This window comes from Ceratotherium simum, chromosome 15 (assembly GCF_057802395.1).
Source record: "Ceratotherium simum simum isolate JZ-2026a chromosome 15, ASM5780239v1, whole genome shotgun sequence".
Taxonomy (NCBI): domain Eukaryota; kingdom Metazoa; phylum Chordata; class Mammalia; order Perissodactyla; family Rhinocerotidae; genus Ceratotherium; species Ceratotherium simum.
The window spans coordinates 26,413,562-26,639,207 of NC_141914.1; the positions used below are offsets into that span (position 1 = coordinate 26,413,562).

A 225,646-nucleotide genomic window follows, 5' to 3' on the forward strand; every position below is an offset into this window, starting at 1 on the left:
GCGAGGACATGGTCTAAGCTCTCAAGAAGCTCTTAGACTAATGGAGGAGAGAGATAAAAAGTGAGATAATTTCAGCATAACATGCTGTGATAACATAGAGGTATGTAGAAGGCTCTCTCGTTGATGGAGCCTATGGACTGGCTTATCGTTCTGATACCAAAACAACCCCTTCCACCTTGTTCTTACGTCTAAAAACTTACATGTGAAGTTCTGGACAAATATAAAACATTATGCAGGACTTTCTTTCGCCTTTAGAGAAGAATTTATCTCCTGATAATTAAAAAATTTATAAGCTCTGAAACAAACCCTTTCCATCACACACACACACACACACACACACACACACACACATATCTTGAAATAATTGCAGAATAATCCTCCATACTCCATGAACAAAACGTGACCAAGTAAGGCTGAAAAGCAAATGCAAGTTGAAAATTAGGTGCCAGTGATCTATAGCAGTAGCAGCAAGGGGAAGTGATAGCATCAGTGATAAATAAAGTAGATAATCGTCTGGTGGGAAGAGGCTGTTTTACCTTTTCGTTGGCTAATTGACATTTTGTAAAGACAACCATTTTACACTTTCCTGAAGAAGATTATACAGCTATATAAGTTTCATTCTTCCCTTATGAAAAAACGGGGAAGGGGAGGCCCCCCAAAATCAGCTGATTTGGGGTTTGGTTTTTGTTTGTAACAAGTTTCAATGTCACAGCTAAGGTCATCACCCATTTAGCCCAGGCCCCATATCGTTTAAATCTGCACGTGTGCTCCCCAGACCTCTAGCACGGACAGATATAAGATCCAAAGAACTGATGTCCATAGGGAGAGTGCCAAGTCAGCATGCAACTGTTAATCTTTGGGGCATTTTTCTCAAAAAGCCAGGGAAGTGTGCAGTACATTGGGAAAGTTTCTGTCTTTTTTGTTTTTTAATGTTTTGGTGTTTATAAGATTAAACATCAGTTATTTGAAAGTTCTATTTATACCAAATACCATATTCCCCAAGATGCCAAATAGTAGAGCTATTACAGAAAAGAAAGATAAAAGTCTTTAGTACAATTTAGTTATTGTAAACCTTTATTACATATCCCTATGGCACACAATGTTGTAAGAAACATTGTTACCGTCAGTCTTAAAAATCACATATGTTGTCTTTTAGAATCTTGGAAAATGAGGATAATGGCATAAAAATCTGGATATATAGTAGAATAACATAAAATGCACTGAAAACATTCGAGAAGTATGGATTTTAATATTAATTCAAACATTTAATATTTACCTTTTAGCTGCTTTACATTGAGTAAGAAAAAAGTGTACAAATACATATCCCCAGAGTGCCGTGGCTTTCCCAACAGACCCTGTCCTCTGTTCTGACAGGCTTGTTTACCGAGGGACCAAAAGTCCCTTAGGACACAGATAGACATTTTGACGTCTTTCTGGGCAGAGAGGAAAGAATAATGTCACACGGAGCAAAGACATTGTGAGACCACCTCTCCAATAAGAAAAAAGGTAACATCGCTAGGGTGAGGAGCAGCCTCGCTTCCTTCAATCACCCAACAATGATTTTTGAATGTCTAGTATGTGTCAGGCTACGTGCAGAGTGTTAATGATGTTCATTTCCTTGAGAAATCCATACATTTGTTCCTTTATGCATCGACCAAATCATTATTGAATGTCTGATACTACACTAGAAATACTATGGTAAATAAAATACTCTTCCTCCTCCAAAGGAGCTTGCAGTCTTCAGGTGGAGTAAAGCTTGCGGAGAAGCTGCTTCACCTCGGGGTGATACGCTCTCAGACAGGGATAAGCAGGGGGTCCTGAGAAGACACACCCACCCCACAGGCCAGGACAGCTACCCCAAAGTGACATTTGAGCTGAGACCTGAAAGGAGGTGGGTGGGGGTTCTGTTGGAGTTCTGGGCAGAAGAAGGAGATGGCACGACAGAGCCCTAGAGCCAGAGAGAGCTCAGTGCATTCAGGGACCTGCTGGTTGTTCAGAGTGAATGAGTGCAGGAAGTGGTGAAAAAAATGAGACAGTGGCGGAAAGCACCAGCAAGCTCCCGAGTGCCTTGTGTGGGCCTAGTGGAGGCATCTGACCTTTATCCCGACATTAGATTTCCCCAAAGTGAGGCTGGATGGTTAGCAAGAGGATCTTAGATGGACCACAGACCAGCATTTTTAATTTTGGAGCTAATGACTTGAATATGCATTAGAAAAATATATAACCCATGCATCAACATATTACTTATCCCTTAAAATGAAGCTAAGCAACAAAAGTGATTCAATTTATAGACAAAATATTAAATATATTATATTATAGTTGGTACCCAAACAACCATAAATGACTGATGTTTGAGAAAAAATGCCTGAGACCAACAGATTGCCATTGAAAGATTTTATGCAGGGAAGTAACGTGACAAGACTTCTGAGTTAGAAAGAACACTCTGGTCGTAGAGAATGCATTAGGGCAGCGTTCGTCAAACTTCTGGTTTAATTCCGTTAGTGGATTCTGAAATCAAATTTAAGATTGTAACTGGCAGGATTTTTTCAATGAAATGTAATAGGATAGAATAAATAATATCAGACAGCTTCACACATAATCAGAGAGCATCACACATTACTATATATATATGCATGCGTGTGAGTCTTTACTGGATCACAATGTAAAATGTTTTTCTTCCTGTGAGTCAAGGTCAAAGAAAGTTTAAAAGCCACTGGAAATCACTGGAAATAGACCAGTTAGAGACTGTTGCTGTAATTTGTTCATTCATTCAACTAGTATTTATTGAGCACATATTATATGAAAAGTGCTGTTCTAGGCACTGAGAATACAGCTGGTGAACAAAATAGATAATGTCCCTGATCTCACAAGGTTTATACATTGATGAGGAGGGGATACAATGAGCAAGTAACCAGACAAATACATAAGACAATTTAAGAGATGGAAAGTTTTGAAAAGCAATAAATCCAAGGGAGAAAGGTAAGCTCCACACAGGCTGTTTTTTCACTGCTGTGTCCCAAGCACTGACACTAGGAATAGTGCCTGGCACAGAGTAGCTGCTCAATAAGTATTAGTTAAATGAATGAATGAGGGATGTTGTTGGCTTGACTTAGGCAGTGACAAAAGAAATTAAGAGAAGTAGATGAGTTCAAGATATACTTAAGAGATAAAATAAACAGGGCTTAGTGAGAAGAAAAGATTTGGGGCTGAGAGAGAAAAAGAAGAGGAATGATTTCTCTACAGCATAGTCTACATATAGCAACCAGAGTGATCGTGTGATTTCTCCACTCCAAACCCTCCTGTGGCTGCCTACTGTACTGAAGGTAAAACTCAAAATCCTTACAATGGCCAGAAAGGCTGTACATGATCTGAGCTTGGGTATCTCACTGACCTCATCTCTAATAATCTCCCCCTGATTCTCTCTGTTCCAGCCACACTCACCCCTTGGTTAAGTTCCTGGTCAAGGCCTTTAAACTAGTTGTCCCCTCTTCCTGAAATGCTCTTCTCCCAAATATTCATGTTAGCGCAGTCCTTGCCTCCTTCAAGTGTCTCTTTCTTCGTGAGGCCTATTCTGACCACCTCCATCTAATACTACAATTCACTCTCCATGACGTTCATTGTAATTCATTTATTGTCTTCATTGTCTCTCTCTCCACGAGACTGTAAACTCTCCTTGAGCCTAGAGCACTGCTCGGCACATTATAGGTCCTCCATAAATATTTGTTGAGTAAAGAATGAAAGATGACTCTCAGGTTTCTGGTTTGAGCAACTGGGTGAATGGTGGCTCATGAGGCAGAAAATACGGGAGGATGTGGCTTTTGGTGGGAAATGAGTTCAGTTTCAGACATGCTGAGTCTAAGTGTCTGTGAGACAACACCCAGGTGGAAATGTCAGTTAGGCAGTTGAATATATGGGCCTGGCACTCGAAAGAGCTAATTCGAGGGTTACTGGATCACAAATGGCATTTGAATGGATGACACCAGCAAGAAAATGGATGTAGAGAGAAGAGAAGAACCTTGAGAAACAGCAGGAGGTGAGAGATATCAAAACCAGATGAGCCGATGAAGGAGAGAGAGAAGGAGGAGACAGGGAATTAGGAGGAAAACCAGGAGTTGTGGAAGTCCATAGGAAAGTAGTTTTAAGAAGGAAGATATATTAGTCATCTATTGCTGTGTAGCAATTACCCCAAAACTTAGTGGCTTAAGACAAAGCGCATTTATTATCTCCCTCTTTCTCTGGGTCAGGAATCTGTGCGCTGCTTAGCTGGGTCCTCATTTTTTGTGTGTGTGTGTGAGGACAATCAGCCCTGAGCTAACATCCTATGCCAATCCTCCTCTTTTTTTTGCCAAGGAAGATTGGCCCTGGGCTAACATCTGTGCCCATCTTCCTCTGCTTTATATGGGACGCCACCACAGCGTGGCTTAACAAGTGGTGCATCAGTGCGTGCCTGGGATCCAAACCCGCGAACCCCGGGCCACCGAAGCAGAGCACGCACACCTAACCACTTGCACCACTCGGGTGGCCCCCTGGGTCCTCTTTTTTCGAGTATCTTACAGGGTTGCAATCAAGGTATTAGCCAAGGCTGTGGTCTCATCTGAAGTGTTGACTGGGAGGTGATCTTCTTCCACACTGTTGGCAAACTCTTCCTTGTGGGCAGGATTCAGTTTTCTGAGAGCTGTTAGGATGGGAGCCTCAGATCCTTCTCATGTGGGTCTCTCCATAGGACACCTCACAACCTGGGAGTTGCTTCAACCGAACAAACATGCGAGAAGACTCAGAGAAAGAGTGTGAGCAAAACTTTTATAATTTAATCTCAGAAATACCATGCCATCCCATCTCACTTTTGTCTCACTTTTGTTCATTGGGAGAAAGTTACTAGGATCAGCCCACTCACAAGGGACGGGATTACAAAATGGAGTGAATACCAGGAGGTGGAGATCACTGGAATTCATTTTTGAAACTGCCTCCTACAGAAGATGTGTTAGCAGTGTTAGAAGTCATAGAGTGATCAAGTGTCCAGGAGATTTGGCAATGAGGGGAAGCCATTTGTTATTTTAGAAAGGGCTGGCTTAGGAGAGTGTGGATGCCATGGCCAGACTATGATGGACTGACGAGTGAGTTAGAATAGAAGAAGTAAGAGTCTGCAATACTAGACAATTCTTTCAAGATGCTTAGAGATGAAGGACAGGATAGAGATAGGGTGACTGGAGGAAGGAATGGAGTCAAAGCCAGATTGTGGGTTTTTTAAAAATTGAAAGAGATTTGAATGTGTTTGGGTAGACGTGAATAGAACGGAAGAGATTGTGGTTAGAGATAGAAATGAATCACTCAGCTCGTTTTATAAGGGATGGAGAAGACCAGTAGTGAGTCCAGGAGAAAGATGACAAGGGCCTAAATAACTACCTTTTATTAAATCCTTCTTTGCCCAGGCCTATTGTATTAAACAGTTTACCTGTATTATCTCATTTAATTCAACTCTCAAAGGTAAGACTTTTATCACCATGATATAGACCAGGAAATAAACCAAGAGAAACTAAGTAACTTGGCCAAGGTCACAGAGGAAATAAGAGGAGTAGAATTTGAAATCAATCTGTAGGCCAGTGGGTCTCAAAGTATAGCCCCGGACCAGCAGCATCAGCATCACCCAGAAACTTGTTAGAAATGCAGATTCTCAGGTCCCACTCCACACCTAGTGAATCAGGAGCTCTGGTAGTAGGGCCTAGTAATTTGTGTTTTAACACGCCCTGCCCTCCAGATAACTCTCAAGTTTGAGAAGCACTGCTCCAGGTGTTACAGTCTCTCAAGGCCCAAACTAGGGCAGATGTGATAAAGATACTGAGAAAAGGACAGACTGGAGAATTATTTAGAAAGTTAAAGGAAGAGTAACTGGGTGAAGAAACCCAGGATGACTTCTAGATTTTTGACCTGAGTGACTGATGGAGAAATCATCAGAAGAGAGAAGAGGTTTAGCACAGAAAGATGATTTCGTTTTGGATAGGCTGATTCTGAAGTTCTTGTAGGCAAACAGATGGAGCAATTGAGTAGGCAAATAAATATATGCGTCAGATGGTTGAAGGAAAGGTCATGACAGAGACAACCCCAGGCCACTTGCAGGGCCTGGGGCAAGAATACAAATAACCACATACTTTAGACCAAAATATTTAAAATGTATAAATCAAACTAACTTGTTAAATAAAATACACTGTCTCCTTTTACTTTGACAAATATATCTTCATTTTTATTTTATTTATTTATTTTTTTTGTGAGGAAGATCAGCCCTGAGCTAACATCCATGCCAATCCTCCTCTTTTTTTTTTGCTGAGGAAGACTGGCCCTGGGCTAACATCTGTGCCCATCTTCCTCCACTTTATGTGGGACACCACCACACCATGGCCTGACAAGCGGTGCATCGGTGTGTGTCTGGGATCTGAACCCAGGCTGCCAGCAGGGGAGCGCGTGCACTTAACCGCTACGCCACGGGGCCAGCTCCCAACAAATATATCTTCATAATGTCAAAATTTTTAAAAATATGTGTAAAGTGATGGTTTTTATATGACTGAAAGTTGGCAAAATGGCCAAGACCACTTGGGAGTTTGATGGGTTGACGATTGGGATGAGTCATAAAATATACACATAATTCATGAATTACTCTTTATTTCCTCCATGAAATTTATTTTTCTTGCCTTTATTTCAGGAAAATTTTCAATAATGTTGTTGCAATGAAGATTTTCACATAATTTGTATTCAATTGACAATAGTGATTCAAAGGGTTAAAAAATAAATGTAACTATTCAAAATACACAAAATTTTAAATAAATTTTCATAAAAAATGTAAATCAGTTTTTGGAGGGGCCAAACTGAGACTTGGCCAGCTGCTGGCTGGAAATCATTGCTGAGCTGAGATTTTTATCTGACTCACTAACTGGCAGAACCCAAGTTTGACTTCTTGGTTTCAGGAGACAGAGAGAGCGATTCTTACGTGCAAGCATCAAAAAGCCCCAGGGTGGCTGTTTAAAACTGGTAGGTACCATTTTTTCACCACTGACAATATTCCTGGCACAGTTAAGCACTTTTTTTGCACTTTATATCCTCTCCTAACAACTTATGAAAGGCACGATGATTCTCATTTTGCTAATGAAGATATTGGGGCTCAGAAAGGTTAAGTAACTTGCTCAGAATCAATTATTATGTGGCTAAGAGCTGGGAAATAAAGAAATGGGTCAGGGGCCAGCCCAGTAGTGTAGTGGTTAAGTTCGCACACTCTACTTCAGTGGCCTGGGGTTTGCAGGTTTGGATCCCAGGGGCAGACCTACGCACCATTCATCCAGCCATGCTGTGGTGGTGTCCCACACACAAAGTAGAGGAAGAATGACACAGATGTTAGCTCAGGGCCAATCTTCCTCACCAAAAAAAAAGGAAGGAAGGGAGGAAGGAAGGAAGGAAGGAAGGAAGGAAGGAAGGAAGGAAGGAAGGAAGGAAGGAAAAAGAAAGAAAGAAAGAAGGAAAGAAACAAAGAAAGAAAGAAAGAGAAAGAAAGAAAGAAAGGAAGGAAGGAAGGAAGGAAAAAAGAAAGAACTGGGTCAGTATTTCCATGTGTCCCTGGAGAAGAGACACCACCACCAATAACAAAGACGAGAGTAATTCACACATTTATAAAGCAGAGGATATAGAGATATACTCTGGGGGCTTGATCAAGGACCATTCATTCTACCTGGAGAAAAACACCAAATCCCAAGATTCTAAGACTAACATTTCCTAGAATTCTTACTTTCAAGATATTACTTGAGACTAGAAAATAGAAATTGTTGACAAAATACCGGCCAATATTGCACAGCACAATATTACTGTGCCATATTACACAGCAGGTAATAGACATGGAGGTTCCCCCCTATCTCTCCTCACTCACCAGTTCCTCTTCCACCATTTATCTTCCAGGGTTCTTTCTCCAATCCAATTTCCTATTCCACAAACTCACCCTATGGGAACCTAATCCACTCCCCAAGCTTTCAAAATCTGTCTTTCTGCGGATGACTCCCCAAATCTAGAACCAGTCCATATATCCAACAGCCTTGGGTGGAAGGCTCTACTAGCACAGCCTCCAGGCATTAGCTACTGATGAATTCATCCATAGAAGGGCCATTAAAAATACATTTGTGTTTTCCCATCAGAGATGTAAGAGTCCTTATTAGGAAAAATTCAGAAATTATAGAAATATAGAAGAAAAAAATGTATCCATAATATCTTCACCCAGAAGTAACGGAGTCTACAGAAGGTAGAGATATTTGCCCTAATCCTAATATGCCCTGTCCTAACAGAAAAGGCATCACAGCATAGTGTCGAAAGGCTTCAAGCACTAGATTTTTCTGGGTTCGTGACCCTGGTTCAGTTATTCACTAGCTGTGTGGCCCAATTTGTGAAATGGGCAGTGATCAAAGTAATGCATGTACAATGCCTATCAGACAGCAAGTGAATAATACATGTTCATTTGAAATTTCTGTTCCAGGTGCAAAGTAAGAGCAAAGCAAAAGCAGGCAGAGAGAATTTTTTCAGCTTTTTCCTTTTGAAGGCTGTTTGGTTTTGGAACTTCCATCCTCTCCTGTTCTGAGGCTCCCCAGGTCTAGCCTCCTTCTGGTCCAATAACTAACGGAGCTAGATATCCGCTGAAATGGTCAGGAAGCCGCGGAAACGCAGTTTATGGGTTAAAAAAAGAGCTTTTTGCCCTTTGAACTCAGGAGTCCTGGGCTCAAGGGTTTCCAGCCTTTTTACCGCTAAGAACTTTTCAGTTATTTTTCCCTGAAGTCGTAGAGGATTTGTGTACACAACAAAACTGCATTTATTAACTAAAAAAAAAAAAAAAGTAAATCAAAGAAATGTAAAAATTTTTAAGTTATCTTTCATGTAAGTTATTTTTTGGTGAGGAAGATTAGCCCTGAGCTAATGCCTGTTGCCAATCCTCCTCTTTTTTGCTGAGGAAGATTGGCCCTGGGCTAACATCCATGCCCATCTTCCTCTACTTTCTATGGGACGCCTGCCACACTGTGGTTTGATGAGCGGTAGGTAGGTCCACACCTGGGATCCGAACCTGCGAACCCCAGGCCGCTGAAGCAGAGCGCGCGAACTTAACCACTATAGCGCCGGGCCGGCCCCTCATGTAAGTTTTTTAAAGTTCTTTTTGTTCTAAACTATTCAAAACTATTACAATTAAAAAGGAAAATACAAATTATGTTTAATGAATGTCAGCAATTTAAGTCAAAACTACTTCAAGTTGAAAGTTTTAATTTTTTGACAATTTAAATCTTATTAAATATTTTTATAAAGATAGAACACTAGCAATTCCAGCAACATTTATTTTTTAGTTATCTTTTGCTATATAACAAATACCTCAAAACTTAGTGGTTTAAATTAATGATCTCTTATTTTCCACCCTTCAGTGGATTGGCTTGCTGGTTCTTCTACTAGTCTTTCCAGGGCTCATTCGTAAGACTGCAGTCATGTGGTGGCTCACCTGGAGCTAGGGCGTCTAAGATGACCTCTTTCACATGTCTGGGGTCTTTGAAGGGATGGCTAGGAGGTTGAGACCTGTCTCTACATGGTTTCTCATCATTCAGTAGTCTGAATGAAGGTGGCTTCCTTACGTGTTGGCTGGATCCCAACAGGAAAGCAGAAGCTACAAAGCCTATAAGGCTTAGGCCCTGAACTGGCACAGTTCCGCCACATTCTATGGTCAAAGCCAGTCATAAGGTCATCCCAGATTCACGTGAAGAGAAACAGATTCCACTTCTTGATGGGAGAAACGGCATGAGTGGATGGGGATGGAAAGAATTATTGGCAGCTATCTTTGCAAACAGTTTACCACAATCCACCTGGTTGCCAATGTAAAGAATTGGTTATTTACATAGCTTCAAATATGTTATGCCTAGACCTACATATATACAAATTTAAAATAATATGATATATTAGATAAAAAGATTTATGATTAATAATAATAATATTATTTAATATTATAAAATGTTTTTCCACCATTCTGTGCAACTACTGTGAATACCAGAAGAATTATGATTTAGAACACGAAGGGAAGCAACAAAAATGGATATTGAGCACTACTGGGAAACACTTTGTTATGCAATAATCTATTATACTCATGTCATCTGAGAGGAAGGATTTGACAAGTTAATTGTCTAAATACTTACCCTGCTCAAATCTTCTCCAAACTCAGAAGCAGCATCTATCTCCAATGTGGGCATCAGGAATTTAGAGGCAGTTGTCTTTTGTTTGGGGGACGTAGGCAAGAGATGTGAAGTGTTTCCCCAGGACCTGAACAATGTTAGCAGAGTGGATGTTTAAAGATACGGGTCACACCATACCTGTGCTGTGTGCTAGATCCTAAATGACAAAGGTGCCCAGGTAATCCTCAATTAACCTACATCGTGTATGTTTGCATATGCAGGGACCTTTAAAGTACACAATTTAGGGCAGGACTCTCTTGTCTAATTCTAACAGAGGTACTGGGTAGTTACCACTGGAAGGCCGTAAAATGGAATGGAGAAGAGATAATCCAGGGAGAGTGGGTGGGAGGGAGAAGAGTAGTGGTCCAAAAAGTATGGAACTCTGGAAAATAAACCCACTGTTTACAGAATGGATGGACTGAAATATCCATCAGTATGGGACATGACTAAGTAAATTATGATGCATTCATTCTATGAAATACTAAAGAACTCCTTTCTCTAGTTTTCTCTCTCTGTCTCTGTCTCTGTCTCTCTGTTTTTGTCTCTGTCTCTCTATGTATAGTCCATATATGCATGGACTCATCTCTGAAGTGAAACATAAAATAAAAACAGCCAGCAAGGTGTAGCACAATAGGTATAAAATGATTTATATTATATTTATATTATACACACAAACACACACACACACACACACACACACGTGACTGCATAGAAAAAGGACTAGAAGCAAATACACCAAACTGCTAAGAGTTTAGAGGTACAAAGGAGAATTTTCACACCTTATTCAGCCACTTAGAATAAGTTGTTGTCTCAGAACATGAGTTTTCTTTTATGTAAAATAGAGATAATAATAGTAATCATCTCACAGATTTCTTTCTAAAAAATTGAGATATAATTCACTCACCACAAAATTCACTCTTTTAAAGTGTACAATTCGGTGTTTTTTTAGTATATTCACAAGTTGTGCAACCATCACCTCATCTAATCCAGAACATTCCATCACCCCATAAAGAAGCCCAGACCCACTAGCGGTCACTCCCATTCCCCCTTCCTCCCAGTCCCTGGTGACCACTAGTCTACTTTCTGCCTCTGTGGATTTGGCTATTCTGGACATTTCATATAAATGGAATCATGCAGTATTTTTCAAGGTTCATCCATGTTATACCATGTAACAGTACTTTGTTCCTTGTTATGGCTGAATAAAAGGCCATTGGATGAGTGTACCACAATTTGTTTATCCATTCATCAGTCGACAGACATTTGGGTTGTTTCTATTTTTTTGCTATTATGAATATTGTTGCTATGAACATTTCTGTACAAATTTTTGTTGTGGGCATATATTTTCATTTCTCTTGGGTATGTATCTAGGAGTGGAATTGCTGAGTCATTTGGTATGTTATGTTTAACTTTTTAAGGAACTGCCAAACTCTTTTCTACAGCAGCTGCACTATTATACATTCCCATCAACAATGTATAAGTGTTCCAATTTCTCCACATCCTTGTCAACACTTGGTATTGTCTATCTTTTTTATCACAGCCATGCTATTGGGTATGAAGTGGTATCTCACTGTGGTTTCTATTAGCATGTCCCTGCTGGCTGATGATGTTGAGCCTCTTTTCCCATGCTTTTTGGCCATTTGTATATCTTCTTTGGAGAAATGCGTATTTCCTTTGCCCACTTTAAAATTGGGTTGTCTTCAGGGGCCGGCCCCATGGCTTAGCGGTTAAGTGCACGCGCTCCGCTATTGGCGGCCCGGGTTCGGATTCCAGGCGCGCACCAACGCACCGCTTCTCCAGCCATGCTGAGGCCGCGTCCCACATACAGCAACTAGAAGGATGTGCAACTATGACATACAACTATCTACTGGGGCTTTGGGGAAAAAAAGGAGGAGGATTGGCAATAGATGTTAGCTCAGAGCTGGTCTTCCTCACCAAAAAGAGGAGGATTGGCATGGATGTTAGCTCAGGGCTGATCTTCCTCACAAAGTAAAATAAAATAAACTTAAAAAAATAAATAAATAATTGGGTTGTCTTTTTATTGTTGCATTGTAAGAGTTTTTTAAATATATTCTGGATATTAATCCCTTAACAGATATGTGATTTGCAAATATCTTCTCCCATTCTGTGGATTGTCTTTTCACTTTCTTAATAGTATCCTTTGAAGCACAAAAGCTTTTAATTTTGCCAATGTCCAATTTATCTATTTTTTTAATTGTTTGTGCTTTTGGTGTCATATTTTCAAAACTATTGCCTAGTCCAAGGTCACAAGGATTTACACCTACGTTTTCTAAAAGTTTTAGCTAGAAAACTGTAAATTCTAACTCTTACATTTAGGTTGTTGATCCATTTTGAGTTAATTTTTGTATGTGGTGATGGGTCACAGAGTTCTGACGATGCTTCAACGAAATGTATATTACAAGGCACATCGTAAGCTCTCAGGGACTGGTAGCTAGTATTATTATTGTACTATTTGTCTAAAGAAACCACCAAACACACAAGAGTTATTGAACAAACTGTAGAGAACTATCAATCTTACCACTTCATGATTTTTCTTTTCGGGAAAAAACACAATCACGTGGTTTGATTGCCCACCATATTCACCATCCTTGTTGACTGCTAGTTGTTTCCAAAAGATGAGGACTTGGCACAGGCAGAGATTTCAAAGCAGAGGCAGTTCCCAAGGGCAGCCTCAGCACCATCTGGACCATGAGGCCCCTCTGGCGAAAGCGTGAAGCTTCCCTCATGACCATTGGACTGCATACGAGGGAGACATGCATTTTGACGTAAGTCTTTGTCATGAAACTTTATAGTTTCATCCTTGTGTTCCTATGTCCATATTCACGTATATTTCTTCACATGAGCTTTATGTAGAGTTAATTAACTTCTGAGGATTCACCCACTACCCAGAGGCCCCAATTAAGTCAGTGCCCCAGCTACCCAAATATGCTGAATGTCTTCTCTTGATCTTCAGTATTCCCAGTGGCTCCATGTGGGTCTTTCTTTGGGATAGTTTTGCTGAAATCTCAGTGTTTTTAATGAGGGGAGAGGGAGACTTTGCCCCTGGGGTATATCTGGCAATGTCTGGAGATATTTTTGGTTGTCACAACTGAGGGGCACTACTGGCATGTAGTGGGTAGAGGCCAGGATACTGCTAAACATTCTACAATGCACAAGACAGCCCCCCAAAAACAATGCTTATCCAGCCCCAAATGTCAATTGTGTGAGGTTGAGAAACCTGGACTAGATATATATGAGTTGATTATGCTTACTAGGGCGGCAAGATGTGATGGCTCTGGAATAAGACACACCAGGGTTCAAATCTCAGCTTTACCACTTACCACCTCTGTGACCTTGAGCAAGTTCCTTAACCTCTCTGAGCCTTAGTTTCCTCATCTAATAATCACTCTAATACATACATATACCCATCTAATACATACAACAATCCTCTAATGTATATATATTTAAAATCATCTAATACACACATAATTTGTGGCATACTGACTGGCACATATTAAATACTCAAATATTATCTCACATTAACATAGGTGATAATATCCTAATAAAAATAATACTTTAGGGTTTTTTTGTAAGTCAGGTTTATTGAATTAATTTACATAGAGTAAAATCATCTTTTTAAGAGTACAGTTCAACGAGTTTTGACAAATGTGTGCAGTTGTGTAACCATAATGAGTATATCAAACAGTTTCAACACCCCCCAAATTCCCTCATACCCCTTTGCAGAAAATCTCCATCCCACCGATCAACTTTCTGTCCCTACCATTTTTTTGTCTTTTTCAAAATGTCATATAAATGGAATCACAGAGCATGTAGGCTTTGAGTCTGGCTTCTTTCGCTCACATAATGTTTTTGCGATTCATCTATGGTCTTGTGTGTATCAGTAGCCTTCTTCCTTTTAATTGTTGAGTAGTATTCCATTGTTTGGATGTACCATGGTTTGTTTATCTATTTGCCAGTTGACAGACTTTTGATTGTTTCCAGTTTTCTGGCTATCATGACTACAGCTGTTATAAACATTAACATACAGGTCTTTGTGTGGACACGTGTGTTTATTTCTTTCGGAATAAACAGGTTTAACATGAGGAGTGAGGTTGCTGGGTATTATGGTAATTATATGTTTAACTTTGTAAAAAACTACCAAATTGTTTTCCAAAGTGACTGTATCATTTTGCATTGTTGATCTACAACCTGCCTAGCACTTGGTGTTGTCAGTTTTTGCTTTGTTTTGTTATTTAATTTTAGTTATTCTAGAAGGTAGGTAGTGGTATCTCATTGTGTTTTTAATTTGTATTTTCCCTAATAAGTAGTGATGTTGAGCTCTTTTGTTTTGATTTCATTTTACAACATGCAACATAAAGCATTTTGGATGCTTTAAATATCACAAAAACTATATTAGGTAGGTCGAAATAAACATGTTCATACCAACAAGAATTAAATGCATGCCTTCTCTCCACCCCACCATCTCCAAAGTGACTGCTTTCCATTTCCCATAAGAAAAGAAATGTCTGGTTTTGTACACTCTCTAGCAACCCAGAGCTGCAGCCAATCTGCGTCATCCTCACTGTGTAATTAGAGGCTGGAGGTGCCCACGTGTCTCATTTTTAGGATGCTGTGGGCTACATTTGGCCCAGATTAGGTTATACTTTAGGCATTTTACTGCATCTCCTCTTTTTCCCCTCAATGTTCCATTTCTCAGAAGGCCCTTAAAAAGAACAAACAGATCTGGGTTGGAGTGCAGTTTTGCTCTCTGAGGACAGTAGGGTGATACAGACCACCATCAGGTATGCTCTCTAAAGCAGGAAAGGAAAGAAAAAAACCCACCAACCCTCCACAGTGCAGTCTTGGACTCCAACCCAGCAAGATAGGACTGCTTCACTTACTAAAATCGTCTGTCCACTAGAATCCTGTTTGTCTCACCGAGTGGGCATTGGCCTGCCCACATTTTCCATATTTTCCTCTCCCTTCTCACACAGAACCCATCATCTCCACCACTTTTCCATGCTCTCCTAGTTAGGGTTGCTAGATAAAGTACAGGATCTACAGTTAACTTAGGATTTCAGATAAACAATAAATAATTCTTTAGTATAGGTATATCCCATGCAATATTTAGAGCTTTCCTCCACTGCAATATTGGAGGAGCTAGCTTATTTTTATTATTGGAGTCAAGCTCTTACTTGGGGAGAGAGACGAGAACCTATTTGATTTATTTTAGACCTATGCTTGGTTTTTTTTTTTTTTTCAGAAGCAGGAAATATAGACAACCACTTATTTTCCCCATTCCTGCATCAGTCATGAGACTTTGGCAGCAGAAAGAACGAGAAGTGGACGGCAGTGACCTACCTTTCACTAATAAGTCCTGTAAAAAACAAAAAAGCGAAGCTTCTTCAGGGCTGGCTCTGTGTACAGTCAGATGAAAAACTGACTACCTCTCCTGTTCAGTTCTGCATGGCCAGCAAAAGAAGCGAGCTAATCTTTATTAAAGGGTCACTTAAACTCATTTTTGGAATCAGCCTGATATAAATTCTTTCACTTAATTTTAAACTTTTTTGAGTTATTGCCCTGCTAGCAAACTCCCTAATAGTAAGCTTCCCCTGCGGAGAAGGGCACAAGCAAATTCAAACCCTCTGGCCCCTCATTATGTTGTTAACAGGAAAGAAATGCAAAATATAAATAAAAGTAAATAGAATAAGCATTACTTTTAAAATAAGAGAAAAAATATTTATTGACTGCCTCCTATGTCCAAGTTCCCTATGTGCATTATCTGAATGTATCCAGTTTTATGTAACATACTTGTGAATTTTGTGTTATGAAACCCTGAATGTTTGATAATTTCCCCAGTGCTAGTGGAGTAGTTTGGATCTGAATCAGGATCAGTCTGATTCTGGAATTGGGTTTCCCTACTACTAATCCACACAAGTCTGACACCATAATTATCTAGAAGGAAAGAGAAACTTCCCAGTAAAAATGCTCAGGAGTATGTGGGAATTATCACAACGGATCAGCCCCGTGGGAGGAGGTCTGTGATTCCACCAACCAAGCAGAACCCATCCAGGTGGCTTTGACAGTGATATGAAGGATGGGTTCAAGGTGCTACAGCCATGGATTGTTTATGAGGCAGCACTGGGGCTCCAATGAAGGGTCGGGGCTAGAGATCGGTGTCCAAAAGTCATTAACACAAAGAGGAATAAAACTATCTTGTAATTGCCAGAGACCAGAGCAGGGAAGAGATCAGGAATCCAGGCAGGCAGCAAAGTCCAATCACGTTTCTAGCCACCAAAGCACTATGAAGTGACTGAGACTCTGAGGTAATGTCTGGGCCAGCCATGGCTTAGTCAGGGACTGTGACCTGTGTCCTTAGGTGTAAATGCCAAGAACAAGAGTTAACACTTACATAGCACTTTACAGGTACCAGGCTCTGCTCTGAGTCCCGTACATCTATTAACCCATTTAATACTCACAACAACTCTTTCAGAAGAGTGCTCTTGTTATCTTCCTGTTGTCCATGAGGAAACTGAGGCAGAGAGAAGTTAAGTAACTTGCCCAAGATCCCCCAGTAAGTGGCAGAGCTGGGATTCCAACAGGAGCGTCTGGCTCCAGAGTCCGTGCTCTTCACCATCACGCCATACTGCTGTGTGGTAAGTATCTGTGCTGTCCAGGAGGCAGACAAAGGCAGTGCTGCTGAGGTCTGAAGAAAGGATTGAAATTATGTGTTGGGATCAGCTTACCAAAGAAGGGCATCGAATGTAGAGGAAGAAGTCAGTGGAGAATGACCATGGTTAGAGGAGGGATGAAGAAGGGACAGCCCTGAGGCAGACAAAGCAGGAACAGTCAGAGGGGTGGGAAGGGAATCAGAGTTGTGCAATAGCAGGGTAACAGAAGGAGGAGAAAGCTTCGAGAAGAAGGGTTATCCACAGTGCCTAGTGCTGCAGGGAAATCAAGAAGAGTAGGGCCTGGGAAATGGTCATTGGAATTGGCAATTTGAGGCTTGTGTTGATGAAGTTGTGGGTTATTCTATAAGGATACAGATTTAGCTGCTGTAATAAAGGCCAAAACAACAGTGTAGAGTGTATTTCCCCTCACATAACAGTCCAGCATAAACCGTTCAGGGCTAATACGGCCATGCCATCTTGTTGGGGACCCATGCTCCTTTTATCTTGTTGCTCTGCCATCATGAGCATGAGGTTTCTATTTCACGTCTAAAATTACTGCTCCGTCATCCCTGTACAGTCTAGCCAGCATGAAGATAAAACACAAAAGTGGATATAGCATGCCCCTTCCTTTTAAGGGGATGATCCAGTAGTTAAATACATGGCAACGCTTAGCTGTAAGGGAACCTGGAAATGCAGTCTTTAGCTGGGCAATCTGGTACTCAGCTAAAACTGATGGGTTCTATTTCTAAAGGAAGAAAAAGATGACAGATATGGGGACACAATTCTCTACCACAGAGGTCATTGGTCACCTTTACAGGTAGTTTCCTCTGGTGGGCCGTAGGGAGTTCATAGGGAGAGGATGGAGTAACCAGAGAGGAGGAAGTAGCATCTGAGAAGGTTGGTGGTCACTGGAAATAGAGAAAATGATGGTAATTTGAGGAGTAGCAGAATAGAGAGCTTGTCTATACATGTCAGGGAGAACTAGGTATGTTTGTGGAGAGCGGAAAAAATCAAGAGGAAAGAGAAAGAGCAGATGCTGGAAAGGCTGAGGACAGCTGGAGAGGTCAGCCTTGGACACTGCTTTCTCTGAAACAAGAGGGAAGAAGACAATGAGTAAAGATACAGAAAAATTTTTTTTTCCGAGGTCATAATAGTTTATAACATTGTGAAATTTCAGTTGTACATTATTATTTTTCAGTCACCATATAAATGCGCCCTGTCACCCCTTGTGCCCACCCCCCCAACCCTCTTCCCCCTGGTAACCACCAAACTGTTCTCTCAGTCCGTGTGTTAGTTTACCTTCCACATATGCGTGAAATCATGCGATGTTTGTCTTTGTCTGTCTGGCTTATTTCGCTTAACATAATACCCTCAAGGTCCACCCGTGTTGTTGTGAATGGGACAATTTTGTCTTTTTTTTTGGCTGAGTCGTATTCCATTGTAGGTATACACCACATCTTTAACCAATCATCAGTCGATGGACACTTGGGTTGCTTGCACTTCTTGGCTATGGTGAATAATGCTGCAATCAACATAGGGGTGCATAAGCCTCTTTAGATTGTTCGTTTTAAGTTCTTTGGATAAATACCCAGTAGATGGATAGCTGGGTCATAAGGTATTTCTATTTTCAATTTTTGGAGGAATCTCCATACTGTTTCCTATAGCGGCTGCCCCAGTTTGCATTCCACCAGCAGTGAATGAGGGTTCCCTTTTCTCCATAACCTCTCCAACATTTGTTATTTTTTGTCTTGGTGATTATAGCCATTCTAACGGGTATAAGGTGATATCTTAGTGTAGTTTTGATTTGCATTTCCCCGATGATTAGTGATGTTGAACATCTTTTCATGTGTCTGTGTATCTTCTTTGGAAAAACATAAGATGCAGAGACATTTTAATGTGGAGAGTAGGGAAATTGAGCAAGCTTGGGTTCACGTGGCCCCAATCCCAGTCATGTAGGTGAGATCATCTGCCTCTGCAACTGTGTCTCCAAATGTGAAGGCTGCTGGGAGCTCACAAAATGTAAGGGTGATGCTCCATGTGCCTGACTAGCATCTGATCGCCTAGGGCCATGCTGCCTCTCAAGAAGAGATTAATGAATATGCACTATCACCCTCCTGCAGAGTTAGAAGGCTATGGCAGAGCTGCTTCCAACCTGGAAAGCCAAACAGACTTTGGATACAGAGATGGCCCCCAATAAATATTTGCTAAATCAATGAATAAATGAATGCATGGATGAGTGAATGAAAAAGATACATTTCACAATCTATGTCTCTGGATACTTGCACATGTTCAGAACACTTAAATTCCTCTTCAAGTAGTGTAAGATCTTGCAGGCTGACATTCATTTCAACAGATTCCATTTCCAAACCTTCTTCCTTCTCTAAAACAGGAGAATAATATGTTCCCTGGAATTTTTGAGATGTTGTGGACCGTACCAGACAGTATCTAGGTCTTTTGTTTGAGTTGTCAGAGGAGCTTGTGAGGAGCCACTCAGGCTAAATGTTGACTCCCTCCAGTTAAAAGAAATCGCATCAGTAATAGGTTGTTTTTTCCCTAAAAGGAAAATATCCATTCACGGAAATTCTTTGTGTGTATTTCTTTCCAATTGCCATAAGGTCACCTCATTTCAGATGTCAGGCAAGCCGTAACAGAATCAAGAATCCAGATATTTCAGGGCCGGCCCCGTGGCTTAGCGGTTAAGTGAGCGCGCTCCACTGCTGGCGACCCGGGTTCGGATCCCGGGCGCGCACCGACGCGCTGCTTCTCCGGCCATGCTGAGGCCGCGTCCCACATACAGCAACTAGAAGGATGTGCAGCTGTGACACACAACTATCTACTGGGGCTTTGGGGGGAAAAAATAAATAAAAATAAAATCTTAAAAAAAAAAAAAAAAAGAATCCAGATATTTCAGACAAAGAAAACAACTTCTCCCCTATTCCCCTACCTTCAGTTTATGTAGTTAACTCTCTTGTCTCTTCTTTCTATTTCAGGAGATTATATCCAGGAAGACGGTGAAATTAGAAGGAGAAAATCAGATCAGATGTTACCGTACCAGCCATCAACCACCCACAAAATCAGAAAGCTTTTATTATGAAGTTATTGTACGTGGTGATGTGTTGAGGACTAAACAAACAAAATGACAAAGAGCTAGTGGTTGCTGCCTGGGCTGGTGTCAATATAGGCTCAGAGACCCCTCCTGTAGGACAGTCCCCATGGCCACTTGAGACCTTGGCCCTCCCCTGAGCCTCTTTCTGAAACAAGCACACTCTGTTGGGGAGACACAGAACATCTTCACTTCAGAGGGAGAATCTCCAGGTTCAACTATTACAACTGCAGAAATTAGAAGCAAGCAGAATGATTACATCATTTCTAATTACAATTCCTCTCTCTGGCTCCAACATGAGGAAACAGTGTGCTCACTTTCATCCTCACCTCCAGCCTGCCAGCTCTCCAAGCAGCCTTCACCTTCTGAAGGACAAAGCTGCCTCTGGTTTTCTACCCTTGGGAAGCTCTCTGAACTTGTCTCTTTCCAAGACAAGATATTCTTTACAGCCCTGGCTTTCTGGCACAAGACAAAAACAGGTGTGCAAGGAAGCTAAGACAACTGTTTTCTTCCTTCTCCAAGAGGAGTGGCTTTTGATGAATACTTTTGGGGAACTACCTCTGCCTCTTCCACGCTCTCCTAGAACGCCGAGATTTCCAATGTTCTCGGCAGGGGAGCAGGGCACTAATATCAGCACCCACTGTTGGTCTCAATCCCTCCCTGCCTTCCAGATTATTCCACTAGCTTTTGGCTGGGGACCACCCTGTCCTCCCATATCACTTTTGCTTGACATCGGAGCCTCTGACTTCTCAGCCAGCATCCCAGAGTGGCCAAAGGCCTTCTTCCTGCCCAGTGCACAGGGAGCACTTTCTTACCTTGCTCTTCATTATTGTCCATCTGTGATCTCTCTCTTTTCCACACTACAAAGACAACACACAGAGCCGACTGCACATTTTCAAGATGTTTACAAACAAAAGAGTAATTGCACTAAAGTTACAAAGTAGTATTCGTGTCTAATCCTTGGTTACAAATTGGTGCTAAATCTTGTTTCTCCTTCTCTGACCATGCGCTTATGGTCACCTGAGATTTGCTCCTCTCCCAGGTCTATCTCAGACCATGCCAGGGTCACCACGCTGACCCAGCCAGGGCCCGGCCTCCCCTTCTAATGATAGAGAAACTAGACTGTGGTGCTTTTGTGTCTGAATCTTGCCACAGCCCTTCTGGATGCCTCTGATATTCATACCCAGTGTTTGGTTCTGGGTGTCACATTTTAAGAGGTACATTGACAAGTTTGAGAGAACAACCAGGTGGTGAGGTATCTGAAAACCATCTTACACCAAGAATGGTCAGAGAAACTTAGGACACAGACTAGAGAAGAGAGGACCTGGGGAGTGGATGTGGCCATCATAAACCCTCCAACACTGGACGAGGGCAGAACCCAGACTGATGAGATACATCTGCTGTTTTCAGCCCAACCCAAAGATATACCTTACCCAGCTATACTGAAGTGGTACAGACTGTTCTAGAAAATGATAAGTGCCTCTTTAGCTAAATTGTTCTAGCAGAGATTAGCTGGCCCTCCAGCAGAGATGTTCCAGACAGGATTCTTTTGTTGGGTGACGGCTGGCCTTCCAACTCCATAATTATCTATTTCTATGAAGAAGACAGAGAAAGAGTCCAGAGGTTTTTGGTAACTGTGATCCCCGTTAAACCTTGCTGCCTGCTTGGCTCTAGACATCAGTCAAATTTCACCTATTATTATTATCCTTTGAAATTCTGACATGCTCTCCAGGAATTTAAAATATTCCCTTCTGCAGGATGACGCAGCTTGCCAGCTTTAAATTTCAAACTTCAAAGCTGCTTTGGAAATAAAAGTTTGCTTTTCCAGTTTTAAAGATTTCTAGCCACAGGAAACCTCAGTTGAACTTTGGAAATTTGCTTTTGAAATCTAGACCTATTGACCGACTTACTGGTGAGCTTGAACGTCGCTGTGGCATGTGCAAACAGCCTGATTAGCTTACCTTTGCTCTCTGAGAGATTAGGCCTGCCTGAAGTCTAGAGTAGTCTAGAGCAGAGGTTCCCAACTCTGGCTGCCACATCAGTGTCACCAGGAGCTTAAAAAAAAAGTAAGTGCCCAGACACTCTACTTAGAGCTACTGATTTAATTGGGCTAGGATCAGGCTCAGGCATGGGGAATTTTTAAAATTCTCTGGGTCATTTTAATGTGCAGACAGAAGTAAAAAGCTGTTCTTGAAGGTTTGAGAGCTGCTATTTGACCCATGTTCCTCTCAGACATCGTTTCGGATCAACCCAGTCTATTTGGGGTCTAGAGGCATAACAGAGCTGTCATATTCCAAAACACCATTCAGGAATACACAGAGGAATTCTCTATATCTGTTTTGATTCCCAGTAGACCTCGTGCCTTGAGTCTACTAGATCCAACTATGATGATGGAGTGTGAGCGGGATGGAGGTTGAGGGATGTTTTTACATCTCTTATGACAAAATGGGTGGGGTTATGGCTAAGCTAAATTCACCTATGGGTGTTCTGAGAGTTTCTGTTGGCCAGCACACAGCTGTCCCATACCTGGACGAAAACATCTTTCTCTGAAGCTTCCAGAGTCTCAGACAAGAGAGAACACTCCTTTAAGGAGGCTTTTTTGACATGCTGATTCACAGCTGTTTATATTCAAGAATAGCTATCCACTGGGAAAATCACATCTGTGCTGACTATTGGAATAGTAACTGCCCACAGGAGTTGATGAGCCAGCAGACTCATCCTTTTGGATGGTGCTGGACCCATATCATCCCGCACAAACTCCACGAAGGCACAGACTTCATGGGCATCCCCCACCCTCATACCCTTAAAGTCTAGAATAACCTCTGATGCAAAGATTGTGCTCAAGAAGTGTATTCAACAGATGAACACATGAAGAAGTGAATCAAATGATAATCAGGGCCCGGATAGAACTCCAGAGACTATCAAGGTTACTTAAAAATAAATAAATATTTATGTTCAGATTCTGGTTTCCCTAGAGCTTCCCAGAAATGCTCAGATACCAACAGAGGAAGACCTGGACAACTCCACACGTTAACCTGGGGAGGAACCTAGGGTGGCCAGGACAAAGACGGGTCAATCTACATGAAGCTTTGGACCTACTTCTAAATGACCAGCCTAAACTCTCTCATTGTCAGAGTTCCCCATCCTCCATCCCCTTCAGCCAGAACATCATGGAAGTCTCTCTCCACAGAACTGCCTCCCCTGACCCAGGGGTTGCCTGCTATTAACTAACCCACTACTAACTAGTAGTGTACTAACTAACCCACTCCCCTGCAGGGACAACCCCTCTGAGATCCACTTCTTGTGCCCCAGGTCTCAAGCTCAACTCCCCACACCCTTGCATAATTCCGGTTTTACCAATCATAGCACACCCCACCCTGCCCAGCTGGTGATGCATCGCCAAGCCCTCCTCCTCCTCAGAGAAAGCAGCTTGGAAAATCTTTTTTTTGTACCTCAAAAAATTAGAACGAGGCTTGTCCAGCCCTGGCAGTGTTAGCAATCATCTGCTGGAGAGGCATACAAATTTGAGTAAAAAAAACCAAGCAGCTGCATTCTCCCAATCCCCAGGGCCCTAGAACACACCCCACAAAAAAGTCAAAATCCTTTCTTGGACTATGGAATGTGGGATTCAATGAAAAGATTCTGACCTAACCACCTTTCTCCTGGGCTCTCCCATTATCCGCCTAGGAGAGGCCTGGCTATAAAGGGAAGCGTTCACATCTATTGATTCTTAGTTTCCCCGTCAGCCTGGCCACCGACCACATGACTGGGCAGAGCCTAGCAGTTCTCCCTGAGCCTCTGACTGGTACAATAAAGAATTTTTACTTTGAGGCTCAATCAGCTTTCTGATGAAAGGAATTCACTATGTCTCAGTGTAGGTATTGCTTGTGTCAAGTTGCATGTGGAAAAATCAGATCTTGAACCCAATAATTAATGTGTTGAGTCTCTTGTATTTAGCATTCTCTGGCTGAGATTCAAAATGAGGGATTAAATGCTGGTGATCTGGGCCCTAGCATCATCAGTGGCTCTAAACAAGTCCCCTCTATGATGCATCATTTAGACTAGGAAGACTGTTCCCTATGGCCCGCACCTCGAGGGTTGTGCATCTTAATTGAAGAGGGAAATATTCAAGCAACTTGATCAGTAACAATAACCTGTGATTGTTAACTACAGGTTAATGTTCTAAGAAGAGCAGCACTCAAATTTCTAATCAAGGGGCCATTGTTACTGATAATAATTATCCCCTCTCTGCTTATCCCTACCTTTGAAATATGCATCCTGCACAGGGTGGAAAGTGATCACTTGTTTAAGAAACTTCACTCTGTCCACATGGTCAAAACCACTGATAGGTTCACTTATATGGGAGAGTGGAATTAGGGACTGAGAGGCAAGGCTAAGAGAAAGACATTACATTTAAAGCAGCATCTAGTTAGCAGCCGCCTGATGTAGATTTCTCCAATCCCCCCTAAAATACATGCAGACAGAGAAAAAGATTAAAAACTCTATGTCATCCAGTCATGCAAAAAATATTCATCTGGCAAGCACTGAGTAAACAGTCACTGCTTTCAAGGAATTTCTGGTGCAGTCACTAAACCAAACTCTGTCTTAGTGAACTATTGCTGTGTAACAAATTACCCCAAATTTAGGAGCTTAAAACAACATTTATCTTCTCACAGTTCTATGGGTCAGAGTCCAGGCATGGCTTAGCTGGGTCCCTGGCTCTGGGTCTCTCACAAAGGTATAGTCATCTCAAGGTTCAAGCGGGAGCCACCTGCTTCCTTCCTCACTCACGTGGTTGGTGGTGGGATTCAGGTCTTCAGTGGTTGTTGGACTGAGGACCCCTGGGTTCTTTGAGGGATGGGCCTCTCCACAGAGCATATCACAACATGATGGCTTTTGAGGAGTTGTAATAATGGAAACAGAATTGAGTAAACCCAGAGACAAGCAGGAACCCCTCCCAATTCTCCACCCATCCCCCACTCACTGCTGAGAGTTGAGGGGCATCTTAAAGGTTTCATGCTTATGCATCTGTATCTAGATTTTCTTCTTGTCCCTCCTTTCGTTGATTCAATCCATTCAGTTAATATTTGGGGGCTCTCTCTACGTGCCAAGAACTATGTAGTGGGAATACAGCAGTGAACAAACATATTTCCAATTCTTTCTTAGAGAGTTTACATTCCAGCAGAGAAGACAAATGATAAATAAATAAGAAATGTTTAGTATATCAGATGATAAGTGTTACAGAAAAATAAGGCAGAATAAGTAGGAGAGGGAGTGCTAAGAAATGTGTGTGTGTGCGTGTGTGTGCGCACGTGTGTGTGTTTGCATGTGTGTTTGTATGTGTGTGTGGTGGGAGGTTATAGTGTGAGAACTGGGCAGAGGACTGAAGGAAGGCAGAGGTCTCGGGATGGCAGTGTCCTTGGCGTGTTCAGGGAACACCAGGGAAGTCAGTGGGGCTGGAGCAAAATCAGTGAATTCGAGAACAGACAGACACGAGGTCCGAGGGGTAGTTGGGTAGTGGAACGTAGTGGAGTTTGCTGCACGATTGAAGGTCTTCATAAAAGCCATTTGAAGACTTTGGATTTTCCTCTGAGATGGGACACATTGGACGGCTGAAGTAAGACCACTTGGTTGCTAGGTTTAAGAAGAAACTGGCAGTGGGGCAAGGGTGGAAGCCGGGAGACCAGTTGCAAAACTATGGAAATAATCCAGGCAAAAGTGGTAAGAAGTGATTGGATTCTGGATATATTTTAAAGAAGAATAAATAGGATTCAATGAAAGATTGAATAGGGGATGTGAGAGAAAAAGGACATTCAGGATGACTCTCAAGTTTCTGACCTGAGCTACTAGTGCCATATACAGGGAAGAGGAACACTGCCATATACAGGGAAGACGGGGAGACCCGGAAATCAAGCATTCTGTTTCAGATGTGTTAATTCGAGACGCCTATTAGACATCCAGATGGGCATTTCAAGTAGGCAATTACATAAATGACTCTGGAGTTCAGGGGACTGATTCTGGGCTAGAGATAGAAATTGGGGAGTCATCAGTTTATAGACATTATTTAAAGTCATAAGACTTGATGAATTCACTGGGAAGTTAGGGTAGATAGAAAAGAAAAGAGATAGAAGCACTGCACGCTGGGACACTCTGACACTGAGAGAGGGATGACAGGAAGGCAGCAAAGTGGTTAATAAGGTAGGGGAGAATCAAAAAACAGTGGTGTCTAGGAAAACAAGTGGAAAAAGTACTCCAAGTTACTGGATCTTCCTTTAGTTTATCTCAGGGTTTCCCAAATGCTAATGTACATAAGAATCACTCTACAAGGTTTATACACAATACCTTATTTACTTATTTTGTGGGAAACTTAAAGGATTTTCAAGGTAATTTTGACTTGGCTGGAATTTAGCTGTAGGAGCTGACTGAAGAATGTCATTGGGGTAGGATGGGATCCACTGTAGGCGCCGGTGTGCTAGGAGGATTCCAAACTACTCTAAGGACAGAGGCAGTGTTTACCAGGGACTCAAGTGTTAGGGGTTGATTTCACTGAATTTTTTTTTGACAATTGCAATTTTTAAAACATTTTATTATAGAGAATATCAGATGTGCAAAATTGGCAGAATAATAAATGATATGATAGCTTCTGTGTTCCCATCCCCCAGTTCAACAATTATCAACTCATGGTCAACCATGCTTCTTTTTATATTCCATCACTACTCCCCATACATTTTGAAACAGATCCCAATATCACATCATTTCATCTGTAAATATTTAAGCATGGATCTTTAAAATAAAGACTATTTTTACACATTAACAAAATATTAACACAATTTCATTATCATCCCAACTGTTAACAGTTTCTTATTTTAAGAAATCTAGTCAGTGCTCAAATTTTGTTTGATAAATATCACAATTTTTTAAAGTTTTTTGTTTTTGAATCAGGATTCCAATAAGGTCCATAGACTGAGAATGGGGATATATCTTTTAAGTCTCTATACATTCTTCCCTTATCATTTCTCATATATATATATATATATTTTTTTTTTTTCTTGACAAATTATTTGTTGAAGGGAGCAGGTAGAGTTTCTTACAATCTGGCTTTTGCTGATTGCATCCTCATGTTGGGGACAGGGAAATGTTGAATATGTTCCTCTATCCTCTGAATTTCCTGTAAAAAGGGAGTTGAATCTAGAGGCTTAATCAGCTTTGCTAGATTTTTTTTTTTTTAAGATTTTATTTATTTATTTCCCCCCCCCCAAAGCCCCAGTAGATAGTTGTATGTCATAGCTGCACATCCTTCTAGTTGCTGTATGTGGGACGCCGCCTCAGCATGGCAGGAGAAGCGGTGCGTCGGTGCGCGCCCGGGATCTGAACCCGGGCCGCCAGCAGCGGAGCGCGCGCACTTAACCGCTAAGCCACGGGGCCGGCCCTAGATTTTTTTTTTTTTGGCAAGACTACTGTATAGCTGCTGTTGTTTTCTTCGGTCAGGAGTCCCTTAATATCTGGTTGCATTTCTTTTTTGTGATGTGGGAGGCTGTTGATGATCAAAGCCTGGATCCCTTATTACACTGGAGGTTGCAAAATGTTCTAACTCTTGCCTTCCATCTTCACTTATTAACTTTAATACTTCTATGAAGGGAAACTTCCCCACAATCTGTATTTGGTTTCTCAGTGATATAGTTAATACAGGAAAGGCAACATAAATGCTTGATTTCTTACCTTTATTTACCAATTTTCAAAATGAGTTGGTCTCTAGCATCCTCCCACAGAGACTAGTTAGGGCTTTGGGGCTAGGGGAGGGGGATATTGTGAATACATGAATTTAATTATTTGATGTGTTTCAATCCATTGCAATTATCCTCACTGATGCTCAAATTATCTATCGTCAGCCAGTGGAAGCCCCTTCCATTGGTTCCTGAATCCTTTTAATGCATAATCCTCACTATCTGGTGTGACAAGATGTTCGGGTTTATTATGTATATTTCCTACCCAAACCTGGAATCAGTCATTTCCCCTCAAAGCCCTGGTTCCTCTGAATGGAAAAAGAATTAAAGTTGTTATGTACCGTATTGGGTCTCAGAATCAAAGTGCCAGGCCGTAGGTGTTGAAGGAGATGTCACCTCAGTGAGCAAAGCTGTACTAGAGTCCTCCAGAACTCGGAATTTGACTGGGCACTATTCACACCAACCTCCTCTCAAGCTGTTGATCTAAGAAAAGGATGCTATTATCTCCCAAGCAGACAGTGTGGGGCCAAGCTGACGTCTTTGTTTCATTCAATCCAAGTAAGTAAAAGGAGAAAAAAATGGAGTCCATGGAAAAATGTTACTGAGGAAGAAAAAGGACAAATCCTTTCCTCCCTAAAGAATAAGAGGAGGGGACAAGTCCTTGAAAGTGCAGATCACTGCAGGACAAGAAAGAAAGTGCTGGGACATTGTTCAGCATCCTCAATAGGATGGAAGAAGAGATGTCTTTCATAAAACATGAGCAGACAGCCACAGGATGAAAGCAAGCTGAGAAGAAAAAGAACAAAATAAATAGAAAGGTAGATACATGAGATAAAGAATTTGAAGGTAAAATTAAAAACACAAGAGCAAAATTATGATTAGGCTCTATGTCTACATATATAACACTGCTGTTTTCACCTAACAATATATGAGAAACATCTTTCCATATGTCATTAAGCATTTTTTACCATGATATTTCTAATGACTGGACTGCATGGGTAATTCAGCAGATGAAGGATCACACTTCATTGAACTTATCTCCTCACATTAGAAAATTAAATATTTTCCAGGTTTTTCTGCAGTTACAAGTAATACAAATAGGACATACCCTTGCACCTCTGTCCATGTATTCAATAACCATTTATTGAGCATCTAATGATTACTGGACACAGTGCTAGATTCTGGGGCACATGGTGAAAAAGATGGACACAGTTCCCATCTTCATGGACCTTGCAGTACAACAGGAAAACAGGACAATTAAGTAAGAAATTCCAACACTTTTCTGATAAATGGTAGAGAAATTATATGATGATAAGGAAACACATGGTCAGGAAGCCTAACCTATTTTAGATTTTCCTGAGAAAGGGATATTTAATCTGAGACCTGAAGAATGAGAGGAGGTAAACTAAGAAAAGAATTGCAAATAATATTTTAGGGAAAGAGAAGAGCATGTGCAAAGGTCTGAATATGAGAAGAGCAAGGCATACTCAAGACGAAAGGAGTTCAACGGCAGGTCATGAAGAGCCTTGTCACTGAAGGATGTTAAGCATGGGAGTGTTATAGTAAAATTTTTTGCTATAGAAGAAGCACTCTGGAGCACAATGGACATTGGATTGTAGCATAGCATGACCAAAGATAGGCCATTTAGGAAGCTGTTCAAGAGCCCAGTCAAGAAAATGTGCTGGGACAGAAGAGGGTGTTGGCAGTGAGCATGCAAACAAGCAAATGGACTTCGAAAATATTTAGGAGAGGCTGATTCATTTGATGTGAGTGGTAAGGGAGAGGGGATTCAAAGCTGGATCCCAGGTTTCTGACGTTAGCAACCAGGTGGTGCCATTTAATAGTAACAGGAGAAAGAGATGGGAGAAATTATGAGTTTAATTGGCTAATGTTGAGTCTGAGGTTCCTACAAAGTTCCTAAATGGAAATATCCAGTATGCAGTTGGATATACATATCTGGAGCTCAGGATCTCTCCTGAGACGTAGACTGGGATTCCAGATTTGGGATCCATCAGTGCATGGGTTGTAATCAAAGCTTTGGGAGTGGTTGAGATCTTACAGAAAGAATGTATAGAGGGAGAAAGAAAAGCACCTAGGGCAGACTCCTGGGGAACAGCACCAACATTTAAGTGATGGGCAAAGGAAAAAGACACTTAGAGGGAGTAGCCAGAAAGGAAGAAAACTAGAAAACATTCAGCTTTATAGAAGTCATGGAAAGAGCTTGTGTCAAGAGAAAGGGTGTGGCTAACAGCATCAAATATTTCCAAGAGATGAAGAAAGGGGCTGAAAAGACTCCATTGGATTTAGTGACCATCCGCATGGTGTGACAAGAGCAGTGACAGTGGTGAGTTGGGCGTAGTGACCAGATTTCACAGTAAAGAGTTAGCTGAAGGTGAGGAAGCAGTCAATCTCTCCTTTGACTTTTGACCCAATTTGAGAATCACTGTCTTTTACTCAAGGCAAGTTTAACTTGTCTACATTTATTTTCATAATGGTTTTATTTAGGTTTTCTTCCTTCATTTTGTTTTACACTTTCTCGTTTTTACGTTCCATTGCTCTTTCTTTTCTATTCTATTTTTTGCTGAGTAGACCACTGTGTTTACCACTATCTCCTGAAGTGAATTGAAGGGTAAACAGCCTGCTTTTAATTCTACTCAATAGTGGAACCAGAATTCAAACTCAGGCCATCCACAGTCTGCACTCGTAGCCACTGTACTACACCGCCTTTCTTGTGACCCAAAACATCCTAATAGACAGAGCAAATTAGTTTGCCTTTGAAAATAGTTACACCATATGGGCAATAATTTCACTTCTAGAAATATACCTTATGCATACATTATGAGAATTATGCACATAGGTATTCACTGCAGCATTATTTATCATAGCAAAACAATGTGAATTTGCATAGACTTTCCTTTTTTAAAAAATAACATCCATCAGCCGTCCCTCTCTAGTGCTTGACTTGTTTTCTAGTCTGTGTTAATGCTCTTGTATCTGTATTTTGGTTGTAAATTGATCACAACCTTTTAGAAGCTGATTGAAAAAATCTTCACGTTAAAATTTGTGCCCTGTTTGCTGCCTGAGTTTGCTGACTGTTTACGACACAGAACAAGACGACGTATAGGATGGAGCAGCTCTGAGTCCATCTGAAGGAAGCAGAAGGGGCAGTATTTTCTGGCATCAGAGTTGAACATATTACAAGACCTAGGAAATTTGGCTCTAAGATGTCTGGCAATGAAGCAGAAAGAAACACAAAAAGTTGCATAATTTTCATTGTCCAATAAGACAGAGAATTCTAACTAATTCTTCTGTGGAGGCAGCTTTTTCTGAGATCTAAAATCAAGCAGGAATTTATTATGTGAATCCTCATATAAAGGGTACTGAGAGACGCTGAAGACTATCTGTGATACCGTGATTCACAATGAGAAGTATATATTTGGTCTTCGTCCTGTTCCCGGCACAAAGGTTTCAGAACCCTTGGAATTTCCTAAGCTATAAGAGCAACAGGATCATCTTTTGTTAGAGTATTTGGTCTTTTGTCCTCAGTTCCTGAAATCGCTTCAGAGCCATAAAGGTGAAATGGAGGTCTTGTTATTCATAAGGGGCTGGTTACCAGGGGAGCTGACCACATGATTAGAGGGTTAGAATAGCCCCACCCCCTGACCTCCAAGGAAGGAGAGAGGGGCTGGGAGATTGAGTTCAATCATCACTGGCCAATGATTTTGTCCATGATACCTATGTAATGAAGCCTCCATAAACACTCGAAACAAGGGGCTTCAGAGAGCTTCCGGGTTGGTGAACACATGGAGATTTGTGGAGCGTGGTACTCCTGGAAAGGCAGGGAAGCTCCTCCCCCTTTCCCCATAGCTTGCCCTATGCATCTCTTCTGTCTGGCTGTTCCTTTCCTGAGTTATATCCTTTCATAATAAAGGGTAATCTAGGAAGTAAAATGTTTCTCTGAGTTCTGTTAGCTGCTCTAGCACATTAATCGAACCCAAGGAGGGGATCATTGGAACCTCCCATCTCTAGCCAGTTGGTCAGAAGCACAGGTGACAACCTGGACTTTCGATTGGCATCTGAAGTGGGGGGTGACGGAAGAGGGACTGTAGGACCGAGCCCTTAACCTGTGGATCTAACGCTATCTCCGGGTAGATAGTGTCAGAACTGAGTCAAATTGTAGGACACCCAGCAGGTGTCAGAGAATTGCTTGTTGGTGTGGGGGAAAAACCCCCTCCACATGGTGCTCAGAATTGGGTGCTCAGACTCCTTCCTATCTTTAAACAGCTTATAAAGAAATCCTATTAAACTCACTTGCCTGCATGGCTCTCTATGCACTTGCCGTAAAAGCAACACAGCGAGGTATCGGCTCCTAACCAGGGGAAGGTACTTAGGCTAACAGCTGAAAGGTGGGGTCCAGTATTTCATCTCCTGGTCATATTTTTGTCTTCCTCTTATCTGGGGAGTTCTACCACCAGCAAGGCACTTTCAAATCCCATGCTGCTTCAGCTTTGCCGTGAGAGCCCCCTCACGTGAGCACGAGCTGGGGGTGGGTGAGAAGAGGTTGTAGCCCAAAAAGGCCAGCTGTAAGCTAAAATTTCTTCGAAGATTTGCAATTTATATTTAAAATCCATGTGAATTTTACAGTCTGTTTCATAATGTGTTATACATAAAAATGTGTTTCCCCCTTAAAACTTCTAACAAAATTGGTGCTCCAGGAAGATGGGCTGTATTTATCCTGTTTGAGTATCCCTTAGCAATCCACCTCAGACTTCCCCACTCCCACAGACACACCATGATTTTAAGTTGATGTTGAGACAGTACTTCCAGAGTCTAGATTAGTAAACTGCTGCTTTCCAATATTAAATGTCTTAGAACAGATCATCATATATTCTTCTAATATATAGAGAAGAGGGTCTACATAAGCTCTGGTAGACAGGTGTTCAAACAAGAGTTGACACTACCTTGTGAATATTTATGAGTTGGACTTCCTGTATAGCCAACAGAGTAAGCCACTGTTCCACAGAGGTCCAAACATCAGGACTCCAAACACCTATTTCTCAGGACAGATCTTTTAATCTCTAGAATCATGATTGATCAGGTCCTACCTGAAGTCCCAGGGAGGGGATGCCTGGGTAGTGGACGCTTAGCAGGGCTTCCCTCACTAGAGTAACAAGGCTCTAACGAGAGGTTTGATATCTCCAACTTGGCATAGGCCCTCTGTGAGAGAAAGGATGCTCTAAGAACTTTGCACATTGAGTCATTTATTCTGTAAGATCAGTCCTATCCAGTTGGCTCTTTCTCTGGCTAGGACTCCTGGGTCTTAAAAGCCCAGAGTTAGCTAAATCAGCTCTGGAAGGAGGGGTGTTGTGCAAATCCTCTAGATGGGTTTAGGGCTGGGCTGGACCATCATATGTGTTTACGGAAGGGTGGAAGGCCCAAGATCATTGGGAAAAAAGATATTCTCCTGAAATTGGAGGCCATGGCCTCCATGAGCAAGACTCTTAGAGGGCAGGCCATGGGTAGGCCAGTAGCCATCTGAAAGCTCCATCGAACAAGGAAGAAAATACTTCAATGTGAAAAAGTATCTAAAGCAGATGGTGGCCACCTCTTCCATAGAAGACCCTCAGAATGGCCTCAGCAGTACAGCTATTAAAAGAAAAAATTCCTCTCAATGAACAATCAAAATGAATACGCTACAAACTGTACCCCAAAAGAGCTAGCAGATTGAACTGTTTGGTACCATTTTTAAAGAGTCATTTAAATACTGGCAAAACCACTATTTCAGACTACATGGTTTGGCCAGTGGGAAGCACCAGCAAGAGGTAAGGTGGGGTATTTATTCCTCCAGACCCCTCCTTGCAGAGCTGTTGGTTGACAGTGGCTGTATTTCTCTACAGAAGGCTATGGTCCTGTTGAGTAGCCCTCTCCTACAGCTACAGCTCTCACTGAATTCTGATAACTACTCCCTCCCCTGCCCCTTCAGGTTTGGGGGTGGTAGGGCTGACCTGAGATGTTTCACCACTCCTTGCTGGCTTCTGCTAAGCCTGACCACACCTTTGTGGATGGTCCCTTCATTAAACTCTCCTCGACTTTCCTTTTGCCTGTGTCATCTTTCCCCTGCTGGGACCCTACCCAAACATGGTCCTCACTCCAGGGCCAGGCTGATGAAGCAGCCACCACCTGGAACCTGACTGGAAAAAGAGCACCGTGGATTGTACCTTGTTCTTTAGGTTTCCTCCTGGAAATGACACATGACACGTCTGTCTGTTCTTCATAAGCCAAAGCAAGTCATATGGTGTGTTAGTTATCTATTGCTGTATAACAAATAGCCCCAAAACTTAGTGGCTGAAAACAATAAACACTTATGCTGTCACACAATCTCTGAGGGTCAGGAATCTCGGAGTGGCTTAGCTGGGTGGTTCTGGCCCAGGGTCTCTCGAGAGGCTGCAGTCAAGATGCCAGCGCTACAGGCACTTGGAGGTTTGACAGAGGCTGGGGGATCTGCTTCCAAGGCGGCTCACTAACACATCTGGCAACTTAGGGCTGGTTGATGGCAGGAGGCCTTGGTTCCTTGCCACATGGACCTCTTTGAAGTACAGCTTGAGTGTTCTCATGACATGGCAGCTGGCTTCCCCCGGAATGAGCAAGTCAAGAGAGAGCCCAAGAAGGAAGCCACAAAACCTTTTATGACCTAGTCTCAGAAGTCAGACACCATCACTTCCAGAATATTCTATTTATTCTAAGTGAGTTATTAACTCCAGTCCATACCATATGGGCAAACCTAAGCTCCATCTCCTGAAGGGAAGAGTATCAAAGAACACGTGGCTATTTTAAAACCACCACACAAGCCTACACCTAACTTCAAAGCACACAGTGTGACCAGGAGATGAAGCTCAAACACTTGGTGAATAGTACTAATGACTGGAAAAATCTCAGATTTTATTGGCCACTTAAGAGATAAACAAAATCTGGATCCAAGCTTTACTGTTGTGTTTGATTTATGAAACTTCGCTATATGAATCTTGGGGTCATGGTGTTGAAATATAATTTGATCCCAATCCAGAAATCCTTTGGAGTGGGGAGAGGGGCAGCCTGACATCCAGACTTCCTTGAAATGCTAAGTAATTCCCAGGGCTAATCCCCTCTGGGAAGAAGAGATTCTTTACATAAGAAAGTGAATTATTAAATGAGGCCCTAGGCAGGCAGGAGGGGGGAATCCACTTCTTTCCACGAGCCTCATTGTCCTGACCTTGAACTTCTCTGGTAGAGGGGGCCAAGGTGCACCCTCTGGAGCTGGGAAGTGTGGAGTCAGAGAGAGGGAATTCTGGACAGAGTCACAAAAAAAGCCTTGTGAGCCAGATTGCCTCTTCCATGTTACTCTTTGTGTTCACTTCTCATTTGTATGTCCTAAGCTTTTGATAAAATTTGTTTAAGTGGGCTAGCCTTGTCTAAGCAGTCTAGATCATGAGACAATGGTGATGTATCCACACTTGGGACAGGGTATCAAGGGGGAAGCAGTGAGTGGGAGGCAGGGGTAGCTGAAGACAGACTTGTGGGGAGAGCTAGGATCCAGTTCCAAGTTGGACCACATGGTCCAGCTCTCCCCACCAAGAGATTCTGCTCTCATGAGTAGACACAGACATTCTGGGTTGTACTTTGTTAGGATATCCAGTATTTCCTTACTACCAGCTACCCCCACAATCTGCTTGACCCCACAACCACAGCTGTCAACACAGCAGCCCAGAAATCCAGGCAATATTAAGGTCTTGGGCAGTGGGTGCAGATGCCCAAGGATGTATCTGTGAGGGAGGTGTACAGTCATTTCCAGACCTAAGACCCAAGGCAGACAGAGACAGAAGAGACTTCCAGGCTGGGGCAAGAGGTACAAGAAAGTCAGAGATGGTTTCTCTATCTGATGGATCTGAGGGCCTGCGGAGAAATGAAAATACTTTCCACCTTTGAAGCCTTCCCCAGGGCCTGGATGAACTTTCTGGTGAGCCTCTCTCCCTGCAGCAAAGCAAGGTCGTGGGAGCAAACAACACTACCCTTTGTGCCGTGCCTGCTCCCCACCGGCCTTTGGACTGCGGGCTCGTGGCGGTGTTTCAGCTATGGAGAGGGTTTGCTGGGGCCCCATTCATTAATTCTATCTGTATGATGAACAAGCATGGTTTGTGACTAAATAAACTTTATTTTTCTGTCTCCCACTATCCTTTAAACTTTATTCAGTGGGGAAACTTTTCTTCTGCTATTGGGTGAAAACTCAGCAGGCCTCACGACTTTTGTGGTCTCAGTTTGAGGTAATAGAGAGCCTTGCAGTCACTTTAGGTCAGAAAGACAATCTCATTCAGTGGTTATATATTAGTCTTTCCTTAAAGACTCTTCAATCTCCATTTAAAGGTGTCTTCTCTGTCTCTCACAGTCAAAGCTTGCAGTCGGTGCTACTGTCTCTGGGAAAGCCTTCTTCTTCCTCCAACCCAGTCCCCTGGCCTCCTCCTCCCCTAGCGGCTGTTTCCATCATCACCAGATGAGGGAAAGGGCAGGAGATGAGGTAAGGGGACTGGTCCCATGCTACTTGCATGGACAGCTTTGCACTCTCTGGGCTGGTAGAGAATGAAAGCTGTCTTCCTGTTGTGGGTGCTTTTATGGATGGCTCAGAGACTCCCACCCCTAGGACTTTTCTCCCACAGTTCCCTTGACTCACATGATGCATCTATATTCTGGATGGTCACTTGTGACATCTTTACTTCTGCTTCTTGCTGGGGTCCCACAGGCTGACTCTCTGCTTGGCCCCCTTCTGACCCATGGGAAACACTCATACTTCCCCTTGTTCCAGTGAAGTCCAGGATGATCCTAAGACATTAGCAAGCTCCTGGCTCTGCCCCTAAAGCCCTGAATCAGCACATCTGTCTATCATACTCTAGAGAATGGAATCAGACCCCAGGCTCCAGATACCACCTCAACTCCAGAGGTCTTGTGGTGTGGTCGCTGTCTCCAAAGATGGCCGCCATCAATTCCTTCCCTTAGTTTAGTTTCCACTATCAAGAAGTGGCGTAGTGGTTAAGTTCCTGAGCTCCACTTCGGCGGCTCGAGTTAGCAGGTTCGGATCCCGGGCGCAGACCAAAGCACCACTTGTCAAGCCATGCTGTGACGTTGTCCCATATAAAGTAGAGGAAGATGGGCACGGATGTTAGGCCAGGGCCAATCTTCCTCAGAAAAAAGAGGAGGATTGGCAATGGATGTTAGCTCAGGGCTGATCTTCCTCATAAAAAAAAAATGAAGTGGAATCTATACTTCATCCCCTAGAATCTGAGCTAGCCTGTAACCACTTAACCAATAGCATATGGTGGAAGTGACTCTGTGCCAGTCCTCGGCCCATCCTTTAAGAGGACTGGCAGCTTCCCCTTTCTCCCTGCTGGCACCCAGCCTCCATGCTTTTTTTTTTGCTGAGGAAGATTCACCCTGAGCTAAAATCCATTGCCCATCTTCCTCTTTTTGTATATGAGCCACCGCCACAGCATGGCTACTGACAGACGACTGGTTGTAGGTCCGCACTGGGGGGCTAAACCCAGGCCACCGAAGTGGAGTGCGCTGAACTTAACCACTAGGCCACCGGGGCTGGCCCAGCCTCCATGCTGTGAGGAAGCCTAGGCAGCCACATAGAGGAGAACCAAGCTCCTCAGCCAACAATCCCCACTGACCACCCAGCCATCAGCCAGCACCAACTTGACAGCCAGGTGAGTGAGTCATTTTGGAGCTGAAACCATGTGGAGCAGAGGAAAATTGTCCCCACTGAGCCTGACCCAAATTGTAAAACTATGAACAAATCAGTGATTATTGTTGCGTGAAGGGACTAATTTTTGTGGTGGTTTGTTTTGCAGGTGACTGAAACACTTGGTAAGCTCTCCAGGTAGCCCCATGGAAGCCTTTCCCACTCAGTCTGAGATGAAGTAGATGACATCCCCTTTCTTCCCCAGGTGGGTAGCGTGGAGGACTCAACACAGCAACAGATTTCTCCAAGGAAATCTCTTCACGAGTCATCCTCTTTCCCCACACTCTAACCCATTTTCAGATCTCTGATCTGCTTGAGGAGTCCAAGAGATGTAGAACCAGTTCTTAAAATTCCTTTGTAAATTGGAGATGTATGGGAATTCTGGCTCACATTCATGTAGATGCCTAATATCTTTCATACTAATTCCTCAGTTAAAGCTGAGGCCCAAAGACCCTCATCTTCAGATCTTGTGGCCCTGAGTCCAGGCCTGGCTGGGGCATACATTGACACCTGAGAGCCTTTAGGCAGATGGATGGTGTGGAGCAGTGATTTTTTTCAAATTTCTTTTAGCCAGGACATCCTGACAGAATCTTATTTGAAGGCCCAAACTAGTTAAAAGCTATGCTGTAGTTGAAGACGGAGTGAGAGGTCCGAGCTGGGCCAGGGGACACTTCCGTGCCCCTATAGGGCCCCCTAAAGTGACATTAAATGGCCTGGGTTCTGCAGAGCACAATTGGAACACCACCCTGTGAGGCAACAAGCTTGAGCTTCGGAGCAGCTTGAACTTCTCTGCATCTCAGTTTCTTCATCTGTGAGGTGTGGAAGGTGAGACCACCTCCCTCACGGTCGTTATGACAGGTCAACAAGACAGAGTGGAAGCACGTTTGCACCTAGTTGGTATTCCACAAACGTCTGACCCCTTTCTCCTTTCACTTTGACTCAGGTTTCCAGTCAACAGCAACGCCGAGTTTCCTCCCTGGGCTCTGTGGAGAGCCTGCTGCTGCACCCCAGGCCTCTGCAGAATGTCCCTGCGTGGGACAACCAAAGCTCCTCTTCTAGAGAGTGTCCAGACCACCCTATGTCCTATCTCCAGAATCTGAAACCAGACTCCTGGTAAGGGAGGGGTTAACACAGTGCCCCTCCCCCACAGGATGAACTTCAGTGGGGGGGGGGGGGAGCGGGAGGCTGATTACAAAATCGCTGGGGTGAACCAGGCCTTTTCAGTGCCCCCCAACAGCAACCCAGGGCACTGGTCCCTCACAACCACTGTTGGGTGCTTATTGCATGCTAGACGGATGCTGAGTGCTATACATGCATTATGTTGTCTAATCCCCACAACAACCCCGAGGGGTGGATACCATAACATTGTTTCATGGGTTGGAAAACTGAAGTTCAGAGAGGTTAAGCCAGTAATCCCCAAGTCTGGCTGACCATCAGAATAACTGGGGAGCTCTTAAAATGCACATTCCCGGGCTCCACTTCAGACCAACAGAACCAGAACTCAGTTTTTTAGGATCAAAGGTTGCACACCTATCCAGTGAGAAGACAGGGCTGGGACTAGGGTGAGGCAATTGAGGCAGCTATCTGGCATCAGACCCCAAGACCCAGAGAGCCAGGGCCTTCCTATAATCTATGCCTGAGGCGCCCCTTGGCCTCATCCCAGTTCCACCCGCCGCAAAGCCAGAATTGGGACACAGGCCTGTCTATGGAAAGTGTACACTTAGCCGCAAAGCTGCTACAGTTCCAGAATGCCTTAGGACAGGACTTCTCAAACTTGAGCTTACTCCAGAATCATCTGGGGGAGGCCGTACTGACTCCACACTGAGATCTACCGCCTTAAGGTGGAAGGAGGGGCCAGCACCTAGGTCAACAGCTTCCTTCTCTAGATTTCATCTCTAAGGGTCTGTGATGAAGTGCTCTGACCAGCTTCAATGCCCCACACTTCGACCCCAAGATACGCCAAACTGGAGTTAACTCCCCCATCACCCACCTGCACCCAGGGACCCTGAGGCCAGGTATCCTAAGCCGCTCCCAGTTTCCATAGGGAAGGATCCTAGGGACAGGCTGTAAGGTTTTCCAGCACGGAGCAGTCAGGCCTCACCAGGTCAGGACCGATGGGGTCTCTGGTTTCTGACCACTCCGTGTGGACCCCATCCATCTGCTTGTGGGCTTCTGGGAGGGCAACGTTGTGCTCGCCTTTGTCTCTGTGCTTTCGCAGCTCCGCCTTTAGGCAGCCGACCAGGAAAAGATGAGCCTGATTTGAAAGTTCCTAAGTTCTCACTACTCCCTCATTGAGTAATTGTCCCAAGAGCAGTGGCAGACATTTGCGCTAATTAGTTAATTTAATTTAATGTGCGCCTTGTTAAGGCCCCAAACTCAATCTACAAATTAATGGCAGCTCACATGCAAATAAGTGGAATTCACAGTCCCCAGACTTCATGGTTTTGGTTTTGGTTTTTAACAGCCCCTAAGCCCCTAAGGCGGGACTGGGTATTTCCTTCTAATCCTCAAAAAAGTGTTTCTGATTCATTAAACACCTAATTGCACAGCTCTTGAGGGAAGTTCCTACTAAAAATGAGAACCAGCATCCCGTGGGCCTCAGCCCCCTCATCACTTCCACCCCCACCAACTGCAGACTCAACTGCCCACACAACTCTCGAGGTATCCTGACACGACTCACCTGTTCCTGACCTCTGACCCCATCTCATCCTCCCAATTTTACCACTCTACCCTGGGCCCATTATGGTTTGGGGAAAGAGCTCTAAGTTGGGTGTCGGGACATGTGGGCCTAGCCTGCTGACCAGCTGTGTGTCCCAGGCAGAGTCACCTTTCCTCTCCTAGGTTTCAGTTTTCTCATCTAAATACAGGGGCAACAGGATGCCGGTTTCTCCTGCAGGAAATGGGAGACCCTGCTGGGAAGATGAACCTAGGGCAGGAATGATGGTGGCCCTTGGGCCTGGGAGGGGAAGGACTTCCTCTGGGGTTTCTGGAACTGGACTTGCAGGTGTTGCGAGGGCAGGGAGAGGCTGTGGTGATGGGGGCGAGTCGATCCTGGCTAGGTAGAGGGAAGGTTCGCGGCATCACTGGGCTGCCATTTTATTTTTGTTGGCAGCTGCAGGGAGGGGCAGCCTCCTGCTTCAAGAGGGTGTGTAGAGCCCTTGGAGCTTCTCCTCCGAGCTGTGGGGCGACCCAGCACAGGCGGACCAGAGCCTGCGTGTGGAAAGTTCAAAGAGCTCACGGGAGCCCAGGCTGGCCCTAGGCTGACCATAACCCTAGAGAGAGGGGTCTTCGTCCCAGTCCTGAGCCCTGAGAAACACCTGCGGCCTACGAGGCCAGCCTCAGTGGCCTGGGCACTTCCTGAGTGGACACGGCCTTGCCTTGAGGGGCTGCCTGCTTTCTCAGAAGAATGGCCCTTTTGGCCTAGTTTTCTCTTCTCAGAGGTGAAGTGACCACAACTGGGAGGCACTTGGGGGTCTCTAGATTCACTATTGGGAGGACGCTCTTTTCTTTTATTTTCAATTTCAAAATTTTATTTATTTTTTAAGCTTTACTGAGGTATAATTGACAAACAATGGGAGGACATTCTTTCTTTTTAAATTTTATTTATTTATTTTTTTCCCCCAAAGCCCCAGTAGGTAGTTGTATGTCATAGCTGCACATCCTTCTAGCTGCTGTATGTGGGACGCGGCCTCAGCATGGCCAGACAAGCGGTGTGTCGGGGCATGCCTGGGATCCGAACCCGGGCCGCCAGCAGCGGAGCGCACGCACTTAACCGCTAAGCCACGGGGCCGGCCCAATGGAGGACATTCTTAATAAGTACTATGTTGGGGGCTTGAAATCACTTATTTGCACCTTAAAAAATAGGTCCATGGGAGGCCGGCCTAGTGGTGTAGCAGTTAAGTTCACGCACTCTACTTTGGGGCCGGGGGTTTGCAGGTTCAGATCCCAGGCGCAGACAGACGCACTGCTTCTCAAGCCATGCCGTGGCGGCATCCCATATAAAGTAGAAGAAGATGGGCACGGATGCTGGCCTAGGGCCAATCTTCCTCAGCAAAAAGAGGAAGATTGGCAACGGATGTTAGCTTAGGGTTAATCTTCCTCTCACACACACACACACACACACAAATAGTTCCAGGGGACGGCCCCATGGTGTAGTGGTTAAGTTCGGTGCGCTCTGCTTCAGCAGCCCAGGTTCTGTTCCCGGGCACAGACCTACACCACTCGTCAGCCATGCAGTGGTGACCCACATACAAAATAGAGGAAGATTGGCACAGATGTTAGCTCAGGGCAAATCTTCCTCAGCAAAAAAAGTTCCATATTTTCATTCAAGCTAGTAAAGCAAGACATCTGGTTATTTGAGAGAACTAGAATGTCTTACTCCTTTTGAGCTGCTGTAACAAAATACCACAGACTGGGTAGCTTATAAACAACAGCAATTTATTTCTCAGAGTTCTGGAAGCTATAAGTCCCAGACCAGGGTGTCAGTATGGTTGGGTGCTGGTGAGAGCCCTCTTCCAGGTTGCAAACTGCCAAATTCTTGCAGTATCCTCACATGGTGGCAGCTCTGTGGGGTCTCTTTGATAAGAGCACTAATTCCATTCATACGGGCTCCACCCGGAGGACCAAAGGCCTCCCCTCCTAACACCATCACATTGGGCACTAGGTTTTCAACATATGAATCTGGGCGGGATGCAGACTTTCAGACCACAGCACAGACTATGATGATCCCTGTGGGCCCCTCAGCAGTAACGGTCCATGAGTTCCTGAGCCATCCCTGATCCCTTACTTAACTGAGCAATAGCCAACGTTCTTGAGCACTTGGAACAGTGTGCTGGGCACTTGACAGGCATTGGTGTATGTAACACAACACTCCTGCACAGTAGGCGCTACACTTACCCCACTTGGCACTGAGGAAACTGAGGCACAGCACACTTAAGTAGCTTATCCGAAATCACAGAACTCATAAAGGTGGAGCCAGGAGTCAAACCAGGCCTGAAACTCGACTTCAGAACCCCCGGATCTGCAGCCAGAGCCCCACACCTGGCTGCTTCTCCAGGTCCTGCCCCAGCTGGAGGTCCCTAACTGGTGTGCGGACCGGGCCCTGGGAGGTGATCAGCTCGCGGGCAGGGACACCCTGGGAGTGGCTTGGAGTTCAGCACTGGGTCATCTAGGCAGAAGCAATGTGTGGCAGAATGTTAAAAAAGTTCTTTTTATGTTCTATTTCTATTGAAATATAACGCAGCTGGACAAGACAAATGTGTGTTTGTTCAAATGGTTTGAAAAAGATGCTGCCAACCAAGGGGGAAACTCAGCAAGCAAAGCCCTAGTGCTTGTTCAGAAACTCTACGAAAGAGAATAAAATGTTTTTTTCTTTTTTTTTTTAAGGAGGTGGAAAATTCTCAAACTGTGACTGGGAGATTGAAGACATGAGAGGGGTTTGTGGACTCTTAGATCAGACAGAGGCACGTCCTCCCTCACGAGCTGGAGAGATGGAAGGGCGGGTGGTTGGATGGTGAGTCGGGAATTCTCTCCAAAACCAGGACTCTCTGAATCCCCAGGAGGGCTTTCACTGACCCCCCAGATTCCCTTCTCTAAACCCCTTGCCCCAGATCCTGATAGCTCTCCCAGTGGAGGATCGCCCTATAGCCTCGATTACTGCTGGGGGTGTACTGGTGCAGGGGGCAGAGGCAGCCAAGAGCATGCAGAAAACGAGGGATAATCATCCAAGTGCTGGCGAGTTAGGAACAGATTTTCCCCTGAGGAACTGTATTGATGAAATCTAGTCTAGAAAGGTCCAAGTTCAAAGGTCTGTTTACTTTATTATCTTTTTACCCCGAGGAATGTGCCAGTTGGGTTAATGTTTTTTTTTGTTTTTTTTTTTTTTTGAATAATCTAGTTTTAGGCATGTCAATAGGAGTCAATGCTACTTTTATAGGTAAAACGCAGTTTTGCGCCTGATTTCAGATCTCCAACGAGAGGTTCTTCCTGGGCCCGTTGGCTCTACTGCCACCTGGTGGTCGATTTGTCTAGAGCAGGGCTGGCTATTTGGGTTGCAGGCCAGAACCCAAGTCAGGGGTTGGAACCTGGCTCTGCTCACTCAGAGCAGGATGACCAGTTAGACAGAGTTCCTCTCTCTCAATTTCAATTTCCACGTCTTAGAATGGAGACCATAATACCTACTTTGGGGGCTTGTAGTGATGATCCAGTGAGTTAATGTACGGGTAGTACCTAGAGCATAGTAAATGTTTAATAAACTGTAACTATTAGTTTTATTGGAAAAGAACTCGATAGGCCCATGGGAGTCTGTTCTCATCATTTCCATCCTGAGTTGAGTGAAGCTACAGAAGACGGGGCCCCCACATCAGTGGCTGTCACTGCTGAATCAGAGGCTGAGAGATATCGCCAGGTTGGGAGGGATGAGCCAAACCTAACAGGCAAAATTTAACAGAGATAATGTAAGTTCTAAATTACATATATTGTCTGCCAAATGCACAAATATGGGGATGCCTGGCTGACAAAAAAGATCAAGCCAAAACCACTGAGGGATTTTAGGAACAAATAGTTCAATGAGAACCAATTGCGTGACTCCACACTGAAAATTCTAATTTGATCAACAGCCATGAAGGAGCAACATAGATGACAAGCCTTTAAAACGTTCATACATCCTGACTCCGAAATGCCACTACTAGGACTCTACCCAGAGGAAATAATCAGAAATAACTGTATACAAAGATGCTTATTACGGTATGATTTATAAAAGTAAAAAATTAGAAACAATAAATGTCCAATAATAGAGGACAAGTTAGTTAAACTGTGGTTTATCCATATGCAGTCCTTAGAATTTTTCCAGGAAAAATGCTCGTTATATAAGTGCATAAATTGGCAAAACTATGAGGAGAAATTGACAAGTCCAACATTGAAGTAAGAGATTTTAATACACCTCTCTCAGTAATTGATAGATCAAGCAGACAAAAAAAATCAGTAAGGAAAAAGATTTGAACCCCCAGTTTAGAAGCTTAATATAATGGTCCTGTGTGGGACGCTTCACCCTACAACTGGAAGACGTGTTCTTTTCAAACACACATGGGACATTTACAAAACTTGACCACACACACAGAAACTACAATTTCAGTACCTGGTGCTAAATTCTCAGACAGGGGAGGAACAGGGAGTTCTAGGAGCCAGAGGCTCTTTGATTCAGAGCTCAGGGAAGATCTGCCAGAGGAGGTTATGGCTGAGAGGAGCTTGTGAGGATAGTTCTCCAGATAAAGGAGATGGGGCTGGGGCCTGAGCCCGCCTCAGGCAAGAGAAGCAGAAGGTCCAAGGGCCCTGCGGCAAATGAAAGCAAGTGCGTTCAGGGAGCAGCGAAGAGTGTCCCAGAATTCGCATCCCTTACTCTCCATGATACCGAGTTCTCTTAGTCAGCCTGCTCCCCTGCAGTGGCCCTGTCATGAATATCCAGAGGCCCCACCAAAAGCTGTGGTTCAGTTTCCATCTCTAAGAGGAGACGGGGGTCTTCAGTTACCTCCAAGCCAGGGCATGTCCCCCAGAGAGGAACATGAGCTGGGCCCAAAAAGGAGCCGTCCTGAGCTCAGGTGTCAGCAGGCTTGGTGAGCTCACGGCAGGTGGGAAGGTCTCAGGACTCCCGACGCTCGGCCAACAACTAAAGAAACCCTCTGCCCGTCCCCCAGGGCACCCCTAAAGAGCCTTTGAGGGCCTCCCTGCAGGCTGGACCAAGCAAAGGGGGATGCAGGACCCCCAGGCCTGGTCTAGCCCACGCTGTGTGACCCAGCTCGCACGTAGTTCTCTGGGGCTCAGGCCACCTGTGAAACACAGGTATCAGTGGCTCCCGCTCACTGTGCGCAGGTGTCACATACACAGACTCGTGTTTAGGAGGGAACTCGAGAGGTGTTGGTGACAGTAATTGTCCAAAGTCGCTGGATGGTTGAAATGTAGTGTTTATCCCAAACCTTCATTTCAGCCAATTGCCTTCCTGTGTCCTCCCCCAAAACCACCCTCGATGTACCCCCTGGCCCTGGTGTGGGACTTGCTGTAACCCCCTTCCAGTTCCCCTCCCTGGCTACTGAGCAGGTGGTGAGCTGTGACGGCCAGAGAGGCTTGGGCAAGCCACACAGGCCCACTGGCTCAGGAGACAAGTATGGAGAGAGAATACCTAAGGGAGGGACCCTGTCCAGAAGTGGGGGATCTGTGCTCACTGCCTGTGTGACTGTGAGCAAGTCACTTCCCCTCTCTGGTCCTGTTTCCTCATTTTTAAAATGAGGGGAAATCATCTCTAAGCTCATTTCTACCTGAAGATTCTGGGATCCTATCACTGAACGAATTGGGTCTATTTCAAGGGTCAATTGAGCAAGTTCTTAATCAGAGGATATTGTCCCTTCCATTGCCTTTCCAGGCCTGCTGCCAGGTGGAAGGAAGCAGAGGTGAGAATCCCTGAGCCTTTGCTGAGCCAGGGACCAGGAATGAGACCTCACAAGGCGCTGCCACCAGGACTTGGGACAATAGGGTCAGGGTTCTTCAGTCATCCCCACCTAACCAGCCCAGCAACACAAGGTGCGTGTGTGTTTGTGTGTGCATCTATAGCTATAGATCTACCTACAGATAGATATAGATATATACGTAGAGAGAGAAAATGGTGATCTCGTTCTGTTCATATACATATGAGTACACATGTATAGGGAATCAAGAAAAGGAGACTTACATGATAAAATGTGGACTTTGTTCTTGAGCATTTTTTTGGGTCTAAGGGAAACGGTGACGATACCCGGTTCCCACAGTGGTGATCTTCAGCTTGCTGCCGGGGACCCAGCGGTGCCTACACACCAGCAGTGCACAGTCTTCCTGTACCCTGCTTACACTGGGCTGACCTCTGGAGGGTCATGCTTAATTCTGGGTACTAAGTTTTGAGAAGGATCCTTCAAACCAGAGGCTTCCAGGTAATACCATCTCAGGTGGGGCGGGGTCTGGAAAACATGTGAGTGATGGTTGAAAGAACTGGGCATTCAGAGCCTGCACAAGAGCAGACAGGGAGGAACGTAGTAATGGCACGTGAAAAGGCAATGGGTATAGATACATTAGGATAGAAAGAGAGTTGAGTTTTTACCAAAACGTAGGAGAAAGGTTAGTTACAATGATCACGCCCATATCCACACAGAGTTTCATCCTTAGGTCTCCTTCCATTCAGCCTGCTCCTCTCAGTGACTTTGTTCATTCCCAGGGTTCACTTTCCATCCATCTGCTAATGTCTCCCAGCCCTATCTTCAGCCCAGACTCCTCTAGAGCTTCAGACCTGTACATCCAACTCCCTCCTGGGCACCTCGACCTGCATGTTCTCATGCACACCAAGCTCAACATGCCCTAAAGTGAATTCTTCGCCACATCCACGACCCGGGTCCATATTGGCAAAGGCTTCAGATTTATGAGCTCCACTTGTACCAACCACGTCTGGAAGGCAAGGAAGGGTATGAGATTGTCATTTACAACTCCAGAGTGGTGGTTATTCTTTCCATTGCCTCTGTCATTAGAATGAGGAATCACTTGGGACATTTCTGGAAAATGCAGATTTCCAGGCCCCACCCAAAACTCCATGAATCAGAATCCACGAATTTTAACCAATTTTTTTTTCCAATTTTGAATCCCACTAATGCTATCAATGAAAGTCAGTTATGCTAATTAAGAAGCCATAAATTTCACCCTGAAAATTCATTTCTCATATTTATTGTACTCAGTAGGAAAGGTCAGGGATTGATTTTGAGGGAAGGACTGCCTTGGCCCTTATCACTATCCTTAACCTTGAAAACACACCTACTGGCTCAGTCGTCTCCACCATTCTCTTAAAATTTAGCAACTCTGGGAAGCATTATCCACTTGATGCCTCCAGATGGAATCTTCCCTTTATTCTGCCTCTCTGGGCATCAGGTGCCTGATTGCACAGTATTAATTTGTTCTCACAACAATTCTGTCCTTTTGGAGGAACTCTCAAACAACTCTCTCTCCCCCTCCAGATCAGAAGCTCAGGGGCAGGCAAAGACAGGGCAGGGCAGCCAGGACAGGGGCTGAAAGGTGCTAATAACGTCCACAGTGGCGCACAGCAACCTTCAGTGGGCTCACTCCTGCCCCTTAGCCTGGGTATGGCCCTGAGTGTCCTGCCTAAGACTTGGTTCTCCTGACAAGACTCTGTCATGTTGGAGCCTCAATGGGTTGCTGGTCACCTTTCTGTACTTTTGACAGCTTTTCCCTTTGAACAAACAAAATATAGTTATGCTCACCTCGGGGGCAGGGGTGGGGGTGGGGGTAAAATGTAGGCAACTTTAAATGGTAGTTCGTTGCCGAATTATTTTAAAACTAGCGTGGGACTGTAATTAGACATGCATGCTTGAGAATACACCACCCGCGCCCGGGTCAGCTGCTGCCAGCCGTTACCTACACTGCTGCCCACTGTCTCAGTCCCATTGTGACCAGTGCTGCGCAGGAGGCTGAGCCGGGGTCGCCACATGAAAATCCTCAGAGGGCAACCCTCTCATAGATCATCAAGAGCTGACTTTTTCTTATGAACCACATGCTCAAACTGGAACTAGGAGAACACGAAATTCATTCAACATTGGAAGTACATTATCTACCATTTCATGTAGGATATAAAACTTTATTTTTAGAAATCCCCACCAAATTTATCTTGCAGATGTACTCTCATATGAGCATAAAGACAAGGACATTCATTGCATCATTTATAATAGTCCCACACTGGACACCCCTCTCATTTCCACCAATACGAGGCTTATTAGATTATGGTCTATATGGAAAACCACATGAACAAAAAGAGGTTGAGTTGTATGTATTGACATGGAGCGATCTTCAAGATATGGTAGGTATGCACCGTACGCTCCCATTCGTGTGTGTGGAGGGGTATATACACATGTGTATGATGGACTATTTCTGGAAGGATACACAGGAAACTGACAACAGTGGTTACCTCTGTGGAGAAGAGGGAGCCAGAGGGGTGGGGAGTAAGACAGGAAGGCCGCCACTTTCCACATGCATGCTTTTAGCACCGTTTGAATTTTTTTCTTTTTTTTACTATCTTTACATATTAATTTAAAAAAAGTTTTAATGTTGAATTGAAATGTCCACTATGAATCTCACAATCTAAAAGAGGCTTTGATATGTCCTTTATCATTTATGTTTGTAATACCCTGGGGTCTTTAATTTGACCTCTTTTACTTCCCCGGGTGAGGCCGGAGGAACAGAATTTAGCTTTCCTCTGCCTTTATGTGCTTATTGTTTAAAACTGTTCTCTACCTTGTTCTCTGCTTATAAATATTAGGAGACAGAATTATTTTTCATTTTTATTACACATATTTGAATTAACTGTTGCCTCACGCTGCGTTTTCTTCCCGTCTTGTAAAGGAGTGGGGCATTTTCACAGCAAGCAGCGTTTCTAACACGCAAACAGTGCACTTCACTGTAGCTATGAGAAATCGTCATTTTACGAAATGATCTATTAATAAGTGGAGATGGCAGATGTGGACACGGTCCTTTCATTCCAGTATGTGGTAGCCACATTTCGCTGATAACCTAATTCCTGATACTGATTTGTTTAAATCTTCTGACTTCAATTTCTTCAGCTAAAATTCCCTCAGGAGCCACTTTTGGAGGGAAGCTGTGAGCTTGTGTCGCTTTGATTTCCCATGTCCATATTCATTTCCAGTGTATTCCACTATCAAGTACATGTACCAACTCTGATAACGTTCCTATTGGGCCATATTAGTATTTACCGCTATGTTTCTTTCGGTTGCAAAGCAGTTTGATGTACAGCAATATTTTTTACAAAGATTATTCCTATCACCTGCAGGAATGGGGTGTTCTTTTTTTTGGGGGGGGGGAGCAAGATGTGCCCTGAGCTAATATCTGTTGCCAATCTTCCTCTTTTTTTGCTTGAGGAAGATTAACCCTGAGCTAACATCTGTGCCAATCTTCCTCTATTTTTGTATACAGGACGCTGCCACAGCATGGCTGACAAGTGGTGTAGGTCCAAGCCTGGGATCTGAACCCATGAACCCCAGGCTGCCAAAGCGGAGCACATTGAACTTAACCACTACACCATGGGGCTGGCCCCTGCGGTGTTCTTTTAATAGATTTATCTTCTTTTCTTTGCATAATTATTTCTTATCCACACTTTTTAAAAAATTATACTTTTATTATATATGGTGCAATATACATATATTATATATGGTGCAAAAATTTCAACAGTACTGAAATAAAGTAAAAAGTAAAAGGCTGCTGTTCCAACCAACTGCCAACTGACACCCTAAATGTAACCATTGTGAACCATTTAGTGTCTTACCAGACATCTCCCAAGCATATGCAAACACAGACACATACAGACATCATCAACCCTCTTTTTATTAAAAAATAAAACTGGCTCATGTTACACATACTGTTCTGCTACTTGCATTATTTGCTTTCTCTACAGGGGACATGTTTTAAAGTCAATTCATTTACTTTTAATTTATTTGTTATTTTTAAATCGATTATCTATCACATAATTTAAAAATTAAATAGTACTTAAAGGTTTATGATAAAAGCAGGAGCCCCTTGCCCCACTCTACCTAGTCCTCATTCCTCAGTCCCTTCCATTCTTTTCGCTGTTTCTTTTGACATGTGTCTTTATATTTCTAAGCAATGTTTCCAGTGCTGTCTTCATTTATCAAGACATACTAGATGAGTATCTGGCTCTCTTAACCTCCCCTCCCAACCTTGAATCACTACAGTTGTTAGCACCACATTTGGATAAGCTGAGTCATGTTTTTATTACCATAATTATGTAAATATTTTTAACTGCAGAGCCATGTAGTATATTCTGATTATGATTCTCTTCTTGCAAAACACTTCTTTTTCTCCTGAATATTGTAATAGCCTTGTGTTTTTATTGCTTAGTTTTCTTTCTGTCTCTGGCTAAATCATCCCACTCCAGTGGCCTCCAAATACAATGTTCCACATTTGTCTCCATACATCCCACAGACAGAAGCCTACAATTCCAACTTCTTCCCGGGTGATCTTCCCCCTGGAGCCTTCCATCTCTGGCTCCACTCTGAACAGCGCCTTCCTGGGACTCCTTTTCACCTTATCCTGGGCAAAATTTTCATCTCTCTTCTGTGTTAGATCTCTTGTTTTCTGTATCCCATGTCTTCCTGATTTTTGGTCTATGCTCCTGTTTTGGTGAACCACATCCTCCAGTAGCTTCTTGAGAAAGGGTGTAGAGGAAGAGAATTTTTGGGACTGCATATCCAAAAATGTTTTTGTTCTGCCTCACACTTGATTGACAGTTTGGCTGTCAGGTTGGAAATAATTTTTCTTCAGAATTCTGAAGGCATTACTCTATTCTCTCCCAGCGTCTAAGATATCTTGCTGTTGAGAAGCCTGATGCTATTCCGATGGCAATTTTTTGTATATTAACTGTTTTTTTGGAATGTTTTACTAATCATTACTAATGGTAAAGTGCAATGGTGGTCTCCTAAACATATGGAGAAAGGGTAGGGACCTGGGCTCTTGGTACAGACTTGCCACAAACCCCTCCCCCACCCTTTTAACTCCACACCTATTTCTTCTTACCAGTATACCTGTTTCCTCTCATTCCTCGGAGTGTTTCTTGGATTCTGTTGTGCAAATTAGCTTTTCTCTCATTAGTAGCCCCAGCTAGAAGCACCTAAGTAAGTTTCAGCTGCCACCATTTTGCTGTCAATTAGCACTCCTCTATCTTATTATCTTCTAAAATTTTGTGAACATTTCTTGTACACAGTTATCTCTTCTTCTGTTCCCTGTGTCCTCAACGGTACTTAAAAAAAAAAAAAACACCTTCCTGTCATTTTAGAGGAATTTTGAGAAGGCACAAAGATAAACCCATGTCTAAATCACTGTATTTAACAGGAAGTCTGCAATATTTGATGAAAGCCTCATTAATACTATTTTTATTACCATATTATTGAGTTTCAGTCTTAATTTTTGCATCATAATTATTATCCATCTATTCGTCTTTATCATTAAGGCTTCACATAGTTTTAAATTTAGCTTTTGACACAAACTTGTAAAGATGTAATTGTATTAAGAAATTAATATTACCTAATTTTTTTTTTTGTAAAACTGCTAAATTTTTGTATATTTGCTAAATAACTGTACTTAAATTGGTCTCGGTTTGGCCAGGCCATTGGCTTAATAGCTACTAATATTACATATTATATATATATATATATATATATGTACACGTCACTACTCAAAGTGTGAACAGTAGCATTGACATTGTCTGGGAGCCTGCTAGAAATGCAGACTCTCAGGCTCCACTCCAAACTACTGAATCACAATCTGCATTTTAACCAGTTCCCCCAGGGATTCACAAGCACAGTGAAGTTGGAGAACTAGTCTAGTATTTCACCATAGCCTCTTCTTGCTCCCATTCCCAGTAGTATCCAAGACATTTTCAAGTGTCTTGCAATTTGAGCATCATGAAAGTTACCTTTTTGATCCCTCCCCCACCCTCATGAGTCTGTCCCAGAGGCTCTCCCTCAGGTCTCTGATGCCTCAAGTACCCTGCTCCTCTAAAAAAGAAAAGCCTCGAAAAGCACAGGCTCTGGAGCTGTGATACTTGGGTTCAAATCCCGGCTCTACCTGTTACCAGCTGTGGGACCTTGGGCAAGCCACATCCCTGCACTGTGCCTCAGTTTTGGCTTTGACTTGAGCAGTAAACATTCAACGTGTGTTAGCTATATCCTCTGAAATCAAGGCCTTAGCAATTGAGTACTTAGGAATTTCCCCCTGTCTTCTGCTGAATGGTGCTTTTATCACATAGTATGTGAACGGGATGTTTTATTTATTTGGGTTTTTGCTACCAAATCAACTCATTCCACCTTCATCTGGGGATGAATTTTATAACTATCTGCTGAATCAATAGGTTCCCCAAACCCTCTGGACTTGGAGTGTCCACCGGGTGGACATACTCTCCATTAGAGCTTCAAGTATGGGGCATCTGTCTGTTTCACTGTTCAACAAATATTCTGAGAAAAAGGCTCAGCAATGAGCACAAGAAACAATCAGAGAGGGGACAGTTGGAGGGAGGTTGGGGTGAAAGCCAGAGGAACCTCAGCACTGGTGATAGGGGAGGGGGAAATGGGGACACATATTGTCTAGCAGCCAGTTGTCTAGTGATGGACTTAACTTTCCCAACATTGAGTAGGATGTTAGCTGTACATTTTCCACAGACGCTGAGAGTTTTAAATCATGAATCAGCGTTGAACCTCGTCAAATGCTTTTTCTGTATGTACTGAAATGATCATGAGGTACACCCTTTGTTAATATGGTAGATTATAGTAATTGACTTCTAATGTTAAACCAATCTTGTATTCTGAGATAAACTCAACTTGGTCATGATGTATTATGCTCTACATACTGCTGGATTCAATTAGTGAATAGTTTAATGATTTTTCCAACTATGTTCATGATGTATATTGATATGTGGTCACCTTCTTTTCTTGAAATGTCTGTGGCCAGTTTTGGTATTGTGGTAATATTGTTTTCATAAAAAAAAAAGTTGGGAAGTATTCCCTTTTCCCTATTTTCTGAAAGCTTGTGTAGACTTAAAGCTTTTTCCTCCTTAAATCTTCATAGAACTCACCAATAAAGCCATCTGGACCTGGAGTTTTCCTTTGTAGGAAGATTTTTGATAATATATTTCTTCGCTATAAGGCTATCCAGATTTTCTATTTCACCTTGTATCAGTTTTAGTAAGCTATGTTTTTCAAGGAATTTGTTGACTTCATCTAATTTATTGGTTTCAAGTTGTCCATAATATTCCTTATTATCCTTTTAATGTTTGTAAGATCTATAATAATGTCTTCCATTTCATTCCTGATAGGGATAATTTGTGCTGTTTCTTTTTCTGCCAGCTTTGCTATTAGTCTTCCCAAAGAACCAACTTTTGGCTTTGTTAATTCCATTATTTATCTGTTTTTAATATCACTGATTTTTGCTCTTACTTTTAATATTTCCTTTCTTCTACTTTGGATTTAATTTGTTCATTTTTCCCTAGCTTCTTCCTTCCTTTCAAATATATAAATATTTAAAGCCATATAATTTAGGAAGCAAGTACAATTCTACTGATTTGGCCTTACATTGCTTTATTTCTCTGGGTTACTCAACCTTGAAAGAAATTCCTAAGTCCTTTTTTAGGGAAAACTGTTTAGGACAATCAGTTAGGGAAAACTGTTTAGGACAATTCTACCCAGGAGGAGAGTATGCATATAAATCTAAAGAATGATTATAAGGATATAAAAAGTCTAGCATTCCTGTTACATAACTCTTGATTTTTCATTCCATTGCAAGCTGGGTGTGTGTTTATTCTAAAGATGCTTGAATTTTAAGAACCCTCAGTTCCTGTTTTGGATGCTACGTTGTGATTACCAGTGACTCATTCATCTATATTCAAGCTTTTGGAAGTAAAAGAAGGTTAAGTATGACTTCAGTTAATTTTAATGCTTTGACTATACCAACTGCATCACAAGTACACTGTCAAGATGAAATCTCCCTCCAAGTATTTATATCAATGTAATGAGTCATTTTTCTTTAGTTATTGCTTATATTATCTTTTTATATTTATCTTTGGGAGCTAACAACCCCCCCTTAATAATTCATTTTGAGTTCTGATTTTTAAATACCAAAAATGATTCCCATAATAAAATTCCTTAAGAGTTTTTTCTTTCTTTTTTTTTGCTGAGGAAGATTTGCGCTGAGCTAACATCTGTGCCAATCTTCCTCTATTTTGTATGTGGGTCACTGCCACAGCATGGCTGCCATCAAGTGGTGTAGGTCTGCACCCAGGATCCAGACTTGGGCCGCTGAAGCAGAGTGTGCTGAACGCTGAACCACTAGGCCACTGGGCCGGCTCCAAGAGTTTTTTTTTAAAAAGAATGATTGTGCTATCAAATGAAACTTTTTCTAAACCAACCCAAGTCAAGATATTTCTAGTTAAATACATATACAACCAAGTAAATATTTGTATATTTTAGAGATAAAATATTTTTCCTAATTCATCTTTTAAAACACAGGTAACAATGGCCTTCTCAAATTAAGTCAGCTAGTAGAAAAAATCTAATACATTTTACATTTAGTCTAAGGTTAGTGTGGGGAGAAGGCTTTTGATTTTTATTTGCCAAATGGAGGCTATTTCATTTCATGAGATATATCATCAAGAGATGATACAATTCAATGGAATGAAATGTGTGTCTATACAGAGGTCTTTTGCTTCTAATAATTTTATCCTTTTAAATAAAAACCAGTAAAATTTAAAAAATTGTTTCTCATTTCAGCATCTTATTTTTTAAAAAATCCAACATTTTGGCATAAGACAAATTTATACAATTAAACACTTCAAAACATAATATGGCATGAATTATTTTCTCATAGGGCATCAGATACTAATATGTATACATCACTTTGTTAAAATAACAAAAATCATATGAAAATCAGCACAATACTTTCTTTATTTATTGTATAAGTTTGGCAAACAGCACAAAAATCCAGCAACATTTTAAACATGTAAAAAAGTCAAATGCTGAACAGTACTGGAGATTTTTTTTTTTTTTACATAATTAGTAACAATGAGTATACATGTAAGATTCTGCAAAGCTAGCAAAATGAGGGTCCTTGGCTTCTGAACGTATACCACAAAAACACACACACAAAAACAATATAATTTACCTTTACAAAAATTACAGCCAAGCAACAGAAAAGAAGGATGTTAATAATGAAGATACTAACACATACATTCACTACATATATCTTATACATTGAAATGCTACATCTTGTACCCTGAAATGCCATGTGTAGAGAGCCAAGCAGAGTAAATTTAGGCTCATCACTGAGGTTAAGAATTATTTGAGAAGAATTTAATGCTTATATGTAACATACTCAATTAAAAGTTTTTATATAGCAATCCCTACATCATAACAATGTATTCCACTATGTATCTGAGAAGTTAAGTCTTCTTTGTTGGCAGTATAAAATTTCCGACCAGTATCAAAATTCTGGTAAAACACAAATTGAAGGCATTTTCTAGTTGTAGGCAAATGTTACAGGGGGCATCAAGAAACGTGGGAGAAAATCTTAGATTTCACACTATGTTTCTGCTGAGCTTTGTCAAACCAAACAGCTCAACTATAAGGCAAGAAAAAATAACCCCCTATAACAGATTAGTGGGTCTTACCAAGTAAAGATAGGAATTCAATCTTAGGAAAAAACTCCCTACATAAACAGATCTGAAACAGTTGGCACTGAAACAAACATCTAGAAATTACCTAACATCTTGACATTCACTCATTGGTTCAGAAGCCTGACAAACAATCCATTGGTATATTTTATCAAATTAATTTTTTGGAATCAGCACCAGTCCCCAAAACCTCAAATTATAATAATTAATCTTCATTAAAATACATCCTTTTTGTGCTATATTAACACAACTACAATCAAATTAAAGAAGGTTGAATTTACTCAATTTATATATTTTTGTGTATAGTGGGTAGTAACAAATTTTTTTTATTTACTTGTGCTTTTGTTTTGGGGCACTTTGATTGAAGAGAAATTCATTTCACAAGATTACATCTTGCTAAAGCATTCCTTAGCATTGGTCCAAACTTGAATTCCCTAAAAAAAAAAAAAATGGAACTTTAAAATGTGATTTTGGAAGGATTCTGAAAGCCCAAGTATTTGGCTTACTGGTATGCTAAGTTTTGCTTTTTGGAAACTAACAACTCCAGCACAAATGACACTATTTCTGGCAATGGCTAATATAAAGGAATGTCTAATACTTCTGAGAAAAGTAAGAGAATCATTTGTATGAGCCTATCTTCAAAATGGAGAAAAAACTCATACAACTTCTTACAAAACCGTTTTCAAGGTTCATAACACAAACCCATTTACTCATATCACATATTCATATCATTTCTGTTGTAAATCAAACAAGTTCTCAAGAAGTTTTTTCTATGTAATATTTAAAACGAAAGAATAAAATTTATTAGTCTAACAATTAAATATAAATTAATGAATTATTAAATTATTGGTCTAATAACTAATGTTTTGATAAAAATCAATTATGTACTAAATTATCAACTCCTCAATGGTTCTGACAAACTATTTAGCACAAAGCTAATATGCTACAATATACCTAATATGCTTAAATAAAAATGCATGTCTGTAAAAATGTCAACAGTAAAACCTAAGGAAGTGGTAGAAACAAAGGTATTTTTTCAATAAACAAAATACATATTCTCCAATAACTGCTAATTTATGAAGGAATATTTTATTTAATACTTAAATATTAAAGTGTGTCAATATTTACTGAGGCTTCAAACAACAGAAAAAAAATCAAGGATTGTTTTAGTTTTTTTCCTTCCTGATGGAACACAAAAAGCAAGTTTAAAAAACCCCAGAAAAATCCTTTAAAATGTCTCAGATTGGCTAGATAAAGTAATATCTAATGGAGTATTTGTTTTTAGAAAGGATGAGATAGATCTTAAGCACTATCATAGTAAGATGTCCATGAGACTTCAAATGAAAAAACAAAACTACACACTAGCATATATAATGCAGTCCCATTTTTGTGGGGAAGAGGAAAGTGTATATTTTCTACATGACTGTATATGTACAAAAAAGTCTGAAAGGATACATGTGAAGGTGTAACAATGGTGAGGGATTTGGAGGAGGAGGGAGAGAATTTTTACTTAACATACTCTGGATTATTTGAAATTTTTGCATTGAGCATACATGTTATTTCTATGATAATTAATTTTTAAAATTTAAAAAGATAAAATAGCTGGACAATCAAGTATTTCTTAAAAGCCTCAGCCTCCTTGATTCAACAAATGAGAAAATTCGCCATCAAAAAGGTTGACCATAAAACACTTAGGAGTGATATTTGCTTTTTAAATGCTAATGTTAATATTTTTATTTGAAATTTTTTTTGGTTTATTACTACTGCAATTTAGTCATTTGATTATATTAAATCACCACTTTGACTAGCTGACATTATAACAAAGTATGATATATTTTAAAAGTTAATACACAAGTAAAATTTACAAAATAATATCCATATTTATTTAAAAAAACCCTGATGTTAATCTTGACTTCTCATACCTAATTTTAAGTTTCTAAAGAAAAGAACACTGTGGATTTTCAAATATAAAAATCTATTCCACTTAGGGAAGAAAATAAAACATGATGAAACTTTATAGTACTGTTCTTGGGCAATAAGGGGAACATACACTCTTACTCTTCTTGTGTGAGTAATCTCTTGTTTACTATGGTTATTATCTCAGGATACATGAGTAGAACCACAAGATACCCAACAGTATGTCCAAATATACCTACAGTAAGATCTTTTTTGTTCAGAGATTAATTTCTAGCACCCTCAACCACCCCACCCTAAGCAAAGTGAGAGGAAAAGTCCTCTGAGCCATTATATCAAGTGTGCATTTTACTTTGGAAAGAAGCGAATGAAAGATCACAAGGAGCTGATCAACGAGTCTTGTATAGGAATAAAACAAAACAAAACCAACTCTAAAAACCTTTGTTATCTGATCTTTCAGACCTCCTGAGATTTAAAAAGGCAGCTTAGAAGGAAGACCGTACACGTGAAGCACCCTGGGAAGCAGGCGGGCAGTGGGAGTTGACAGGATGACAGCAACAGAGAGAAACAGCACCCAACTACAGTCCATTCAACCATCGGCATCTGCAGACTGACCAGTCATGGATTTAACTTCTCTTAAGCGACCCCAAAGATCCATAACATGAAGTAACTTACAGTCTCACTGAGGCATAAATATGAATTTGCCCAATACAAAAGGAGCCCACTTGACTACGGTGTGTGTCTGGTGTTTACGTCTCAAAATATCTTTGCTCTCTACTGCTACTGCTGGTGACACAAGTGAAAAGGTCTAGGAAAGAGATGGTTCCTAAAAAAAATACAAATTTTGGATAAATTAAAGCCTAAGAGTGTTTATCTGAGTGTGATTCTTCCCCCTGAGAAGGTCTTCATAAATATGGGAATTTGTCTTACCGTATGATTTACTGAGAGAATGCATGTTGAATTGCTGGATAAACTGTGAAGTGCTAGATAAACATAAAGCACTGGCACTAACTGGTGGTCAGACAGGCAGATCTCGGGTTATGAAGAAGAGGTCAAGGAATGTTTTATGTTTTGTTCTTACAACAGCATTTTAGTAAGATTTCCACCATTGTCAAAACACTTATTTTAACCAGAATAAGCTTCAATGTTCATATCTTCTACTACAAATATCAGCTACATGAAGGATTTACTCTGACAACAAACCATATCACAATTATATTTTCCCAAAATAACGTTTAAGCCATTTTCCAAAGTAGACATCACTGTTAGGAATGGGGTATTTTACTGCCCTGTCCAAGAACATCATGTAATCAAAGTAAGTTGTTAGTGTATATTTTCAAATACAAGTTCTAAGTGGGGCATACAAATTTGGAACTTCAGATGAGTGGAGACTCAGTAATTGATATTTTGGTTACGATACTTCTTTCAAAATTAAGTAGAGAAATTGGGAAACATTCTGCAAGGGGAAAAGAATGGGCTTTAAAAATGAAAATGATAAATACTCTGGCCCAAATAAGAGAAATTAGTTTTAAAGAAATTTGTAAGCAGTTCTAAATATACTTGTATCTTCACTGAAACTAAAACCTACCTTTTTGCACATACTGATCTGCATGACTGCATAGCTTATGAGGGCCTCCTTTAAATCACGGTTCTTTTGTTCTTTGAAGCGTTCAATATCGGCCCAAGCATTTTTCACAAATTCTCTGAAATAAAAGGTACAGTGATTATTATTATTCTTATTTGAATTAAGTAAACTATATATTATAAATTCAAATAACCAGTCCTCATTTGAGTTAGTTTTTATTTGTCTATATAGAGGTAAAAGCTATTGCTTGTATAAGATAGTTCTATTTTTTTCTCTTCCTAAAAATTAGAGTGGGAGAAAAAGCAGACAGTCATACATTCTTCCACATTTTAATAATCTATATTTTTGCCACAAGAATTCCAGCTTCAAATTATTCCTATAAAACAGATGGAGATGGCTCCTTGAAACTCACAAGCATAACAGATGCCACATGAAGTTGCCTTCCTGGGGTCACTGGAAAACATACACTTTTTGACAAGAAGGGATTATAAATCACGTTTATCATATACTTACTTTAAATGACAACTAGAGTTTTAAAAATTCTGAGAGGCATTTGTCTTTTTAACTCTATTCGTGAAAGTTTACTCTGACTTATTTGGTGCCAGCAGTTCTAAAAATTAACAAAACCATCTCCAAACCAATGATATACTCTTGGTCTGCCTTGGTCTACTCACTGACTCTCAGATGAAAACAACAATAACGAAAATGAGCCAAACAGTGATGGCATATCTTTGAGAAGTGAATTTCTAGAAATATTTAGGGAATAATTACATGCCAAGCCCTATGCAAGGTTTGTTGGTGTTAGTGCCATCGAGTGGATTCTGACTCCTAGCGAGCCTGTGTACAGCAGAGTGGAACCCTGCCTGGTCTTTTTGCGTCATCCTCTTTCCTTCCGGTGCTATATCAGACAATGCTCCCCTGCTATTCATAGGGTTTTCGTGGTGAATTTTCTCAGAAGCGGGTGGCCAGGTCCTTCTCCTAGTCTGTCTAGTCTGGAAGCTCCACTGAAACCTGTCCACCGTGGGTGACCCTGCTGGTATTTGAAATACCAGTGGCACAGCTTTCAGCATCACAGCAACACGCAGACGCCATGGTGTGACAAGCAACAGACAGGCGTTGTAGCTCCCTGACCCGAAATGAACCCAGGCCTCGGTGGTGAGAGCGCCAAATCTTAACCACTAAACCACCACTACACAAAGTATTGGGACATAAAGACGAGAAAGACACAGTCATTGACTTTGAAGGGCTCATAATTTAGCCAGGGACAGTCACAAAGAACAACCAACCACCCAATAAACAGCCACTAGCTACAGTGGCATGAACCTGGTGCTACGACAGCCTGCCAGGATATGAGAAGACTTCATAAAGGAAGTAACACAAGAGCTGGGCACTGAAGAATGAGCAGGCTTCTGTTAAATGACAGAAAAGAATGGGTAGAGGAAATATGCAAAGGACAGAAATCATGAAAAGTCCAGGAAAAAAATATTATGAAGCTAATAAACTCTTTCTTCTTCCTCTTCCCCCACACTACAACAACTGTTTCTATAATATGATTTTTGATAACTCAAATTTCTTAGGGATTCACTCACTGCATTTGAGAACAGGGTATATTCAGGGATGTTAATGGAGCTGGGAATTGTTATAAAGAAATCATCTTCCATGTAGTCTACATGGCTAGCTTTTTTAAACATCTCAGCATTTTTACCTGCCTTCCAGATTTTTAGACTTTAGCTGTTGTTCTCCTTCATTTATTTGTTCTTCTAGCACCTTTATTCTGGCTTCTCTCTGCTCTGGAGTTTCTTGACCAAACAGCTTGGTAGTCATTCCCTTCAAAGAAAATGTTCTCACGGTCTAAAAGGAAATAGAAACAGATGAATGGATAAGCAAAATATGGTATATACATGCAATGAAATACTATTCAGCCTTAAAAAGGAAGGAAATTCTGACACATGCTACAATATGGACAAACCTCAAGGACATTACATTAAGTGAAATAACCCAGTCACAAAAAGACAAATACTGTGCTATTCTACTCATATGAGGTACCTAAAGCAGTCAAATTCATAGGGACAAAGCAGAATGGTGGTTGCCAGAGGCTTGGTGGGGGAAACAGAAATTGACAGTTTGTGTTTAATGGGTGTAGAGTTTCAATTTTGCAAGATGAAAAAGTTTCTGGAGGTTGGTTACACAACAACGTGAATGTACTTACTACTACTAAACTGTACACTTAAAAATAGTTAAGATGATAAATTTTATGTTATATATATTTTACCATAATTAAAAATTAAAACAAAAAAAGGCAATACAAAACTTTCCCTCTGGCTCAGACAGAAGCACTATAAGCCTTACAACTAGGGGGCTCCTAATACGATTTCTAACACTGGAATAATATGGAATAGGCAAAAAGGGAAAAATCCTAACTGAACTTCTTAATCAAATGGAAAACTTCTAGGCAAAGCATTAGGCAAGTTATTTCTTTACATTAGTGGTCATATTTTTAAAAATTATTCTATGACATAAAAAACAGATAAAACTGAACAGGCAACAATGGAAATAAACCAAAGAAACATTTAAAATCTGCATAACTCACACTAAAATTTGGGTCTCTATTAATAAAACAGGGTGCCTAAACCCAAGCCTTGCTGCTTTTACGTTTTCTCACTCTCTGCAGTTTACTGAGGGCAACACTTTTCCCTTCACATGCAAGAATAGAGAACCAAGCTCCCTGAAAATAGCCTGGGACCTTCCCCTGAGTTTTAAAAATAAATCAAGCCTAACGTATACGTGTTTCACAGTCAAAGACCTTTTCCCACATATATGTATGACTTTCCATACATGTAGCAAGTGGGTAACCTATAAGCACTTTTAAATCTAAAGCACTTGTTAACCATGAAGTGACTCCCAAACGGTGGCACTGTCACTGCCTCATTACTTCCAGATTGTGTGCTCTCACCAAGACAGCTCACTTATTCCAATGAAATAGCTGGACAGTAGAAAGCTGATTACTAAAATGATCTAAGTTTAATACAATAAGATACGGAATTTTCTTCACAAGTACTCACTAAGCATTCAAGAATAAAGTATACAAAAAGCTCCTTGTTAGGAGAGATGCACTGATTCTAACTGGGTAAGGCTTTTTTTTTCACTTACAGAAACTAAACTAAAATTTCTATAATATACCTTGTAAAATTAAACCTGACAAAGGTCATTATTTCAATCCCAAAGAATAATGTTTTTTCACTTGGACTTAATAAGAAATGAGAAGACACTTATTACACATTTGTTAGCAAAAATATTATGTAATACAATGTTTTAATGGCTTACATTTTTTTATAGCAAGATCACAATCCAAAGAATTATAACGCTGCCCACAAATTATTCCCCTGTAAAAGCTCCAGACATCCTGTTTGTATAACTGCGTAACTGCAGCTCATCTCACATAAGGCTTGCTACAATAATTCTAGAGACCTGAATGGAAAAACACTCACCCCAGTTGCCAGTTCCTCACACTGCTGCTTCCTGGATGCTAAGTCCTGAGCAGCCATCTCCAAGTCATACTGCATAAGTTCATGTTTCCTGCACACGGCCCTAGGGATGAAAAAAGTGCTGTCATTTAATAAATTTTTCATGTCTTTTCATTTAACATGTTAAAAATTTTTTTCAGGCGTAAAATGGAGGCATTCACAATGTCTTACTGGGGTCAGAACTTGTGTACCCAGAATTTTCAATTTTAAAGTATAGTAGTCCAATATTAAAAATTAAATCTAGCAGAATGTAAGCATAAAAGCTTTATGTATACTTTTAAAAAAAGGGTGTTTTCTAGATACTTGCAACATTTTTTTCAATAAACATACCACCATGATATACATTAAAAAAAATCTTTTGTGGCCAACAGGCACATGAAAAGATGTTCAACATCACCAATTATTAAAGAAATGCAAATCAAAACCACAATGAGATAGCACCTCACACTTGTCAGAAGAGCTATTATTAAAAAGACAAGAAACAACAAGTGCTGGAGAGGATGTGGAGAAAAGGGAACCCTCAACCCTCATACTCTGCTGGTAGGAATGCAAACTGGTGCAGCCACTATGGCAAAACAGTATGGAGAGGCCTTAAAAAGTTAAAAATAGAAATACTATATGATCCAGCTATTCCTCTTCTGGGTATTTATCCAAAGAACAGGAAAACACTAATTCAAAAAGATATATGCACCCCTGTGTTAACTGTAGCATTATGCACAATAGCCAAGACTTAGAAGCAACCCAAGCATCCATCAATAGATGAATGGCTAAAGAAGATGTGGTGTATATATACAATGGAATACCACTCAGTCATAAAAAAAGATGAAATCATGATATTTGTGACTACATGGATGGACCTTGAGGGTATTATGCTAAGCAAAATAAGTCAGACAGAGAAAAGACAAACACCGTATGATTTCACTCATATGTGGAAGATAAACAAACACACAGATAAGGAGAACAGATTGGCAGTTACCAGAGGGAAAGGGGCTGAGGGGAGGGAGAAAGGGGTAGAGGGGTGCTTATGTATGATGACGGATGGAAACTACTTTTAGTGGTGAACACAACGCGGTCTACACAGAAGCTGAAATATAATGATATACACCTGAAATTTACACAGTTATAAACCAATGCGACCTCAAAATAAAGTAAAAAATCTTTTGTATAACATAGGAACTAATGCTATAATCTCACACAGCAATTGAGTATTCTTTAAAAAGATATTATCTCAGACATTTCTAAATAAAAAAGAAAGCTTTATTAGTTCTTATTATCATAAAAATAATCCATGCTCACTATAAAAATAAAAAAAAAAGATTCTAAAAAGGAATGCACAAAATAAAAAGTTTCAAGAACTCTCTTTCCGGGCCGGCCCCGTGGCTTAGCGGTTAAGTGCGCGCGCTCCGCTACTGGCGGCCCGGGTTCGGATCCCGGGCGTGCACTGACGCACCGCTTCTCCAGCCATGCTGAGGCCGCATCCCACGTACAGCAACTAGAAGGATGCGCAACTGTGACATACAACTATCTACTGGGGCTTTGGGGGAAAAAACAAATAAATAAAATTATTAAAAAAAAAAAAAAAAAAGAACTCTCTTTCCCCCACTCCCACTATCCAGACACAATCCATGTTAACAGATGGTGTCTATCCTTCCAGACTTTAGCTAGGCATTTACAAATACACATATCCACACACCCCAACTGATCCTACATCTTTTCTTCCTTAGATATACCATGGACGTTTCCATATCAACACACATTCTTTTCTATAATTTTTAAGAGCTGCACAGAATTCCGCTGTATTCAGCAACTTTTTTTTGCTTGGTAACTTGAAAATACCTTGGTGAAACTTCTTACTACTCAAAGCTCTAAAAGGAAAAAGGCTAACAATGTGATGTTTTCATACCAGTTACTGAACAGCTACGGAATTGCTCCTCTGTTTTACTAACACAATTCTTTTTTTTTTTTTGTGAGGAAGATTAGCCCCGAGCTCATATCCAATGCCAATCTTCCTCTTTTTTTGCTGAGGAAGATTGGCCCTGGGCTAACATCCGTGCCCATCTTCCTCTACTTTATATGCGACGCCGCCACAGCATGGCCTGACAAGCAGCGCGTCGACAAGCGCCCAAAGTCTGAACCTGCAAACCCAAGGCCGCCAAAGGGGAGCACACACACTTAACCACTGTGCCACCAGGCTGGCCCCTACTAACAGAATTCTTATACTGCTTTTAAAAGTTTCAGGAAAATAACCAAAAGTGACTATGACCAAAAGCCACCTATTACAGGAAAATGATTCATTCTTCTAAATTGGACAGAAAAAATATAGTAACTTCTTAATTAAATAGGACTATCTACTAGAGAATTCTGTTTGGCTCTGTAGGAGATACCATAAGAACAGAAGACAAAGTCCTGACATCAAGAAGTTTTACAATCATACTGAGGAGATGAGATATGCAAGTATGAAAAATGTTATAGAATAAAAATGGCAATATACAAGCTAGTGACAGTGCTAAACACACTCAATCTGTACCTTGCTTCCAATCTTCAAACCGAAAAAAGCAGAAAGAAACAACATACAGACAGACCTGATGCCTGAGGTAATGGGTTTTATTAATATAATGTTTCAAGGACAGAGCTTGTCTTAAATTTCTATGCCTAGCACTCTGTAACACAGAAGAATACAACAAGACCTCATTCAATATCTGAGGGAATAAATTCATTTAAAAATCACCTTACTATCTTTATTTTAGAGTAGCCTATGAAGAGAGTGGTGACCAGCCACAGGGCTACATCTGGAACTTTATTATACTTACCGCAGTGCTTCAGCATAAAAAAGATACTCCTTTAACTGATCTGCATAATGTTCTTCATCTTCTAAAATATCATCAATAGAAGATGCGTACCTGTTTAAAAAACCATTGCACAGAGTAACTTTTATCAGGACACAAAGTATTAATGCCCTAAAGAAGTGCTATTTTTGGGCCGGCCCCGTGGCTTAGTGGTTAAGTGCGTGAGCTCCGCTGCTGGCGGCCCGGGTTCGGATCCCGGGCACGCACCGACGCACCGCTTCTCCGGCCATGCTGAGGCCATGTCCCACATACAGCAACTAGAAGGATGTGCGACTATGGCATACAACTATCTACTGGGGCTTTGGGGGGAAAATAAATAAATAAAATCTTTAAAAAAAAAAAGAAGTGCTATTCAAAGTGTGGTCCACAGAGCATTTTCTACTTAAAAAAGTAAGTACAGAAAGTGAGAAAAAGCATTTGGAAATATTCATAGCAACTTTAATTACCATGACAATTTTACTGAATTTTTCCAAAATGTTTCGATCAGCAATAGCTTGGAAATAAAAAACAAAACAAACAAAAAATGGTCCTTCTTATAGGGAGCTTAAGAAGCACTCTAAGACTGTAATATCTTTTGTTCAAAAATATTATAAAGGACTACAAAATCTGTAGAAAGAATAAAAGTTTAGCATAATTGGTGCACAAGTGTTCCTGGTAGCAACTACATACAGTAATGCTAAAAAGCTAGAAAAGGAAAAGTCAAGCAAATAAAGATTACAGAAAATTTCAGAAGCCTTATTTTATTCTAATTCTCAATAGCAACTTCTGCTTTGATCCAGACGAGCCCCTCATTGTCACGTCATTCTCGTTCCTGGACCTTAGTCTTTTCCTTGTACAGCCATGTGATGGCTCTCCACACTGCTTCCCAAATCCTACAAGCACACATCTCAACAACTCTTGGAAATCTTCCCAGACTGCTTCAGTCCTTATTTAACCACTCCACTTCCAATCTCTTATCAACAATTTAGAACTTAAATTTTACGAAAGTAATGCCTTGTGCGTTGTTTCATTTCTCTGATCACATTATAAATTCACTAAGGACACGGGCTATGTCATTTACTACTTCTGCATGGCATAACAGGCGTCCTTTTTCAAATTAATTCTGACTCCTTATAGCATGAGAATAAAAGAAAAATATACTTTATGTCTCCAGGCCTGCTTCACGTAGCATGCAAACAAAGTTTACTGGAGTTCTAAAAATAAATAAATAAATAAACCTATGTTAGGGTTCATTGAAAAGTGATGTGCTGATAGGATTTATAAAAGTAGGCAAAGTATATATTCTGTAATTAGAAATTTGTATTTGTTAAGAGTGTAGAATTCCCCCTATGTGACTGAAAAAAATCTTGAGAATCATTGTAAAGAGTAGGAAAAACTGCCTTTAGTTCATAAATCTATGATTCTAGAAGAGTTAATGTTAAGGAAACAAACAATAAGAGGAACCACAGGGTTGGTGGCTTGAAGACAGGAAACACAGTGTAGGGATAAATGGCACATCCTTGGGTAGAAAAGTGTAAGTGATAAAAGAGTTTTAGATATCAGTACTGAGATTAATTTTATTTAATACTTGAAATAAATCAACTGATGCGATAATCCTAAATTCCTGCAAATACTGAAAATAAGTCAACAGAATGCAGGAAGACTTCTTAATAAACTGGTTGAAAAGTAGCCAGTTAGCTTAAATACGGCCCAAAGAAAAATAATACTTAGACAAAATAAATATTTGTCTTTTTGTTATTGAGTTGTAGGAGTTCTTTATATATTATGGTTAGAAATGTTTACTCCCAGTCTGTGGCTTGCCTCTTCATAATCTTAATGGTGTCTTTTGTGTGTGTGTGTGTAGTAAAATATACAAAAAATAAAATTTACCTTTTTAACAATTTTTAAGTGCACAGTTTAGTGGCATTAAGTACATTCACGTTGTTGGACAACCATCACCACCATCCATCTCCACAACTTTTTCATCTTTCCCTATTGAAAATGCACCCTTTGAACAATAACTCCCACATTCCTCCCTTCTCTAATGGTATCTTTTGATGAGCAAAATTTTTAATTTTGATGAAGAACAATTTGCCATTTAAAAATTTTTTCTTTTTCACGTCCTCTTTAAGAAATCTTTCCTTACTCCAAGGCTGCAACCATATTCTCCTAGGTTGTCTACTAAAACCTGTAATTTTAGCTTTTACACTTATGTATATGATCCAAATTAAATTTGTTTTTATGTAAGGTGTGAGATATGGCTCAAGGTTCATGCTTTTTGCATGTATATATCTAGTTACTCCAGAATCATTTTTTGAAATGAACTATATAAATGTAGGTCTATTTCTGGACTCCATTCTGTTTCATTGACCTGTTTATCTCAATATCTCACTACCTCGATAACCACAGCTGTTTAGTAAGGGTTGAAATCAGGTAATATATTCCAAGTTTGTTCTTTTTCAAGATTGTTTTGGCTACTCTAGGTCTTTTGAATTTCCATATAAATTTTAGAATCAGCTTATCAATTTCCATAAAAAAGTAACTGGAATTTTGCTTGGGACTGCAATTTGGAAAGAATGGTCATATTAACACTACTCAGTCTTCCAATCCATGAACGTGATTTATCTCTCCATTTATTCAGATCTTCAATTTCTTACAGAAATGTTTACATATAAAGATTTCAGGGTAGAGGTCTTTCACGTCTCTCATTAATCTCTATTTTATTTGATGCTATTATAAGTAATATTGTTTTTAAATTTTTATTTTCCAATTGTGTTACTAGCGTGTAAAAACAATTGATTTTTTTTTACCTTTTTTTGTGTGTGTGAGGAAGATCGGCCCTGAGCTAACATCTGCCAATCCTCCTCTTTTTGCTGAAGAAGACTGGCCGTGGGCTAACATCCATGCCCATCTTCCTCCACTTTACATGGGACACCGCCACAGCATGGCTTGCCAAGTGGTGCGTCAGCGCGCACCTGGGATCCGAACCAGTGAACCCTGGACCACCACGGTGGAGCGGGCGCACTTAACCGCTTGCGCCACCAGACTGGCCCGACAATTGATTTTTTATATATTGATTGTGTATCCTGCATTCTTGTTAAATTCAGTTGTTAGTTCTGTAATATTTTTGGTTGATTCATTACGATTTTCAATATAAAAGATCCTATTAACTGCAAATAAAGACAGTTTTCTTTCTTTCTTTCTAAGGTTTATGCCTCTTATTTGATTTACTTGCCTCATTGCACTGACTAGGACCTCTAATACAAGGTTTACTAGAAGTGGTGACAGCAGGCAATCTTGTCTTGTTCCTAATCTTAGGAGAAGGCATCAATATTTCACTATTAAATGCAATATTAGCTGTAAGTTTTAGACTGAGGAGATTATTTTTATTTCTAGTTTGATGAGAATGTTTACTGTGAATGGATGTTGAAATGCTTTTTCTACATGTATTGAAATGAACATACGTGTTTTCTTCTTTATTCTGCTAATATATGAATTGGACTACTGATTTTTCTTTTTTTTTGGTGAGGAAGATCAGCCCTGAGCTAACATCTGCCAATCTTCCTCTTTTTGCTGAGGAAGACCGGCCCTGAGCCAACATCCAGCTGATCTTCCTCCACTTTACGTGGGATGCTGCCACAGCATGGCCTGACACGCGGTTTGTCAGTGCATGCCCGGGATCTGAACCCGGGCTGCCAGCAGCGGAGCGCATGCACTTAACCACCATGCCACGGGGCCAGCCCCAAGGACTACTGATTTTTGAACGTTAAATTAACCTTGCATTCCTGAGATAAATTTCTTTGAATCACATCTGTATACACAGAGCATAATATAAATGCCAGCAAACCTGATAAAAACAGAACAGAAGAATCACTCAACATTTCACCACCAAACTTTGCCTCAGGTTTCACCTTAAATTCTCTAGGTACTTACACATCCATATGATGACCAGCACTCTGAAGTCCATCACCCATTTCTTTTTCTATGGCACTCCATTCACTAGGAAGAAAATGATAAAACCAAAAACATCATTAATTAGACATGGAATATTATTAAATGGAAGCTTTAACAAGGTTTTTTTTCTAGGCAATATATAGTATCTGTATTTGGATTATTTTCTATGACTCAAATCTGCTGCTTTCCCCTTAAGTCTAACAACTAAATGCAAATGAGGCTTTAAAATGTGAGTTCAAAAGTTGCCACCTGCTGCAAAGTGCAAAGTAAGTATCATACAAAACAGCTTCTGCTTACAGACAACTTGCTCAGCTAGGGCGCCGATTTAAATCAACTGCGGAGCTTTCAGACTCTATGGATGCCGGCCCCGCGCTTGATCTGCTTAATCAGAATCTCTGGGGTTGAGCTGAGGCGTGTATATTTTTAAACACTCCAAAGATGGTTCTCATGAACACGCCTGATTACATGCCACTATCTAATAGCTAACAGAAGACGACGGCTGTACAGAAGCAGATGCAAAGTAAAACTTTAATAATTGGCACTAAAGTTGCATGAGAAAGTCTACTAGAACCACAGATCACTTTGTTGTCATTTCTGTGAAATGCTTCAAATAAAAATTCCTTTTTATGGAAGTTATATACATATAGTATAGTAAACAGGGAAAATAAATCTATAATCACAAATACCAAGAGATGACATCATTTGATATATTTTCTTCTAGTCTTTTTATTTACTCATTTTCATATGGCTGAGATTCCCAAGTATATGCAATTTTGTATCATGCTTTTTCCCCTTAACAGTATTTTCCCACATTATTAAAACAATTTGTTCTAAGCATTATTTCAGATGGCAACTCATAATTTTTTTTACCATTTTCTTGGCCATTCAGGTTGTTTCCAATTTTTCTGCTATGTGAAGAATGTATAATAAACATCTTCAATTGTACCACATCATTAAAAAAAAAAAATTTTAAACATGATTATTCTGGGCCGGCCCTGTGGCTTGGCGGTTAAGTGCGTGTGCTCTGCTACTGGTGGCCCGCGTTCAGATCCCAGGTGCGCACGGATGCACCGCTTGTCCGGCCATGCTGAGGCCGCGTCCCACATACAGCAACTAGAAGGATGTGCAACTATTGTGACATACAACTATCTACAGGGGCTTTGGGGAGAAAAAGGGAAAAACAAAGGAGGAGGATTGGCAATAGATGTTAGCTCAGGGCCAGTCTTCCTCAGCAAAAAAAGGAGAAGGATTAGCATGGATGTTAGCTCAGGGCTGATCTTCCTCACAAAAAAAAACAACAAAACATGATTATTCTGTGAATCTGTAGTTTTTATACACTGTTCTTGAAATATTAGATTATATGCTTATAGTACTAGAAGGAAAAAAGCTCCATGGCTTTTAATATTGTCAAGCAAAACAAACATATAAATCACCTATGTAACAGTATGGTTACGACTAAATAACAAAATAGGTAAGACTCCTTCTGATAATTTTCTTTGCTCATATGTTTAACTACTCACACAAAAATAGTAATAGCAACAGTTAAACTTTTTTTAGTGCTTTGCTGTTTACAAAATGGATTTTTTATCTCTAACTATATTATCTAAGCTCTAAAGCCATATTTCCAATGCCTACAAGACAATTCTGCTTTTATATATCTCTGTCACTTTCACTGAACATATCCAAAGCCCAGTTCTTCACATGCAACAGAAACCCTAGGGATTTTGGCAGATTACAGGCATAACTCGCCAAATGTGTAACGTAGTGATCACAGTTATTACAACTGTAGGTCATGGTAATAGAATTAACGGACAGTCCAGGTCATCTACTGGATGTCCCACAGGTGCTTCATCCATCTAATCTTTGAGTACCTTTTCATGTGCTACTGTCACCAACTAATTCCCTGAGGAACTTAAGGAAGGGTTCAGAAGCATTTAACTGTTTCTCCAAATAGTTTTTTTGTTGTCGTTATGTTAAGAGACGCAATCACCAACCACCCTGAACCCACCGAGCCCCACTGCAAGAGCAGTGCCTGCACAGATGAGCAGAGAGATGACCTAAAATCGCCCTTTGCTTCATTTTAATGCTAAAATCTCCACCCTGGGAGGAGCTTAGGCCTTATTACCATAACATGTGATGTACGTGGAAGTATGTTTTCCAACTGAGCCTGCACAAGCAAATACCTACCTCTCTCTTTTGAATATTCATTTCCCATCCAAAATAAAAGGCCCCTGTTTTCCCGTGCTCAGGGAGCCACAGCTTTGGGAAATAATTCCCTGTGGGCTCCTTATTTGTGGCAAATAAACTTGACTTTTTTGTTTGACAACTACTTCTGGTGAAGTAGTTCTTGATTTCAACTCACCAAGAAGCAGATCCACTTTGGTTCCATAACACTACCAACTCAAGGTCAACATAACCAAATTTAATTCCCTTGTTTACCAAACAAGACTAAAAATTAGTTCAAGAGCTGGAGGCATCGCAATCCCTGACTTCAAAATATACTACAAAGCTATAGTATTCAAAACAGCATGGTACTGGTACAAAAACAGACACACAGATCAATAGAACAGAACTGAAAGCCCAGAAATAAAACTACACATCTACCGACAGCTAATATTCAACAAAGGAGCTCAGAACATACAACGCAGAAAGGAAAGTCTCTTCAATAAATGGTGCTGGGAAAACTGAACAGCCACATGCAAAAGAATGAAAGTTGGCGCCGGCCCTGTGGTGTAGCGGTTAAGTGCGCGCACTCCGCTGCTGGCATCCCGGGTTCAGATCCTGGGTGTGCACTGACGCACTGCTTGTCAGGCCATGCTGTGGCGGCATCCCACATAAAGTAGAAGAAGATCGGCATGGATGTTAGCTCAGGGCCAGTTTTCCTCAGCAAAAAGAGGAGGATTGGCATGGATGTTAGCTCAGCGCTGATCTTCCTCACAAAAAAAAAAAAAAAAGAATCAAAGTAGACCATTATCTTTCACCATACACAAAAATTAACTCAAAATGGATTAAAGACTTGAAGGTAAGAAATGAAACCATAAAACTCATAGAAGAGAATATAGGCAGTATACTCTTTGACATTGGTCTTAGAAGGATCTTTTTGACTATCATGTCTACTCAGGCAAGGGAAACAAAAGAAAAGATAAACAAATAGGACTTCATCAAACTAAACAGCTTCTGCAAGGCAAAGGAAACCAGGAACAAAACAAAAAGACAACCCAGCAACTGGGAGAAAATATTTGTAAATCATATATCCAACAAGGGGCTAATCTCCAAAATATATAAAGAACTCACACAACTCAACAACAAAAAGACAAACAACCCTATCAAAAAAGGGGCAGAGGATATGAACAGACATTTTTCCAAAGAAGATATACAGATGGCCAATAGGCACATGAAAAAATGTTCAACATCACTAATCATCAGGGAAATGCAAAACAAAACTATATTGACATATCACCTTACACCTGTTACAATGGCTATAATCACCAAGACAAAAAATAATGAATGTTGGAGAGGATGTGGAAAAAAGGGAACCATCATAGACTGCTCATGGGAATGCAAACTGGTGCAGCCACTATGGAAAACAGTATCAAGATTTCTCAAAAAATTAAAAACCTAAATAGCATATGATCCAGCTATCCCACTACTGGGTATTTATCCAAAGAACCTGAAATCAACTATTTAGAGACTTACGCACCCCTATGTTCATTGCAGCATTATTCACAATAGCCAAGATGTGGAAGCAACCCAAGTGTCCGTCAACTGATGATTGGATAAAGAAGATGTGGTATACACACACACACATACACACACACACGCACACACACACAGACACTGGAATACTACTCAGTCATAATAAAAGACAAAATAGTACCATTTGCAACAACATGGATGGACCTTAAGGGTATTATGTTAAGTGAAATAAGCTAGACAGAGAAAGACAAACACTGTATGATTTCACTCATATGTGGAAGATAAACACATGGACAAAGAGAGCAGATCAGTGGTTACCAGAGGGGAAGGGGGTTGGGGAGTGAGCATAAGGGGTAAAGAGGCAATATATATGGTGACAGACAAATAATAAAGTACAACTGAAATTTCACAATGTTATAAACTATTATGACCTCAATAATAATAAAAAAAAACCAGTTCAAGGAAGGTAGGACTTACATTTAATCATCTATGTATTCCTATTAAGTAGTTTAGTGCCTGATAAATATTTGGCATTTATAGTTTGTAGGCAAAATGAAAGAATAAACCAATAAGTGAACTAATAAATGAGAGAAGGGAAACATGTACTGGGTTCTACGTATGAGCCACTGCTAGGCACAAGACCTCTCCCCTCAAGGTACAAAGAGTCTAGCCCTTTGCCCCTCAAACTGTGGTCTACCAACAGAATCACCTAGAAACTTGTTAGAAATACAGAATCACAGGACCCATTCCAGATCTACTGAATCAGAATAATCATTTTAACAGTTCTCCAGGTGACCTGAGTGTCCATTAGGTTCAGGACTGGAAATAGAAAATGTTAACCATTGCAGTGGGGAGAGCAGGAAACCATTAACATACAAGGAACTATAAAGGGTAGAAGGAGTTAGCATCAACTTTCTAAGAGGCATAATTGCTATTGTAAAGTACTTAATGGGTGAGTTATTGTCACAGACGAACCAGATCCAAGAGGGTCATGGATCTTTTGCAGCATCTGATGAAGACTATGGACATTCTCCTTAAGGGGGAAAAAACGACAAACTAATTTTATGTATAATTTCAGAGACTTCAGACAACCTGAAGTCCCCCCATTCTCACCTCTTGGATTAAGAACTCTGAACTATAAAACCACCAAGATCCCTCCTGCTTTAGGTTTTTACAATTCTATTAAAGAAGGAAAAGAAAAGACGCCAAGAATGCCCAAGCATCAAGATTTTGGATAGGAATAAAAATATTATTACAACAAAAATAGAGGTTTAGAGCTAAATTTAGTCACCCAATCTGGTGTTCATCAGGGATAGAGGCACGAGAGGGAAAGTCTCCAGCCCCAAGCAGGTCTGTGGTAACAGGCTGTATTTGTTTGTACTTCTGTATAAGATTTCATTTAAACAAAGTTCCATGCTAAGAAAGGGTTTGGAAATCACTCTCGCCATTTAACCCCACATCTAAATAATACTTAAAATCAGGCTCAGAGATCTAACATGGTTTACTCAGTCAGGCAGCCCACCAGAGACAGAGCTGAGATTAGAACTGACTGCCAATAGTGTTCTATCTACTAATCCCAACCCACACTTCTTTTTTTTTTTTTTTTTGTGAGGAAGATTAGCCCTGAGCTAACATCCAGTGCCAATCCTCCTCTTTTGGCTGAGGAAGATTGGCCCTGGGTTAACATCTCTGCACATCTTCCTCCACTTTATATGGGACGCCGCCACAGCATAGGTTGACAAGCGGTGCGTCGGTCCGCGCCCGGGATCTGAACCTGCAAACTCCGGGCCGCCGAAGCGGAGCACGAAAACTTAACCACTAAGCCACCAGGCTGGCACCCACAACACTTCTTTTTGGTTTTCTTAGTCTAAAGAGTTCTTTACCCCCACTCACCATGCGCATGACCAAAAAATAAAAATAAAGTATAGAATCATTAGACAAAATACATCCTGTGTCTTTGAGTTCTGAGGTACACGATGAGTTTTGTGTATCCCTGATGGTGTGCCTTTGCACATGACTTTTTGAAAGAAATTTGCATGTGTATTTTCCTGGAATTCCTTGAAAGGAATTATACCAATTAAATCTGGAAGAGATGGTTTCTTTTGGTTGCTTGTATACAGATTCACAATCTGTGAATTAAAATAAGTATTTCAAAATGCTCAGTTAGCAGAACACAACACTTCAGGCTATTAGCTTCTGACAGTTTTCATTCCCCACAAGTGCATAGTTTTCGGCACTTAAAACTCTTTCCCCCTTTTTTCTAAGTCTTTTGCAGGGTGGATCCCACCTATGTATTCAGTCCAGTTCTGGACAGGCAGATCTGAGAGCTCCTAGCTCAGTCTGAAACTAGTGAAAATACAGACAAGTCCTATACGCACCAATGGGGAAAGGCCCCTTGGCCTATCCTAAATCAGATCAGCGCATAATCCAGGAGGAATGTGCAAAAAGCCTAGGAACTCAAGAAGAGCACAAAAATGCACTCCTGTACTCAAAAAAGAAAAAAAAAATTAACAGCAACGTGTAACATGAACATACTATAAAATCTTCCCTGTTTCTTCTCTGTGCATCTAATTCCCGCTCATTTCTTACTTAATATATGTTTATGTCTCATCCTCTGTCTTTCCCACTTGGACAGTCCTTTTCCACTCACAGCTCAATCTTTTTTCCTAGTCCATTCTCTCACTCCAATCTCCAATTTAGTAACAAGTCATAATTTTACAAAATTACTTGAGGTATATATTGAAAAAATTTAAATTAAGAAACAAAGCTGATGAAACCAGATTTATATTCCTCCTCCTCTCAAATTTCAAACCAAAGAATAAGAACATATTAAGCTTTTTTCCAATTATGTGACCCTCAATTTTTGAATTTTTTCAGTACATATGGGTCAGCGGCACTCAAAAGATAAAAAACACTCCCCACCAACTGGCTCTGCTCAGCAATCCTTTCCACATTCTTAATTGATACTCTCATTAGCGCTTCTCAAACTGGGATACTTTACCATGGATATTTACTTTTACATTTGAGGAGGGAAAGTTTTATATATTTAAACAACCATGGATGTTCTACCGAATAAAACACATATTTTGCATGAATTCATAGAACTCAAGCCTTCAAAGAGATTCTGCCGCAGCTGCTTCCAGCCAATCCATCCCTCGTGCAGCTAGTGAGGGAGGTAAAGGGTATGCAGCAGGACAAGTTCAGGAACTCTCTTCTGCATGACTCTGACACAGACTGCCCTACCTCCCCTCAGGTTTCCTAACCCCAGATTACCCCACTTGTTCTCAGCAGAGATACCCGCTTCACCAAGACGGAGGCCAGTTAATGTTGCCTCCTACAACTCTGCTCCTCTGCTTTACAACAGCTCTGTACCTTCCTCTCTATCTTCTCTCCACTGAGTTCATTAAACTCAATTCCTCTATACTATAACTCCAACTTCTTGAAATGCTCCCTTCGCTTGCTTGACAATGCACACTGCTGGTTCCTCATCAATCTGCCAACGTCTCCCTCACTGGTTCTTTTTCTTTGCCTGATCCCTGAACACAGGTATTCCCCAACGTTTGGCCCTTGAATCTCTCACATACTTACTCTAACCCTCTAACATTATCACCTAACCCTACGTTTTCAAAAATCCCTCTATTAGGATACATCTTTCATACACAGCTCATATTCTCACCAGTCTCTTAAATTCCCGATCCAAATTTCCAATTGCTTGAAAGAAATCTTTAATTCAAATGCAATCTATCCAAAACAGAACCCTTTAACTCCTCCTCAAACCTGCTATTTCTCCTACATTCTCTACCACAATCCTCCTAATCATTCAGCTGCCCGCAAATTAAATCTTGGTTTGCTTAGCACCTACCATGGTAGCAAGACCTCAGCAAATGTGTGCTGAATAACCGAAAGAATCCACTGGTAAGTCCTATCATTTATGCCTCCTTAATTGTCCCTACTGGCAACTGCTCTGGTTCAGGCTGTTGATAACCTGCTTAAATTACCTCAACCACCTCTGGTCTCCCTGGCTCAATTTTCATGAAATATTTTATTTTATTTTTTTAAACAGTTTCATTTATTTATTTATTTTTTTGTGAGCTAACATCCATGCTAATCCTCCTCTTTTTGCTGAGGAAGACCGGCTCTGAGCTAACATCTATTGCCAAACCTCCTCCTTTTTTTTTTCCCCCAAAGCCCCAGTAGATAGTTGTATGTCATAGTTGCACACCCTTCTAGTTGCTGTATGTGGGACGCGGCCTCAGCATGGCTGGAGAAGCGGTGTGTCGGTGCGCACCCAGGATCCGAACCCGGGCCGCCAGCAGCGGAGCGCGCGCACTTAACCGCTAAGCCACGGGGCCGGCCCTCATGAAATATTTTAGACGTAAAATGGTTTTCTAGGGGCCGGCCCGGTGGCGTAGCAGTTAAGTGCAGGTTCAGATCCCGGGCACGCACCAACACATCGCTTGTCAAGCCATGCTGTGGCGGCGTCCCACATAAAGTGGAGGAAGATGGGCACAGATGTTAGCCCAGGGCCAGTCTTCCTCAGCAAAAAGAGGAGGATTGGCGACAGATGTTAGCTCAGGGCTAATCTTCCTCACAAAAAAAAATGATTTTCTATTAATTTATTGAGTTGGTAAAAAGACAAATCTGTACAATATTTATCATGAGACATTAATGCAAACAATTTTCTTTAAAATTTGATTCAAGTGACCTTGTATTTACTTGCCTCTCAAATTATACAAGTCCATTTATTAATTATAATAAATGTGATACCTTTGGGAGTGTCTGATTTATGTTAATTTTCAAGTGAGCATATTCCCAAGCTTAACTGGAATTACAGTTTGGGTTATATTCTAAAAATCAGGGCTGACTCATGTGCATAAATTTAAAAGCAATTGTAGATATGTCAAACATCATGCAGCAGAATTCAGAAAACTGATTATTATTTGCCTTTCTTTCCATTATCCTATTCCTTTTATGTTTAGCCGTATATTTCTGTCCTAGTTATGAAGAGTTTACATGTTTACAATATCAATATGCTTTTCTTAATTAAAAAAGGTCATATAATCCTGATATTGTCCCAACCTGCATTTAATTTTAATGTATTGATCAACCAAAGACATATGGATAACTTGTTACTTTAATAAATTAAATAAATTCAGATCCATATCTCACAACTGGTATTCAAATAAATTTCAGATGAATCAAAAATTTATGAAACCACAAAAATGTGGAAGACATGAGAAATATTTTTTATACTCCATAGTGGGGAAGACCTTATTAAGATATATACAAAAATCAGAGGTTATTATTTTAGAAAGGAGAAAAACTAATCATTTATATGTAACTGAATTTAATAAATAGAATATTTCTGCATATCAAAAGCCAACATAAGTCAAAAGACATATGACAAATTGGAAAAAAAATGTAATTCATTTCACAAAGGCCTAATATTCCTAAAAGATAAAGAACTCCTGCTCATCAATTAAGAAATCAGACTGCCAGCCCAACAGAAAAAAAAAGGCGAAATATATACATAGACAGCTTATGAAATAGAAAAAAAAAATGGCTAATTATAGGAAAAAAATTTCATTCACTCATAATTAGAGAAATGCAAATTATAACTACAGTGAGAAACCATTTTCCACCATCAGTCTGGTAAAGACAAAAGTCTTCTAACACACTGTTCAGGTGAGGGTATGAGGAAACAGGTACTAAAACTTTGCTGGCGGGAGTTTAACATCATCTATACAGGGCAAGTTGGCAATATCTACCAAAATTACAAATGCCATTATCCTTAGACCTTGTAACAACACTTGTAGAATTTTATCCTATATATACTCATACGTGTGTGAAATGACATGAACAAGAATATTTATTGCAGCATTGAATGCAATAGCAGAAGACTGGAAATTATGAAGAAGAAATTGGTAAATAAATTATGATATCCCTGCTCAATAAAGCCCAATACAGTTATTTACTGATAACAACATATCTTAGAGAGCAGTTCTTAAGTGAAAAAAGCAAGGTAAAAAAAGTGAACATAGCAACGTATACAACATTCTCCCTTTTCATGTTAAAAAAAAGAGAGAAATGCATTTGTCAATATGCTAATATATTACATTTATAGTGCTACATTTTACTAGAAGTGTACACAAGAAACTGATATTAGTTGTCTCAGAGGAGGAGACTGGGTGGTTGGCAGACAGGGGTGAGGAGACTTTTCACCATATAAGCTTTGGTTCTTGTTGAATTTTGTGCCATAGGAATGTATTATCTATTCAAAAATGTAAAGTCACATTTTTAAATTAATTCAATCAAAAGGACTTACAAGGGAACATTAGCAAGGACATTTTTCTTATAAAAAGATTTGGATAATAATTTCTAAAATGTCACAACCAAAATAATGAACACAACCAAAAATTCATAAAAAGAAGGTTCAAAAACAACCAAAATATGCAAGTTATATACAGAAGCAAATACTCTAATTTACACTAAAATTACCCCAAGACTGAAAAACCCATCTTGCAAAAATGCCTTCAGAAATTATAGTGACACAGAGAAAGAAAAGAAAGAGAAAATCATGGGCCAACCCTGTGGCTTAGCGGTTAAGGGCGCACTCTGCTGCTGGCGGCCCAGGTTTGGATCCCGGGCACGCACCGACGCACCGCTTCTCCGGCCATGCTGAGGCCGCGTCCCACATACAGCAACTAGAAGGATGTGCAGCTATGACATACAACTATCTACTGGGGCTTTGGGGGAAAATAAATAAATTAATAAAATCTTTAAAAAAAAAAAAAAAGAAAGAGAAAATCACTACTTCTGTAAGACAGTGATTTCCGATAGAATCTTCTCGGGCATTCCGCCAAGAAGGTAAAAGGCGGCGCTTCCTGCTTCAGAGCAGTTGCACTCTCATCTGCTCCATATACTGGACTTCCTCACTATTTTTTATTTAAAGAAAGGCTTTAAAATGAAAAGTTTAAAAACCATTACTACAGAACATCATTTAAAAAAATAATCGTCTACTTTCCAGACTCATAAATTTTCAAGAATTATAGTTCTCAGGCAAAAAGCAAATTAAAGCTAATCTTTATTTTTAAAGTTTGTATAATGCTTACCTGAAAACGCGTCCATAATTCCCATGTACTTTATATACACCATAAAGTCGATCTGCTACTCTCTGGAAGAAATATTTTAAAGAAATTGCTATTAGGTCAAAGTTATATACAGATTACTTAAAAAACAGATTTCATCCTCATAAAAAAATGCATGCTTAGTACAATAAACTTGGAAAACATAGAAAAGAAAAAACTTAAATCTTCCAGTCTCATCATGGGGAAAAAAAAAAAACTAGTGTTTTCATCATCTTTATCTAACTGATTTCATGCTTCTTTCTACATATACAGGTTTTAATTGTTTTTAAATTTCCTATATCAAGAGTGGTAAGATTTTTATCCAGCAGGTTATTACTTTTAATAGGTATCCCTTTAAAAAGTTGCATAAAATTCCACCTAGTAGTGTCTAAAATATATAAGCATTTCTTGTTGAATATTTAGTTATCCCTAATTTTTTCAGTATTATAAATAATGTTGTAATAAGCATCTCTGAGAGTAAGACTTTTTCCAAATTTCAGACTGTTTCCTTATGATAAAGTCCCCAAAGTGTAAATTTCACTAAGAATATAAATTTTCAATTCTATTGATAGTTTTACACATAAATGCTGAACACATGCAGCATACCTCTGTGCTACTTAAGATAACTCCTTCTAACCAACAAACACATTAGATATTTTAATAACAATAGAATTACAATTTAGATCACTCAGATGAAATATGTACTGCCCAGCCATTCACACAAATTTTACGAAAGACAAAACAAAACACCACATGTGGTAATTTGCTTTACTTTCCCCTATAGTGTTACAGACAAGAACTGGACCACCAAAACTAATCCCACATAAAACCCTCAAAAAAAATTCCTGACATACAGTTTGTAAATGTAAACCCTGAGGATTAATTACCTCCCTAATTCCTTACTCAAACATGAGTAATTTGAGGAATTAGGCAGTAACCATGACAACAAATCTTAACCCTTTCAATACTTCAGCTTAAAGTGAACAAACCACCATTGTAAACACTTGGAAAGGTGTGAGAAGATCATCATGTTTTCCATCTCTCTGGGCCTGCTCTGAAGGAACACATACCCATTAGACTAGGGAGCAGCAGACTACAGGCCTGCAGCTTGTTTTTGTAAAGTCTTATTGGAACACAGACATGCTCATTCATGTCAGCACTGTCTCTGGCTGCTTTCATAAGAGAGCTAAATAGATTCGACAGGGACCATATCACCCAAAAAGCTGAAAATATTTACTATCTGGCCTTCAGAAAGTTTGCCAATTGCCGCACTAGACTCAACTTCCAGGACAAAGCTCATAGTCTTTATTCTGCTTGAAACTTTCCAAGGTTGTCACCAGACCTCTACACTAATTTCTCTAGGATATTACTTCCAAATTATTTTTTGAGAGTCCTACGGAGTGTCAAAGGTTGTTTGTTGTTTTAAACTGGTTCCATCAACAAGTAAATTTGGGAAACACTGAGATAATAAATTTTAACAGGTTTCTTTTCTGCAGGACTTTTTAGATGTTTAACACCGTATGTGAATCATGACTGTTCAAGAGAGAGATATGGTTTATAGTAGGGAACATCTTACAGGACTGGCATTCCAAAGAACATAAAATGGAAAACGCCATTCTAGACCACTAACTTTTCTAGACCCTTGTACTTTTAAAGATCAAACCTCCTCCTGAAAGCTGAACATTTTATCTTTCACTTGAGATATCAAGCATGAAACAGAAGGAGAGAGCTTGTTAAATAACATAAGAACAAAAACTAGACGGAACATAACTGCAAAATGCAGTTTCAAAATAAATGTCCAAAGAAAAAGTTGGTGAATTCCAGGTATTTAAAAGTTTATTTCTTTACAGTATATCACTCCTGGCAGCTGGTGCAAAAGGAGCTTCCACCACAGTAATTAGAGCTCTGGAAAACATTTTGGTCCACAGAGTACAGCAAAAAGAGGCAAGAGTTTTCATACTCCAAAAAGGTGAGCACCACATGAGGACCTACTCTACTCATGAACCAGGCCACAAAGAGACACTCAGCAGTTGTTACTGGACCAACAATGTTTCTAGTATCAACTATTCATGTTTTAGCCAACTAAAACATGAAATGACTTCTATCTACATCATCAGGCAGTGAGAAAGAAGATGAAGCAAAAAAACCCCTATAAACTATAGACCAAAAATTATTTCTAGAGCCAAGGAAAGACAAAAACGGCAGAAAATAAAACATGAATTATGAAAACTTGAAACCACATTAATTCAATGATCGTTGGTAATCAAAAATATTGGTGCCAGGAAAAAGGAGCTGTACCCAGTGATTTAATCTAGACTGCTATTCAACCTCATTTCTGTTGACAAGTCTTTCTTCCCGAGAACTGATCATCTGACGGGGAGGACTGACACACCTAGCAAATTCTATGACAACAGAAGAAATATGACAGACTCATCCAATCATCCTCCCCAGCTCTGTATCATTTGGAACTGATAAGAATGCCTTCTCTATCCTCACCGAAGTTGTAGGTGTTTAAATGTTAAAAAGGACAAAGTTGTATGACATTCAATTAGATGATCTTATTTTGAAAATCTGGACACACATAGCTTTTTTCTTTTGAATTATCTCCCAAGGAGTCAAAGATTATGAGATTACGACTCCTGATATTGAACTGCCAAAATGGTTCCCAAAGGAGCTGTATGTAATACTTTATACTGCCACCATTCTCAATATTTCACAAACATTAGAAATCTACCATCTTTAGAAATTACTACAAATTAAATATTAAATAGCATCTCTATAACTATAATTTGCATTTTTAGAGGATTATCAAAGTTACACATTCCCCCCTCCCTTTTAAATTTGGTTTCTCCTAGAGAGGCAGCATACACGGTAGAAGAAAATAAGGGATTTGGAGTCAGACAAATGTGACTTCAAATTCCGGCTCCTTCTTACTTTAGGGTTTGACTTTGGAGAATTTATTAAACCACTCCAAGCCTTAGTATTACATCTTTCTCGTGGAAATGACCTTCACCATATGACTTTGTGAGCATTAAAGAAGATGCCATTTATAAGGTTCCTGACAATAAGCAAGGTGGCTCAATAAAAATCAGCTCTCTTCTCCCTCAATCTACTTGAATTCACGTCCTTTGTCAAAGCATTGTTGTAGGTAGTGAAGAGCATGGGCTCTGGAGTCAAAGGTCTAAATTCTGGCTCCACACATCTATAGTATGATATTAGACAAATTACTTAACTCATTTGCCTCTGTCTCCAAATCTATAAAATGGGGACAGTAACAGCACCTACCTTCAAAGGGCTACTGTGGGAATTAAGGAAGAATAATATAATATGCTTGAGCACTGTGGCTGATATCCAGTGGTAAATAAATGTTAGATATCAGTATTATTTTTCTTTTGTTTTAGTTTACAAAACACAAATTATCTCATCTGAGTCTCATAATTCTATGAATAATGCACCCATTCATATAAAAAATATTTATTCAGTACCTACTATGTGTCAGGCAGATATTCCCATTTCCCAGCAAAGAAAATAAACTCTGAGAGGTTACTGGATTTGCCTGAAGGTCCTGGGAAATGGCAGAGACAAATTCCAAATCCAGCTCCTCTAATCTAAGGCCACCTGCCCTTTCTGGTTGATCTGTTTTGACATCTTAAATATTTAACTCTTTAACCTATCTGTAATTTATTTTTTCGCCTTTTCTACTTTCAAAAGAATTCGCCTTGACAGAAAAGACAGTCAAATAATTCTATTTTCTCTTCACTGTTAACAATTCATTATCATGTGTCTAGGCCTTGTTCTCTTGATGCTCCGAATGTTACAAAAAGGCTCTCCCTGTGGTGCCTTCTGCATTGTTTGCGGGTTTCTGTCAGTGTAAGGCATTAACTTCCATTTTTACTTTTCTGTTACTGTCCATGACTAAATAGCCTTTCTCCCAATTTTAGAACAATCAGAATTTTAACTAATCAGAAACTAATCATTCTGTATTTTTCACTGGCATTTCTCTCACTTATACAGATTCACAGATCAATGCTGCCTTTCCTTTGAAGAGCTCAAGCTATCTTTCATGTCAATAAAATTTTGAAATCTGTTTTCATAAAGTTTAGGATAAATATCTATACCCAGAATTCTCTTACTTGTGTATTACAAACTCTGATGACAAGGTCATTTTCTTTAAAGGTTCTTGTCACATATACATTACTGACCAGTTCTCCAGTTGGTTATAACTTAATTCAAGAAGCTATTTATCTTATCGCTTTTTCAGATCTTTTTAAACATAACACTGTCAGCATATACATTCATCTATTCATTCATTCAGTGAACATATGTAGTGAGCGCCTACTATGAGTCGAGCATTATTCTAGGGATTTCACAATGAGAAAACAAAGCTCCTGCTCTTGTGGAGCTCACATACACTAGTAGGGGAGATAATTAACAAATGAGTACAGAATACAACATCAGATAGCGTAGCTATAAAGACAACAGCAATGACAGAAAACGACAGGGAAATGATAGAAAACTATCTTATTTTATATCTTATACGTCTTATGAAAGCAGTCATCCATACTCTCTTTCAGGCTAAATGATCTATAGCACAGTCTCAACAATGACAATCATTTCCCCCTCCCTTAGATCTCACTTAAATTTATTCCCTATGTTTCATGGATTTTCTGAGTGTTTAACTCTCACAATTTGTTCAATTCGCCACTCATCTCTGAGATTTCTCATAAATCTGATTCTGGCTGGTTTTTCTGCTTTGTCCCTTAGTTTCTCCTGCATATGAAAGACTGAGAACTTCTCAACACCTGAGGTTAGTCATGTGACTGCTTAATAGTGTAAGTCTGCCTACCCAAGACTCCCAGAACTGTTAGCCCTCCTGCTAAATGAGGCTTTCTACAGGGTCCCCCCTTCCCTTTGTTTGATGGCCTTTAAGGAGAATACAATTTTCACACTCAGCCAGACCTCTAATTTAAGTAGATTCTCCAACTTTTCTGGCACAGAAAACAAAGGAGTATGAATTGTTCTTCCAGTTTTCCAGATGTCTCTGTCCACCACCTCCACTTTCCACAAGAACTGTTGTCTAATTTATTTGGGTAATTTCAAGGCAACTAAAGGCCTAGAAATTTTATCTCATTAATCCACACAGTCCTTTCCAATACCTAGTTCTTGACTGCAGCCTAATAATTCTCACAGGTATGTTTTCTTTTCCCAGAAAGTATCTTACAATTTATTTAAGGAGTCCAATGGTCAAACAGGAGATTGGGCCAATATGAGGATTTTCAGATGGATTTTTTCCCCTTATTCCATTTTTTTTTTTTCTTTTGGTGAGGAAGATCAGCCCTGAGCTAACATTCAATGCCAATCCTCCTCTTATTGCTGAGGAATATTGGCCCTGGGCTAACATCCGTGCCCATTTTCCTCTACTTTATATGGGACACCGCCACAGCATGGCTTGACAAGTGGTTCCTTGGTGAGCGCCTGGGATCTGAACCTGCAAACCCTCGGGCTGCCGAAGAAGAGCACGTGCACTGCACCACTGTGCCACAGGGCCGGACCCGCCTTATCCCATTTTTTAATACTTATTATGGACATCTTCAAACATACAAAAAGTAGAGAATAGCCGGATATACTTCCATTTCCCAACACTCACCTTCAATAATTATTATATGGCCAATCTAATTTCATCTCAAGCCATCCCTCCTCTCCACCCCTTACCAGTAGACTCTTTCATTAAAACAAATCCCGGATAATAGATTTCATTTCAAGAGGATTCCCATCAGCATAAGATATGATGCTAGACCTGGTAACCTCAAGTCTTTCAAAGCCTTTAATTAAGGCAAGTTCTAAGGTTTCCTCTAGGTTACACCAAAGGATCAGAGTGGATGACACAACGTTTCCCAGGTACATCAATTTACCCCAAAGTGTCAAACCATAAGGCTAAGTACAATGATTATGCCTTGATTTCTAGTTCCCTTTTTCATGGCAGACCATTACCTCACATAAGTTTCTTTAGTAGAATGTAAGAGCACAGACACAGGATGGCCTAACTATTTCACAGACCTTAAAAAAAACCTTGAAAGAATAGGATATTATCATATGTAGATCTAAAATCCCACACTCATTTAATTTTATTCCAATACTGACGTGGCAGGTTTTTTGACGTCAGAACAACTATATACAAACTACAGAGAAAACAATAGGCTAAAATTCCTCCAGTTGTTTATGTCAGACAACATTTCGCATTTTTCTTAAAAAGCAGTTCAGATGACGAACACACCAAATTTCAATGTAAAAATCAGTTATTCATCATAAATAGCATCCATTATTTAAAAACATAATGATTAAATGAGAAGCACTTCCTTATAAACGTGTGTCAAAAAGCTCTTGGGGACCACTTACAGCTCTAACTCGAAGAAGATGTGAGATGACAGACTGCAGTTCATCACTGTAGTGTTTTAGCTCAGTAAACCTCCTGAAACAGGAAACAAATAAAACATCATTTTTCTCATGAAAACAAGTCAAAAACTGAAAGACAAAACAGCAGTTCCTGAGAATTATGAAACTGATTCTATTTAACCACATGCTGGCCCTGAAAATTTACATACCAATACAAATTCAAAAAATTCTAAAATAAAACAATCTCACTTTTCTTGGATATTTTTAAAGTCAAGAAAAGATGTCATATTTCATAATTTACACTGTGGGACTGAATAGATAAAATTTGTTGGTATGAGAAATTACTTGAAAACAAAAGACAGGAAAAAATTTGTGGTGCTAAAAAAATCTTATGTTGCAACCATAAACTCATGGTCTTTAATCTTAATCTTAATGCTGCTCAGTAATTTTTGCTTTCCTAATCTAATAACTGTTCTTCTCCATAAAGACCTGAAACCACCACCCATCACTCTCCAACTAAGCTTCAAAGATTAAACAGAAGCCATCAGATAGGAACTACCTCCACCTCCTGCCAGTATACTTAGAAACTTCCCCAAAGCTACATCCTTCTTCCCATCCAATACTCTAGATTCTATCCTAGCTACACCCCATTTTCCTATTTTCTAACTTCCTCTCTCTCCAAGCTCCTCATTAGCATATCAATTATTTTAGGGTCTCTCCTAGATTAAAAGACACTAACATATTCCCTTGACAACACACCCAACTGTTAACACTTTCTCAATACCACCCCTTTCACAGCCACACTTTTAAAAGGCATTATCTCTCTAGCAATAACTTCTTCCCTTCCCATTCACTGCTCTCAGCCCACTACAATCTAGTTTTGCCTCCAGCATTAACAGTGGAGAAATATTCCTGACAAAGTCACCTACTGTTTTCATGTTGCTAAAATCCACTAATATATTTTAGTCCTCATCTTACTTGATCCTTCCAGCAATGTAATAGCTGACTTCACTCTCCTCAAAAATTTGTTCCCTTGATATCAGCGTTATTTCCCATGATTTTCCTTTTACTCTCTGGTCACTCCTAAAGTCTTTTTTGCAGTGCTCACTTCCTTCACTCATCTCTTACACCTCCAACTTCAGTGTGCAAAGAACTCCTGAAACATTTGTTAAAAACACTCCTGAGGGTGCCTCAGTAAGTGAGGGCTGTGAATAACCACCACAACTGTACACAGAGGCCCTAGTGGGACTTAGGAATCTGAATTTATAACAAGCTTACCCACAGGATTCAAATGCTGGTAATCCTCAGATTACACTTTGGATTTCCCTTAATGTGCTGGCTTCTTTAGAGTTCAGTCCTAGGTCCTTACCCACTTTACAATCAATCCTCAAGCTACACACTCTACGTGACTTGTCATTCACAAGCCTTCACAATTATGATCAACACACTGCTGAATTCCAAATTTCTACCTCCAGCCCAAATCTTTCTCCTAAACACCAGACCTATAAAGCCAACTGACTAGTAGACATTTGTAATTGCTTACATGTCCAAAGGTCAATTTATGTTTCCCTATCTCCCAAAATCTCTCTCCCCTGTATTCCCTAGCACTTTAAAGAATGAAACCTGGGTGCCATCTGTATTTCCTTCCCTCTCTTTCACCCCATATGTTCTACTCATCACTCGGTCTACCTCCTAATATCGCCCATATACTGTCTAAATATTGCCACATAAAAGTAGAAGACTCAAGGTCCTCCTCCTAACTGCTCTTAACAGTCTACTTTGAAGCAAGATAAACATGCATGAAGCAAGCATCATTTTGGTAATCCCTCTGAAACAATCTTTCTGGTTTTCTAGATCTTAAGAGAGGATAGAATAAAAGTACTTTAGTGATATCAACTATTTTAGTAATGATATGAATAATAAGTAATCTATTGGGCCAGCTAGACCTAGAACAGAGATTCTGTATATTAAGAATCTATTATAACAATGACTAATATAGACAATTCTCTTACCTAGAACTTAAGGCAAACAAATTCTATTACTAATTACACATTAATCACACACTTTAACAAGAACGTAGGTGCAAAAAACTGCCTTGGTTATGTTACTGGTCATATCACATTTAAAATTCTGTATAAAATATGGATATTAAATAAAATTTAGCAATCTGGAAAATGAGATTAGGTCAGAAAAGGGAAGACAAACAGTTAACTGACAAAATATTTTTCATTAAATTTAGCAGTTTAAAAACATTCAATTAATAAAATATTAATATCAAAATATTAATTAAAAAAAAAGTCTCATCTACAAAGGAAAGTGAAATCCAAAAAGAAAGTATTAAAAACGATTACATATTTTTTGTAGTACCCTCCCCCCAAAATGTATGTATTTGATTCATACATATAGAGAGAAAGATCTGGAAAGCTGTCCACTAAGCTATTAACTCTGGTTGTTTCTCAGAAGGATAACAGGAAATTTCACTATGTTCATATTTCTATATCATTTGCATTATTTACATGTACATATTTCTATTTTAATAAACATTTAAAATCTATTTTTAGGCTTTTCTTCCTTTTTGTTTTCCTGCACTTGATCATGTATTAATTTTGTGCTTAGCAATAAAAAAAAAAGTAAAAACAATAGTCTCATCTACATGCTTCGCTAATGAATGTATATCTACCAGTGTCATAAACTTTGCTTATCAGGTTTTCCAAAGCATTTTTTGGAGGGTGACATAATTTTAGTTCTTAATCTAGAGAACATCTCTTATATACCATGGATGTCATTATAACCCTTATAAAAACCTCAGTGGAACCTTAAATGCATATTACAAAGTGAAAGAAGCCAATCTGAAAAGGCCACATACTGTACAATATGACATTCTGGAAAAGGCAAAACTATGGAGACAGTAAAAAGATCAGTGGCTGCCAGGGCTGTGGGAAGGGAGGGATAAATAGGCAGAGCAAAGAGGATTTTTAGGGCAGTGAAAATACTTTGTATGATAATATTATGATGCATACATGTCATTATACATTTGTCAAAACCCAAATAGTATACAATACCAAGAGTGAACCCTAATGTAAACTACAAACTTTGGATGATAATGATGTGTCAATGTAGGTTCACCGACTGTAACAAATGTACCACAGTGGTGGGGCATGATGATAGTGGGGGAGGCTGGGCATGTGTAGGGGCAGGGGGCATATGGGAGCTCTGTCCTTTCTGCTCAATTTGCTGTGAACCTAAAACTACTCTTAAGAAATAAAGTCTACTAAGAAAAAGAAAAAACTCCACCTCAATGGTTATCCTCACAATTTCCTAATTACCAAAACTCTAACATATTTATATTTTATATTCAAAACTTATATTAAAAACCAGAGGCATTATGGTAATGTGTTATTGCTTGTAAAGTCAGGCATAATAGGCTATCAGACTATGCAAACTTGGCCTTTGCCTGCTAAGAATTTACACTATGTAGAAATTAATGCTAGAGGCCATAGAGAAATTCTAACAGACTTCATAAACTTGGTCACCAAAAATGGAAAAGCCTCATCTGCCTAAGCACACTTCTAACCGAAAAACTTAGCCAAACCAAACACCAGGTAAAGGTCCATATAATGAAGAGCCTGAATTATCCACCAAATTCAGAGAATGAACAAGACCAAAATCTTAATACCTAGGTCCCTTCCTAAGGAAAGTTAATTCTGAATACACTGGCTTCCTTTAATATAGAAATGCCCTCACAAACACCAAACTAATATTAATGAAGTCAAGAAATTGTCATATAAATACATCTCCATGAAATTATTATACTGGTATGCATTTACCTATCAAGTTTTCTTGGTATACAAAGTACAAAGTTTTTATTATTAAAATCTATATCTAATATATAATCTTATCTTGAGCTTTGTAAATATTTGACAAGCAAAGTCATATAAGAAAAACTATATTATATGAAATTAAAATTACTTTTCCCATTTTTCTGATACCTTCAACAACATTTAATAAACCTTTCTAGGAAAAAGCAATGGTTTAACTTTCTAAAACTTCAGTTACTTACAACCTTAAACCCAATTAAGTTACCAAATTTCAAAATCAGTTTTAGACTGCAAAAGGATTTCACTAAATGTTAATTACTATTTAAAATATTTAGCAAATAAAGTGCATACATTCAGAAATGAAAAATTAAATAGATTGATAGGCACCATTCAAAACAACATTGTAACTGTTATTAAAACAAAACCTTACTTGTCTGGGTTTTTCACTCTGAATGTTGCATTAAGCGCTTTTAACCTGGAGTCTGCCTGGAAAAAATAATTTATTCACTTAATACAATTACATTTCAGGGTATAAATCCAAACAATTTTACTTTCCCTTTAGAATTAAGATGCTCAAGTACAGTTTTCTTCATATCAGTTGTGTCAAACACATTAAACACACCTAAAAAAACAGCTTAGTAGTTATTTTTGAAAACACTACAAAAATAATGTTATAAATTAAACTGAATACATGGGATTCAATGATACGAAAGTAAAACAACTGTAAACACCAACACACTAATGGGCACATAGCCCTGATTATTATAACTCAGACTAGGTCGTGTGAAAAAAGTAGTTTACTTTTTCTTCAAATCAAGAAAGGCAATGGTCTGGAAATACAAACTAAATAAAACAACTGCTTTGGAGCCTGTGCATTACTGAGGGTGGTTCTCAGGTGGAATCCAAACCAAATGTATATTGGTTTTTCTCATCTTCATGATCAGTATTTTAGGGGAAAAGAAGAAATATGGAAATGCCTTTACTAAAGTAATACTGTACTAAAGTACACTAGATGACAAGCTAGAGGAAATCAAATTACTTACTAGCTGGCAGAAAACGTTACAAGACAACACACAACTTTTTAACTATATTTACTTATTTCTAGATAACTGCTCTCAAAGGAAGGAGAGGGATCAACACTAAATAATTTCATTGCATAAGTTTATATTTAATATATCTAAATCCTATCCTAAACTTCTCACTTAAAAGAGAAAAAACAACCAAATTACTTTTCTGACCAAGTACACAGAAACTACAGGGTTCGTTAACGGAAGCTCAATCAGGAATCAATTTCATTATTTGGTTGGTTTTGAAAATCCCAATCAGTTTAAAAATTTTATATTATTCCAACTTCCAATCCACAATTACAAATACTCCCAAAATAATAAAACATTATACAAACAAAACAAAACAAACATAAGAGGGCTCCCCAGATTACCTGGCTAAGAAAATAAAAACAAATGCAACAAACGCACTCCTCCATTGGCTCAGCCTCCTAGCTCTTCAGACCAAAAGAAATTCTAAGAGCTATCAAGAATATCTAAAGAAACTTAATTTGTCACTGATTTCAGGGGATTCTCTCATTTCTAAAATCAGTATTTCACCAATTCTTGACCTTCCTTATATCTCCAGGGCAAACAGGCTAATACATGTGCAAGTCCTTACAAATAAAAGCACCAATGAATTAAAGGCATATATTATGTTATGTTATCCCTTATGTTAATTAAAATTAACACTAAACACCAAAGTTTTAATGACTTTATAGTCACATGCAAATGTGATTCTTTAAATGAGGATGAAATAAAGGCCATGAAGGCCAGTAAAGAAGAAAATTTTCATTTGTAACTTTTCTTGAATCTCATACTTCTTAATACCACCAATTTATTTTTTACTTTTAATACCACCAATTTACCAATTTAGAAGTCATATAAAACGTAAATCGTCCCCATCCTAACTTTTGCTTCCCAAACATTCTGTCAGGTCAGATCATTGACAACATCCAACTCAATCTACTCATCATTTCACTAGATTCCATAAAAAGAGAAATTGCCCAAATTGTCACCAAACCAGAAACTTCTCCCCAAAGCTAGATCTCTAAAAAGCTAGCTGGACTGTTCCAAATCTGACAAGTTACCATGCATCTTACCAGATTCCCCATTAAATATCTAAAGAAGCCCTTACATCATTGTTTCATACCACTCTACTTTATTTCCTTTAACACAGCACTATCTGAAATCATCTGAGCTGTTTACTTGTTTCCCAGCTGTCCACTAGAATATAAGAGCCATAAAAAAAAGCACAATGTGGATGGTGCCCCTGGAGTTGCACAGAGGCTGCCATGGCAATACTTTCATCTCCTTGGTTTATTGCTGCATCCCCAATGTCTCACAATGCCTAGCACAAGAAAAACATGGAGTAAGTACTGGTTGAATGAAAAAAAATATATATATATAGCCCCAACACACTACCTTTCTCATGTTCTCCTTTAGTCCCCACCTCCCCCACCCTTTCCAATTCCTATTACATACTTTACTTTCCTTGTTCTGGACCTTGTCTTTCCTTTATTTCATTCTCTGATTCTTATCTTCCCCCAAACCTTTCCTAGTAAACCACTACCCAGCTCGGCCTCTAACATTCTTCTTCCTTGGCCCTTAGGTTGACTCCACTGCAGGTTTCTTATTATTTGGGTCTCAGATACCTCCTCAACCATGTGACCCAGTTTGCCCAGGGAGACTTGGTTTATGCCTGTTGTTCCAGTCTAATTATTAATAGTGCCTCTTTTTACTCTCAAAAGTGTCCCCATTTGGACAATAAATTTTATGGTCACCTATCTCAAAACAACCCCTGGAAAAAAAAATCCTGGCTGTCATACTCTTTCACAATGATGATTTATTTCCTTTATATCAGTTATAACTATTTTAAAGTATCTTATTTAAATATTAATTTAATGTCTCCATCTAAAATATAAGCTTCATGGGCCGGCCCTGTGGCTTGGTGGTTAAGTGCGCGCGCTGCGATGCTGGTGTCCCGGGTTCGGATCCCGGGTGCGCATCGAGGCACCACTTCTCCGTTCATCCTGAGGCCGAGTCCCACATACAGCAACTAGAAGGATGTGCAGCTATGACATACAACTATCCACTGGGGCTTTGGGGGGAAAAATAAAATAAATAAAAAATCTAAAAAAATAAAAAAATAAAAAAAAAAATAAAGTAAGCTGACATTTCAATTTGAGGATGACAATCTCATAGCCAAGGTCGAATATTCTACAAGATATAAATATTTGGTCTGGTTCAAAACTATCTCATTTTCTCATTTGAAATATAGTTTCCAACACTTCCTTTACCAACTATTTTTACATATATTAATTACATAATTAAGAAGTGAATAGAGAGCTAATATGAGATGATAATTAAGAAGGGCTTTGAGTTAGGCCTAGACTTGGATTCAGTCTCTATCACTTGTAACTATGTGGACTTGGGTAAGTCACTTTCTAGAGTTCCTCATCTAAAAAATGGGAATAACAGTGAACTAACCTCAAAGGTAAAGAGGCAATACTCAGCAAAAAAAAAAAAAAAATACTACTGTATATTATAGTACAGTGTTTAGTACATAGTAAACATAAAATTATAATATTAATAATATTAAGACAAGATAATGCTTTAAGTTCTAAAAAACTTTTTTTCTTATAATTTTTGACAATCTTCCTAAAATTATCTTCCTAAAAATATTCTTATCTTTCACCTTACAGCAACGGTTGTCAAGTTTTAGCCTAGTGGGAATCAGTATGTCTAGGATAAACTCTACAATTCAGTATTTTGAACAAACAGTCCCAACAAATTTAGATGCACAAAGCACAATGGCTACATTTTAAGAAACACTGAATTAAAAAATTAAAAAAAAAAACAACTGGCTGCATGCTAAAAATAAAAAAAAGCAAGAAAGAAACACTGAATTATGAGTACAAGCAAGCATAATTCAACTTTTACTTGAGGCCTCCACGGAACCACTATAAATAACTAATACTGAACCCATCTGTGATGCAGTGAAGCCCTAGGGGCTGCACAGGTATGTGGGGATTTGGCTCCATGCTACATGCCCCCCTACTGTGGCATCTGACTCTCCCATCATCGTCATCTTTCTTTGCCAGCAGGCTCAGCTGTCAAGTTTCACTAGTGTCACAGTGTGCCTGTCTTCAGTAGTATCCACTTTTCGACCTTTTAAAGTTTCTTCTAATATGTTGTAGCCTAGAAAATAATCAAGTTTCTTTGAATAACTATAATAAAATTGAGTCTTATCTGAAAGGACCAGAGTGTTTCTGTAAGTATAGCAGTAAGCCTTGTTATATCCATTTGAACATCTCAGAAGTCAGTTCTCCTTAAATCCCAGCTTTGAACTGTGATCAGGTGAGCTGTAATGCCAAATACATGACCTCCAGAGAAGTGAAATGTGACTATATATAGGTGTGTATGTGGACAACCTCACGTACATGTCTGTATCTATGTATGCATGTACGTGTGCATGTGAGGTGGTCCAAAAAGGTCCCATTTCCTTGATGGAAGGAAGGACTTAAAATAAGAAACAGCCACAACACAATAAGGAAATACATCAAGACACAAAGGTTTACAAATTCTCTCCATACATTTTATTTCTGGTCCATTTCATTAAAATTCTGACTCTTCAAATTATTAATAATGTATATTATTACCTTTCAAAGACCTAATAAAGTGAAACCAAGGTTTCAGCATAATACAAATACAAAACATTTTACCTAAACTCTTAAATAGCACCTACACACAAGATTCAAAGCACTCCGTAAACAGCACAGTCTAGATGGATGGAGAAATTCAGGAGTTTTCTCAAGGTCACCCAAGTTATGGCCAAAAACTGGCTTCAAGGACAAACAATTGATAACCAGTTACTAAACTAATGACTAAATCAATAACTAAAAATTTAAAAATTTTCTATTATATAAAGAGATGTCAGCAAAACAATTATAATTTAGTTTGCTCTTTTTCTTTCTTTTTTTTCTGAGGAAGATCAGCCCTGTGCTAACATCTGGTGCCAATCCTCCTCTTTTTGCTGAGGAAGATTGGCCCTGGGCTAACATCCGTGCCCATCTTCCTCTACTTTATATGGGACGCCGCCACAGCATGGCTTGACAAGCGGTGCGTCGGTCCACTCCCGGGATCTAAACCTGCGAACCCCAGGCTGCCAAAGCAGAGCACATGAACTTAACCGCTATGCCACTGGGCTGGCCCCAGTTTGCTCTTTTTCTTATCATCTTAGCTCTTAACATATCTCAGACTAGTTATCAAAAGACCCTATCAAAATATCAATAATTTTTTTTAAGTTTAGAGTTGTTTCAAATCCATATCTAAACTAAAATTCCAGTATTCTCTGAGTGCCATAAAGCAATGAATTGTAGCCAACAGAATACTAATTTTTTCATGTTATCTGCCAACAAAATATTTATAAATTAGAATCAGTTTATGACAGAATTAGATACTTGATTATATTTTCTGTGCAGAAAAAAATCTTTCTCTTCCTAGCTTTTTTGTTCATTTCAAATACCTATATACCAATGCATAAATCTCTACGAGGTGTTTTCAAAATTACTATAAAAACATTTTGTTCTTATTGCCTAGACCTATTGAACTTTTGTTACTGTATTGTCACGTGAATCGTTTATCGATTTATATTATATTTCTCTACTTACCTATTTGGTTTACACAGGAGATGAAAACTTTCAAAAATCCACAACAACCAGCGTTATATTACTTTTGGGGACAACAGGGAGAGTAGAGTGGAATTAGGGTGGCATGTTACCACCATTATGCTTTTCAATTTTTAGAAAACAATTTCACTCCTGAACACTAATTCTAATGACTAAATTTGAAAAGCTGTATGAAAACTAAAGAAGCCTGTATCATTAACAGATGCTAACTCAAAATGACTCCTGTGCCCACTCAAAACCAGTCACCATGTCCCAATACATAGAAGAAACATGACTGATCGCTCAACTTTTAGTCTACTAAAATTGGAAAACTCAAGCTTGATTTTTAGAAGCATCTTTCATGTGACAGAGTGAGCAATTATGAGGTGCACTACTGTGAGTGGCAGTGGTAAGGACAGAGGGAAGAAAAAAAAGACGCAAAGTATAATATGAGTATACAGTGAGAAAAATCTACAGCTTGTATCTAAATTACTGCTTCAAAATGTTCTTTCTCAATAGAATTAAATTCATAAATATGCCCACTACAGTCTCGCTAGTAACTAAAATTATACAAATCAAAAGTAAATTGCAGTGTTTCTTTGAAAATATTATCAATGATTGTTTCTTTGAAAATCTTACCAATGATATTAGATGCAAAGCCTATTTCCAACATTCAGTCATTCAATAAACACCAAGTACCCACTAAGTCGAGGGCGTGTGCCGGAAATTGTAAAAGAACACGACAAATCATTTCATACAAATATCCTTACCTTCAGCTGAAATCCGGTTTCATTCACAGTCTCCTTCCAGTTACCTTCCTAAAAATTAAAGTTAATTTTAGAAATCACTGCAAAATAAAACAACCCACAAGGAATATTCCAAGTTAAATAAATTAAATGCCTATCATTCTGTTCTTCTTTCAGGGGAGATGGGGGAGAGAGGTTAAAAAAAGAATTCTTTTCACTTCACGATTAAACATACAATCCAGATTCCAAAGATTACCAAAAGAGGGACTCAAGATACAGATCTGGGCTTCAAAAATCTAAAGACCAACTTCAATATCATTTAAGTGATACCAAAAGTCCTGCCTTATTATCTTTAAGTATAAAAATGTTAGCCAAAAGAATGATTTCCAATAATTTTGAAATTCAAAACAAACCAAAAAAAATGAAACACATACTGATGAACAAAGCTGCTCCAAAAGGATCCTTAAGAATAAGCATTCCACAATTTAAAATTTAAAAAATCCCAAGTCAAATGGATTCTTGAAAAAGACTAAACAAAAGAAAAATACCTGTGTTAAAAACAAATAGAAGATTTTGTCTCTACAAAGGATGGGATGTGAAGCAACTCTCAAAAGGAAGTTTTCTAAACCAATTCGTCGTCTTTCCACAAAATCTGGGTCCATGTTGTCAGCAGAGAGTTTATGCCAAACAAATTCTGCCTAGGTAAACAAAACAATCATGATGAATAGATTCAATGCTAAATATTTCTAAACTACACCGCCATTTCACTTCTTACCCTTTTTTCTGGTAGAGGTGGCACGACAATATGTGGATAGTAAACTAAAAGGTAGTTTCTCAACAACTCAAATTCACTATACCGCCTCCATAGTGAGTCTGTTAGGACACTCTGACCATCAATATGTTCAACTGACCTGAAAAGAAACAGCATAAGATTTCTATTACTTTTTAAAAATACAAATACATGCACACAACCTCCTTTAAAACTTATAACTCCATTTACTGAATGCTTATGAACCAGGCACTGAGTAAAGAACTTTTCATGTATTATCTTATTTAATCCTTCCAACAACCCTGTGAAGCAGGGACACTTGTCCCCATTTTACAGACGAAGAAGCAACAGCACAGTACATGCTCTTCCTACAATCATAAAGATCTGTGGGTAGAGCACTCAGATCCTCTGATTCCAAAACCCTCCCTCCTAACCACTCTCCGTCTGGTATAGGAAACCTATCTGAACTCAAGAGAAACAGTCATATTAAGAATAGTCTAAAAGCCTCAATGTATAATAATTCAGTTAATATATAATTGATTTTACAATATAGTAAAATCTGGCTTAGCTAATGTTGCATTAAATAGAAAGTATTTTTAACTGCACTTCTGCCACAGTGAGAGAACAACACTCATGCCGAAGACCAAGATACCGCAAAAAACTTGATTTAAGGTTATAAATGAATCAGATGCATCCAAGTACCAGGAAATATCCACAAAAGCAAAATGCTAATTAACTCTGCAAGGGTGGGGAAGAAGGGATGTAAAAATTCACCTCTAGTCTTACCTTTAATATAAAGAGCTGCAGAATATGCCACATCTCATCCACATGAAAGTTCAACTTACAGTCGGGGGAAAGTTAGGATAAAATCATGTGAAGGATATTTGAAATTATTTTGACTTAAAATTTCTGCTAGCATAATCACTGTTAGAAAGCATTTGTTTTCTAAACATTATCAGGACCTTCCTATTTTCCAACTGCTTGCTTGACAATAACTTACAAGCCCTCCAAGAAACATACATATAACCACAGTGTGCATTTGTACATTAGGGCATAAAGGCACAGAAGCTAAATCAGCCAAGTCTTGAGCAAGTATGTACACTATGCCATGCTCAGCACAAGACATGTTCAATGTTTTTATTATTTATATATTGTTTACCACTAAATTTATTCATTGCATATTAATAAAAAGTAAACAAAATATGAAGCTCAAATGCACAATGGCTCCCACGGCAAAAAGTATTAAATCTTAATTCATTTTAAAGAGTTGACCTGGAGGGCCGGACCCATGGCGTAGCGGTTAAGTGCTCGCACTCTGCTACTGGCAGCCAGGGTTCGGATCCCGGGCGGGCACCAATGCACCGCTTGTCAGGCCATGCTGTGGCGGCGTCCCACATAAAGTGGAGGAAGATGGGCACAGATGTTAGCGCAAGGCCAGTCTTCCTCAGCAAAAAGAGAAGGATTGGCACAGATGTTAGCTCAGGGCCGATCTTCCTCACAAAAAGCAAACAAACAAACAAACAAACAAAAGAGTTGACCTGGAGAGCACCCTTCTACTGGTTAGATGCGATGCTATCACATTAGATGCTGATTCATGAATAGCTTAATAAAGCCAATTAGATCTTCAAATTTAAAAAAGATAAATAAAAATAAAAAAATAAAGAGTTGACCTAACCATTAGCTATGACTAATACCATTCCAATTCTGATTCTCAAGTTCAGCTGGAAAAATATCTGGGTTAATATCAAGTTTCAAATTAGTCAAAATCATTACGAACAGAACCCGAATCTTGCTAATAGGTAGATAAATATAGCCTATAAGACCTGCTAAGGGTTTTTAAAAAAAAAAAGGCCACTTAAGGCAGGGTCTAATCATTGGAAACTGACTAAAAGCATACAGAAGACTCTCACTGGATCACAACACAACTCCATTTATCCAGTCATTTAACAAATATTTAATAGCACATAATTGATTTTACACACAACATTTAATTTAACCTTCACAATAAAGTAGATAGTATCATTAGCTCCATTTTACAAATTAGAAGAATTAAGTAATGACATCATACTGCCTCCCAAGCCATGGAGGCATTCTTACTATTCTAAAAGAGGCATATTCTTATCTATTTTAAAAGGGTTCATATTCTATGAGCCGGAAAACACAAAATCTCTGGAGAAATTAAAAACCAGTGACTTGAGCCTTATTCAATCTTACCCTGCTAAACTATAACACCATAGGCAATTGCTAAATGGGCTTTCCACTTGTATCCAAAGAGTAGGCAGGTAAGCTACACGATAAAAGTTAAACTTTTAGTTAATACCAAGGCTCAATAACACTTCATATTGTCCAAGATTATCTGCATAACACTGAATTACAGAAAGAATCCTAAATGATTAAATTAAGAAATTTGAGGGTTCTGTAGTTGTTGAAGGTCAGTTAACCTTAAGGGTACAGTACTTACAAAATAATCTATTCAAAAACAGTATTTCTTGGGCCGGCCCGGTGGCTTATCGGTTAAGTGCGCGCGCTCCGCTGCTGGCAACTCGGGTTCAGATCCCGGGCGCGCACCGACGCATCTCTTCTCCTGCCATGCTGAGGCCGCACCCCACATACAGTAACTAGAAGGATGTGCAACTATGACATACAACTATCTACTGGGGCTTTGGGAAAGAAAAAAAAGGAGGAGGATTGGCAATAGATGTTAGCTCAGAGCTGGTCTTCCTCAGCAAAAAGAGGAGGATTAGCACGGATGTTAGCTCAGGGCTGATCTCCCTCATAAAAAACAAAACAAAACAAAACAAAACAGTATTTCTTAAAGTGGATATCTATATGATATATGCGAAGCAAGAATTTCTAAAAAAAAAAGAATTTCTTAAGATAGGGAAAATAAAAATCATAAAAAAAAGATAAATTTGACCATCTTAGAATTTAAAACCTTTGTACTTTATGTCTTTATTTCTATTTTTTTTGAGGAAGATTCGCCCTGAGCTAACATCTGTTGCCAATCTTCCTCTACTTTATATGTGGGTTGCCGCCACAGCGTGGCTGATGAGTGGTATAGGTCCACGTCCAGGATCCGAACCTGCAAACCAGGGCCACTGAAGAGGAGTGCGCCGAACTTAACCACTACACCACAGGGCCAGCCCCAAAACCTTTGTACTTCAAAAGATAATCAAAATTATGGCCCACAGCCATAATTTTCTGCTTTGAAAACACCTGGAGCTTTGGTTAAAAAACGTAAACTCCTGAACCCTACCCAAAACCCTTCAGCCTAACAAATTCTCCAAGTAATTCCTATGTATTTTAAAGTTTGAGAACCACTGTTTTAAAATAAATTTAAAATGAAATGCAATCATGAAAGTCAACTCAATGATCCTTTTGTGTGACACATTTACTGATGATCCACTTAAATATTTATTCAGAGTCTAGCTATAGCACTCAAGTGTGGTCACTTTTAGCTCCCAGTTTCAAATTATGATACTCTATTCATTTCAAAGTCAAAAATAAACAACTATAAATTATTCCAGATTATTCAAATCAAGATTCCTTTCCAGCAGTAAAAGTAATCAACAGCTAATTTCGTTACTCAACTGGGTGAAGAAATAGGCACACACTAAAAATATCCCTTTTAGTTTCAAATTTAAGAACTTACTTAGAAAGCTGGAGCCAATGCTAATTTCTGAAGTATGATCTTTTAAGTGGCTAATTTAAAAAAAAACAGAAACAAAAGCCCTTTCATGGGACCATATATTTTTTTAATCACCTCAAAAATCTCTGTGACACATACACATATTTACATATGTCACAAAATGACTAAATTTTAAAAAGATACACCTTACCCCTCTCTTTTCCTAAAATTCCTATTGTATACAAATTTTCTCTTGTTTTGGGACTATTCTTTTTTCTTTTCTCTTTTGGTTGAGAAAGGAAAACTATACTTGCAAAAGGGATTTTCAGAATTGTCTGTAGATTAAACAACCTTCACCAAGATTTTAACTTTCATTTTGGGTAGAACCACAGACCTGGAGAAAGCCTTGAAAAGTCACAGGGTTCAGGGCTGGCCCCGTGGCTTAGCGGTTAAGTGTGCGTGCTCCACTGCTGGCGGCCCGGGATCGGATCCTGGGCGCGCACCGACACACCGCTTCTCTGGCCATGCTGAGGCCGCGTCCCACATACAGCAACTAGAAGGATGTGCAGCTATGACATACAACTATCTACTGGGGCTTTGGGGAAAAATAAATAAATAAATAAAAAAGAAAAGTCACAGGGTTCAGCCTTAAGGCAAGCTCAGTGACTTTTAGCAAAGCCTACAAAAACGGAGGGTTTAAAATTTTTTTTCTTAAAAATGTATTCACATTAAAACATGATTATAACTCTTTATCAACTAAGTCTGGTAGTCCTATTATTTTATTTTACTGGATATCAAAAAGTTCTCTCACATCTATTGGTTTCAATTGAAAGTATGTCTGCTCAGTCTACAGAAAAAAAAAAGAACTAGTCAGTACAGTTTTTATATAAACTGTTTATAACTGGAGTCTTCCCTTGCGTTTTTTTAGACAAAACAATCGAATTCCTTTAACTTTCTCCTTATGAGGTAAAAGACAACTTTTCTGGTGAGTTTTGATTTCTTACTCCACAATTTACTTCATCTTTTCAATTTTACGCCAAGGTCTAAAGATCCAGTCTCAATCAATTTTTTTCCTGTTAATTTCTCTGTAACTTCCAGCTCTCCTAAAATAACTTAGACTATATTCTCTCCTCCTAGACTTCTTTGTTAACAATCTCCACTTACCCAAGTCCACTTCATACCCTCCTGATAACCTGGTATCCCTTCCCAAAACTGCACAGGAATAGTATCTAACACCAATAACTGAACCAAAGCATGTGTCCAGTAACATTCCAGGCTCCAAAAGGATTTCACTAACCTTCCTTCTCCCCCTAAAATAAGTACATCAGAATATAGTCACCAAGAGTACCACAGTAAAAGACACCTGTTTACTTTACCTGTTAAAAAGTAAAGAAACAGGGCCGGCCCTGTGTCTTAGCAGTTAAGTGCACGTGCTCCGCTACTGGCGACCTGGGTTTGGATCCCGGGCGCGCACTGACGCACCGCTTGTCCAGCCATGCTGAGGCGGCGTCCTACATACAGCAACTAGAAGGATGTGCAACTATGACATACAACTATCTGCTGGGGCTTTGGGGAAAAAAAGGAGGAGGACTGGCAATAGATGTTAGCTCAGAGCCGGTCTTCCTCAGCAAAAAGAGGAGGATTAGCATGCATGTTAGCTCAGGGCTGATCTTCCTCACCAAAAAAAAAAAAAAAAAAAAAAAAGTAAAGAAACAATCAAGCAAAATCCCTAAAAAGACAACCTGTAAACAATTCCATTATGCAACAGAATTTGCATCAATAGCTACCAAAGCTTCTTCCATCTAAACCTGGGCCTCATTCTGATCACCCACCTTGTTTCAATGAGGTAAGCAGTGTAAGTTTCTTGCATGTTCATGGCATTTCTTCCAGTTCGCTTTTCTGCTTCTGAAACACTAATTTCTATCTTCTTCAACCAAAAATTATTTTCTGTCATCTGGGCAAAAACAAATGGAAGAACAACAAAAAAAAAAACCTTTAAGATGGTATTGGGAAAAAAACCCAGCTATTATAATAAAATCCATTATTGGTACATATTTCAAGCTAGTTTCTCACATTTCTTGAGTTGCTAGGGGTTGCTAAATGACAGGCCCCTCTTTATCAGCATACCATAGCACGTTAAACTTTTCCAGAAGCTATTTCAACAGGTATTATACACTTAATTATTAAAATGTAGGCAAGATAACAGCACAAAAAAAATAAAGATAAAAACAAAACATATGGGCCGGCCCTGTGGCTTGGTGGTTAAGTGCGCGCGCTGCTATGCTGGCGGCCCGGGTTCGGATCCCGGGTGCGCATCGAGGCACCGCTTCTCTGTTCATCCTGGGGCCGAGTCCCACATGCAGCGGCTGGAAGGATGTGCAGCTGCGACACACAACTATCCACTGGGGCTTTGGGGGGAAAAAATAAAATAAATAAAATCTTTAAAAAAATAAAAATAAAAATAAAAATAAATAAAAAAAAAAAAAACAAAAAACATAGACATCTAAGTGACCAAGAATAAATCTATGTAGAAATGCATACGAAAAAATCTAAAAACACTTTATACAAAGATGAATGAGCCTCAAGACTGATATCTAATTTTTTATTTCACCAAAGTCAAATCTCTCTCTCTCGAAAATAAAATACTACCCATATGCCAAAAGGCAAGATTTTCAGCAGGCAAGTTAATTTAAAAAAAAAAACCAGGAGTCATCCTACATTCAACTTTAAATTTACCTAAACTGGGGCTGGCCCTGTGGCTTAGGGTTAAGTGCACGCACTCCGATACTGGCGGCCCAGGTTCGGATCCCAGGCGTGCACTGACGCACCGCTTGTCTGGCTATGCTGAGGCGGCGTCCCACATACAGCAACTAGCAGGATGTGCAGCTATGACATACAACTATCTATGGGGCTTTGGGGAGAAAAAGGGAAAAAAAAAGGAGGAGGACTGGCAATAGATGTTAGCTCAGCGCCGGTCTTCCTCACCAAAAAAAACAAAAAAACAAAAAAAATTTACCTAAACTTTTCGGCAGTGATTAACAGGCTCCACCTGCGAGACAGCAGCAAGATTTAAGAAGAGCAGACTCCTTTCTGTTCCTGCTAGAACATTCCCAGGTCTACATCAAAGGATCAAAAAGAACGACAAACACACACACACACTACCAGTGGTTCTCAGGCTCTATGTATGGGAAGTGCACCACTGAGGAAGGGTCTTGAATACACTCAAGACAACTCAAGTCTAAACAATGAAGACAAAGTGAGACCATGTGATAACTACTGTGCTTTGTTTTTTTCCTCCCTTATTCGCTCTTAAAGTTCAGAGGTGAGTTTTAATTAAAAACACTGGACTACATTATAATTTGGGGCAGTTTGTGAAGAAGACATGTAAGTAGAAAGATGGATGCACCAAAACGTAAAGGAAAAAGCTGCATGCTGTTAAAACCCATGGTGATACTTCACACAGAAAATTAAACCTATGTGCTAGTGCAAAAAATTAAATCAATGATGAATAAAGATGACACACTTAGAAAGTGCCCCCAAAATGTCGAAGGAAAATGGAGAAGGGGCCAGCCCAGTGGCGTAGTGCTTAAGTTCACGCACTCTGCTTCGGCGGCCAGGGTTCGCAGCTTCAGATCCTGGGAGCAGACCTACACACCACTTATCAAGCCCTGCTGTGGCAGGCGTGCCACATATAAAGTAGAGGAAGATGGGCACAGATGTTAGCCCAGGGCCAATCTTCCTCAGCAAAAACAGGAGGATTGGCAATGGATATTAGCTCAGGGCTAATCTTCCTCACCAAAAAAAAATAAATAAATAATGGAGAAGAAGGTAAAAATGCTAAAAGAAGATAAAGAAAAAGGACAGAGAACTAAGAGCCAACCCAATGGAATGGAATTATTAGTCAACAAAAGCAGAAATCACTCAGTCGTTAAACAACATTTCATAAACAAACATTTTTATGAAGTATTAGTTGTATGTTTATGTACTAAGAGAGAAAATAAGAGAGGAAGAAATCATTTAACTAAAAGAAAACTCAAAAAATTACATAAGCACAAACCCAACATCAGGATTATGAAGCCCTCATTGGTTGAGATATACATATAAAACTCATAATTTTGGCCCACAGCCAAGCACTTTACCACCATCTACTCCAGTGAAAAATTCTCTGAATTCTAGAAGCTCATGACTGATAAAGCAAATTATCTCTCCAGCCAAAAAGATAATGCATGAGTCATGAATTTACCCTGTGACGCAATCCAATTGCACACCATCCAATTACAAAGAAGGAAAAACAATAAAAGAATAAAATCGGCTATCATAAAACCTAAGGAATGACACACAATAATACCAGCAAGGTTTGGTAGATGATATAAAATTGTTTATACTGTCAATATTAAAGCATAAACAGTTCCAAGAATAACACAACTGATACCAAAATTGTTAAAAGGATACATGCAATAGATTTAGAAATGGATTGACTTGATGACCAAAACGTGAGACCAGTGACGTATGTTAAAGAGATACAATATTTTAGGTGTATTCAAAGTGGACTTCTTTTTTTTTTTTTTTTTATATATATATTTTTTTAATTTATTTTTCCCCCAAAGCCCCAGTAGATAGTTGTATGTCATAGGTGCACATCCTTCTAGGTGCTGTATGTGGGACGTGGCCTCAGCACGGCCGGAGAAGCGGTGCGTCGGTGCGCGCCCAGGATCCGAACCCGAGCCGCCAGCAGCAGAGCGCACGCACTTAACCGCTAAGCCACGGGCCGGCCCTCAAAGTGGACTTCTTATCAGAGTGCAGAATATCATTAAAGAAAGAGCAATGCGATACTCATATTTAAAGGAATAATGTCCCAAATGTAGATGCTTGATGTGTGAATCACTACTTTCCACCTGATTTAAGACTAAATAACTACCTAAGACTAAATAAATATAGAAGATGGACATATTTAAAAGGCTGATGAAATTCTTTACTTCCCATTCAGTAAGTGAAAGTGAATATAATCTATTTTAAGTTTTAAAAATGTTGCAAACAGTGAAGACAGTAAAAGTAAGCATAAAGCAGATGATAGTGATAAAAAGAACAATAAGAAACTACTAATTCGGACCGGCCCCGTGGCTTAGCTGTTAAGTGCACGCGCTCTGCTGCTGGCGGCCCAGGTTCAGATCCCGGGCGCGCACCGACGCACCGCTTCTCCGGCCATGCTGAGGCCGTGTCCCACATACAGCAACTAGAAGGATGTGCAGCTATGACATACAACTATCTACTGGGGCTTTGGGGGGAAAATATATAAATAAATCTTTAAAAAAAAAAAAGAAACTACTAATTCAATAACTAAATATTTATTGAGTCTCTACAATGCCAGTCATTAGGAATGGGAGGATAACTGAGACCAAGTGCCTGAGTCCACTACGTGCATGAGCAATTCTCAATCCTCCAGCGAGCCCTTGTTCATCTGTGCTGCTCTTTAAGATTAAAGACAGGGGCTGGCCCAGTGGCATAGTGGTTAAGTTCACGCACTCTGCTTCTGGCAGCCCAGGGTTCACAGGTTTGGATCCCGGGCACAGACCTACGCACCGCTCATCATGCCACACTGTGGTAGGTGTCCCACATAAAGTAGAGGAAGATGGACAGGGATGTTAGCCTAGGGCCAATCTTCCTCAGCAAACAAGAGGAGGATTGGCAACAGGTGTTAGCTCAGGGCTAATCTTACACACATACACAACACAAAAAAAGATTAAAGACAAAATTAAGTTAACTTTAATAAAACAACTTTTAGGACTGTGGATGAAAAGAGTTAGAGTGTCTATAGAATTTAATTTATTCAGTTAATCTTATTTAAATCACACACTAAAGAAAATACATTATGTTTATTGTTATATTGAAAATTATAGGAAAAAACATTAAAATAAAACAGGCAAACAGAAAACAACAGGCAGATTGCGATGAACATGGAGCTAACTCAGAAAAGAATGCAAAGAAAGAAAAATAAAATAGCAAAAACAAAATATATTCTGGGCAGTAAAACTGACACTGCAAGAAATCAAATCAGCAAGAAGATGACACAGTTGGGAAGCCCCCCCCAGAATGCTGACGAAAAAAAGAGCAAAAAAAAAGTGAAAATGATGAAAGATAATAAAAAAGGAAAACTAAGAACCAACATTTAAATAATGTTGTACTTGAAGAAGAAATCAGAAGAAACAGAACAGAAATAATAATCATCAATATAATTAAAAAGAAAAAGACTTGTGCCCGGTGGCACAAGCAGTTAAGTGCACGCTCTCCGCTGCGGCGGCCCAGGGTTTGCCGGTTCGGATCCCGGGCGCGCACCGACGCACCGCTTGTCAAGCCATGCTGTGGCAGCGTCCCATATAAGTAGAGGAAGACGGGCATGAATGTTAGCCCAGGGCCAGTCTTCCTCAGCAAAAAGAGGAGGATTGGCAGATGTTAGCTCAGGGCCGATCTTCCTCACAAAAAAAAAAAAAAGGAAAGAAAAAGACCCATATAGAGTAGAGGGAGATGGGCACGGATGTTAGCCCAGGGCCAAATTTCCTCAGCAAAAAGAGGAGGATTGGTATGGATGTTAGCTCAGGGCTAATCTTCCTCACCAAAAAAAAAGTTAAACATAAACTTACCATATAACCCAGCAATTACACTCATACAATTCTAACTCGAGAGAAATGTAAACATATATGCACACACAGACTTGCATGTGAATGAATGTTCACAGCGGTAATATTCATAATAGCTAAAAACTGAAAATAACCCAATGTCCAAATGGTGAACAGATAAATAGAATGTGATATATTCATACAATTGAACATTATTCAGTAATAAAAAGGAACTAATACATGCTATAACATGGATGAACCTCAAAAACATTATAAGAAAGCAGACTCAAAAGACAACAGATTCGTGCTCGCTTCGGCAGCACATATACTAAAATTGGAACGATACAGAGAAGATTAGCATGGCCCCTGTGCAAGGATGACACGCAAATTCGTGAAGCGTTCCATATTTTTTGTGTGGTGATGGGTTGTAATTAGTATTTTGGTGGTGAACATGATGTAATCTATGCAGAAATAGAAGTACAATGATGTACACCTGAAATTTTTACAATGTTATAAACCAATGTTACTGCAATAAACAAAAAATTAAAAAAAAAAAAACATTGGATTTTATTATATCTCTTAATCTCAAATTGATGATGCAATAAAGTGAAATATAAATATTTAAAAAAAAAAAAAAAGACAACAGATTGTATGATTCCATTTATACGAAATACCCTAAAAGACAAATTTATATAGAAAGCAGACAGTGGTTGCCAAAGGCTATGGGTGGGAAGCGGGATTAACTACAAAGGGGAATGAGGGAATGTAGAAGGGTGATAGCAATGTTCTAAAACTGGGTTGTGGTAATGGTTGCACAACCCTGCAAATTTACTAAGTTATTGAATCATATACTTATAACGAGTGAATTTTATGGTATATAAATTTACCTTAATAAAGCTGTTAAAAAACAAAAATTCCTGAGTCCATACTGAAATAGACAAACAGAAAGTTTGATGAGGAACAAGATATTTTCATACTTTCAAAGTTGGTCCAAGTACTTCCCCACAAAATATTTCTTAATTACAAAGGGAAAAAGAGTAACTTTATATTGGTGAAGCCTGGATAAAAAGTGATCAAAGTATTGAGACAAATCCAAATCATGTGCGATCCTGTAAGATGTGACTAGAACACAGCATCACTTCAGTGGCGATTTCTGCCAAAGATGCATAACCTGAATTTACTCACGAGAAAACATCAGGCAAACCCAAACTGAGGGACATTCTACAAAATAACTAGTTTCTAACCTTAAAAGGGTTAAAGTTACGAAAGTAAAGACTGAGAAACTGGGCCGGCCCTGTGGCTTGGTGGTTAAGTGCGCGCGCTGCGATGCTGGTGTCCCGGGTTCGGATCCCGGGTGCGCATCGAGGCACCACTTTTCCGTTCATCCTGAGGCCGAGTCCCGCATACAGCAACTAGAAGGATGTGCAGCTACGACATACAACTTTCCACTGGGGCTTTGGGGGGAAAAAAATAAAATAAATAAAATCTTTTAAAAAAAAAAAAAGACTGAGAAACTCATCCAGACTGGAGGAGAGTAAAAAGACAACACCACTAAATGCAACACAGGAGTCAGGACAGAATCACTTTGCTCTAAGAACACTATTGATGCAACTGGCAAACCAAGTCTGAAGATTAGACAGTAGTAACTTATCAATGCTATTTTCTCGATTTTGATGGCAATATTGTGGTTATACACGAGAAATGTCCTCATTTGCCCTTGAAATACATACCAGAAGTTTTGGGGATGAGATAAGGGAATTATCACAATGGCAGCTTACTCTCAAACAGTTCAGGGGAAAAAGGTTCTTTGTACTCTATTTGCTTAGAAATTTGAGATCATTTCTATAAATGAGATTATTTCAAAAGTTTTTAAAATGGTCATTACATTTTCATAAATAATTTTTGTCTCACGTTTTGGGGAAGAAAAAAACAAAGATACATGCCTTCTAAATCATTACAGAGGATAAAACTAAAGAAAGTATCCACAAAGGAAAACTCAAAATCAGAAACCAAAATAACAAAGTATAAAATATGACAGAATAAAATCAACTAAAAATAAAGCCAGTTAAGATAATAAATGCAAATGTTTTAAATTCCCTATAGTAAACAGAGAAAGACTTATAACACAAGGCAGAAAAATTACAAAATGGACAAACACAAACAAAAGTAACGTAAACTCAAATCAAAAGAAACCATTGGCGCATCAGGCCAAGCAGGTGCTCAAGAAAAAGCAAAAGCTGGTAATTAGAAGAGGATGAATTCTCCCTCAGATTAGTAGCCAGCTGGCCAGAATGTGAATCCCATCTCTGCCACAAATTAGCTGTGTAACTCTGGGCAAGTTATTTAACCTCTCTGCCTCAGTTTCCCCATCTGTAAAATGGGGATAAGAGTACCTAACTCAGGAGCTGGCCTGGTGGCGCAGCGGTTACGTGCGTGCGCTCCGCTTCCGAGGCCCAGGGTTCGCAGGTTTGGATCCCAGGCGCGCACCAACGCACTGCTTGTCAAGCCATGCTGTGGCGGCATCCCATATAAAGTGGAGGAAGATGGGCACGGATGTTAGCCCAAGGCCAATCTTCCTCGGCAAAAAGAGGAGGATTGGCATCAGACGTTAGCTCAGGGCTGATCTTCCTCATTAAAAAGAAAAAAAAAGAGTACCTAACTCACAAATTTGTTGGGAACATTTAACGAGTTAATGCACGTAAAGAGTTTTAAAAGTTGCCTACCACATAGCAAGTATTATCTATCATCTATTACTTGTAGGTTAAAGTTCTGATTATAAAAATGAATACACGCTTAGTATACAAAAATTGAAAAGTGTAGGAAAAATTACATCAATATAAATCACCTGTATCCTACAACCCAGCGCTAACCATTGTTGATATACTAGTGTACTTCTTACAATCTTTTTTTCTAGGTGTGATCTTAATGAAAAAGGTCAGAGATATGAAGTTAAAGAACCATCCGTTGAATCTACTTCCCTTAGGGGATATGTCTACAATGGTCAAAGGTAGCTTTTATTAGGTAAAAAAATAATAATATGTCTACTTAAGCCTAATAGTGAAGTTTACTTCAGCCGTATTTCTTAGATAACTAAGAAAAATAGGATTGTAATACATGACCTGTGTTCTTGTGCTTTTTATCTACTAAAAAAAGCACAGCTATTCAGAAAACATTAATTTTTATTAAAAATAAAACAATATGTAAGTTTGAACAGTTTTCCAAACTGAGTCACAACACATTCACGGTTCATGAAACTAATTTGGTGGGTTGTGACCAACATTTCTTTTTAATGAAAAAGAATAGAAAACTATCAGAGGGCATTATATGAAATAAAGGTTAAAGTATTCTTTCCTGAAACAACACTTACGTATGAAAGTATATGTATGCTGATTTTGTAAACGTATTTTGTACTGTGAGTCACCTTCAAAATAATCTGAGAGAGTTGCTAAGGTGGAAAATGAGGAAAACATTCTTAAGTATGATTTAATCAACATCTGCTAAACCGACAGACTGTGTAACTATGCAGATACATTTTCTTTCCCTTTTTTATGTATCCTCACCCACAAATGCCTCAAACCTCACTCTCAGTTCTCGCCACTCCCATCAGCTCTCTGCTGCCCATCAGTGGAGGTGCTAGTTGTGTACAGGACTCTTAAGCACCAGTTGCTCAAGAACTCTGTGCCCCGACCCACACTCCCAGGCCTAGAGCGCTCTCCCTAAAAACTCGCTTCTGAATCCCTCAGGCAATGGTTCTTCTCCGGGCAAATACTGTTAACTGCCAATGCAACGGAATCTTCCAGCTTAAAAAAGAAGTATTCTTACGTCAGTTCCCTTGCTATTTCCTCTCTCTTCTGCCAGGACTAATTACTACTTTCTTGGAGATTGGATTCCTCTCTCATTTTTCCATTTTCTAAATTACTTTAAATAGAATTGACAATACTTAAAAGAAAAAGAATGCACTGTTCCTTACAGGGAAAAAGTAGAAAAGGAAAAGAGGAGACTTCTAATCAGACAATGGAAAAGAAGAGGATTAAAGACTCACAGAAAGAAAAGCAAGAGACTACAGAATACGAGTTTACAGCAGAATTTAAAGAATCTTGATTAGTGATGTTTAAAACCAGAAGAGACTTGTGACTCTTGGGCAGTGCTTGTTTCCACCACCCCTAGGTGTAGGGCAAATGGTACAAATTACTCTCCACCCAAATTTTTTTGGGACTCCGCCCAGAGTCACAGATGAAGCCCATGAGGCAAGCTTTTGCCATCTCTGCACACTATCTGCAGAGATATCTTTGTGGTGAAAAACTGCCTGGTAAATCAACACATCTTTTACATTTTTTTTCTTCTTAAAATTAAACAATCTTAACTAAACTAAAAAATTTAAAAGACAGTATCGGAGCAATTTACAAGACTATTTTAACTTTTTTTTTGGAATAAAGCCACAAGGCTTAATGGACAGATGAATGATTTCAAAGCCAGGCCAACCTGGGCTCAAATCCCCGCCATGCCACTGACTAGCTGCGACTTTGGTCAAATCACTTCTTCCTGAGCTTCCACTTCCTCATCTTTATCTTTCTTTGGGGGTAATTTGGAAAATTAAATGAAAAGTAGAGCCTTTCTGTGCATAGCACACACAAACAACAAATCCAACTTACCTTTCTGTCCAGACCACATTCCTACCAGTAACAGTAGCAACACAGCTATAGTTATTGCAATACTTCTCAACTGGGTGGACTGGAGGGGAAGAGGGGACAGAAAGAGGAAAAAGCAGTAGATGACAGTCTAAGGAGAGATCTGGGGAGTTTTTCTAGCGGAGGGGAAATATACAGAGTATATGTGAATATGTGTGTGTTTAAACTCCTGGTGATTCTGAAATATCTGTCCACACAGCTTGTATCTCTATGATTTATTAAATTAGGGAGTTGTTTTGCAAAACCCCATAAGTTTGGTCACTAAGGTATGGTCTCTCTTTTTTTTTTTTTTTTTTTTTTTGAGGAAGACTGCCCTCAGCTAACATCTGTTGCCAATCTTCCTGTTTTCTTTTTTCCCCCCAAAGTCCCCAGTACACAGTTGTATATCCTAGTTGTAGGTCCTTCTAGTTCTTCTACGTGGGACGCTGCCTCAGCATGGCTTGATGAGCGGTGAGCAGGTCCACGCCCAGGATCCGAACTGGCGAACTCTGGGCCACCGACGTGGAACACACGAACTTAACCACTGCGCCATTGGGCTGGCCCCTAGATGGTCTCTTGTAATACATATTTACAAACATTTTCCTAAAAAGTAAGGTAATATTATATAACTACAACTTTCACTGTATAATGGCATCTTTGGGTTTTCAATTACCTTAGACTTAATGAGATATTTATAATCACTTTTAAATTAACATAAATGGATTTCATACTATAGTTTCGACTTCATATTAATTACCCGCAGGCTTTCACAAAAAAATTACCAAAATTTTTATCATCATAATCAAAATCAAACATATGATGTAGCCAACAAAAGATATGATTCTTAACTTTTGGAACAATCTAAAATTGCTTTAATATATATCCACAAGATTGGCAAATATTTTAAAGTCTGAAAATCTTAAGTGTTGATAAGGACAGAGAGCATCAGGTACTGCTAATGAAAGTAAAAATTGCTGGTATAGTCACTTTGGAAAACAATTTGGCACTACCTACTGGCATTGAACATGCTACTCCCCTACAATCCAGCAACTCCACTCTTAAGTTTATATTAGACTTTTAGACATCTGCACCAGGAGATATGCAGCAAGAAGTTCATGATAGAGTAATTTTTCAGAAATAGCAAGAATCTTGTAACAACTCCAATGTCCGTAAACAGAAGAAAAGAGAAATCAACTATAGAATATATATGAAATGGCATACTATAGAGCCATGAATATAAATGAACTAAGCCACATTTTGGATGAATCACAAAAACATAATATTGTGGGAGCGGAGTCAAGATGGCGGCGTAGGCAGACTCTGAACTCACCTCCTCCCGTGGACACAGCCAATTTACAACTACTCGTGGAAAAATTACCCCTGAGACAGAACTGAAAACTGGATAAGAGGAACTCCTGCAACAACGGACAATCCTAACTGGGGTAGAAGAGGCAGAGACTCCCTTCCGGAGAGGAAAAACGCCGCCTTCACAAGCCACCAGCTTCACGGGCGCCGAGAGCAGCTCACAGGTACGCAGCCTCCCTGGAGGCGCGGGGCCCTGAGCCAGGGAGCGCCCTCGCTATGGGCATTTTGTGGACCCAGCACAATCAACACCAGTGGCATAATATCTGACTTTGTCTGCTACTAAAGCATTGGGTAGCACCCCCAGAAAACCCGGTTCACAAAGAAACTAAAACTGGCTCTTAAAGGGCCCGCGCACAAACTCACCCGTTCCAGAAAGCATCCTAAAATCACCAGAAAGAAAGGTGCACAGTGCTTCGGGGACAAGAGACTCACCTAATAGGCCCTGAGTGCATCTCGGTGAGGGGTGAGACCTCTCCAGGAACTGGGACATTGGCGGCGGCCATTGTTGTGGCCTGGTGTGAGCGTGCTGACACAGACGCCATTGGAGTTTTCCCTGAGACCTGCTAGCCCAGGGTCTGCTCCACCCGCTAGAGCACCGATTTAATCCAGCTCAGCCAGGGCAGGCAGCCCACCCTAGAGACTGGCCCCACCCAACAACAAGCCCTTAGGCAACGTGTGGGCCTGCATAGATTGGTGACTGGATTCTCTGCAGCCTGGCAACTGAGCTGACTTGAGCGGGGCAGGGTGTGCACAAGGAGCGGGTGGAGAGTGTGGGGCGGTGGCACAGTGTGTGGGGCTCCCGCCGTGGAGAGACTGGGTCTGCTTGGGGAGGTCGGGGTGCTCACACGGGGCAGGACTGTGTTGACTGTGTGTGTGGACCTGTGGGCAACAGGGCTTGTCAGCTGCAGAAGACTTGTGCTTCTCAAAGACCCACATAGGAGGTTTGCCCCACCTTCCAAAGCCTGAAACAATTGGGTGCTCCTGTGCCTGAGGGCAGCCCCACCCAGCTGCAATCCTCAGAGAGCTGACAAGAGACCTAATAGGCTAGAGGTTTACAGCAATTCTAAGGCCCTGAGCCTAACAACCTGCCACACTGGGGGCCTACTCACTTAAAAGAAATACTGCAACACAAATGTGGTATTAGAACTTACAGCCAACTGTGCTGGGGCTCCCCACACCTGATAAAGAGACTGAAGGGCCCACAACAACTACAAGCAGCTGAGCATTACAACAGCTGGCCAGGAGCATAACTCAGCCTCCCTGGGCACCTATAGGGAGAGCTAACAGGCCACAATAGAAGGACACACGTAGCCCACATAGGGGCCACCCCTGGAACATTGAGAACTGAGGGAAGCACACTGGAAGCCTCCTAAGGCATCACTTACATAAGGTCACCTATCCAAGAGCAGGAGACGTAGCTGACCTACCTAATAGGTAGACACAAGCACAGGGAAAAAGGCAAAATGAGGAGGCAAAAGAATATATTCCAAGTAAGGGAACAGGACAAAACCCCAGAAAAGGAACTAAGTGAAACAGAAATGAGCAACCTACCTGACAGAGAGTTCAAACTAAGAGTGTTAAGGATGCTCACTGATCTGGGGAGAAGAATAGATGAACTCAGTGAGAATGTCAACAAAGAAATGGAAGATATAAAAAAGAACCAATCAGAAATGAAGAATACAATACTGGAAATGAAAAACTCATTAGAGGGACTCAAAAGCAGAGTAGAGGATACAGAAGAACGGATCAGTAAGCTGGAAGAAAGACTAGAAGAAATTACCCAAGGTGAACAGGTAAAAGAGAAAAGAATTAAAAAGAGTGAGGACAGTCTAAGGGACCTCTGGGACAACATCAAGCGCACTAACATCCGTGTTATAGGTGTCCCGGAAGGAGAAGAGCGAGACAAGGGGGCAGAGAATCTATTTCAAGAAATAATAGATGAAAACTTCCCTAACCTAAGGAAGGAAACAGACATCCAGGTACAGGAGGCACAGAGAGCCCCAAACAAGATAAACCCAAAGAGGCCCACACCAAGACACATCATAATCAAAATGTCCAGAATTAAAGATAAAGAGAGAATCCTAAAAGCCGCAAGAGAATGTCAAGTTACATACAAAGGAAACCCCATAAGGCTATCAGCTGACTTCTCAGCAGAAACCTTACAGGCTAGAAGAGAATGGCACAATATATTTAAAGTGCTAAAAGGAAAAAACTTACAGCCAAGAATACTCTACCCAGCAAGGTTATCGTTCAAAATGGAAGGAGAGATCAAAATTTTCCCAGATAAGCAAAAATTAAAGGAGTTTGTCACCAAGAAACCAGTGTTACAAGAAATGTTAAAGGGACTGATTTAAGGGGAAAAGAGAAGACCACAAATAGGAAAAATTATCTATTTCCACGATTAGAACGTAATGGATACAAATGCACAAAAAAGAGGTTAGATATGATATCAAAAACATAAAAGGAGGGAGGAGGGTAGTTAAAGAGTACAGCTTTCAGACAGAGGTCAAACTAAAGTGACCATCAATTCTGTATAGAAGAAGTAAGGAACAGAGAAGGACTACTAAAACACTGAGGAAAAAAAAAAAAAAGTTAAAAAATGGCAGTAAGTACATACCTATCAATAGCTACTTTAAACGTCAATGGACTAAATGCTCCAATTAAAAGGCACAGGGTGGCTGACTGGATAAAAAAACAAGACCCATATATATGCTGCATACAAGAGACACACTTCAGACCTAAAGACACTCACAAACTGAAAGTGAAGGGATGGAAAAAGATACTCCATGCAAATGGCAATGAAAAGAAAGCTGGGGTAGCAGTACTCATATCAGACAAAATAGACTTTAAAACAAAAACTGTAAAAAGAGACAAAGAAGGGCATTACATAATGATCAAGGGAACAATCCAACAAGAGGATATAACACTTGTAAATATCTACGCACCCAATGTAGGTGCACCTAAATATATAAAGCAATTATTAACAGACATAAAAACAGAAATAGACAGTAACACAATAATAGTAGGGGACTTGAACACTCCACTTACACCAACGGATAGATCATCCAAACAGAAGATCAATAAGGAAACATTGGCCTTAAACGACACCTTAGAACAGATGGACCTAGTAGATATATACAGAGCATTCCATCCAAAAACCGAAGAATACACGTTCTTTTCAAATGCACATGGAACATTCTCCAGGACTGATCACATATTAGGCCACAAAACAAGTCTCCATAAATTTAAGAAGATTGAAATAATACCAAGCATCTTTTCTGACCACAACAGTATGAAACTAGAAATCAACTATAGGAAGAAAATCAGAAAAGCCACAAATACATGGAGATTAAACAAAATGCTACTGAACAACGACTGGGTTAATGAAGAAATCAAAGAAGAAATCAAAAAATACCTGGAGACAAATGAAAATGAAAATACAACATGCCAGAATTTATGGGATACAGCAAAAGCGGTTCTAAGAGGGAAGTTTATAGCGATACAGGCCTATCTCAACAAACAAGAAAACTCTCAAATAAACAATCTAAAAATGCACCTAAAGGAACTGGAAAAAGAAGAACAAACAAAGCCCAAAATCAGTAGAAGAAGGGAAATAATAAAAATCAGAGCAGAAACAAATGAAATAGAGACCAAAAACCATAGAAAAAATTAATAAAACCAAGAGCTGGTTCTTTGAAAAGATCAACAAAATAGACAAACCTTTAGCTAGACTCACCAAGAAAAAAAGAGAGAAGGCACAAATAAGTAAAATCAGAAATGAAAGGGGAGAGGTTACAACAGACACCTCAGAAATACAAAAGATTATAAGAGAATACTATGAAAAACTATATGCCAGCCAATTCGACAATCTGGAAGAAATGGATAAATTCTTAGAATCATACAACCTTCCAAAACTGGATCAAGAAGAAGTAGAGAATTTGAATAGACCAATCACCAGTAAGGAGATCGAAACAGTAATCACAAACCTCCCCAAAAATAAAAGTCCAGGACCAGACGGCTTCCCTGGTGAATTCTACCAAACATTCAAAGAAGACTTAATACCTATCCTTCTCAAACTCTTCCAAAAAATTGAGGAGGGGGAAGCTCCCTAACTCATTCTCTGAAGCTGACATTACCCTGATACCAAAACCAGACAAGGACAACACAAAAAAGAAAATTACAGGCCAATATCACTGATGAACATTGATCGAAAATCCTCAACAAAATACTAGCAAATCGCATACAACAATACGTTAAAAACATTATACACCATGATCAAGTGGGATTTATTCCAGGGATGCAGGGATGGTTTAACATTCGCAAATCAATCAACGTAATACACCACATTAATAAAATGAAGAACAAAAATCACATGATCATCTCAATAGATGCAGAGAAAGCATTTGACAAGATACAGCATCCATTTATGATAAAAACTCTGAATAAAATGGGTATAGAAGGAAAGTACCTCAACATAATAAAGACCATATATGACAAACCCACAGCTAATATCATCCTCAATGGTGAAAAACTGAAAGCTATCCCTCTAAGAACAGGAACCAGACAAGGATGCCCACTGTCACCACTCCTATTTAACATAGTATTGGAAGTCCTAGCCAGAGCAATCAGGCAAGAGAAAGAAATAAAAGGGATCCAAATTGGAAAGGAAGAAGTGAAACTGTCACTATTTGCAGATGACATGATTTTATATATAGAAAACCCTAAAGAATCCACCAGAAAACTTTTAGAAGTAATAAACCAATATGGTAAAGTTGCAGGATACAAAATCAACATACAAAAATCAGTTGCATTTCTGTACACTAACAACGAAGTAGCAGAAAGAGAAATTAAGAATACCATCCCATTTACAATTGCAACAAAAAGAATAAAATACCTAGGAATAAACTTAACCAAAGAGGTGAAAGATCTGTACACCGAAAACTATAAAAAATTTCTGAAAGAAATTGAAGACACAAAGAAATGGAAAGATATTCCGTGCTCTTGGATTGGAAGAATTAACATAGTTAAGATGTCCATACTTCCTAAAGCCATCTATAGATTCAATGCAATCCCTATCAAAGTTCCAACAACATTTTTCACAGAAATAGAACAAAGAATCCTAAAATTCATATGGAACAACAAAAGACCCCGAATAGCTAAAGGAATCCTGAGAAAAAAGAACAAAGCTGGAGGTATCACACTCCCTGATTTCAAAATATACTACAAAGCTATAGTAACCAAAACAGCATGGTACTGGCACAAAAACAGACACACAGATCAATGGAATAGAATCGAAAGCCCAGAAATAAACCCACACATCTATGGACAGCTAATCTTTGACAAAGGAGCCAAGAACATACAATGGGGAAAAGAAAGTCTCTTCAACAAATGGTGTTGGGAAAACTGGATAGCCATATGCAAAAAAATGAAAGTAGACCCTTACCTTACACCATACACAAAAATTAACTCCAAATGGATTAAAGACTTGAATGTAAGACCTGAAACTGTGAAAGTTCTAGAAGAAAACATAGGCAGTATGCTCTTTGACATCGGTCTTAGCAACATCTTTTCAAACACCACATCTGACCGGGCAAGAGAAACAATAGAAAAAATGAACAAATGGGACTACATCAAACTAAAAAGCTTCTGCACAGCAAAGGAAACCATCAACAAAACGAAAAGACAACCTAACAATTGGGAGAAGATATTTGCAAACCATACATCTGATAAGGGCTTAATCTCCAAAATATATAAATAACTCATGCATCTCAACAACAAAAAAACTACCAACCCAATTAAAAAATGGGCAAAAGACCTCAACAGACATTTCTCCAAAGAAGATATACAGATGGCCAACAGACACATGAAAAGATGTTCAAAATCACTAACTATCAGGGAAATGCAAATCAAAACTACAATGAGATATCACCTCACGCCCATCAGAATGGCTATAATTAACAAGACAGGAAACAACATGTGTTGGAGAGGATGTGGAGAGAAGGGAACTCTCATACACTGCTGGTGGGAGTGCAAACTGGTGCAGCCACTATGGAAAACAGTATGGAGATTCCTCAAAAAATCAAGGATAGAACTACCATATGATCCAGCTATTCCACTGTTGGGTATTTATCCAAAGAACTTGAAAACACCAATTTGCAAAGGTACATGCACCCCTGTGTTCATTGCAGCATTATTCACAATAGCCAAGACTTGGAAGCAACCTAAGTGCCCATCAAGGGACGAATGGATATAGAAGCTGTGGTATATATACACAATGGAATACTACTCAGCCATAAGAAATGACGAAATCCAGCCATTTGTGACAACATGGATGGACATTGAGGGTATAATGCAAAGTGAAATAAGTCAGAGGGAGAAGGCCAGATACCGTATGATTTCCTTCATTAAGTAGTAGATAATAACAACAATAAACAAACACATAGGGACAGAGATTGGATTGGTGGTTACCAGAGGGGAAGGGGGGAGGGAGGAGGGTGAAAGGGATAATTCGGTACACGTGTGTGGTGATGGGTTGTAATTAGTATTTTGGTGGTGAACATGATGTAGTCCATGCAGAAATAGAAGTACAATGATGTACACCTGAAATTTTTGCAATGTTATAAACCAATGTTACTGCAATAAACAAAAAATTAAAAAAAAAACAAAAAAAACATAATATTGTGCAAAGAAAGGAATTCATAGTAAAATTACTCCACTTACGTAAATTTCAAAATCAAGTAAAATTAAACAATATATTGTTTAGGGATACATATGGTAAGATTATAAAGAAAAGCAAGAGAATTGTTAATAGAGAATTCAAAATACAGGTTATCTCTGTGGTGGAGGGAGTGAGCTATAATCCAGGAGAACATATGCGGGCTTCAAAGGAACTGATAATTATTTTGTGAGAACTTTCTCTGCATTAATGATATAGTTCACAATAACAGTTTTTTAAAAGAGAAAACAGAAAATCTAAGTCACAGATGGGAACCCGCATAAAAAGCGAATCATGTAAGAGCCAAATTGATGCACTACAGAATACACACACTTCTCTCACATTTAATATGAGATCCTGACCTCTCCACAAATAATGCTAGACTTTAGGAAAAAATTAAATGAAAATCTTAAAATTCACCCAAAAAAACTTCATGCTACTGTTAAAAAAGAGACAACAGGCACAAAATGGAGTCACCTATGCTAAACCCCACATCACCAAGCGGAGACTTAATCCCTAACTTCATTACAGTGTCAGCCTCTCCCAGGAATGGAATCTTACACCAGTCAATCAGGAAATCACCTGGTCAGCACTAGTGAGGTAATCTGCCTGACAGACCCCTATCGTCCCCTAAAGGAAGGTGACCTTGCCACAACCAATCCACTTTTTTGCTAGCATAACTTCCTTGTCCCGCTCCCATCTGCCTATAAAAGTCTTTCACTTCGTACAGCTCCTCGAGCTCCTTTCTATCTACTGGGTGGGATGCTGCCCAATTCATAAATCACTGAATAAAGCCAATAAGACCTTCAAAATTTACTCAGTCGAATTTTGTTTTTTAACACTACCCTATATACCTTGACACTTCCCTAAGGAAGCAAAACCTTCAACTCCCATGTTGAAGTTCCTGGTTATCAGGTCTCTAAACTTAAAGTTGAGTCTTTCTAATTACATTCAGCAAACAACTTTGACTTTTCTTTATCCATCTATCATGAGGATAGGCAGTTTTATATTAACACTAACACCTGTTCCCGAAGAAAAGCAGCAAAATGGAAGAGCAATGCACACTCTGGGTAGGGCAGTCTGATGTGGAGCACTAGTTTCTGAAACGCTTCAATTTAACCTGGTCTGCCCGTCTTGCCTTATACGTGAAGACACTTGGGAATGAAATCAATTGCAAACATGAAACGATGCATTTTCTCCTTTCCTCAAGCAAACGAAAATCACTAATTACCAGGGGCTTAAAGCAGGTACATGGGATATCGATCACAAATCTCCAATGGGAACTATGGCACTGACCCCGAAATGAAGAAATTACAGCCAAATAAGGAGTTTAAAAATGTTATTTTCATTTGCACCTCTTCTTAAATCAGGCACTTTCTTCAATTTCCTGCTGGTGGTACCAGGCCAACCACCCTTATTGCCCCAGACTTGTTCCTCAAGTCCCCCATTCTCTTCCTTTTCAAACACCGCGGTCCACCACCCAAGGGACCCCGGTTAAGCCATCTTCCCTGCACAATCTCCTACCACACTACTAGAAACATCAGCGTTCCTGTTCAGGTCAAACTCCGGGTTCCCTGACCACTGAACACCGCATCTGCTCCAGCCTTGCCCGTCCGGGGCCCCCACCTCCACGCCCGCGGACGCGCACCCACGGGTCCCCTCCGCTCCCTGGCCGCCGCCCTCTCCCCTTGGTCCCGCAGCGCCGGCGCTCGCCCTCTACCCAGGACCCCCTGTTTCCAGTGAGCCGCCCCCTCACTGCACCTGTGGCCCCGACCCTTCCCCGTCACCGCCGGGTCTCCCCGGCGAGCCCACCGGCCCCCGCCAGCCCAGCCCAGCCCAGCCCAGCCCGGCCCGCTAGGCCCCGACACAGGCCCCGCGGCCCCTGCCGCCCCTTCTCCTCACCGTGCCGTCCCCGGGGCTCTCGTCTCGGGCCCCCTCCACTTCCTCACCGACCACAGTCTCCAGCCCACCGTCGGGGTGACCCAGCGGCTCTAGGGGTGCCGGCTGCAGCTGCCGCTCGGGGTCCGGAGGTGCCTGCTCCATAGCTGCACCTCGGCGCGGCGGACCCAGTGCGCCTGCGCCGCCGCGCCCAGCCCCGCCCGCCAGACCCCGCCCCCTCCGCCCCGCCCCGCCTCGCCTCGCCTCGCCTCTCCACCCGCCGCAGCCCCGCCAGGCCCCGCCCCGCCCCGCCCTGCAGCGGAGACCGAGAGGGCTCCCGGCCTAGGGCTGGGCTTGGGGCTGGGCTTGGGTTGGGGCTGGGGCTGGCGGGGGCGGCGGGTCGGCAGAGGCGCTGGTCAGATGCTAAACCAGGAGGCCCAGTAATCCGGAAGAATTGATGGAGGGAGAGAAAGAGAGCCCAGGGGAAGGTGAAGACCAGAGTAGGTCAGGTTGAGTGATCACCTGAAGGAAATTTGAAACTCAAAAGAAATCGGAGACCGCGGTCTGACCTCCCCCTTGGCCTCTGTCTTGCCTACCATTATTGGTTCCATTTTTTCACCCGGAAAGATCAGAGCAGCATAAATTATTAACTTTCAGCAGGTTGAGTAACACAGTCAACAAAAGGTAACGCTTCCAAGTGTTTGAGAGAAGTGAAGCGCTTGGCTGAAGTGGTGCTTGAGTTCTAAGTGTTTCATGAAGCCCTGGAGATCTCTGGTAATTTTCTACAAACATCTCCTTGAATTTTCGGAACTTGCTTTCTTGACAGGCATTCACTATGGTAACCTGATGGGAAATGCGCACTGGATGTACCAGACTGTGGTACCTTGAGGCACCTTCTATTCAAAGTCTGGTCATCAATTTTTCAAGGAGAGAAACTGATCTTTCTGTCCAAATACTTAGCTTATTTCAAGCTGTGACACACACTTTTCTCCCCCTCCTGGTATGCTTTCTCTGGCCTCCTGGGAATTTCCCATTCACCTCTAAAATCTTAAGTTATCGCGTCCAACTGCTAATATCACTTTATCCATAAATCAATTATTACCATTCTCGTATTATTTTACAATTATTTATTTATATGTCTGTCTGCCCCAACTAGACTTTGGACTCCTTTAAGGCAAGGACCCTATGTTAGTATTTTTTTCTCTTACCAAACCTAGGACATTTACTCAATAAATGTTTAAAGGTATTTTATCCGTTTATCAGGGATTATTCAAGCTAGGCAAATCTCAGGAGATATATATATATATATATTTTTGTGTGTGTGTGTGTGTGTGTGTGTGTGTGAGGAAGATTGGCCCTGGACTAACACTGGTGCCCATCTTCCTCTACTTTATATGGGAGCTGCCAGAGCATGGCTTCACAAGCGGTGCGTCGGTCTGCGCCAGGGATCCGGGCCCGAGAACCCTGGGCCACTCAAGCAGAGGACGCGAACTTAACCGCTACACCACCAGGCTGGCCCCTCAGGAGATATATTTTTAAATCAGAAGACTAGTTTATTAGTTTATCACAGGAGGGAGAGATATCTTTCCAGGGACAGATTTGTATCCATTATCCTGTGCCCTTTTCCCAGTTTTGAGATACCGGGGAAACTAGGTCCTGGAGCCATCGGGATAATTGCTCTGGGCTGGTGACTGGAGTATGTCACCCTGCAGTGAGCAGAAACAAGGAAAAGGGCTCAGGGCTTTACAAAGCAGTCACCTGAGGGGAGGCCACGGTGCTATCTGTGGTTATTAAAAGAAAAAAAACTAAAACAGAGTAGGATCATCTTTTTCCCCTTCATTCACACTGCTTTTTTTGTGGGAAAGAAAATCGACTGCCTTTAATATCTCTTTTAAGTTGTTCAGCTGGATATAACTTTGTTCTTATATCTTCTTAAGAGATGACCTTGAGAAACCAAATTTGAAAAATCAAAAGGGTGCTTGAAGAGTCTAAAATCAGGGCAAAAAGGATCAGACGATCATTTCCCCCTATTTTATATACATATATGTTCATTGTGGGAAAATTAGAAAATAGTTATGCATAAAAATAAAAGCTACCCATACTCCCACACCCAAAGATACTGTTAATATTTAATATATATATCACTTCAAATATCATACATATATATAATAAAAATGGAATCACACTATAATGCTATTTTATAATTTATTTTATTCACTTAGTACAGCAAGAACACCTTTTCATGCAAGTAAATGTATTTCTACAGAATCTTCTTAAAGGCTATACAGAGTTCTATTGTAAAAAATTACTATAATTTATTTAATTTTATAATCCTCTAGAGTTATAATTTAAGTTGATTCTAAGCTTTCCTTTTATAACCAACACTGCAGTAACCATCCTATATAACAACTTTGTATACTCAACCAGTTATTTCCTTAGGTTAAAAAGGAATTGGAAGATTTTAAGGAAAATTTCATTTAAGCTCTGATAGTACCTGAGGAATTATTTCTACTCTATTACAAAATAATATATTTCTCAAAAATTGCAATTTGTATCCACTAGATAATATGTCTTACCCTTGAGGCTGCCTACAAGCTAACCAATTACTTTTTTTTTTTTTTCTGTGAGGAAGATCAGCCGTGAGCTAACATCCCTGCCAATCCTCCTCTTTTTCACTGAGGAAGACTGGCCCTGAGCTAACATCCGTGCTGATCTTCCTCTACTTTTATGTGGGATGCCGCCACAGCATGCATGCCCTGACAAGCGGTGCGTCGGTGTGCGCCCAGGATCTGAACCCGGGCCGCCAGCAGTGGAGCGTGTGCACTTAACTGCTACACCACGGGCTGGCCCCTAACCAATTCTTTTTGATAACAAGACAATAACTAGAGTTTATGTAAAAAGCCTGGGGTGGCAGAAAATATCTTGAACTTTTTAATGGGTCCACCATTTGGACCCCTGCCCTGCAGGTTTTTATGTGCTCGGCACTTTATGCACATTTTCATGAAATGCCCCTGCAAGACAGGTATTATTTTCTCCATTTCAGAGAGAAAGAAGCAGGCTTGGGTAATATTTGACAAGGTCACACAGCCAGCAAATAAGGAGAAGACCTGAGATTCAAACCCAGATTTATCCGACACCCAGAAGCCAAGCTCTTGGGCAATGCTGCTCTGCATGGGGGAGAGGAAGAAGAGAGATTCTTCTGGAAAAGAAGGCAAATAATTGGTGGAAATCAAGGGTTGATTCCTCACCAGAAAACCCAGAGAGAGAAGCACATTTCCTTGGAATACGAAGGCTAAGTCACTCCAGTCTGGCTCAAGTCTGGGAAAGCCCAAGGCTAACTCCATGGGGATTTTGGATACAAGTGCCCCTCATTCTTCTGATTCAGACAAGGGAAGGATACCCACCCCCCAACCTCCACTGGGAGAGGACCTGAGGTTGCCTGCTTCAAGTGAATGGGAAAAGTCTCAGTAGCAGGGGTGACTAGCCAGTTTGGCTGTAAGGATGACTCATCTTCTGTGGGGACACCTCAGCCAGCCAGAGGAACCGTGGTCTCTTATATCTAAATAGCATGATTTAGGTTTCCATTTTGTCGTTAATTTAACAAATATTTATTGAGCCGTGTTAGCCTAGGAACTACCTGAAACACCTATTCTCTGCTGCCCGTCATCTAGGTTCTGTTCTCTCCTCCCCAGGATTCTCCTCCTGTGCCTGGCTGGCCACCGAGGGTTTGTGAAGGTCACGCTCTTCTCTTTCCTCTAGAACTACACCCTTCTTCTCTTTCAACCTTGACCAGCAACCAGCCCCAACCCCACTCCATCTCTCATTTTGGTTTCAGTGTGGATGACATCTGTCCTAGCTCACAGCACAAATATGTAATTTGCCCTCTTCCTGTTAGTACCGCTATCTTCCTTTTGGGCAAATTCCCTGTTGTGTGAGGCCTTGATTGGAGAGCAATTCTTAGTATGTGCTTTCTATTGCAGCCTCCCATTACAGTTGAAGAGCTCAGATCCTTCTTTTACTACCTCTGGGCAAATTATTTCAACTCAGCCACTCAGACCCTGAAACTCACAGGATTGTGAATCTTGGGTCAGAGCGGATGCTGGAGATGGGAGACATCATTGGGCCAATGGTAGTGCTAGGGCCAGATTGTTTGCAACTCCTGAATTTCCTGTGGGTTTTGTGCCAAGTCTCCAGAGTTACCTTGATTCTGCGACTTTCTATGCTCGGATCACCAGCCTTAATTCTGTAAGCTCCTGATATCCTTCCAGGATTTTCTCTTGGTTTCTGTTCTATGCAGCACAGAGCTGTAACTGACACAGTGAAACTCCTATCTATTCAACTAAACATGCAAAAAATATTTGTTAAACATCTGCCCTGTCCCAGGCAGTCTCAATGTCTGCCAAGGTGATCATCCAAACTGATTCATGGCTGTCTACCCATGGAGAAGACTGGAATATACACCCAGAATCAGCAGAACTGTACCCTAAACCCCTACAGCTTGAGAAACTCCCCCAAAGTCCTACAGCAAGCCAGCTACTGGACTCTTCAGCAGCCAAAAATCCTGAGAGCCACCACAGGATAGAAATATTTCTCCCCTCCCAGATGACTTAAACACACTTTGATAGAGGTCTTCTGAAGCGATTAGTTGTTTACCCTACAACTAGGAAACTCAAACCAGGTTGGGAGGAAGCACAGTGGCAGGTCATTGGCCAAGGTATTTTGGGACAGGTGAGTCTTGCTGCACCTCTCAACTAATACTGTACATATGGGTAACAGCTTACCTATAGGGTACTTGGTAACCTGGCAGATGACGCTCTAGAAATGGAGAGTTTTCTTTGGTATTCATAAGCAGTGAGACCATCTGATCTTTGACAACCAGGGCTGCCTAAAAGTTACTAACGATTTATGACATGATTCTGAGGGGTGTTTTTTGGTGTGTTTTTGTTTTATTTTCTTCTCCAAAATCATATTAAATCCACTTGGGTGTTTTATTTTGGAAGTTTTTTTTTTAGGAGTTCACAGAGGTCATAATTATTCCTATTCCCCACCCCCCTCCCCCCAGACAAATATGTAGAGACTCTGCTCTGAGAAGGATAAAATGGAACCCATTTGGGAGAAACCAGCTTATAGGTTATATAGTGTTCCTGCCAGAATAAAATTCCATCCAGTTATGTTTGTTTATACTGAATGAAATGAGTAGTAGGAGAGATCTAGAGACATACATACATGTTCACTCTTTTAAGTGTACTCAGGATTCGTTTTAGTCAGGTATGGTAAGACATGCAGACAGAGAAATGACTGTCATGAAGGAAGAAGTTTATACTCACAGATCCCTAGAAACAGGAAGCTCAACATACCAGGCATGGGGACCACACAGGGAAGCTGAGTGAGAGGGGAAAACATGGGTGCGAGCCTTTATGGTGGTTTCTGTGGGAAGAAACGGGCCAGGCAAGGTAAGCAGGGTTAGGACTGGCTGGTTTGAATAATTTCAGCGGGCTCTGGAGTGTAGCGGCTATCCCTAGTTGTCTGGTAGCTGGCCCTCGGGTGGTTAGGGGAGGGGAATTGTGGCCCAGAGTGTGAGATCCCATAAATGAGACGGTTGGGAGTATGGGCTCTGAATTGGTTGCTCTGCATATGAAAGGTGTGCTAGGAATTAGGTAGCCCCAGGAGGGGCAGTCTCAAGGATCAGCAAGACCCCAAGATGTCAAAGCATCAAAAATACAGCCTAAAGGACATGATTAATACATTCACAGACACATAGACTTGTACTAACATATACAGAGTCATATACGTAGTGACATGAATATGCACAAAAACATAAAATCACAATTAGATTAGAAGGGAATTCAGAAGTCAAGTGCAACTTTCTACCTGATGCTTAAACTTCCTGCCAGCATATCTATCATAGGGTTATGCAGACTAGTGTTTGTAAACAATACCATGGACAAGAAACACACCATTTTGTTTTTGTAGTGAGGAAAATTAGCCCTGAGCTAACATCTGTGCCCATCTTCCTCCATTTTGTACGTGGGATGCTGCCACAGCGTGGCTTGATGAGCAGCGCCTAGGTCCGCACCCAAGATCAAACTTGGGAACCCCAGGCCACCAAAGCGGAGTGCATGAACTTAACCACTACGCCACTGGGCAGGCCTCAGTAACTCCTTTTTCTTTCTGATATCTGTGTTCTATAACTTATTTTCTCTTGCTTTTTTCTTGGTCTATGGAACTAGGGCTTAACAATTTTGTTGCTCTTTTTACAAAGAACCAACTTTTGGCTTTGGTAATTTTCTCTCTGGTTTGTCTACTTTCTCTGTGTTAATTTCTGTTCTTTATTATTTCCTTCTTTTTGCTTATCTTGAGTTTACTTCTTTTAATTTCTTGAGGTGAAACCTTGGGTCACTGATGTTAAATCTTTCTTCTTTTTTAATTTAAAGAAATTTAAATCATTTAAAGGCATAAGATTCCCTCTAAGAACTGCATTAGGGGCTGCCTCAGTGGCGTAGTAGTTAAGTTCATGCATTCCACTTCAGTGGCCCAGGGTTCACGGATTTGGATCCCAGGTGTGGACCCACACACCGCTCATCAAACTATGCTGTGGCAGGCATCCCACATATAAAGTGGAGGAAGATGGGCACAGAGGTTAGCCCAGGGCCAATCTTCCTCAGCAAAAAGAGGAAGATTGGCAACAGATGTTAGTTTAGGGCTAATCTTCCTCACCTAAAAAAAAAAAAAAAGATGTTCGCTCAGGGCCAATCTTCCACACACACAAAAAAGAAAAAAAGAACTGCTTTACCTGTATTCTACAAATTTTGATATGATGTTTTTCATTATTATTTTCTTAGAAATATGTTCTAATTTCTCTTGTGATTTCTTCTTTGATCCAAGAAGCATTTAGAAATGTGTTGTTTAGTTTCCAAATATTTGGAGTTTTCCTAGATATCTTATTGTTATTGTTGTCTAATTTAATTATGTTGTAGTTAAGAGAACATAATCTCTAGGAATTCAATCCTTTTAAATTTACTGAGACCTGTTTTATGGCCCAGCAAGTTGGTGAATGTACCATGCACACTTGAAAAACTGTATTCTGCAGTTGTAAGGTACAGTGGTCTATAAATATCAATTAGGTCAAGGTGATTGACAGTGTTGTTGAGATCATGGATGGCTTTACTGATTTTTGTCTAGTTGTTCAATTGGTTACTGTGAGAGGAGTGTTAAAATTCCAACTATAATTGTGGAATTGTCTATTTCTCCCTTTAATTATGTCAATTTTTGCTTCATGTATTTTGAAGTTGCATATTAGGTATATACACATTTATGATTGTTATGTCTTTCTAATGGAATTGACATTTTTATCATTATTTAGTATCTCTCTCTGTCTGCTAATACTCTTTGTCTTGAAGTCTATTTAGTCTGGTATTAATATGGCCACACCAGCTATACAATGCTTACTATTTGCATGGTAGATCTTTTTCCATTCAGTTACCTTCAACCTGTGTCTTTATATTTAAAGTGTGTCTCTTATAGACAGTATAAGTGGAGGGGGAGAGGAAGGCAACATTTGTAAAATTTAAATTACCATGAATCAATTTTAAACACTTAAGTCTTAGATGGAATCTTCTACTTGGAACTTCCGCTACCATTTGCCGCATGCTATGTTGACTGCCACAGGGGAACACCTTTGTTGTCACTTATCAGAGGCACAGCCCTCCTAAGGGGGATCCTATTTCAGCCAACTGGCCAGCACCCCTCACATAGCAGTGGTTCCCAGGGCAGCAAGGCAAGGGGAGGGCATGGCTGTGAATGCTGACACTCAGGAGCAGGAATTAAGTGAGGAGAGGAAGCAGGAGACAGGGAGCGGCATCTGGGATCTCACCTCTGCCCAAGAAGTGGCCTAACACACGTTCAGAAAGGTGAGCAAGAAACAGGCAAGAGACAAGGGCTGTTACGACTGATAGCCTTTGAAGATCTTTTAAATTGGTTTTTCCTAAACTATCTTCCCCTTTTTACTGATATCTGTAGAATAAACAACTTTTTAACTACTAGAAATAATTTTAAGTAAATAAATTTATACTGAATCTACTTTGCACTGTGTTTTGACCAGTTCTGCTTTCCCCGACTTGGGGTTTTCTGTGACCTCCTTCCCACACACTCATTAGCCCCCTTCGTTGAAGGCTGGCGTTCTTCTGTTCTGGTACTTCTCATTTTGTTGACTAACTCGATAAGTCTGTCTCCTCTTCTAGGCCAGGGAACTCAGTAAGAGCAGGGGCGGAGCCTTACTCCTCTCTGTGTTCCCAGTGCTCAGGAGACAGTAGGTGTTCAGCACAGGTCTGTTGAATTAATGAATGAGTGGGGGGAGGGGCAGAGCAGACAAAACAAAACAAGCAAACAAACAATAACAAACTGCACTTTTACTTATTAAAGGCAGTCAGGCAGGAGAGTTAGGCTCCTGCCCACTGTAGCTCTCACTGTACCAACCAGACCAAAAGAAACCCTTTCCGCCTCCCGCCTCTACAAGCATGTCCTCATACCTGAATTCTCCCCAAAACAGCAAGGAGGCAAGTAGGTGAGAGTGGTTACAGCGGGATGGTGGCCAGTGCTGCCTCCTCTGCATCCCTTCCCCAATCCCAAGATGGGCTCTCCTCCCCTAGCCCCTTCCTTGTGGGCTTGGTCCCTCTGTGAGAATCGTTTCCTCAAGACAAAGGAGGCAGCCCTGGGGAAAGGCAAGCAGCAGGAGTCACTGTGTCCCTTTCTACAGCCTGGCCCTAATGAGAGCTCTGCTTCTACCAGGGAGCCAGCAGCTCTAAGCCACCTTACTCTCCTCACCCCACCCCTTTGTGGAAAAGTGTTAAAGGTGCAGAGGTCTAAGTCAGCTGTTAATTCCAGAAACCACCAACTTCAGACCTGAGGGAAATGACACTGGAGGGCAGTTGTTTTTCTTCTTGAGTTGTTTTCCTTTATACATAACCCAAACTAGAGATCATAGGTAAGGTATTATCTCAGAGATCCTCTAATCCAACCCCCTCATTTTTCTGATGAGGACAGGGAAGCCTGGAGAGGAGGTGTACCTTTCCCACAGTCACTACTAACAACTGGTTAGTAGCAGAGCAGCGTTGGGACAGAGCTCTAGCCCCAGACTCTGATTGAGGGGCAGAGATTGCCGGACTCAGCTTCTTCTGAAGGCCAGGTGAGCTCAGGGGAGCAGGCGCTTCTTTGCCTGCAGGAATGGAGGCGGAGGAGTTTTTTCTCTTCCACTTGAGGAGCCATGAGGTGCTGGGGACATGGCTGCAGATGTCATCAACTAGTGAATGGATAAACAAATTGTGGTATCATCCAAACAATGGATTACTATTCAACAGTAAAAAGGAATGAACTACTGATACATGAAACAACGTGGATAAAATAATAATTATGCAAAATAATCAGCAAAATAATTATGTTGAGTGGTATAAGCCAGACCCCCTCCCAAAATAGAGCATACTATTTGATTCCATTTTATAAAATTGTAGAAAATGCGAACTAACCTATGTGACACAAAGCAGATTAGTGATGTAGTGGGTTAATGGTGGCCTCCAAAAAGGTCCCAATTCCTGGGACCTGTGAATGTTACTTTACTTGGAAAAAACGTCTTTGCAGATGTAATTAAGGATCTTGAGATGAGATCAGCATCCTGGATTATCTGGGTGGGCCTTAAATCCAATGTCAAGTGTCCTTCTAAGAGGAAGATTTGAGATTTGAGACAGACAGAAGAGAAGACCCAGAGAAGAGGCGGCAATGTGATCACAGAGGCAGAGATTGGAGTAATTGGCCACAAGTCAACGAATGCCGAAAGTGCCGAAAGATACCGGAAGTTAGAAGAGGCAAAGAATGGATTATCCCCTAGAGCCTCTAGAGAGGGTGTGGCCCTGCTGCCATCTTGATTTCAGACTTCTGGCCTCCAGAACTGTGAGAGAATAAATTTCTGTTGTTGTAAGCCACTCAGTTTGTGGTAACTTGTACAGCAGCCTCAGGACACCAATACAAGTGGTTCTCTGGAAATGGGAGAGAGGTGGAGAGAGGGGAGAGGTGGGAAGGAGAGATTACAAAGGGGTCAGAGTAAACTTTTGAGAACGGTAAATATCTTCATTATCATGATTGTGGCGATGTTTCATGGGTGTAGACATATATCAAAACATCACATTGTACACTTAAAAATATTTAGTTTAAGTCTATTACACATCAACAAAACCTTTAAAAAGAAGAAAGACATATGGGTCTAAAACAAGATTCTATTTGCAATATTCTGGCCTTTTCCAAGTAGTCCACATAACACGGACATATGGTGCATTCTTGGGAAACTGATCATGAGATAAAACACCAGCATATGAAGAATAGCCGAATAACCCCAGAATATTAAAATTTGGAGAACTGATATTCAAATATATGAAGCACCGCCCTGTACAAGAAAAAATATTCTACTCTTATATGAACTCCATTAGAATCAAGACCAATGATCTCGATTATAGTGAGGCAGTTTTAGTGAAGCAGATTTTGGTTCAAAGAACTTCTTAAGTCAGTGTTGTTCACAGATGAAAAAGCTGTTGGAGGAGCTAGTTTACGGGAGACTGTCTCCATATTGTAGAGTTGATGCCTCTCTTTGACTCTTTTCTCTGTTGGATCTTCTGCTTTTCTTGATCTCTTATCTTCTCCAATTCCTGCTTTTTTCCTTCGTCTTATGTTTTGCCAGAGCATGTACTTTAATAGCTTCCAGAAAAGGAAATGCAGGGATAAAATTTTTTTGAAATTTTGCATGTCAGATTCATCTTCTGGCTGGGGATAAAATTCTAGGCAAAATTCGAGTCTTGCTCTTTTGCCTTTTAGCTTTCAGTTATGTTATTGAGAAGGTTGATGCAATTCTGTTTTTAGAATCTTCTCTTTATCTTTAGTGTTATGAAATTTCACAAAGATGTGCTTTTGTTTGGGATTTTATTTTTCCCCGATTGTGCAGGGTGTTCATGGCATTTTCAACTGGATTCACGTCATTCAGTTCTGGGAAATTTTCTTGTATATGTACATATTTTTATTTTTTATTTATTTGTTTTTTTTTTGAGGAAGATTGGCCCTGTGCTAACATCTGTTGCCAATCTTCCTCTTTTTTTTTTTCCCTTTTTTCTCCCCAAAGCCCCAGTACATAGTTGTGTATCACAGTCGTAAAGTTGTAGCTCTTCTATGTGGGACACTGCCTCAGCAGGGCTTGATGAGCGGTGAGTAGGTCCACTACCAGGATCTGTACCAGTGAACCCTGGGCTGCCAAAGTGGAACATGTGAACTTAACCACTACGCCACCAGGCTGGCCCCTATACATATTTTTAAGTAGGATCTTCTTTTCCATTGGTTTTCTTTTCCTGGAACTCCCACTAGTTGTATGTTAGACTTCCTGGATTGCTCCTCTAAATTCGTATCATTTTTCTCCTATTGTCCATCTTTTGTTCTTTTATTCTATTTGCTGAGACCTTTTTCTTATCTTCTAGAACTTCTGGGTGTTTAATTTGAACTATCATTTTGTGTGTGTGTGTGAGGAAGATTAGCCCTGAGCTAACATCCGTCGCCAATCCTCCTCTTTTTGTTGAGGAAGATTGGCCCTGGGCTAACATCCGTGACCCATCTTCCTCTACTTTATATGTGGGACGCCTGCCACAGCATGGCTTGACAAGCGGTGCATAGGTCCGTGCCCAGGATCCGAACCTGCAAACCCTAGGACACTGAAGCAGAGTGCGCGAACTTAACCACTATGCCACCGGGCCAGCCCCAAACTATCATATTTTTAATTTCCAAGACCTGTGCTTGTTCTCTGAACGGTCCGTTTTTACTGGGAAAGGTTCGCTCTGAGCTATCATCTGTTGCCAATCGTCCTCTTTTTTTTCTCCCCAAAACCCCAGTACACAGTTGTATATTCTAGCTCTAAGTCCTTCTAGTTCTTCTATGTGAGCTACCACCACAGCATGGCTACTGATAGACAAGTGGTGCGGTTCTGCATCCAGGAACTGAACCCGGGCCGCCGAAGCGGAGTGCGCCAAACTTGAACCGCTAGGCCATCAGGGCTGGCTCTGAACAGTCCATTTTGAAAGCAGTATTATGTTTATGTTTCACAGAAGCAAGATCATCTCATCTGTCTGAAGATTTAATTTTTTTTCAAGTTCTTTTCCCTCATGTCCTGAATTATCTGCTTCCTCTAATTTCTTTTTTTCCTGTTTGCTTTGATTTCTTTTTCATTCATGTTGGAAGGTTTCCTCGTGTCTGCTGATCCTTAGATATTAAAATGAGACATAATGTGTTGTCTATATATATAGTGTGTTGGTGGGAGAATGGATGTGTGTAGTGTGATGGTGAGAGGATGGAGGGTTATGCTGAGGGAGTTGCTGTACTTTACTGTAAATTAATTAACAGGGTTGTCAACTGAGACTTTTTTTTTATTGGCAGATCCTTCAAATATATCTGAAGGATGTTTTTCTGTAATTTTTCTCCCCAAAAGGATCTTTTAATCTCTGACCTAAGGATATAAGCCTGACTGCCATTATTTTGGGAATGGGAAGGGGCTGGAAGGTCTCACCTTTAAGTTTGTAGACTTGATTTTGTTCTCCATTTTCAGTTTATCAATTTATTTGTGTTCCTGAATCAGGAACCTCTCTGGTTCAATCTCTCCAGAGTCTCTTGTAGGGTGGAATAAGGGTTAGTCACCTGGCTGCATTGTTTGGAGCTCTTTCTGCAGACTTTGAACCAATCTTCTTATTTTCAACTCATTGCTCAACTCTGCCTTCCACAGTACCTAGGTACCATGATGCCTTTCTGGGGTTTGGAAAGATCAATAGCCTTGCTGGTGTCAACATCGCATTCTCAGGAACTTAGGTTTTAGTTTCTTCCCTCATTTAAGTCTGTAGGAATAGGATTAGTTATTTGCCACATCAGAGTCCAATGCACCACCCAGCCCCAAAGGAATACTCAACAGATGTTTGTCGAATGAATGAAGGTCTAGCTAAGCGACTTGAAGTGAGCACTAAAACTTTCTGAGCAATAATTTCTTCATCTGTAAAGTCTGAACAGCCATCCCTGACTTTCCAATTTCACATGGTTGTTGTGAACACCAAGTGAAAATAATGTGAAAATGCTTTATAATATGTAAGAAGTTCTTGTGCAGCTTGGTTTTGGGACGAAGTAGGGATTTTATGCCACTAGAATATATATTTATTAGAATTTTCATTTTCGTCTATATGAGCTTTGTCTTTTTTATCCCCATTTGGTAGAATCACCTTCTCTTCCCTTTCCTACTGTCTCTGGTGAATCACCACTCAGCTTCCAGTCACTGTAGTAGTGTAAAGAATCCCTCCAAAGCGTAGATTCTGGAGTAATTGTACCAATTTGCCTTTCTCTGGGGTAACACATTGAATAGAAGTTAGCCTTCATCTAAAGGCAATATTTTTAACAAAATTTCAGGCTTACCCAGTTAATTAATAAATCCTTTAAGAATCCATTTGTAGAAGTTGGTTCAAGTACCAGAAATTTATAGTGAGAGTAAAGTATAAGTACCAGAATTATGGAGTGAGGGATTCAGTACTTTTCTTCTTATTTTTGGTGACAAGTAGGCATTAGAAGTGATGTTGGTCATAGCTTGCAGAGCTCAGTGAATCAATATGTAGATGCCATATCTCACCCAATACACAGTCTAAAATTAACTTTGGGGACTTAAAAACTGTCTATTTAAAATTTAATTAATTGGAACATGATTATGGGGCTTAAATACAAATATCTGACAGAAGGTATAGGGTAGTAAGTGTCACCATCATGGTAAAAAAATAAAAGCCCAAATACATGGCCAGAACATTCTCTTTTTGTCATTTCTAGTCTTGGACTTCTTAACACACAATTCCTAACAGCCAGAAGGAAAGTATACATTTAAAACTTCGGCCCAAAAGAAAGAGATACACAAATATGCAGCAACTGCTACAAAGACCCATTTCCCTGGCCAAATATTAACAAAGCGTAGGTAAAAAAAACCAAAACAAAACAGAGGCTGGCCCTGTAGCCTAGTGGTTAAGTTCAGCATACTCCATTTCGGCAGCCTGGGTTCACAGGTTTGGATCCCAGGAGTGGACCTACACCATTCATCAGCCATGCTGTGGCAGCGACCCACTCATAAAATAGAGGAAGACTGGCACAGATGTTAGCTCAGGGCTCATCTTCCTCAGCCAAAAAAAAAGAAAACAAACAGAAAAGGCCTCTAGCTCTTGTCAGGTGGATAAGCTGCAGTGGGATGTCAAGAAGAGAGGGACAAGGTAAAACAATTACCCTAAAGTGGTATTATTTCACTGCTGTCAAAGAGTTCAATCCAATAAGGTGGGAGGATTTCAATTACAAACATATTGTTTTTCATAAGAATTTTTAAAATCATATTTCAATAATTCTTTTTGTTTTGTGTGAGGAAGATAAGCCCTGGGCTAACATCCGTGCCCATCTTCCTCCACTTTATATGTGACGCTGCCACAGCATGGCCTGACAAGTGGTGCATTGGTGTGTGCCCGGGATCCGAACCCGTGCCGCCAGCAGTGGAGCGTGAGCACTTAACCACTGTGCCATGGGGACAGCCCCTCAATAATTCTTAAAATGGCTCAACAATTCAAAGAAATAAACGGGCATTGAAATGGTTCAAAGAACTAAACAAAAATCTCTAGTTTCACTTTATATTCTTGCTCTATTTCCAGTATTTTTACAAGACAGTAAAATTAAAACATTTTAATTTTTTTTGTGTGTGAGGAAGATCAGCCCTGAGTTAACATCTGATGCCAATCCTCCTCATTTTTGCTGAGGAAGATTGGCCCTGAGCTAACATCTGTGCCCATCTTCCTCTACTTTATATGGGATGCCACCACTGCATGGCTTGACAAGCGGTGCATCGGTGCGCGCCCGGGATCCGAACCTGCGAACCCCGGGCCACCGCAGCAGAGCACACGCACTTAACCGCTACACCACGGGGCCAGCCCCAAAACATTTTAATTTTTTAAAATTCTTATTAAATTTACTCCCTTATCTCCCTAAGAGATTCCTGAAGATAAGGATTTAAGAGAAAATCAATGTCCCTCTCAAATGAATAGGGCAATAACCCCACTAAATTATAAACTTTCTTTCTCTCCATTCATAAAACAGACAAAGACACCATTGTTCTCTGGTTTTATTATTTTTCAATCTTCCCAACACATGAACTAGAACTCATTTTGAGATTTTTTCAGTGCATTTCACAGCAAAAATGAACAGGGGAATCATTAAAATGGTTGTACGTAAACCAGTTATTTTCTTATAATTTACAATTTGTTGAAAAAAATTATCATTTTGCTCTTTTCATCCTATTAACCCCTTCAATAAAACACAATTTATCAGAGCACAAAGCTTAAACTTCTTATGATGATACAACAGATACAGCCACCTACAATGGCTGATGAATAACAGGTATGTTACACACACTGATTGGAAGACCACATCAGAAGAAACAGAGTAAGGCACCACTCTTGGAAAATTAAGGTAGCTTGCAGTAACAAGCGTTGAGCACCATAAGTAGGTGCTCAATAAATACTTGAATGAATGATGAAAGCCATACTATTCTTTTAATGGCCAGCAATTCTTCAACCTCAGTAAAACACGTATTAAAAAAAAAGATTTGTACCTCACTTCCTGATATCTTTTTATTTCACACTCCTTATTTCATACTCCTTTGCGGTTCCTTGAAAAGAAAGTAAGACCAGACTGTACATACGCTCAGTCACATATATAACTTCTGAATTACTGACAAAATGAATAGTTGTTCTAAAATCTGAGTGAACAGAGGTAAGATTAAGCATACTTATCCAGAGGGATAGCACATAATACTGGATATTAACCTACAAGTGAAAAAAAGGTAGGGATAAAGTAACAGTTTTATTTTTTAATATTTGCTATGTTCTTTAATGCCTCAGTTCTTGAGAAAGGCCAAAATCTCACCATATTGACATGAACATATTTTAAAAAATTGTCTCTCAAGTGTAATAATTAATAAAACTAGGTATTGAAAAATGTTCTGAAATTTTTCAAGTCAATGTTGTTTTCAAGTATATTAAAATGCTCAGAAGAAAAAATTCTCCGTGGTTATAATTCTAATCAATTTATAAATATACTTTTTAAAAGAGAGTTCCAACAGAGGTGGATAATGGATAAGTTCCTCAGACACAGGCACACAGTCTCTTTGAAGGAACAGAATGCCTTGTTACTACAATCTGGTTGATTTTTTTTAACACTGATTTCAGGCACAATGGCTGAATCCATTTCTGGGTCATCTTCCTCCTCTTGGTTTGTTTATAAGAGTAGTGAATAATTCAGTTACTGACAGAAAGCAAAGCACAAACTCTGAAAGAGACTTCACTTTTCACTATAAAGAAATCAAAATCACCGAGTTTTCAGTGTGGTGTTTATCTGCTGCTCCCATGAAAAATAGGGGATTCAAACTTAGCTTTAGGAGCAGGAACTGGATAAAGGATTAATCATCTAATAATTCAGGTGAAAGGTGTTAAGATGACGTTGCTCACATCACATGAACAGGTTGGCGAGAGGTCCATCGTGCTCCTTCAACACTTTGGTCTTGCGGCAGTTCTACGGTGCCCTGATGGGGACATTCGTGTTTACCTAGTTTCAGTCTGCACAATCAGGAAACAGGCCACTCAGTGCAATGACTCCATTCTGGGAGGGTTTAGGGTAAACAAAGAATTCATTTGGTTGAGTCTTAGTGTGTGTCACTCTGCTGGTTGTGTTGTTGGAATTATTTTCCAAAGGGGTTTGTGATAAACCCAGCCATCTCCCTGAAACAAATAGAAAAGTAAATTAAAGAACCATTCCTGTAATATTTTCAGAATCAGTAACCAAAACTAGAAGCAATGCCTTCACTGAAATGGAATTCTATTCTCACATTTAAAAACAAGAGTTTTTGTGAAGGAAAAAAAATCTCTGTGCTTAAGACATCAAACAACGCCTGTGGTATAGCTAGGATGAGGCGAGAAGTTCTGGTCTGGGGGGACCTAGATGAAGCCCCACGAATACTCTATTTTGCAGAAGTCATTTGTATCAATTCTGCCAAGATGCTGTGGATTGAGCCTCACCTACAGAGTGACAGCAGCAGGTGGAGTACAAAGAAGGAGTCATCAAGGTACTATTCTCTCCATCTCAACTGGCATCTCTAGTATCTTAGTATATTTTCTAGTTCTTTCCTGACTCTACCTCCATTAGTTTTCCCTGGTTCCTGTGAATAGAAAGATACTGCAAGAGATATAAAGTCAGATTCAGAGAATGAACTAAAGACAGGAGAAGACCAAGTGAGGAAAAAAGAGCTGCAGCAAAGGCATGAAGCAGCATGCTGGGGTGGGGGCTTGGCAGAGTTGAGGTCAAGTTAGCTAAGATTGGAGGTCAGTGTTTATGGGACTAGCCAAAGTTAAGTCAGATCTGAACTTCTGTCCTTAACCCTACTATCTCCTACAATTTACTTATATTAAAAAAAAAATTTTTTTTAAATATATTTACCCTACCTTGTTCCAAACGACTTAAGGCCAGCAATTATTTGGCTCATAGTGACAAGGACTCACTCTCTCCTTGACCAAACTTTAGTCAGACTTCTTCGAGCTCTCTTCTTGACTAGGCTTCGTCCATGGCCTGCTGAGCCCAGTTTTAGCAAAGAATCCTGATAAGCCAGTTTATCGAGAACCCCCCAATCCTTGACTTCCAATCAAACTCCTTTTTTCTCCCTTGATATCTAATCAAGTTCCTCTCCTCCCTCCATCCTTGATACATAACCAAGATCCTCTTTTCCACCCCACTCCCTCACCCTGCCCATTGGCTATAAATTCCCACTTGTCCCCGTATTCAGAGCTGAGTATAATCCCTCTTCTCTGTTGCAACAGTCTTGAATAAAGTCTTCCTTACCATTTTTAATATGTACCAGAATAATTTCTCTTTAATAATAGCAACCATTAGGTTGTTTATATTAAATCACCTGGTTGCTAATTCTTTTTTTTTTTTTTAATTTTATTTATTTATTTATTTTTTCCCCCGAAGCCCCAGTAGATAGTTGTATGTCATAGCTGCACATCCTTCTAGTTGCTAGTTGCTAAGTCTTGACACCTATGCTGTTCTTTGAAAAAGATGTCACCTAACCAAATCACTGAATGCTAGATTTAGAAGTTTAGACATGTCATCTGACCATCTCATTTTACAGGTGAAGAAACTGAGGCTCCAAGCAGTGAAATGAGTTGCCCAACTTCACCCAGGAAGGGGCAGAGTTCTTTTCAGTGCACCTTCTGTATATTCACCCACATTTTACAGATGAGGAAACTGAGGTTAGAAGTGGTAAATAAACTATCCAAGGTAAGAGCTGGGGCTCAACACAGCACATCTGACTCCATATGGTCCACTATACCATAAAGGCCTGCCTCCTTGCATTTATACACAACTTCGGAAATTTTCAACATGACTTAAGGGGATACAACCAATAGAGCCTGATGGACACGTGTAATACCAAAGGGAGGAGATGGATGATCTAATAGATTAAATGTCAGTGAGAAATGGTCAGGAAAAGAAGGTGGGTATGATTAAATGATACTAGAGACACTTTAAGTTCATCTATACTTTCTCGGGTTACTCTACTTCCTCTTTTTTTTTGGTGAGGAAGATCAGCCCTGAGCTAACATCTGTTGCCAATCCTCCTCTTTTTGCTGAGGAAGACTGGCCCTGGGCTAACATCCATGCCCATCTTCCTCTACTTTATATGGCGGATGCTGTCACAGCATGGCTTGATAAGTGGTGCATAGGTCCACACCCAGGATGCGAACCCACGAACCCTGGGCTGTCAAAGCAGAGTGAGCGAACTTAACCACTAAGCCACTGGGCTGGCCCCATCTACCTCCTCCTTCTACACCAAGTGACTATATTCTTTACTCCTCCATCTAATTAAAGTCAACTCCTAATTGGTCTGTAATCTGTCTGAGAACAATAATCAAAGTACCAAACAAGTGGAAAAGCTCTTGTTAGTCATAAGGATATTTACGAAACCTCTACTATGTGCCCAGCACTCTGTTTAGGACCACAGGGGAGACAAAATCGACTTTTCAATAACATGTAATTCTTCTTAGCAAAGAGGCATACATGATGGCAATGGCTTCAAATTTGTTATGAACCTTGTGGTATTAACCAGCTTCAGTTGGTTGCCATCCTCACAGCCTCACTTGCACTCTGCAGTGCTTCTTACATGTGATGGCATACATCATGGTCCAATCACACATAGGATGTGACTTGGCTGCCCCATGGGCTTAGGGAATTAATACCATGCCACAAATCTAACCCATCTGCTATACCACTGTGCCATGGCACACCATTTAGGAAGCCCTGCTTACATCTGACCACCCCAAGGGGCCCAAATCTGAGCCAGCATCTCCAATCTACTGCTCTATCACACAGTTACTTAAGACCATCTAACTTGAAAGAAATTCACTATTTTATTGGACAATTGCCACATCTCGCTATCATTTTCTGCATCTGTCTATCCAACACCACAAAGTGTGATAAAAAGATTAAATTGTAGGCTCTTAATAATATCTGTCAAATAAAGAATAAATGAGAAGTTTACATGTCATGTTACTAGCGAGAATCAGGGTGCCTATCTTTTAAAATCCCATTGATTGCACCTTTAACTCTTTATAGCTCAGTTCCCAGAGTTTATTTTTAATGATTTACAGAGGTCCTCCCTTAATTCTCCTCTTTAGAATCTGCTCCTGGTACATCTGCTTTCTTAATGAGCTTGAAATGAAAAAATGCAAGGTTACCAGACTATAATTTTGAATAGTAATTACAAAGTTTTATTTTTTCAAACAAAAGTGTAGAGATGTAAAGTACTTTCTCTTTCTTATTCCTATCCATGAAAACAGCCAGTATTATATTAGATATCCAAAGATTAGAAAAATGAAAGTAATGAAACTACTATAACAAACTATGATTTTTGAAGGTAATAACCATGCAAAAATAAAAATCAAACTACTGGGCCGGCCCCGTGGCTTAGTGGTTAAGTGCCCACGCTCCGCTGCTGGCGGCCCAGGTTCGGATCCCAGGCGCGCACCGACGCACTGCTTCTCCGGCCATGCTGAGGCCATGTCCCACATACAGCAACTAGAAGGATGTGCAGCTATGACATACAACTATCTACTGGGGCTTTGGGGAAAAAATAAATTAAAAAAAAAAAAAAATCAAATTACTTTTTCCAGATTCCTTTTTGATGGAGCAATACTGAAATTCAAAAGACTATCTTAGACTTAGCTATAGACAAGAAAACTTTTCTTGGTATCAGCTCAGGTACATTAATCACCTTACTCTGAGTTCTAACAGAAAATAATAAACAAAACAAAAATCTTTAAATTTAGACAAGATTTCAGAAGTCTTTTAGTCCAACTGCAAAATCAGTGCATCAATCTCTTCTACATAAGCCATGGTCTCTTGTATAGGTCTAGCGATGGGGAATACATTACTATAAAATGTACTCTCTGGCTATTATTGGATATGTTTGATTGTTATACAATTCCTTCTTATGTTAAGTTTAAAACTTGCTTCCTGGTAATATGGGCCTAGCTCATGTCTGCTATCCGAACTGATAAAAAATTTCTGTGTGATAAGCCTATGTATATTTGAACATTATAATGAATGGCCCCAATTTTCTATTTTCCAGGCTAAAAACCCCACTTCATTCTTTTTTCTTAAATATTGCAAAAATTCTAGCCACTTCACTATCCTTTGCATGAACAAGTAAGTTTCTCATCTCTCCCTTAAAATGTGGTCTCTGGAAGTGAACATAGAGTTTCGGTGTGGTACAAAAGGCAATAAATTGGGGCCAGCCCAGTGGCGTAGTGGTCAAGTTAGTGTGCTCCGCTTCAGCAGCCTAGGGTTCATGGGCCCAGCTCCTGGGTGGAGACCTACATAACGCTTATCAGCCATGCTGTGGCAGCGGCCCACATATAAAATAGAGGAAGACTGGCACAGATGTTAGCTCAGTGACAATCTTCCTCAAGCAAAAAGAAGATTGGCGGGGGCCGGCCCAGTGGTGTAGTAGTTAAGTTTGCATGCTCTGCTTCAGCGGCCCAGGGTTCACAGGTTCAGATCCCAGGTGTGGCCCTATGCACTGCTTATCAAGCCATGCTGTGGCAGGCGTCCCACATATATAAAAAGTAGAGGAAGATGGGCATGGACGTCAGCCCAGGGCCAATCTTCCTCAGCAAAAAGAGGAGGATTGGCAACAGATGTTAGCTCAGGGTTCATCTTCCTCACCAAAAAAAAAAAAAAAAAAAGGCAATAAATTATAAATTGTATATTCTATTATTGTCATTGAAGATTATATTAGCATTTTCATTTGTGGCCAATTTAAATCTCCAAACCTATTTCATCTGAACTGTTGGTAAACTATTTTACTTTGACAAATTGTGAAAAAGCTCATGAAAGGCTCATGGTTAAGCTGGACTGTTTTTAGAAATAAAGATGTATAAGTGACAACAATTCAAGAAAGCCTAGTAAGCTCAAGTTCTCACTAAGTAGATAACGAGGTTTAGTCTGAAGACATGTAGGACACACCTCTTTAATAAAATATTTGGTTTTCCAGGGTGTGCCTGTTTCAGTCCGATGCCTTTCTTCAGTCCTCTGGCGTTCTTCCAGGGTACGCTTATGCTCAGTGGCCTTATCAATCTCAGATTCCCTCAGAGAGTCTGTCACATTTTTCCATAATCGCCTAAAATCACAGAATCACACATTTTACAAACATTCTTTAAAAAAAGATAATTAAACAGAACTGATACTCTCAAAATTCACAATAAGTTTTAAAATTACATTTTCTAAATCAGATATATAATTTCATGCCTATGAGTTACGAGAACACTGATACTATGTTGCTGTTACTAATGTTCAAGATGCTGCTGCTTCTGCTTTTTCTTTTTAAATTAAAAATAATTTGTATTTTCCAAAGTTATAAAAGCAAGCTTTTTATTTTTAAGAAACTTAGGAAAGAATAAGCAAAAAGATAAATAAATTTTTAAAGAGCTGAAATATAAGAGAGACCACCGCTGCTTTTGGACATAATGAAGTAATGGGGACCACATTTACTCTCTTGCCTTTGATCAGCTATAAAACCAGACAAAATATAGTGAAACAATGGTTTGCAGATATTGAACAAAAGGGAGCACAGGACAGTGATTCCTGAGAGTAGGGAAACAAATGCGGGGAGTCCTATGAGTGCTCCAACTCACTGGCTAGAGAGTTTATAGGCACAGCACAGGGAGGGGAAAGCTCAACAAACTCCAAGCAAAAGAAAACTGCCAGGGGGGCTAGCCCGGTGGCATAGTGGTTAAGTTCACGTGCTCTGCTTTGGCAGCCCGGGGTTCCCAGGTTTGGATCCCAGGTGTGAACCTACAAACCGCGCATCAAGCCATGCTGTGGCAGCATCCCACATACAAAATAGAGGAAGATGGGCACAGCTGTTAGCTCAGGGCTAATCTTCCTCAGCAAAAATGAGGGAGATTGGCAACGGATGTTAGCCCAGAGCTTATTTTCCTCACCAAAAAGGAAAAAAAAACTGCCAGGACAATTCTTTGGGGAAAGAATAGTCTGTCCAACAAATGGTGCTGGGACAAGTGGAAATCCACATGCAAAAAGATGACTTTAGAACCTCACCTCACAATAAAACTTTTAGAAGAAGATATAAGAAAGAATCTTTGAGACTTTGGATTAGGCAATGATTTCTTAGACACAACAGCAAAACTACAATCCATGAAAGAAAACATTGATAATCTCATTTCATCAAAACAAAAACTTTTATACTAAAAAAAACACCATTAAGAAAATGAAAAGACAAGCAACAGACTAAGAGAAAATATTTGCAAAACACATGTCCAATAAAGGATTTGTATCCAGAATTTACAAAGAATTCCTACAACCCAATAAAACAATTGAATTTAAAAAATGGGCAAAAGATATAAGCACACATTTCACCAAAGAAGATATACAAATGGCTATTTAGCATATGAAAACATGCTCAACATCATTAGTCACTACGGAAATGCAAATTAAAATCACAATGAGGGCCGGCCCCGTGGCTTAGCGGTTAAGTGCTCGCGCTCCGCTGCTGGCGGCCCGGGTTCGGATCCTGGGCGTGCACCGACACACCACTTCTCCGGCTATGCTGAGGCCGTGTCCCACATACAGCAACTAGAAGGATGTGCAGCTGTGACATACAACTATCTACTGGGGCTCTGGGGGGAAAAAAATAAATAAATAAAATCTTAAAAAAAAAAATAAAATAAAATAAAATCACAATGAGATACTATTCCACACCAACCAGAATAGGTATAATAAATAAGGCAATAATGAGTGTCGATGAGGATGTGGAGAATTGGAACCCATATATGCTGCTGGCAGGAATGCAAAATGGTGCAGTCATTTTGGAAAACAGTTTGGTAGTTTCCTGAAAAGTTAAACGTAAAACTACCAGACAATCCAGCAATTCCATTCCTAGGTATTTACCCAAGAGAAATGAAAACATATCTGCACAAAGATTTGCACAAGAATTAGTCATCACAGTCCAAAACTGAAAATGTTGATTAAGTGGAGAATGAATAGACAAAATGTGGTATCATACAATGGAATACTCTTCAGCAATAAAAAGGAATGAACTACTGATACATGCTACGTCACAGATGAACCTCTAAATGAAAGAAGCCAGGCACAAGAGAGCACATGTTGTATGATTCCATTTATCTGAAATGTCCAGAAACGGTAAATTTACAGAGACAGAAAGTAGGTTCCCTGGGACTGGGGGAGGAATGGGGATTAACTGCAAATGGGCACAAGGGATCTTCTAGGAGAGTGAAAAGATTCTGAAACTGATGTATGACAATGATTGCACCACTCAGGAAAGTTACTAAGTCACTGAATTATACACTTGAAACAGGTGAATTTTATATGTAAAATATATCTCAATAAAGTTGTTTTTTTTAAGTGGCAATTTTAGTATTAAAGTAGAATTCAAAGCAACAACTACAACCAGGGACAAAGACGATTGTTTCATAATGATCAAGGGTCAGTGCATCAAGAGGACATACAATCCTAAATGTGTATGCCCCTAATAACAGAGCTTCAAATAACATGAAGTAAAGACTTATAGAACTACAAACAGAAATATTCGATCATAATTGGTAATTTCAATAACTGATCTCAATTATTGATTTCAACTGATAAACAAGTACACAGAAAATCAGTAAAGATACAAAGGACTAGAAAAATACTATCAACCCATTTGATCTAATTGACATTTACAGAATACTCTCACCTAACATCAACAGAATACATATTCTTGTCAAATGCACATGAAACATTTACCCAGATAGAATGTATTCAAGGGCCATAAAACTAATCTCAATAAATTTAAAGGACTGAAACTATACAGAGTACATTCTTTGAACAAAATTAAATTAGAAATGAATAATGGGAAGATATCTGGAAAATTTCCAAATATTTGGAAATTAAACAACTAAATAACTTCAAGAGTCAAAAAAAAATTACATGAGAAATCAGAAAATACATATCAAAAGATCAAAAGTTGTGGGATATAGATAAAGCAGATTTAGAGGGAAATATATAGCATTAAGCATTTACATTAGGAAAGAAGAAAAATCGATTAATTAAACCAGGGGTCAAACTACGGTCCACTGCCCATTTTTGTAAATAAATTTTTATTGCAACATAGCAACATCTATCTGTTCGCTGTCTAAGGCTGCTTTCATGCTGCAATGGCAGAGATGAGTAGTTGTGGTAGAAACTACGTGGCCAATTAAGCCTAAGACATTTACTCCCTGGCCTTCTATGAAGTTTGCTAACCCCTGACCTAAGCTTCCATTTTAAGAAGCTAGAAAAAAGAATAGCAAATGAGGCACAAAGTAAGCAGAAAAGAGGAAATAAATGTGATAAGAGCAGAAATCAACGAAAAAGAAAACAGAAATATAGACAAAAATCAATGAAACCAAAAACTCATTCTTTGAATAAAATTAATTTAAACCTTTAATCACATTGATCAGGAAAAGAAAATATTAGCAATATAAGGAATGAGTGTGGGGACATCACTACAGATTCTACACACATTAAAAGAAAAATATGGGAATACTATGAACTACATGTCAATAAATGAGACAAATTAGATGAAATGAACCAATTCTTTGGAAGACACAACTACCAAAGCTCACTCAAGAAGGAATAGATAACCAAAATATCCCTGTGAACTAAAGATATTGAATTTATAGTTAAAAACTTTCCCCCAAAGGGGAGTGACATCAGCATCATGGCAGAATGAGTTGTTTCTTCCCTTTGTCTCTCCTCTCTAAGTTACAACTAACTGGATATTCATTAACCAACAGAAGATTCCCTACACAGCACAACGGGATGCCTGAGAGATCCACACAGTCATACAGCTGAAGGTGGGTGCACTGCATCCCTGGGAAGCAGTGGAACCAGGTGAGCAGGGCCCTCCCCCTCTCCAGACCAGCAATCCAGGTCGTGGGTCCTCACAGTGGCCAGCACGACTGTAAGAGGAGGCAGGGACAGCCCAGCCTGCATATGAACACTTTCAGAGTGGTGGCCCGGCCAGTGGGAGTGCCTATTGCGGTGTGGTGGCCCTGCCCACGAGAACGCTCTCCACTGAGTGGCAGCAGCTCAGCCCCCACGAGGGAGTCCCATCCACCAAGCACAGCAGCTCAGTTGAGCTGCTGGCAAGTGCAGAGCCAGCCTATGTGGAAAAGAAAGCACCCCTCCCCTCCTGCCGAGCACAGCGGTCCTGCTCACAGAGAGCAACCAGCTGGCAGACCACAGAGGCCCTGCCTGCATGTGTGTGTGTGACCCGCCGAGTGACTGAGGCCAGCCCACGCAAACGTTCAGCAGCTCTACTGGCACAACTTCCAGTGGACAGGGCAGGATCAGAAAACACAGCTCCTGGCCCCACCCCCAGCAGTGGTAGGTGGAATCTGTGACCTGATACTACCACAAATGTGCTGGCAAAGGATCAATTCATTAAACACCATAAAGAACTACAGTAACACCTGAGAGCAGAAGGAAAATAACAAGTCTCCAGAAACCAATCCTGAAGTCACAGAAATTTACAATCTAAATAACAGAGAATTCAAAAGAGTTGTTATAAAGAAACTCAATGAGTTACAAGAAAACTCAGAAAGATGGTTCAATAAGCTCAGGAACAAAATTAATGAGCAAAAGGAGTTCTTCAACAAAGAGAATGAAGCTCTAAAAAAAAAAAACCAAACAGAAATTCTGGATGTGAAGAACACAATTAATGAGATAAAAAATAATCCAGAAACCATAAAAAATAGAGCTGATGTTAAGGAGGACAGAATTAGTGATTTAGAGGATAGAAATGCTTCAGGTGGAGGAGGAGAGAGAACTAAGATTTTTTTTTTTTTTAAAGATTTTATTTATTTATTTTTCCCCCCCAAAGCCCCAGTAGATAGCTGTATGTCATAGCTGCACATCCTTCTAGTTGCTGTATGTGGGACTCAGCCTGAGGATGGATGGATAAGTGTTGCCTCGGTGTGCGCCCGGGATCCGAACCCGGGCCACCAGCATCGGAGCGCGCGCACTTAACCACCAAGCCACGGGGCCGGCCCAGAACTAAGATTTTTTAAAGATGAAGAAATTCTTTGAGAAATATCCAAGTCATTTAGGAAAAGTAACATAAGGATTATAGGTATTCCAGAGGGAGAAGTGAGGGAGAAAGGAGCAGAGAGCTTGTTCAAGGAAACAATAGCTGAGAACCTCCCAAACCTAGGGAAGGAACTGGACTTACAAGCACATGAAGCCAAGAGAACTACTAATTACATCAATGCAAAAAGACCTTCTCCAAGGCATATACTATTAACACTGGGAAAAGTCAACAACAAAAGAAAAACTATTAAGGACAGCAAGGCAGAAGAAAATAACCTACAAAGGAACCCCTATAAGGCTTTCAGCAGATTTCTCAGAGAAACCTTACAGGCTAGGAGAGAATGGAATGCTATATTCAAGCTAGTGAAAGACAAAAACTTTCAGCCAAGAACACTCTATCCAGTGAAACTATCCTTCAGATACAATGCAGAAATAAAAGCTTCCTAGATAAACAAAAGCTGAGGGAGTTCATCATCACTAGGTCTGCCTTACAAGAAATGTTGAAAGGAGCCCTCCCATCTGAACCTAAAAAGCAAAGGTTCACAAAACCTTGAGCAAGGAGATAAACAGACAGATAGACTCAGAAAATTGCAGATCTATATCAGAATAGGTTAGTAAACATTTAATTACAACATAAAAGATAAAGGGAAGGAAAGCAACAAAAATAACTATAAACACTTCAATTTAGTCACAAAGTCACAATACAAAAAAGAACAATTTGTAACAAGAATAACTCAGAAGGGGAAGAGGAAAGGGATGGAACCCACCTAGGGTAATGGAGATAAGAGGCTATCAGAAAATGGACTATCCCTCATCTATGAGATCTTTTATACAAATCTCATGACAACCACTAAATAAAAAAATCAGAGCAGAGCCACAAATCATAAATAAAGAGAAAACTATCACAGAAAACCACAAAACTGAAATGGCAGTCAGAAATACAATGGAAAAGAAACAATGGAAATAGAGAACAACCAGAAAATAAGAGATTAAATAGCAGTATTAAGCCCTCATATATCAATAATCACTCTAAATGTAAATGGATTGAATTCTTCAATCAGAAGACACAGAGTGGCTAGATGGATTATAAAACAGGACCCAACAATACACTGCCTCTAGGAAACACATCTCAGCTCTAAAGACAAACATAGGCTCTGAGTGAAGGGATGGATACTTCAAGCAAATGGTAAGCAAAAGAAAGCAGGTGTTGCCATACTTATATCAGACAAAGCAGACTTCAAGATAAAAAAGGCAATGAGAGGCAAAGAGGGGCAGTATATAATGACAAAAGGGACATTCCATCAAGAAGAGGTAACACTTTTGAATATACATGCACCCAACATAGGAGCACCAAAGTATATAAGGCAACTATTAACAGACCTAAATGGAGAAATTGACAGCAGCACAATAATAGTACGGGACCTGAACACCCCATTACATCAATGGATAGATCATCTAGACAGAAAGTCAACAAGGAAACCGTGGCCTTTAATGAAATATTAGACCAGATAGACTTAATAGATATATACAGAACACAACATCCCAAAACAGCAGAATACACATTGTTCTCAAGTGCACACAGAACATTCTCAAAGATAGACCATATGCTGGGAAACAAAGCAAGCCTCAATAAATTTAAGACTGACATCATATCAAGCATCTTTTTTGACCACAATGCTATGAAACCAGAAATCAACTACTAGAAAAATGTTGGGAAAGTCACAAATACATGGCAACTTGACAACCTCTAGATCAATGAAGAAATCAAAGGAGAAATCAAAAAATACCTGGAGACAAATGAAAATGAAAACACAACATATCAACTCTCACGGGATGCAGCAAAAGTGGTCCTAAGAGGGAAATTTATAGCAGTACAGGCCCACCTCAGCAAACAAGAAAAATCTTGAATAAGTAATCTTAAACTATTCCTAACAAAACTAGAAAAAAAGGAACAAAGCCCAAAGTCAGCAGAGGGAGGTAAATAATAAAAATTAGAGCAGAAATAAATTGAAACAGAGACCAAAAAAAAAAAAAAAAAAAAGTACAAAAGATCAATGAAACTGACTGATTGACCAAAGAGCTGGTTCTTTGAGAAGATAGGCAAAATTGACAAACCCTTAGCCAGGGTCACTAAGGAAAAAAGAGAGAAGGCTCAAGTAAATAAAACTAAAAATGAAAGAGGAGAAATTAGAATGGATACCACAGAAATACAAAGGATTATAAGAGAATACTATGAAAAACTATATGCCAACAAATTGGATAACCTAGCAGAAATGATAAATTCTTAGACTCATACACCCTTCCAAAACTGAATCAAGAAGAAATAGAGAATCTGAATAGACCAATCACAGGTAAAGAGATTGAAGCAGTAATCAAAAGCCTCCTCAAAAACAAAATTCCAGGACCAGATGGCTTCCCTGGAGAATTCTACCAAATATTCAAAGAAGACTTAATACCTATCATGCTCAAACTATTCCAAAAAACTGAAGAAGACAGAGGCTTCCTAACTCATTCTTTGAGGCCAACATTACTCTGATACCAGAACCAGACTAGGACCACACAAAGAAGGAAAATTACAGGCCAATATCGCGGATGAACATAGATGCAAAAATCCTCCACAAAATATTGGCAAACCGAATACAGCAATACATTAAAAGGATCATACACCACAATGAAGTGGGATTTATACCAGGGACACAGGAATGGTAACATTCGCAAATCAATCCATGTGATACACCACATTAACAAAATGAGGAATAAAAATCACATGATCATCTCAATAGATGCAGGGAAAGCATCTGACAAGATCCAACATCCATTTATGATAAAAACTCTCAATAAAATGGGTATAGAAGGAAAGTACCTCAACGTAATAGAGGCCACATATGACAAACCCACAGCCAACATCATACTCAACAGGGAAAAACCTAAAGCCATCCCTGTGAGAACAGGAACAAGACAAGGGTGCCCACTCTTGCCACTCTTATTTAACATAGTGCTGGAGGTTTTGGCCAGAGCAACTAGGTAAGAGAAAGAAATAGAAAGTATCCAAATTGGTAAGGAAGAAGTGAAACTCTTGCTGTTTGCAGATGACATGACTCTATACATAGAAAACCCTAAAGAATACATCAGAAAACTATTAGAAATAATCAACAACTACAGCAAAGTTGCAGGGTACAAAAGCAACTTACAAAAATCAGTTGCATTTCTATACTTTAATAATGAACTAACAGAAAAAGAACTCAAGAATACAATCCCATTTGCAACTGCAACAAAAAGAATAAAATATCTAGGAATAAATTTAACCAAGGAGGTGAAAGATCCATACACTGAAAACTATAAGACGTTATTGAAAGAAATTGGTGATCACATAAAGAAATGGAAAGATATTCCATGCTCATGGATTGGAAGAATAAACAATAGTTAAAATGTCCATATTACCTAAAGCAATCTACAGATTCAGTGCAATCCCAATGACATTCTTCATGGAAACAGAACAAAGAATCTTAAAATTCATATGGAACAACAAAAGACCCCGAATACCTAAAGCAATCCTGAGAAAAAAGAACAAAGTTGGAGGCATCACAATCTCTGACTTCAAAATATACTAAAAAGCTATAGTAACCAAAATAGCATGGTACTGGGACAAAAACAGATACACAGGTCAATGGAACAGAACTGAAAGCCCAGAAATAAAACCACACGTATACAGACAGCTAATCTTTGACAAAGGAGCCAAGAACATGTACAATGGAGAAAGGAAAGTCTCTTCAATAAACAGTGCTGGGAAAACTGGACAGCAATGTGCAAAAGAATGAAAGTAGACCATTATCTCACGCCATACACAAAAATTAACTCAAAATGGATTAAAGACGTGAAGGTAAGACGTGAAACCATAAAACTCCTAGAAGAAAATATAGGCAGTACACTCTTGATATCGGTCTTAGCAGCATCTTTTCGAATACCATGTCTACTCGGACAAGGGAAACAAAAAAAAAATAAACAAATGGGACTACATCAGACTAAAGAGCTTCTGCAAAGCAAAGGAAACCAGGAACAAAGCAAAAAGACCACCAACTGGGAGAAAATAGTTGCAAACTATATATCAGACAAGGGGTTAATCTCCATAATATATAAAGAACTCACACATCTGAACAACAAAAAAACAAATAACCCGATCAAAAAATGGGCAGAGGATGTGAACAGACATTTTTCCAAGGAAGATATACAGATGGCCAATAGGCACATGAAAAGATGTTCAACATCACTAATCATCAGGGAACTGCAAATCAAAACTACACTAAGATATCACCTTACATCCATGAGAATGGCTATAATCACCAAGACAAAAAATAACAAATGTTGGAGAGGATGTGGAGAAAAGGGAACCCTCATTCATTGCTGGTGGGAGTGCAAACTGGTGCAGCCTCCCCGGCAAACAGTATGGAGGTTCCTCAAAAAATTAAAAATAGAAATACCTTATGATCCAGCTATCTCACTTCTGGGTATTTACCTAAAGAACTTGAAATCAACAATCCAAAGAGGCTTATGCACCCCTATGTTCATTGCAGCATTATTCACTATAGTCAAGATGTGGAAGCAACCCAAGTGTCCATCAACAGATGACTGGATAAAGAAGATGTGGTATATATATATATACACAACGGAATACTACTCAGCCATAAAAAAACACAGAATCGTCCCATTTGCAACAACATGGATGGACCTGGAGGGTATTACGTTAAGTGAAATAAGCCAGATAGAGAAAGACAAACACTGTATGACCTCTCTCATATGTGGAATACAAACTAACACACAGACAGAGAGAACAGTTTGGTGGTTACCAGGGGAAAGGGAGTTGGGGGGTGGGCACAAGGGGTGAAGGGGCGCATTTATATGGTGACTGACAAATAATAATGTACAACTGGAATCTCACAATGTTATAAACTATTATGACATCAATAAATAAATAAAAAAAAAGACAAAATTGTCCCATTCGCAACAACATGGATGGACCTTGAGGGTACTATGTTAAGTGAAATAAGCCAAACAGACAAAGACAAACTCCGCATGATTTCACTCGTATGTGGAAGATAAACAAACACATGGACAAAGAGAACAGATTAGTGGTTACCAGGGAAGGGGGTTAAGGGGTGGGTAAATCGAGTAGAGGGGCACATACATACGGTGACTGGTTAATAATGTACACCTGAAATTTCACAATGTTATAAACTATTATGACCTCAATAAAATAAAATCAAGTTTTAGTATTAAAACTGTTGCCCATATAAGTTCCAGAAAATTCAAGCTTTCTCTGGAAACCTTTTTTTTTTTCTGGTGAGGAAGATTGGCCCTGAGCTAACATCTGTGCTCATCTTCCTCTATTTTGTACGTGGGATGCCACCACGGCATGGTTTGATGAGCAGTGCATATGTCTGCACCCAGGATCCGAACCTGTGAACCCCGGGCCACAGAAGTGGAGCATGCAAACCTAACCACTACTCCACCGGGCCGGTCCCTGGAATCCTTTCTTAAAAGTAATAATAAAAAAGAAACTGTTTTTGTCATCAAAAAAGAAAAAAAAAAAAAGACATTCAATGTCACTAATTATTAGGGAAGTGCTATATGGAAATCCATTGGCCTGACTGGCGTCTTGAATGGATTTTTGAATGGATCTTGAATGATTCTGTAATATCATGCATTGATCATCTGAAAAATGATCTTCTAGATGTTGACATATTTTATTACATAACATTAAAACCACATTTATTAATATCACCACCAATTTTATCAGAAAACTGGTTATTTGGAAAGTTTTCAAGCTCATGGTGGCATATACAAGTTTTCCAAAATTCATTTTTTTTTTTTTTTGTGAGGAAGATCAGCCCTGAGCTAACATCCATGCCAATCCTCCTCTTTTTGCTGAGGAGGACTGGCCCTGAGCTAATATCTATTGCCAATCCCCCTCTTTTTCTCCCCAAAGCCCCAGTAGATAGTTGTATGTCATAGCTGCACATCCTTCTAGTTGCTGTATGTGGGACACCACCTCAGCATGGCCAGACAAGCGGTGCGCGCATGGGGTCTGAACCCAGACCACCAGTAGCGGAGCACGCGCACTTAACCGCAAAGTCATGGGGCCGGCCCCTCCAAAATTCTGATTTTGCCTTGAAGCTTAAATTTTTTTTCCAGTTTTATTGAGAAATAATTGACATACAGCACTGTGTAAATTTAAGGTGTACAGCATAATAATTTACATATATTGAGAAATGATTACCACAATATGTTAAGTTAACATCCATCATCTCATACAGATACAGAAAATAATAAAGAAAAAAAAAGTCCTTTTCCTCATGATGAGAACTCTTAGGATCTATTCTTTTAACAACTTTCAAATATACCACACAGCTGTGTTAATTATAGTCATTATGTCATACATTACATCCTTGGTACTTATTTATTTTATAACTGGAAGTTTGTACCTTTTGACTACCTCCATCCAATTCCTTCACTCCCCACCCCCTACCTCTGCTAACCACAAATCTGATCTCTTTTTCTAGGAGTTTTTTTCCCTAGATTCCACATATAAGTAAGACCATACAGTATTTGTCTTTGTCTATCTGACTTATTTCACGTAGCATAATGCCCTCCAGGTCCATCCACGTTGTCACAAACGGCAGGATTTCCTTCTTTTCTATGGCTGAATAACATTCCATTGTGTGTATGTACCACAACTTCTTTATCCATTCATCCATTGATGGAGACTTAGGTTATTTCCATTCAAATTTTATTATTAGCAACAAATACTGATAATGGTTTCTTGAAGTGCCATGTTCATGTCATTCATTTACAAGAAAAATGTTTGCCCAGTATTGAAATTAGAACAGCCAGAGTTTGTCTGTCAATCATTCTTTTAAGTAAAAATGGCGTTTCATGAAAAGAGTAATTAGTTCAGCTTGTAATTCAAATAACTGCACAAGTGCTTTTCCTCCAGATAACCACTGTTCTTCTTCAGTATTTAGATGAATGCCTTATGTATACTCTCAATTTGTCACGCAGAATATTAAAAATACTCAATAGTACTCAATAGTCCAGATATAATAAAACTAATAACCTGTACTGCTTTTTCAAGGACATTTAAAAAAGAAACTGGCATTTAAAAAAAAAAAGCAAGGACATGGCAGTGAAGGATACAATGACTACTGGTATAGTTTGGTTTGGTGCCACTGCTTTGACTAGTGCTAAGGCCCAGCAGTGCTATCCATCATTGCTTTTGCACCACCAATACAAGTGCCAACAGAGTGAAAAAGGTAAATAACATCTTAGCATTATTATGAAAAAATTTTGAGCCGACCAAACCTTGAGAACTTCTCTTTTAGGATAAATCCCTAGAAGAATTTTTTTTTTTCTATCCTGTTTTACTTTTTGACCTAATCTGAATATCTGGTTAATGAGTAATTTTTAATCCCTTTCCACATCTAGTTATAAATTGTTTGGTTCTATTTATGTGATCTTAAGATGTTTAATGCTTCCTTGTATTTCTTTTTTCCTTTTTCAAATTGATACAGCAATAGAAAATTTAAACAGTACAAAAGGGCATTCTGTGAAAAGCGAGTCTCTTTCCTTTCCCAGACCCCAGTACTCCTCTCCAGTAGCAACCACTGGAAACACATTTTGGAGACTACCTTATTAGCACATAGAGATCCATTTACTTTTAAAGGACTATGACATATATTCCCAAAATATCCTCTGGAAGGTTGTACCAGTTTACCTTCTAACTAGCAGTACGAAAATATCTATTTGCTCATATTTTTTCTCAAAAGAAGTACAATTTTAAAAACTAATTTGTCTTATTGATTAATTTGTATTTCTTTGAATTCTAATTACACTGAACAACTATTCATTTTCTCAGTGGTCATTTTTTTCCTATTTTTGTGAACTACCTCTTTATGTTCTTTGCTCATTTTTCTATTGGGGTATCTGTCTTTTTGTTAATAATTTCTAAGACATTTTATGATAAGGATAGTAATCCTTTGACTGTTAAATGTTGTTAATACTTTTGCGCAGTTTACAAACATCTCATTTTTACTAAAATATGACTGTGTATCACATTATGTCATAGCTGGTAATGGGTGTAAGAGCATCAGACCAGACCAACCCTTTCAATTTACAGATGAGGAAGCTGATGCAAAGTGGTGGAGTGACTTACCAAGCTTGCAAGTTAGTGAAAAGGCTTACATTAAGATCCAAAGCTTCTCACTCTTTCTGGATGGATGGGAGGATGACATACCTGGATTCAAATGGATCCTGCTTCTCCAGAGGTCTTACTCTTTTCTTCGTCACTGCCAATTTAGTCAAGTCCACATACTTTGTCTCTCCACTGCTATAAGTGAACTCAAGAACACTATTCCATTCCCCTTGCACTCTGCATACCACAGTGTTGGTGACGTTGTGCTTTACTTCACCTGTAACCCTAGAAGCAGGCAGAATATAAAGACATGCTCTAAGTGCAGTAAGTGATATTGGGTTTGTTTCTTAGGATTCTAAAACCCAAGAACGTACCTTGTGAATTCAGTTCATATTGGTTAAATAGTTCACTTCAATTTGTCAGTGCCAAAGTCAGACTCTTTGTAAATCCATGACAGCTGACTAGATAATTTTTTTAATTAACATTTTTTCAAATAACATCAACTTTAATCTTTAGAAAGTATACTGGGAATCAAACTGGAGACTAAGTTACCATAAATGATCACAAAATGCTCGTTACAAATAAAACTATTATAATATTAAAACTAAATAGGAATATGAAAAATATTAAAATTTCTTTTTTATTATAATCTAAAAATGTTGCAACATTACAATCTAACTTTTTTTTTTAACTAGTTCTATTTATTTAAAAGTTTGGAGTCATTATATTTGAAGTTCTGGATATATCAATTCTGTATAAAACCCATAAGCCTAATTTTAAATTAAACATAGAAACCAGACAAATCAATGAGTAGAAAAATAGAAAAGACGAGTTAAAAAATTTTAAATTCTCTTGGCAAAACAGAAAAATTAAAAGAGTACTGGTATACAAAAAATTATTGTTATCAACACAGAACTGAAGAGAGAACTCAAACACTACTGTTGTTGAAAGTTTAATGAAGACTTATCTGGCTAGTTTATCAACAGACAGATAGGATGCAACTCAAATAAAGTTGGAATACGAACAGGTGTAATTATTTTTAATGAAGTATTTTATGTTCACTTTAGGACACAATAACAACAGGGTCAGATTAGATAGAGGTTCAGAACTCAGAGATTACCGGGCAAATGTTAGGGTCTAATCAGTGTGCCAGGGATTATGGCTTATCTGGATTCAAAAGGGAATTCAAAAGACCAAAGCCCAGAGGTTCAGGCAACAGCTCAGGAACCCTAAGTAGCATTTGTCAGGTATGTCAAAGGCCTGGGAACCAGAGGGACAGAGTGGAATTTAGGGAGCCCATAGTTTTTAATCAGAAGTTAAAAGTCTGCAAACCCAGAGCTCAAGCAGAGGTGTAGAGGCCAATAAGCAAATGACCTATGAACCAGATCTTAGAGATCAAGCTGTACAGGACTTTGGAATCCAAGAGCAAACCAAACATCCAAAATCAAAAGTTAGGTGGTAACTATCGCTCACTGGACACAAAGAACATCACGACTATGAGTCTGCTTGATTACAGTAAAGGTGGGAACTCTGGGTTATATTTCAAAGCATATGAACTTAATTCCACTGCTAAGGATTTCTGCCTGATTGAATGTTTCTTGTGATATTCACGTTTCCTCTCTGATCCCATTTGCCAACATTGTTCCCTTTTTTAAAAATATCTCTAACCAAACAGGATATGAGATGACACTGAACACTTATCTCTTCCCTTCTCCATCCACACATACCCAGAGCTATATTCTGAGAACCGAGGAACAATAATCCGTTCTTCATTTGATCTCTCTTTTACTGCCACAGCACAATCTCTCACGTTATCCTTATCTCCCTCACGTGCCTCTCCACTGGACAAATAAACCCTAGGTCCCTGTTGATGCACACTGGGTTACGCAGGGTCCTTGCTGCTTAGTGCAGCTACACAGCAAGACAGCATGAAGAGAAGTGGAGCAGGGACAAGAAGCACACATACTAGAGGTAGGCCACGAGGAACTCGCAAAAGGAACACAAGGAGGAAGAAGGGCCACGCTTCATTTTGCTTATAACAATTCTTCTTAACAGTCTAATGCAGGTTGGCAAACTTCTTCTGTAAAGGATGTGAAAGTAAATATCTTAGGATTCACGGGGCCAGACTGTCTCTGTCACAACTACTTACTTCTGTCACTGTAGCATGAAAACAATCATAGATAATAAGTAAATGAATATCTGAATAGCTAAAGCACACAGATCTAGATCATGTATCAACCAATGACATAGAATATGCTGCCCTTAAGATACTTACCAAAGAGGTAAATCTTAAGTTGTCATCCTACTCATCTCTAAAATGAGGATAATTGATATGGCATTTGCTCTCTCACTTTCTAAAAAGCCTGACATCAAATTGGCCTTTTAGATTATCTAGACCCTGTCTCTACAGCTATTTGGAATACCAGAAAATCATTGGATTTATTAACTTGGCTTCATATAGAAAGCTTTTACTGACTGAAAGTTAAGATTTTAGCTTTGGGTTTCATTGATATATATATATACACACACATATATATAAAAAAATACTCATAGGAAGGATAATTACATCTTATGCACAACTACTAAAGAAAACATTGTCTATTATGCTACTCAATGCCACTATATAAGGATACCTACAACAAATCTCCTTTAGAATTTAAGACCAGGAAAATAGCTTGCCTCTCTTGAAAAAGTGATAGGCTTCCTTTATCAGACAACAAAAAGTATGTTGAGCATCACGTTTCTTTTTTTATTTTAACAGATGAGTCAGAATCAAATTTTATTTTCAGGTATAGTAATTACCTAATCCTGGCTTCACAGTATTATTGCCCTTTTCCATTGTTATGGTTATTATAAAATAACAGACTTTATTTTTAACTGTTTATTATATGTGAGTTTTTCCTAAAAGCCTTACAAATGCTTTAGAAAGATAGGGTCCTGGATTCTAATACTAGACTGAAAGCTTCTTGAAGGCAGAGATAATCTTTTTTCTACTCTATATCTCCAGTATGCAGAAAAGTGTGTTACTTAGATAATTAACATAATCTTAATATTATACCACTATATAGACAGATAGATATAGTGTTATATCTATCTATATAGATAACTCCTACCTCACTTTAGGATGATGATGATGATATATGTGTGTACGTATGTATGATATATATGGAAAATGGGATCAGGAGATGGACATTGGCACGGGGTATAGTTAAGTAGGCTCACCTGGCTGCATCACAGCTAGTTGTGGAAAATGAGGGAGTAAGGAAAGACAAGTGGAAGATAATATATTTACACCAAATGCAGATAGCAGATAATGTGTCTGCTCTGATTGCAGATAGCAGTAAAAAAGTAGGCTGTCTGAGGAGGGAGACATGGCCGTTAATAAAGGCATGAAAGAAGGCCCTTGTTATAATATTCTGTAAAATCAAAGAGGAAAAAATGTCCAGGATAGAGAAGTCTCTTTTTTTTTTTTTAAATATAATTTTATTTATTTATTTATTTTTCCCCCAAAACCCCAGTAGATAGTTGTCTGTCATAGCTGCACATCCTCCTAGTTGCTGTACGTGGGACGCGGCCTCAGCATGGCCAGAGAAGCGGTGCTTCGGTGCGCGCCTGGGATCCGAACCCGGGCCGCCAGCAGCGGAGCGCGCGCACTTAACCACTAAGCCACGGGGCCGGCCCGAGAAGTCTGTTTCTAATAGGAAACTTTTAAATGAGAAATTAGTTGAAACCATTGGTCTGAAGGGAGATCAGAATGGAAAAAATGAGGAAACTTTGGAGTCAGCCAAAAGTATCCCTCAAGAATCATGGAAAGAATGTGTATGTGAATGCAAAGGAGAGAGAAAGAGACTGTTAGAGAAAAGTGTTATACTTCCAGGTGACAAGAAGATCCAGTGAGGGTGGCCTTGTGGATAGGTAAAGATTTGAAGGGAGAAAAGAAGCCAATTTAAGCAAGAAATTCAAACAAACAAGATGGCAAATATAATGACTGATTAAGGAAAATAAGGAAGTCCATCTGAAATTATTAGAAGTCTTTAAAAACTCAAAATATGAAAACCAGTTATCAAAAGCCAGTAAGGCTTTTAGCATGTTTGCTTTTGGATGCTCTCTCTAGGAATCCAGCTGCCAAGATGGAAGAAGCCCCAGTCACGTGGGAGGGCCACACACAGGCCCTCTGAATGACAGCCCCAGCTGAGTTCCAGGGCAACAGCCAGATCTACACCTCCCACCTGAGTGAGCTACCTTGGATATCCAGCTAGGTCAAGGCCTTAGATGACTGAAGCCCCAACCAACATCCCACTACAACCACACGAAAGACACCACGTGAGAATCACCCAGCTGAGCCTAGTCAATCCACAGAACTGTGGAAGAAAACAATAAACTGCTGTTTTAAACACTAAGTTTCAGAGAGGTTTATTACCAGCAGTAGATAAATAGGACATCACCCAAAGTTATCTTAGATGCCCCTTGACCCCTCTACATCCTGTCAGTTATTCCCTGAAGTCTGTCAATTCTGAATGCCTAACTGGTCTCCCAACTTCTAATCTCCCTTCGCTCTCCCCAACCCCAGTCCATTCTTCACCTGCCATCAGATTGATCTTTTTTAAAATATAGATTTAAAATATATCACTTTCAGATGCAAAACTGCTTACAGTGTATTCTTGTCAAAAATTCAAAAAACAGACAAATCCAAATTGAGAAGCATTCTATAAAATCCACCTATATTTTTCAAAAATGTCAATGTTATAAGAGAAATAGAAAGGCTAAGGAAACATTCCAGAAGACTAATGGTACATAATGAAGTATAATGCATGATCCTGGGTCAAGAGAAAAAATATTGCCAATTATTGGGAAAAATGTCAAAATTTAAAATGGACTATACATCAGATACTAGTATTATATCAATGTTAAATTTCTTGAATTTGACAACTTTTCTGTGATTATGAGAGAGAATTTCCTTGTTCTTAGAAAATTCAGGCTAAAATATTTTGGGGTAAAGTGTCATGAAGTCTTTAACTCTCAAATGTTTCATGAATAATAATAATAATAAAGTATATGTATATAGGCAAAGAAGGAGAGATTTTGACAAAGCTAATGAAGCAAAATGTTAACAACTGGTAAATCTAGGCAAAGGGTATAAGAGAGTTTTTACAACTTTACTGTAGGTTTGAAATTATTTCAAAACAAAAGATAAACAAGTAAAGTAAAATCAATAAAATATATCACTTCCACGCTTAAAATCTTAATTGGCTCCCCACTGCCTTCAGAGTAAAGATCAAACTTGTCAAAAAAAAATCACTAAGGATAAATACGATAGTAATGTTAAATCTATCATGAAAGGAAGCCTGAGTATGTCCTATCCTTTTAAAGTCCCTCTCAACTCCTAAAATAGATTCTATCTCAAGAAAACTGTAGATATAAAACAGTTAAATAAGTGAAACAATTTTTGTTTGGAAGGGTTGTGAAAACTATGTAGGGGGAAAAAGGCACTATATAAGTGTCTACCTTCTCCCCCATTGGCCACCCTGCATCCCAATCCCGCAGATCCTCTCTCTGGCCCTTGGAGATCTTTAACCAGGAAAATTTTACAAGAGTAGATAGATCTGTCACTATTTTAAAAACTAGATTGTGATTTCCAGAATGCCTTAAGAGATGAAATATATTAAACAAAAAATAAACATAAATAAAAATTCAACTCCATTCACATAAAACAGAGCAGAAAAAGAATAAGGAGTTATAAGACAAAACTGGTAGAAGAAGAGCCAGGTATCATTAAAATGTTCTTACCGGTGCAGTTTGCCACCATAAAATGGCTTAGTATGAAAAGTGATGCTGGCTGAATACCCAGTTTTTGCACAGTTGACACTGATTTTGCCACCCAGTTCTACCCAAGGAACAGTTAAAATTGACCGGGCATATGCACAAGGTAGAGAAAACGTATACTCTTCTCCATGCTCCAACAGACTGAGGATACCTGAATGTGAAAACACGAGGGTGGTTAATCTAAAGACAGTTATGAAAAATTCTATTGATTTTTTCTCTTGTCTAGTAAATAAACTTCATTCTTTTGCTTAATTTTCATTTAACTTTAGATGAAACTGACTTCATTTACAATTGTATTTGACATATTTCCTGGTAAGAGTGAATCAAGGTTACTTTCACTATGACTTTATCATCCCTTTGGGGTTCATGGGAGCATAAAATGTCACAGTGGAAACAGTTCAAGAGTTCTCTCTAATACTCCTAAAAATAAAGTAAAATCTTAAGTCAAGTTTAAGCACATGCTATACTGCATCAGGTTAAGGTGTGATCATTAGTACTAATAACTTTTTCAGTTTGGGAATACTAAATGTCTAATGCTATAGAGTCACAGACCTTAATCGTAGACAATTTGATAAAAAAAAGTGTTTTTCATTCTATTCTATATACATTAGGAAGAAAAAAACTAATTCTACGATAAAAATTATGGTCATAATAATCATTTTGTTTGCCAAATTCTGAAATATTTAGGGTGAAGCTACATGAGATAGAAGTGGTAGTTTTCAAACAAATATTATTCTAAGAGGGCTTGTTCTATATTAAGTAATGTTATATTAAAGATGGTTTTAAAAAAACATAAAAAGAATTACATTAATGAATAATCAATTTATACTAGATAATTAAGAGACACTAAGAATAGTTGAGCTACATTACTAACCTAAGCTCATTACTTGGGTCACCATTAGACCAAATACTGAACTGGAAATGTACTACTAGTCTGAACTCTTATGGTATCTCTCTCTTAATGAACATTCATTAAATACTCTGTTCTTAACGTTCACAAATAAGGGCAAGAGTTAGGGTAAATTTTTTTTTTTTTTTTGAGGAAGATCAGCCCTGAGCTAACACCCATGCCAATCCTCCTGTTTTTGCTGAGGAAGATCGGCCCTGAGCTAACATCTATTGCCAATCTCCCTCCTTCCTTTTTTCCCCTTTTCTCCCCAAAGCCCCAGTAGATAGCTGTACGTCATAGTTGCACATCCCTCTAGTTGCTGTATGTGGGACCCCGCCTCAGCATGGCTGGACAAACGGTGCGTTGGTGCGCGCCCGGATCTGAACCTGGGCCGCCAGTAGCCGAGCACGCGCACTTAACCGCTAAGCCACGGGACGGCCTCCCTGGTAAATGTTTTAATTAGTTAATTTTTAGGATAAGCAAACAGACAAACTGAGATGCTAAAGTAATCTACTGTACGTAAAGCAACATCAACTATTTTTTTGTATTCCTCTTAACAGTCTTCACAAAGGGCAACAATAAATCAAGAATTACTGAGCCATTTCCTACAGGACATGGATTTATATATAATGGGAGCTGTCAGAAGACATATAGACAACATACTGAGGTATATTTTAAGTATTTAATAATAACTTGATTAATTCTAAGTTGGAAAAGATGTGTTTTTATTACTTATAAACTAGGTTTATGATCTTTGATTTCTAAGAATATATTTATGTAGCACACACATGGAATTTAAAATCTGAAGAAATACACAGCCAGTTTTGAATGTACATGATAATAACTGGTGAGGATAACTGAGATTCAAAAAATTCTAAAATCTCATTTACCTAATCATTAAACAGAATTTCCCCCTACCAATAAATAAAAAAGATGGTTGCTAATAGAAGCAAAATAAATTGTCATAAGTCCCATTCCCTGATTTTATTTACTTTCTGTTGAGAGTACCAATAGCAATTTAATTTCTAAAAGGCAATCCATAAACATAATTAGCACTTAATCAAAAATTAACGACTTTATACCTCCTTCACGTTTAACACATGGTTAAGATATTAATGCTTTTCCTTATTTCTTGAGGTATTTCCTTTCTTGGAGTGGGCAAGGCTACCAGTATCAGATTCTTTCTGTTACATGAACTGATAAGAGTAACTGTCCTCGGGGAGAAGATGTCAAAGAATGAGGTTCTAAATCTGGCTATGCCTTAACCTTTGTGATCCCGGACATGTCCCACCACCTCTAGAATTCAGTTTTTTCATCTGAAAAATAAATAAATTGATTTATGAAGATCCTACGGCTAATGTTACGGAGCTTATAACTGAAAGTGGCAAACGTTTTTTTTTTTTTTGTGAGGAAGATCAGCCCTGAGCTAACACCCTTGCTAATCCTCCTCTTTTTGCTGAGGAAGACTGGCTCTGAGCTAACATCTATTGCCAATCCTCCTCCTTTCCCCATCACTGCCCCGAAGCCCCAGTACATAGTTGTATGTCATAATTGCACATCCTTCTAGTTGCTGTATGTGGGACGCGGTCTCAGCATGGCCGGAGAAGCGGTGCGGCGGTGCACGCCCGGGATCCGAACCTGGGCTGCCAGTAGCGGAGCCCACGCACTTAACTGCTAAGCCACGGGGTTGGCCCCAAACTTTTTTTTTTTAAACTAATAAAACATAAGTACTTTCTAATATTATGAAAGTTTTGATTAGCTTGAAACATTATTTGGAAATCGGTAAGACTCATATCACAACAGATCTTAAAAATGGGGAACAGTGAAAAGGAGGATAAAGTATTTTGACAGCTACAACAACACAATCTTAAAATGTCAGCACATAGGTTTTATTATGCTGTGCTTACATTGTAAGTTTACAATCAGAACAAATTATTCTATGCATAAGAGTTTGCCTTTAATATTAAAATGGTAGGTTTTTTTCCACCATTGTATTTTCATTAACTCTGTAATGATTTCTGTGGAAGCTTTTTTTGTTGTTGATTTTTTGGATACTCTTGGCCATAAAACACTAGATTTCCTTAAATTATTTTTTCATAACCTTTTGCTTAAGTAGAATTACAAGTTTGACAATGTATTTTAAAATACTCTATAAGTATCTCCTCAGGAAATATAAAAGATGTAGATAAAGATTTACCTAGAAGATATTTCTTGAGTGCTTTTTATAATAATGAAAATACAGAAACAACTTCAAAGTCCAAATAGTTTAAATAGTTAAAAGATTACCAAATATCCCATTTCATAGGATATTATGCAGTCATTAAAACATACGTTTTAAAGTATTATCAATGACATGGGAAAATGACTATTTACTGCAAAAAAGCAGGACACAAAACTATAGAGAATTAATCCTAATCTTATAAAACAAAAACAAAAGTCTGAACATACACACACAGAAAAAATACAAAATTCTAGCTAAATTTATCCATCTCTGGATGGAAGGATTAAAGACGCTTTATTTTCTCCATGATACTTTTCTAACTTTCCAAATTTTCTGCAATAAAAACATTTTATATTTAAAATCAGAAAAAAATCATTTAAAAAGAGACTTTATATTTGTCCATAGATATGCTCCCACCACCCCCAGCATTCTGGAACATACTATGAATTGGAACACAAAAGCAGTACACATAACATTTCAAATTTATAAGTAGTATTTATTTAGCTTCCCGAAATTTAAGACTGTAATTTAATATTAAAAACTGGAGAACAATATTTCTACTTACCTTCTCCAACCATCGTCACGCCTATTGACATGCCTAAGAATTTGCTCTTAGTCCAGACATGCGCATTTACACACATCTTCCTCTCTGCACATTCCGCATAAAATCCTGAGACTGGAGGATGATGGGAAACTTGCTCAGCAACAAATCTGACTGTATAACAGTCTGCTCCCACCTGGCTCAAAGCCCCCTCTGACAGAGGAGCATGATCTGTGACTGCCTGGGCGGAAGAGCTGCTAGTAACACTGGATGCGACCTCGCTTTTTGGCATCCTCCAGGAACAGTGAAATGTTTCTCCAATGATAGGATTGTACGGTTTCTTAGCAATGGCTCCCTTGCGGCCTTCATGAAATGAGGTAAGGTAGTACTCAACAAAACGGATCATCCTGTCCTCAGCTGTGGCTCCATTAGTGATGGCTATAAACAGGTCTGGATGAGACATAAAGTCTGCATACATCTCCAGCAATGAACGCTTCTCTAGGATAAATGTAGGAAGCACCACCTAAAACAACAACAACAATCAACCAAAGAGGGAGATTTTTAATCCAGGTGTACATCAGTAGATAACTATTCTTATCTTTCTGAATACATTTCATTCTAGATGGATACTAAAAACAAAGTCACAAAAGAAAAGTATGGTCTTACTAAAAAATAAGCATGCTTAAAAGGAAATGAAAGTCAAATGGTTAAAATTAAATACCAATTCAGGACTTCAAGAGGGTCACGTAGAAGAAATTTAAAAAAAAATCCTCAAACTCTTTAGACTGGATAAAAGCATCATCAGGGAAATGGTGGTAAAGCTTAAAGTAAATGCTAGCCATGCTTTTTTTTTTCCTCTCCTACTTTAAAAATAAATTGAGGATTGCTGATCATGATATGAGATATGAGAAGAGGCAATCAATGTCATTCCCTGAGAATAGACTAAAGAGATCACTGACCAAAGCAAAAATTGTAACTTACATTTAATTTTAAACACAAGAGAACTATTTTCAAGAAGAGAACTTTTGATACCTAAAGCCAGGTAAGTATAAGGAAGATTAAACATTTTATTTAAAGCAGAATTGGAGACGCACTGCAAACTGGTTCAACTCTTTGAGAACACAATCTGGCAATATGTTAAGAGCCTGAAGATGTTCAGATCCATTTAGCCTAGTAATTACTCTTCCAGGAATCTAGCCTTAGGAAATAATACGAATGAAGAAAAAGGAATGTGAAAATAAAATTAAAACAACCTATCATTTTAACTATTGTTCTAGCTAAATGAAATACAGAACTTTAACTAAACGGACTATTATAGTCATTTAAAAAGATGGTTATGAAGATGATACAAATAATAAAAGAGACTGATGTTTCAGGTTCATTTCATGATGGATTGAATACATACATCTTAACTTCACTTTCTACTGAAATCCCATTAAAATTATATTAAATTTCAAATAAAGGCAAACCTAGAGATATCAGGAAAGTTGACAAAAAGCAACATTTTGGGAGTTGTTAACTAGAAAGTTGACTCTTAAGCAGTAGTTTACAGATTCCTGAGAGGGCTCAGGAATTGACAGTACCAGGTACCTCTGGATCTGGGGGTTTGGGGAAATGGTAAAATAAAGACTACTGAGTGAAATCTGTGTGCAAAGCAATTAGATCTGTAAATCACACCCCCCAGCTCCACACTGTTGGTAACTGTCCCTCTTGCACCTCAGCCAAAATCTACCAGTTCAGTCTCTGGAGAGCGAAACAAGGTGGCTTATTTTCTAGTTTGGGGAACATCAGGGACTTCCAAGAGAGTAGATATCATACTGATAAAAGGGGTATGAAGTAACTCCATACGAATTAAATGTTAGATGCTGATATTTCCTCCCACCCAACCCTCTTCTCCTCCACAATTCCTAGCTGCTTTACCCAACAAGCAGGAGATTAGAAGAATCCCCCTTGGGGAATCTGACTAACCCATTAGAGAAAAAAATCTAATGATACTGACACCAGATTCCCCAACAAATCCAGATTACTCAACACTGAAAAGCACAGGCCCAACTCATACGTTCAAAACTTAAAATCAGGTTTTGTAGTTCCTCTCCACTTAATCATGAGCAGAAATCAAAGAAACACCTGATCTCTGAGAAAACCTCTAACTAGGAATATAAAGACCAAAACAAAGAAACAGAACTGGAGGAAACAGAAACCTTACAAGAGGAAGGGAAAAAAACTTAAAAATAAAAATAATAATTAATATCTTCAGAGAATTGAGAATATATCATACACATGAAACAAGGATGCTTTTTGAAAAGGAAAATTCAGAAAATTTTAAAATATGATAGTAAAAATTAAAAATCAAGAGAAGGGTTACAAAAAAAGGTAAGGAAATGTCCCAAAACATAGAAGAGAGAGAGAGAAAAGAAGAGAAAAATAGAGGACCACACCAGGAAGTCCAATAGCTATGTAACAAAGATTTCAGAGAGAACACAAAAAAATAGGAAATGGTCAATGAAAAAACTCAAGAAAATTTCAGAGAACTGAAAAATATGAGTTGTCTTACTGAAAAGGCCCACCAAGTGCCCAGAGACAACCGATAAAAAGAATCCTATACCAAGATATGTTGCTCGGAAATTTCAGACTTCTGCGGACAAAGAAGAGATTCCAAAAACAAAAAAAACAGGTTGCAAACCGAAGATCAGGAATTAGAATGACATCAGTCTTTTTCACCACAACCCTAGCAAGGAGGAAATATTCTAAAGGAAAATTAATTACAAGTTAGAAATTCTACCCAAACTAGCAATCAAACGTGAGGGCAAAATAAAGACATTTCTGACACACATTTTCCCATTTTGCCTCCCACACATCTTTCTCAGAAGTTAAAGGAGGATGTGCTCCATTAAAATGAGAGGCAATCAAAAAAGAAGAAAGGAATCAGATCTAGCACAGGAGAAAGGTAAAGGCAATCCCAGGAGGACAACGAAAGGACATCCTAGGAGGAAAGCTGTACAGCAGACACAGGGAAACCGGTCCAGACTAGAATGATGTGATTCAAGACACAGACATGTTGAAGACTGTCATCTACGTGCTTCATGCTGCCATTGTTATCATCTTTTTAAACCTGAGGATAGAATGCCCTAGTGAAACTGGTATCAACTGTATCTGTATTCGGCTGGCATTGACCCTCTGCTGAGGAAGTGCCTATTCTCTCCATGCTCTGCCGTCTGGATTGGCTGAAGACACTCGTTTCACCCATAGACCATCTCACCCATAGATGTGTTCTGGCTTCAATCTACTCCTGAGAGTTGGGGGTAAGTCACAGTTCACTCAGAAGCAGAGAACACTGAGCAGCTCACTCCTTCTGCTCACCTTCCTGCTGGATGTCCAGTACCTCGCTCACACCAAATGCTCTAACTCTGTGGGGGCTATATATTTCACAGGACTCACTCATGACTTTGCCTTCTGATTTCTTCAGAAAGGGTTCTTCTAAACTTTCGCAGTAAGTTATAAGAAGCTGTAGCCAGAGACTCTATCTAGCTTATCTTCCCCAGGGAGCCTTCTCCCAGGAATGGCAACATAACCCTTTCCTTATATAGCTAAACGTGTGCCGGCTACCACTTTTTTCTAAACTAAATAACATATTGTTATGGGGTACATATACAGGTGGTAAAACTATAATGAAAAGTAGGGGGAAGATTAACACAAAAATCAAGTAAGTGGTTACATCTAGGAAATAGTAGGAGACTACCACTGGGAGGGGCACTCAGAGAGCTTCCAGGTTCTGGCATGTTCTATAACTTAATCTGAGAGGTGAGGACACGGGTATTCGTTTTACCACTGTTCTTCGAACTGTTTGTATGCATTCTATTCAGTCTTTTGTGTGTATAATACACTTTGCAAAGAAAAGATATTAACTGAAAAAAGGAAAAATAACAAGATTGGATATAAACTATGGTTATCTGAAGAAAGATTGGAAGGGATTCTCCAAAGTGAGAGTTGTGTTGTTAGGGTGGTAGAATTATAGGAGATTTTTTCCTTTTATTTTCCAAAACTTTCCATGAAGTGTTTAATTATACTAAATTCATAATATTATTTAAAAAGGAGCGAAATGAACAGTGGGGAATATGTGTATTACTTATTCACAACACGCAGGCTGGGACCATGGTTACCTCGCTCGTTGCTATAGTCCCTGCACCTAGCACAGTGTCTGGAATATAAGGGGGGCTCAATAAATATTTGTTGTACCAGTGTTATTGTTAGACGGGAGGTAGGTGTGACTGCAGTTTAGTCACCAGCTTCTTTAATGTTGTTCAGAAAGCACCACTCTTTTCAATGTTATGTGAATGTTCATAATTCGTGGTAGGTTAATGTTAATAATTTTATATATAAATATAAAATATATATATACACACATATCTTTTTAATTAACAAGGAACAAATGTAGGGAAACTCTATTATGTTTAGTTATTCATGCCAAGAGAGAGCTTTACCATCTGGATTACTATCACAGCACATTCTTTTCAAATGTTCTTATGCCTCATAAACCCCAACACTGTTCTTATGCCTTATAAACCTAAATCTACTCAGGGACAGCAAACACCATAATAACCAACAAATCCCTCATATCATTATTCATTTTAACTAATTTTATAACTAATAGTCTTTTCTGAACCACTAATATGAACATTTCTAGAATAGACATGATACCCGGTTGAAATATTAAGGTTAGATGAAAGGTGAAAGGTTAATGGGTTTCTTTATTAATTCCTAAAATGTCTGCTTCTTAGAAGGCTTTTAATTCAATCTATTTACTTTTACAACCTCCTATAATCACCATAAGTCTAAGTAAAGAAAGAAATGTGTTTTTGATTTTGAAATGCTTCAAAGTAAATGCTAAAGGCAAAACGCTTTCTATTTAAGTTACATTTTCAGGTAAACAATTCACTGGAATCAAACAACCTTTTAATCTACACTTTCACTACCTTCGATGGCATCAAAAACCTCAATTTGAAACACACCTCCTAAAGTCAATTTTGAAATCCCATATTAATGCAAAGTAGTGTCAGTAATATTTCAAAGTACATAATCCCACAATATATAGGTTTTAAACCTGATTTGCTTTTTAAATTAATACCATGGATTAATTGTTAAAACAAATTAAGGCACACTAATTAAATAAACTGGAAACGGAGAAGACTGGCTAAAATCAGAAACTATAAATCAGTGCTTCTCAAACTTTAATGTACATATGAACCACATGGCGATCTTATCAAAATGCAGATTCTGGTCTTCTAAGTGTGAAACTATGGGCTGAGATTCAGCATTTCTAACAAGTTCTTATGTGGTGACGATGCTACTGGTCTTCAGACCACACTTGTTTTCCCCTAGTTTACTGAGGTATAACTGACAAATAAAATTATAAGATATTTAAAGTGTATGTGGTGGTGATTTGATATACATACGCATTGTGTGTGATGTATATGCACCATCTAGTTAATTCAGACCACATTTTTAAAGTAAGCAAGGCTACAGACCTGGGATCTGCAAAGTATGACCTTTGGGTCAAATATGGCCTCCTGTTTTTAGAAATAAAGTTTTGTGGGAACACAGCCATGCCCAATCCAACATGCCGTCTATGGCTGCTTTCATACTACAAAAGCAGAGTTGAGTAGTTCCAACACATACCTATGTCCACGCAGCCAAAAATATTCACTATCTGGCCCTTTACAGAAGATGTCTGCTGACCACTGTTATAGATAATATCCAAAATGTACTACCCAATGTGGGAAGTAAGACTAAAGTAGAAGTGTCAATGACTTTCATGATTTTGTGGGATTATGTCCTTTTCTTTAGATTTTCCAGTTCTGTATACCAATGAACCTCTTTTATTTTGTACAGAAACAAGAAGAATGTAGGTCTTTATTTGCCATGTGACTTCCTGCTGCACAAGAAAATCATTATTTTTTTTTTATGAAAATAAGAAATGCTGATCAAGAGACTAAAAAACCAATTCATACAGAATAAAAAGCCCTGACAATATTAACAACTACAGGTACAGTCCTGACCTAATGATCTCCATTATATTAGAGCCAGTTTATCCCAATACTCACTCTTGTTAAATCCATGCCCAGCTTAAGCTGTGACAAGAGATGCAGGATGACACTGCGCTGCTCCTCCACGGCTCCCAGGTCATCCTCCTTGTTGTCACATGTATCCTCCACTTCATCATCTGCATTTATTTCTTCAGGTTCCTTGAGGCAAAACAAAGCAAAAGTCTAGTGTTATAAATGTTTATTAATATCTATTAAGAATAAAAGTCTCTTTTCTGTCACTGTCTCTTTGTGCAAGAAATACTCCTGTATCTTCTTTTTCGTATTTTCCAATATAGAAATTGGATTAAACAGCAGGCTTTACAAACAACAGACAGGAATGCTAATTAAAGGACAGACTTCACAGCCACATAAAAAAAAAAAAGAATATAAAAGTATACACATTAGGGGGCCGGCCCAGGGTGCAAGCAGTTTAAGTGCGCGCGCTCCGCTGGGGCCGCCCGGGGTTCGCGGGTTCCAATCCCGGGTGCACACCAACGCACCGCTTGGCAAGCCATGCTGCGGCGGCGTCCCACGTAAAGTGGAGGAAGATGGGCACGGATGTTAGCCCAGGGCCAGTCTTCCTCAGCAAAAAAAGAGGAGGACTGGCAGATGTTAGCACAGGGCTGATCTTCCTCACACACACACACAAAAAAGTATACACATTAGACTTGGAAGACACTTATATTGGGCCTAAATGAATCTGAGAATGGGCAAAAATCTTTCTGAAAATATAACTCCCATCACTTGGCCATGGAATAGATTTCCTTCAATGAATCCATTATCACTGACATTGAACATATTGTGGTTTTGCCACATACATCACATACAAAATATGTATATTTTCTAAAAATAGGATTTTTCAAAAAGAGTTAAGAATGTCTCATCTGAATCTCAGGCTTTGCAGGCTTTGACCAACTGCCTGGAGACACCACACTACTTATAATTTAAGTTCAAGATGTTTTGAGAATTAAATATTTGCCCTTTTTTTAACCTAAAACTATAAAAGTAAATTTTAAAGCAAATTTAAAGTCTAATTACTATAATCTATATTTTGACATTCACTCATTTTTGGAGTTGTTAGGAAGAAACCATGGAGTTGAAGAGAATTCTAGGTGCAGGTATGGAAACTCTGTAGTTGCTCATACAATCTTAATGCTACAAAACGTTCCCTGCAGAGCTCTTCAATCAAACAACTCCTTGAAAAACTGAAAATGTTTCCTTTCATCTCAGTAGGGTCTGAGCTCCAAATAATTGGTCAAGAGAAACTTAATTTCTTATTTATTTCTACTTAAACAACAGTTTCAAATCACAAGATTCTATAGAACCTTATCAGATGTCACTTTCCATGTTTATGTGGGGGTAATGTCCCATCTCTCTCAGTGGTACGTCTTTTTACTACCTTCATGCAAGAGAGCTTTATACGACCATATAATCTTTGGTATTGTGTTAGATTTTAAGTTATGAGGATTTTAAAAAGGAAATGATTTTGTTAATGTCTCTGCCTTTGAGTTTCTCTTCTCATAATCAAATGCTATCAAACAAGAAGCCCATTTGTTCTATGTAGCTTGCCAAAGAAAACCAATTTGAATCAGGCACAAAATCAAGAACTTAATGTTCTTGAAATATTAAAAAAAAATATATAAAACACAGAGACAGAGTTAAAGGATAATGGGTTTCTGGTCATTCTTTTATCTTTGTTTTTCTCCTTTTTCTTTTTCTCTTCTACCAAGGAAATCTATATCAGCTCAAATTCTGATAAATCAATCAATGGTCTAGTTCATGTCCTCATGTTAAGACCACACAGACAAATTATTGTTTGTGTAAATCAGAATCACTTGTTTTTACAACCTTGAGGAGAGAGCCCAAAGGCTTTCCCAATTTACTCTTTTCAATGGCTAGTAAGTCTGTCAGGAAGTACGTCCTGTTATCTACCCTAAATCAGTTGCACAGTATAGTTTAAGTATACTTGTAAATATTTACTCTTCATAAAACAGGGAGAAAAGCTGATCATCCTCCTCTCTACACATGGATACCAAATACAATCATTATTCATTTGAGAAATGTTGAAAAAAAACCTAATAGGTCTTGATTAAATAATGTTCTCCAGCCCTCTGAAAAGGTACCATTACATGTGAGGTCAGAACCTGGGACACATTCATAATGCAAATATAGCCTTGACGTTACTATACAGTACAAAGTTTACTTTGTGGTTTGGAACTTCCTCTAATGAAAATACTACTAAAGAAATAAAACATAATCTGGCAGAAAAACTATTGAAACAGTACAGTTTTTGCTGTTTTTAGAAAAATTTTATGTTCAAATCACTTAGAATAGGAAAAAAGAGGAATTCTATTAACAATTAAATATTGGTTCTAAGTCTTGGTGTGAATGGGAGAATTTGAAAGCTCTTTCTTTTTGAAATGCCTGTTCTCAGAGGTCATCATGCCTTTCTTAAGGAAAAGCTTAAGGTAAAAGCATTACCAAAATTTAAATAAACATGCTGAAATGTACAAAATCCTTACAAACCCAGAATGGTTAGCAAATACAGTGGCAACTTGAGTTTCTAGGAATTCATACTATCCAGAGATTGCATGGCAAAAAGAAACCCCAATATTCCACAAAACTCATACTAACCTCATTTTTGTTCTTCCGATTTCTGACTTGGGCATGAAGGAACTGAGGGCTTCATTCTAGCCTCACTGGGGTTTACTTCCTCCATCACCTGACAGCAAAAGCTCCACTACTATAATATATGTCTCTAGCTTGCATCAACATTCATATTTCAACGAAGGCATATGTGAAAATTTTGGAAAATACAGGTCTATTCTGGTAAGTTGAGTACAGTCTAATTTCTTTTGTAATTTAAAAAAATAGCTATGTGCTTATTTTTTTTTTCTACTTACACTAGGTGATGTAGTCTACTCACTGTTTGAAGAGATTTGGAAATAGAGCAATCCTCTCCTCCCCACCTCTGTGGCCCATCTCTAACATATACCTCCATCCTGACCTCCAAAAGGCTTTGTATTCTCCTTCAGAAGAGTGAAGATGTTGGAGTATATGACCTACAGTCTGTCATTTTTCACTTACAAATTATATCTCCAGTCTCGATCTCTCTCCAAAGCTTTGGTTTCATTATTTCCAATTGCTTTCTATATTCATTAACAATCATATATCCTCTTCTCTTATAAAATTCAACATGCTCATAAACCATACTAAATCTTTTCTCTCAAAATGCTCATTCTTCCTAACTTTCCTAGCTTTGTGAATGACACTACAATTGTATCTAGTGATTTAGGCTCAAAAATGTGGAGTTATCTTTGACCCAACTCTATAACCAGTCAATCACAAGTCCAACTGATTTTTCAGTTGAAACGCACATTACCCATTCATTTGTCTTCATTTCTACTTCTATAGCCTTCTATCCATAGCTTAATCCAGGTGATATCATATACCAATTTTCTCAACATATCACATCCCTCCCCATGCTCATGACCTTATTGTCTATTACATTAAGACTAAATTCTTCTGCATGATTTTTATGTTCCTTGGGGGCACAGTTTACACTGTATTCTATGGAGCAGGGCTCCAGGGAATATCATTCCACATAGAATGCAACATGAATGGTCACCTGGATTTGCAAAATCCAACGACTCTGTGATCATTTTCCATAAACCAGGTGCTCTGCTAAATTAATTTTATCTTCAAAACAATCTTATAAGGTATTACTATCACTACTTTACAGATGAGGAAATTGAAGCTAAGAGTGATTAATTAATTGGCCCAAATGTTAGTAAATCATAGAATCTGGGTTCAAAACCATTAGGCAAGCCTCCACAATAAGCATACATGCCTCAGTATCCCTGCTCATGTGACTCCTCCATCTTCAGATTCTCTTACGACTTCTCTTCAAATCCTGTCTCTTGTCAAAGCCCAATTCCACTTCTACTTTCTTTCCAAAGTATTCCCCCTCCACTCTACTCAATACATCGTTCTTCTTTCTCTGAGTGCCCAGATCCCAACAGCCTAAAGCATATCAAGTAAGATGAAAAAAAAATACTGCTTCATCTTATTATCCCATTGTTCAGTGTTTGCATGTTGTGACTCCAAGTAGATTATAAGTTTCTTCAGTGAAAGAACTATGTCTTCTATTTTTTTGGGTCTCTTCTAATTCCTAACACTGGACTTGTCATATGTTAGACAGCTTGATATATACTTACTACCTGCTTGACTCCATAAATGAGCTAGTCAAAAGTTATAGAAAAAAAGCATTTCATACCTTTTTTCTTCTCCCCTGCCTACCCTGCCGCCATTACCTGCCTCGTTAAGCCAAGGACTTTGCCAGCTTTGTAAGTGCCTGTGTCATAAATTTCTTTTAGGAAGTAATTTGCTAATATATAAATAACCATAAACTGTGCATTACTCTTGACTCAGTAATTCTACTTGGGAATATAACCTAAAGAAATAATCCAAATAAAGGGAGGAAAAACAGTAGATGATATGGTGCTATTTATAACAACAAAAAATAACAAACAAACTAAATACTCAATAGCCTACTTCGACCTTTAAAACTTTAATTATATAGGCCAAAATTACATAGAAAAATGCTTATGAGAAGTATCATGTAAAAAGAGCTTAAAATAAAACTATCTATGTAATTATGACGACCATAAAAATAACAGATGTGAACACAAAAGGCAAAAAATCAATATGATTTGTTACAGTGGTGGAACTATGAATAGAATAAAACACTCTTTAGCTTCTGAGAAATATAGAATGAATAATACTTTATAAAAATATTAAATTCTAAAACTGTGTGCTATTTTAAGTAGAATAACACTTTAAAAAATTGGTTTGGTAAAGTGCTTACTATCAAAAAGACTTAACAGTAAACTTTTAAACTTGTAAACTTAATAGTAAACACTACTAAAAATAGTAAAATAATGTTAAATTAAGATAAAGTAAGAGAAAACTTTCGCTGAAACTTGCTCATAATCTGGAAAGTTCAGCAGATGTGGATTTTATTGAACAATTTTGTAAGAAACGTAACGGATAAATATGGTGCAAATAATCTTATGTTAGACAAGTTCCTTTCTAGAAAAAGAAAAACATGCAAATTTCAATTTTTAAATACATTTTTATCAAGCAAAAATAAAGCAATACTAAAAAGGGCATGTAATTTAACCTGGAAAACAGAACACGTCCAAGTTTTATACAATAAAACCTCTTCCAAAGCCAATGCACTTTAAAGTAGAACAACAATGTCCAGAGTCTGCAAGACTGTTGCTCTAGTGTTAGGTTGACTTGCACGCCCTGACAATGAAAAGAGAACTGACTTTTTTCAGTGATTCCTAATTTTTACACCAAAACCATATTTTCACATTACCTTACCCTTGCTAATAGTCCAGATTCTGCAACACACTGCTCTTCTGCAACTGCCACTGGCTTACTCTGCTCAGTTGCAAAGGGCTGGTCAGCTCCATTTTTATAGTGGTTTGATAAAGGTATCTTTGGTTCTAACCACTCGATTGTCGTTCCTGATGAAGTAAGAGAAAACTTTCGCTGAAACTTGCTCATAATCTGGAAAGTTCAGCAGATGTGGATTTTATTGAACAATTTTGTTTTGATTCTACAAGACTAAAAGCAATTCAGCCTGTTAAGAGACTCTGCGAGACAGCCACTCGTATCTCATTAGCATGAGCCCTATGATTGGGCATTTTACAACAGAGCAACTTGCAACTTGAAATCAGATACCACTTAAATGAATCAACCCTGAACAGGACTGAACTCACTTCTTGGGCAAATCTGTCACTCATAAAGTGTATTCCCATCCTAACAATTGATTTGCTGTCCTTTCTATATGAACCCTGTCCCTCTGGTGATCAAAGAGTATGCAGTTAGGCTTGAGGGAGTCACAATTACAGGAAGAGCCTGGGACTGTGAAACAGTAAAATTTGTTTCCATTTGTGATTGAAACTTATTCTCAAGTAGCAATTTTCTAACCAATCAAGATAACCCCCTTGATCTAATTTAAGAATTGCAAATACATGTCCATTCTTCTTTTTTTCCAATCAGATAAAAAAGCTCCATATACTTTTAAACTGAACGGCTCTTCTACTGAATAAATAATAGCTGACCTAGTCAAAAACAGTGGTCACATTTAGAGACCTGTCACCTTCTCAGTTAATGACTCAAATGTCTCTTATTACCCTCAACTAGTTTAACAAGGTAGATTCTATGCCTAATCAATAATGGAAAATGTTCCATTTGATTTCAGAGGCTGATCTAGGTTTCAGAGGCTACAATAAGGGATGCTCAGACTCCTACAGCAGAAGTTAAAAGGAGTACGGAATTTACTCATTTTATAACAAAACCCCAGCCTTCAGTAGAGAAATAAAGTACAAAGTACCTACCAGGCTACCAGAGCATTTTGCCTTGCCACTAAGTTCAGTCTCACTCTGCACTGTGGGGATTCATGATTGGGGGAATGCCCTGGATAAGTTCATAGGGCCTGTTTCAAAATTCCAAAGAAATGAAACCACTTTGTTCCTACCTTAAAATGTTTATTTTTAATATCAATATCTAGATTTCTTTACTTCTACAAATAAAATGCACACAAACACTAAATTTAAGAGATCTGTTTTAAGAGGTCACTCAACTGATTGGAAACCTTAACGAAACTCTTTATCAAACTAAACGTTTGGACTCAGGATCCCTCTAAATCAATGATCACCACTGAGCCTTTGGATAACATACATTAAGGCTTCATGGGACTAAACACTAATTTAAATTTAGATTTCATTTCTTGTGTCATTTCAAAAGTTGAGTGGTAAGGTAGTTCAGTATTTCTTTCCACAGTTATATTTTCATTCTCAAGTGACTTAAGATTAAATTTCTACAGACCTTATTTGGAAAACATGGCACTTTATGGTGAGAAATATCAATACTAGTTCATTAATTCCCCTAAATACCTATAAATCTGTGCTCCAAAAAATAGTGATGTGGAAGAACAACTTTTACTTTAGCCACTTCTGTAAAGCTAACAATGTGCTTCACTTTTCTAATTAAAAAACACAAATTTATGCTTCATTAATCATGAAGCAATCATTTAAAAATAAGATTATGTATTAATTTAAACTACACAAATGAAATTTCTAAGAATTTTTAAAATTATATAGTATTTAATTAATCAAGTATTTATTGAGGGGCGGCCCTGTGGCTTAGCGGTTAAGTGCGTGCGCTCCGCTACTGGTGGCCCGGGTTCGGATCCCGGGCGTGCACCGACACATCACTTCTCCGGCCATGCTGAGGCAGCGTCCCACATACAGCAACTAGAAGGATGTGCAACTATGACATACAACTGTCTACTGGGGCTTTGGGGAAAAAAAAAGGAGGAGGATTGGCAATAGATGTTAGCTCAGAGCCGGTCTTCCTCAGCAAAAAGAGGAGGATTAGCACTGATGTTAGCTCAGGGCTGATCTTCCTCACAAAAAAAAAAAAAAAAGTATTTACTGAACATCTAGTAACTAGCACTGTGCTACTTGATATACTTTTTAAAAATTAAGTAGCATAAACTGGAAACAAACTGCTTCATTTTCCTGACAAAACAATTATTATCAACACTAGAATTAACCCAAATTTCAAAGCTCAGGGTAACTCATCCAGAGTTCAACATAGAGGAACAGTTAAGTAAACCAAAAAACCAAAGTACACCTATCCCCTCAAAGGAATATACTGCAGTCAATAACAATTATGTTTACCAAAAGCATATCATAAATTGGAAAATATTCTTGATATTAGGTGAATAATGTAAAATATAAACACATTTTCTAATAACAATGAGATAAAACAAAAACTAAGAAGAAAAAAACAAAAAACTGCAGTATATTAACGTATTAACAGTGGCAATTTCTGAGTGGTAGGACAATGCATGATTTTCGTTTCTTCTTACAGTTGTACCGTAGTTGCTAAACTTTTTATGTGTGTGTTGTTTCATAACAGGAGAAAATTTATACTGGACTACTGAGAATTCCTCCAAGGCACCAGTCTATGTTCACAACTCACAATTTAGTCTCTTCTATCTATTTGGAATGCCTTCTCCCCTACCTAATTGGTTTTCATAGCTTTTCTGTGCCCTTCCCAGAGCTTTTTCTATCAGAAATATTAGTCCATTCATATATTCTCCCATAGGACTTTGTTCCCATTGTAAGTGGTACTTTACATATTATAGTTAACTATTTACATACTTCTTCCCCAAGTGGACTATGAATTCCTTAAGGAGAACATACATAGCTTATCGGCCTCTGTAATACTGCCCTGACCTATATCTACAATTGCCATTAAAAATAGTTTGTTAGGGCCGGCCCTGTGGCTTGGTGGTTAAGTGCGCGCGCTGCAATGCTGGTGGCCCGGGTTCGGATCCCGGGTGTGCATCGAGGCACCACTTCTCCGTCCATCCTGAGGCCGAGTCCCACATACAGCAACTAGAAGGATGTGCAGCTATGACATACAACTATCTACTGGGGCTTTGGGGGGAAAAAATAAAATAAATAAAATCTTTAAAAAAAAAAAAAATAGTTTGTTAGCTTGAAGTATTGAATTTAGGCAAACATGAGGATATCCATACTATACGCATATCAAGATCTTAGTATAGTAAACTTTTTCCTGAGCAGAGACTGAATATCTTTCTAAAATATCTTTCTTTTACAAGTAAGGGGAGTTAGCGGATAACAGAACAATGAGTGTTGTGAAATACTAAGTTACTACTATTAACACAATGTAATGCGGGTGGGGGAATTGGGGAGATCTTGTTAAAGGGTACAAACTTGCAAATAGAAGATGAATAAATTCTGGAGATCTAATGCACAGCATAGTGAATACAGTCAACAATACTGTATTATCTAATTCAAAGTTGTTAAGAGACTAGATCCTAAATGCTCTCACTACAAAAAAGAGATGATAATTATGTGACGTGATTGAGGTGTCAGCTAACACTTCGGTGGTAATCATATTGCAATATATAAATATATCAAATCAATGTGTTATACACCTTAACCTTACAAAATATGTCAATTATATTTCAATTTAAAAAACCAATGTGATGAGTTTATTCACCTCATTTAACAGGAAAACTAATTTTTTGTTCTCCCATGCAATAACATTCTTTTCCCCAGTAAATTAATGTCAACAAACAGTTGCTCTCAAATACTAGACGTACACTTTATTTTTCAAGTTGAAAGGTGACTGATAGACTTTAATCTATATATCTTAATATGGAAATAATTAATAGTGGACTAAACCAAAACCCAAGAAATGATCCCAATGTTTCTACTTTGGTCAACTGGATAGACAGTGATGCCACCAATTTTAACAGTAATACATGAGATGCGGGTTTGGAGTTCAGTTTTTGACATGTTGAGTTTGAGGTCTCTAAAGGGATATTCAACGATATGAGACCTAAAATTGTTTTAGATTCGGAAAAGGACACAATACAACAGACTTCGTATAACATTAGTGTGATAATTAAAAACCTGGAGGCTCGCTGGTTTTCTATTTGTTATTATTTTTTTTTCTAATTAAGATTTTTCTGGAGTAGAATTACAAGGAATACAGTCCTTTCCACGTTTTGGCCCTCAATGTTGAAGTCCTACCTTTAATCCATAACTTACCTGAAGGCAATGAACCCTTCTGATGTGATGCATGCTGCAACTGGAGAATATGAAAGCAGTCGTTTAAGCAGTTCATAGTTGCCATGGAAGTAGCTTTGAGCATTAAGAGATCCTGGTCCAAGGAACTGAGATGGCCAGAAGCAGGAAGGCATTCAATTCGTCTAATTAAGTCTCTTTGTTGTCCTTCAGCATGAGACATCATCTAAAGAAAACGACAGTTCCGTGTGTCTCACTCATGATTTCTGTATTAACACGTATACATACAGACATACTGTATGCCACTTTAATTACCATATTCAGCTTCGGAGCCATTTTTAGCACATTTTAGGCTTAGAAATCTATTTTAAGTTTGGCTATTCTCAATTAATGAGCATTTAATAGTGCTTATCAATTGAATAAAAGATGGTAACCTTTGGCAGCTGTACTTTTTCTTTGGAAGCAACAAAGCTCAAAAGACTTGCCACCTTTTATTAATAGTATAAATTTATGCAAGTCATCAGAAAGAACATTCCAGATCATCTTTAATAGCAGCATTAAGTATTTCATTCAAAAGTAAAATTAATTGCCAGTCTGGGCTCTCAACCACTTGCTTCACAGCAGCTCTGGCCAGGCTCAATTTGAACCTACATTGAGAACACGATGGGTTACCTGCTTCCTCTTTCCCATCTAACCTTCTGGCCCCATTAGGCTGATTTTGGAGCAAATACTAGATATAAGCTTTTCGGGTTAACAGAATTTAATATACTCTGCTTTGATGAGGAGCCCTGTCCACTTTTCCTAACAGAGCCAATGGAATAACAATGACTGACGAGCAACCCAATTTTTTAAAATGAAAACTGAATTTATTATGCTAAATTACTTTCAATTGTGAGCAGAAGGTTCTCAGATTGCCAATCCTTTGCATACTGTTTTAATTCACATAGAAACTTTATAGTGGAGAGATTCTTTTAGCTTTCAGAAGCTCTGTTCCAGGTGATTTTTAATATAGTTCATCAGAAGGCTAGTGAAAGAGAGATGCAAAATGATCCTAGCAAGCAAATCAAGTGTGTAATACATGAAATAGCCCCTGAAAACATATGTCGTATTAGTAGATCAAACATTCACCTTTACCAGAAAAAAAGGATTTTAAATGAAGTGTGGGTATAAAGATATCTATATATACATATTTATACATGCATACATATGTATGCTTTGTATGTGTGTAAATGTTTTTGTATATAAATTTTAGGACTAATTCTCAATAATCCAAAATTATGAATAAGTACAACCACTTTGGAAAACAGTTTAGCAGTGTCTACTAGAGTTCAATAAATATAATTCATGATCCAACAATTATACACTTGTGGGTGTGTAACCAACAGATATGTGTGTATATATGTTCATCAACTCAAATGTCTCTCAACACTAGAACAAAAAAAAAATATTAAGGTATATTCATACAATAAATACTGTGCAGCAATGAAAAGAAACTGCTAACCTCGACACCATAAGTAAATCTCAAACATACAATGTTGACTGAAAAGAAGCCATACTCAAAGTAGTACATACTATTTGATTCCAGTTTTAGAAATTTCAGAATAGGCAAAATAAATCCATGGTGTCAGAAGTCAGGATAGTGAGGAAGGGTGTAGTGATGGGGGGAATGAGAGCGTCTTCTAGGGTGCTAATAATATTTAATTTCTTGATCCAGGAGGTGGTTACACAGAAATTACATCAAGGTGTACACTTTGTGGTCAGGTTCTTTTATACATGGATACATGCTTAGAAGGTTAATTAAGAACTGAGATGGAGACCAAGGGAAGGGGCCACACAGATCCCTTAGGTTTACCACTGGTCTAATGAAAAGAACCTCCATGACTAACTGGACAGAGCAGAAAACCAGATAAGAAATTGTAGACAAAATTCTATTATTAGTTGGGGCATAAGCCCCAGATTTCTAGAGACAGTCCCAGTTTATGCTTATGGTCCTGCTGTAATTATGGACAGGGTCTCCCTTCTGTCTGAACGTGTTCCAGTTTGAAGAACAAACTATATACTCACCCTATCTCTTCATTTTACAAGAACTTCTTGGTATGTGATTAGAAATGGGAAGCTTACCTCAGGCCTCTTTTGTATCCCTCTCTGGTCTAGGGGCCCTAAATATAACTGCTCTTCCCCCTGCGTCTAGCAATGTTGTGGGTGAACATTAACTTCTATACTTGTCAGATTTCTTACACGAGTCACAATAAGTGCTAGTACTGCTGAGGGAAAAGATTACTCCTCAAGGATATCTGAAACCAAGCTGAATTTATTACTTTTCAAGCAAGGGAGAACTGTCCTCACAGAATAAATCAAAGAGCTAATCTTATGTAGGCTCTTTGGCAAAGTACAACGTTCAAAGATGGGCTGACTTTACAAACAAAAGTAACAGAGCAGAGGAAGTGTGGCCTTTAGGGACTGTTTAACATTCAGAAGTAAGCATACTGAAGCAGGAATATTAACAACTGATTTGAGCTGGTTAAACATGCTCTGCGTTTACTTGCTTGGGGCTTTAATCTAGGGCCAAACAAGAGTCTGCTTTCCAATTTCTTTCTTGAACCTGGAGAACGCAACTTTTTAATCTCACCATAAGAAAAACAGTTAAAACATTGGACTACATTTAAATTAAAAACACCTGTTCATTAACTTAAAAACACCTGTTCTATTAAGAGAGCACAAATAAAAACAGATGTACACTTATGATTTGTGTCCTTTTCTATAAAATAAGCCAATAAAAGTTTAATAAAGGAAAAAAATTATAAGCAGGATATTCACAACATAAATAATCAGCTACCATAACATAACACTTAAGAGAAAAAAAATATGTTTCTTTGCGCAAATGGCCCAAGAACGCCACCTGCCAGTACTGATATTAGAAGTGAAGAGACCTAAGGAAGTGATATTCTTGGCTAAAAAAAATAAACTTTAAAATATAATTATAGCACAAATATTAAAATTTGGTTATGGTTCTCTCCAAAACAAACAAATGAGTTGATCATATATTTACAATGAAATAGAAAACTGATTTGTGAAGCTGTTTTAGTGACTGTTCAGTGACTGTTCCTGACACTATAAAACCAGTAGCCAGATATGGCAAATATGGTGATAGTACATCACTTAAATGGCATCTAGTTTGTCTGAAAACCAGATTACTGTATATATATTTGGTCTCTGCCCCTCACCCCTTCCTGGCACACAGCTCTTAAAACCACTGTAATTTCCTAAGTGGTTAGAGCATAGGGGCATCTTTTGTTACAATATTTGGTTTTGTTCCTGAAATAGCTTCAGAGCATAAAGGTGAAATGTGTCTTTTGTTATTCATAGCAAACTCCTTTCAACCACACTAGAGTTTATGTTAATGAGGTGATTTTTGGAGAGTCCCTAGATAGGGGCTGGTTGCCCCAGAGAACCAACCCTGTGATTAGAAGGTTAAAACTTTCAGCCCTACCCGATAACCTCTAGGGAGGAAAGAGGGGCTGGAGGTTGAATTAATCAAATGGCCAATGATTCGGCCAACCACGTTTACGTAATGAAGCCTCCATAAAAACCCAAAAAGAAAAGGTTCAGAGAGGTTCTGGCTGGTGAACATGTGGAGGTACTGGGAGGGTGGTGCAACCAGAGAAGGCATGGAAGGTCTGCACCCCTCCTCCCATATCTTGTGCTATGCATCTCTTCCATCTGGCTGTTCCTGAGTTATATTCTTTTATAATACACTGGTAATATAGTAAGTAAACTGTTTTCCTGAGTTCTGTGAGCTGTTCTAGCAAATGATTGAACCTGAGGAAGGGGTAATGGAAACCTCTGATTTATAGCTGGTTGGTCAGAAGCACAGGAGATAACCTGGACTTGTGATTGGCATCTGACGTGGGGGCAGTTCTGTGTGATCTGACATTATCTCAGGCAAATAGTGTCAGAAGTGAATTAAACTGTAGGACACCCAGTTGGTGTCCACAGTGAATTAGAGATTGCTTGGTGTGGGGAAAAACCTCACACATTTGGTGTCCAGAGTACAGAAGTGCAGAGCATTGTAGTAGAGTAGAGGAGAAACACAGGAGTGTTTTTCCTTGACAGAATGACTGTTAGAAACTATAAACTATGGCTCTTCAGGCTTGGTGGTATGTGGTAGACATTTTCTCAAACAAAATGAGCTTGTCACGTCAAGAAAAACAACTGACAGTACTTGTTGCCAATTATAAAGTCCAAGCTTTAAAATTAAATTAGAATTTTGGAAAACCTATATCTGTCACTATAAGCTTGACAGCTCCCAATACTGAAAGGTTTTTTCTGAAGAGACTGGTGGATGAGACTGATGAGACTGTTAAGGAACGTGAATTTTTCATATTGTATAATGATAAAATGGATCAACATTTGCAAGACCTGCATAACTCTGTGAACTGCTATTTTCCAAATGACTAATATATGGTTTTACAAAATCATGCACAGGTTAAAGATCCATTCAAAGTGCAAGACAGACCAATGGATTTTCATGTAACAGAATATGAAAAGTTCAATGATATATATTAGATTCCACACTGCATCTAACATTAAAGAAATTAGCCCTGTCAAGTTTTGATGCAATGTCAAAGAATAGCTACAATTATCTGAAAAGGCTATTAAAATATTCTCTTTTTTCCAACCACGTATCTGCGTGAGGCCAAATATTTTTTCATGTATTTCAACAAAAACAACATATCGCAACAGATTGAGTGCAGAAGCATATATGAGAATCCTGCTGCATTCTATCAAGCCAGATATTAAAGAGATTGCAAAAAATGTAAAATAATCCACTCTTTTCAATTATTTTTTTTTTGGAAAAAAAGAGTTGACAAAAATATGTTATTTATGTTAACATGTAATGGGTTATTTTTATTTTAAAATAAATTACTAAAGAAGTATTTTTTTAAATCTCCATTTCAATTTCTAATAAGGTAAATATTAGTAAATTTAACCCATATAAAACAAAAATTTTTGAGGTGCTCAATAATTTTTAAGAAGGAAAGGGATTCCAAGACCAAAAAGCTTGAGAACTCCTACCTAGAACCACAGGTCAGCTTGGCATCAAAAGTTCTCTCAATTTCTTTGAGGAGAAAAAGGATTTGCATAGTCTCAAAGTATCTCCCCAAGACATTTCTTAACTATAAGGGAAAGATGGCAACTTTAGAGTAAGGAAAACCAGTAGAAGCTACCTTGACCAGGTGATCAAGGCCAACATCACTAGTAATAAGACATATTACTATTGACATAAGACATAATATTCATATTGACATCATGAACTCCTTGATATGAGGTACTGAGGATACATCTTTTCTGGGGTATTCTTTCCAAAAATGTATAATTCCATTCAAATCATAAGAAAACATCAGACCAATCTAAATTCAGGGACATTAAACAAAAATAACTGAGTAATAATCTTTATAGGTGTTATGGTCATGAAAACAAGGAAAGACCAAAGAGCAATTACAGACTGGAGGAAACTAAATAGTAAGAACTAAATGCAATCTAGGATCCTGGATAGGATCCTAAAACAGAAAAAGAACATGTGGAAAAACTGCCAAAATTTGAATAAGGACTGTAGTTACCAGTATTACATCAATATAATTTCCTGGTTTTGGTCATTATACCATAGTTATGAAAGATGGTGGCATAAGGTAAGTTAGGTGAGGGCTATACAGAAATCCTGTACTATTTTTGCAACTTTTCTGTAAATTTAAAGTTAGTCCAAAATTTTAAAAAGTTTTCTCAAGTTGTGAAACTGTTAGCTTTGGTTTTAGCTTAACACAAATCTTTTCAGTCACCGTATTGGATAAAACTGCTTTGGAAAGGCTCAGAAACTTCCCAAGCGCCCTTACTTTCATAAAGCATTTATAGCTCCCACAACGAAATACATCCAAGCCACAAAACCAAACAAGATTCTTAAACACATGGCATCCTAAGCAAGACTAGGAAACAATATGCCTCTAGAGACTAGATTATGATGATTTTGAATAATCAGCAATAAGCTAACTTTTAAAGGAAAAAGCAGTTCTGGAAGTATTTAATATTTGTCTGGAGGACAAAAGATGGTATAAACACTCAAAATGGACTACTTTTTCACAAATAGAATTATTCCATTAGAATACAGAAATGTTCGGAATAGAGTCATAATTTTATAGTTTGACCTGTTGTGTTCTTAAAAGCAAAAACGGCAACCTAGTGAAGAACCAGACACTTAGCTAAAATTTTTTTTTGCATAGGTGTGGGTGCAGGAGTGGCACTGGCACAGAGATTGCCAAACACCACTCAAATCCTAGAATAATTACTGGAGCCATAATTCAAGGAGGCTGCCATTAAATTAGGCAGTTCTATAAGTAACTATCTGTCCTTTCCAAAGAGGTAGTTGTGAAACTTTGGGTACACACACTCTCTACACACATGTGCCAGAGTTACATGTTAAATATTAACATGCTTTCACAATAATATGAAAAGTATATTTAAAGACAAAACATTACAGTGTGGGTACAGTGAGAAATTACCCCTGGACCAGTAAGAATAAGAAAATCACTATTAGAGCAGGAAAGAGAAAAGTAGGTGATTAAAGTCTTCACAGTAGAAGAGAAGCTAAGAGAGATATGACAATGGTCTCAAAGACCCAAGCACAGCCAAGCAGAGACCTCTGCAGAGGCTAAAATCTCAAATACGAAAAGGTTCCTTTTCCCTGAAAATGTGCACGTACAGAATCCAAGACAACTTCCAACTATATGCTTTTTGCTCATTTTTAATTTTTTACTGAAGTATAATGACATATAGTATACAGCTAGAAAAGTACACATATCACAAGTGTATAGGCTTAATGAATTTTCATAAAATTCATTACGAATTTTATGAAATTCAAACACACCCACGTAACCAACACCCAGATCAAGAAACAACATTACCAGCATCTCAGAAGCTCTCCTTCAAACTGTCATCACTAGCCAGGATTGAGGAGTTCCAAAAATTCCTCAAGGGTTAAGGAAGACACTATGACACAAGTCTGCCCCTAGACGTTATTCTTTATTCTATCTCTTGTATCTTAACCACGTTTTATTTTTTTTTTTTTGCTGAGGAAGATTCGCCCTGAGCTAACATCTGTTGCCAATCTTCCTCTTTCTGTTTGAGGAAGATTCACCTTGAGCTAACATCTGTGCCAGTCTTCCCCGATTTTATATGTGGGTTGCCGCCATAGCAAGGCCGCCACCGAGTGGTGTAGGTCCATGCCCGGGAACTGAACCCGGGCCACTGAAACAAAGTGCGCTGAACTTAACCACTAAGCCACAGCGCTGGCCCCTCTTAACCACTTTTTTTTTCTCTGAGGAAGATTCGCCCTGAGCTAACGTCTGTGCCAATCTTCCTCTATTTTGTATGTGGGTCACCGCCACAGCACGGCTGATGAGTGGTGCTGGTCCGCGCCTGGGATCCAACCCTGCAAACCCGGACCGCTGAAGCAGAGCGCACCAAGCTTAACCAGCAGGCCATGGGGCCGGCCTCACCTCTTAACCACTTTTAATGTTTCCTTTTCTTTCCCTCTAGATTAATATAGAAGTACCTTGATTTCCTTAAAACACAAACACTGATATTTACCTACAGACTGAATACCATCATCGTGAATACTAAAAACGCACTGTTTTACGAAAAAGGGTCTTTGTAATTATCACTTGTTTATATAACAAGACTAGAAATTGAATCAAAAGCTATTGTCTGTTTATCTCAAGCATGTTACTTCATCTTTCTAATCTCAATTTCTTCATCTATAAATACAACTCAAAATAACTTGATAGAGGACTTATTCTCCCCAGCCTCCTGCCTTGAATCATTTGAGTGTGATTTACGTTATTATTGTCACAATCCGCTACATAGACATCTATGAGCTCTACCAAATCTAATGCAGCAAACGATACCTGGAATATTTAGAATTTAACAATTGCATCTTTTATTAACTAGAATTATTTGGTACTCAGTTTGAAAGAGAAAGAGGGAAATAGAAAGATAAGGAAACATCAAGGGTTTAACTCTTCTATTTGTGTGTATGTTTGAAATTTTCTATACATATCAGTTTTTTTAAAAGTAGTCCTTCATTTGGTCATATAGTCTTCCCACTAGGCTTAATAATTCTTTTGATCATAAATTTTACATCAAAAGGAGCCTGTACTTTTACTCGAGAAATCAAAGATAGAGACTTTTGAAAAATGACAGTGTACCTAGAACCTAGTTGACAGACTTGAGGAAACTTAGGATACCACATATAATTAGGGAGTCTTTATGACTTAAACAGTGAGGACCCCAGAAGACACAAACAGGATTTAGAGTTTTTTTGTGACAAAACCAAGCAGGTAAGATTATTTAATGCATTTTAACTTGACTTCAATTCATACTTACTTCTCTGACTTCCACAAGATGGTCTGGAGGTAAGGGAGCTCTTTTGCTCATTGATTGTAGTTTGGAATGTCCAACATTAAAGAAGGAAATGGCATTTTGACTTGGTCTCCTCTGAGATATAGGAGAATTACCACTAGATGCTAGTGAGAAGCTCCGTGATTTCAGAGGAGGATTATTCTATTAAACAAACAAAGAAAATCATTCCTTTTTTAAAAATTTAGGCTAACCCTCAACCTATCATACACTGGAGGCATACACATGAACAGTTTTAAAAATAAAATTAACCTCTGAATTGACTACAAGAACATTTCTAAAGATGATAAAATTTGAGACACTCAAAGTTTAAGTATTTTACACATCCCATAGTAAACTGGTAATTTATTTAGAAAATTAATCCCAGTTTTGTGCTGTCAAGAATTTTTTTTCACATTAGACATATATTAGAATAACAAGAAACTTCTAATTTCAGATTTCTAAACACTATGATTGAAACAAAAAAATGTACTCAGCAATACTCAATATAATAAATTTTCTAATGTAACATGTAAGCATCTTTGGAACAAACTAATACTTTCCGATCACTGCTAATGATTAGAATCTTGTAGTATGAATAAAGCCTTTATGTCGGATTTCCTGAAGGCTAAGCTATAGGCCTAAATCACAAAGAACTTTTTACAATTTACTTATGGGGGAAAAAACATTTGGAATAATAATAATTAAAAAAAAGTCAAACTATCACCTAGGTATAGAATCCTTTAACTATGCTGCCCACATATTATTTTTTATTTTTTATTTTTTTTTAAAGATTTTATTTATTCACTTTTTTCCCCCCAAAGCCCCAGCAGATAGTTGCATGTCATAGGTTCACATCCTTCTAGTTGCTGTACGTGGGACTCAGCCTCGCGCTGGACGGAGAAGCGGTGCCCCGGGGCGCGCCCGGGATCCGAACCCGGGCCGCCAGCATCAGAGCGCGCGCACTTAACCGCTAAGCCATGGAGCTGGCCCCACATATTAGTTTTTAGACATCTTTAACCTCAGATTTCAAGCACTGAGACCTTCCTTTTCACTTTAAAAAATAAAAAAACACTCCAAAGGAGATATATAAATGACCCTAAGCACATGAAAAGATGCTCAACATTGTTAGTCTCTATTAGAGAAATGAAATCAAAACCACAATGAGATTCCACTTCACACCCACCAGGATGACTATAATTAAAAAAAAAAAAGGACAATAACAAGTATTAGCAAGGATGTGGAGAAATTGGAACTCGCATATATTGCTGGAAGGAATGTGAAATGGTTCGGCCACTTTGAAAAACAGTTTGGCAGTTCCTCAAAAAGTTAAATAGAGAATTACCATATAATCCAGTAATTCCACTCCTAGGTTTAACCTAGAGAAGTGAAATCACATGTTCACATAAAAACTTGAACACAAATGTTCACAGCAATATTATTCATAATAGCCACAAAATGGAAACAACCCAAATGTCCATCAACTGATGAATGGATAAACAAAATGTGGTATATCCGTACAATGGAAATATTATTCAGCCATAAAAAGGAATAAAGTAAGATACATGCAATGACGTGGATGAACTTTGAAAACATTTTGCTAAGCGTAAGGAGCCAAACACAAAAAAATACATATTGTATGATTCTATTTATATGAAATGCCCAGAAGACACAAATCCATGAAGAGAGAAAATAGATTAGTGTGAGAAAGGGGCTTGGAAAGGGGAGAATAGGGAGTAACTGCTAATGGTTATGGGTTTTTTGGGGGGTAACGAAAATGTTCGGGAATTAGATAGTTCCAATGGTTGTACAATCTTGAGAATATACTAAAAACCACAGAATTGTCCACTTTAAAAGGGTAAATTTTATGGTATGTGAATAGTATCTCAATTTAAAAATGTAAAAAAATAAAAAAAATTCTTTACCCATTTTTGTGCATTAATATCAGATATGAATCCACATACCTTGCCAATAGCTTCGGTGTGATGTTGTGTACATATCTGAAGTCTGCTAACCCAGTGCTGTCGCTCTTTAGCATCTGTAGCTGATAAAAAGTATCTAAGAGTTACTCACTTTTATATTTATTTTTTGAATACAATTAATTGTCTATAACATGAAGAACAGACCATTGAAAACCAAGGATTGGTTCTCCTCTTCCTGGGGCAAATGTCTCTGACTAGAGAAGGGTAGGAAAGAGGCCAAAGCATCAACTTTGTTAGGTAACACAGTAGCTGGGTATGGATATTTCACAAGGAGGATAGATTATATGCAGCTAGGTGGGTATATGAGACTTGACATGTCTTAAGTTTCTCATAAAAATATGCTCTTATTTAAAGAAATAACCTTTATTCAGCATTGATGTGTACTCAATACTTTCAGATCTCTAGCAGCACGTTCAATTAGGACTACCATTATACTTTATGTGTATTAATTAAATAAAAAAACACACACTTCTATACAAATTAAATTTATATAAACAGAAGTTATACTTTATTTGAACGAATATGAACATTTTAATAAATCCCGAGTATGTACATTAGTCACTGAAAACTGCAAAGAGTACATGCAAACCAAATCAAGAAAAGGGGTAAAATAAAAATCCATGGCAGACATAAAATATATCATTTAAAGAAGTCTATGTTTTCAGATTTCTCAGTAATCGGGGTTTCATCTACACAAATTTTTTAGAGGGGTCAATCTTAAACAGACTTGTTCATTAGCCACTTGAAAAAAGTTATTTATTAAAATAGATTTCATAAATTCTTAAAATAATTCCAAGGTTTAGAATATTGTGTCTACATCATCAATGACAGTATTTTCTATTTCCAAAACCCAAATGAAAGCAGGGAAGTACACCAACTTCTCATGGGAAGAAAAAAATCACACCATTAACTCTCATATCTCAGTCATACCTCTGAGTTTATACTGTTCCCCACTGGCAGCATTTACAGTGAAGGTGTGAGAGTCCTCATCACTGGGTGATATTACAGCTCCTGCAAGCTGCAAAGTACCTCTGGGTTTTTGATTTCTAGACTGTTCATTCACAAAGTACTCCAATAGCCCAGCTTCATTGTTTAAAACAAAAAACCTGTAATGATTTAAAAAAAAGTCATAATTTTTAAACATTTCCCCTAGTCAAACTAAAGCAAACTAATTTCAATCATACATTTTGGAGTTTTTGTTATTAAAAAAATAAAATTCAAAATCATTTCAAGATGTACTTGGAAATACCAGATTGAATTTCCTAGCAGTCAAGATTATTGAAAAATTGAATGAGTTTAATGAAAGATATAAAACCTTCAACTGAGGGCAAGGCATTTAATAGGGAAGAAGCATATCAGATAATGCAAAAAGGAAACAAAGATATAGTATCCTTTCAGTGGAAGATTTCTCTTCAGAATTCATTAACAGGGAGGGTAAACTGCCCAAAGACGAATGGTAGTGAGAATTTTTATTTAAAATTCACTGGAAAGAAATCAAAACATGAGCTCTGGGATTAACCAAATGCTAGGTAAGAAATGAATCTGACTGAAGATTTAATCAGTGAAATACACAATGAGAATACCATCAAGGTAGAAAGATGTTGTGACTATATCATTAAATAGGTCACAACTAAAGATTACTTGTCCTGTTTAAAAATGAAAAAGCTGCAACTGGAGATGCAGAAACATAAGGAACTTGAAACTAAATGATGAAATAACGATACACTTTGGAAAGGCATTTTATGTTCTAATTTGGTTCTAGATTAACTACGTCAGGAAATATATTAATTCAGATTGCAATTTAAGGAGTGCAATAGCTCTTTTCTTAAAAAAAATCTAAAAAGTTTCTATTTCAAAAGATTACTGTTTGGGTTTGGAGCAGTTTGGCATTCTACATGTTAGTGTGTCCTATAATAGAACCAGATAGACAATTTGATCCAGTTCAAGTTCCTAGAAGATATTGTCTTTTTTTTGTTTTAATTATTATTTATTTCCCCCCCCAAAGCCCCAGTAGATAGTTGTATGTCACAGCTGCACATCCTTCTAGTTGCTGTACGTGGGATGCGGCCTCAGCATGGCCGGAGAAGTGGTGCGTCAGTGCACGCCCGGGATCCAAACCCGGGCCGCCAGCAGCGGAGCACACGCACTTAACCACTAAGCCACGGGGCCAGCCCAGAAGATATTGTCTTAAGAAACGTGGCAACCATATCAACCATATCAAACTGGGAGAGAACGGAATCAGCCTTTTCTTCAGGGAAAGAAAAACAACCGACGAAAAGCAAGCAAAAGAAGTTGAAAGTGGTTGCCTGAGAAGGGAGATGGGAAAGCAAAGGACTATTGTTTTTCCCATTCATCTTTTAGCACGCTTCTAATTTTTAAAATTATGTTCACATATTTTGGTAAAAAATATATATTAATTTTAATATTTTTGAGTTTTAAATTTCTGTTTCATTAATTACTACAGGAGCTAAACACTTTTTATGTGTTTATTGGCCAACTGTAGCTCTACTTAGTGGACTGCCTGTCACATTTCTGCCTATTTTTAAAAGAGTTATTTATCTTTATTTTCCCAAAGATTTGAAGGGATCATCTGAATTAACACAAAATAAGCACTGACAACATCTTAAATTTCTAAAACATATGACCTGTCCTTAGTAAAATGCTCATATGAATGTGCTATGGTCTGATTGTGGACCCCCAAAATTCATATGGTGAAATCCTAACCCCTACAGTAATGGTATTAACGGAATCACTTTGGGAAGTGACTAGGTCATGAGGGCAGAACACTCATGAATGGGATTAGTGCCCTTAAGAAAAAGAGGCCCAAGAGAGCTCCCTCGCCCCTTTTCTGCCACGTGAGAATATAATGAGAAGCCTGTGATCTGAAACAGGGCCCTTACCCGACCACGCTGGCACCATGATCTTGGGCTTCCAATATCCACAACTGTGAGGAATAAATTTCTGTTGTTTATAAACTACCCAGTCTGTGGTACTTTGTTACAGCAGCATGAACAAACTAAGACACGAATCTACTACAAAAAATTCATCAAATAAATAGAAGGGGTTTGTTAGCGAGAATGCAATCTTTTGAATATACTAAAAACCAGTGAGGGGCTGGCCCTGTGGCATAGTGGTTAATTTCACGTGCTCCACTTTGGCGGCCCAGGGTTCTCAGGTTCGGATCCCGGGTGTGGACCCACACACCGCTCATCAAGCCATGCTGTGGCAGCATCCCATATACAAAATAGAGTGAGACTGGCACCAATGTTAGCTCAGCGACAATCTTCCTCAAGCAAAAAGAGGAAGACTAGCAACAGATGTTAGATCAGGACCAACCTTTCTCACCAAAGAAAAAAAACAAGGAAAAAAAAAAAAAAAACCATTGAGTTGTACATTTTTTTTTTTTTTTTTAATTTTTTGTTTATTGCAGTAACATTGGTTTATAAAGTTGTACATTTTAAATGGGCAAATTGTATGGTCTGTGCATTATCTCAACATAGCTGTTAACAAAAAGAACAAACGATCAAACAAGGAAGGCAGAAAATAAGGCAGTAAGGAAAGAAGGAAGGAAAGAAATCTCTCCTTCTAAGCAATAAGAACAATTCATTTCTGGGCCGGCCCTGTGGCTTGGTGGTTAAGTGCGCGCACTGCGATGCTGGAGGCCTGGGTTCTGATCCCGGGCGTGCATCGAGGCACCACTTCTCCGTCCATCCTGAGGCCGAGTCCCACATACAGCAACTAGAAGGATGTGCAGCTGTGACATACAACTATCTACTGGGGCTTTGGGGGGAAAAAAATAAAATAAATAAAATCTTTAAAAAAAAAAAAAAAGAACAATTCATTTCAAACAGTCAAAGGAAAATGGCTGTTCTTTTCTCTTAAAAGTAGTCAATTCAAAGAAAATTTAGAGTATAATATGTTGGGAAATCTCAAGTTTGCTGTGAACACATATTTTTATCTCAAAAGCATTCCCACAAATTTACAACATGGAGGCACTCACCTTGATATACAGAAAGTAATGCTAAGGAGGGATTGGTAAAACGATAGTATGAGCCAATAACTGATTATCTTTTTAACACCAAGATGGTGCTGGTTATCCACCGGTAATAATAGTGCACTTTGGACTGTCTTTCATTATTCATGGACTAATCCAAATGTTCTTCCCTCAGCCCTTCTATGGAGATATTTTACAAGATGTGTAGATTGGGGATAGAGAGACAATCCACACAGTGAGGAAACCCAACGAAGCTATTTTTCCCAGAAGAGTACCAGACTCTTCATTGAGGTATTTTTAGCAAGTTGTCCTAACCAAGAAGCTAAAGAAATGTAGAAACAAAGGCTAAGTGTGACAGGGAAATTTAAGATTCAGCATAAATCTTTATATGCAGAAAAGTCACCTAAGTTGTTAAAAAAAGAAATTAAATAATTGTTTTAAAGAAAAATTGTTTTAAAAGAAAAGTTAAATAATTATTTTTTGCAATTACAAAATAACAAAGACTGCTAATTTGGGGAAATGACTAATCTTTGGAACAGCCTACAACTTAAAGTGAACTATCAACAAACGCAATCTAAAAAATATTCTGACTTGGAAGTATGTCTCATCACGACAAAAATAAACTTTAGTGAAGATTTTGGATGGAAAGGCAACCATGTGCTTTGTTCCGACCATCCCAGGGCTTTAATGCTGAGTGTGTACAGAACTTCTAATCCAAATGGAAGCAATCTCACCTTTGGGAATTAGAGTTGAAAGTGGAAGGGAAGCGGGTTCAGGAGAGGGTCTTGCTGTTGTGTACCTTCCTAGGGCACTACATTCCAAAGCAAGTAGTTATTTATAGAGTATGCCCATGCTGCTTTCTCCAAGCTGCTCTAACTTGCCCTTAGTCAAAATAGAAATGGATTGCAGGGAAACCGTTTTGAATACCTGGCACAGGGGCAGTGCTTTTGTTATTTAACTTTATCTGCAGCACATGGACAAAAGTGGCTAGGAGTGCCAAAGAAACTGAGCTACTAAGCCTAGGTCCTTTAACAAGGTCTTAACCTTTCTGTTCCCCTTTTATCATTCAATCTACATGTTCCATGCTGAAGATCCAGCATATCTCTGTTGTGCCACAAGACCTCCAGCCAGGCTGACAGAAAAAGGAAGATGAAAGTTTTTTCTAAAGTGGGCCTACAGCAATCAAGCTGACAAGCTGAGACCTCTCTGACGGGGCAAGTTGGTAAAAGGTCCTGTGTTCTCAGCAGCAAACAGAATGGGTTGTCTTCATCCCTACACTTTCTGGTGCTACTACAACTGGCCTCTTACACAGCTGGAGAGATCATATAGGCAGAGGCAGTGCCCCTCCCTATCCTAGAACGTTTGCTTGGATCTGTTAGGTAGCTCCCTAGACAATCAGTGGCCAATGGATCTTTTCGGTAGGCTCCCTTATGCAATGATACAAACACCTGCTCCTTCTTCCCATGGCCTCAGGCTGCCATGACCTGAAATGCCATCTTTAATATATACTAAATCTTACATGTTTGGGTATGTTTTGGAGCTTTCTTGCTCTATTCCACTTCTGAGACTTTCTCAGTAATATTCAATATTATATGAATGAAAGTTGTTGAATGTTGGAGGAAGATAGTTGATCTAGTTCCCTTTTAAAAAAGAGAACAAAGAATAGTACTAAGAGCAAAGTGACATAAAATTTTTTTTAAATTAATATTCTATATGTCACTTAAACGTGTAAGCCTTCAAAAAATTACATAAAAACTGGGGGCCGGCCCGGTGGCGCAAACGGTTAAGTGCGTGTGCTCCGCTACGGCTGCCGGGGGTTCGCCGGTTCGGATCCCGGGCACACACTGACGCACTGCTGGTCGAGCCATGCTGTGGTGGCGTCCCATATAAAGTGGAGGAAGATGGGCATGGATGTTAGCCCAGGGCCAGTCTTCCTCAGCAAAAAAAAGAGGAGGATTGGCAGATGTTAGCTCAGGCCTGATCTTCCTCACACACACAAAAAAAATTACATAAAAACTGAGGTGGTGGGCCGGCCCTGTGGCTTGGTGGTTAAGTGCGTGCGCTGCGATGCTGGTGGCCCGGGTTCGGATCCCGGGTGCGCATCGAGGCACCACTTCTCCGTTCATCCTGAGGCCGAGTCCCGCATACAGCAACTAGAAGGATGTGCAGCTACAACATACAACTATCCACTGGGGCTTTGGGGGGAAAAAATAAAATAAATAAAATCTTTAAAAAAAAAAAAAAAAAAAAACTGAGGTGGAAAAATGCAAAATGAAAAGGCTCCCTTGACTTCTCTCATTTTTTTTTAATAAAAGATGGGGACCCTAGAGAACTGCCCTTTTTACTTCAATAGGAACGATTCCCTGTTTTCATAGCCAGCTTTGACCTCTCATATGATCTCCAACTTTCCACACGTCACTCCTATTTGAATTCTCTAATGTTACTAAACATGGCTCAAATTGCCTTCTCTTCTAAACAATCACATGTTCACCAGTGCTTTGACTTTTCTGTAAAACGTCTGAAAACGATTCTTTCATATATGACGTCCCATTTTCTAGTTGTTTAAGGTAGGAAGGCAAATTCAGCTCCTATTATTCCAACATGGCCAAAAGCAGAAGTCTCCAAATGACATGTGAATGAGCAGCAGCACGTTCTAATGCAAAGAACACAGAGTCAGAAATATGTGGGTTCAAATTCTAGTTTTATCAGTTTAAAAAAGTTTAAAAATCACAATGAGATACCACTCAACACACATTAGGATGGCTATTATCAAAAATAATAACAATAAAAAAAACAGAAAGTAACAAGTGTTGGGAAGGATGTGGAGAAATTGGAACGCTTGTGCATTGCTGGTGGGAATGAAAATGGTGCAGCTGCTGTGGAAAACAGTATGGAGATTCCTCAAAAAGTTAAACATAGAATTACCATATGATCCAGCAATTCCACTTCTGGGTACATACAAAAAAGAACGAAAGCAGGGACTCCAACAGATATTCGTACATCAATGTTCACAGCAGCATTATTCACGGTAGCTAAAAGCTGGAAGTAACCCAAGCGTCCATCGACAGATGAATGGATCAACAAAATGTGGTATATACATACAATGGAATATTATTCAGCCTTAAAAAGGAAGGAATTCTGACACATGCTACAACATGAATGAACCTTGAGGACGTTACACCAAGTGAAATAAGCCAGTCGCAAAAGGACAAATATTGTATGATTCCACTTATATGAGGTACCTGAGTAGTCAAATTCATAGAGACAGAAAGTAGAATAGTGGTTGCTAAGGACTGGGGGGAGGCGGAAATGTAGAGTTATTGTTTAATGGGTGACAAGTTTCCGTTTGAGAAGTTGCAAAAAAATCTGGAGTGGATGGTGGTGATGGTTGTACAACAATATGAATGTATTTAATGCCACTGAACTGTACACTTAAAAATGGTTAAAATGGTAAATTTTACATTATGTATATTTTACCACAATAAAAAAAAAAGTTTAACCCTCTGCCCTACAACTATCAATTCTACAAAGTATTTAAGATAGCTGGCTTTGCTACTTACTGATTGCCTTTGTGACCTTGGCTGGTTATTTAAACTCTCCAAGGTCTCAGAGAAGTTTTGAGAATCCTGTACAAAATAGGCACCTAACACAAACGTATTTCTCCTCCAAACCACCCTAAGAGCCTAACCACTACAAGTATAAAAAGCCCAAGCCAGGTGAACAAGTGATTTTAATCCTAATAAAATGGTAACTTCTGAGGCATTTGGAGGCTGCCATCTGGACAGATGTCAACCGCTCCTGCCCTCTAAAATGGAAAAGAAAGTCATCAGACTGTTAGAAAACATGGTAAATCCTTCTCTAAAAGGTTTCCCAGCCATATTTGTACTGAAGTAATATCAGAATAAAAAATTATCAGAACCTAAAAAGCCCCACTTCTGGCCTCCAAGGAGAGTGAGGTGACATAGCATAATCACACTTACCTATACTGCCACCCAGTGACAAGGTTGGTGTACTTCATTAAATAGCCATACACATTTTCCATGTGATCACTGTTTCAAAAAGATCAGAAAGTGCCAAAGTCAGTGAAAAACAGAAGAAATCCCAGGAAGTTAACTGTCCAGTTTTAAAAATAGCGGCAGACACACAAATTTTCTACAAATGCCTCAAATTTTCTTCAGAAGTAAAATTCATTGGTTAACAAATAGAGGTATTTCATACCCATAGAGCTTCATTTTATCAGATTTCTTCGCGTGTAATCTCCCATAAATTATTAGATTTCAAATATAAAATCATTATATAAATATGAAATTATATAAATATAAAACACATATACTACAAATACAATTATAAATAAAAACATTTTATAACAATTCAACGGTGAAGAAATAAAATCCAGTTTTATGGTTCTAGAATAAGCAAGAAAGATCTCTAGATCAAATAGTGCCTCCTCCCTCTGGTGGGACATGCTATGCTTCTGATTCTTTGGGCTTACAAAATGAAGATCCTGGGTTTTTTTGGGGGCGTTTTATTTTTTTGAGGAAGATTAGCCCTGAGCTAACATCTGTTGCCAATCCTCCTCTTTTTGATGAGGAAGACCCGCCCCGGGCTAACATCCGTGCCCATCTTCCTCTACTTTATATGGGACGGTGCCACAGCACGGCTTTGATAAGTGGTGCGTAGGTGCGCACCCAGGATCTGAACCTGGGAACCCCAGGCCGCCAAAGCAGAGCGCGCGAACTTAACCACTACACCACCAAGCCGGCCCCAAGATCCTGTTTTTGATGAGAGTGTGACACCTCACTACCGCTCCCCCACCCCAGAGAGCATGAGGCAAAGTGGTCACTACAAGTTTTGCCACTGGAAAGATTTTATCTGGGACCCGTATCATTGCCCTTACTACAATTGAGTTTCTCTACTTCCTGCCCCCTTTTTTCACTTATTACAGGAATGTTCTGCTATAGTGGTTCACAGAAAATGCAATATCTCATTGATAATTCTTTTCTAGTATTTTAAGGTTCCTTATACTTATGAAAAGATATTAAAGCTAGACCTACATTGACATATCTTTTTGATATATGAGCTTCATGTTTCATTTTATAATTTACATTAAGAATTCCTTTTAAACTCACCTACTCTACTCTAAAAGTTTTAAATTTACACTATAAAATAAAACGGATATTAAACATTTGTTTTCTCTACTATCCCTGAATCACAGAGCACGTCTGGTAAAATTTCAGCTAACAGCATCCAGGAAATTGAAAGTGTCAGTCAACTGGCAACCTTTAAAATATGGATGTCAAAAGCAAAAGCAAGCGACAGCTAACACAACCACCAGAACAAAGTTCAAAAAAAATTCAGATTGATCTGAATGACAAATGAAAAGAGTTGAAGATAAAGACACTCTCTCAGCAAACAAAACGACCAAATTGAGTATAAGATTCCAGTAGCTATTACAGGAGAGCAAGTAGGGAGATGCCTCAGGAAAAAACTCAGTGTTGGGTCCTTTCAAATTTCACGTCTTCAGAATGCTTGAAAATAAAGATGAAATCTGAAAATAAAGAACTGATCCCATAACTGAGACTGTTATTTTTTTTCTGTATTTTTCTTCCCTTCTAAGGCTAGCAAGCAACACTATTTATTAATATTAAGTGAAACTGCTCAAATCCTTTTGGTTTCATAAGGTCACTAATCTCAAGAAGATAAAGATTGTCAACTTCTAAAATCCCAACCCAAAGTTCTGATAATTATATATCTATTCTGTCACATTAACACTGACAGCACCAGTTGGATTCTCATTTCAATATTTTCTAAAGCCCACATCTATAGGAAAAGATTCTTCAAAAACCCAGCCCCTTGGGTTTTCGTTAGAGTTCCTCTACTTCCAGCCCCAGGTCACAGCAAAGCTATTCTTTTAGTTCCATTGGTACTTGAAAAAGCAGAGACACCTTTCTTGTCTGGCTCCCACATCTTTTCCAGTCTTCAGGCTTAAAGCTCTTTGGGGCCACAGGAATCCCAATGCCCCTGGACTCTGCCCAAAAATAATTTCCCAAAGAGTCCCTCCACTGTTTTAGATATTTAACACACAGCTCAGATTCCCCAAACTGTTCTTGTCCTCAAAACTTATTCCTTCACTTACATGTGGAATCTAAAACAAATAAACAAAAAATGAACTCACAGATACAGACAACAGAGGGGTGGTTGCCAGAGACGGGGTGGGCAAAATGGGCAAAAGTGGTCAAAAGATAAAAACTTCCAGTTATAAAATAAATAAGTCCCGGGGATGTAATGTACAGCGTGATGACTATAGTTAATAATACTATACCGTATATTTGAAAGTTGCTAAGAGAGTAGATCTTAAAAGTTCTCATCACAAGAAAAAAAATTTGTAACTAAGTGTGGTGATGGATGTTAACTAGACTTATTGTGATGATCATTTCACAATATATACAAATATCAAATCATTATGTTGTGTACGTGGAACTAATATGTTATATATCAACTACATCTCAATAAAAAACCTTATTCTTTATACATTCTGTCCTGTAGCTTTATAACCTGAATATCTATTTATTTATTTATTTACACTCTGCATCAATACACAAAAGGCCTAAGGTGTCACATAACCTAAGTTAAATATGTCCTCAAAGTGCCAAAATATTCCATAATTCACCTTTTTTGGTTTTCTCCCTTCATCTAGGTTTCTACACCACCCTTCATTACGAGATAAATGTCATTTCATAGCTATTAGCATGTAATAAAAACATTACAACTCAACTGTAATTCAATTCTTCTGGTTCTAGGACTACATATATTCTTCCCAAATGCATATGTGAACTGTGGGGAGAATCTTTCGTAAAACCTCAAGTGTACTATCTACAAATGAGAAAAACAAAATTTTCATTTCAAAGCAACTAAAGATAAGGCAGCATCTCCTTTACTTTGTTCAGTCTCATCTAGATAAAGGTATTCCTCATTTTGGTCATATCTAAGTTATTTATATCAGTCATTTAATAGCCACCAATGAATTTTTAAGAGTACAATTTCAGTAGCATCATTCACTAAATAACATCAAAGTATATCTTCATATTTCACAGTAATGTTTTATGTTCAATTTTTAATGTTATTAATATTTTGTTGATGCTTATATCTAAACGAGTTAACTTCCTCACAAAAAATACAAGAGGGATATTAACATGGTTTATTTGATAGTAGCATAAAGCCAGCCTCAAAAGAACTAGAAATTCAGATATGCAATTATAGACTGCTGGCCTGCTTTTACCATTTAACAGACGTCTCCAGGGTACAAAGAATCAACTTAAGAACACCCTATTCTGGGCTGGCCCCATGGCCTAGTGGTTAAGTTTGGGGCGCTCCGCTTCAGCAGCCCTGGTTCCGTTCCCGGGCGCAGACCTACACCACTGGTCAGCAACCATGCTATGGTGGCAACCCACATACAAAATAGAGGAAGACTGGCACAGATGTTAGCTCAGGGCAAATCTTCCTCAAGCAAAAAGAGGAAGATTGGGAACAACTGTCAGCTCAGGATGAATCTTCCTCAGCCAAAAAAAAAAAAAGAACACCCTATTCTGTGCAACAGCTGGTTGTCCTGTTCCTCTCATCCTTCCCCTCTCCCTTCTTTAGTCAGTGCAACCAGCTGCTGTGGAACGACTGTGCCATCTGGTGGCCGGCACAGAGAGCTCTGTGAGTCAATTTTGTTCACTCTTTCCTCTCTTCTAATAACTGAGTTATCATGTAGTACCTCTAACCCTCATGCTTTGTTCCCGTTTAAAATGTGTGAATTTTTATAGAAGATTTTTAATGTACTTGTTAATATGAATAAAATCTAGCTGTTAAAGTGGGAACACACAACATGTCTGATTATATCACACTGCTCTTTTGTGTTCTATGAAGTAGAGATGATGGTCCAAAAGGCTAATACACTGAAAAACAAGCTATGAAAAAGTTAATACACTGAAAAATAAGCTATGAAAAAGTTAATTTCTTCTTCAGTGCTTCAGCAACTCCACCACTCAACAAATTGAGTATATTCTGATCTTTTAAACTTAACATTTAATTGGGATTAGCACTAGAAGTTGATAGTTGATTAACTGAACCATGCCAAGTGACAATATTGTATTACATTTAGTTTGAGCTCATCTCCTCCTAGATATATTGATAATGATTGTTTCAATTCTTAAATCTCCATTACTATAACACATTTATTTCTTAACCTTTCTTTATCAGACTTAAAGAATATAAGTCTGTAGAAGTTTTTAAAATTAAGCTACTTTTATTTTTTTTCTTTGAGGAAGATTGGCCCTGAGCTAACATCTATTACCAATCTTCCTCTTTTTCTTTTTTCTCCCCAAAGCCCCAGCACATAGTTGTATATCCTAGTTGTAGGTCCTTCTAGTTCTTCTATGTGGGACACCACCTCAGCATGGCTTGATGAGCAGTGAGTAGGTCTGCGCCCAGGATCCGAACCGGTGGACCCCAAGCTGTCAAAGTGGAGCCCGCGAACTTAACGACTATGCCACTGGGCCAACCCCTAAGCTACTTTTTGAACAGTTTCAAATCCTTTCATTTCAGTTCAACACAATTATTCAGTACCTTCTAAACGCAAAGCACTCTGAAAATCCACTGAAAGGATGAGAAAATAAAAAAGGCAATTCCTCTCCATCCCAAATCCATAATCTAATCTAAGAGAAATGTATCTCCTTGAAGAAAAAGACAATGACAAGGGCTCCTGCTACTGAAGAAGACACAATGGGACTATGCTGTTAGCTGTCATACAAATGAAAAAAGTATTTCATTAAAGACACGTGATTCATTAAACAAAGACACGATTCAACAGTGATTGAGGTTGAAATGACTGGACTTGATGACTGATTAGATATGAATTGAGACAGAGACTGAGAGTGAGAGTAAGAGTGAGAGAGAAGAGACAAGGGCAACACCCAGATTTCCAGCTGGAACAACTATGTACATATGAACACTGTCACTGAAATGGGGATCATAGGGGAAGTTTTGGATTTGTTGCAATTTAACAGGTTGAATTTAAGGGACCTGTGGGACATACACAGGGAGATATCCAGTAAGGCACCATGATTTGGGTTAGACACAGAGATTTGGTAAGAATCAGCATATAAGCATGTAACTGGTATTTGAAGCCATGAGAGTAATATAAAATCACCTAGGAAGTATTACAAAATGACAGGAGATGCGACAGAGTCTAAGAGAACCTTAAGGAAAAGTTTAAAGGCAAGAAGAGTGCAGATAGGAAATAAGAAGTAACTGAGTAGCAGAAAGAAAACCAGAAGTACAGTCATGCATTGCTTAACCACAGGGATTCGCTCTGAGAAATGCATCTTCAGTTGATTTTATCGTGATGCGAACACCATAGAGTGTACTTACACAAACCTAGATGGTACAGCCTACTACACACCTAGACTATATGGTACTAATCTTATGGGACCCCTGTCATATATGGGGTCTGTCGTTGACGGAAATGTCGTTATGCAGCTGCATGACTGTCATTTAAGCAAGTTTGTAGTCACAAATGTTCAATGCTACTGAAAGGTGAAGTAAGACGAAAATTGAGAAATTTCGATTTAAATTTAACAACCAAGAGATAACAGTTCAATGGAATGGCGAAGGCAGAGCCAGCTGGCAGTAACTGAAGAGACCTGGAGAAATAGGAGTGGTTAAGGGGATGTGGCCTTGAGGCAGGGTAGCTCTAAGTGACTAAGGGGAGGCAGATAGTAAACAGAGTAAAGGGGAAAGATAGAGGGGAAATGAGGGAGAGGTGGGCTCCAGAGCCCAGGGAGAGAAATGAGTCTCAGGCACCTTAAGGCATTTAACTGCAGGCAGGAATTTATGCAAGCTGCAGTCAGTATAAAGGAGTTCCCGGTTAAGTCACAGGTCAAAATTCCTACTTTCTATTAGGCAAAAACTGCCCTCCAGAAAGGCTTAGCTTTCGTTCACTCCCTTGATAACAGAAATAGCAGGATGAAGCGAGGGAGCAGCCTGCTTAGCTGAGGAAAAAGCAACCGAACAGATGGGAGTGACTGCAACACGTGTACCTCCTTCTGCTGTAGAAGCTCTTCCAGAGAGCGGTGACTGCCTCTCACTCATCCTAGCATTCCTTGTAGCACCTTGTGTACAGCCTGGCATATACCAGGTGTGCAATAAATCTCTGCTGAATGAATTAAGCAATGGGAAGATAGAAGCAGAATTTTTCTATAAAATCACAATTCTGAGTAGCTTGCAAAAAAATAATAAATTCACAGCCTGTATACTCAAATAAATCTCAGATAAAACAAATTCTAATTTCAACTGCGTCTTAATCTATACCCAAAAGTATACAGTCAAGGGAGAGGTTCTCCCTCCTGCCACAAGCCTTAAAAATGTTAATGTTCTGGGCCGGCCCCGTGGCTTAGCGGTTAAGTGCGTGTGCTCCGCTGCTGGCGGCCCAGTTCGGATCCCTGGCACGCACCGACACACCGCTTCTCTGGCCATGCTGAGGCTGCGTCCCACATACAGCAACTAGAAGGATGTGCAGCTGTGACATACAACTATCTACTGGGGCTTTGGGGGGAAATAAAATAAATAAATAAAATCTTAAAAAAAAAAAAATGTTAACGTTCTTTGGCCCAAGAATTTCATTTCTAGATATCCAGTCTAAGGCCAAGGCAAATGATTAGAAATGTAGACAAAGATAATATGCAACCCTACCCACTGTAGCACTATTTATAATAGTAAAAAAATAAATAAAAATAAAAATTGGAGGAAAAAAGAAATGAATGGAGAAGAAAGGAAGAAAAACAAGCTAAATGAATGACATTAGGAGAATGATCACGAAATGTCATAGAGTAGTATTCAACAATTTGAATGTTTATGAGTTTCTAACAACATGGGAAAGTGCTTACTAACATCACTAAAGTTGCAGGTTATGAAATTTTATAGAGTATATAAAATATATGCCCAGAACATAGGTACACAGAATAGCAACCGTGGTTATCACTGGATGGAAGAATTATAGATGGTTTTATTTTGCTCCCTGTTTCATATTTTCCAATTTTAATATATTATTTTTATAATCAAACAAAACACTTTTTAAATGTTCAATTATTTGAATAGGTGGGAGGGTCCAGGCACAGAGCTATTTATACCTATTAATAGGTATGGATTAGGGCTGGCCCCGTGGCTTGGCGGTTGAGTGCGTGCGCTCTGCTGCTGGCGGCCCAGAGTTCGGGTCCCGGGTGCGCACCGACGCGCCGCTTCTCTGGCCATGCTGAGGCCGCGTCCCACATACAGCAACTGGAAGAATGTGCAGCTATGACATGCAACTATCTACTGGGGCTTTGGGGGGAAAAATAAATAAATAAAATCTTAAAAAAAAAATAGGTATGGATTAGATTTTTTAAAACTTTCCAATGTGACTATATGCACACTGCTCTTTTCGGATATAGAACTGTGTTTCCTATAAGCCCTTACTTCCCAAATTAAGTTATACATACCCCAAACTGGGCTGGGTGGCTATAAGAACAGGGTAAAACTAGAGTATCTTTCTAGACCAAATTTATTTGACTGTAAGAAGTTGAAGCATTTTTAATACCAAAACTCACAAAAAGGTTAAGAAGAAACTTGCTCCTCCTCACACATTTCCATGTGGAGAACTTCTCCAGAGGGTTGTCCTCCTTCCCCACCCTTCTTCTCACACCTTCCACAGCTGGGCATGAATGGCTCAGCCCTTTCTGGGCAATTTTCCTCAGATCTGCCTGCCTACCCAGGGAAGACATTCTTATCTGCTCTGGCAGAGATAAAACCTGAGTATTCTAAGCTGGCTGTGACTGCGTGCATAAATGTGCCTAATTCCAGGGTGAAATATTAGCAAACCTATTTTACCCACAATGGAACCACTTTCTCCAGTGAGCTTTTCCAGTAATAAAACTATTTCTTCACACCCATTAGGATGGCTATTATTAAAACAAAAGCAAAACAAGACCAAAAAAAACCCACAAAATAACAAATGTTGGGGAAGATGTGGAGAAACTGGAACCCTTGTGCATTGCTGGTGGGAATGTAAAATGGTGCAGCAGTTCTGGAAAACAGTATGGTGGTTCCTCAAAAAATTAAACATAGAATTACTATATGATCCAGCAATTCCACTTCTGGGTATATACACAAAGAATGAAAACAGGGACTCCAACAGATTATTTGTACACCAATGTTCACAGCAGCATTATTCACAATAGCCAAGAGGTGGAAACAATCCAAGTGTCCATCGACAGATGAATGGATAAATAAAATGTGGTACACTATACCATGTGGAATATTATTCAGCCTTAAAAAGCAAGGAATTCTGACACATGCTACAACATGGATGAACCTTGAGGACATTACACCAAGTGAAATAAGCCAGTCGCAAAAGGACAAATATTGTATGATTCCACTTATGTGAGGTACTTAGAGTTGTCAAAATTATAGAGACAGAAGCTAGAATTGTGGTTGCCAGGGGTTGGGGGGAGAGGGGGAATGGGGAGTTATTTAATGGGTCCCAAGTTCCAGTTTGGTATGATGAAAAATTCTGGAGATGAACTGTGGTGATAGTTGTGCAACAACGTGAATGTATTTAATGCCACTGAACCGTACAGTTAAAAACAGTTTAAATGGTAAATTTTATGATACCTATATTTTACCACAATAAAAAAAACCTGACAATTTGATCGTGTCCTGTCTGATCCCTATGTCCTCTCTCTCAACAGGTCCCGAACTCAGGATATTATTTATTGATCTCTTGAAAACCTAATAACAGATATATTACAGAGTGGAATATAAAATCCTCATGAATTTTGAAAATACAGAAAACTCCCAAGAAAGATCTATCAGCCACGGGCTGCTTTAAATCACAAAACTGATCCCCTGAGGGTCCCTATTGTCTTACACAGTTAGAGATATTTCACAAAGAAAGTTTGAGAAGCACAGCTGTAAATGTATGCCTATACAGACCAAAAAAAGAAAAACTCCTATACATGACTGACTGTCACAGAAAATTAACTTTGGGAAATCTCTCATGCAGATACTGGCCATTTGACAACAGAGCTTCAGTGAAGATGAGACAGAAGAAACTTCCATATAGAAAAGTAGAAAGTCACCTCTAACACTTCCAGAAAGCTAGGAAGCTGTTTATTATAGTGGAAAGAGCATGAGCTTAACATCAGACAGATAAAGGTTTGAATTTCAGTGTGACCTTAGGCAAATAACACATCTGGGCCTCAGTTCCTCATCTGTAAATGGGGATAAGAATATCTATCTTATAGATTTATAATGAGGAAAGAGATAATATTTCAACCCATATATACGTGAACTATATTTCAATATGGTAAATGCTCAACAAATATTGGTTCTCTCCCACTCTAGGAAGTCAATTCCTCTGCAGGCAAAGGGCTCATTTTCTAGATTAGTTTTCTAGATCTGTCTTATCTTGTTAGCCTGACATTTTCAAGTCAGAATGATGGGGTCTAAAAAGCCCTGAGACTTCCACTTCTTTTATATTAACAAATAATTATTGTATTTTTTTCCAGTAGGTATTTTGTCAAGGACTATGAAGGGTCTGAGATGTTATCCTACTTGCAAGCTAACAAGTTAGCCAGCCAGAGTTTCAGGGATACTGGCTGAAGACATGAGACTCGAGTCAGAGACAAAATACTTCAGTAGTCACAGCAATAGCAGTAGACAAATTATCAGCCCCAATCACACAAGGCAATGCAAAGAGGGCAGGAGACACCTGTACACACAGTGGGCTGTGGTATAGACGAGGAACCTCAAGCATGGGGAACCTGAATCTTGTAACAGATGTGAGTCTGCCTGACCTGCGAGGCAAGGAGACATTATTTTTATTATATTGGGCAGTAAATAAACCTGACTTTTGCTCAGGAGGGAGATACTATCTCTATCTTCCAAGACCGTTTGCTAAGCAAACATTTTTGAATAAACAGAACAAAACAGAGGGCAGTCAGTACCTCTGCTCACAAGACATGTAGAAACATGAGACCCCATGAAGAACTGTGTCCCGAGTACTACATGCATATTATAGTGAAAAGTCTCTTATCCAGCCCTATCTTCCAGTCACCAGTTCCCCTCCTCAGAGACAAGGACTTGCCTGAATTTCTTGTATATCTCTTCAGAGATATTCTGTGCACCTACAAATGCACACACACACACACTTTATTTTTTAAACAAATGGTTGCAATTACACACACTGTTCTGTACCTTGCTTTTTTCAGTTTTCCTAGGGATGGTTTCATTTGGATACATATGGATCTAACTCATTCCAACATCTGCATGGTAATCCACCGTATGGCAGTATTATTTATATTTAACCAGTCCCCCTACTAATGGACATTTGTTTCCAGGCTTTTATTATTACAAACAATGCTGCAACAAACAGAGTTGTACATATCTTTGTGTATATCTGCCAAAAGTAAAATTGCTGGGTGAAAGGTATGCGTGTTTTTAGCTTTTGTAAATACTGCCAACCTGCTCTCCGAAGAGGCTGTATCAATTTAACTCCCACCCTTCAATGTAAAAAAGAGTCTGTATCCACACCAGCCTATAGCAGCGTTGTCTGCCAACAAAAATAGAGTGTAGCTTTCACCTATAAACAAGACTTTCAGACATTACTAGTAGGCTTTTCAATACCCCTTATGTCCAAAACTAAGTTTCTAAAACTTAAGTCTGAGGTAGTGCTATACTGTGGAATGAGCACCTAAAAGGGACAGACGATCTAGTTCTGACCTTCCCACTGACTAACGGCAGGAGTGACATCGGCCAAATCACTTAATCTCTCTGGGCCTCGGTTTTCTCATGTGTTTTATGGCCCTTGCAACCTAAAATGTTCGTACATCACTCATCACTCAAAACTTAAAGGTTTTTTCTCAACATAAAATTGTTTTTTCAAAACTAAAGTCTGCAAATAAGAGCAACGTTACAATTCACATTAAAAATCCTTAGAGAAAAGTAGAAAACTTTTTCTAGCACACTATCTTGTTCACAGGCTATTTACTTATCCCTCATATACTTTCTTTTTTTTTTTTTGAGGAAGATCAGCCCTGAGCTAACATCCATGCTAATCCTCCTTTTTTTGCTGAGGAAGACCGGCCCTGAGCTAACATCTATTGCCTCCTTTTTTTTCTTTTTTTCCCTTTTTCTCCCCAAAGCCCCAGAAGATAGTTGTATGTCGTAGTTGCACATCCTACTAGTTGCTGTATGTGGGACGCCGCCTCAGCATGGCTGGACAAGCGGTGCGTCAGTGTGCGCCCAGGATCCCAACCCGGGCCGCCAGTCGTGGAGCGCGTGCACTTAACTGCTAAGCCATGGGGCCAGTCCCCCCGCGCACTTAACTGCTAAGCCATGGGGCCGGCCCCCCCAAATACTTTCAAAAGGTCTTTGCAGTAACCATTTCAATGAGACCAAGACACCACAGACCAAGAACGGCAGGGTACTAAAAGTCCCACTGCCACTCTCCCTATCTGTATGTCTGTTCTCATTCTATTTTTGTACGTACCGCTCTCTGGTTTTAAACCATACTTAGTTCCAAAATACACGTAGAGTAACATTTAACTTTTGTCCATAATAGCATAATCTAAGAAACGAGTATAAAGAATGTTTTCTTCCTTTGGACTAATTATTTCTAAATTGAAAGTAAAAAGAAAAAGCAGAAAAGCATTTTCCTTCCTCCATATTTTAATAAACAGGAAAAAAAAAAAAGGTGAAGATCACACAAGAAGTACCAAGCAATGTTCGTTTTCATACATTTATTATCTGACTAGAGTCGATTCTTTTGTAAATTTCACATTTATGATCTAAGTAACAACAAATTCAAACACTCAAGTTTTTTCCTTAAAGTACCTATAAATATTATTTTTTAAAAAACATAGAAAATAAAAACAGCTCATTTTCTTATTTAAATAAAAGAAAAATCTCTCAATTTTTTTGTAATAGTGTTCATCATAATTTTTGGTGACCATATATATACCTTCAAACTCCCTATTGACTAGGAAGTGAATCACCTCCCGATGACAAATTGCTGTATAATCAAATGATTCTGTTATCTTGTATAGCTATAAAATCATATATATATAGATTATAAAATCAAAATTTAAATTATAAAATTTAAAAATGAAATATTACTTTAAAATATACAATGTATACTCTAAGATGGAACCGTATCGCTGAGCCACCAAGAATCTATCAGTAAGAGAAAAAAATTTTTTAAAGGCATAAGTATTATATTTCGTATAGAATCCTCCCAATTGCTGATTTACATTGAGTCACTATTTACCATGATAACAAAACGGGATAAAATTTCACTCAAAATTTTATGCTAAAACCTCACTAAGAGAGAAGCGAATTAAAACTATGTTGAAATACCATTTTTCAACTTATCAAACTTATAGATTTTCACCAATCTAATAACACATTACACTGATAAGGCTGTTAGGAAATAGGCACTCAGTCATTGGCACTGTATACCCCAGAGAAGAGAAATCTGAAAATAACTATCAGAATTACAAATTGATTCAGTAATTCCACTCCTAGGTATTTTTTCCCACAGATATATTCATATGGTTGCAAGATGACCTGTGTACAAGGATATTCACTGCAGCATTACATCTAAAAAATTTTGGAAACAAATTAAATGTCCATCAATAGCGAACTTATTAAAGGTGGAGAACAGTGTCTAGAGTGCTATAGACTGTACTGTGTCTCCTCAAAATTCCTATGTTGAAGTCCTAACCCCCAGTGTGATGGTATTTGGAGATGGAGCCTCTGGGAGATGATTAGGTATACATGAGTTCATGAGGTTGGGACCCTTATGACGAGATAAGTGCCCTCACAAGAAGAGCTACTAGAGAGCCTGCGTGCTCTCTCACTCTCTCTCTGCCATGTGAGGACACAGCAAGAAGGAGGCCATGAGCAAGCCTGGAAGAGGGTCCCCACAGAACCCAACCATACTAACACCCTGATCTCAGTCTTCCAGCCTCCAGAACTATGAGAAATAAATTTCTGTTATTTAAGTCACCCAGTCCACGGTATTTTGTTATGGCAGCCTGAACTAATTTATATGATACCATTTGTGGTTAAAATTAAAAGAGGGGCAAATGTACATTGTATTTGCTTGATTTTTTAAAAATCTCTGGAAACACACACAAGAAGCCAAGAGTGTTTACTCTCTATTTTTAAGCGAGAAGAGACATGAGCAGGTGGAGGATGGGGTGGAAGAAAGATTTTTCATTGTACCTCTTCTAATATTTTTTTGGATCGAATGAACATATTACCTATTCCAAAAAAGTTAAATTAAAAATACTTTTCATTTATGTTAGTTATAAATACGTGAAACATCTATGAAACTGATAAAGAAGTTATTCTTTGTAGAATTGAGGGTACAGGCTCAGGTAGCATATTAAAAAAGCCTCTATCAAGGATAGGAAACCTGTTCCGGAAGCAACTATTGGTGTCATTTCATCTCATCATTTACATCATTCTCGTTCCCTCCCTTCCCTCACTCTCCCTCCATCTCTATCTCTTTGCTAGGTCCTTTTTCTTTACCTGTGTTCCCTCTCCTTCCTTTTCTTTTTCTCTCCCTTCTATCCCTCTGACTAGGGTTTTCAGCTGCAGCCAGTAGCAACCATAGACTTCAGTTTATCACCCCCAGGGAACTCCCAGCCAACCTCAAGAATAACAATGGCAGTGAACTGCAAAGGCAGCCAAAACTCAAGTACAGGGAGACTAAGTAGGAAATCATGCTTTGTTACAATATTTAATAAACCAAAAAGAAAATATTTTCTTTCACCAGCAAATTAAATTACTCTATAAACTGTTCTAAACTCCAGATGGTAATGCCAAAACACTAATGTGACTATTTAATCAGGCAATCTAATTTTAAGTTAAACCTGAATAAGTCTGGACACAAATCATTTTATGAAGCAAAATCAGTACAGGGGAAGATTCTTAGCTAGGGAAGATGCTCCTTCTCTTCAAGGTAGTGTAATTTACATCAAAAATATTCTCCACTATTTTCAAAAGCAAAAATCAAAAGAGTTTTAAAAAGACATAATTTCGCAGAAGTCTATTTGATGGACAATTTCCTCTAGGACCTAAATTACGTGATTTATCCAAAAAAGACTAAAAAGACTAAGTTGCATGTTCTAACATTAACCTGTGTGTATAGTTTGGATACAGTATAACTTCTATGGAAAATATGAACTCAATGGACTGTATTTAGATCTGTAGAGCAAAAATATAAGGAGATTAAGAAATCAGAGTATACCATAATAACCCAAATCTTGTTCCTCAAGGCTTAGTATAGTTCTCACTAGATTTTGGAACAATATATTATAGCTTTCACTTATATGCCTATAAGTTGTCTCTCCCTTGTTTTTACTAGCATCTATAGCAGATTTCAGATAGGGGAAAAAAAACTAGGGTACAGAAATATACATTCAACTTTCCTTTAACCCCTACAGAGAAAAAAAGCAAACATTTATGACTCTTTTTTTTTTTTTTTAATTTTATTTATTTATTTTTTTCCCCCAAAGCCCCAGTAGATAGTTGCATGTCATAGCTGCACATCCTTCTAGTTGCTGTATGTGGGACATGGCCTCAGCATGGCCGGAGAAGTGGTGCGTCGGTGCGCGCCAGGGATCTGAACCCCGGGCCGCCAGCAGCGGAGCATGTGCACTTAACCGCTAAGCCATGGGGCTGGCCCATATGACTCTTTCTTTAAATCAACCTCAAAACAAGTGGTAAAACCTCTAAGAGAGTAAACATTAGGTTATATTTAGACAGATCTTTCCCTATTTGCAAATAGGTACTCTTCCCTCTAATAGAGTATTTAGAGTGGACGACATCAGGTCTGACCACAAAAATTATTTCTATACTATACATTCACAGACTTCTACCCATTTACTGAAACATAACTATTTACTAATGAGGAAAAGAGATCTGCCTGTTTGCTAATGGTAGTTAGCCAACATAGAGCCCAAAATAAGAAAAAGCACACCCATCATATATCCTGATTTGCTTTTCAGTTCCTCCTTTGGGTACTTCTCTTCTGTCCATTTTAATAAACAAGTGGCAGATTTGCAGATTTGTAAATTTTTCTGAAAGCTGACATGAAGAATAAAAAATAACGGAAACATGCACATTTTACAAACTTTGGGCATTCACTACGAAAAAGGAAGGAAGGATATAGAATTAAGAAATCTATTTTCCTTTTAAATGGTGAGCAAAGACCACATCATGAGTATAAATTACTTTGGAAAAAATAAAATTTAAGGCTAATCTAATAAACTCACTTCTCAACTTTGGTTTTAAAAAAGGTCATCACGAGTTGCAAACGCAGTTGAAGCTCTTCCCTCTTCTGATTCTTCTTCAAGATTCTGCCAAAATGAGCCTTGGGGTCCCTACTTTCATCGTTTTGAGAGTACACATTAATTTGGAATTAACGAACAGAGGGGTTCACACATGGTAGAGGCTCAAAAATATTTGCTGCATGAGTCAAAACACCAGTAAATGATGAAACCACCTCATCCTAAACTAAGTATTTATCAATAATTATTCATTCCTTTAGAGAGCTTATCTACTTCAAATACCTCTATGCAAATAACTAACTAGGAATAAAAGTTCTTCCACTTACTAGCTATGTAACATTAGCCAACTCATTTTGAGTTCTGTTTTCTTCAGCTGGAAATGGGGATAACAATGCCCTACCTTCCTGCAAGAGTTGTTGGGAGGATATAATGTGATAATAGAAGTGAAAACATTGTGGATACTATAAAGACAATTATCTACATTTCCAATGCCCCATATCTCTAAGGGCCAGCTGGATACGCCACTTAAACATTCTGGCAACTTAAGCTTAACATACCTAAAACCAAATGCATCAGTTGACTCCCAAAATGTTTCTCCTTTAAACTTTTCAAAATTTCAAATCTGGATGACTCAAGTCAACTTTTACTTCCTTTCCTCACTACTGCCCTCCACCCAATCAATCACCAAGGTCTGTCAACCATCCTCTAATGGTTTCCTTCTTTTCCAGCCTACTAACACCTTCCCTTTATTATCTCATATCTAGGTCATTGCAACTGATCTCATAGTAGCTCCTCCTATTCCCCAACAATCAAATTCATTCCCAAACTTTCAGCTTTAGAAACAAATTCCCAATTGCCTGCTTGTCAAATCTATCTCAATAGCAGATGACAATCTAGAGTACACTTCTATTAACATCTGTGATAGGCACGCTCTTGCCCAGTTCCCAATGATCTCCACCTGCCGGTATTCACCCTCTTGTAAGGGCTGAACCTCATCATTTGCTTCTAATGAACAGGGAAAAATGATGTGACTTCACTTCCATGCTTAGGTTACAAAAGACGGACTTCTGTCTTGCTAGCACTCTCGTGCCTTCTCACTTCCTTGGTCTGATGAAACAAGCCGCCCAGTACTAAGATGCTCTGTGGACAGGCACATGTAGCCAGGAACCAAAGGAGGCTGCCAGAGGTCAGTTCATGAGGAACTGAGGTCTTTGTCCAACAGGCCAAAAGAACTGAATTGTGCCAAAAGCCACATGAGTGAGCCAGGAAGTGGATCCTTCTCAGTTGAGCCTCAAGACGACCATAGCCTTGTGAAAGACCCAGAGCCAGTGGACCCAGCTAAGCTGCCAAAGATTCCTGACTTACAGACACTATGAGATAAAAAAAAGTTGCAAAATTAAATATAAAACTACCAAGTCATTTTAAAACTACAGGAAAACAAGTATTTATAAAAATAACTTTCTATAATTAGAAGTGAAAGAAAAAAGAGTAAGAGTTCTATATACGTGAAAAAATATAATAAATTAAAATACAAAGACTAGGAAAATCTTTGCGACAAGTATAGCAAAATTAAAATATATTGTATGTAGTTACATATTTATTATATAAAGAACTAATATAACTTTCTCTGGAATTATAGTGAAGAAATCAGTAAAAGATAGTGTCTCCAGGGAGGGAAACTGGGTGGCTGGGACAAGAATGTAAGGTAAACATTTCACTGTATATACCTCTTTTACCTATTCAAAAAAAAAAAAATCAACAAAATATTTTTCAAGTAAAATTGATATTAAAAAATATTAATTAGGGCCAGCCCCGTGGCTTAGCGGTTAAGGGCACACGCTCTGCTAGTGGCAGCCCGGGTTCAGATCCCGGGCGTGCACCAACGCACCGCTTCTCCAGCCATCCTGAGGCCGCATCCCACATACAGCAACTAGAAGGATGTGCAACTATGACATACAACTATCTACTGGGGCTTTGGGGGGAAAAAAAAAAAGGAGGAGGATTGGCAATAGATGTTAGCTCAGAGCCGGTCTTCCTCAGCAAAAAGAGGAGGATTAGCATGGATGTTAGCTCAGGGCTGATCTTCCTCACAAAAAAAATATATATATATTAATTAATGTGTAATATTTTTAAAATAGACTTCAAGTATATCAACAAGGAAAATATTAAGAGAAAATATTAATAGAAAATTAAACATATAAGTAGATATTCCACAAAAGAAAAAACACAATCATAAAGAAAAATTAACTCAAAATAGATCAGAGATCTAAATGTAAGTGCTAAAATATAAAACTCTTAGACAAAAACATATGTGTAGGGCCGGCCCCGGGGCTTAGCGGTTAAGTGTGCACGCTCCGCTGCTGGTGGCCCGGGTTCAGATCCCGGGCGCGCGCCGACGCACCGCTTCTCCAGCCATACTGAGGTCGCGTCCCACGTGCGGCGACTGGAAGAATGTGCAGCTACGACATGCAACTATCTACTGGGGCTTTGGGGGGAAAAATAAATAAATAAAAATTAAAAAAAAAAAAAGTGTAAATCTTTGTGACCTTGGACTTGGCAATGGTTTCTTAGATGCAACACCAAGTATAAGGAAAAAAAAAAAAATAGACTGGGCTTCATGAAAATTAAAAGCTTTTGTGCTGCAAACAATATCATTAAGAAAGTGAAAAGACACCTCACAGAATGGGAGAACAACATTTGCAAATCATATATCTGATAAGAAAATTTTATCCAGAATACATAAAGAACTCTTACAATTCAATAATAAAAAGATAAATAACCCAATTTAAAAACGGGTAAAGGATCTGAACAGACATTTCTCCAACGAACATATATAAATGACCAGTAAGTACATGAAAAGATACTCAACCTCATCAATAATCTGGGAAATGTAATTCAAAACCACAATGAGATACCACTTCACACCCACTAGGATGGTTAAAATAAAAGAGACAATAACAAGTGTTGATGAAGATGCGAAGTAATTAAAACCCTAATATACTTCTGGTGAGAATGTAAAATGGTGCAGCCTCTTTGGAAAACAGTCTGGCAGTTCCTTAAAAAGTTAAACATAAGAGTTATTGTATGACCCAGCAATTCCACTCCTAGCTATATACCCAAGAGAAATGAAAACATGTGTCCACAAAAAACTTGCACAAATGTCCACAGCAGCATTATTCATATTAGCCATAAAATAGAAACAACCCAAATGTCCATCGACTGATAAATGGATTAGCAAAATGTGGTATATCCGTATAATGGAATATTATTCAGCCATAAAAAGGAATGAAGTAATGATACATGCTACAATATTTATGAAACTTGAAAACATTATGCTAATCAAATTTCTAAGTCTGCAAAGCCAAAGTCCAGGGTCTTTACTAAATTTCAACCACTCCATAAGACTGAAATCTCCATTTTAAAAATGAGATAGTAGCAAATTACAGGTAGGCAGTTGGATATACGGCTCTCAAGTTCCAGAAAGAGCTGAGGTCATAGAAGAGAATGAGATAACAAACTGAAAACATGTAGTATGAGAAGAGAAGATGAAAAGTCTATCACACCAACCCTTAAAGGAAAAGAGCCAACCAAAGAAAATGAGAAACAGTCAAGGTACAAAGAAGAAACCAAGAGAAAGTAATATCAAAAAAGTTAAGAAAAGAGTTATAACACATATGCTCATAGAGAATCAACTGGAATAAGACTCTATGAACATTCCTTGTTTTTTACGCATATTCTTAGTGAGGACAGAGCGAACTGTCACACGTTGAGCAATAAATGAAGGTTAAGGAAGTAGAGGCAATGAGTATAAACTGCTTTTAAGAGGGAAGCATTAGGTTGGTTTTTATAATTGTTGTTTTTAAAGTCCAGAGACTTGGAGCCTCAGGGGAAGAAGCCAGGGAAGAGGGAGCAACACAGGACAATAGACAACTGCTTGATCAACGACCTAGAGGACAAACGGATAAATCAGATAGAGGGCTAGGTTGAAGGATAGCCTTGGACAAGCCAAATTAAAACAAAATATATGTCAGTATGTAAATGCAGTAATGCCTTATTTATCTGCATTCTTGGGGAAGACTTCCACAGAACTGAATTTTCCAGACATTAAGCATCCTTTTTTTAAATTTTAGCTATTTTCTTTAAAATTGTTCACCCCTGCATCATACAGTTCTCTGCCTTCTTAAATAGAGTGTGCTTTCCTGGATGACTTAAGGTCATTGTGACCACTATTATTTTATTAGGAAGTAATACAGCTGAGTCTGCATGTTAATTTTTCAAATCTTCTTTGACTGTCCTACACTGTCAGTTGCCATTTCCTCTGTTACATTTCCCCTGATACCTTTTTCATCTGTGGTTCCAACAGATTCTAGTTTGAAAATTATATAACCATTAAATAATACCCTAAACAAGGGATAATAGGGTTCTGAATGAAAATACAGAAGTAAAGTGCATGACTTTATAACAACTCTCCAGAGTTCTTCTAAGAAACTCGTTTCACTTTTCAATTCAATTGAGACTGGGTTTCAAAGAGTTGAGGATGTGAGAGGATCGACCTCTGACTACATGAAATATTACTTTCTCTTGCTTCCTTAAGTCATATCAAAATATCCTGGGCACGTAATTGATAACTTTATATCGTCAGTCTTAAACTACAAAAAAAAAAGCATCATGCTGATTCCAAAAGTGGACCTACTCATCTCACAGTAACTAAATATACTTCCCTGTCCTACAATCATGTACCAATAAAAAGTTATAACCTTCTACACTCCCTTTCTGTATGTTAATATATCATTCATATTTAACATATACGAATATTATTCATGATAAATGTATACCCTTCACAAAATCTTGGCTTTAATATCTTTCAAGTGTCACACAAATTTCACAACTACAAACAGCACAAGGGCTAAAAAGGACTAGAGTCAGACACACAGGCAGTCAGTAAACGAAAATTTAAGAATTCATCCCTTTAGGTCCAATAGTATGGGGTATCCTGATTTCATTCATTCTTAAGATTCTGGAAGGTTATATTTCCCTATACTTTACATATCAAAATACAAAAACAAAACAAAACTACAGTTGCTTCTCCAGGACTCTCTTCTTGTTCCTTAAGTTTTTCATTCATATTAATGAAAAATTAACAAATGCAGAATATCTCATCAAGACAGAGAGGTAGCAAGTGGCTTGATCAAACTGAAACATCTCCAGGGTCACCGGTTTAAGGTATCAGGCACTAGCACCCTTGTATTCAAATGATTTATGTACATCTTCCCTTCTAAGTCACACACACCACGAGGGCAAGAATCTTTTCCGACTCAATTATTCCATTCAATCACTTGACAAACACGTTTTGAGCAGGTAGTATTCCCCAGCCTGTGGAGAGAGTTGAGTTAAATGGTACCTGCCCTCACAATCAAGCAGAAGAGGGAAGCTTGTAAACAAATTACAACACAGGCAAAAAGAGAAGTGGGTACAGAATTAAATCAGGGAAAGAGGTTGTAGAGGAGAGCGGCAGAGGAAGTTCAGGGATACATTTACGTATTCTCCAAAAGGCCTTCAAGACATACCTGTTGAGTGGAGGAATTCATGAATTAAATCTCGCCTATGAAAGATGAGATCCCAGGTGCAAACGAGATCAGTTGCTTCTGGAAGTCAGCAGGTAAACTTTACCTTTCACCAACTCCAGGAACGCAGACTCCAGCATACTCACCCCACCTCCCCTCTGGAAATCCCCTCGGAGAAAGGGCCATACCTGTACTGCCAGCCTTTTGCACTGCCGCCGCGGCTGCTGCTGCTGCTGCTGCTGCTGCTGATTGCACCCCCACAGCTGCTGTTGCTGCTGTTCTTGTTCGGGGTCACCGCGGGGGCCAGGCCCTCCAGCTTTCCTTCGCTCTCTGAGACTTTCATGGTCGACACTGGCTCACCCCCCTGCATCTTGACTCCAAAGTCCATTTGCCCTTCTCGGGCGGGAGAGAACTACTCTGTAGAGTTTTGGAGGTGATGATTTTTAAGATTTTATCTGAAAGTGATCCCAGTTGCTAAATCAGACGACGGCTCAAGCGGGAACCCTCAAAGGGTCCTGGGAAGGAAGACAAGCATTCCTACTGAAGGAAAACTTTTAGGAGGACAGGGGTAGCGGTGGGAACAGATAGCCTTTAAATATATATCTCCTTCCCAGCAAAGCAAGGAGGAACAATCACCCCGCCAGAGGATTCGGTGGCATACTCAAAGGAGAAGCCGAGCGGCGTGGGGAGGTCGCGCGCGGACTCTAGCCAAGAGGGCTGGGCGAAGGGCGGAGGAGCCCGGACGGGGACCCGCGGCCTGACCTCTGGGCTGCCGGACCGACCCGCCGCGCTCCCTCTGCTCCTCCAGCGGGTCCTCAGGGAGAGGGTCTCGTCCAGCCCCCAAGGCGGTTGCCGCCGCAGCCACCAAGACAGAGCTGGCGCTGACCGCGCACAGCCCAGGAGGAGGGTCGGGGACGGAGGCCGCCGGGGGCGGGACGCCGGCTCCCAGGGCCGCCCCTCCTCCGGCCAAAGGCGAGCCACTCGGGGCGACTTCCTCCAGCGCCGCCGGCCTTGGGCCCTCGACTGGGTTCCCAGGGGCGGGCGAGTCCCTCGCCCTCTCTCCAGCCCGAAAACCACAGATACGGCCGCCGCCCCACCCACAGCCCCACCGCGGGTCACCCGCCCGCCTGCTCTCACCCAGCCTTCCCTTCCGGAGTAACATGAGCTCACTTCCCCCAGAGCTGAAGCGCCCGGCGCCATCTTGGAGCAGGGCACTCGGCCCTGAAAGAGGCGGGGCCTCGCGGGTTGAGGGTCTGGGGCGGCCGACCAGGAAGAAAGGGAGGAGGGAGTGGAACAGCCAAGGAGGGAGAAACAAAGGAGCGGCCGGAGACAGTACTCTTGTGAGGTGTGTCTGCCGGCCTTCCTCACCAGATCCTGTCCTTCCATTTGAGAGATCATTCCAGGCTTTTTAGAAAGAAAGCTTAGGAAAATAATGTCATTTCTATAAGAAATTACAAAACAAAAAGCACTTCTTCATTTTGGTAATTTTTCAAAAATTGAATGACATTGGAATAAGGCAAATCAGTGTTATAAATGAAAAAAAACACTTTCGTGGACATTAGAACTCTCAGAATCAAAGCTAGGTACACTTTTCCTACCGCAGACGACTCTTTGACCCTCTTTAGACCTTGGTTTTTGCATCTGTAAAGTAAGAGTGGTTGACTAAGTGATTTCCAAAGTCCCTTCTAATTGTAAATCCTAGTTTCTAACAACACGACTTGTGAACTGAATGTATGCCATATACAAAACACTATGGCAGATGCAAAGAAGTATTACTCAAAGTAAAAAAGTAAATAAAGTAGTAAAACAAATACAGATATACAGATAGTTAAAGCTATGAAGAAAATAAAAGGGAATGATGTAGAAAATAAATGGGATGAGATGGAGAAACTACTTTAGAAGAATAGTTAAGGAAAGTCATCTATGAGGAGATGACATTTAAGGTGAGAGATGAAGAAAGATGAGGAAACTAGGGAAAAGCAAGATTTACTCATCCTTGGAAATGAAGTACCTGGGTGCCTGGAGCATGGTGAGCAAGAGAGAGTGGTGTGCTATGAGAGTGAAGAGATAGGCAGAGAAATTTGAATTTTATTGTAAGTGCAGTGGAAAGTCATTGAAAGTTTTAATTAGAGGAGGGTTATGATCTGATTTATGTTTTTCAAAGATCTCTCTAGTCTTTTCAACAAATGGTGCTGGGACAACTTGATATCCACATACAAAAGAATGAAATTGGACCCCTACCTCACACCATACACAAAAATTCACTCAAAATGGATCAAAGATATTAATGTAAGAGTTAAAACTATAAAACTCTTGAAATAAAAACATACGAGTAAATCTCCATGACCTGGGGTTAGGCAAAGCCTTCTTATGACAGCAAAGCATAAGCAACAAAAGAAAAAATAGATTGGGCTTCATGAAAATTAAAAACTTTTGTGCTGCAAAAAATACTGTTAAGAGGGCCGGCCCGGTGGCGCAAGCAGTTAAGTGTGCATGCTCCGCTGCGGCGGCCTGGGGTTCACCGGTTCGGATCCCAGGTGCGCACCAACACACCGCTTGTTAAGCCATGCTGTGGCGGCATCCCATATAAAGTAGAGGAAGATGGGCATGGATGTTAGCCCAGGGCCAGTCTTCCTCAGCCAAAAAGAGGAGGATTGGCATTGGATGTTAGCTCAGGGCTGGTCCGCCTCACACACACACAAAAAAATACTGTTAAGAAAGTGAAAAGACAACCCATAGAAAGGGAGAGAAATATTTGCAAACCATATGTATGATAAGGGACTTACATTCAGAATATGTAAAGAGCATTTACAACTCATTAATAAAAATATAAATGACCCAATTTAAAAATGGGCAAAGGAGCTGAATAGACATTTCTCCGAAGCAGATATACAAAATGTCAAAAAGTACATGAAGAGATTCTCAATATCATTAGTCATCAAGGAAATACAGATCAAAACCACAATGAGACAGCACTTCACACCCACTAGGATACACATAATTGAAAAGATAGACAGTAACCATTGATGAGGAATGTGGAGAAATTGGAACCCTCATACACTGCTGGTGGAAATGTAAAATGTGGTATATCCATACAATGGAATGTTACTTGGCCATAAAAAAGAATGAAGTGCTGATATATGCTACAACAAAGATACACTTTGAAAGCTTTGTGCTAAATGAAAGAAGCAAGACACAAAAGCCATGTATTGTGTGATTCCATTTATATGAAATGTCCAGAATAGTCATATCTATAGAAGCAGAAAGTAGATTCGTGGTTGCCAGGGGCTGGGAGGAAGGAGGAACAGGGAATGACTGCTAATGGGTATGGGTTTTTTGAGGGGTAATGAAAATGTTTTAAAATTAGATAGCAGTGATGGTTGCACAATCTTGTGACTATACTAAAACCTGCTTAATTTTACACTTTAAATGGGTGAA

The 225,646-nt window shown here is 39.1% G+C and overlaps 2 protein-coding genes and 1 non-coding gene across 6 annotated transcripts; 1 reads left to right on the top strand and 2 right to left on the bottom strand.

Annotated features, from left to right (window-relative positions):
• Positions 1–55,009: 55,009 nt before the first annotated feature.
• Positions 55,010–122,883, bottom strand: SNX4 (sorting nexin 4). Of its 4 annotated transcripts, none has more exons than XM_087439752.1 (14): positions 122,714–122,883; positions 103,283–103,404; positions 97,829–97,964; positions 97,602–97,751; positions 97,078–97,125; positions 91,025–91,080; positions 86,780–86,852; positions 80,369–80,430; positions 69,540–69,605; positions 65,592–65,681; positions 62,746–62,845; positions 60,963–61,108; positions 59,261–59,375; positions 55,010–56,192 (listed from the first exon to the last, which is right to left on the bottom strand). In XM_087439752.1, exons 1-14 carry the CDS (start codon positions 122,852–122,854, stop codon positions 56,145–56,147), a joined length of 1,353 nt encoding a protein of 450 aa, XP_087295878.1. In that variant the 5' UTR covers positions 122,855–122,883; the 3' UTR covers positions 55,010–56,144. The 4 variants fall into 4 exon arrangements, with proteins under 4 accessions (XP_087295878.1, XP_087295881.1, XP_087295880.1 ...); XM_087439755.1 differs by lacking the exon at positions 122,714–122,883 and adding an exon at positions 104,467–104,485; XM_087439753.1 differs by lacking the exon at positions 55,010–56,192 and adding an exon at positions 58,128–58,498.
• Positions 108,369–108,475, top strand: LOC147915144 (U6 spliceosomal RNA). The gene has a single exon (XR_015554573.1). It is a non-coding gene; the product is annotated as a U6 spliceosomal RNA (small nuclear RNA).
• A 14,990-nt stretch (positions 122,884–137,873) lies between the features above and the next one.
• OSBPL11 (oxysterol binding protein like 11) lies at positions 137,874–223,276 on the bottom strand. Its single transcript, XM_004424512.3, has 13 exons — positions 222,397–223,276; positions 201,249–201,317; positions 194,205–194,380; positions 193,257–193,336; positions 191,281–191,457; positions 182,869–183,070; positions 178,592–178,737; positions 173,222–173,362; positions 167,145–167,643; positions 163,434–163,620; positions 157,749–157,931; positions 144,341–144,494; positions 137,874–139,542 (listed from the first exon to the last, which is right to left on the bottom strand). The coding sequence occupies exons 1-13, from the start codon at positions 222,594–222,596 to the stop codon at positions 139,477–139,479; spliced, it is 2,280 nt and encodes a 759-aa protein (XP_004424569.1). The 5' UTR covers positions 222,597–223,276; the 3' UTR covers positions 137,874–139,476.
• Positions 223,277–225,646: the final 2,370 nt, after the last annotated feature.

What these genes read in the sequence shown, in the direction of transcription:
- SNX4 (XM_087439752.1), bottom strand. Translation starts at nt 122,854, where the DNA reads ATGGAGCAGGCACCTCCGGACCCCGAGCGGCAGCTGCAGCCGGCACCC. An exon ending in AGAGCCCCGGGGACGGCACG is followed by an intron (nt 103,405 to 122,713) that starts GTGAGGAGAAGG and finishes GTTTTTGCCCAG; the next exon opens with ATGACAGAAAATAATTTTTG. An exon ending in TCTATTTGTTTTTAACACAG is followed by an intron (nt 97,126 to 97,601) that starts GTATTTTTCTTT and finishes TTTAATTTTTAG; the next exon opens with GAAGGTAACTGGAAGGAGAC.
- OSBPL11 (XM_004424512.3), bottom strand. Translation starts at nt 222,596, where the DNA reads ATGGACTTTGGAGTCAAGATGCAGGGGGGTGAGCCAGTGTCGACCATG. An exon ending in GCAAAAGGCTGGCAGTACAG is followed by an intron (nt 201,318 to 222,396) that starts GTATGGCCCTTT and finishes TTTTTGAAACAG; the next exon opens with TGATCACATGGAAAATGTGT. An exon ending in TATGGTGGCAAACTGCACCG is followed by an intron (nt 157,932 to 163,433) that starts GTAAGAACATTT and finishes GCCTGCTTCTAG; the next exon opens with GGTTACAGGTGAAGTAAAGC.